Genomic DNA, 288358 nt, shown 5'->3' with positions numbered 1-288358 from the left:
GTGTCTGATCACAATACAGGCATAAACATGGTCATGGCCAGCAACACATACTCATATGGGTGGCATTTTATAATTCTGTTTTCAAAAACAAGAGAGTTAATATTAAACTCGATATTGAGTCATGGTCAATGTAACACTGTGGAGATTATATACTGCTTTGTGAATATTAACCTAACAACTGTTTCATTATGAAATTGTCATGATTTTTGTAAACACGCAATTATAGATTGAATTTGACATTGAAATTCTTAAAGGTGTACAGAAATTTGATTTTAACACAGAAGCGCTATGTAAGAAGGGCCAGCAGCGCCTGTTTTGTTTAAGAAAATTAGCTGCATTTCAAGTCGATAAGACCTTAATGACTCTGTTCTACAGATCCTTTATCGAATCTGTCATTTCTTTTTCTATTATTTGCTGGTATGGCAACCTTGGAATTAAACATAAAAATGCCCTACAGGGTATTGTGAAGGTTGCTAGCAAGATTGTGGGGACTCAGTTTGTTGATGTGAATTGTTTATTTAAAAAGCAAGTACTGAGGAAAGCTAGGAGTATCTGTTTAGACGGTAGCCATCCTCTTAGCTCTGAGTATGTCTGGCTACCATCTGGTGTGCGACTATGTGCCCCTAGGGTGAAAAAGAACAGGTACAGACATTCGTTCATCCCCACTTCCATTAGGGAGCTCAACCTGGTTGAACGATGATGGTGACAATGAGTTTGATATTGATGACGATGATGATGTTGTTGATGCTGATGTTGGGGATCTATGTGGTTGGCACTTAACCTGAAATTTGCCTTTTGTTGAATTACTGTGTTTGTTTTTAGATATCTATTGAGGTGTCGTATGTATGTGTTGGAATGTATGTTTTTATGTTTTTAACACCTAGACTGCAACCAAATTGCCCAAGTTGGGACAAATAAACTACTTGACTTGAAAAGAAAATTGAATTTGAGCCCACTGTGGGTCCTAACATTAGTGTAATAATTCATCTATCCCAAACCTTGTGCAAAATTCTATGTTCGAGTAAATCCGGGATGAAAGTGTGTTTTTTTTTTCCCGCATGTGATAATGCAGGCGCACAAATTATACGTCAGCCTGCTCACAATTCATCAGCCACTGATATTGAATCCATCATCCGTCAATCAAACGTCTGAGACAACACACACACACCGAGCTCGGTCTCTCCCTAATATCCCGCCCGCTCGAGAACGACCAATCCAATTCGTTTTGCTTACTCTGGTAAACTCGTGCAAAAGCTCGTTGAAACTCTGCACGACAAACTGGACAAACGGCCATTTCTGTACACCTTTAAAGAAATATGATAAGCAATAGCACATGGATTGCTAGACTGCATTTTAAATTCTCTTTTCACTTTATATTTCAAAAAGACTTGAAAAATATGAATTTATCGCTTAAGGTAAAGGTCAACGTAAATAATATAACACAGTCAGATTAAGCTTAATTTGCCTAATTCCTTCACAGTGACAGACCCTGTAGGGAATCATGTGGGCTAGGCTGCATTTCCTTTCTTTATCACTGGGATAGTGTGAAGTTGTCAGCAGGAATGTGAAATGTGAGGCACCACTTTGGCTTCTGGCTTTTTATATCACCACTAATAAAAGCATATTGTGTCCTTCAAAATAGTAGTAATGGTAGTTTCACAAAGAAAGTTTGTACATGTGTGTTCTCCTGCGCCTGTTGTTCGAGCTAGATGATCCAAACATTATTTTCTAGCATCACTAGTGGTCAGAAGCTCCTCAGGGCACCGTTTCCAACACACGGCTCCTCTGGCTGTCTCCTTCACACAGTAGCCTTCACAAACCTTCAAAACAAGGCCAACCCACCCATGGCCACACATGGTAATTTCAGAAATACTGTTGCATGCTGGATACCTGGCAGGAAGCTAATTATACAGGGCGGTCTGTCACAGAGATACATGACTGTAGCCCACAAAGAAGCAAAGCAATTGTAGATCGTGTTGTGCTCAACCTAATGATCATGTTTTTAAATAAAAAGTGTTGCCTGAAGGAAACTTAAAGTTAATGAGCTTCCAGTGTTAATATTTAACATAGTTGGAAACAGACGCTTGACAAATACACTCTTAAGTCTAAAACTTTCATCGCTCACATGAAATAATATTTTTTCTTAGATTTGATCATCTTTTAATAAAATCAGTACTGTAAATGTGTGCGCATGTGTTTATGTGCATGTGCGTGCACATTCTTTTTTTTTTTTTTTATTCACAGGCTCCAGACCTGTGGGAGCCAATTAGAGTGTAATATTGGAGATGACAAAAGAGACTCACTTTGGTCCAGCCCACCCGTCTCTGTCTTGTACCCCCCTAGCTTGATAGCCAAACAGAGGTTTAATAAGAGCGGTGTCTGGCACTCTCATCTCCTCTCAGACACACAGGAAGCCCAGCGGTCACAGAGTTTGGGTTTAGATGAGGTCACTGCCCCTGTGGGCTCAGCTGGAAGAAAGGAGACAGTGAAATAAATGGACAAGAGACTGGAGAGCAGAAGAACCAGTTACCGAGCTGAAGCTTGGTGTGTCTCCGAGATATTATATAACAGAATACGGGATGAGATTGCAGATCAAATGTGTCCTACATAACTGGAAGTCAGAGCCATCTCTCCTGTGGGGAAATGTGATAGAACAGGTTCACCTTTCTACCTCCACTTCACAAACTTATTTCAGTGGGTATTTTGATGATTCAGGAAGAGGACCACCAGTTAGTAAAATACACACACAACGTGGATGTGGATGCAATTTTAATATTGTGTGGCTGTGCTGAAAGGATTTGCTAAAACATGTAACCCTTTCCGACTCAGACAGACTTATCACACCGACATTCCTAAGATTATCTTGTTCTTGTTTGCCATAAATGTTTGGTATATTCTTTGATAACCATAATAATCAGACATTCTTGAAAGACCTTATCAGGAATGCCCTCATCTCTTCCTATAGGATTGCGCCAAACCCCGAGCAGCTACAATTACAAGGTGATGATGATAACTTCCCTCCAGGGAAGTTAAAATCAGAGCCTACACTAAGTGGGGGCTGTGCAGCAGCAGGTAGTTTAAATCCAACCAAAGCTTTGAGCACCAGTGACACCACCCTAATACAGAGGGTGCATTGCGGTTACTAGAGTATGTCATGTGAGAGTAGCAGCAACCTCACATTGTGTGTGAACCATCCCACTGCTTCACTCTGTGTTTGTCATTTCCTCATTAGTGAAGGGAAACATCCAGACACGCTCATTTATCACGTTTCCTGATGCACCAGTGAAAAAGTATATTAAAGAAAATGTGTTTTTAAAGCCGTAAACATGAGGTCTGATGTGTCATTCCCACAGACTGGGAGGCTGTGGAGTAGGAACAGTTACTAATTCATTATCTGGACTGACAGCAGCCTCATTTCCACTTGGAATTGGGGATGGTACTGAAAACAAAAATGCCCATCCTGTCTTGATCTTTATCGTTGTTTTCACATGTTGAGAAGCAAAAAAATCATTTAACTTTTTTAATAACATAGTGCCTTATCAACAAACTGCATAGCAAAAAGTAATGTTTTATTGAGTGCTTAAGGCACATTGGATGTTATGTATTAAGTGGAATACTAAACTACACTGGTAGGGTTTGATAGGGATCACATTTATTCTTCAATTTGTGGCTGCTTATAATTTCCTGTCTGTTCATAAATCTGTATCGAAATATTTTTTTCACTTCCACCATTTAGCCTTAAGTTGTAGATGGTACTGTGAGAACACAATCTTTCCTCTGATATAAGGCTCTGCAATGTCCATCAGTACATGATATGTTATATTCTGTATGTTACAGACACTTGATCATTTTGTATCAAGTGTGGTTTTATTTATTTATTTTTTTCCGATTTTCGGGATCATCCCATTTAGTCTCTGTAACTACACCATCTCAGAACTGAGTGAACATTTTCCCTTAGACGTCTCTCCACACGCCTCTGTTCTTCAGATGGCAGAGTGAAGGTCCTCTGTAGCAGAGATAGTTGGGAATCATCCAAAGTCTTTCTATCACTTGGTGGGTAACCACAGGTTCCCGCTGCGTCTCACTGGGCTCCATCAACGTGGATCTTCCTCTGCTCCTTTCAGGTTGTCTCACACACAGTGTGCACTGAGAGGCTTTTTGTACGTCTGACAGCACATGTTGGGATGTTGCGATTGTCTCTCGGGTCCTTGAGACCGTGAAGTGTAATATAGTCAAAGTTTCATCTCAAGGTAACCCCTCTCAAGGATAATAAAAGCAGCCACATACAGTACAGAGAAACTGAACAGCTGATGATCAGTTCAGACCTCCAGGTACATTTGTCACGCAAAAAAACAATAAAAAGACGATGAATAAATACATTTTAGCGGCATCTCTAACAACAAATGTTACGAGGAAAAATAAAAAATCTCAGCATTTACAGGGAATTACCCATACATCTGTCTTTATTTCCAAAAAATAAGTAGCCAACCTTTTTAATTAATTTGTCCTTGAGTGGAAAATTACTATGAGAGACTGTTCCCACATTTATCCTGTTCCAAAATCCTGTGGCTGACGTATCAACACATTCTCAGATCCTGCTTCACACAAGGTTTGTGATGGGGACAAGCAGTGAATTCTTTACACAATTCTCAGCCTTAATGCACAGCAGAAATGATGAGCGTGCGGCTGCTGAACTGAATGTCAAGAGGTGGGATCCACCCTGCACGCGTTCCGATCAATCATGCGCCGACAGCAGATAAAGTCAGCAGACCTGCGCACGCACATCTGAATTTATCAATGACAGCACGTTGGGTTTTAATTTGATTTTATGAATTTCATGTTGTCATTTGTCGAAGCAGTAGCCTACTTAGAAATGTTAACAGTTATGAAGCGCTTTTTGTCTTTCAAGACGACCATAAATTTGAAATTTTGCCACATGCATGGTGGGAGCTCAGGTGTGTTTTGGGAGAGCTAGCTAACGGCGCCCTCGGCTCCTTCATTATGTGAACGCTTTATGGTAGCATGCTCATGTCCTAACAGGATGGCGAACATGGTAAATGTAACACCTGCTTAACACCAGTGCTGTGAGCATGTTCACGGCCGTTAGTGTTTAGCACAAAGCACGCTGTGTCCATGTGCAGTGTCCCAGAGCTGCTGTTGATGCTTCGTCTTGTTAGATGCAATTAGGTAACAAGTGCTGCTGTTGTGATAATGTATGTGTTATATACCACACAGCATTAATCAGCAATGTACTACTGTGCCTGACTATGTTTTCTGTCATAGCTCTGTTTTTTGTCAGTCATGGTCTGTATATTTCTTTTGAAAGTTTCATCCATGACTTCCTGCACAGTGTGACTATACCATATCTGGTCACTGGCCATCTGAAAAGGGTTGGAAAAGGACCAGATGCAACCAATAATCTAAAACACACAACATGCAGAAAGAATATTGAATTTTAATAAATTGCGCTCCCTGCATTCTGCTCTGTAGATGGATTCGCTCTTGTAATATTTTCCCCAGTGTTTTACCTGAGCACTCTGCAGGAAATGCATTGGGCTTTTACACAAACACACACATAAACAAGCTCACCAGGTCTCCCCTGGTCCATCAGTAAATCACCATTACTTTACTGTGGGGTTTTTAAGGCATTTCAGCACACAGCATGAACCGGGCTAAACAGTAAATTAGCCTAATTCCATCCATCTCACCTGCCACGTCTTTCCCCCAAAACATACTGAACCCGATGGTGAGGAGATTTTTTAGCGGTTAGCCTTTCTCGTCCTATGCTTCCCAAACTATTTCCATTATCTTAAGGTCAGAGGCTGGCTCTGCCTGCCGGCTGCAATATTTATCAATCAAACAGGTCTGAGACAACAGAGAAAAGTGGAGTGGCACAGCAAAAGAGCACTTAGCCTGGATAAACAGGCAGATAGTACCATGGATCACTGCACTGCTAAGTCTGTCACTGGGAGAGGGGCTAGAGGGAGACAGAGGAGGGAGAAACTCTGGACACTGTGTGTGTGTGTGTGTGTGTGTGCGCGTGTAGCTTAGAGTGAGGCTTTGGGGAGAAACACAGGCCTGGTCAAAATGTCATCAGCGTGCCAGCTTATAGCAGCTTGAAAGGCTTAGAGTTGTGATATTTATCCTGTGGGCTTTGGCAGGGAGGTGGACTGGGAGAGAAAATATCTGTAATTTCATGGTGTCTTCAGGGGAAATTTGATTTCAGATGGCTGGCAGTCTGATAAATAGGAACTGCTGCCTGCAATCCTTTCCTAAAGGGAAAGAAGAAAGGGTACAAGTCTCCCTCACGTCTGTGTCAGTATGAGTGAGAATGTGTGTTTGTGTGTGTACTCGTACAGAGATGTCGTGCACGCCCGGCGATAAGATTACACTGATCTTTTATGCATGTCCCGGCGCTTGTCTTTGCACAGCGCAAGAGTAGTGCTTTAAAGTGAACTTCTATTGATTGACTGGATTAGTTTTGATTAACCCCCCCTCCCCCCTTCCTGCACTGCATTGGTTTTTATTTCAATTGTCCCTTGAGAGCACTTGTTCAAGAGTTAAATGTTATGTGACTGTATTTCATCCTGTCCCTCCGTGCCTCCCCCTGCCCGGGCTGTCGGTTCTCTCAGAATTAAAACCAACATCCTCACAATCTCATCATGAATTTTTAACAACGAAATCATACCCTATTAATTCAATAGAGACCTCTAAAATTCAATATGGTGTCTAAACAATTAGATTTCTCTGCCCATCATTTCTCTCTATTTATATTTAATGTGACTCTTCACACAGCTGAGGGGGAGGGATATGGAGATACATAATGGGCGGGACACGAGAGGAGAGAGTAGTTAAGACGATGCGAAAAGAGAAAGAATGAGAAAATCCTCATTTGGTTTGCCTGCACACTTCATTACAGTGGATCAGGCTTGTACACACATAGCTAAGCACTGATAAACAGCACTTGCTTGATTAGTCCTCATTCGTTTTCCTTTTTGTTTCACAACTCTCTCACAGCGGTGCACATGTTTTGTTTTTTGTTCACTCTATACATGACAAGTGCTACATGCCGCTCCAGCCCTCGACACACTGTTAAACACGCTGCAACATCAGTGATTTCACCAGAGGTGAAATGTTTCTGAGGCACTCACGTGCCTCCAATTAGATCAGGTGTTGTGAAAACAGTGAACATCAAGCCTGGAAGAGATTCAAAAAGACCATGACCTTATTTCCAGTGAAAGAGGAAGTGGGAAGCAGAGAGGATAGATTTAGCAGCTCTCAGGTGGAAACAGCTGAGTCTGACTCTGGTGCCCAAAAAACAGGTTCCTTCTCCTCACATGCCAACAGCTCCAAATGTTTCTGACAACGCTGCTGATGTTTGTGAGGAATCGAGCCCATGGCTCTCTTCAGCAGTGACTCACTCCCTCTCTCTCAGTATATATATTCACCTGGTGTGTTCGCGCCACTGGAGCGAGGATGGGCCTCAAGCAATCCCCTATAGCATTCCCTGTAGTGCCGCCATCATGTTTGGATAGCATGAAGAAAGTGAGAGGCTGTGGTTAGAGAAGTTATCAGTTGCAGTGGTGGGTGTGTAACTGAATGATTAAAACAGATTAAACTGCAAACATGCTGCACATAAAACTAAAACGAAGCCGAGGACAATCCTCACAATCCTGTGGCGTTTGAACGTACCTCCAAGACGAAAAAAGCAACTGTGTAGATACTTCTTTTAAAAGGTTTATTTTCCAAAGCAGTCAAAAAAACAATGACAAACTTGGTTCCATATAATACATTCCAAAAATTGACCCATTAACAAGTGTGGGTAACGTAGATTCATCCACATAAATATGAGACTCTTTTATAACCAAAAGCAAACTCCTCGGGGGCTTTTTAAATGTTTCTACAAAACTAAATTACCAAGTCAACACATAACTGATGGCACTCAGATGTGAATCAATCCCTTAATTGCACTACTACACTGGAAAAACACAACAATCCTGATTCACATTATGTATCATTACAAGTCCTGCTGAAGCTAAAACCAGACATGTCAAACTTTGACATGTGATGCTGCTGGTCACTTCCTTTTTCATGCAGATAGAAATATATATATATAAGAAGACTAGATGACTCACCCAACGCTGCTGCCCAATGACACGGCATTGCCACACGGCCGCCATCTTGCGTCAGTCAACTCTAATAGATATTTACAGTCCAAATTTCACCAAGTTATGAATAGTTTTTTAGTGCAGATGACTGGACCACCGTCCCCCTCAGGGGATGCTTATGCATCATTTTGGAGTGTCCTTATCTGTGCATAATGTTTGATATGCGTGATGAGTCTTTATTCAGCAGATACCAACCGAGTGTTAAAACCTTGGAACTTGAACGCCATTCCAATTAAATGCGTTTGAAGGTTACATGTTCAGTTACCATGTGCAACACACGGTCCGATCGAATTCGGTGTCTAATCAATTCAGATTTCATATGGTAATAAGGATTAATCAGAATTGCAACGTAGTTTAAATTATCTGTACAAATACAACATCCAGCAACCAGGTAATCACATAGAGACAGAGGCCCTGACAATGCAGGTGTTCACTTTACAGAGGAAAACCAAATACTTTTTTTTGATTTGGTGGACACACGCATAACTCATACTTTCACCTCTATTATCATTGGCTTCATACAATTCTAGCATATAATTTTCTTTGCAGTAATCTCTAGGTCAATCACGTACAAAGACTTGAGTGTGAATTTGCAAAGAGACACACACAGACACACACACACATTATGGGGCTTTGATGTAAGCCATCCCCGTAATGATCAGGGCTTTGCTCATCTCATCTCCTTGATTGAAGCTGTACAGCAGCATAAATAATTTATTCTCATGTATATTGCAGTGTTTCAAAACATGTTTTTGGATTTCAGTTTGATGAGTCAAATCAGAACACATGTACACCTTTGCCAAGCTGTCTGTCCTTACTGTAATTTTATTTTAGATGGATGCCTCTGTAAGAAAAGTGATGCTGTCCGAACATCTGCCTCCAAAGGATCAGATACCAAACTGCTGTGTGTGACAGAGCTATGACTGACATTGTTATTGTTTTATGGCCATTGTACTTTTGTACAGTGTTCCCTCCTGTTTCAAAAGAAACTGAGATCTGAGTTTCAAACGGCAGACATTTAAAGACTCACCAAAATTATATTTACAGCAACACAATCACAAAGGGTGAAATTCAAAGTTTTTATTCATTTACACAAACAGGAAGGCAATTAACCAATTACAGCTTCTCAGTAACTGTGTGCTGAGAATAACTAATGTGTACAGTTCATCATTTTTGCATCACAGAGGTGAGTTTATCAAAGCATGGAGAAGATCCACCGGTACTCTGTCTTGTTAACTGTTAGCTCCATTCACTTATTCAATGTGACAGTAATTGGTGACCTTGATTCTGGCTCAGGTGTAGTGATGCAACATCAAAGCTTTTGATTTTAAACATGAAATGTTGTATAAAGCTTTTATTTATTCATTAAAGGTGAAGCATCTTCAGCCCTTTTCTTATGTATTTGTGGAATTGGAAACTTGATAGTTTTTTCCAATGATTACTGACTTACTCATTAAAAAAACCTTTAAAATAAAATCCGGGGCACTCTGCACGTCGCCCCCTCTCTATCCTACAGTATAACTTTATTTTTTTCAATACCCACTCCAATTAAGGACAGGGCGCCCCCTCAAACTTTCCCACAGCATTTTGCCTCATCTGTTGCATGAAACATTGACAAGAGGTTAAAAAACACATGTCAAAGCATGTTGGCAGTCTGACCCTTTGCAAAAACACAGCTATACAACGTAGAGGGACTTAGGTGTTTCAGGCTACATGTGTAACAGGGTTCACTGGAACAAGGCTTGTTTGTTTGGTTGGCTGGAATGCTGTCAATTAGACAAACAAGATTCATGCTGCTTTTCTGCAGGGAAGCGCTGGGTTTCTGCAGAGCTTCTGGTCTGTGTCCCTCTATGTGTGTGGTTCTACATGGCTCTGCTCAAGTTGTAGGGGGCAGAGTGGTCATTCTGTCACCACAGATGGACAGGAAAAGCCCGGGGGGCATCTGAAAAGCCACAGGCAATGTAGTTTGCATACTGTGTGTGTGTATGTGTACTGTACATGTGTTTGTGTTTGGGATTTTCATTTTTTGTATGGTATTCTAGTGTGTGTGTGTGTGTGTGTGTGTGTGTGTGTGTGTGTGTGTGTGTGTGTGTGTGTGTGTGCGCGCCACAGCAGTGTAGCTGACAGAAGCAGTACAGCCCCCCTCTCATGCAACAAATGCCATCCCTGTCTGCTTGGGTTGCCCTCCAAATCATCAGATCAGTCACACGCTAACACACATGTCCGCATACAAGCCCACACACATGCAGTCTCTCGCACACAATATGGCCACACAGAAACAAATATCTCTGGGACCAGATTATATTCGGAGAGGCCAGTTTAGCATCACTTGATCCAATAGCTTATGTATTTCCCTGGGTGGTAAAACTGTGCTGCCCTTCACAACTGAAAAGATAAAATATGCCTTGGGAAAAATGTAAGGGTTGGGGACTCCGTGTGGGTTATTGTCAAACAAGAAAGTAGGTACAAAACAAATTTATCCACTGTCATATTTACTAAAGTGTAAAACCGACAGTCTTTGTCCCATCCATACTTCACATGGCAGACAGATTTGAATGCAAGTGAGTGCATTTGCCAAGCTTTGCCTTTTTAATGCCCCAGTATCCACTGCAATTACAATATGCCTATAAATGACAATAATATAGATGAAACCAGCGTAATGCATATCAGATGTTTGACAGTGCAGTGTTGTCTATAAGGCTAATATCAGTGATATGATCAAAACCATTACTGACTCAAGCCCTTCAAAGGGATATAAGTATTATGCTAAACACTCACCTCTCATCTGTCTTTCATCTAATCTCATATTACTGTAGCTTAGATGGAACTCACGTGGTCAGAGAAGTGGAGAGAGATAATATATAGATAATAGATAATATGTGAACAATATAGCCACTATTTTCTGATAAGAATCTGGCCCAATGACATCTTGTGCACAGAGAACCCTCTGAAGTGTGTTCTGGCTTTAAAGAAACTGAACTCATGCAGCTTTGGAGCATCCACAGGAATGGAACATTTTTTTAAGTGACTTTTAAAATAGTGCAATATATGTTTCAATTCAGCATCAACCTTGAAGCACTCTAGAGCTCTTTACTTTGTGTGATGGCTCACCTTGCTAAGAGGCACGCTATTGACATGGAAATTACCATCGCTCTGGAAAAAAAGGCTCATGAATTTTGTCTTTCTTTTCTTCTTTTTTTTTAGTTTTGGTTCAAAGTTTTACTTGATGTGGTTAGAATACTAACATATATTCCTGTGCATTTGATGACAATAACTTAAGAAAATAAAACTATACTGTACATAGGCCTACCTGTACAGTGTATTTTAGTTGTATAGATTATGTTACGTAAAGCTGACCATACATGCTGCTTTAATTATTTTTCTTTTCTTTTCTTTTTTATTTATTTATTAATAAATGAATTGTATCATTGTATGGAGAAGGTTACGCTGATTTAAAAGACATATGTATGCATGCATATCTATTCTATAACTGTAAGGCCTAAGGAGGCTATGGAACTGTGAAGAATAATGATTTTATTCAGAAGCTTATGCTTAAATTAATCTAAACATATAACAGATAAGATTTTTATGTCTTTATTTATTTTTTGTTATCAAAATTTATGTTTCTGTTTGTGAGCCACCACCTCACCTTGTGGCTGTTTAGGTCAAATAGTGCTGGAGGGCTGCAGTTGCCTCGGGCAGCTGAAGGTTGCCTGACTCATCCCCATCATTTTATGTCAAACATGCAGCAACTACTGTCTAATTCTGTGTAATTGTCAAAGGTCAGAGCAACACTGACACAAGAGGGCAGAGTGGGTCCAAATAATTAAATGCACAAAGATAGCAGGTGACTTAATGGATGAGTATTACTATGAGCGTAGGAGTAAAATTAAAGTATCTGCAATAAAATAATTACATGATATTAGCAATAAAAATAATAGAATTAGCCAGTCCTTCCCATAAGTCCAGTCCAGGTCCCAATATTTAGAGCTAAGATGCCTTGCCTTGCCTTGCCTCAAACTGACTTCAAACTCAGTCCAGTCCAGTTTTGTATTTTGTATTTTACTGTTGTGTGTGTTTTTTATTTTTTCTGGACACTCCAGTCTCCGTCGGCCCAAAGCAAAGGTTGTTGAAAACAAGCAGAAGCAAACAAGCATCATTGGTGGACAAGCAGCGAGTCCTCCAAACAAAACAACCAAATAGGTCACTGTACTGTACCAGTGCACAGCACCGTGGTTACTAGAATAGTTCCTCAACAGTTGTTGTCACGGTTACTATGGTAATGGCTTGACATGATTTACTTGAGTCTATAAAATAATCATAGGAATGATATGAACAAACAATTTCTTAGAAATAATTTAAACAATCCTATAATGGTAAATGCTGTCATCTCTGGGTGACCTCCCTAAAACAGAGCCTTATACTGGTCGATCACATTCATTCCCAGAATCCCTCTCTCTGTCCCTGGACACTCATCCTTAACAATTACAACCCCTTAATACTCTTACAATATACAGTACATCTCAACTCAAGGTCAGAATAAACCATAACAAAACCAGTGTAAAGGATCTCCACTCCACTTAGCATCAATCAGTCAAGCCGTCATGTAGGCTAAATGCAACTTTCGGTGGTCATATTGAACAATTTACTCGATAATATTTTCCTCCTTCAAGCTCTTCGTATATTGCAGAAGACTGCCTGTAAATGTGTTCATGAATTAGTGAAGCATTGCAAACCTTGGGGTTATGAATAGCATATAAGGAATATGATGATATCAGTGTAGGCTACAGTGTCCAATAGTTTAGGGCTGAGGTATTTGGAAATTTTGTTCAGGGAGTCAAAAGGCCATTTCCTGGAGGAATTAAAGACCTGGTTTGACATTGCCAGAGTTTTCCTAGAACAAAACTTTCTCTTATCTTATGCCAATTCTCAACGGGTCAACTCGCTCTGACTCTTATTGGAGAGGTATGCTGCAGTATTCAGGGTGAATATCAGGCCAAAATAGTATGATAATATTTATTATTGCTTGCATAATTGCTAGTAATTAAATGGTTTGCCACTTTGTTGTTTGCACATTACAAGATAAAATGCTTACTGTCAGTTTTTTTTATTAAGAATATGCAAAATAGCTATGTATATGTAATTCAGTTATTTCTCTTTCCAGCTAATGACGCACCAGCTTCTTTATTTCTTTTGACTCTGGTTTAGCAGGATGATGCAAAACTCTGCTGTGATGTAATGTGGCTTTAACATTTGTTGGTTCATATTTATTTATAATCAACAACCCACGACGAGCGACTAAAAGAAAAAAAAAAAAAAGCAAAGTGATCTAATGGACATAATTAAAAAATTCTGCTGAGCAGAGCAGCAGGAGATAAATTCACCAGTGTGTTTAACATGTTTGTATCCTTATTACCATAGTTAGTGTACAGTAGTTACTTATAATTAGATGTTATATAACACAATTCCAGTTACAAATGCACTTTTAAAAAAATCACATAGTGGTTTTAAAATGTTTTAATTTTGGTGGTTCTGGTGAATGAGTCATGTTTGTGTCAGCATGTTGTCTTACCTGTTTGTCAAATCCTCAGTTTAAGTTGAGATGGTTGCTGTTTTTTATCCACTATGATGCTGATGGAGCTTCTTTTTTTTTTAAAGAGTCAGGATTCTTGCTGATAAATGAAGTCCTTTTGCCTTTTATGCTCAATAATAACCCGCAATTTCCTCACATTTGTTAATCCTGAATGATAGCAATCTGCGCAAATTCCATCTGAGTCAATTTGTCTTAATGTCAGCCGTGTAGAAGGCCAATTATCATTACCACATTACTTGAACAAAAAACTACTCTCCTCTGCCAAACACTTTTGTCACACAGGATAGATATTCTGCTTTACAACCCGCACTGAGCCTGAGTTGGAGCAGATGGAACAGTATGTTTTCAGTCAAGAAACCTCCCTGTTCTTTTAACGTCCGTCAGAGGAATCAACTGCACTGTGGTTTTCAGGCTTACTGTGACAAGGGGTCACATACAGTACTCACACAGCTTGCATGGTAATGAAAAGATTTGAGGATGTTTGTAAAGGAAGAAGCAGGAGATAGTTTAAGTGGTAAACATTTTATAATTTTATAATTGTTCAAACCTACGATATCTGGAAAATGTATTTTAGTGAATAGATTGGATTCATCTCATCTCAAGTAACAAGTTGGTCAACATTTCTACCTGATTCTACCTGGCTGAATGTACTGTACTATATATACACTCGACTCACAACCCTGACTGAACCTATAGCAAATAACAGCTACTATTGACAACCAGTGACAAAGGAAACACTGTCCAGAGCTATACTCCATATGCATATATACAACCTTGGATCTGTTTTCTTACCAACACATTCGATTACACTCATATACATCCTCTGTGCTTCAGTACAGTCCTGATGACAGTGGAATAAAGAAAACAGATGTAGCGCTAGGCTTGAAGGACAGACAGGAAACACAACAGCTTTACAGAGATACCGGTAATGTGTGAAAAACTATGACCATGACTTTAAACCATTTTATTCTGAATTCTGAAATTGTAGCACGGTGGTTCACATGCTGTCCATTTATTGTAATGATCAGCAGGTATGTTTATTATGCACGCCGTCTAGCTTATAGTGCGTTAGCATGGGAATTTGATACTGTAAGCGCTTAACACAAAGAGTTGAGGTTGATAGGAAATCTATTTGATTTACAAATATTTGGTCATAAACTGAGTTATTATTGTTAGGTATACGTATCAGTACTGTAATGCTGTTTTTCTGTGAAGCATGAATTCTGCCAATCTATATTGAGATATGCTGATATGCTGATGACATCACCAACATCAAAAACTAGAAAAAAAAAAAAAACTAGAAACCGTCATGTAATGGGGTCACAACTTCTGTCACCCTCATCACCAACTCATCCCAACTATGCGCACCTATGTGTACACTACTACAGTACATCACTGTATGAGTACCCCCGGATGAAGCGGAAGAAGATGGATGGATGGTTGAGTACTCAGTACTCATAAGGCAGCATTTTGATCTGAACTACACACACTTCCATAGTTGTGATGCTATCATGTTGATAAAAATCTGTCCAGACAGACAGACCAATATCCCTACTCAAAACCTCCTGTGTTATTTCTCACTTTGTCTAGTCTACAAGACCACATTATGTCTTGATGACACACACTCTCACAAGTGGGAAACAACAAACATATTTACCCGCCGTGCTGTTGTGACTGGTAAATACTGTTTCCTGAATCGACAAAGACTTGAGTGCATGATGCTGTAACATATGGACAGCCATAGTGTAATGCATTTCTGTGATAAAGCCTTCCCTTTATCTCCTTGAGACTGACAGTGGAACACTTCTGCCATCTCTCTGCTTTTTTTTTCTGCAGGACCCTGAACAACAGAAAAGTCACCTGATCCCCAGAGAGCATTTCTCACTGCTTTGCAAACACAACTCCGTTTTGATGTGTCGGTTTTTTGATGATGCAGTACGTTTCGGTGATCAAGGGCAGTTCAGAGGAGGACAGTAAAGGTGAGCGGGTAAGCACACACACATACACCCACTTTGAGTTGTTTGCCAGAACACCTGTGCGTCTGAAAAAAGGGAGCAACACAAAGCATCTCTCTTTTTTTTTATTCTGCAGCCATGAGGTGACACACCATTGTTTTTCCGTGTATACCTCCCCTGTGCATTTTGATTCCCGCCAGAGACGGGCTGCGCCTATTCAAGTACTATATGAGAGAGGCCATTAGATACTGAGGCGGCCATCACTCTGCTATGAAAGGCATTCTACTGATGTACTGCCCTTCATGCAAGTAAACTTTAACAGATTCATTTTGTGCCCAGATCCAGGCAATGGTTATCCAGACACATAAATTAGCCCCTTAACGCCAAGACCTCTATATCATCAGTGTCATTCTTTTTCTTTAAAAAAATCTTATAAAAAAAATTGAATTCATAAATTGTGAGGAAATACATTTAAAAAATGCTGGATATTAGGGGTGTAACGGTATATGTATTCGTCCCGTGCCGTCACGGTACGGGGGTCACAGTTCGCTGCACACAGTCACACGACAAATACGTCTGAATGAATAAAAAAAGAAAAGTCGAGTCCTCACTCCAATCTAGGTGGCGGTAATGAGCCTCGAAGCTGCCTGCAACTGTCATAACAGATGAAGAAGAGAAGTGATGAGAGTGTGAAGTTACTGTGCGTTCACACCAAAAGCTTCCAAAGCGTCAAAACGCCGGAAGTCAATTCAATTTCAATGAAAGCCCGGCGGCACTGAGCGTCCAAAGCGTCAACAGGCGTCGCCGCGCTTCCAAAGCGTCCAAGGCGTCACCAGACGAGAAGTTGAACCCTGGTTAACATTAGGGTAATTAGCTATGACGTGGTTAAGCGGCAACCGGCGGCAACCTGTCAGAATAGAGATGTCCGTTGGCTGCCTTTTTTTTTCTTCTTTTTTTTGTATTTCGGCTCCCCAATGACCAGCGCGATCGAACTTTGACGTCAGTCACGTGACGAGCGCCCAAAGCGGCTGAAAATATTTGCCGTTTTGGAAGCTCTCTTGTCTGACGCCCAGCCTCGAGCGTTTTTGACGCTTTGGAAGCTTTTGGTGTGAACGTACAGTTAGAGGAGCTGCCTGCTTCATTTATGTCACCGTGTGGCTTCTCAATGAAACACAACGGCGACGGCGACAGCTCGCGACCATAGAAAGCAGCTCGCGACTGGTCGACCGGTCAAAGTCCGTCGGCGATGTTTCACGGATGCGCTTGCTAGAAACTAGGGATGTGCACGGTTACCCGGGTACTCGAGTACTCGAGTAGCAATCTGCTACTCGGTTATGAATTTATTATTCGGGTACCCGAGGATTAAAAAAAACGGCACGTCAGAGCGCAATCTAGTGTCGGATCAGACTACATTATCATGCCCTGGTTCGGCTTTTTGTAGTGTTAAACAGTTTCGGATCAAGCAACGTGATTTTCTGCTGTGTAAAAGCGTTTTTGGATCGAGCCTCGGACTTTCAAACCTTTTACAATAATTCTCCCTCCCTCCCTCGGCGACGTACGCCGTCGGGAGGGAGACGACAGGTCTGAAGTCTGGTAGAAAATATACTTTCACTTTACAAACACTCTGAAACCTTCCCTGTTATTTCCTGAAACGATGCGAGGCAGAGAGGACCGAAGGCACCAACATGTGTAGTGTGGACTAATAAATAAGCACCGCTAATGATTTAAAAAAGAAAAGAAAAAAAAAGTTTTCTCCTCCGTGGCAGCCGCGGCATAAATGCGCTGCACTCAGCGCTGCACTCAGCGCTCAGAGCGCATGCAGCGCATTTATTCCCCGGCATAAAGATGCACATCTGCCTCGTATGTGCATCTTAAAGGGATAGTTCACCCTAGAATGATATTTCGCTCATTATCTACTCACCCTCATGTTGACTAAGGGCTGGAAGAAGTTTCGGAGCCCACCGTCCCTTCTCTGAGTTACAGGGGGTCTTAGCGTAGCAGTGCATTTCAATGCCACGGTAGCAAAGGGACACCAGAGCTCTTCGTAAAAAAACACACACAAAAAAACATCCAAATACCTCCATGATGCTCGTATGTAATGTCCGTCTTGTGCTGAAGCCCCAAATTGCGGAATTGTCCCGAAAAAAATTAAATAAGTCCACATTCCAAGCATGTTTGTAGCATTAGCTCCCAGTGTTGTTGTCCGGTCTTCCGCTGCCAGCGCGCATGCGCAAGAGCACATGAGAGCACTGAGACCGACTCGAGTCTCAGTGCGAACATTGCGCATGCGCGCTGGCAGCGGAAGACCGGACAACAACACTGGGAGCTAATGCTACAAACATGCTTGGAATGTGGACTTATTTAATTTTTTTCGGGACAATTCCGCAATTTGGGGCTTCAGCACAAGACGGACATTACATACGAGCATCATGGAGGTATTTGGATGTTTTTTTGTGTGTGTTTTTTTTACGAAGAGCTCTGGTGTCCCTTTGCTACCATGGCATTGAAATGCACTGCTACGCTAAGACCCCCTGTAACTCAGAGAAGGGACGGTGGGCTCCGAAACTTCTTCCAGCCCTTAGTCAACATGAGGGTGAGTAGATAATGAGCGAAATATCATTCTAGGGTGAACTATCCCTTTAAACTCCAGTCTCTACTCTTATTATCCACCTGACATTGTGTGTGACGACGCTGTGTGTCAGTAATGCGGACTGTCTGACGGACAGAGCGCATTTATGCACCGGCTGCGCTCTGTCCGTCAGACATGACGTCATTTTATTTTTTATTACAGTACTCGATTACCCGATTAGTACCAGCTTCGGTTACACGATTAGTAAATTAGTCGAAATGCCCATCCCTACTAGAAACGCATTAAACACGTAGCGCATGTTCACCCGCCTCCCCTCCGTCCCTCCTCCCTCATGTCAATCACTGGTGCAAGGAAAAAGACAACTTGTGTGCAACAACTTATCCCGCTGCTTTTAAGCCTCTTGATATGAACACAGACACCAGAAACATCACCAAAGCAACTGGCATCTACTCTAAATTAACTGTGTAAACCAACATTGATGTTAGTTTCTTGGTTTGTTTTGTTTGTAATAGTTGTCAGTTGTCAAGTGAATTTTTTTTTCCCTTTAGAATTAATGAATGGCATGATAACACTCCTAATGCACTTGTTTAATTTTATATTCATTTTTTTTTTTTTACTTTTATAACACAAGACAGATTTTAGTTTTACATTGAATAGTGATGTTGTACCGAAACCGTACCGAACCGTGACCCCTGAACCGAGGTACGTACCGAACCGTGACTTTTGTCACCTACTGGATATATCAAGTATTAAAAATATGCCAGTTGCTATTTTGTTGCTTTTTTTCCCCCATTGTTTGTCGGAAGGTCCTGTAAAGACTCCAGTTTCAATGAATTTGAATTTTCTGTCAAAGATTTGATCATTTAGGCTTCGACAGGTTAATATCTTTTTCCATCTTTTCTTTTTGTACTTCTAATTCCTTTAAAAAAATAAGTATAGTTGCATGAAACAGTGAATTGTGTCATATTTCACAGAATTCAATGTTTTCTGCTATCACATTAAATGATTTTTATCAGATGAGACCTATGTGACCATGACACCGTCAACAAATTAGTCTTCACCTCATTAAAAAAATACTCCTCATGATTAAATGTTAATGGCAAATATGTCCCAAAGGAAAAATCGGCTTTTGATTATAGGTGTTTATTTTGTAACATACACCTATTCTTATTGTTAGAATTCATCAAGATTATGGGTCTAGGTTACAAAATTAACACCTATAATCAAAAGGCGATTTATCCACCTGAGTCTAACCTTCCTGAAGAATTGTGCAAACAGCAGGGATGTGAAAAACTACAACTACAATGTACGTACTCTTGAAGGAAACATAACCTAGAAACTTAAGTTAATAGTTTAGTCAGCTGTCTTGTGTAGAAAAAATATTTATAAAATGAAATCAGATTCAGTTACTGACATGTAAACTCTGATTTTGTCACTTCTCTGAAACTCAGCACAGTGGGGATCGAGCGTTAAAATCATCAGGATCATCTGCTGCGTGATCACCAGCTGAGCTCCAACCTGCTTCTACAAAAATCATTAGTTAATAGTAATTAAGTCATTTTTTTGCTTGCGCATTACATCATAAAACATTAGAACATGTAAACCCTGTCCTCCTAGGAAAGAGATAAGTCAAAAGTGTGTGTGTGGTTACATGTACATATGTACAGGTGCAGATCCATCAGTGTAAACATATTGACCTGTCAGTGGGGGGGCTGGTTCATCGTGTTAACCTGCCATAGTCGGTTCCAAATTAATCACACATGATGAGATGATTAATCTGGTTTACCTCCCTCTATCAGTCCACTGTTCTTGTCCACCTGCACCACCACGTCTCCGCCTAAGACCGTGGACCAGGCTACTGTCTCAGCTGGTTATATACACCAACAGAAAGGCCTAGAAAGAGTTGAACAATGTCTGTATAAGTCATATCTCTAACAGCTCAGTGCTTCAAAATTGCAAGTTTTAACTGACATCTCAGGATGCACAAAAGAGATCATATTGTTGAAAGTGCTGCAGAGAAATGTATAAAAAAATAGAGGGATACAAAGGAAGACTGGGAAAAAGATAAAGTAGTAAAGTAGTATAACCACAAGAAACTTGACCAAACTGAATTATACAGTCTTTTAGGAATCAAAACTTGTATTAAATGTGAAACTTGGCCTACTTACTACTTACGCCTGTCACCCCTTGCTGGGGTATAGGCCATTGAAACTTGGCCTGACTGTTGAATATTATGGTGGAGATAAAATGGTAAAAATCATACAGACCAACAGCAACAGTTGTGTCTCTCTCCAAGGTGCTGAACTGTTCGAACACAGTTGTCTCACAACAGTGTGTAGCTCTCTCTCTCTCTCTCTCTCTCTCTCTCTCTCTCTCTCTCTCTCTCTCTCTCTCTCTCTCTCCCTCTCTCTCTCGCTCTCCCCCTCATATTATGGAGCTAGAACAGTCTCATAATGAATAAATGCACACAGAAATTAATACATTGGACAAAAGAAGATTTGCACACACAAATATGTTTCATTCTATATATAAGTAAAACAAAATATTCACATATAAAAAATAAGATTCATGAACATATTTCCGATGCACACACAAATAGAAAAAAAAATCACAAATATATACATATATATATAGGTATTTGCAATCTTCATCAAATACATATTTGGAGCTTGTTACATTCATATAGAGAGCCTAAGCAGAAGCAGGGAGTAACGTGTGCCATGGACCTCAATTTGGAAAAAATCTCCATGCAAGTGAATGGGACTCAAAATTTTATTTTGTGAACCAATTGAATTGTGGCATGAGAAAAAATATGACCTCTACCTATTTGTGAATCTTCTTTTGTGCATTTATTAATTTATCTGTGCATTTATTCATTATGAGACTGTTCTAGCTCCATATACCTAGGTTTGTCCTCTGTCATTTTGGTGCCCCGCACTACATGGATGTGACACTGTACATTAAAATTGATCTACACAGAATTTCATCAGAGCACCATATCCACTACTTTAGTCACATCCAAGCTCTGGGTTATTAGAGCTACACCACAGTACTCTAGTGTAAATCCATGTTTAAAAGAAATTTGAATGAGTCGGTGTGAGTCATCCAACCCTCTCCTAACTTGCTTTAATGGATTTATTGTCAGTGGGGGTCGAACATTGTTCAGTTATAAAACTCACTTCAGTATGAAAGAGTGATTACTGTTCCTCTAACAATAAGAGGGATTACTCTGCATTTACCATCACATCGTTTCATGGTACCCCAGAGTCGCCCGTCTTTGAAGCTCGCCCCTTAAACCCAGCAGATCTGTGGGTGGTGGTGTAGTGGTCAGGGATTTCTCCCCGCTCCGCCTGCAGCTGCACAATCTCCCTTCTTCCACTTGGTCCTCTTTCATCTTTGTTTTTGAACGCTGTTTACACACATTTCATATCAACATGCTTCTTTTACAAACAAACCACAACAACTGAATTCCATGTTTTAGACAGAGGACAGACAAAACATACTGAAACCCAAGTATTTTAGCTTTTGAAATTGCACAAAATATACGATACAATATACAACCTTGAAATCAATTCAAATAATCTAGTCGAGTCTAGAAATTTTCTTTAATGAAATACAGTATGTATAAATATGAGATGATTTCAGGTGTCGAAATAATGCTGACAATGTCTGACAATGTCTGACAATTGTCTGACAATGCTAGACAAATAACTCCAGTTGCTTTCGATTTAACCTCCTTTGAAATACTATGACCTGGGCAAATGAGAATATGCACCGGCTTCCTGCTGATAGAGGCAAAAATACATTCTTGCAATGCTTGATTTTAACAGTATTAGGTTCCTATAATAACTTGAGATGAACATGAGAGTCTTCCCCAGACATACACGTAACAATGTACATGGCATTTACTGAGTTGTCAGGCTCCTCTTCTCAACACTGCAGCCCTCTTTACTGTAGATTGCTTTCATACAAGACCTCAAGTGTGTGCACGGGAATATTGGACCATTCTTCAAGGGCAGTCAGTTATTGAAAAGGTGAAGTGTGAGTCAAGATGATATATAACCAAGTTGCTTCCAAGCTTCAAGTTTTGGAATCCTCACCAATGCCTCTGTAGCTTTATAGATGTATTTCTGAATGACAGATTTGTTACAGTATAAAATCTAAGCAAAGATATTCAATAAATGGAAAGATACTCCATGAGCGGCTGCTCCAATGATATGAAATGGTATACACTTCCTGTCTCTCTAAATGGGCGTGGCCAACCGTCACCACCTCGTCTGTGAACGTGTGTGTGGATTTATAAAATTTTTAGGTAGATGAAAGTGAGATATAACATTAAATATTTGCACTACTAACAGTAATATTTAGCATGCCAAAAATAATTTAAATCATTTTCACGGGAGTTCGCGGCCGTTTGTCTGACGTTGCCTAGGAGATCGGTGCCAAATCTCGCGAGAGTGTGTCGTAGAGACAGAGACAGGTCTGGAACAAAGTGGATTTTCTCCAGATCTCTCCGTCTGAAAATTACCATTTTGGTGTCAAACTGTTCAGAAGAGATGTGGCTTGTGAAAAATGAGTCCAAAATTTGCTTCAGTGACCATGGGGAGAAAGACCCGACCATAATCGGTGTTCACATTAAATTGTCCCATAGGAATCAATACACTCCAAGCTGCCTCTGGTCTCTCTAAAGGGGCGTGGCCGTGCAGAAGCCCACGTGACATGCATACAGGAAGCTGACTCGTCATGAAAGGTCTTGGTTTATAAACCGTCTTTGATCTAAGTATCACAAAAGTAACGTGTTGTTGGTTGGACCACAACAGCAGGGCCACACCTGTAATCCTCAGCGTCCCCGACTGACTGAGTAATGGCAGTTTCTGGTTATGCTTGGGAACTCCTTGTAGGTGGAAGAGTGCCTCCAGTGCACATATGGAGAAAGCTGAAGCTACAGTATATAATAATATATGTATATAATCATTAGTTGTTTTGTTTCATTTGGAGGAAGAATGGGGGAAACGCTTTGCAAGCAGCAGAGCAAATAGCTGTCAATCATTGCACAAATATCCAATATTACAGGAGAGACAGACATTATCAATGTTGCTGTAACAGTCAGTGATAACACAACACATAGCACGCTGCACACACAATATTCCAGTGTGTCATCAGTTTATCGCACCACCCACTTACAGGCTTTAAGTCTTGTGACAGGTTGAGGGAGGTTATCATCGCTGCTTCCTTTGTGTTCTCACTCTTTGTGCTCGTCTTTACATTTCATGCCTGTAGGTCACAGCCTACAGTCTCTGCACTTACATACAACATACAAATATACACATATGCAAATGATCATATGCGGTCTAATCAAAACTGCACCTCGTGTTTTACCAAAGCTTAACAAGCAATTCATGATTGTACAACTGTATTGTACAACAGTGTCAAAATAACTGACTGTGAAAATCAAGACAAAGCAATTAAGTGTGTCTGGTATCAGGGGACTGGAACACACTCCTCTAACCTTTTATTATATCGCTTCTGTCAAAGTACATACATTAACATGAATGCCTCTAATGTAATTAACTTTTCTATTAGCACACTGGCCTCAGAGGCAGCCAATGCCACATTTTAAAAAGGAGTTGTTCATTCAGAGTGTGCAGTTTCAGATGACTCATTAATGATCCTGTCCTAATTAAAATGCAGAAAGACTTTATTGGCATACTGATCTTTTCCCAAATTCTAATGCCTTTACCCTTGTGGGGCAGTCTTCTCATTTTTTTGTTAAGTAAAAAGATGTAGTAGTTAATTAATAACAAGAAGTATGTCAAAATTAGAACATATTAATATCATCCAAATGCTGAGCTGAGTCTGTGTCATCATCAACACTGCAATGCATCCAGCATATTAAATCTGAAATTTTGGACGGATCCTCTGACTTTGTTCAAAATCCGGCACACAACTACTAAGTTTGAACTAATTCATATCATAAATTAATGTCAATTATGATATAATTATCTATGTTTTAGATATGTGCCCTCAGTTTTAATCCCCTTAGAAACATCAAACATTAATAAAATGGCTGGAAAAATAAATGAATAGTTTCTTTCTGTAATGTTTGCACAACTTTGGGAGCCTCTGTCTTCCTAAAATCTGTCGATGTGATATGTATAATAATGCTCCTAATACTAATCTTGTTAATTTCACAGCCTTAGCAACCAGCTTAGCACATTACATGATAAAGATTTAAGAAGACTTTGCAAACTCTGAAGTAGACATTAAAACGGGGAGCCGCAGACACAGAGAAAATGATGCCCATGCAAAGATTCTATTTTAATAATGTAAGAATAGAGGATTGGACGTTTTGTCTCCTCAGATTTAACATCCTACAGAAGAGTCACACGCTGACTTTTCTCAGCAAATGCACATGAAGACGACTCCAGATTTGTCGGCCAAAAAAACAGCAGCGTAACTGAACAGAGTGGGAAGTTGCATCATCTGGCTGAGAATAAACTGAAATCAAGTCAGTGCTGTACTGTAAATTAGGAACCACAACACCAACAGTCTACTGAAGCACAGGGAGAATCAGGTAAAGAGGTGGCCAACACCTGGTGACACTGCCTCAAGGGAGACGCAAGGAGGGTTACATTACAGGCCAAATGAAGAGAGTAATGGAGAATGTCAAGTCAACACCAGGCATCAGAGGGGCTAAGTAAATAAGCCGGTGGATGAAGAAATTGAGCACATAAATACACACACATACAAAGGTGCAAACACACTGCTGCTACTGACATTCACACAGAATCGCAGTCTGATTGCAGTCTGTGCAAACCCCCTTTAAAGGAGCTTGATCTATTCACATATCATCTTTAACTGTCTGGCGGGATGCCTATTTGCGGAGCTGGTTGTCAGACGTTACGTCAGAATTTTTTTATTTGTCCCCCCACACCAAATCAAACCTGCACAAACCCACTGGACATCACAGGCTGCATGCTTACATTTTTAGTACAGAGCGGGTTTTAATTGCATCAGTGATTTTCAAATGAAAAATCAATATTTTATTATTTCGACTGCAAATCTTAAAGGGCATTTTTTATTAAGCGAGTGTAAAAGACAACAAAAAGGGAAGATCTTTTCTCTTGGAAATGTCACCTCACCCAGCACTAACATGTGCAGTATAGACTTTATTTCATACAATTATGAAAAAATATTATGGAAAAAAGCAAAAAGCAAAAAACTAAACAATGTTATTGTTAACTATTATAATTAATTATTATTATTAACCATTTTACACTCATTTAACCTAATTTGTTAGATTTCCAAAGTGGTTGTTAACGTTTGTCACTATACGACTATTGTGGTGCATTCATGTGCTGGTGGTTTGGTCTTGGAAAATCAAGCGCTAAAGACACTCAACACAAACATGAACTTCTTTAAGAGGCTGATGCTTTGCAGGCTGTTTGTATCTTTTATAGAAAAAAGCTTTTTGAAGTTTGATATAAACCAAAATAATGAGTATAGTTCTAGTAAAGTAAAGCTGAAGTATGTAGACGTAATGTGGTGACTTAAAAATCACAAATAAACAAGATTCCAATTACAGTTCATGCTTCTGCTTGTCCATCTTGGGTTGTGTGTGTGGGTTAGGGTGTGAATAAGGATTTGTCTTATTTGTATTAATATTGACACTTCTTTTCCCACACACATGAACTCGACCACAAACCTTCATCTCACTGACGCCTACTCAGTGGCACCAAGACAAGTCTGCATTTATTTGTAATTTGTTCCTCTCGCAAAATAAAATCCATATCTCTTATTGTCGATACCATCACAGTCCAAACCCGTCCCCCATCCATCTTCCTTTGTCAATTTCATCCTCATCACTTGTCTTCCTCCACTTCCTTCTTTCCCCTCTATGGTGTTGGTAATCCTGCCATTGTTGTTGCGATCATGTTTGTATTTCCAACATAATTGGATGAAGTGCCGCTGTCTAGACGGGATTGGCACATCAATTGTTAGCCATCAGTCTCTTTTACAGATGACTTTACTGTGCCAGATGACTTTCTGTCTATGTAAAGAAAGAGAAGAAAAGAGAGGGGAGCTTTGGAGAGAGGGATGAATCATCTACATTTTAAAGCCACAGAGGAGATTCGAAAACAACAGGCAGATATTCTTGTTGGTGCCTGTTGCTTGTATGCTGGTGTGTGTGTGTAAATGCATACACGTGCACATTGAAGAGTTTGCATTATATGACAGATTGAACATGCTCAGCAAGTGTTCACAGCTGCTTCTGTGGTTTTTAAGTTTGTTAAGTGAAGAAAACTGAAGCTATGAAGAAATAATCCAACGATCCTATGTGTTTTTCAGAAAGAGAGAACCCTCTTTGAATGTCAAGTTTTTCAAAAAAGTCAGGGTGCAGCGGGGAAGGCAATTTATTAAGCGTATGCAGATGAACTCAGCTAATGGAAACAACATCACAGGACCTAAAATCACAGTGATTCACTGGGAGAAATGTCAGGGTTTAAAAGACACTGCAGTGGCTTAAAAGCTGAGCTGAATGTAAATGAGGAATTTACTGGATTGTCAGAATAATCTAGAGGGTTTTTTTTTTTTTTAAGTGATTTTTTTTTTCTTTATCGTCTTTTTTTTTTAGTATGAGAGTTGTTTACTCGACAGAAAAAACAGTGATCACAGAGCGGAGATAGATAACGAGGCTGCTTCATGCTGTAGGCCCGAGGCCACTCTGAGCCACTGGGTGGTGCAGTGCTAATAACAACCCATTAGCTGCTAAAAGAATGACCCAATGTTAAACAAAAAAAAAAGGTCCAGCTGATCCAGCTCATGATGATGAAAACAACATTTGTTGACATTAACACAAACATCACTGGTCTCACTCACATGCTGTTTTTCATCTTTTGTCTTTCATCTTCTGTGACTTTATCTAATTAAAGTTTTTGTTCATGGCATAAACAAAAAACACAGATGTATCACTGGCTTGTGCTTCATCTAAAAGCCACTAGATTATTAATATTTCCTCCTTATCCACTCCACATTAATAGGATGACCTGGCAACAAGCTACCATAAAAAGTTCTACTCTGTCTTACAACAAGAAAGTGTGTGTGTGACATTACACACTATAGAAGTAAAACAAAACCATCAGAAACATAAGTCTGTATCTACTGTAAGTGCTTCAATCTTCATCCTATATGCATGAAGACAACCCCCAGAGATTATTTGCTGCCATACATAATGTCATCTACTTTTTTTTTTTCTCAGCAATTACAGTTCCCATGGTCCCCGTCAGCATAATGAAGTTAATTAGTCCACAGACTTGCAACCAGAGTCATGTCTCAAATCACCAGTCAATCCTGCTTATAACTGGTTAACCCATCTTCTCCTGTTCGTCTCACTTGTTTCAATCTGCCTTTCTCAATTTACCTTCCCGCCTCACCCTCTCTCTGTCCATTTCCATTCTTCCTCTCTCCTCTCGTCTCCTCCGGTGCATACCACTCCCACCTCTGCTTTTATCCTCCCCTGTTGCATCTGTCCTGGGCCAACCTATTAACTCTCCAACTTCCTCCTCCTACACTACACTTCATCCCATCATCAGAGTGGAGCCATTGAACAAAACAGCCAATACTGTTGTTTGTTTGTTTTTCCCTCAGAGGACATGACTGAACATTTCCTGTTACCAAGGTCACACTGCAATGTTTGGAAAAGCAACACAAACACACATTTTCTTTCAAATATATTCCAGTCCTTTTTGCATATTCTTTTATTACTTTTTGCAGTGGCCTTGTTTTACTGTGGGGGTCATTAAATTTCCAGCTGATCTATTTGAACCCAAACTAAGAAAGAATAGGTTAGACTTGAGGATTTATTGAGTGGCATTTGAAATGTCACCTCACGGCACACAAAAAGGCTCTTCATCTATAGTAATTAGATGAATATTTAACAAGCACATTATCTGTTCCTGACAGCCAAAAACAGCCTAAAAAGATGGGCTCATTGTATTTATCATGGACACAATGAACCATCAATGGTATTGTTTCTTGCTCGCCGCTAAAGGTGACACTCCTTCTCCCTCTGTCATTTACTCACTATTGATGAAACAATATGTGGTCATTTTGCTTCCCACGTTAATGGAACACAGACAATAACAACAGCTATACATTTTAAATGCCATCCCCCTCTATGATGCTCTCTTTCTCATCTATACTTCCCCTGTCTCTCTGTCGCTCTCTGCCATGAATATAATGACCCTCCCTTCACACTGTAATTGTGTCTGACTCTGTGTTGAGAGGGAGGAAAGGCTTTAAGGTCTCCCGATATTTTTGGTGACTTCCCACATGCACATTAACAGCATATTTAACTTCTTTTCTCCCCAACTACTGTTGGATAACACATGTGCTTTGTGTGTGAGAGAAGGGAATAAGCATTGCTTGTTGTTGCGCACTGTCCAGTTTATGAGGTACAGATAGCTAACAGGCATGTAACAAAGCTGACCTTTGTAGCTGATTCTCTGTGAGGGTCTGAGATGTGTTGATTCGTCTCTGTGGTATGTTCAGAGGATGTGGTTGTTTGTGGTGCTGTGCAGTGTACTGTATTGTCGACAATTGCGTTGCTAATATTTTGTTTCTCAGTTTTTGTACATTTGTGCTCATTAGTGGTCACTATAGGCACCATACAGTGCCCCACAATGGTGCACAGACACCTAGACACAAACTCACAACCAGATACCATAATGATACGCAAGTTCGTAGACTTTGCCTCTTTGTTGTTTGTTTTAAGTAAACATGAATATTAGCGATTCTATAAATTGTGCTATTGCTGCATATTGTTAGCATTAAAAGTTTAGCCACTCAGTCTAGAGCAACCATGATAATCAATGTAGTGTCCAGTCCACAGACAATAGTCCTGCTCAGAGGGCATATTGTAGGCTTAATCATTTGTCTTGTAAATGAAACAATGGCCTGAAGCTCTTGGCTAGACCGGTAAGTAAACAGCTGCTCATGCTAATGTTAGCTAAGAGGCAAGCGCAACCCTTACAAATGGCTTCTTTAAATTAAGAAATAATTTTAATTCTCACTGAAAAATACAATAATAATGTAATCTGTGTGGACTTGAGATTGTTTATCTATGAAGTAATTTGATACTGATCCATTAACCCAGCCAGTCAAGAACAATATACGATCAAGTTCTTGCCATATGTCTGTTGTCTAAAATTTCGAAGTACATATTTATCATATATTCACATATCGTATCATATTTACTGAGATCTTTTTTTAAATGTTATGTCTAGCTTATTTAAGAAGCATGACAGTCATCATCTACATCCTTTGTAGAAGTGAACATTTTGGCCTTTCATTGAAATACAGTTGTGGCTGAGAGATTGCAATTGTTAAACTGTCTTCATTTTGCCCTTATTTCAAAAGGCAAGCTGATTAGCAGCTGATTCTGATCACGCAGAGCTGACAAAACATGGGCCTTGCTCATGTAACTGCTGCACGGTTAACACACCATGTTGTTAACACCCCATCTCGTAAGGGAATAAAAACACAGTACGGGGAGGATAACCAATCAGTTGATGAGATCTGTTACCGTACAATGAGATGAGTGTTCATCTTTCCCTGCTGCGTGTCTCTCTATCTCTGCCACTCCGTAATTCCAAGTGGGGTAAAAAAAAAAAGAAATGGTTGTGAGTGTGGGTCAGCCTCTAACAATGTTTTACATACCCCATGATGAGACACTGGCACCAGTGTATGAGTGCTCAGCCCGGGGTGGCAGCTGCATGTGATGGCTATCAGCTTTGCTTATTCACACATGTGTGCATATGCAAAAAAAAACACACACATCGCAGCAGGATCAGACACAGGCGTGTATGGTTTTGATCCTGATCCCTCTCATTTGTATGCAGCACTGTGTGATGGTCTGTTTTAGTCATTCAGAAAAAGCACAAACACAATCAGGGAGGAATGTTTTTTATTTATTCCTTTTTTCTTTTGGGATACCTCTTCTGCTGTACGAGAGCTGTGGTTGAACTTTTTCCTTTCTCGTGTACATACAGCTTTTCTTTGACTTCATAATTAGTCACTTCACCTTTACCAATCTGTCTAACTGGGTAACCAGGAGCTGGAAACAACATTCAAGGGGGCAAAAAGCAAACTCTGTCAAACCGACATCTGTTCCAATTACCTTTGTTCTATTCGAGTTTACCTCTCCATGCTTTGTTGTCCTCTGTTATGCAGTTCGCTACACACTGTGGCTCATGTCTCATGGTTTCATGTCTCAAAGTGTTTAATAAAGACTGAAAAAAAATAGAAATAAAAGCTCCCTGCTGTTAATTCCTAAGCCTGTGCATAACCTCAGTCCCCGCCTGAGTCCCAAACCATCGCCCCTGGAATTGGCATTAATTGCTTGAGAGAGGAAAGTAATTATCTCAGGTAATTATTACTCTGGGTAGAGTGAGAAACTAGACAAGCCTCCTCTGTCAGTTCCCTGCGGAGAGAAGTAAAGAGAATTCTGCCTTTAACAGGTTTTAATTGGAGGGGCTGGGCCCTCAAAGCTATAAGCTCTCATGGCTCAAGGGTTTATTGCACACACATGCACCCATGAGGACACACACACAGCAACACATACACCTTCATCTTCGCCTTCACATCCATACAGTTTGCACTCAGACTATTAGGCTCCGAAATTTGCTTTGATTTATACGTTTAGAATTTAATGGAGAAAAACACATAGGTTTTCATGCATAATTATTATTTTTCTTGTTAGAAAACCTAATCGCTGTTCACAATGTCATTAAAAATGTGTCTCTGCAGGTCCTCTTGAGACACTCAGGCGAGCAAGGTTGTGTGATGACGCCTCTGGAGACGTGCCCAAGCTACCTGCTGCGCAACAAACATGCCAGTCAAGCCACAGGTGGTCAGTGCCTGGCTAAGCCTTCACATCACATCTGTAAACACACACACACACACACACTACTAAATAGTAGTGAAAGACAAGCACAAAGTTGACAGAGAGGACGGTCCAGACAGCCTGGTAGATGTCCCTGTCCTCCAGACTTCTTTGTTGTGTCTCAGGAAACTACACAAGTGGGTCCGGGTTTGGTGACCATTTGCCACAGTGGTAACAGGCTATACAGGCTTCCTCTGTGTCAAATCTAGTTTTAAAACAAACAAACCCAAAGAGACTCGTCTCAAGGTTAGAGCTGACTAAAAGTGAGAGAAGATGAAAATGAACAGCTATGTTACTAAACCCACCCATGATATCAAGCACATTTAGAAAACACTTTATTTCTACACTGCAAATTATCAAAAATCTAGAGAGAGCTAAAGTAGCTACCAACACAGATTTATGCTAGCCTGGCTCCGCTCTGCCCACCTACATAGCCTACCTCCGCTTAATTTTCATTTCTCCTCAGTGGGCTACTCCGCCTGGGATTGAAATGTTTTTCTACCGGCCAATCAGCAAATAGAGAGGCTGAGAAGAATGATGTTGAGGTTATGAGGTTATAAGTTTGAAGTTATTGGCAGAGACAGGTGTTTGCGAAGCCATTTTCTTCCGTTGTGGCAACGCTGCCTAACATCCAAGAATTAAAGCTGGAGCAAGAGCATGTTCACAAAGTTTTGTCCCATGTATTCTTAAATACATGGGACAAAAAACCTGCAGCTGTCGTTGAGGGACACACTTTCTTTGCTCTGCTTATTGCAATGGGGGGAGGTTGTTGTTTACAGCAGCAGCAGCTTCATTGTGTTCCATCCGTCCGGCCAGTCTCTTTGCACACTCGTTAGGACCAGGCTACATTTATGCATCATGTCCACACAAATGAAGCCACAGCATTTTTTTTTTCACAGACTGTTTATTAGCCACAACCCGTGGATGTGACAAGATGGACTGACTGACAGCTGGAGAAATGACAACAAGCACAGGCTTGAGTGTGTGTTGTCTCCATGTACAGCTCAAAATACTGTATATTGAACCTGCTGACTCTTTGGCCTCTGTGTCAATTCTCCTGCTGAAGTGTGCACTCTCAAATATAATTATGATGATAATATATTCTTAGAGAAAGTGCATTAGTTGACATTAGTAGCTATAAGTTGTTTGCGATTTCAAATTTGAAAAAAAAAGGTCAAAATTTAAATTGCAAATCATGTAAAGAATTCTCCTGACATGGATTTTTAATGCAACGTGAAAGACAGCTGTGTGTTCAGTGGCCTGATCCCGCTTTATGAAATTATTTCAGAAATGCCCTCAAGATTTGTTTTTCGTCTTGTTTTGTTTTTTGAGAAAATTAAAAATCCACTTCTCACTTTTCTTTATTAAAATTTTACAATCACATTTGGTTTGTAACCAAATCACATGAGATTGTGTTAATCACAATGTGAATCACTGTAGTTAATCAGTTCACACCATTCCAGCTGTCAGAAATACTTAAGTCATACAAGTACAACATGAAAAAATTGTTATGCTAATGTGCTGCTTAATTATTCAGCATGCGACTGATACCAAATTTACACTTAATGGCAGAAACACTTTACCAACAATTGCTTTTGGCTTTATAGGAACCTGCACAATGTACCATGTCTTGTGTAAACGCTGATATTAAGGAGTTTAACACACACAGCAGCTCTGGCTGATTACTCTTTAAAGGTACCGGTGAAGATGAGGACTCTTGCCCTTAGAGCTCCTCTTTTTCTACATTATACCATCAGCTCTCTCTTAATGCTCACTGTACAGGCAAGAGAGATAAAAAGAGCAGCACTGCAAAAGATGATATGTCTTGCACAACTAATACAACTGGGAATCAAAGTGAGTCGGTGTGAGGATCTGTGACATACGTGTGTTTGTTTGTTTGCATGAGCCCGTCAGATTGCAAAAGGTAGAGCTTCACTCTTTCAGGTGGGGTTTGCATGAGGACCTGCAAAAACAGTCAGCAGGGTCTGAGATGAATACATGCATTTACATTTTTTTCCTCTTAGATTCATTAATCAGAGCAATGGCTATAACCTACATTTTAAATAGGGCGATTCATTCCATCATTTTGAGAAACAGAAAGAGCCATTTGTCCAATTCATGCCTGCAAATGAGTGAGATAAAAATAAACCGATCTATATTCTGGTTGGGCTGATTAACCGTTTCAGCTACCCTACTTCAAAATAATCTTCCTGTAACACATACATACAAGAATGTCATTGTAGCCTACTAAGAAAGTCCTTGGGCATAATTTAAATATATGGTCCCTCATTGTTGGGGTACAAGCAAAATTGCAAACAGCTTGAAATATACAATATGTATTCATGCAACAAACACTGTCTTATCAGTTGTGCACTTTTTTTCCCCTATGGGCTTTGATCCTTCAATACTGTATGTGCCAAATTACACACTCAATTTATTTTTAGATGTACTGTCTACAGTGTTTTCAAATTAGTCTTCACGGTGGAATTAAAGGCTGTATTTTAATGTGTGTCTCTCTCACACAGATTCCCTGTATCTCCACCTTTGCCGCTGAACATCAAATTCCAATCAGGTAAGCGTCTGCTTAGAATTCACTAAACAACCCTTCATATTTACGCTGGAAAAAATTAAAGCTTTCGAGGATATTGCTCATTTTCTCCTTCTGCTGTTTGGGATAAGAGCTATGATTTATTCATTTCTAACCATTTTGGGCTCTAGATGGTATTCAGGACCAGTTTTCCCCTTTAATCAATGTTGAGATAAGCAGGAGTTGCATTTTGTAATTTATAGCACCTTACCTGCCTGACTCTATCTAATGTGCTGATTTTTTTGTGTGCGTGCGTGCGTGTGTGTGTGAGTGTCGACGAGAGGTACAGTAAGACGTAAACAATGTGTCCACATATCTGTTCCTTTGTTCATACAGTATATTTCTATTTCTGCCTTTGCTTGTTGACACATGCATAAACAAGTGTCCCACACACTCACATGCAGGTCTCTTGCTGTTAATATGTGTGTATTAAACTTGATGCTATATCAAACAATGGCAAAAGCACTGAAGTTGATTCTTTGCCAGAATAGTTTATAGATGAGACATTGTAATGTTTGCCCGAGGGTGTGAAGAATCATTAAACTAATGTAAAAAAATATATAAATATATATAAATATAAAAATAGAAAGCTACCTGTGAGTAGAGGCCTGTGCACACATACATTCACACAGACTAGACTAGACTAGAGTAAAATAACCTCAGAATAAAGAGCAATAGGAGAATAACAATAAAAGAAAATAATATTAAAGAAAAACTTTCATCATTCAACAGTTATCATGACTTATTATTAGATGCTACTTTCTGACTTAGGGTGGAGTTGTTGTTTTTTTAAATGCCTATATATGCGTTTTTGTTTTCCCCAGCCTGACCCCATCCTCAGAGCATTATTACTCTTAAGATGAAAGTAATAAAACAGACAAAATTTTAATGTATCAGTGTACTCAGCTTTTTGCACTCATTTCTGCATTTGTGAAGCAGGGTAAAGGAGCTCAAGGAAAGTTGATGCTAGGGCCAGTGATTTTCAGTGATCTATCGATCCAACTGGCTGGATCTGGTGTGTGTCAGAGGGAGGTTATTTTATTGTTAATTGTTGTTTTATTGTTCCAGTGCTGCATGTTGAGCTGAACTTTGTCAAATTTCTGTCGAACTCGTCACTTTTACACAGATATTTCATATTAGGCAGCAGCTTGTGTTGTTATTCTGCACCTTAGGATAGCTGTATGTTCAGTGGCCCATGGAGAGTTCCCTATTGTATCCTCAATTAAACCAAAGGCAGGATGTTGCTCTCTGGACCTTGCAAAGTAGACTTAATCCACTAACCCAAAAATGTGTTTTATTAACCACTAAAACAAAGGGTGTGTGTCTCCAGCTTTCTTCCCTTTGAATTTAATTTTTAAAGAAACAACAAGAAAAGGGGCTTCTCCATCGTGGGCACTTTGGTGTGGAGAATAATTAAACTGATATTCTTGATCAAATAAAGGTTGACGCAACACACACACACACACACGCACACGCACACACGCACGTGTGCACACAAAGCTACAGTATCACACTGAACAGAGACTGGCACATAAGTGTAAAGTTGATAGGATGATTGACTGTGTAGGAAAGCTGGAACAAAATTTTCTTGATATTTTATTTAAAGGGGATGAAAAGTAATCAGGACTATTACCTATAACCTTTTCACTCTTGGTACAAAATGATGCTCAGGCAAGATCGTTTTCTGTCTCTCCAGACTCCCTTGTGTGGAAATAGGCTTGTCTTATCCCTATTGTATCTATTACCAGAGCAGAAACTGTGAGTCTTGGCCTGAAAACAGTATCACTCACATTGGAACATTTGTTTTATGGATGAAATTTTTATGTCCTTCCAGAAACTAAGCAGAAATATCAACTGGCAGAGTGACAAATTTTCTTTTGAAATACTTAACTTCATCATTGATAACCTCCATGGTCAGCAACTCCAGATTTCACCCACTGAACTTCTATTTCAGGATGATAAGAACTATATTCAAGGATTCTCTCTCTCTTTTTTTGTTGGTCTTTTTAGTTAAAATTGTGGGAATTTAGATATGGAGATGAAGCCAAACTGTGGCAGGACAATGGTGTTAGATGTGCGCTAAAATTCAAGTTATAGGTTAATTCAATTCATTCTTTTACATCAGATTTATTTTGCCCTTTCCCAATCTCTCTTACTCTCTCTTAACCCCAATCTCTCATCCCTTGTTTTAGATGTGGTCTAGCAGAGGGCACTTTCATTCATTCCACTTGGCAGCTTAGTATACTACTCAGTTTTTGGCAGAGGATCCGTGATGCTTTATCAATGGATCCACAGATATGCCTTTTGGGCAACCTCTCAAAATCTAATCTTACACATAGTCATTCTATCAAGCTTTCAGAGATCCTGCTGGCCATTGCCAAAAAAATGTACTGCAGTGAAATGGAAGTCAGATTTCCCCTTGCCAGTTGGAATTTGCTCCCAAAAGTGAACAATAGCACATCACTGAAGAAGATAACTTATTCACATAATTGCATGTCCATAAAATATAGCAACCTAGATCATCTCCCATCCCACATATGACCGTCAGGACGGTCAATGATGTAATTTCACTGATGTTGTAAAAGACTGTTGTATTGTGGTTAAAGCTAATCTGTCTCTTGGTCTTGCCAGTGGGACATACAGTATGGCCCTTCCCCACTGCTGCTTGGCTTGACTTCACTCTACTCTTCTTTTTGTTTTTTTCCACTATAGGGGTAGTCCCTGGTAGCCTGTCTGGTACTTTTTTGGGTAACACAATAGTGGGGTAGAGCACGCACATCCAAACGTGTTACAGGTGCAGGACTAACAAACAAAATTGACTTTAAAAAAAAGGAGTGAAGTCCACACACTGTATAAAGCTCCTCAAGTGTTTATTGTAGATCAACGTTTCGATCACAGTCTTCGTCAGGATCATAGGTCAGGATAAGAGACAAAGGAAATATTTAGTTCATGTAGGCAATTGGTCCCACCCCCCCAAATCAAGCCCGGGATGCAACTCAGGTGAGGCAACCCAAAGACATACACATCAGTAAATTACAATATAATCTGAGGCTGTTAAGGCGAGATGAGCCGATAAATAGAAAACAATAAACACACAAATACAAATATATAGATAAATAACAAGTATTTGACAAATATTCAACAAATGTTACCAAGATAAGTATCTTAAAAAGTATTTTGAATTTTCAGAGAAAGACACAATAACAATAGATGGCAAATATGCACATCAGTTAAATCCAGTCAATCTAAGTACACAAAAACAATATACCAGATAAACTGGTATAGGGGGTGTACATGTAGAGGCACTAGAAGCCCCAGAAGAGACCACACACTTATCAAATTACGGGTCCATAACAATATGAACATGACAAATACAGATAATATATACATATACAATATAAGGCACCCATGGGGGCAATACTAAGAAAATGTAAATAAGGAAAAAAAAATCTTATAAGAAAGATATTGGGGGGAAAAATATATACTGTATATATGGAAACCGTTACGGGAGATATATAGTATATGGAAACTTACGGGAGACAAACTCCAGAGCAGAGACTCCAGGGGAAAGGGGGAAGCATGGGGGTAAGGGGCCTCATCCTGGGCACTCTGTAAACACATAAAAATAGGATGACATAAACAGGGAAACACTAAAGAAACGGTCTAATATCAAAAGCTTTGTTTAAGCCTCTAGTCACAGTATCAAGTGTGGAGATCCAGAATGCTTCCCTCAGAAGTAATAGAGCATTGATATCACCACCTCTGGGTGGCAACTGAACACGTTCAATCCCAATATATTTTAACAATGAGATACAATGTTTTGCCTCAAAATAGTGTAAAGCAACAGGATTTATAAAGTCTGTTGTCCGAATGTCACTCCTGTGTTCTGATATCCTGGTGTTTAAAGGTCTAGATGAAACACTTGAGGAGCTTTACAGTGTGCGGACTTCACTTTTTTGGGTAACGCCTCAGCCGAGGTTCCAAGTGCCCCGAGCCAATACTAAAATGTGACGTGATTCCACTGATCTGTGCTGTTACTGCTGTTATTCTTTCATGTGAGTAAAATTGCTGGTTTGTGGAAATCCACACCATGGTCAGTCGACGAGGTGCAGATGAGTGTGTTTGGTAGCTGACAGGGAAATGTCTACTATGAAGTACTCGGTTATAATGGACAATGACCTAATCCGAGTCAAGTAGAGTCGAGTCGAGCCGAGCGGAGCTGTAACTGTGGGGAAAAGGGCCAATAATTTCCTAAAACTGAAGAGGACTGGAGGTATTTTGTTTTGTTCCATGTGGTAGATAAATAAATAAATCTGTCCTTTCTACAGTAATACAGGGCTTCCAATATAGTGGTCATCCTCAAGGTCCCTGGAGGATGACCACCAGATGACAAGACCCTGTCTGTAAACCTGAACTGTTCCCAAACCCTCAAGGAGGGAGATGAAATTCTTTGTGGGGTCATTTCTCTACTTAAACTGTTTTTCTCTCTGTCCCTCACCCCTTGGGGTTTGTCTGTCAGTCATTTCTTTCACCTCCTCAGCCGACATGCAGCCCCAACCCATGATGGACACTTGCTGACCAGCCACTCCAGGAATATATAGTTATTGAAAATTAAGGAAAAAATAAAATAAGCAAATGGGTGAGAGTGTGTGCATGTTTTTTCCCCCATTTTCTTTTTCACCATCTTTTCCCCTCCCTCCGCATCCTTTCCAAAACATACACACACTCACAAACACCCACAAAGCAGTGTCTATCTGTGGGGACATCAATTTCTGTTCCCACAGTGGCATGAGTCCCCATGGGTTACAGTGTATTGGAGTCCACACACACACACAAATAAATACATTGTACAGAGGAGTGATTCCCTTTTGTTGCCATGATGTGAATAGACAGAGGAGTTGTGCCAAACTTCATGAATGTACATGGTGGCTGGTGGTGACTCATTGCATCTATTTCTTTTTTTTTTTTTTTTTTTTTTTTTTTATTTATTTATTTAGCACAAACAATATCATATAAATAAACAACATGAACAATCAGCATTACTGGGATGTGCAAAGGGGAGGTATGAAACCCAAGAGGGCTTATATGAAAACCTCACCCAACATATTCAAATATCAAATTTGTTACAGTTTAAAAACAACATAGGAAAATAATTGAACAATAATGAGAAATAAGTAGAAAAGTGTAGAGATTGAACAGTAAAATATAAGGGAAAAAAAAATAAGAATACGTACATAAATGAATAATACAATACAAAAATAATGAATAAGCTCATAAGGAGAGAGAGAGAGAGAGAGAGAGAGAGAGAGAGAGAGAGAGAGAGAGAGAGAGAGAGAGAGAGAGAGAGAGAGAGAGAGAGAGAGAGAGAGAGAGAGAGAGAGAGAGAGAGAGAGAGAGAGAGAGAGAGAGAGAGAGAGGAAAAACACAACAATAATTGTCTTAAAACACAACAATAATTGTCTTATGTTTGATGATACATGGTTTGACTGATGAGGTACTTTTTGAGAGCCTTTTTAAATGATGTTAAGTTAATAATTTTTTTCAGATAGTCAGGTAGTTGATTCCAGAGACGTGGACCTTGATAACGAATTGAAAATTGACCAAGAGCAGTTCTAAAGAAGGCAGTGTGGAGGTTGGAAGAGTTTCGTGTCTGGTAGCTATGGATTTGGTTGTTGGACATAAATATGTGAGAGAAACTACAAGGTAAAATATTCATTCTATGCTGAAACACAAATAAACAAATCTGATACACATTGATATCATAAACATTCATGAAATTAAGTTCTTGAAACAGTGGACCTGAACTTGCAAGTGGCTCAGAGTATGTAACCATTCTAACAAATCGTTTCTGTAAAGTAACAAGGTGTTTGAGGTTTGTTTTGTAAGTGCTTGCCCATACAAGATTACAATAAGTGAGAAAAGGATATATTAAAGTATAATAAAGTGATATAAGGATTTTTCTGGGTAAAACATGTCTTATCCTGCTGATGACACCAATGTTCTTAGCAACTTTGTTACAAATGAATGATACATGTTTTTTCCAATTTAATTTTTCATCAATATAAATACCCAGAAACTTGGCATATTGCACTCTAATAAGAGAATGATTGAATATGTAGACATCTTTATCATAAGGAATCTTTTTCTTATTTTTTGGTACGACTAACATGTATGAAGTTTTTTTAATATTTAGAGATAATTTATTTTTTTGGAACCAAAGATTAACTTTTGTAAGTTCAACATTTGTTTGAGTAATTAGGTCTTCATAACTTCGATTCGACATAAACATATTCGTATCATCAGCAAAATTGACAAAAAACATGCTTTTTGAGACCAGATATAAATCATTTACATAAATAATAAAAAGCAAAGGACCAAGAATGGATCCTTGCGGCAAACCACATGTTAACTTCCTATAGCTAGAATCAAAACCATTCCAAGAAACAAACTGTTTACGGTTGTTCAGATAGTCACAAAACCATTGAAGCTCAATTTCCCCAATACCATACATCTGCAATTTTTTAACCAGAAGACAATGATCAACGGTATCGAAGGCTTTAGACAGGTCTATAAAAACCCCAATAGTAAATTCATTATTATCCAATGCCGTTGAAAATCTATCAATTAGTTGAACCAGAGCCATCGCAGTGGAGTGTTTTTCTCTAAATCCATATTGATGAGAATAGAGGAGATTGGATTCATTTAAATACTCTGTTAGTCTATTGTACACAATTCTTTCAAGTACTTTGGCCAAACAAGGCAAAATGGATATTGGTCTATAATTTGAGTACTTACACTTTTCATCAGATTTGTGTACTGGGATGACTCTGGCCCATTTGAACTGGTCAGGACAACGACCTGTAGCAAGTGAGCAATTCAATATGTGAAGAAGAGGTTTTGTAATGGCAGGCAAGCATTTCTTGAGAAGACTAGGCTTCAGTCCATCATGACCAGCTCCTTTAGGTTTGAGTTTGGTCACAATGTCCTCAAGCTCAGCCTTCCCAATCATCCTGAACCTGAAAGGTTTAGGAGGAGCCTGTATTTCAGGAAGTGTCATAGAACTATGAGGTATACTGGCAGCAAGTAAGGGTCCAATGTTAACAAAAAAATCATTAAATCCATCAGCAATTTCTACAGGGTCAGTTACTAACTTACTTTCCAGTCCCACTTGAAATTCATCACATGATATTTTATTGGGAGGAGTCTTTTTCATGATCTCATTGATAATTGACCAAGTTGACTTCATATTATTACCAGACTCAGTAAATTTAGTCTCATAATGCTGTCTCTTAGCAATTCGGAGGAGATGATGAAGTTTGTTCCTATAAGAGGAATAAGACTTAAAATTCAGTGGAGATGGGCTGGTTAGGTATGTTTTATAAAGTTTATGTTTTTTTCTTATTGATTTCTTTAGACCCTTGGTGAGCCAAGATTTAGATTTTTGGGGGCACCTTTTTGTATTCTGGTAGGGGAAAGCAATATCAAATAATTTAGAAAATAATTTAAAAAATATATCATATGCTTTCTGGGCATCGTCTTCCATCTCCACCGAATGCCATGAATTTTCATAGAGGGACAGAATGAACTTAGCTATGTTAGCCTGACAGAAGTTTCTATGAGAGGTTGCTGGCTTGCCTTTTTTGAAAGGAGCAACAGTGTGTGTTAAGTGGAACAGGGGGAGATGGTCAGAGAGATCAGCAAGCAGAACACCGGATATCCCCGGGCCCTCAACTGAATTAGTTAGTATGTTATCAATAAGAGTTCTATTTGTAGCTGTAATTCTTGTAGGTTTGGTAATGAGAGGATAAAAAGCAGAGGTATTCAAATGGTCAACAAAAGTACAGGATTGGGGTTGCATCAGATTTATATTAAAATCACCCAACAAATAACATAATTTCTTCTCTGATAATATTTTACTCAACGAAACAGTTAAACAATGAATAAATGAATTATGGTTGGAATCTGGGGGCCTATAAATGCAGCCAATAATAACCTTGGTCTTGTGCACAGTAAGTTCAATAAATATGGCTTCAGCTTCCTTTTCAAAGGGAGTTGTAAGGTCAGGGCGAAGAGAGAATTTAAGTTCCTCCTGCAGAAACAAAGATACACCACCACCAATCCTGTCCTGTCTGTGACAAGGAATATGATTATAGCCCTGTATGTTAAACTGGGATACTTTCTCTTTTGTCAACCAAGTTTCTGTTAAGGCGATTATCTTAAACTGAATTGAAAATAAAGAAAAATAATCAATAAGGTCATCAAAATGTTTTGGTAAACTCCTTATATTTAGATGGAAAAATGACAAGGAATCTTCAACACTGATGTCCTTTTCAGTAACAAGAGTATTGAAGGATTCCGTAGTAAAATATCTACAGGCAGACTTACTGGAACCAATACTGAGATTTATATCTGAGTCAGCATTATCATAAGATGAAAGATGTTGATTGGAAAAAGTAATAAAATCAGGTTCCTCATCAGATAAATATGAAGCATTCAACATTTCATCAGTAGAAGACATAATTTTAAAAGTAAAAAATGATGTTTAGACAAATAAGAACAAGTTAAAAATTTAAGCAGTGGATGGCAGTCATTCAGGGGATTCATTGGAAAATTTACGGGGAGGGTGCACTATGAGCTGGTCATACTTAAGAAAGGCAAAGTTCCCTTGCTTCCGTGCTTCTCTGAGCTGTGGCAACAGTTCTTTCCTTCTCTGGCGGACTCTCTCTGAGAAGTCCTCATTTATGAAGAAATTAGTTCCCTTCAATTTCTTTGCCTGTTTGAGGATTTCTTCCTTGTCCTTGTAGCGCAATAGCTTTCCACCAGGCGTTGTGGCGACTGTGCTGTTCCTGCAGTAATTCTGTCTCACATTTGGTTCTGTCCTAATTCTGGCCATGGTTAGTTGTGACTTTGGGTCAATTTGAATAAATATTGTAGTTAATTTGCCAGGAGGTGGTGGACAAAGTTGGGTACTTCTCAGTGACCTTTTGCATTTTACAGTGTTATGAGCGAGATTCTGGGTAATTTGCTTTTCCTGTAAAATTGAGTATTTAATGAGCCGAGCGCTTTGAGCCAGTTGCCGGTGAGTTTGGTGGAAAACATCAGAAACACATAATTAATCTGATCTGATTTGCCTAGTGAAAGTGAGTTGTATACAGTATTAGTATGTATTGTTGTATGTGTATAGGCCACAGGACAGTTTAGGTGAAATATAAATGCTTAAATGTTTCATGTTATCATCTTGAGATAGGAGAATTTAATCTTGGGTTGTATAATCCCAAGCATCTAACGACAGTGGTGGATTGGTTGATTTAGTTGAAGTGGTTAATGAGGGTTCCCGATGTGAAACAAAAGGGTTCTGTAAGTATAATGTCATCAGCATAAAACCGAATATCAGAATGTGAACTGGCATCCTGAATTCCTTCAATTTTGTTGTTCTGTTTTATAATTTCTGATAAAAGTGGCAAATTTCTTTGGTGCGTTGTGAAGCATTGTGGGATGACCCTGTCTGTGACTGTTCTTATCCAACGGATTAACAATTCTCCAAAACCAAGTTTGCACAGGGTGCTAATTAGAAAAAAGTCCAGTTTATTTCATCAAGCACTCTCATAGCTTCTAATGATACAATTATGGTTGTGTTTTGTTTTTGTTGTGATAAATTAATTGATTTAAAACAATGCATCTATTTTTTGGTAACTGTCTAGTCTGGTTGCAAGGTCTTTAGTAATAATTTCTAAGTTAGTGTTAATTAGTGAGAGATGACAGTAGCTGGAAGGGTAGGTTGTGTCTTCATTGTGTTTTAATAGAGGTGTCTTGACAGCAGTGTTAATGTGCATATGCATGGTGAAGGCAGCAGTTTCTACTGTTCCCCTATAAAGCAGTGATGTAGAATTTCAGGTGGAAGTCCATCTGGTTTAGGTGATTTATTATTTGGCATTTTATACAGGTCTTTATTGAGTTCTTCGGAGGTTAAGGCTGCATCTAAAGTGTTTGTTTGTTCTCTGGGTAGTGTTGGTAAGGCCAGGCTGTTTAGGAAGGCATCCCTGAGTTAAGCTTGCTGTATGGGCAGGATAACGGCTTTCTCTTTATTTTGTTTCAGCAGATTTTCCAGATTTACCTGCTTTAATATCGAAAATTTTCACATTTAAATGGTTGGATAAGGTTTTTTGTTATGTTTTTTCACTTTGATGTTTAAGTTCTCTCAGTTCATTTTGTACTCTTATTTATTAGTAAATTGGCTTGTTAGATGTTGTTAGATTGCCTTTTTGTTGTGTGAAAATATACTTTTTACTTTCATTTCTGCCTTACCCGTTTCCCAGAACAGTGATGAATTAATTTGTCTATAGGTGGGACGCTCAGTCTCTTTGTAATTGAAATTAAGATTTTCTTAGAGTGCTGATTTGAAGTGCATCTTGAGTGATTGGATGTTTATCGTAAGGAAAAAAGGGGAGGTTTGATTGCTGATAACGATTTAATAAATTGTGTTTTCCGGTTTAGTGTGTGTATTGCTTACAGGAAAAAGGTACGTTCTGGAGGGAGATTGATGGAGGGAGGGGAAATATGAACATCCTCTTTCTCATCCTCCTACTGCCAAGTCCAATATCATTTACAGTATATACTGTTTTATTATTTCAGTGGAGTGCCAGTTTCTTGAGCCACTGGAGGTACTTGAGCCATCAGTTGTGGGGGTTAATGATGGCACTAAGTCTCTAGCCATTATGAAAGTTGTTGAGTCACATAGTACAGAAAAAAAAGTTGTGGGCAATGGATGGGCCATGTTGGGACAGTAAATATTGGCTTTGTGGTTAATATGTGCATTAATGATGATAGACGTTCCATCTGGATCAATATGTAATGTGGACAAATGGAATGTTTTCATCCATTAAAATTGAAACACCTTCATGTTCACCGTGGCATATTGATAAAAATTCAAATCAAACTGATTAAATTTGAGATGCTGTGCTTCTGAGTTTGTCTCTTGAATCTGCCTTTAATTTGCCGAGATGATTGATGGTTTTAATCCTTTTAGACTGAGTGCAGATGCCACGTACATTCCATGTTACTGAGCCAAGTGTTTGCATGGTTGCATATTAAGTATGTCTTGTTCCGGATGAAGGAAGTGGGTGGGGGGCGTCCGTCTGAAGTGTGAGTTGAACCTATATGAAGATGTGGTAAACAGGGAAGAGGGCGGAGGAGATGTAGATTGGAGAAAGACTGGATGGAAGAACAATATATGAACAAAGACAGTGAGGAACATTGGTAGGTGCATTAGCAGACTGTAGAGTTTGAAAAGAGCTATGCCAGGTTGAGACTGTGATTATTATGGTCATATTAAGCAGGATATTTTAGCTTTGCAGTTCATTTTGAGGAACCAGTCCATCTGTCTACTGCAAGTGATGGTTGGGTATATTTCCTGTTTTCCTTGAAAACTGGGTGCAGGGTTTTCAGCTCCTCTCCGTTTCTTGAATATCAAGTGATGATAGGCAGGGGTCCTTTGTCTGATTGTTTGCAGATGTGGTGAACTATGTGGAACATGTTGTGTTTGGTTGTGTCCAATTGGTATAGATGCAAATTAGCTGTCATGAATCCTTGGGTAATCAGATGATTTTTTCAGTGCCTCCTAATAATCCCTGTAATTCCTGGTTTGATTCTCGCAGTAATCCATGTTAATAACATGTGACTTTTCAGTTGGTTGTCGCATCTGCAAATTTCTGAGTCGCGAATTGGTTCCCCTGGAGGTGGTAATCAATCATGCTGGGGATTAGAAATTTAGATTTTTATCAGGGTAAACCCACGTGGGTACAACCAGAGCTATTCAGGACCTAGTGCTTTGTGGCTAAGAATCTGTAATTGGGAAGGGACAATCCTGCCTGGGTTGAATTCAATTTGAGCACAATGCCCTCTGCTTTGGCATCATTACAAACGTTTCACACTGAATAATGAAGCAGAGTGCAATGATAATTCAGGATGAGAGTCAGACTAACAATACTCATCCTAAGAGAAAATTTCCATGTTATCATTAATTATGAAACAAGAGCTCTTAGGTACAATGAGGGGGTAAAAAGTCTGGGATCTGAGAGACGATGCCAGAGTGCACTCAGACATTAAATAGCAGACCTCACTTTTCTTAGAGTGTTGCCATCTGGGACTCTGTGATGTTTTGTTACCAGAAGGTGAGGGGACAGAATTAATTTCAAAGAAGTTGGAAATGCCTGCTAAACATTGTAACCTTGCACTGATATCCACATCTAGACCATGCTTTACTTAGTCACTTTACTTACCCAAGTTCCTGCAGCAGGTTTATGTATCCATCAAGAAAATGTGCTCATTTCAAGTCATTTAATGCATAAGTTGAAGGAATTAAGTCAACCTGCAGGTGAATGGATCACTTGGGTTAGATTTCCATTTTCATTTTTTTTTTATTAACTGTCAGTATTGTGTAATTATGTAACAGCAGACGTCCATACCTTGTGTAATTAAAACCTGGTTAGTGTTATTAATAGACTGTGCTGGCAGATAGTTTCCTCTCTTAGCTTGATCTGTGGAGTGAAGACTAGATTTTGAGCTTTTGTGATTCCAGGCAGTTAAAATACATCATGAGGCTCTCAGATCTGATCTACTGCTTTATCTCCATTGACCTCTACAGATGTGTGTGTGGACTTTTGTGTTTGTGTGTGTGTAGTACACAGAGAAATAAAAATTGTATTTAATGTGTCTGCTCTGTTTTAGATTATATGGGCTTACACTGGCAGAAAGGTTAACTGTAAAGTAAAGAATGTAGCTGAAACGGCTTGAAATAGAGTTAATTGGATTTTATGAAATCAAAAATTCCATTTGGTTTACTAAGCATTGCTCCGATAAATTGACATTCAGGAACATTCGAGTATGATACTTCATTATGGCTAAGTAAAAGAAAAAAAAACACCGACAACCATGCAGGATAAATCTGCAACATTAAAACACTCTTTAATTATGAACCATCACTCATTTAAGACACATCAAATATTACAGAGAAGAAGAAAAAGCTCCCCAAACCAATCGTGCTCCAAATTCTGCAACGTCTCCGGTCTCCTTTCACTCCTTTGACATCAAAAGATCTAACATGTCAACAAGGATCCATTGCCTCAACCCGAAAAAGCAATTTAGGGGAAGTATATTCAGCCAAGAGGAGGTAGGAAAGCAAAGTTATGAGAGCAGATTTCAAACCTCAGACTCTGAGCCAAATAGATTTAATATCGTGTGCTCAGAAACATTGGGTTGTGTATTTACCAATCACTGTGCTGCTTGTTTTGTTGAATGTGCTGTCAGAATCCACAAGCTTTGATTGAGCAGAGCCTAATGATCTTCAGCAGTCCCAGTTCGTTTTGGTTTGAAGTGATACATGGAAATTATTGCAAAGTTTACTTGTACAAATTTAGTAAACCTCCCTTCCGCTCTCCTATCAATTTACACCACGCCAGCTTAGCTCAGGCTACCTCAAGCATGGCCGGGAAAGTAGCGCACAGTGGAGTGAACCCGGCTCGAGAAGAGAGCTGGGGACTGCTGTGCGCACACACACATGTACACACACACACTTACTGAATATAAATGCCTCTTTTTTTAAACATGTCAAGTTGCTATATTGGCATACATTTATTTTATAGACTCACTGGTAATTACTGCTCCTCACCATTACATCCTGAGCCTTAATACCGACCTTATAATCAAATTAATCTAATTGAAATTACCTTGTCTGACTTGTCAGTTGGTTACTTTTTTTTTTTTTTTTACATTTACTTTCTTTTAAACTTTTTTTCTGTTTGATATAATTGCATTGATTTATGCAAGTCATATGAACACACTACATAATGTTACCTGTACATTGATGGACAAAATAATATTAACTCCTCTAGTCAGTTATTTACACATACTAATGGAACAATTATTTTAGCCATTGATGGCAGTCGTTATTCTGGAGTTGAGGAGGTAATTGATTATGTCCAGATCCTTTTCCTTTATCCAGATGACGTTCAGTTTGCAGGGTTGCTCAACACTGTCCTGCTATAGACTCAATAATATCCATTCCTGATCTGATCCTGCACTTATTCTTATTCATACCATTGTCTGATGAAGCAGCCCACTTTTAAGTTGGAAAAGAAATTCCTTTTTGTTTTAATTTACAGAGGGGCTGCACTAAAGTGACAATAAGATAGTGATTCTAATAGATTGTGCCTGTCTATTCATTTTGATTTACCCAATCAGTGATTCCAATTATCTGCAGGGTCCAAACGTGTGCAGATTAAAGATGGCTGGTTGTGAGAGTGGCAAAAAAAAAAAAAAGAGGGGTTCTGCTCAGCTTCTGTCACAAGCTGTGCAGCAGTGGGGTAGGGGGTCTGTCTCAGCGAGAATCTCCAGAAAACAGGGTGTAGAAGTCACTGGGGGACTGATTGTGTTACCTTGCTGTGTGTTCCTAGTAATTTGATTGTGGTGGGTCTTTGGTAGTACCTCTAACAGGCTGGGACGGCAGCCAGGTGTGTGAAGTGATGAGCTGCCAGCCACGGCTCTGGTGACTCCTTCCATTTGTGTGCTGCACTCTTCTTTATTTGTGTGCACACCTTCCGCCGAGCCGTGATGGTGCAGTTCAGAGATTTCTTGTTGTTGGTTTTGGTTGTTCAAGTTTCAGTTTTACCTTTGTTCTTAACCAGTTTGTTCATTAAAAAAGTTTGTTTGTAATTATAATTAACAGGTTACTTTAGTGTTTTACCCTCTTTTTTCTTCTTTATTTGTTTGTTTGTCTTTTTACATACAGATGTTACTGGTTCAAATTTGCGGGGTTTGTCCTGCACTGCAGGATCGCGTGATCGCGTGACTTTTCACCACAACTGTTTTCCTCTAGGTGGCAGCACCGTACTAAATACTGCTCAGACGTTTTGGGGACAATGCTGACAGCCTGATAGCCGCGATTAGGAGTGGCGCTGTTCATGATACAGAATACAAGAGGATGAAAGGAGAACTAGCTGCAGACAGTAAATAATATAGTAGCCTCGTTTTTCAATGACAAAATGTAACGACGGCAGCTACAGTAGACTATAGCCCACGTCTCACTCTCTTTTTTCGGTCATCTGTCTCGTCATCTCCAAAATGTGTTTTTAAAATGAGCCAACTACAGTACTGTGCAGTAGTGCCGCAGATTTCTCACTCCGCACCTTGTTTGAGAGTGCAGCTGGATGATTTCTTGTGAATGAACGGGTCTGTGTCACTTTGGGGCTGGGCGATAAAACATAGGATAAATAACTTTCCCTCGATAGAAGACGCGGCCGATACAAAGTGACACCGTCAGCCATGCAGCCGGCCTGGACTTTTTATTTTTAATTATGAAGGATCATCTACGCAAGGCAAAGATGATAGCATCAACAAAACACGGCGTAACACACGCGGCTGTATGGGACAGGCTTTTATTTAATTCAGAACAAACCGCTTAGCAAAAATGGAAAATATAGTCTATAATAATTAATTGATCTGTTGTTTGGCCACTGTTTGAAAATAACCCGAATTATGAGCAAATAATCTGATCCAGAACAGCAGTCATAATCAGACTTCTTCTAAATAAACCTAAACATTAAATAACTGGGTCAGGTCGGACCATGGGGTTATTTTTTCTCTTCTTCTTCACAGGAGAAGAGGAGGCTATGTGCAAAGTACCACATTAACATCTCTATTCATATAACGCCCATCGAAACAGCTGATTTACATGTCGGCCGTTAAGGCAAGGCAAGGCAAGGCAATTTTATTTGTATAGCCCGTTTTTACAAACAGTTTGTCTCAAAGGGCTTCACATGGCATCGTAGCAACATCCTCTGTCCTTAGACCCTCACATCGACTGAGGAAAAACTCCATGGAAACCCTTTTAACAGGGAAAAACAGGAGAAACCTCAGGGTGAGCAACAGAGGAGGGATCCCTCACCCAGGACGGACAGACGTGCAATAGATGTTGTTACAGACAAGAAAACAGTTTACAGTTTGTCACAGAATGTGCGGAATATGGAAATGTTAACACATGGCGATTGGCCATTCACGCGGCTTTGTTCTTGGTTTCGGCCAATCAGCTTATAAGCACATGGCTAATTATCAGCTTTCAACCAATCGCACTGTTTTAATGTGTGTGTGTGAAAGTTATTTTCTTTAGTTCATTTTCGTTTCTTTTGGATTTTTTTTACAACAATGTATCAATATAATATTGTTTTCGTTTCATTTCGTTATAAAAATAAATCCCTTTTCTTTGAAACAATGAGATTGAGCAGCTAAAACTCAATAAACTCAACCATGGCTTGTCTTATTGTTAATCTGAACGCACATGTATAAAGGGCAGAGTCAAGGCAGCAGATAAATCACAAAACATCAACGCGTCCGTGAGCGCAGCGCACCTCCTCTTCTCCTGTGAAGAAGAAGAGAAAAAATAACCCCATGGTCCGACCTGACCCAGTTATTTAATGTTTAGGTTTATTTAGAAGAAGTCTGATTATGACTGCTGTTCTGGATCAGATTATTTGCTCATAATTCGGGTTATTTTCAAACAGTGGCCAAACAACAGATCAATTAATTATTATAGACTATATTTTCCATTTTTGCTAAGCGGTTTGTTCTGAATTAAATAAAAGCCTGTCCCATACAGCCGCGTGTGTTACGCCGTGTTTTGTTGATGCTATCATCTTTGCCTTGCGCAGATGATCCTTCATAATTAAAAATAAAAAGTCCAGGCCGGCTGCATGGCTGACGGTGTCACTTTGTATCGGCCGCGTCTTCTATCGAGGGAAAGTTATTTATCCTATGTTTTATCGCCCAGCCCCAAAGTGACACAGACCCGTTCATTCACAAGAAATCATCCAGCTGCACTCTCAAACAAGGTGCGGAGTGAGAAATCTGCGGCACTACTGCACAGTACTGTAGTTGGCTCATTTTAAAAACACATTTTGGAGATGACGAGACAGATGACCGAAAAAAGAGAGTGAGACGTGGGCTATAGTCTACTGTAGCTGCCGTCGTTACATTTTGTCATTGAAAAACTAGGCTACTATATTATTTACTGTCTGCAGCTAGTTCTCCTTTCATCCTCTTGTATTCTGTATCATGAACAGCGCCACTCCTAATCGCGGCGATATGTGATACATAATCATCAAGTCATAAAGCAAGACAGGCTTTATCATATTACAATAGTTTCTGTGATTTAGGCAGTGTATTAGTTAGTTCTAGTTTAATAGCCTAGAGTTTAAGCTGTGGATTACTGCACAGATCACTGAGTCATCCGCCTGTCGTCCTCCGTTCTCACAGATGCCACCTGGCGGTTGTTTTGGCACATTGAGGCTTTTCATTAAAACCTCTTGTCTCGCCAAAGAAAAAAAATGCATGAGTCTTGTGCCGTCTCGCGTGGACCACGCGTGAAGTCCGCAAATTTGAACCAGTAACATCTGTACAGACCTCAGCAGTACCGGTTCATTATTCTCATTCCCAGACTCATCATTAAAAGTATGCTTAGTCGAACCACACATTGCATGTCTGTATTTTACAGACTTTCTTGCTGACAGGCTTCTTGATCTGTGGGTGGCTGATGACAAGTGGGCTGGAATATTGTGTTTATTGTTTTATTCATGGCACCGGGGAGCTTCAATTAGTGGGTATCAGCTTCACCTGTAAGCTGCTTAAGTTCCATGAAACCGCAGTTGGACCAAGGTTAGATCAGTTATGTAAATGTGACTCCTGATGCAAGAGATCAATGCTGTTGAGCCCTCTCTTTCTGCAGCAGAATGAGGGAGCTCCATGTAACATAGATGTATCTTACAGTGTCTTTCTAAGTAAGGGATAATTGTTTGTTCGGAGGTTGTTATGGAGAAATAAACCCCGACAGGTTGTATGAAACCATACAACCTGTCGGGGGTTATGAAATTATTTCTCCATAACAACCGACCAACTATACATTATCCCGCTTAGAACACGGCCTACAACTAAATCATTCAATAATGTAACACAAAATAATGATAAAAAAAAGATTTTTTTTTTTCTTGTGCCGGGTTTTTTTTTTTTTTGCCTGACTTTTTTTTATTTCTTGTGCCGGGTTTTTTTTTTTTTTTACCTGACATTTTTTTCTTTTTCTTGTGCCGGATTTTTTTTTTTTGCTTACTTTTTCCCCTTGCGCTGGATTTTTTTTTTTTTTTGGCTGGCCCTAATACTCCTTCATAGAATCAAGTATTCAAGAGAGCCGTGTTCTAATGTGCTATAAACATTCCTTCTAACGTGAAGGTGGATAAGAATCGACAGACAATGGGAATTCAATGTGCTTGCTGTATTTTTCACCCATAAGCATTAGGTCTGGTTTTTGACCTGACTAAAGCATTACTAGCCCAATTAGTATATAGATAATCTAAGTTTATAATAGATGTTGACTTAAGTTCTTTTAGCCTTTAAAAAGTTTTCTGTTCTATTTAATCCTCAAAGTATTTTAGTGTGAGCAATTGTTGCATTTTGTGCACAAAAGCTGGCAAATAGTGCATGACACAAATGTGGTACAAATGGACTAGATGAGTGTTGACTGTTGAGCGTGTTCTGTATCACACTTTGAACAAAGATGCTTTGTGTACTTAAGAAAAATCCAGGCCATGCTATACTATTGACTGTGAAATAAAAGTTTGCACATTGAATATAATGATATTTGTGTCTGTGGGTCTGAATAACAGTCACACAGATGTTACAAGGCAGTTAGATCATTATGTGATATAAGATGTTATGACCAGGAAGACAGGCTTCATCTCATGACAACTGTGGAGCAGCTTCTTGTGGTCATGTGAAGAAGTAAAAGAGATCATCAAAGTCAGCGTAGGGAAGAGGGCAGGGTGGATTATTAATGTAACCACGACAACAGATGTCCTCCAATCATAAACATAATCTTTCCCTAAACATAGGGCCTATCAGAAGTTGTTTTTGTGGTTAAACCGAACAAAACATTCACCATGCTTTTTTCTCTCTCTCTCTCTTGGATGGAATCTATTTCATTTCTGTTGTGTCTCCTTTTACCTCATCTTTATTGTCAACAGTGCAGTGCAGACAAACAAATGCATGTTCAAATCTGAACCGTTCAGACTTTAATTCAGCCGCTGCCTTCTCACCACCTGCCTCTGCAATTTCTATCGTAATAACTGTAAAGGTTTATGAGGCAGTCTGAGCGTGTGTGTGCGTGCATGAGTGCTTGTGTGCGTGTGCGTGTTTACTCCCAGATGACCACTAAAGAAAACAGAGCGGGAGGAAAAAAGTCAAAAGATTTACCGCCGAGGCATGAGCTTTCAAGAGAATCAAATGTTGCGTCTGGGTTTGTCTGACTTTGTGCATGTGGGTGCATGTATGCCTGCATCTGTCCTCGCAAAGCATGACAGCGAGCATTCACACGCATGTGCGTGTACGTGTGTGTACGTGTCCCTTAATAGGGATGTCATCCTCTTTTTCTTATTTTACTGTAATATGGGTTCCCGGCTGGCTCACAGCCTCTTGTCAAAAGCCTGTGACCACAGCAGTGACAGCGTTGTTCTGATCTGTTTTGCTCAACCCAAGGATGAGCAGCTTTAGCAGCACGCTGGAGAATGAATAAAAGGACAAAAAGGGGTGAAGATAGTGAGGAGACGGGTGATCGATGAGGGAGACTTGATTTAGGAGGGGGTGGGGACAGGTGTTCGCTCAGAGCCGACGAGAGAAATGGGGCAAAGGGGGTAAGAATAGGTGAGGGGAGACGAATGGATGAATGTCATAAGGGTGGACTGGGTGGATATTGATAATAAACTGCATGAGATGTAAGTGTGCCGGTGAAGAAAATATGGATAACAAAGTGGACTGAGGAGATGTGAGGAAGGATCAAACCTCCCTGCAAAGGACAACACTGATATATGAATACACCATTATATTATTAGAACCTCCTCATCGCTCTCCTCTGTCTCTGTCCCTTCCCCTTTGTCTCAATACTCATTGCAGACCATTATAGATTACTATATCTTCCAGTTATTTCTCTTCTTCCTTCCCTTTCTCCTGAGTTTTCTATCAGTCCGTTTCCATCAGTCGAACAGTATATCGCAGGGCAGTGTATTATGGCTGCCATTATCTGTGTTACAGTAACTGCCTGTCCACTGATAACAGTAATCAATTACATCTCTGTTCTTTTTGCCATTAAGTACCGAAGCAGACTTACTCCAGTCTCTGCACATTTCTGGTCTGCGGTTCAAACCTCCCTGCCACCTCATTATTCTCTTTGAATCTCATTTCTTTGTTTCTTTCAGCCATCCCAGGGTATGATGATGATCTGATCTATTTTTGGATTCTGGTCCCCAAAGCTCGACCACGTAACAAACAGCATGCAGGATGATTTGGACCATGAGATTTTTATTCTGTTATTTTACAGCATATTACCCTTTCTGGATCTTTTGCTTTAGGTGCAGCTGTAAGAGCAGTGCTAGAAAAAAAATCAGCTCTAATACTGTAAGTGCTTACATCTTTGTTTTCAATGGGTTGCCGCTATTAAGAATGGTGCCACTATAGCCCATAGCTTTTAGTGAGAAGTCACAAATGGAGAAAAGTAATGACTCCCTTTTTTTTCCCCGAGAGAAGACGTACAACATTTACCCACAGTCTGCCTAACACTATCTTCCAACCGCAGGTACTCAAGCTCAAACAAACACAGCAACACATCGCTGAGATGACTGACGGGCTAAGCTGCCCGAGGACATGTTAACTGACATCACTGTTATGGGGCTTTACAGTGACTGAGAAGAGTTGTGAATCCCCTGCAATGAAACGGATGGGTTTTCCTAGACCTCCCGACAGCCACTGGGTTCCCTGTTGCAGTGGAACTTGTGGCCCACACTGAGCTATTTTAATTTTTTTTTAGCTTTGCACCCTGCAACAAAATAACAATTCAGCAGCCTCACTGCAGGATTGTTCTATTAAAATGTATATTACTGTAATTATCTCCTCAATAGTTCATTGTTTTAAATGGACCAACATGTGTCACAGTCAAAAAGAATTACAACCACTCTCACAAAAAAAGGCTACAATAATATGTGGTTATTCTGCCTGCTTGCAGAATGCTAGGATATTTCTTTGCAATTACCATTAGGCACTTGGAGGTAAATGAGCATAACAAGACATCAATTGTTGCAAAATGAGATGCTAGATTTAGAATCAGAGGCTTTCCAGCTATGCTACACGTTGTGTGAAGACAAGTAAAGGTACAGCAACCTCTAATTTCATGCCAATTCGTAATGACCCGTGCCTTGATTTGCCCTTGCATGCTGGGTCCAACACTGCAAACCTCATTAATGACGGCAAGGAAGGCAAATGACTGAGCAGTCATGAATAAGCTAGCGGCTTGTGGTTTGTTAATAAAACTCCTGGGTGTTACAGTAGGACTGCCTAGAAGCGGTAAAACTCATGACAGCTAGTACCCAGAAAAAAAAAACCTGGAAAATCATGATGCATGCTGCTTAGAATCAACTTATGCATATCAACCTCAGAAGAAATCATGAATAATTTCTCAGCATTGTATAGAAAAATGAAAAATGTCCTTTCACCTAAACTCTGAGTTGTATGTTCTGGTGGAGTTTGGAGGGCACTTCATCTGCTCCAAAGCTTTTTCTATTCACTGCAGCAAAACTTTTTTGTTCTGTTAAAGCAGCAGCTGGTCTTCACTAAACACATATTGGTGTTTTCCCAACTCTGTGCTTGTGTGCACAATATGGAGTGTGTGTGAGTGTGTGTGTGTTAATAGTACAGGGTGGGCCTGTAAAGTCAGCGAGCCTGATGACCAGAAAGTTTGTCAGCACCCAGGAACCCTTCAAGCCCATCATCATCTGGACCTCTGTCATAAACCCAAGGTTTATTGTATAATTTGGGTCCTGACATGCTCACCAGCACCTCAGTCTTAAAAAAAAATAATAGAAGCGTTTTGATGGGACAATAAAGTTGAAGGATCCAGCGAGGAGATTACTTGTGCATCAAAGGTTGCAGCCTTAAAGCTGTGTAGTGTGTGCACCAACATGTTGGGGAGAGTTGTAGCTACAGCTTCTGGATTCCTCGTTTGACGATTGACTGTCAGAATGTGCAAGATCACACAAGTTTACACAATGTTTTGCAGCAACCAACCCTCCTATTCATCTCATAACCACCTCATAACCTTTTTCTAAAAAAGACCCATTGTTCTTTTAAAACCTCACACGATCTATAAATAAATAAATAAATAAAGTTCAATTTAAAAGAAATAGATTTGACAGAGTTGATTTTGGATCTGCATCAGACAGCTAAACCCCAAATTCATTATCATGGTCAGAGGGGAAACATAAAATTCATGCCTTTGTGTGTGGCTGACAGTCTTTTGTGGTCTTGTTTTGCAGTATGTACTCAGAAGATCGGCATTATGAAATATGCAACTGAGAGAAACAAAGAATTAAACCCCCTGTAAGCACTTAGCAACACCGGAAGAAAAAAAGTGGAGATGTGAGCTGCAGAATATAAGTACCATATTTGTTTCATCAGTGCGGTGAAAAACGTGCAAAGTGTGTCGCCACTCACAAATAACGGTGTGTTGTGCTTGGACAGACGCATTTACTAGATACTTGTTGGCTCAGTTCTAATTGTAACACACACACCCCTGCCAGCTTCCTGCAGTGTTAATGTATTTCACACTGAATTCAGGCTCCTTTGCACTGTTTTTGTGCTTTGTGTCTCCTGGAACCAACCTGTTTGTGTTGCTTACAATGCACAGCATGTGTCAACGTTTCTTTACCTTTTCAAACTCGCAGTCTCTGTCTATATCTACAACACATTTACGTATCATTTGACATATCTCACAGAAGTTATAATTCTGTGTTTAATTATGTCCAAACCTTTTTGCAAATCGTCTTTACATCTTCTCCCAAGAAATTAAACTGATATACTGTACAGTATACTAATTGTGAATGTAATGTGTGTTCTATTTTAACTTATTGAATATATGTGAATATATATAGTATATTTAAACGTTTAATTTTAGCCAAATATATCTCATCTTAAACATCATGATTTTTAATGGTTATGGCTATGGACCTGCAGCGCTCAGTTAATGTTAAGAAATGACATCTGCTCCTGGCCTAAGGCTACTAGGTAGCTGAAGAAGGCGCCCACAAGTGTACTGTATGTAAATAGAAATAGTTTAGAAAATATCATGGTCTTGGTTATTTTCAGTACGAGTACCAACATTAACTTCAACATTTAATCTCCAATCTTCCTTGAATGCATGTGGCTGGCAACTTGTGTTGTTATGTTGAACTGTAGTTAAATGTAGGTTGAAAAATGAAGCCATGGCTATTACTAACATTGTGCAAAGATTTTGGTTAAAGACTATTATGGTACCATCCAAATTGTTTGAAAGAATTAATGGAGTTAAAAAAAATATACTAGGAGAGCAAGATTAGTGACGAGAAGATCATTTGGGGAGATGAGTGTATAAGAAATGCCTCTGGCTATGTAATGACAGTTACAGTATAATGATGTTGATGCTAGCAAAGCATAAACTATACAGTGGACAAAGAAAAGAAAAGGACTGAAAAGATTGTGGCTTATTAGATCATTAAAATACATAAACGCCGCAGACAAAATTAGAAATGGACATCTCAGAATAAGTAAACAACGTTGCCTTCAGTGAACCAAAAGCTACTGAAAATAAGTATTTTATTATCATCAGATTGATAAATGATCCAAGAGCAGCCCCAGGTAAGTGCTCTTAATGTTTGAACTGTCACAACACCCCTGCAGCTCCCCCAGATGTTCAAAGCTACTGCTTCTATATTTTGTCATGAATGCAGCTCAGGAATTTGTCTTTTCTTTGTGGTTAGGTTCTTTAAAAACAGTGCCACCGGGGATCCAGTGGAGCAAGGCTACTGCACAAATAATGACCTCCCATCCAAACACTGGTACAGTGCAATGTGGCACAGCTGAGTGGATGCACTGACTGTTCCTGGGAAGGTTAACACCTACTCCTGACAGGTGATCAGTCTTAAAGTTCATGATGGGAAAACGGGGAAGGCGCTGCCTACAAACAGCTCCTCTTGCTTGTTTGTCTGGACTTCAGGTGACTCAAATTTTGAGGCAGCCATAAGTCGAGGGCGTAATGGAGGACCAGAGTGACGGAAAATGGAGAATCAATCACAGACTTTTAGAAAGTGCACGAACAAAGCCAGTATAAGGAAACAAAATGTGTTCAAGGTTTGCCTATAATTTCTCAGAATCTGGTGCTTTTACTCATATCAGTGTTTTTTTTTTCTCCCCCCTTGAGATAACCACATCAGAATCATTGGTCTTTGTGTAAAGAAAACAGCCACACCACTCAAGTGTCCTTGCCAAAGACAAAAACTGAGCACTGTATCACACTGGACCTCACGTAGCCAGATGCACACGGGCGTTCAGACCTTCCTGTGGCTGGATCTGAGGGATTAGAACAGCTATAATATTCTTGCTTTTTCAAGTGGTCACGTCCAATCATGTGTTGGTGTTCACGGTTGATGTAATGACACCTAATGAAAGCTCAAAGGCATATTTCAGTGTCCTGCAACTAACCCCACTTCTCCACCTGCTGCATGGCACTGATCAAACACACTAATCCACACGAGATCGTCATCAGCTCAACAGCCATCATCAGTATCAGAGATGCACTCCTGAGTGCACTCGACGGGGAAAGTGCACTCAAAGATTAAGTTGAAATCTGTCATTGATTTTGAATCCTCGTGTCATTTTCAAGATTGGAGGACTGTAACTTTACATTTTGGATGAGATGAGGGTGAAGGTTGGGGGAATTCACTGGGTTTTACAGCGTCGTGATAAAAGTGCATTTTGTCTTTTGTTTTGTTTTTTTCGCCTTTGTTGCCCTTTGTGTGGTGACTACACTACCTGCTGGCACTGGATTAGTTTACCTTTAGTTCTCCCCTCAAAGCAACTTCAGACACTTTTGTCTAACAGATGGTGTTCGAGACACAGCCAGCATCACAATTTCTTCCCAGTGTTTGGATAACATACAGTGACTATTAAAACGTTTTTTGTGCTTTCCTGCACAACATAGGAGAAAACCGCTGAATACAAAACAAAACAGAGTTCATCGGATGTAACTCACAGATGTAGATAAAAGATGTATATTTTTTCCATAGTTTCTTAATAAATCAAAATGGTCTGTAAAGAATGATCTCTTTTAGAGGGGTATGACCGTGCAGAAAATAACAGTATTGCTCCCTGATGAGGGAAAGGCTTTTTTCAGGATTTCTAGGGTGTTTGAAACCTCCAGACATCCAAAAATCCCAGGTATCATTCTTATCAAGCGTGATGAGCTAGCTGTCAGTTCCACCTTAGGGAGCTAACTTTGGAACAATACCTGTGATTTAGGTTAGCCATCACTCCCTCTCTCTCTTTCTCTCTCTCCGTCCCCCTCTCTCTCTCTTCATCGCACAAACACACACTCATGCGAGAGCTGTGGCCCATGGGGATATTTTTCTTTTGGCTGAGGGATCAGAAGGATGCAGAGCTGTGAATGCTTCAGTCCCGCTCTCCTCTGGTGTGCGCTCTCGCTCACACTGTGTTGGGAATTAATGACTTCTCTCTGGCCCATCAACAGCACAAAACACGTGGGGAGAAAACATAAGAGATGGAGTGCAGGGGGAGCGACTGGGGGAGCAGAAAATAACAGATAAACCTGGGACCTTATGTTGAATTCCTTGGCCATGCACCGTACTGCGGCAGATGAGGACTTAAGGATAATACTAAAAGGCAACTAGAGAGCAATAGGAACGAAGAGAAAAGAACAATAAGTTGGTGCTGAGTCAGATTGGTGATATTGCAGGAGGAGGTAATTTCATTTTGGCTTCCCACCAGAGACCAGAGAGAAGAAAGTGAAGTTTAACACTTCATGCCCTTTCCTTTCACCTTCTCACATTCAAGTTGAGACACATTCACATTCATTTCAGCTGTTTTCCTTAGCATCACAGACAGATATTGCATGTTGATGCATGTACCAGAGATTAAAGAGAAATGAAGTTATTAAAGGAATGAAATAGTGATGAAAACAGGTTGGGGAGAGGAATGTTTTAATTCATGGTGCACCATAAGAGCTTTCAACCGTTATCTCATTTACCAATAAGCACTATTATTAGATTACATTCAGTAGCATATATTAACATAAAAACATGGACACCTTTCATTTTGCTTTAACTTCCCACCCATTACATCACATTACATCCACAAGTTGAAGGGACAAAAGCAATACTGTGGTTTAAAGGTTATACAGTCCTTGTCAAAGGGGGATCTTGAAGGTTTTAGGGAAACTTTGAGAGCGGAATGAATTTTCTCAGGTTTTCTAGGCCACGGTGTAAAAACCTCTTGGTTTCAAGCGATAGCGAGTGAAGAGGACATCTCTAAAGGCAACCTTATACATAACCTATTCAATCAGTTTCATCTCACAGGGAATTTTTACCACTGTCCTGCCCAGCTCAGTGTCCACAGTGATCATATTGGATTATTATGCGCAGACTATTTACATCTAATACAAGTCTACAGTGTAAACCTGTGGGGTACTGCTACAGAAAGGTGTAGTGGTTAGGGTTGTAGGTGAAGTTACAAGAATCCGTGTAACCACAATGTTTGTCTGTTTGTTTTCTGCTGCTTTTTTGTGTTACGTCCCTAGTTCCCTCTTCATTATGGCTCAAATTCCCAATTCAATATAGTAGGTGAGGAGACAGCACAGTGACTAAAAAAGGTGCTGACAGTTTGTAAGGTCTCAGCAGGCAATCCTAGGCAAGGCAACTCCCCTGAGTTACTAGAGCTCACCTAAGCATTTTTTTAAAGAAAAATCCTATTTCAAGACTCTGTAGACCTGTACAAGCCAGCTGAACTGTCCCCTGACGCCCATTCAATCATAACCATCCCCTTCCTCTTTTTACCTCCTTTCTCCATTTTATCCTGCAGCCTCCTAATCAATTCAAGCTCTACAGACTTAGCTTTCCTGTTGTTGTTTTCTATACTTAAATGCATCTGTTCACAAGCTCTTACTTTTACTTCAGCCTGCATCACCTACAGTAATGTGACTCATTTCAGCCATTTTGTGACATACAGGATGACAGTGTAATCTCACAAAGATTTGGAGTAGGAACTTGTTCAGAAAAAAACTGCCCCCACTACTACCACACTGCCATTAAAAAAAAAAAAAAAAACGAGTGAGAAAATCATAGAAAAGTAAGATTTTCAGAAAATCAAGTCAAGTCAAATTTATTTATAGAGCAGGAAGGGTAACAACATATAAAATGTGCCTCATGAAACAATAATTAAGTGTTTTGAATATTTATTCTATGTTGCACAGAGATCAGATTCAAATTGTGCTCCCAATGCTGCTTTGGTGAAAGAAGGATTTGTAGTCATAAAGCTGCGACTAGCAGGGCTTCTGCTAATTATTGAACCCGCTGCACTTGCTGGTGTGGCTTTACACAAGTCAGACGAGTAGGCTATGGGATAACAAAGCTTTAGCCAGAAGTACCAGCTGTTCCAAAATGCCAGCTGTATACTTCCTGTGCCTGAATGAATAAATGCATGAACACATTCATCCAGCTCGCAAACTTCATAACCTCGAACAGAATATAGATTTCCTGTGTTTTGTCAAATCGTCAGCATTGACATCATAATTTGTTCTTTAACAATCATTAGACACTCCCCTGCATGATGCAGTTATTTCTGGATGCATCTTACGTGGTCAAATCATGCGGCTCCAATTCACTGAGGTGGTGGACAGAGTGGATGTTGTTGCTGCGCTAACATCTCAGGCAGCTGGTAGAGGCAACCAGCAACACCGATTTAGAGACATATAGGACACATATAGAATGTGAACATGTTGTGTTAAAGTATTTACAGTGTTGGAGCTAGTTTGATACAAAACTGAGACTATCAAAAATATACAGAATTTTCTAGTGCTGAATATTTAGGTGTACTATATAGTAAGACTGGTTACATGGCCAGCAAACAAATCATTAATAGTTAAGGTAGAAGGCAAAAACAAATACTCACTTTGAGGAAACCAAAGATTATTATTCATTCAAGGCTGTTGAGCATTATCAGGAGACAAGGACACCGGCACATTTGAATCCATAATAAGACAAACAATAAAAAAGAGCAAATGCCACTATACATCAAAGGCAGTGGTGGAATAAAATATAACAAAGGACACATAAAGAGAAGAAAAGAGGAAAAGGATGACAGTATAAATATAAACATTGTGTGTGTGGTTGCGTTAATGTGTTTGCGCATGTGGGTTGATGATGTTTTGTTGTACACACACAAACCTCAGCTCTTACAGGTTTTTGGAGGTTTCCCTTGAGTAGCAAGAATTTCTTAGCTGCCATGTTTTAGGATGACGAGCACTGAAAGATCACCAGAGATCAAAGCTGGTTCAGGTGCTGGGCGCTGTCACAGACATCAGCTCACATAGTTTTGCTCTATTGTGTGTTGAAAAACTGGGAAAACGGCAAATCCTGCACAGGAATATATACCTGAACCCTGTATGATGCAGAAGAGGTCGTTCAGCATAACTACATGACCTTTATCTTTACTCAATAAGTGGTTTCCTGACATTAATCTGTATTTTGACAGCGGAGTAGTGAACTGAAAGTGGGTTTTAAAGAAAAATAATCAAACTGATAGAATTGGCATTGTGCTCACAAGTAAAAGCCAAACAACTGTACACACAAAACTACTGACTACAATGGAGAAGGATCACTACTCAGTGAAACGATATCATGCAAAAAAAACAAAGTAGCAGAGAATTAAACCTAATGAGACGGATTCAAAATATCATTAATCATAGGTACGGTGGCCTAGCCTCGTAAACCAGCCTCTCGCGGAAGTGCATTTCATTTCATTTCATTTCGACGGAAAGTCTGGCCTCATCCCCCCTGTAAGCGTTTGGCCTGAAACCCTCAGAAGGCCGAGCCAATCAGCGTCACCGCTGTGATTGACACAGCACGTTGGCCAATCAGGGACCGACTGGTGCAAAGCCCCGTCACTACACCAACTTGCTGATTGGCTGAATGGGGTTGTCTGTCAACGCTACTACTCCCGCCCTGCTCCCGCCCACCCCAAACGCTTACAGGGGGAATGAGGCCAGACTCTCCGTCAAAATGAAATGAAATGCATTTCCGCGAGAGGCTGGTTTACGAGGCTAACGGTGGCCCTGAGAGGTCATTAAACCTTAAAGGAGAATTCCATCATTTTCTAAGTAACGCTCTACAGCTCTAGGTCCCCGAGTGCGAGAAATCCGAGAAAAATATGTGTAGACCGGACCTAGCTCTCCTCCTGCTAGCTGCGCTACACTGTAGTTAAACAGCGAAGTAATGGGGGCCGTTCTTCTAACTGCGACTTTGGCCTCTATATGCTTCAAAATATCAAATGCTTTGCAACATCCACCAGTTCCTTACCACACAACACTGAGTGTGCATAACTCTGTTAATATTCGAGAGCAGTGTTAACGTGTGTTTTCATCACGTACCTCTGTTTACTCTAGCTTCCTGGGTAGACCTTACTAGTCGACTGTCGAGCTTGGGACGGTTTCCATATCAACACAGACAAAAACGTGAGGAAAACATGGATTTAGGAGGTAAAAAAAGATTTTGTTTGATGCTTTTTTACCCCCATCCAAAATCTTTTTTATCCTCCCAAATCCATGTCCCGTATTACATATTACATAGTCCCATACATATTTTTCTCAGATTTTTTTCTATGGTCGCACTCAGGGACCTAGAGCTGTAGAGCAATTACTTAGAAAATGACCAGAATTCTCCTTTAACAAACACATGCAAATAGACAAACCACAAGCACATTCAGAAAACATCATCAGTCAAATTCAACGTGCTGCAAATACTCACAAAACAATTAATACTCATATTACATCTATGTACATAAAGCATTGAACACATGCATTCCAGCCCAATTCATCACTTTGTTTAGTGACCTCTAGAAACATTTCTGTGCAATTTGCAGCATGCTTCTCTATTTTGTTTTGTTTCGTCTATTTAAATGTCCTCCTAAGCTGCAGTGTGTTAATCTCGTGGGGCCATATTAGGAAGGATACGTGACAGCCAGAAAGCCTAGAAAGAATTTATACATTGGCCTTCAATTGTAACAAGCTTGCTGAGTGAGAACATTTACCCTTACAGTAACTTGACAAAAAAATAAAGAAAAAAATCATTGAATCTGTAAATCCAAATTGAGTAAGACCCTTTTATAGCAGCAACATTTTTCAACTAGTCTGAGTTAAGTCCAACGAGTCCAGCACAACAAAAATTAAACATCTTTTGGGACACGAGAACTGCCAACTACGATCTCCAGTGAGTGTACCATCACTGAAGACATCTCTGGCTGATTTGGGTGAGATGAACAACTCTGAGTCTACATTTTCTCTTCCTCTTCTCCAGCTCCACCATCTTGAGTTGGATTGATTGTAGAATTGACGTGCGATTGCCTTAAGTACCGGAATTAAACTAGAATGCTGACTTTCACTTGCTCACCTGAGAATTTATGACACCGACACTCGAGGGCCAGTGAAGCATCTTTATTCACCTTGAAAAGCCTTTAGGTCTGTGTCAGACCTTTTCTCCGACCGCTAGAACTGACAGAGCCGTAGTTTGAAGTAGCCACATTTCTTTCCAGTGTAGCCGACAATAGCTTCAAAGTCAGAATAAGTTTCCCTTCCAGAGGAGGAAGAAGATGAACAGGCTCTTACTGGATGTTACTGCATGGGCTTATATTTGTCTCATTAATACCTGTAAACGCACAGATTATTTGGTTTGCACACGTGTTTTGCTATCCACAAATACAAATTTCAAATTTGTAACTTGTATTTTGGTTATTACAAATACATGTGTAAATATTATGTATGTCAATATATAATTTTCCATTTGTAAAAACCAAAAAACAATTTGTAAAACTGAAAATTCTGTTTGTGAAGTGTGATTCAGCATTTGTGGATCGACAATCACACACAAGCATCTCTTTCCTCAGTGACGTATTTTTGAGACTTTCTTGTCGAGATCGACACAGATCCACAAACAAACAGCTGGTGATTCCCAAATGGCCCGCCCTCCTCACCAGTAGGGGAATTAGCTGGTAAGTAGCTGAATTGACAACAAACAAAGAAGATTATCCCGAGAAGTTATTTTAATTCCCACAATGAAATACATCACTTTATTAAGTTTTAATTAATATTTTTTCATGCAAGTAAGTAACCGTTTATTACCCAAATATGCGGTTAGTTTATCCAAATGACACCTGTTCCTCTGTGCGTTTACAGGTATTAATGAGACAAATGTAAGCCCACATTATTGCATCTGATAGAAATCACAGAATTGTTTCTTTTTTAAAGAAAGTTTGATTATTCATCTTGTACAAGTGATCATGTGATTCACCTTGATTTTACTTTGAAAACAGTAACCACTATTAAACTGATTTAAATGAAAGGCTCTTTAAGGGATTGTTTTACTTATTGTGGAAAAGACAAAAGGAAAAGATGGATTCTAATTACATCGGATTATGTAATGGATATAATTAATCAAGCAGTTAATTATGCAATTAATCGGCTGTGATATACATGCATCATTACATTTTACAATAGCAGTACAAATGGGAGTTTTGATCACCAAACAAGCAGTGACAAAATATTTAATGTGTTCATTAATGATCTGGCCCCACAGACTGCACTGGTGATACAATGCAAATGCAGCTTTGTGGGTAAGTAAAATTTGGTACTGAAGTGCTGAAAGGCTTTGCCAAGCATTGACTTCACTGCCATCAAACAGTAATATTAAAGCTGCTTTTGTTGAAGAAGATGAGTCCGAGCACAGCAGGCCACAGATCAGCGCCGCACTCGCTCTAAATGGGTGATGACACCCACACAGAAAAGCACTAGCGTCTTTAAGTGACATCTCATGCTGTCTGTTTTAGCACTTACTGGTCTGGAGAAAGGTCACTGGCTCAGTTTTGGATGGACCTGGCTCCTTCAGCCGTCTGTGTAGGCAGCCAGGTTGGCTTGGACTAGCTGGCTCAAGTTCACACACACACGAACTGAGATCAGTTCAGTTAAACTTCCACTCAACGGCAAACGAGGAGTTTTAATGAATTAATGAATAGAAGGAAGGGTAGCATAAAAACTGTGAATTTTAAAGGTACTTTGGCGTTAGCAGCTGAACTTTTTGGGAGTACAACTCATTTCTTGAAGCCATAAAAATAAAATAGGATAAAATGCCAGATAAATGAAGACACCATCACTTACACTTTACTCCTTTGTTTATATATGAAATTACCAAAAGATTGGTCAGTGTTTTTTTTACCAACACTTTGCTCACTTTGAACTCACACACAGTTGGATGCAAACCACCTGAACTGTCAGCATGTTCTCTTTTTCTTGTCAAATGCTCACTCACATGCCTCTTTCCTGAATCGCTAGTATCCATCGTACATGTTTGACTTACATCTCACCTAACCTCTGATTTTAACAAATTCTCTTCTTTTCAAACTTTCCTTTGATTTCCTTCATTTCGCACACGACTATTTGACAAAGTGAAAGCAAACTAGCTCATGTCACATGAAGCTGTCATGCAGTCATGTTTTAAAACTGAAAGGTGAGAGCACATGTCAACACCTTAAGATACGGTGAGGCAGATTTTTCAATTGACTTCTTTTTATCACCGGAACATCGACACATAAGTTTGCTGATTGACGAGTGACAGATTCAGTGTACCTAATTATTTCTAAAATGAAAACAAACGCTAGATCCTGAGCGGATGTCAGTGCTAGAGCTTCCTTCTGTAACCGATGATTTAACCAAACATGACACCATTGCACTTGCTACTGCTAATTTAGCAACTTCCATCAATATGAATAGGGCTGCTGCTGTATTTAGATCTACATTGTGCCCTATAATGCCTGTCACCTGAATATTAACATTGCACTGCGACATCTTTACTCACTGAGTTATGTTTTGTTTAGTTTAAATAAAAAACTAAAACTCCTCCCACACCAGTACACCTTCCCCAGAATGAGGGAATAAATTAGCTCCATAAAATGCTTCTTTATAAAAGAAAAATAGATATTTATATAACTTAATCGTGTTTGTAGCTTTTCCAACCCAAACCTTCTGACTGATGACTTGCCATTTAGCCCTTGTTCATATTGCCCACTGATCTGTCAAATATATTATCATATGGCAGAAATACAGCTAATATTGCAGGTAAGCATTTATTAATGTCATATTGTGACCAGATTTAAAACAGTTGCTTACTAGTTAAATGGTAATATGCAGATCTAGTTTAAAACTGCTGCCTTGTACTCTGGCTGGTATCTGTTACTGTTCCTGCTGATCATATCCTCATTAGATAAGGATACTGCTAATTATGATTCAGTGGCCACTTATTGACATTTATTGCAAGCTGAAATACATCCTTCACAGTCTTCACCAGTGAGGATTGCCAGGGGCCAAGTAATCACAGAGAAAGATGAGGCCACAGAGAGTTGGCGAGTCAACGTTGTGCCTTAGCCATGTTTGTGAGAGGTTGACAAATGCAGATCTTAAAAGCTCTTTCTTTGCCCATTAATGTGGACATACCTCAAAGCTTGTTCCAAAATGTAAAAACTACTCCTAATGTGGTCAGAAATGCCAGCTGGGTGTGGATGGAAAGCCAATACAGAGACAAAAAACGTGTTTTTAAATCCATCCAGTCTGAATATAAACAAAGACTCTGTAGTCTCTTAAAGAATTTAAAACCTAGCTGCACAGAGAGCTGTTTACGTATAGCAATAATATTTTAAAATGTGACACACAGTAAACTGCAGAAAGATGCAGTCAAGCAGGTACAAGCAGAACAAAACATCTGGATCAGTGGTGGCAAAGTTCTCCAGCAGCCTCCAGCAGTGATGATAAGCACATGTACACACACATCTGTGCACCTGTAAAAGCCACATATTGAATTTTTTTTTTTTTTTTTTTTTTACATTGAACTTCCTTTTGGCGCATGGAGGGTAAGATGGTGACAGTGGGGTATAAGAGGAGGTGATTTAGACAAGATTGTACATGTAGCCAGAATTAAGCAGATTGTGCACCGCGCTTTGCCCCCACAAGCTGAAAAATCAAACTGTGCCTGTATTTTTTGTCCTGTGCGATGAGATGTTGTGGGGCTAGATGAGTTGCCAAATTGCCCATTTTCCTGCACTTACCTCTGTAGCCGTGAGATCAAATGAATTAAGACAAGAAAATGGTGGAAAAGTGCTGAGAGTGAGGTTTGGAAAATGGTATCTGCTAATTAGCCACACACACCCCATGGGCTTTTAAACTCTTTGAGGATTTGTGTGCGACTGCGACCAGGTTTCGGATTGTGAACTTTTCACAGTTTACTGTCTGTTTTTTAGTGTTGTTTGAAAGTAAAATACTTTGTAACTTTGTCAGTTTTCATCTGGAGAAGATGAGGAACAGGTGCGCTTGTCAAACAAAACTAATTCCAATTCATTTCTTTTAAAGAGAGAAAGATCTGCTACGTTTCCTTTTTGTCCACGTTACAGCTTCTTTTATGTGAGTGGCTGATAAATTCTCACTTTCAGCCTTTTATTTTCCTCTTCCTCCTTTCTAAATGTCAGTGCCGCCAGATCACTGTGCCGTCGTTCCACCCCTGAACACTCAAACGGAATTGAGGGGAGCCAAGAGGAACCGGAACAATTTGGCCTGATAGCACACCCTCTGCTCAACATTGCTAAGCGACCACCGTGAACTCAATTTCTTGAGCCTTCCCTTAGCTAGAGGCTAGAGCTTGCGAGTGAGAGAGAAAAACGTGTGTGTGTGTGTGTGTGTGTGTGTGTGTGTGTGTGTGTGTTTGGAGTGCACGTGTGTATGTGTGTGTGTGTGTTCTGAAGCCTACCTCTCCAGTGAATCATCTCAAAATCTGTGCAAGTTCTGGTCTGTTGAGTTTTGGTCTACACTCGGGCCCAGTGTATGTTCATGTGTGTATAGTGCTTGTGTGCATGTTTGCGTGCACATGGCATTTGTGTGGTTCTGCATGAGTGAGAGGTCTCTGGCCCAACTAGATACCTCAGCTGTGGACAGTCACACTCATATTACAAATAAATGACAAATAATGGCTCATATTACTGTGTGTGTGTGTGTGTGGTTGCCAGCCTCTAACATAAAACACAGGAAAGAATTAGTTATGTTTATGCTGTAATTTTTATTTCACAATAATTTTATTTATTCTCTTTTATTTCTTTTTAATGTTTTATAATTTTAAATAAAGTCCTCAAATTGCATCATTAAAAAAACACTCACAAGTGTTGTCATATCATTCATTTCAATTACATGTAGAATTTTTGAATGAGACTCCATAATAATGCACATTTCTACTTTGAAAATTGTCTACTCCTTTTTTCCTTCATAGATAATGCACCAAAGAGCTATTTGTATTCATTTATTTCATATAAATACTGTTACTATTGATCATATTACATTCAGAATTTCCTCTCTCCGCTGCCTTAATCAGGTTTATTCTGCCATCATCACAGTGTGGTTGGGAAATGGAAGCATCAGGAGCCTCTTTTTAGCACTTGATCTTAGCTTTACTCCCACTGATTTGGCATCTCTGGCACCACTTAGCTGAATATTGTAATCAAACATGGAAATGTAACTTAAATGGACTGGCTAATAATTTATCCCTGGCTGCCAGGAGTTGGTGTATTTAGCTCTGGCTACTTCCCACCAGACCAGTGCTGGATCTGACAGTAGGAGATGAAGTATTGTGTCCAAGGCAAGCACACAGACAGACAGATAGACAGACAGGCAGGCAGGCAGGCTGAAAAATAACAAATTAAAGGACAGACAGGAGCTGAAATAAAAACAAGAGCACCGGCTAGACTCCAGAGCTGTCTAATAGACATGTCAGGTTTTGCCCTTCAGTGTTCATTCTGTGTAAACAAATGAAACTCAGTCTCACTCTTCCTTTACTCACAGAAAAGGAACAAAGATGTTTGTGAAAGGTCTCACCTATTTTAGATGTTCAGTAATAACAAGATGAAAGAGCACAGCGAAGCAGTCCAGTCTTTATTTATAACTGCACACCAGACAGCCATCTTTAAAACATACTTTGATTTGCTATAACTACATCAGGTAGGCTACGTTATATTTGCATTTGCCCGGTCGCTTGGAACAGGTTCGCCAACACACTTCGAAACACCTCCCTCACTGTCTGCTATTCAGTTTGAATATGTAAATGTTGGCATGGAGAAAAGAAACTGGACAAACGACAGGTGCTGGTACAGGTGTTGTTGTCTCTGAAATTACTGTGGCTTGCCTGTGGCACGCAAGACATCAAGACATAATGTGACATTTCACAGGTAACAAAAAAAAAATACAGGAAGAGTATTCTGACCTTTTAAAGTTCAAATGTATCACTCACACACACACACACACACACACACACACACACACACACACACACACACACACACACACACACACACACACACACAGAGACAAAACTTCTTTTGGGCCACAAGGCACATGGTCATTATTTTGACTGAGCAAGACCATGATTCTGAAATTTGAACTGTCACATTAGTTTTAATTGACTGGATTTGCTGCACATTTAAAAATAATTTGCATCGGCCTCAGTATATCCCTTGGAATGAAATCGAGACACAACAATGGTGAGTATGAGAAATAATGATATTTGTAATGAGAGAGAACAAATGTATGTGTGCAGATGAGGCTGAAAATGTAAGGGAAAATAATGAGTGTATATTATATGAAGGAGGGGAGTAGTGAGTGTGAGAAAAGATAATAGCATACGTGACAGATCATAATTATGAATGTGAGACAGAATGAGAGTGGGTGATAGGACTAATGTTTAAATAAAGGAAGATCATTTCATACAGCAGGAAAATAGTTTATATTGTCATGCTGCTGATTTGCTCACAGGCACAGTGATACACAGGCTAGGGGCTACACTTACAAACATAGAAAAGGTTTTAAAAAAAAGAAAAGAAAAAAGGTTAATGTCCTGAAGAGTTTTATGAAGCATTAATCAAGAGATTATCATGCTATTAATATGTGCATTGCATGAACTGTTAGTCTGATCTGCTATGTGTGCTTTGATCTATAACTGGCATGGCTGTCAGCCAATTACATAATTAAATTGGCCATATTAAATGAATTTCAGTCATTTTCTTTGATTCTCTTAAACACAGTGCAAATATGTATTTTTTTTCTTTGCTTGTATGAAGGCTGTCTGAATAGCATTTAGCAGCTAGGCAAAGCAAGGCAAGGCAATTTTATTTGTATAGCCCATTTTTTACAAACAGTTTGTCTCAAAGGGCTTTACATAGCATCATAATAACATCCCCTGCCCTTAAACCCTCACATTGACTGAGGAAAAACTCCTGAGAAAACCCTTTTAACAGGGAAAAATTTTGAGAAACCTCAGGGTGAGCAACAGAGGAGGGATCCCTCACCCCGGACGGGCAGACGTACAATAGATGTGGTATACAGACAAGAAAGCAGTTCATAACGCAGAATATGCAAAAACATGGAACATGGTTAGTGTTGTTGAGATGCTGTATAAATGTAACAAAATGAACTCAATGACTGCACTATGTGTGTGTGGCTGCTGCATCTTGCACAACTGCACGATCACGCTGGCTGCATGTCTGCTGCATCGCTGCTACTGACAACTTTATCTTCCCACACAGATTTCACAAGCTAGTCTCTTAGAGCTGCGCCCTTTTAAAACCTAGTTTGAACACATATTCATAAGTGAATGTTAAGACTGTTAACAAAAGTACTTCATGGCTAAAATTGATTTATGAGGTATCATTTGAAATGTAACACCTTCATTTCTTTTTATTTTCTGAGCTCAGAGATGGACTTTTTTTTGTATTTGTCAGTCCTTGCTTGAAAAATAAAGTCATATTGGATAGCTACCAGTAGGCTATACTTTATACAAGAACAATGAAAAACTCTACAAGAATAATGAATAACCCTAACCTTGTCAAAAACTTCTTTGTGAAGCTTCAAGGCTTCTAGGCCTAATATTTCTCACTGGTGCCTATTACAAACCTCTCTAAAAGGAAACCTGGGATAAATGTGCTTTAACTCTTATCAATATGAAATAATAGAAAACACGCTGAAATATTTTGATGTCTAAGAAACCTTTTGAAACTATTCACAACAGAGCTGATGCTTGTCTGATTTATAGTCCTCAGCCACCAGCCTGTCAGCTCTTTCCACAGCTCTCACAGCCTCTTGTTTATGCTTTGAAGGGCCCTCCACCCTCGTTTGCGCTGATTGGACATTGGAGACATTCAGTACTGGCCCTGACCAATTTGATGCCCTAGGCAAGATTTTAGCTGGCAATCTCCCTGCATATATGAAAATTTTATATATAGCTGTGTTTAAATTTTTTTTATTATTATGTGTGTTTAGAACTTTTTATGAAAGGTTGGACAGAAAATTTGGAGATTTCACCTAGAAATGCCTCTACTAATATCTCTCATTTTGCTCTGCTTCACTGCATATCAATTTGAAGACATGTTATGTTTAGATGTTGTAGTATAGAATATCAGAGGTTTTGGGCCAGTCCTGCATAAGTGCAACAGGATATTCACAGCTAAAAGTGAGTTTTTGTTTGGCAAAAATAAAAGCGTGCTATCTTCATTTACCCAGTAACATTTAGGCTGATCTTCGGGTTTTCATTGCAGTTTAGTAGCTCCATTTGTCTATGTCTATTTTATGAACCAAATATCATAAAAATGTACGACACAGCCAGCAGGTGAAAATTATTTTTCTAACATTTATTGATTAGAAAACCACATTGCTACTCTCCAAAAGTAAGCTAGCAAGTTGGACACACGTGCTCCAACAATGTTAACAATAGACTATTCATTTCATCGTCATGTTAATAAGTATAGTGACTCCCACCTTCCCCAGAGAGCAGGTAAAGTCTAATACTGTAAGCCAGGGAGGGGAGTGGCAGAAAACCCAGAAATAAATAACTCAACAGGCTTTGGTGTATGTAATTATATTGTTGTGTTGGCTTATGTAATAGTAGCGTATAAATAAATAATAAAAGTTAAACAATTACATTTTCCCCCCACTAGTGGTGCCCCCTATAGATAACAGTGCACCCAGCAGGCTGGCATTGGAGACATCTATCTATCACTAGAAGAGTCATTTCTGACTTGTCATATACAGTATCTGCCTTGTTTTTAACTAAAGATGTCACTCAAATATAACTGTCTCCACATGTTGCTGCCAAACTGTGTGATATGTGTCACTTTTCTGTAATGTTGCTGGTATACTGTCAATTTGACAATCGGCAGGTTCTTCCTTACTAGTTTTGTGCATCATACATATAGCCAAAACAGCTGATATCTGGACAGACGAGGAGACAGCTGTGAGGCAGGAGGCTGAGCAGCATCTAGTGTGTTTCCAGCCTAAGGTGTAGCTCTAGTGTGTCTCATTTAAGTTGTGTTGTCTGTGTCCGTCTGTTTGGAGTCTTTGTGCACTTTGAGAGGTGTCACGGAAAAGAGGTGAAAACTACTGAGGGTGTGTCACGTTTACGTCGCTGCAGATCGGAGCTGGAGCCGATAAATAACCATGACTACTGCAGGGACATTTGTCATGGGAATGAATAGACATTGAGCCCTTTCACACTGGCAACAAAGGCCAGATGTGAGCAGGTGGTAAGCAAGGTTTTTTTTTTCCAGCGTGAGAGCGTCTTTGGTTTCACCATAGAGTACGCAGGCGTGTGTTAGTATAATCCAGAACAGCGGCGTATGTGTGATGTTGAGTACAACTGTGCTTGTATGAAGGCATACAGTAGTGTGTGTGGGAGTGTGTAGTAGTGAGCTCTATGTTTATGACTGTGTGTGAATGAGTAAGACTCATGGCCTAAAAATAGCCTCATACTGGTGTTGAGCTCACTTGAGCTCAAAACAGATAAAGTCTTACTACAGATATTATCACTCTCTTAAGGTGCACTAACCGAGTTAACACCTAAGACACCACTGTGTGAGCACATGGTAGAAAAGTATTAACAGTTTTGGTCCATGGGCGTAAAAGACACAAAACCACCATGGCCTTTTAAAGCTTCAGTTGGTAACAATTATTCAGTCATATTTGCTGGAACAGTCACTATATTCTGATAGTAGTACATGAAACGATTAGCTACCATAATTTAGGACAAAATCCAACTCCTCTGGCTCCACCCACAGCCTGTAATCCACTGCGCCCGGAGATTTTCCACCAGTCAGGTAGAGGGGGGCAGGAGTAGCAACCAATCACGGCTCGTACACCCACGTCCACCGTTTACAGTGAAAGCAAGTAAGAGGAAGACTGTTCTTGTTAGTTAGCTAACTTTGTATTTTTCATGCTGAGAGAGACGTGAGATCGTTTTGGAGTCTAATAATAATAATAATGGATTTATATAGCGCTTTTCTATCGTAACACGATACCCAAAGTGCGTACAGTAACCATTATTATTCATTCATACCACATTCACACCAGTGGTGGTAAACTATACGTGTGTAGCCACAGCTGCCCTGGTTGCTATGGATACGGTATGCCTTCTGTGCGTGTGTGCTATGGTTACTTTGTCTGTGTGTGTGTGTGCGTGTGTGTGGAGGGAGGAGGTGGGGGAGGCATTCTTGGAAGAAGTTCAGAGGGACCTGACGGCGTATCATCGTGAATTTTCCGACCAAGTCGCGGACTCATTTCACTTTCGTAAACTTATCAACTGTAGCTTTAAAGCCTGCTGCCAAACAGCACACAACCTGAATATGCCCGGATATGAACTTGACCTTAGTTACCAAGCAACACAATCAAGCACACCCTTTATTTCCTGTCTCTGTGCATGGTATCAAGTACACATCAAACTGATACTGGGGGGAAATATATGCAAATAAAAATGCATGTATTTTTTTTTTTTTTTTTTGAAGGTTTCAAGTGTGAGAATGAAAACTACCCAGACGGTGCATCTCTACACTCTTTTACACCTCTGAATGGATGTGGAATGGTGCCGTACTCATTAACAAAAAGGGCATTCAGAGTTTGGTCTAGGAACACTTTCCGATTGAGTGGTACTGAGACAATTGGTGTGCCACTCTAATCTCGACACTGCTGCTGAGATTTGGATGTGGTCGTATTTGGCTGACTGTCTCCCCTTTTGGTGTGGCTTGCCTGCGATGGCTCTGGTCTCCGTAGCGCTGCGTGGTTGCCAAAATTGGAGGGAAAGGTCATTTATACTGCAGACACAGTGGGAGACGAACACTCAGGTGTCTGGGAGAGAAGCCGCTTGTGTCATACTGAAGTTATATATTTTGCATAGCTGCTGCTGCTGGGCTGTGAAGCCTTTCTCAGTCACCGGTGTGTTGTATTAGCTCCTGCACACCATTTCCTTCCTCACAGCTCTGTCTCTGTCAGGACTACTCCATGTCTTATTTTCTAGTTTTGACATGTATAGTGACTCTGCAGTATGCGTGTTGACATGTATTCTATGCTGAAGTGCCAACAGTTGGATACACTTAGCTAAAAGCAGTGCTATCACACATAGCAGTCCTTAAACAGCAGTGATTTGAAACTAGTTAGTAATTTTGTGTTTGCAAGCTGTTCCAGATCACTGTTAACTCATCTACCAGGTGATGTTTTTTTTCTTTTGCTTGGAGCGGGCAGTCAAAGGCAGGCAGCAGGAAAATGAAAAATGGATGGCAGGAGAATGCTGCAGAAAAAGAGAGCAATCCAACCCACCCACCCACCACCCACCCCTCAAACCCTGGCAAACAACACCCACACACTTCCAGATATCACACCACAAATTTCTGAACTGTATGTTATTAACAGATGTCATGAGTCCAAGAAAAAGTGTGAAGGAGACATAATGTGTAATTTTCAAAAGAGGTTTTTCTTTCCAGTTTCATCTCCATATTGTAACCACATCCTTCAGTTTGATGTGGCGGTGTCACTGGTCCCTGCCGTTACAAATGTGAATCTGCGTTCATCATTCATCTTTACATTTTCAGGAACAGATAGTACATTAGACAGAAACTAAATACAAATAAATATCATAGTTTCCCTTTTTGTTATACTGTACAAATAGGAAATAATGAATTTGAAACAAACATCGGTGACAGGCCTGCATGAGCCTGTCTCTGACTTTCATTTTTTCTTTTCAAATTTAGTTATTATCTATTTTTTTTTCACATTTTGTAATTGTGAATGGCTTTTGTACAGAATTGACAAAGTAGGCCATTCAATTGAAAACACACACACACACACATACTGTAGAAAGACATGCATGAAAGAAAGTTTCAAAAGAAAAGGTGAGGTGATTTTTGTCGTGCCCCTCCTCGTTCCATCCGAGCCAAAGTGCTCGGCCCTCAGCTTGGCAACATGTGTCAGCCTACATTAGATGGACCAGTGAACAATGGTTTCAGCCAGGAGCAGGTGGTGGTTACTTGAAACTCTGAGATGAGGGTGTGCATTAGAAGCAGTATTTATGTGTGTGTGTGTGTGTCAGGACAGGGGGGGGGGGGGGGGGGGGGGGGGTTGCTGGTCTATCTGCCATCTGGAGCACCCGGACAATCCCAGGTGAGGCGGAAACTTGAATGTGCCATTTTATTCCGTCCACTGACTGGCCTCTCTCCTGGATCCGAGTGCTTTTTTAGAGAAGACCCCGTGGTTTCTTGCTATGCCTCTAGTGATGGCACACACCAATTTTGAGAGTGTGAAATGAGCCATTACGAGGTGTGCAGCACCCCCTCTTAAAGTGGATTGACCCAAAATGAGATCAGCAGGCCAAGTCAAGTCGAGTCAAGTTTATTTATAGAACATTGTCGACAAACAGATTAAAATCTTTTACCGAAAACAAAGGACACCACGATGTGCCCTTGTCTTTGTGTGTGTGTGTGTGTGTGTGTGTGTGTGTGTGTGTGTGTGTGTGTGTGTGTGACTTTACATCATAAAACAGTGTGTAAAGGGGAGGAGAGGAAGAAAATGAAAGGCGGCCTCCAGCTGAGAGTTAATGCATGTTGTTAGTGTTTTTGAATAAAATAAACAAAATGAAAATTTTCAAATCAGCACAAATATGAGTCACAGTTGTGCACTCTGTCAGTCCCTAAATGACCCCAAAAAGTGAAAAAGAAAATGATGGGACCTGCAGTGTATGTTTTCATTATGAGGACCTGCATACCAGCTGAAATGAAGTTGAGTTGTTATTCTTTGAGATTGTGTACAAAGGCCTTCAAGCCAAACGTTCATATGCACAAAATGTGTCAGACTTGACTTGCTCTGTATAATCTGCCTTTTCTTTTTATGTTTGCATGGCGTCGCAAAAAAAAAAAAAAAAGCGGTTTGTTGCTTCTTCTCTCTTATCTCATAACCAGAATTCCCCAAATTAATTTTCAGGAACAAATTGGATCTTTGTGATGAACAATCTCTGTTTAAATCTGTGACACTATTGTTGACAAGTGGTGACAATGCACTGTCATCTAATTTTAGTTTTTCCTCAGCTCTCCTCGGTTTCTGAACCTACGTACAGAGCAGCTGCAGGCAGAATAAACATCTGAATAACCGAGGCAAACACAGCCGTGGACCGTGCACGTCTCTGCCCACACTGCTGCCTCATCAACAGCTTGTATTGTGCAACCTGCTCCTTCTCTCTCTCTTTCACTCTTCACAGCTTTTTTCCCCCTCAGAATGGCTTTAGACCACTGCCGCCCCCTCATCCCCCTTACCTACACCTACACCTACACACACCCCTGGTCCCATCACATTCCACATCACCTTTCCACCCCTCTGATTGACCTCTGCTAGACAATCTTCAAAGCTTATTGGCAGTTGTCAACCTTGATAGTTAACGGCCCTCTAACTAGAATCAGCACTGTGAAGAGAGCAGCAAGCAATGAAACATATGACTTACCCGGTTCATGTGGATGGACAGCTCACGCCCAGGAGCAGGTCTGCTTGTCATTTGTCTGATTTGAATTCTGAGCCCATTCCACGTGTAGGCCCACGCTGCAAGAAATGACCAGCTCCTCTCCTCCCTCAAACCGGACACGGGTCTGACTCACAGTATATTTATAGCTTGTTTGAGTCAAAGCCACATCCTGAAAGCAATGATATTTCACACCATATTTTATACACTCAGATCAATCACAGTGGAAAAAGCAGTGGCTGATTTCCTCCTCACTGCCCCTCCCAGCAGGGATTTCTGCTTTTACATTTAGATCCTTTGAATTGATCTGATGCGTTTTCTTTTGTTGCAGCAACCCCATCTCCCCACGGGTTTTTACTCTTGGTCGCCACTATGTGCACGCATGAGCTTTAGGCCTACTAGTATTTTATCAGTCAGGGAAATTCAAAAAAAGAAAAGAAAGGAAAAGAAAAAAAAAAAGCTTGAAATGAATATTTTTTGCAGTGTGTCTCATACGGCGACCCCACCCCCCTTCTCCCCCACTTCGCTTAGCCTCTGGTCTTCGTGATTGGTTCACCTGCCGTGTCCGTCAACGCTGTGTGGGCGGGACTCAAACAATCCACTCGTGTTCGCTGCACTGTGAACTGTGCGCCACAGCAGACCAAGAGCGGGGCAGACAGTAGTTGAGCAGCGGCAGATCCACTCTGTTACCAGAGGACGACTGTTCACAGTGTATGAGCCTGACTGCTGGTGTTCAGTCCCGTCCAAACCTGACCCTGTACCTCACCGCTGGTGCATCTCTGAGAAAGAAATATCCAGACTATTGTTTTGTTTTTTTTTGTTGGTTTTTTTTTGGGAGGAGCGAGATCATTTCCGTTTTCCCAAAGCATCACAGTCTTGCGGGGTCGTGAAGTCGGTTTGTTGTTATCCACCCCCGTTTTCCCAAGGAAGCACAAAAGACGCACTCCCAAGTCCACCTGGATAGCTGGCAGAGCCGCCCGGTCCCGTTCGAGGTTCAGTGGGGAGAGACGGTGAGGAGGAGAAATACGCGCGGAAGCAAAAGGAGCAGAGACGCGGAGAAGACAGGATGAATCTGAAGAGTCATTTGGTTTTCACCCTCTACACTATTTATGGGATTCTTCTGAAAGGTGAGCCACGGGACTGGGTGTTGGTGCGTACATGCACGTGTGTTTGTGTGTGTGCGTTAGCTGCGTGTATGCCTGTGTGTGTGTGTGTGTGTGTGTGTACACGCGCATGTTGCAGGCTAGCAGCAGGGCAGGACGACCAAAGGGGCAGACCGCGCGGTCACACGCGGGTCCTGGCAAAGAGATGCAGAGCTCCCCCCCCCCCCCCCTCTCTCTGACACACACACACACACACACACACACACATACACGCACAGTGTTTCTCATCCTCGTGCTCATTTGTGCCTGCATGCGCAAGTCTGTACGTGCGCTGAATGTGCGTGCATTTGTCTGCAAACGTGCGTGATGTGAGGCAGCTCAATAGAGGAGGGGAGAGCGGTCCTGTATCATTCGGGGATCACTCGGATGTTAATGTTGAGGAATGAGGGGGAATCCTGTCTCCTCAATGCTGTGCTCGGGACACGACCCGAGCACCACTGTGAAGCCATATGCAGCGCGGTGCATTCCCCTGCATCCACACGCACTTGTGTCCTGTGCGTGAGTGTCAATGAGAAGGGGGGGGGAACACGCCCGCTGGGAAGACACACCTCAGCGTGAAATAACCAGCCTCGCGGTTGTTTTTTGACTTGCAGCACTTGGCTGAGTCATAGAGACACTGGACGCGTTTTACGCACCGAACTGTTCGATGCAGCCGATTAGGGCAACTTCGGGGGCTCGTGCACTCACGCAGAGCATTTCGACTCCCGTATATTTCCCTGTTTTCCGTTGACTCGTTATTCCTCTGTACAGGTGTGGTGTGTGTGGTTCGTGGTCCAGCTCCAGTGTTTTGTTTGCCCGCATGGGGTTTAACGAAGGAACAGGTGCACAGGCCTGATGAGAACGACAGGCTTCTCCTTTCCCAGAAGTTTATTTTCTGCTATTTGATATCTGTTGACATTAAAGTCGCTCTTCCACTCAGATGAAACCTCCTTAAGCCAATATTTACACCACTGTGCTGAGCGACTGGTTTGTGTGATAACCGTCCAGTTATGACATGCAACTCAATTTGGATACAGGTGAAGTCCACAATATGTCAACATTACTGTGATCTTCTGTCTCTGTGTGGTAATTATGACTCTGAGGTCTTTAGACAACAGAGGACTGGCTGTAGTAAGGTGACTTTGAGGGTCAAGGTCACAGTGAAATAGCTTCTTTGTGTTTCATTGACTACTTAGGAGATAAATAACAGTGAAATGTTCAAATGAAATGGGGAAAAAAAACTATTTTGCCCTTTACACTTCTTTGAGGTTTATTTTATTTTTCATCTATAACTGTATTAAATAGATAAATGTCAAAGTAACAGCAGAGGAGAGGCTGCTGCAGGTCAATATGGAAAATACCAGTGAACTCTGTGTCTACAGTCATTTGATCGCTCTGAACGGAGAATCGGAGTCTGAGTTTTTGTAGCTCAAATTGGAATTTGACTCGCATCAAAAGACTGTTGAGTTCAGCTCAGGCTCCTGTTTTTTGAGGACACAAACTGCACTTGGTCCAGAAGCTTCTTTAGCACTGTTCACATTTTTTCCCCTCCCAGACGACTTCCACTTTTAACTAGTCTGACACAGAACAACCCAGCCATATTTTTCCGTGGTAATTTCTCAATATGCTTTAAATGCACCGTAGAAGTCTGGATACGTCTGAGCAAAAAAAATTTTGTAGCAGTATATGTGAGGAGTTAAATAGGAGACATATTTTCATGAGTTTCTGGACTGATACATTCACACTGTTTAACAGTGGCAGGAGGGTGATGGATTTACTCCGAAACAACTGTCAGTCTAACAGCAGGGCCACAAATGCCACACTGAGCTGCAGGTTGTGTGATATTAAGTCCACTTCATCCCTCTCAGATCATATCAAGGTGTATTTAAAGCATTGGATAACACTTTATTTATTTATTTTTTTACATGAAAGACAAAATTAGCATCATCTTGACTTTAACTGCTGTTTCTCCCACAAGCAAATGAAAAACCCCAAATGAGAGATCATTTGTGCTTGATTCCCTTGATCATTTGTTGTCGTCCCTTTTGATGTGCATCTGTGTGGTCACATGAGAGGGACGACAAGAGTGAAAGCAGTCCGTCCTTAATAACCAGACATGATTAAGGCCATTCTTGACTTAATGAATTGGTATGTAATGAGGTATCTCTGGGTATCTGGTCTATCTGACAGCTTGTATTGCAGCGTTTATTGACGTTCCAGAGCCTTTCTTTTCCTCTTTATTCTCCTGAGGGCGGCACACTCATTATGTGCTAGTCTGTGTGTGTGTGTGGGTTTGCGTTACTTTCTGCAAATGTATGACCTGTTTATATAGTTTATGAAGAGGCCCCCCGATGCACGTCACATTTCATGTGTGGCTCACCACACACACATCAATCTGGCTCTCTCTCTCTCTCTCTCTCTCTTCCACTCTCTCCCTCCACCCTGAAGAGGATAATGCTAGGCTGCTTGATTTGAACAGTCATCTCTTGGTGCAAGACCTATTATTGTATAGGTTCCACACAGCAGGCAGGTCAGCCTCCACCTGAATGAAGTCTGTCTAGCTCGAGCCACGTCCGCACGCTCTGTAAATGACAGCTGTTTCAGCCCCTTTGGCCCCGCGCCAGCTGGACTCCCATCCACATCACTGTCACCGAGTAGACCTGCGCAATAGTGCGACTGAAGTGTTGTGATGGAGGTTGTTGTTTACCAACAGGCTGAGTTGTTAACATATTATCCACTGTGTCTCATGTGCCCATGCCGGAGCCAGAGAAAACAGCCTGTTATGCAAATGGGCCTCTTACGTAAGAGCTTGTAGCCGAGCGGCAGGCGGCGAGGGGCGAGCGAGGCAGAGAGCGACAGAGAAAGAGGGAGATGTGCTAGAATAGAGGAGTTGATGTAAGAGTAATGTGGGAGGAGTGGTGTGGAGGAGGAATGCGCGGTCTTCTTCTCAACTAAAGTGTGTGATATGTGCACTGGTTGTTGTTGTTGTTGTTTGCTGTTTGGATGTCTGTTTATCTCTGCTGCTCTGTCTGTTTCCTGTCGCTCTGCCTGCCTGCTAGTCTGTCTGTTTCGAACTCTGATCTTGCTAGCCTAAATACAAACCCCTGCCGAGGGATGTGTTTATCCCCGCAGTGAGTCTAAGCTGCTGAAGGCTGACCCTCCATCTCTCTGTACTTCCGTCCATTCCTCCCTCACTTTATCCTCCCATCCTGGTGTGGAGCTTTGTACCACGGCAGCGTGGGAAAGCTTCTGATAACAAGCGGCCTTGTGTGTGTGTTTGCAGAGCCACTGATTACATGGGAGAAACAAGATGTTCTCTCTTTCTTGCTCACTTGCACTTGCCCCCCCTCCCACCACCACCACCACTTGTGTGTGTTTGTAATGTAGTCATTTCCATGGCTGAGCTTTGATAGGTAGAACATGTGAGGTGCTCTGTACCTTATACCAAAGCCATGAGGCTTCAATGGTGAGAATCCTCAGTAGAGCAGCACTTGGTCAGTGTGCATCACACAAGCATCCACACATACAAACACACACACGCACGCACGCACACCGAGCTCCGCTGTGGATTCATTGCTGCTCTGCCAAGGGATTTCCCGTGATCAAAGCCAGTCTTTTGTTAGTCCAGGTGTTTTAAAAAAAAAAGTAAGAACAGAAAGGAGGAGGAGGCCAGAGGGGAACGTGGTAGATTTGGAGCTTTAAAACTCTCATGGCAGAGTAGAAATGCTCCAGAAACAGTGATCCTGCCACCTGTCCTGACTCTTCTCTCATATCAGTAAACCTGCACATTCGGGACAGGTTTTGCTCGGGCAGGAGCGTGCTTTCAGACACTCTGGTGGCGTGTGTTCAGGCACAGGGATAAAATGAGGAAGGAAGATGGAGTTGGCCAGCCATTGTTGAGCTTAATAAACAAAATCGCAGATGGCAGAGACTCAAAAACACACCTAGCCCCTAAAAGTTTTAAGCTGTATGCAAATGTCCTCTGAAGTGCAGAGTGCCAACCAATAGCTCAGCTCCCAAACCAGCTTGTAGAAATCTCCTCGGCTATTATGAGCTTCCAGAATAGGATGCGCCCACAGTGAATGCCACAGCACAGACTGCAACGCCAGTCATTCCCTTCAAAAACTAGCAGTAAATAAACAAATTTTTCAAGCACCAGTGTAACATTATATACAGACATGCTCTATGTTTGTAATAATGGCAAGCAACTTCAGAAACATCCCACACACACACACACACACACACACACACACACACACACACACACACACACACACACACACACACACACACACACACACACACACACACACACACACACACACACACACACACACACACGCACACACACACACACACATACACAAAACACCAGAGAAAACATCTGCCAAATAGCCCAATGTTTAAATATCTGTATTTACTCAACGCTAAATATCCAAGAAGGCTACAGATGTAATGAGAGGCAAGCTCCAATCAGCGTGTATGTCTGAATGCAACGACATGGAGACTGTGTCTCCTGAGAATATGGCTTTACAACATGCCAGCTGCCGAGGCTTCTTACAGTAGATAACTTCCAGGTTTCCAGCTCGCTGCATTGTGTGGGCAGTGACATCACCTGAGCTTTAAAGCAGTCATTCAGCTGAATGAAATCTATTGTATAAGGCTTTACTGGTCCTGGCAAATGTCTCCTGAAAATAGCTACTCTAAAGTAATTGGCTGTGTGAGGGAAATGATGCACCATCACTGCACATTTCAAGCTTACAAATCAAAAAACACTCACAATTATGTTGTCAGGGCTGAAGTTCAAGAACATGTCACATTTCATACAAGATAGTGAGATTGTAATTTGATTTTAATAAACAGTATGTTACTTTAGCCAAAGTGATTATCTAATAGAGTCATATGTTGATGATGAGCAAATGGCTTTCTAGCTACAAAAACAGAACATGTCAACCATGTCTCTAACTCCCCCTCCCTCTTTTTTGCTGAGAATGAATGCGGAATAAATGGAGATTTTTTTATTTTGGCATCAAGGCTGTGTTTCATAACTCTGGCAAAGTGTAATTTAAAGCCAGCCTAAAGCGAGAGAAGGGAGAGATCAAATGCAGCCTCCCATGGAGAACGATGAGACTACAAACCCACAGGTGGATTTGGCTGCAGCAGCAGCAGCAGCAGCAGCAGCAGCAGACAGTGGGTTTACACCCTAAATAGACCTCACAGTAGGGGAATGAAGTATATGCAAGCTCAGCTAACCTATCAGCTGATGGGGCTTTTCTTCAAAGTTAACACAGAGCTATTTATGTGCACGAGTCAGAATATTAGTTACTATGCATTTGGTGATGTGATAAGAAACTGTGATTCTTCACTTGTAAAAAAAAATACAAGTGAAGAAATGAATAAAAAGCTCTTAATGCTGGAAACTGCACATGGTGTTCATTTTTCTGATGAGCTCCAATGATCAGATTTCTCTGCTCTATGAACTATATCATTGGTTCAATATGATACATCATTCTCCTAAAGATCAGAGGGATTTTTAGGATTACCGCTCAAGTCAATTTATCTGGTGGGTCTTGATTGACAAGCAAACTTCTGGGATGTTTGGCTTCTTTTGTTTGCAATAGACTTTAGCGATTAGATATAATCTACCCATACAAATCAGCCACAAGCACACTATTGGGAAAAAAGCAGCCTGTTTATTGGGAGCGAGCGTGTCTGCCTGTGTGTACGCGTGCATGCATATGTGATGTCTGTATTAGCATTGAATTCCAAAGGATTAGCAAGTGGCTAATCTGAAGCTCCAGTCTTTGACAAGCCATGTGTCACTAATCTCAGACACTCCAGAATAAAGTGACACAGACACAATCACCTTTTTGGATTAAAACTCTCCACACAGTCGGGGTTGTAATCTTTCACTCAAACCGGGGAAAAGTAAAAGGTATTTTCAAACGGAAGAACAAGAGAAAATAAAGAACAAATAAGGCAATGACATTATTCTCTTCCTCGCTCCCTCCCTCTCTGCCTCTCTCTGACACACACACATACACACATAGCCTGTGTGCTTGCAAATAAACAAACAAATTAAGAAGGCTGATTTAAGATGCACTTTGAGTTGAACCCAACATGCTCCACAGGTTCATGTATCGCCCCCTCTCTCTTAATAACTCTTAGCCTAGATAATGTTCGTTCTATGTTATGTGCCCTTTCATCTGACAGCTCCTTTTCATACAATTCCCTGCGGGCCAGAGTCTGGAGACTTGGTAGTACATGTTACAGTAATCATTTTCTTCAACAGAGATAAAGATATGGACAGCCGTGACTCTGCCTACTCCCTCAGCTCTCCTACCCCAACTCTGATATTGTTTGGGGACTCTGTGTCTGTTCTTGACAGAAATGAATTCATCCAAAGCAGTATCCCATATTGTGTACAGAGATATTCTTACCCACACAGCCATATTGTATGTGTACACCAAAAATATATACACACACATCCTCACGCAAGTACATATGCACATTTGTGCACACGGGAGCCTGGCAGTATAAAGACGGAGCGGTGAGGAAACAGCAGACAAATGTTTTCACGGACCGTGTTTGATCTGATAGTATGGACTAAAGAGGGACTGAGGCTTTTTTCCCACATTGTACTCTGCTATTTTTTTATGACCAAGATTCAGAGATAACTTCCTCTGTCCACGTACACAGGCATGTTTTTCCAGTCAAATTAGGTTTGACAGGAAGAATAGGTTACCGGCAATAGGTTGAAAGTTGAAAAAATGCAGAACTGGGGAAAGGAGAGAAAGAAGACACAACTGCAATTTCCAGTCTCTCCTGCAGAAATGAACCCACATGAATAAATCCCACAGGTGTTCCTCAAGTCACTGTTCATATTTCCGAATGACTGCTGCTACGCCATAATCCCCAAAATGAGTTGCATTCCTTTTCTAATGACAGTGTTCATTTCCCTCTAATGTCTATTCCACATATCTGGTGGGTATTGATACTTGTTAAGTTGCATTGCTACAATATTGTTTTGGATCAGCTGTGTATGTACTGCAACACTATGGTTTTTAAAATGTCATGCAAAACTTTGATGTAGTGCTTAATTTCTTAGCTTGTACTTATACAACAACAGTATGGAATTATGGCATGATACTAATTGAAAAGCAGGAATTACTGCATTCACAAGTACACATCTATGCACTTGTTTTAGCATTATGGTCTCAGAGGGAGCCTAGAAGTAGCTAAAGCTAATTGAAATATAATTCCCCGAAGACACATGTTCATGTTAATTGACTTTCTGTGTGTGCTTGTGTTTGTGTGTGTGTGAGAAAGTGTGTTTTTGTATTCATATTATCGCCAGAAGTCACTTTCTAGTCCCTTGTCTAATCATCAGCTTGAGCGTCCCCCCACATCTTAATTCGGTCTTTGAAAGCTATTAGACACTCTTTTGCATGAGCACCATTTCTAAACACATCTAATGCAGTGAAATTATGCAGGTAGAATCCACTGATGTTGTCTGAAACTCAAATTGAATCGCTCCCTCCACTGTGGCTGCTGCACACTGTAAATCGAAACTGTTTTTAGATTGGGAGCAATAGGAGGATTACGCAGTTTCTTCGGAGGGTGGAGAGTATGCAGTTTTTTTTGTATTTGTGTGTGTGTGTGTGTGTGTGTGTGTAAAAGAGAGAGAGAGAGAGACAGAAACTCAAGAGAACATGAATTATATATAAAGGCTGTAATTAGGTGATTACGTTTGAAAAATGCAGGTATTAAATTTCATCCAGCTAAAGAGGTTTCACACCATGAACCCATACACCTGTTAAAAGACACACACACACACACACACACGCCCACACACTCACACACCCAAACCAGCTGTTTGCTTGGCTCTGCCGCTCCATTCCTTCACATGCGCGGTCTGTGTCCCTTTCTTTGTGGCACTGTTGTCATGATGTCTCCCCTCCAATTAGGCTCAGTGTCATCTACATTAAACATGGATCCTGTTTTGTGAGTCCTCCAAACCCTACATGTATATTGGTTCTAAGTTTGGAGTCTGGCCGCTGCCTGTGTAAAGATTGCTCCAGGCCTGTTGTAGAGGGGAGGGAAGATGGAGTCAAGTGAGACAATTTATAACAGTTAAAAACCAAATGAACTGAGACCCTTGGCTTGGGTGAGCGAGCGGCAGCATACATAATGCGCCTTAGGGATTTCTTCTTCACACACACACACACACACACACACACACACACACACACACACACACACACACACACACACACACACACACACACACTGCACAGCACAATGTGTCCAAGCTAGCAAACACATAGCACACAGAAAAACACAGCCCCCATCACCATCTGTCTCAGTTTGCCACATTGCAAATCCATTCTATGCTACACAACATTATTCCCCCCATCCTAAGTGACACACACCCCTAAGCTTACTTCCCCTATCCTACTCAGTGGAACGGTAACAATTTGCTACTGCATACACATCTTTGTTGAAGATGCTGTGGCATGTTTCCAGCTGGATTTTAATACATATTTTCATGCTCCATTTGAATTTTTTTGTAAGTTGGTGTTTAGCATTGATGCTCGGAGATTTTACAAGCCTGTTTGCTTGTTCTCGGTGCTTAATGTGGGAATGTGTGTGTGATAAGATTTCTTTTTTTTTTTCTTTTTTTCCCCCTAACCGGTCCCTGTTGAACTGACACTGGACTTTTAATAATCCTTCCTCTTCCAGAATTATTAATTTGTGCATTTTGGCAGAAAGATTTAACATTTGCACTTGCACACTGTGTGAATCTGGTGAGGGTTTGGCTCAGTGGTTTTATAGCTATCTCATCTGCAGTCCTAATCAAAAAGCTTCCCCCGTCCTGAACCCCCTGCTGAGGAAACAAAGAAGTTATTATGTTTTTAAATGGTCTCCAATTACGGGTAATTTCACCGTCTATCTTAAAGCTATTTGCTTTTCTCCCACTTTGCTCTGGTTGGGAAGAGCAAGCATTGTGCTTTGCAAAAACAACTAGACAAGTTAGACATACAGCAGATGCATTCTTTTGGAAAGCAGAGAGGTCTTCCTTTCTTTGCACATCCTCTCTGTCTGTCTTCATCTCTTATCATTACAAATGGGAACATGGTTAACTCAATTCCTCCTTTATCTTCCTCATTAGTGTTTGTCTCACAGTGCACTCAATTACTCAGCCCATCACTCTCCTATACCCACAAGTCAAAAGCTTCCACTGGCTGAACTGAGTCAAAATTCTCATAGTTTGACTCATTAGTGAGAAGTAAGTGAGGTCAAAATAATGCATTTGTATCCTTAAAATAAAAAATCTTCCATCCATGATGCGGGGCATCACAGCAGCCGCTTGTGCGTTTTGAAACTATTTGTTTAAAAATTGTAGCCAAGTCGTTTGGCAGCCTAATGGTTCAGTTTGATGCTTACATAACTTTCTCACTGCTTGTCAGTGCCTTGCTACCATGGCATTTTCAATTTTTAAATGTTAATCTCTGGCTCACCTGGGAGGTGAATTTAGCACAGCTGGATTAGTTTTGATGGATTGGATTTCAGTTGTAACCTTGGCTGTATGTTCTGGCTTTTGGCAGCAGTCATTTATTTTTGGATTGTATGACATTTCATTAATAACACTTGTTATTTTCAGCAGGAAATTTGTCAACATTATTGTTTTAGAAAATTGTTATTGCTCCTGGTAGCATTCTTGTACAAGCTCATGTCATCCTGCAATTTCATAAGAGGAGTAAAAGACTTGGAAAATATTATGCATAGAATATAATATAGAAAAAAAAACATAGAAAGCAAAGGTCAAACAATTACAGTCACGAATCATAAGCAAATCCCAAGCTCCCAAGCTTTGGGAGTCTCTCTCACTCACTGCTTCCTTATCTCCCATTGCAAATTCTTACGATGGCTGCAACTCAACACCAGTTTGCCAACATGCTAATGCTGCTGTATGTCTTTCCAGTTCAAATGGACCAGCTAATGCTAATCTGTGCTAATCCTTTGAGAAGCACCCTGAGAGCAACATTATCATTCTACTCTGTAGTTGAGATGGGGAGTGGAGGAGAGTGGACAAGAAAATGGTGAATGGAGACACTGGCATAGCGAATATTAAATCCTAAGAGCTGACGTGCACAAATCCTCACACCAGTGGTCACCTCCCAATGCCCATCTCTCCATACACACACATATGCGTATATGTTCACACATACACACATGGAGTTGCAGACAGAAGCTTTTACTGAAGATACAGACCCAAAATCTGCAGGCACGACAGTAGTAGTGAGGCAATGTTAGCCGCAGTTGCACTGAGCTGGTAAATGGTAGCCTATTCTCCAGGACTAAGCGCTGACCCTAAGCCCTTGTTGTAATACGCTTGTCACCCTAATCCTGACCTTATTAAAAGTGAGCCTCTAACCAAAAAGAAGCCATATCCTTAAACTGTAGTAGTTCCTCATTACAGCCGGTCCTAGTCCTGCCTCTTTGACGAGAGGTGACCTTCACACTTTGTAATCCCCGGGCCACCTTTCACCTCCATAGACATATGAGCGCTTCAGAGTTACATTTAAATTTCCTCTGAAAATGATGCACTTTGTTTAGAAAGAACAACAAGGCAGAATCCATAAATAGTAAGCAAAGGCAATATGAGATTTTCCTGTTAGATACGGATCATTTCTATGCTCATCTATCGCAGTGCAATGTGATTCCCAGCGTTATGGAAAGTATTGCTCCGGATCATATTGCACATGGCAGCAAGAAATAATTTGCATGTAATATGAAATAATACATTTTCCGTCAGCAGCAGATTTACACTATTCCAAGCATGCATGTATCCTCTTATGGCAAACATACTGGATCATGATGACAGTGTTTTTCTTATCAGAGATCAAGGTGGAGTTTTGAAATATGTCCCTGACATCAAGGCCTGTGCTAGCATCGAGGTCCATTTAAAGGGACAACGAGAAGTTTTGGAAAAGCGAAGCGTTTTCACACTACATTTATGAGCCTCCGCGTGCACCATAAAATTCTTTGACCGGCGCAAGACAGACTCATGTTTTCATTCATCAATAATTAAAGTCAGAGGTTCAAAGAGGTTCACATACCGTCGTAGTTCCGACCATAAACGGCGATTCGGCTGCGTTATTCTCATGACTCGTTGCGAAACCGAAAGTAAGGAAACGCTGGTCGGCTCGACCAGCATTTCCGCCACCACTAATAATAACAAAATAACGATAGAGACAAAACGATATATTTATCGAAAATGGGCCCATTAACAAGTGTGGGTAGCGGAGATTCATCCACATTAACGTGATACTTTTTTATAACCAAGTAGAAACTCCTCGTTGTCCCTTTAAGTACCACAACAGGTAGTTCTACTTGAAACTAATCAGTGGCGTGATAATCAGGAAAGTGACACTCTTACCTGTCTTATTCTCACATGGCTCTGTCGTGCTGATATATTGATTCCAGGCATTTTTTTCTCATACCTTTGCATTTGTCATGTTCACAGGGAGGCATTGCTGCATGTCTTACCCATAGACAGAACACATTTACATCAGAGACATCATGCACAGTAAAGGTGATGTTTCAAACAGAAATGTAATTCTGTCATCTTTTAATGAGGGATAAAGCCTGAGACTACTCCTGAATGTACTTGTGAAGCAAGTAAGTAGACATTTATTTTCTAATTTGTATCAAATTAAGTCTTTTTAAACTACAACGCTATACCAAGCAGACGTACGTCTTGAACCGCTTGCTGTGCTTTCATCTCTTTCCAGCTTGATTAGCAAAATTAATAGCATAATCCCCAAAGTCTCAGCAGTTCTCCTGTTATCCAGTGCATGCTTGTCATTCAAAGGAGACCACTTTTGATGGAAAGGATAACACAGAAGAGAAAGGTGGGAGGAAAAAAGTGCATGGGCAGACAAAGACAGCTGAAAATACACCAGAGGAAGGTGATTGGTTGTTTTGAGATGTTATGCGAGTATATGTTGTGCCTGTGGCTCGGCTCGGATCTTGAGTGACATGTTACTGGCCACTGCTGTGCCGAAGTTCTCTTAAAGCCTCACGGTGATAAGATGAGATGAGACAGGGATGAGGGTAACAGCAAAACAGTGAGAGTGTGTGCATGTGTGTGTGTATGTGTGTCATAAATGGGTTGAGGGGGATGAGAGAATTAGAGGGATGTCGGGGTAACAGGATGGATGTGGCAGAATAGAGGAAATCCACATCTGCTCCTTCTGCACCATATACAGACAGGAATTTGGAGCAGAGACAGATTAACACAGAGAGTTTAAAAAAAAGAAAGGTAATAACAATGAATGAAACAAATGAAAGACCGTACAGAGGGAAAAAAAGCAGATGCCAAAAAAAGAACAGCAACCATGCATGAGATATTCAGGAAATGAGCCTTGACACGGCTTCAATCTTGTGCTCAAACACATCAACACACACTCCATTTCACAAATGCAAATAGCATACACAAGCTGAGTTTGAACCCTTTATTATGTATGTAGATACAATCGCGAGAGATAAACAACAATGACGAGGTGATGTTTCAGAAGGTCTGTTTCATCTTGCTTTTTGAAAAAAAAAATCATCCCGATATCAATAAAACATTTGTTTTTGTTCCCAATGAACATTTATTTTTCTAGAGAATTTCAGGAGATGCGTGATAGTACACATATAGCATGAAAATAAGCTTTTGATACTGACGTTTTACATTTCATTTTTGAAAAATGTGCTGCCTGCCAAATGTCAAGGAGATTGGATTGTCCTCCTGATAGCGATGTAAGTGGCCCAGTCGAAGTAGTGTCTTTATCTGCATTTCTTCAGTCTGAAAAGGAAGCAGGGTTTTCATTTCCTACTTGCTTCTCACTTTTCTCGCAACATGTTTGTATATCATCCCCCTTATGTGTCTCCCTCCACACCTTCATGCTCTTTCCTTCCTCTGGATGTTTCATTTCTCTCTCTTACCCACAACGTCTCTCTCTCTCTCCAGTGTCACCCGGGGCTTTTATCTTGGCAGGGTGTTTCCTTTATGAGGCTACTCCAATGGGCAGACAAGCGCCCTTGTCAGACACTATTCATTGCACTTGCATAGATATGAAAAGTGTTTTAACAAGCACCACTGCGTTTTGTGGTGTGGCAGAAACTGCATACCAATGGCAATGTATATTCTGTGACTGAATTAAAAAAGTTTGTAGATAGTTATGTTGATGTCCTTGTAAAAAAAAAAATTCTAATTAATCGCAGCAGCCCCCAGGGTGAGTAACGTACTGTATAGATTGCTTTTCTGTGGAGAATTTCTTTATGGATGAAGCAGCTGAGAAGTTAAGTGAACCACATACTTTGTCAGATTCATACTTTAATTTTGCAAATTATATATAGTGAAGAAGGTAAACTTTAATCTTGGCAGTTTCGACAATAACTTCAATCTTGGCTGACTTTTCTTCCTCTATGAAACTCGCACAGAGCCAGAACAGACCAGGGGCCGTATTCCTAAAGATTCTTAGTGCAAAGAGTTGCTCCTAGTGGCCAAATTCTAAGAAAATTCTTAGAATCATGATGTTTTCTTAGAATTTCTCCTAAAAGTTAAGAGTAGATCCTAGTAAAGATAAAAGCCTATTCCTAAAGAATCCTAGCTCTTAAGAGAGCTCCTAAGGTGGGATCTGTTAAGAGTAGGGAAGAGGACTTTTAAGTGGCTTAGGAGTTCCCTAAGCAGAGGACAAATTGGTGGACAGAAGAGGCAGGAGAGATATTCTCCAAACACTGGATGACAGTGAATTAATGAAACGCTACAGATTGTTCCTGTTCCAGTTGGGTTTCCTTGTTCTTTTCTTCTCCATAGCTGTTCACTGGTTTGTGGTAGATTTCAAAGCCAAAATCAAAAACAGGAAAGGACTCGCAACACTGTATAAGCTCCCCAAAGTACAAAAATTTATTAGAGGACTAAAAATGACTTTCAGATTTCAAAGCCAACCAACACTGCTTCTTATAGGCCGGTCAGCAAACACAGACACTGAAAGCTGAGCAATTTTACCCTCGTTAATACCAAATTGAGTTGAAATGTTGAAAGTTGAAAGTGCAAAAATTACTAGCATGGTAATTAATATAAGCAAATAAATATAAATTTCACTATGTGAATACTGTGCAAGTTTTCACACATTTTGTGGGATAATTTTAAAGTATAGCTTACTATTCATTTAACAGATATTTTGTTTTATGTGAAATATTTTTTACAATTACACAGTCTTCATAAGATTGGATTCTATGGTTAAATTTATCGATTTGAGGGTCCATCCTTTGCACATTATCACCAAAAGTATATTTTTTAATCTAGCTTTTTTTTAAGTAGGTTTTTTGGGCGTTTTGGTCTTTAATTGACAGAACAATTGAGAGAGAGAGAGGAAGCAGAAAGAGAGGGAATGACATGATAGGACTGCTCGACACAGGATTCAAACCGGGTCACCTGCAGCGAGGACTATAGCCTCAACACATGGGGCGGCTGCTCTACCAACTGAGCTAAACACCGCCCCTTTATCTAACTTTATGGATCAACCAATCACAGCGTTTGAAATGATGACTCATACCTAGCAACGGGGGTCAACCACACCTCCTCACTAAGATAGGAGTTTCTGTCCACTCCTTGCTCAGAGTTCTCTGAGAGTGTTCTGGAATCACTCCTAAGCTAAGACTCCTTGCTAGGAATTTTTAGGTTAAGTTAGGAGCTCTCTGAGAGGATTCTTAGAATCTTTAGGAATACGGGCCCAGGAGAGCAAGGCACAGAGGCCATTTATCCATCAGGTGAATGGCTGTTAGATGTGACAACTTGATGATGTCCCATGCAAAGCAAGCGCCTTCCATAAGGTCCATTTAGGAGGATTTATGCCTTTTCAGATATATATTGCTGGATACAGAGGAGATTGTTCTTCTGGTTGGTGAGGTTGGAATGAGGAAGTACTGAAAGAGATGTTTTGCCTGGGAGGGATGGGAAAAAAATACATACAACTAATCAGAAGTAAAGGTGTAATAGAATATCATAGCACATGGCGGTACCTGGTAGAATTGATTACCTTCCCCCATGCTGCTTGACCCTTTATTCTGCGGTTGTTATAAATTCTGAACGCCTCTTATGTTCCTGATCTGAAATCAATGTCACTCAGATCAACTGTAACAAATCTGCAAAGGGATGGGCAATCTGATGATGTTATAAGACACAAGACCGCTTATTCATCCCACACATGGGACATTTGGTTGTTACAGTAGCATGTAGCATACAAGGTAAAGAAAAGTAGAACAATATGCAAATATAAAATGATATAAAAAAACATATAAAACAGCAACAAACATATATAATCATTTCATATTTAATGTTGAAAGATAATCCATCATTCATGTATTTGTATTCCCTGTGATCCTTAGTGATCACAGGGAATGATCACTAGGAAGTGATCCTGACTGACTAGTCCTTCTTTTTTCCATGCTTTTGCACCAGTCATATGTCTCCAAAATATCAAATGTGCACAAGTGAGGCAAAAATGCCACTTGACCGGCGTAAAGGTTCTGCCATATCATTATGTTGCTCCACTTCTATTTTAGCTCTCTGCCTGGGTCAAAATATGTGAAAGGAATTTGGGAAACTCTACCCTTTAAAGCAGCTCCATCTACTGCAGGCAGCTACAGCCGAGAAACTAAATGGCTTAAAATGAGGTGATGTCATCATAACAGAGTGTTGTACATCCACTGTATAATGATATAAGCCACAAGGATACCGTCTCTGAAAATATATAAAGTGCTTGCTTTATAGAGCATGACATATAATTTCCTCTCTTCAGAATGATTCGCACAGTGCTCTGTTTCCCTCAGAATACACCCAGGCTGTACTGATGAAACTGTTACACTACAAAGCCACATTCTTTCTGTTCCTTTCTGTGTCCTTTTTCTCTCTCTCTCTCTTTCTCCCTCTCTCTCTCCCCATCTGCGGTTGAAGTGAGACCTCGGTTTCATATCAGCACTACGGAAATTCAGCTGCATAAAGGTTATGTGCATCCAAATGACAGTTAATGTGCAGTGTCTGTGAGAGGGCTCAGATCATTTCTGACCCTATGCATTTCCGAGTCTTGTCCTGTATAATATGTAGTGTATAGCACGTAAATTCCCCTAATGGAGTCAAGACCATGATCTAAGCTCATCTTTCAATCATAATCTTAGATCCCGAGACACAGATCTGCTGTCTGTCCCTGGTGCATGCACACAGATGGGGAAGAAAACTCATTTTCCTGCTCCAGTCATTGAAATAGTGTGAATTGAATGAAATAACTCTGTATTGCAGACTGAACTCAAGGCCAATGTAAACTCTGGTAATTAATTCCTGACTTGTTTTTCTCATCTAATTGTATACCTTAATATTCATAATTGCTTGTAAATGTCTTTATTCTCGTCTTAGTTGACCCTATTACACTGTTACCTGTATTTGTCATTGTATGTGAGCTTGATCAGACTGGCATTGTACTACCTGAAGCTTGTAATGCTGCAGCCCAGGAAATGTTGAGAGGCTGCTAAATCCAGTTGGAAAAGTGGTTGAATATCGTTAGATGACTCATTTGCATGTTTATGTGTCAGACAACAGGTTAAATGGGGACTGATCCGCAGCCCATTTAGACTACATGTTAACTTCTGAGCAATTTTCAAGCTGCTGCTCTGTGCTGCTGAAATCCTGATTTTATAACTGTATACGAGCAAAGACAAAGACTGTGATTTCAGCTAAATTTGCTTGTAAAATGGTCACTCAGTGTGAAAGTCAAAAGCTCATTCATGTCTACGTCAGCTGATGTGCGATTTACAGCATGGAGCTAAGGTTTGTGCAGGAAGCCTCCACATTTGTTGCCAGTTGCCAGAAGTCTAAAAAAGTCAGTATATTTAGACTTTTTTAGACTTCTGGCAACCTCTAAAGACACTACAGCCCTGCTTATGGAATCAAAAGTGTTTACCACCAATACATTTGAAAAGGAAATGGCCAATGAGGAAATTCCAATACCAACTGATGGTGGCATCGACTCTGAACGCAGCCTGCTGTAGAATGCATCTTCATTTGAGGAGTTAATGGATTTGACTTGGACTTCCTGGACCTATAGCTACATCCCTTATCTGGAGGAAACCTGTGGATGAGTACAGCAGTTGGTGATCGTCGTATTTGGTTGTCCTTGGTGGGTGTCACGGCCACACAGTTCTGACATCAGCAAGGTGATTGGTGAAGAGCAGGCATGGAGAAAACAAATTGGTTGTGTTTGAACACCAAAGGCATCTGACACTATGGAACATCTATGAATACAGTCTCTGTGGTTGAACTTTTGCTACCCTTTGCCTTCTCATGAAAAGCTGTAGCTATTTATAGACAATCACTTGCATCAATTTAAGATTGATTTTATGCTCAGGTCAAAACTCGTGTGCTATTTTAAATTCTGAATGCTGTAGTAGGAAACCAAAGGCCTCCTCGTGGTTGAAAAGCACATTATACAGGGGAGGACACTGCACATATAAACAAAATGAACCAACTCTTAACAGCCATGTTAATTTGAATTTTAACAAGGCCTGGTCACAGGTCTGTGGAAGTTTTTTTTTTTTTTTCCTGTTGGTGTTAATTAAATCTGCAGGATGTGCGAGCCAGAACATAAGTTTGAGGCAAAGAGGGAGAAAAAAAAATAGATGTCAGTATTTTCAGCTCTCAGTTGCATGAGGATGAAAACGCTGACAATATTTCAACTGGAGGCACTCAGCAGGGTTACCGTCGAACCTCCCTGGACTCCAAGTTACAGGTGACACTGACACTGACACAAGTTAATGCAATGAGACTGCATCGCATGAAACCTTCATGACTCACAATGGAAAGATTGTAAACAAACAGACACAAGTAATCACAAATCCTTCTGACTCTCCTCTCTCCCTCTTGCTCTGTTTGCCTTTTGCTCTCTCCTGGGGGGAAACATGACTTGTTTACAGTGTCTGTAGTGACAACTAAATGAAATCACATTTCCCATCAGTCAGTGGGCTAATTGAGGCTAGCTCTTCCATTAGTTGTCTGCTCACATCTTCTTTGTAGGGAGCCAGACTGATCAATGCTCAGCCAGAGTAGGATACTTGGGTGCACACACACACACACACACACACACACACACACACACACACACACACACACACACACACACACACACACACACACACAAGCTCTTTACTCAAACACGCTTACACTCCTTCTCACACACATTTGTGCACATTCAAATTGAGTGTGACTTGGAGGTGCGGTAATTTTTGCATCATTTTCTTTGTTCCGTACTGAAAACTCAGCTTCATCTTACCCCAGAGTTTTTTCTTTACTTCAACCAAACTTCTTTTTTCTTCATGCATGAATGTTTGCTCGCGATCCAAGTGGAAAAAATGCTTTCGCTGTTGCATCGGGCTCAGAGAGAGAGGTGGTGATACAATAAAGGATAATACTTTCTGTGCTCTGAATGTATGTATTAGAGAGTGAGTGCGAGAGTTGAGCTGCTCTTCCTCCATCTTTTGTGCTACAAGGAGGAATCTGGCTGTTCCCACAGTCTTGGCAAATCTTGCCTTCCCCAATCCTTTTCTCGGTAATTCTGTTGTCCTGCCAACGGTGAGTGAAAGCGCAGAAGTGCATTATGGACCGGTCATGCATGAGTAACAAGGGGCCCCACTGAATCTCTCTCTCTCTTTCTCTCTATCTCTCTCTCCCTCTCTCTGTATTTTTTTTCTGCCCTGTAGAATAGAAGCCTAGTTTTTATACAGTGGCCCTAAGTGGCCTTTTGCTCTCCAGTTATCGCACATGCATACTCACACCTACTCACCAGTGAACGGGAAAAAAAAGAAACAAAACAAACAAAAAATACTTTAGAATTCATTAAAAACTTGTCTGTGCAGTTCAGTGTAATGAATATACTCACTCGTCCCCGCCTCCAAACTTCCACCTATGAATTAATCTCTAGCACAGTACAGCGAGGCAATAACAGTACTGTGTTCATATGCAAACAGGCTCATTTCACTATGAACAAACCAAGTCGAGCCAAGACACACCTGAAACGGTGCGACAATTCCCCCGCACGCCAGATAGAGATCATTTTGCTGTTGGATGAGGCAGCAGTTCCGATTCAGTGTTGCGAGGATTATGGTGATACATTAGTCCAATCTGTGTTGATCTAGGAAAGCAGGAGATGAGCAGCCCGTATGTCAGATTGTCATTTGGATTGGTTTGGGTTTTTATCACGTCTGCTTTGGTCCAGTGTGTGCTGGCGCAGCATTGAAAAGCGGCACTGTGTGTTTGGTTTTCAATGCGCCACTTGTGCTGTTGCGTGCAACTGTCATTAGCCTGATTCAGTCGCATATATTTATTTTTATAACTGAGAACTAATATATTTTTAATGGCATATTCATGTCATGACACTGTGTCCCACATGCACTGTCAGCCCCCAGTGTCTTTACTGATCTCAGTCCATGTCAGCGTCTCAGTCACATGCAGGTCAGATCTAATCAATGTAAGTCTCTCTCCCTCTCTCTCTCCCACACACACACGCACACACACCTTTAACCAAGTCATGTGTAACTTGTTGGGCATGGGGTTATGGGGCATTTGCTGATGTTGCATCCCCCCCGCCCCATTCCACCACCCCCACCCTGCCTTCCCTTGCTCTCATGGTTTGTTTCATGCAGGGTTATTGTGCATATGCATATGCATGTGTGTGCTGTGTGCATGTGTGTAAGCACTCAGCACTCAGACGTGCTGTCATTTTCCCTTGCTACAGGCACAGTTGCGGTTTGGAGGCTTGTATTGTTTGGCTTTCTTTTAGTCACATTCTATTTTCGTTGTGCCTCAAATGCAGCATGACTCCTAGCCTACGGCACAGTATAGTGCAAAGTAACAGAATGCCAGCGTGCAGGATTTGTGTAATGTCTTTGTTTATATTTGTTTGTGCGTCTGTGTCTCAAATCAATGAAAACCTACTGTTGCACATGATGTGTAAATGAATGATTCAGTACCAGTAGAAATCTATTGGATCTATCTTGGCTCCTGTCTCTGTCTGTGTGTGCAGGAGTGTTTACTTATGTGTCCTGATGATGAGAAAACTGCCAGTGAATGGTTAAATAATGACCAGTAGTGACAGAGACAGAAGCTTTGGGGCTCTAGATTTGCTTTTTTCCCCCTCCCTCGTTTTTCTCAGCCTCTCAGCACGCAGCCAGCCAAAGCTGAAATGGCTCTGCAGGGTCAGCTTTGGCCCTCTGACAGGCAGACGAAGCGAGCGCTGTCTGTCAGGGGCCAGGCCTATTAAATGATCAGAGACTGCGGTCCCCTGACGCCGCTCTGGCTGAGAGGCCTTGACTCCCTCCTGGAGGCTGGCCCAGAGGTGTGTGTTTGTGTGCACACATGCATGAAAAATGTATGTTTTTGAGCATGTTTAATTTTTCGGGTTGCTGTTTTGAAGCGCTTGAAGTGCTGGTATCTGTATGTGTACAAGATCTAAAGACCCCCGATTCATTTTGGTAATTTAGTAAATCGAATGATATCAAACACCATCTTCCATGCATACTTATTCTAAATGTGTGGAAGAGAGAAAAGCGGCTAGAGCAGACACATCAGAGTGTGTGTGTGTGTGTGTGTGTGGGCTTAGCCTACAGGGTGTTGTGCTGTATCTAGTGCAAAAGCCCAGGAGCTAGATTTATACCTACAGAGCCATTTCAAGCAGGCACATGTGCAAATTTGTTTGAATGCTGGGTGTAGCTGAGAGAAACAATGAATTCAGAGCCACAAATACTCTGCTTCTGTCAATGCTGGTCATTATCTGACCGTTTGCCAACTCCTTCCTATCAGCCGCTATGAAGGCATGTAGATACACAGACACAGCCGAACATAAAGATGAACACTCAGATGCATACAAGTCGCTGTTGCTGGGGTGTGTGAGCCCTTGTTATGTGGGAGAAAGCTCTCATACCGTTCCTTCTTTACAGTGCTTTAATGACAGAACTTGAATTAATGCTGTATGGATGACCGCATGGTTCTGAGTATATTTTTTCTGGGAGTTTCTTTTTATGGCTAAGGGTCTCTAAATAAATGTTCACCATGCTCGTATATCAAGGTTTCCAAAGCTTATGGTTCTCACATTCAGCCACCCTTTGAGATGTGTTATTTCAATCTGTAGCTTTCTATGATGGTGTCATGGTGTGGGAAACCAAAAGAGGCCACAAGTCAGTAATTTTCACATTTTTATTGATTGAAACCTCTCCCTTTCTGTCTTTGTTTTGTTTTCACCCACTCTTGTGTCTTTGTGGTTGGAAACCATGAGCTCCATATGGCAAATAGACAGCACCAGATTTCATTAAAAAACCACCTCTTAGGCAACTCCTCTTTATGTCTTCTCAGTCCATTTGTGTTGGTTTGGAATGGAGCTTGTTTGTGTACTTGCGTTCTCTATCTCTATCACTCTGTTTTTGTGCATTTAGTGTGCATTTTAAATAATGCATTAACTGCATGTTTTCCTCTATCACCTGTGGTCCTGTGGAAGCAGAGCAGGTCATCCATTAATCACATAGTTGGTGGTTTGATCCAGGAGCCCAGGTTCAACACTGAATCCTAGATTTTTTTTGCTATGGCGAGGCAGGCACGGTGTATGGTATGTTAGATAAAAGTGTTGTATAAATGCAGTCTAATTACCATTAATTTAATGAAGGACATTTTCAGAGATAAAACGTAACAATATTTGCATGTATTACATATTTACATTACATGACAATACAGAAAGTACACCCAATTACTTTTGCAATTAGAAAAATTGGAAAATGAAAAAGATTGTTTTATGAAAGTAAATCACTTACACTTTGTGTGTGTGTGTGTGTGTGCGTGTGTGTGTGTGTGTGTGTGTACATTCATTGTGCGTGCTCATGCTTTAGAGTGTCATTAATCAAGTGGAGTATTATTGTTTTCAGCATCTTGCCCAAGTCTACACATTACCATTTTAATGACATTACTCTCCTATTAATCTGCTTACCACACAGCCACTGGTGCAACTTATAAAACTATCAAAGAACTACTTTGTGGAAAAAAAGGCCATAAAGAGAGGGAACAGTAATTAAAAAGCCACCCTAATGAAAGAAAACTCATAAACAAGAAATAGGGGTAAAATAATGGAAAAAGTGCATATGCTGGAGTCTTGAATTAGATATGTGACAAATAAATTGATGCTCTATACAGCACAGAAACACTCTGTGTGGCGATACAAAGTCATACCCACTGCCTCCAGCTATGCCTGCTATAATTGTATAATTGTAACTTTGTGCATTCCCTAGAGCTTAATCAGATAACTAAATTAAAGCCGCAATTAACATCTCACAGTCTAGATTCAGGAGCTTGGGAAATGGATTTTAATGTCTGTTTAAAAGTGGGCAATATTTTCCCTGCTTTTTCAAGCATCAGAGGGCAAAGAGAAGTTGAAGTCACTCATCACTTGGACGCTCTCTAAGATTTTTCTTCGCCAAATGATGAGCTGATTAACCTTGGTCGCAAGGTCTAATGAATCTGTGAAATTCATTTACATGGGGCTGTAGGAGAAGGACTTGCAGGCATCTACAGTTATGAAGGGCAAGTAAGGCCCATGGGCTGCTCTTGGCCTCTGCTCCTCCTTAAATCGGGCCCTTTATCTCAACATACACACACAAAGGTTTTTGCTATTTGAACATAAAAATAAAAATTAGTCATTACTTTTTACATTTTGCATCATTTTTTACAAATATGCATTGTCTTTATTCATGCATGCTGTGGTCATACAATTAAATGTATAACCACAGGGCCTCAGTCTAGTCAACTAGAAATGACGTGAAGAGGTGTTGCAAGAGGGGACTGCAAAAAAGGCTGCCTAGGGGTAAAAGACAGTCACCCACTCTCAATCTAAAGGTGTGTATGTGTCTATGGACACGTGTGTGTGTGTGTGTGTGTGTGTGTGTGTGTGTGTGTGTGTGTGTGTGTGTGTGTGTGTGTGTGTGTGTGTGTGTGTGTGTGTGTAGAATACAAAGATAGCTGGCTGAATGTTTCCCTGCTTGTACACAGCTCAAAGGGAGACAGTGTGACTCCAAGCAATTCATGAGTTGGGTTTGGAAAACAAAGACATGAGCTTAACCAATCATAGTTCTGTTAAAAGGCTTTAAAAGATACTGAGGAGACTTGAATATTAATTCTGTTTGGCAACAGCATACATGACGGACAGACGTGTTGTAGTGTGTCACATTTACAGACTGAAAAAAACAGTAATGCACTGGGATACAGACGTAAGCCAATGCTGTATATGGTCTTCTTATGTGAACAGCACAAGCTCACTATTGTTAAATATTTTGCACCTTAGCACTATCAGACTTTACATTCACTAGTGTGCTCACAGGTTGTGTATTCATCTCGGGCCAAACGCTGCGCCGCATGCAGTTCGAATAATGATGTTTCACTGTTTTGTGTTGGTGATTTGCATGCATGTGTTGGGCTTCATTTATTTTTATCTCCTGTCGCTCTCATTACCTCTTATTGTGCCACTTTCTTCTCCTCACTTCCCTCCCAGGAACATTGTGTCACAGTGTCTCTTTGCATCAGGCCTGTAACCGTTTGCCTGTATAGTCAATCACTTACTCTGCTGTTTTTTCTAAGTTGCTCCGGAGTGTGGATGTTCAGGTCAGATGATCAGGTTATTAATCATTGATAGATTATTGATTTAATGTAGGGATGCATGGCAACTACGGATAATTATCGGCCAAAATACACAGATAAGTCTGATAATGACATTAGGGCCAATTATAATGAGCAAACATTGCCTTATTTTGCTAATTTTCAGTCTGTTTGTCCTCTAAGTTGATTTCTACAATAAGAATTTTTGATTTTTGAAGAGTCATAACTGTTCATTATTGTAATTACAGTAGTGATTTCGGTTATATTATTTTCATAAGTCAGAGGCAGAACTATCATGTTAAATTCATCCTTATTCATCTTGGCCTTTCATAACCTTAGGTGTGTAAACTATAAAAAAATGTATTTGTATGAGGAGCAGGCAGTTAACAGTTATCGGTATTGGTGAAAAAAAGAGAGTTATCGTGCATCCCTAATTTAACGTCCCAAAAAATCTTCAATCCAGAGCTGATGTGGTTTTTAAACATTTTAACCAAAACCTTTTGTATTAGAAGTCCTTTTCAAGTCACCACATTTTTTATTATGTGTAAGAAAGGTTACCCGATAGGTTCCATAATTTATCACATATTACTAAAGTCCCCAGTGCAACTTATAGTGAAGGACAAGTCAAAACACCATGGAGGAGAGTGTTTGTCCTCGCTATAACTAGGCATCGCTGCCTCTAGGCTACTGTAGCAAGAGATGAGTGGTTCTCAAACTTTTTACACCAAGTACCACCCCAGAAAATACTTGGCTCCCCAAGTACCACCATAATGACCAACATTAAAATACAGTAGCGTAGTAGGCCCAAATAAAAATATTCATAAAAAACAAGGCGGACTCTGAAGCAGCGGCGGCATTAATGAAGCAGCGACCGCTCTTAATTTGTAGACCCTAACTCCTTTCATTTTGATGCTACCGGTTGATAAGATATTTATATTCATTTGTTTGATTGCATTTCTTGTGTTAAATGTGTTAGGGATGCACTGAAATGAATTTTTTTTAGCTGGAAACCTGTGAAAGAAGCACATTGAAATTCTTCATTTGGTCTCTCAACAGTGCAAATAAGTTCTTGAAGTTTTCCTGATTTTTCATTGGCTTATTCTTTTCTCTTTTTTTTTTTAAGTATATTTTTTGGCCTTTTTGCCTTTATTGGATAGCACATAGGGAGATAGACAGGAAAGGGGGAGGCAGAGAGAGGGGGAATGACATGCAGGAAAGGTCTGCCCGACGTGGGATTCGAACTGGGGACGCCTGCATTTGAGGACTGTAGCCTCTACATGGGGCGGCCGCTTTAACCACTGTACCACGCACCGGCCTGGCTTATTCTTTTTGACGACTGGCTCTGGCGTTTGACGTCAGGCGTACTGTGAGCAGCGCGGACACCTTGTGCACTGTCCGTGGACGTTTGAGGTTTCAGAGTCGAGCATACAGTGTGTCACATTTACGTAAAACAGCAGTCTATCGTATGACACCGAGTATGCGTAGTCCGCGCGGTCGTAAAAATTGAGCTTTACGCGGACAGGTCCCGCGGACGTCCACTTTGGGTCTGCATCGAGTACGCGTGGACGTCCGCGGAGTCGAGTACTGCATTGGCTGCATTGCATTGCACAGTACATGCTTTGAAAAGTTCCAGTTCGATGTGTTACTTTGTTGTGGTGGCCTGTTGTATGCTGGTGCGGTAGAGTGAACGTGTGGGAGGTTGGACCATTCACTGCACACCACACAGTCTCAGCTACAGACAACAGAGTATTGACTAAAGGTGACTACTCTAAGGTGACTGGTGAGAATACACATCACACATGAATGCCTGACATAGGTTCAGAAAGATAGATATGGTGATGTCGGGCTATTATGAGAGTGCATGCTTTCTGTTTGCTGTGGCTGACTTCAACAGAAACACCAAGAGGAAGCTGCAGGACCTGCTGTCGTGCCTTCTCAATCCGAGTCGTCAGATACGTGCTGCAACACACATCCACCCGTTCAGCTCCTCCCTTCTGTTTCCACCGTCTCCCTCTCTCATTCTGTCCCACCACTCTTTCACTTTGTCTTTCTATTTTCCCAGTGAATTTTTGCACGTGTCAGTTTTGATATACAGTATATGCATTGATGCTCTGGCTGGACGAGGATTCTTGTAAGTTGCATCCTGGCAGCCCAAATATGCTGTCCAAGAAAAGGTCTTATTGGCTTATCGTGTGCTGAGAAGACCCATTCACATAATCCTTAAGCAGCTAGAATCCAGAACATCCATCCCTGTCAGCTATTGTTCTGTTCAGGAAAACCGATAGTGTGTGTAAGTGTGTGTATGTGTTTCGCTGAAAGCATGGCACATGCATATAAATGATGTTGCTTACCCGTCCATTCTTTCATGTATCACTGTTTATTGCAAACTCTTCTGTCTGACTGTGCTGTAAATGTGTCTTTATGTGTATGCGTGTATGTGTATGTGTGTGTGTGTGTCTCTGTGCGCGTGTGTCTACGTCACAAAGAAAAGAATAGTTGTTCTTTGAAACAGGAAAACATGTCTTTATTTAGGTGGTAGCAAGAGGAAGAGATGCTTAATGTACTGGAGTTCTCCATCATTCTATTGTAGAAATTAACCAAAAGAGGACTAAAGCCATTGTTGTCAGTAATCCAACTATTTCCATTTCAAAAGCAGAGCTAAGTGGCTGTGATGGACACAAAAGCAGCCCATTACCACTGTCATTTTGTGCCTGGTGGATCACAGGACCATGTTCGCCATGGGATGTTTGTGTAGTCAAGGGGCAAACTTCACATGGCATGCTAGATAAAGTTGTGAACCCTTAATTGGGAATTAGTGCAGCACATCACACAACTGACCAACATTGTTGTAGTTGGGGTATAAAAGTGTGTGCAGTTTCGGGCCTCAGTTTGTGTGTCTTTGTGTGTGGGAGTTTGGTTGTTGGGGGAGGGAAGGCGGCGGTGACGGTGGTGGTGGTGGTTGCAACGGGAGGGGGGGGTGTTCCCCTGGCAACCTGACCAGGGTCAGCATGTCACGCTGTTTCACTGGCTGAGTGTGCTGCCATATGCAAATGAGGCCTGTGCCAGCCTTCCAACATTAGCATTAATGAGCATTTGCATAATATCAACTTTTTGCTGGTGGAAAAATAGGGCATGAGAGGGAACGGGCAAAAAGAAAGACTTTGACTTAAAAAAAGAAAAAAGAAAAAGTAAGAGTAAGTGGCAGCCTCTCTGTCTTTCCTGTCGACACATTAGCAGACAAACGGTCAGTCAGACAAAAGAAATATGTTTGTGGTCTATGGCAGGGCTCACACTGCTCTCTGTCCTAATGATGTGGATACATGCTGAATGGCTGACATGATGGATTATGAGTCACGTTATGTTTCCTCTGTCAGGTACATAGACATGTTATTAATAAAGGCATCCAGCCATACATGTCTTTTGTGTGTGTGTGTGTGTTCTTGGGTGTGCTGTGTATAACATGGAACCAGCCTTCCACAATCTAAGCCATTCTCCAGAGATCAAAGAGTCTTCTTCTAACTAGTTTGCTGGTGGATCAGGTGTTGCAATTCCAGTGTGCACCTCTCTATCTGTGGATTGCGCTCTCCCTGTCTCAGCCCCCGCCCCGCCCCACCTCTCTCTCTCTCTCTCTCTCTCTCTCTCTCTCTCTCTCTCTCTCTCTCTCTCTCTCTGTCTGTCTGCGTTGCACTGTTGCAGCCTGTTTTTGTTTCGACTGCTTCGAGGGGCAAAGCGGACGGTCGGCTGAAAGCAAAAGTAATGTCAGATAAACAAACGACATTTTCTGCTTTTGCTCATTAATTCCTCTTTATCTCTGCATTTATGAGTCCACTGACTGTGAGTTGTGGTAAACAGAAAAATAAAAGCGCGCTTAAAAAAATAGGCTTATTATAAAATGATTTTTTTTTGTAGAAGTGAAATGTATTGCAGCGAAGCAGCACCTCATACTTTGCAAAACCAGATGGGACTATCAATATATATGTGTGTGTGTGTGTGTGTGTGTGTGTGTGTGTGTGTGTGTGTACAAGCCAACTCTGAGGAAGCCTGTTAGGCACAGATAAATGTGAAGCTCTCTGGGGTTTGCTTTTAGTTTGCAGAGTGTAGTTTTTCACAGTGATTGGATATCGACAGAGGCATCATGCTCTGGGCCATAAGGAGGCCATATAAACATTCACAATCACACGCATGGACATATGTACACACACATACACACACACGTGCAAAGAAAATAGATAGCATATTTAAAGATGAGGACTACAAAGCTGTTGAGGTTACGGTAAAAAAAGGTGAAGCTTAAAAAAAAATCTTTTTCACAAATGTACCAAAAAGAAATCCGAATGATAATCTTCATCTGTTCACACTTGGCTGCCTCACTTTTCCTCCTCTCCTCACCCGCTCACTCACTATTTTGTACGCTGAGGGGGCGGGTGCTTGTCCATATGCAGCACTTTTGATTTTAAAGCCCCGTTTTGTTGCCTGTGGCTAAAAGCTCTTCCCCTGAAGGTGCCACAGGGAGGAACCAACAACAAGCAACAACCATCTTTTCCTTCCACTTACAGTACAGACTACTTCACCTCCCATTTCATTGTCTTCCTGCTGCTTCCTCTGCTTCTCCTCCTCCTTGCTCCGCTCATCCTTTTCCGTTCACTTCCCTATCTTCCCATTGCGCGTTGAACAGCCGCCTGCTGTGAATGCTTATGCAACACTCCCAGCACGTGCGCACGCACGCACGCACGCACACACACACACACACACACACACACACACACACACACACACACACATGCACTTACTGTAGAAAGCACACACAATCACATACACACACTCATTTCCTTTATTTTTTTAAAGTGAGAAAGAGCTCACAATCTAGAAGAAAAAGAGATGAGGTGGTTTTTCTTTTACCCTAACAGGCAATATTTGTGTTTTGAACTAACATCAGAGCATTGAAACAAAGTTTATTGAGCAGCTGTTCTCGGGATACATTTAGTGATTTAATTTAAGAATATTTTTTTTATGTTCTGTGACCTAACGTGAACTGGACATTTGATTAGCTGAAAACAAATGTCAGGCAATTTCTCCTGGGAAAAAGATTTTACATCCTCTGTTTCCATGTTGTTCTGTTTATTTTTACAATCTGCCCCTACTGTAAAAAAGAAAAAGAAAAAAAGTGTTTATTTAAAAATAGAAATAGCCTAGTTCAACATTTAAGTCCTGGGAAAAATAATATCGTCTATACCGTATAAGGCTTTATGTGTCTCTGTGGGCACACTGGGCTTGGCTCTAACGTGGCTACTGTGAAGCAAAATGACTGTGATTCTTTTGTTTGGAGAGCAAATGGAAGTTTTTTTTTTTAATTAATGGGGAAACAGTTTTTGGCTGAGTTTTAATCAGTGAAGCCAGTTAATAAGACAGGAAGGGTTGTGTAAAGGTGGATAAGATAAAGTTTGACAAAGACATTTCTTCCCCCGTGGTTTGATAGTTGACACTTCTGTCTAGAGTCCATTATGAATCGACCAGTGGTTTCTCTATATATTTCTTAGTGATATTGCAGTGATTTTTGTTTGTCTGGTCTGCTCTGATTTCCCTGATGGAAACTTAAAGCATCCCCATCGATTTCCCTTAAAACCCCTCTTTGTGCCCACAAACACACAACTGGAGGCTGGATTTACTTTACTTTTTTTTTTTTTTCCAATTAATCCATCTTCAAAATATTCAGGAGTGGTTTTGTGTTTTTAAGAGAACTTTCCCACTGAATTGCTCTGCTCTATATTTGGATTATATATTTAGATCAGTAAGTGTCTCTAGCATAGGCTGTAAAGTTTAGGGAGGGTGGTGGCCCCCTGATTCATTTAAAGCCTCTTTTGTTGCAGTGTGGCAGTATTCACTTTTATTATGGCCTCTTAAATCCATGGGTTTAAACCTCTCAAGACTCTAAAACAGTGTGATTTTTCCAATGCATGCAACTGATCCAGTGTCTTGACAACCAGTACAAATGTTCTTCTTGCCGTCTCATATTAATAGCATTGTGTAGGCACTCAGCTGCTGCACATCTACTTCCAGATGTGCACACAGCCAGATCTGAAGCTAAACCTTCAGATCACACAAGCCTTCAGGTTGCACAAAGATGACTTGCTCTCACAGTCTGAGTCCAAGACTGAGGTATTCTTCATGCAAATGTAGTTCAAAGAACATCGTTGTACTGTACTGTATGTGTGCGTGTGTGTGTCAGTGTGTTGACTGTACGTGGGTGTATGTGTTACCGAGAATCCTTTAATCCCATATGGCGTGCCACATATTGTGACAGGGGCTGTCCCCGCCCACTGGTTTGATTTTGTGAGAGAAAAGATAATTATTTCACCTTTCGCTTAAAATTCATTATCAGAGGGAGAGAGAGACAGGTAAATGACAGGTAATTGCTTTTCAGAGTCAACACCATTCTTTCTCCAATATACTAGTGCAGGCAGCGAGGAGGAGGAGGGGAGGTGGTGGGGTAGTTGGGGGGTTGAAGAATAGAAAAGGAGAAGGTGAGAGAAGCGAGACAGAGACAGAGTGGGAGGAATGGGAAGGAAGGGCTAATTTCCATAATGAAAAGGTAATAATTTGCGGTGTTAGTGTTAGTTTCAGTCTAGTGTCTATGGCATGTCAGCTCCTTGCTCGAGGTCATTGTGTGGTACCAGCGATGCATACTAATTCATTAACCAAACCTCGCCCACATGGCCTGCCCCGTCTTAAGAATGTCAGTTTCACCTTCCCTCTTTTTCCTCTCATCTTTCCAATCCCATCACACCCTACTCCCCTCCTGCCCCACTCTCCACAACCGGCTTCGTCTCCTTTTTTCTGCCACACATTTCTTTATCTTTCTTCTTGCTCCATCCAAGGGACCCATATGGTAATAAGGAGGAATATACAAATGAATGAATTATATCCACTCATGGGATCCCACAAAGGCTATGGCATACTATCTCAGCCAATGCACCCTCTCACTTGTTCTATTCTTACATTGTAACATCAATAGAGGCCTCGCCTTTCTCTTCTCATGCACAAAAACACACACACACACACACACACACACACACACACACACACACACACACACACACACACACACACACACACACATGCACTCAATCCCTTCCACCAAGCTACATGAATGATTTAGGAGCATGCACATTGACTATCTGCCACCTGCCTTGGGCTCTGCTTGGGCCCACCTAGCGGCTACTGGCCCTGCATGTTAATGCCTACTGGATAGGGACTTGCATGTTAACATGGAGTGGGACACTAGGGTAGCTGACAGAGTGACAAGGAGCTGACACTGTGCACCTCCACTGCTGGTTAAAGGGCAGATATAGGATATCAAGGAAGCTCTGCTTTTAAGTCCTTTTCACTTAAGGCGTTGCGTGTCTTCAGCTGAATTAAATGATGTAATGATTGAACCATTGGGTACAAGCCGGACTTGTTAAGTGCATCCGCTGAATCTTAAAAGAAAATGCAAAAGATCTTGATTTTAGGCCAGAGCTGTTGCAGAATGGTACAGAAATGTCAAGTGAAAGCAAAACGTAGATGGCGTTCTAGCCAAAAGCAGAGCAGTTTTGACCTTTTTTCACAGCTGTAACCCCCCATTTTGTTTTAATGCTTTTGGGAAGCTTTGGCAATGGTAGCTGCCGTTGCTATGTGACTAATGGAAACACGTTTGAAGTGCACTTTCTTTTTGTGAGCTAAAAGTTTGACTATTTTTGTGCTCCCGGCACTGTGAGCCTTAATCACATGCTAAGCTCCCGGTGCTGTTGGGATTGTGCAGCAGCAGTGTGTCTCGTTTGTTGTAAACAGCGAAGAGACGCTTTCTGTGTTGGGTCACACGCGGCAACAGTGAATCACAGAACAAGAATGCACAGCACAGACCCATGTCTATGTGCATGGCACATAGACATGGGTCTGTGCTGTGCTGTGACTTGTACAATGTTAAAAGGAAGTGGAAAGAATTAAGTATGTTAGGGTGCTGATAATGATAGTCATGAAGCTGGCCTTGATGACACATCCAGTGGAAAAACCAGTGCTCTGTAAGCAGGTTGTTCACATTACAACTTCTGTGTGTAAAAAATGGAGCAAAGAGTGCTTTAAGCTGAATTTTAAATCAGCTTATGATGCTTGTTACTATATTTAATTATAAATTGTGAGTTAGGATCTAATGTGATTATGAGAGTTGTGGGTTTATAATGAATTTAAATCTCGTTTAATCTTTCATCACACTCTTTCCAGCATATATTTTTAGCCTCCTATGTAAATATGGTTTTGCAGCTGAATTGTTGGTTTCCCAAACCCAGACTGTGCAGAGCTGGTGTCTGAGCTTAGACAGCAAAGGAAAGTAATTGAAATTCATTGTATGTGTATGGTCACTTTCTCCCCATTAATTTTTGTTTCCAACTCACTTGCTTTTCTAAATAGACTTCATTCTTTTTCAATATAAAAACATGTGCTTGAAGAATATTAATGTCTAACTTGCAGCCCATTTTAAGAGGGTTGAATACATCACAGGTTTGGAGAAGACTGTTTCTGAATTTTAATTGGCATTTTTATTAATCAAGCAGACAGAGATTTAAGGAGATTGATGCGATTGTTTCTGAATCAGTCATTCTCAGTAATAAATCGCACACGCCACCCTCTGTTTTTGTTGTAGCTAACTACATAACATGGCAACCAATCTAACTGGGGGAAGAAAAAAAAGTTGCTTTGCTAGAAATATTATGTATGGAAAAATTAAACGTACCTGTAATTCAGTCATTTTAAAACTGCTTCACTATTTAAGGTGTTGCTGTTTGATTTATGCATGTATGTGTTCTCTAGGTGAGATTGTGGTCTGTGCATAACTGTGTAACAGGATTAACCCAGCTGGGTTGCATATCTCTTTCCACTATCTCCCACTGGCAATGCAGAGTGTGTCAAGCTGAGGAGGCTGTCAGTGGGTGGGCGACATATTCTCCACAAGTAGAGGGGGGATTTTATAGAGTCTGGCAACCGCTACAAATAGGACACAGGCAGGCAGCTCCCCTTTCTCTATCCACCTCCCTCCGCCGTCTGGGCTTGTCACTACTAAAAGGGGAACAAAGGCGAGAGCAGCTAAGGGATTTGATTGTTCTTGTTTGGAGGAGAAATGTGTTGTTAGTATGATGCTAGCATTTTTAACAGGTTGTTCTGTAACATCCTCAACACGGGTTTATGCTAAAGGTGTGCAGGAAGCTGGCTCCTCAAAACGAGCACTTGTTCCCCATCTCCCCCCGAGAGAGAGAAAGAGTCGACTCTTGAATATTCGCAGTTGCAAATGCCAGTGAGAAATATGCTGCCTCAGTGATGACATGTCCCACGTCCCTTAAAGCAGACGGGCATGACTGCCAGTTCAAGCATAGAAGCAACTGTATAAACACTTTGTTTCTATCTCTATCTGATGTCTACGATGGTGTTTGACAACACAGTGAGAACACAGCCAGCGGGACAAAAACATAATGACGTGATGCAACTGTAAATGTCCATTTTCACATACGGGATTCAAATAGTCTCCTTCAGTGTGGTGCTATTGACGCATATAAACAGCTGGCTTCACCTGCATAAATGTGATGATGTCTTTGTAAAGTTTATATTTGTGCACATACACATACAAATTGATTTATGGGAATAATGAACAGATTAATTAATAATGAAAAGAAGAAACCACTACATGTAGCACAGTTACAATGTGCTGTAAGCTTGTAGTACAGAAATGGAGAAACAGAATTCCAAACACACACCCACAGAAGCCGCCACGTACGCAAACACATGCAGACGGTTCAAGTGTTGTTGATTGTGCTCATTAGCACTCATAATCCTGGATCCTGTCAACAAGTGAAGCAGTAATTGTTTTGTTTTTTTGTTTTTTTCCCCTTCTCCTTTTGCATTTGAGGCTGTTGATAAGAAAGATTTCATGAAACAGAAAACTTAATTGTGTCTCTCAAAAGCGCTTACCTCTCAATTAACACAGGCATGCGTTCAACCTCTTAGAGGAGCGTTTGATATGCTGTGGCACACAGGGCCAGTATCTCGTTTACTTACTTGTTTTTTGTTTTGTTTTGTTTTACTTTAAGTGGACACTGGACAGTCCTATTATTTATTTATTTATCTATTTATTCATTTACATAACTTGCTCGCAAGCCTGCACACATCAGAGTGAGATAGCGAGGGAGTGAGGAAAGAGAGGGAGAGACAATGACTTCCAGTGTTTTCTTGCTGGGCACTGAGGCATGGATAAATATTCTACTTGTAACAATAAGTGGAAGAGACAGAGGTTGTCTGAGCCTCTCTCCTCTCCTCTCCTCTCCTCTCCTCTCCTCTCCTCTCCTCTCCTCTCCTCTCCTCTCCTCTCCTCTCCTCTCCTCTCCTCTCCTCCTCGTTTGCAGAAGTAATGTCTAGAGTCTGCATGATTCTTCCATAGAAAAGACCTTGAGATCTTTTGCCACATCTAAAACGTGTGTAGTGTGCACTGATTAATTTTGATGTTCACTTGAGATGCCCCTCCAACCAACCAGCACCTGATCGCTAATGTTGACTGTGCACAAGCAATTTTGTTCACAGCATTTCCTTTGTTTAGACACCACAGAATGCCATAATTGGAGTGGGTATCCCGACATTTCACGTGAACATTTCATGCAGTTGCCAGCTTACCTTTACAGTAATGCGCTTTTTATACTTTCTATGTTTAATCCAGTCTATGTGTGAGCATAGTGAACGTGCCCCCTCCCCCATTGCACACCCGGACTCTTGAATATTCAGTCGCAGCATGAGCTGCTCAGCTGCTTTTCTGCTTCCTCCAGCCAATATAGTCCTGTTGACAGTTCTGTTGCAGGTTTCACAAGTTTCTTGCTGTGGAGCAAACACAGACACAGATAATTCCTTTCAAAAATGTAAAACTCGGTACATGTGGCCACGCTGGAGTCACCGGGTCTGTTCGTCTATAGCTGCAAATGAATGGCTGTGAGCAGTGTGTAGGCAGAGAGAGTGACTCTTGTTGGATATGGGGATTTGAAAAGCCAGCATGTTGTCTCCAGTGGTGGATGTATTCAAAGCTCGATGGCTGCAGGCTTTATCTCTCCACAGGGAACTTACGGCAGAAATACACAGAAATACACTACTAAAGACTTTTGAACAAACATTTATTGCACTGTACAATACACACCAGTCACTCTCATACACTAAATTATATATATTTTAATGGTTGCATGCTGAGGACCTCCACAAATTAAGACCCAGAGAGTGTTTCTCCTCCAGTTTACATGTTCAACAATTTGATCATGTGAATGTTATTTTCAAATTGACCACACAGTGGTAGAGAGGGTTTTTCAAAGACACATGTTCCACATATACAATCACTTTTAATCACCACCAGTAATCTACTCTTAAATTGTGGATTATTGTGTCATATAATATTGGAGTGATTGTCAAGGGGGGTTTGGGGGACGGGGTGTGTGTGTGGGCTGTGGTTGTGTGTATGATTGGGCTGGGCAATTGCTGCGCCAGTTGGTGGACAGACAGACTGCCGTGCAGGGCAGCAGATTGTCGTGCAGCAGACACTTTGCCTCCCCTGGGTCAGTGATGAGGGACAGAGGACACCACAGGGAGCCAACTGACACCTGGGTCACTCTGAAAGAGTCTGCACCTCATCTGGCTCTTTTGTTTCACTTTTCAACTCTAATGGTATCACTAGACAGTTGTATAATGCTGTTTCTACATTAGCAAAGGATATCTTATTGATGTTTTTCACATTGCAGAATGGTTGGGAATGCTCAGACCAAGGCTGTAAAAAACAAACAAACCAACAAAAAAACAGCATGGTTTTGGGTCAGGGAAGTTAATTATACTGCACATGTGAACTACTGTATGCAGCAGTTCAAAATTGTGCATTAAATGATATTTGCATCAGGTATGTTTGTGCACATGATCTCGGGTAACGTCTAATCTCCTCCATTGTACTTGACAATTAAAGGCTTTTGTTTGTCAGGATGATGCTGGTTGTTGTGATCCTTGGTGCGCTATGATGATTATGTTTTTGTGTAACAGAGCTGCATACATCCTGCAGTAATCAAGATTTGCATCTGCTGTAACTACGCATATGCTCCACTTTGTGAAATAGGCCCCGAGTACACGACAGTTGTGTTCTCACAGCTGATCTTGGGAGACGCTGATGGGGCATCATCGCAAATAACAGCTTCCTTCATTTTCAGGTGTGGAACTTCCAACACATCGCTGCCCCGAGCCTCTGTTTCTTGTGTTAAGCAGGGATGAAACATTGATGCTAAAAGGAGGTGCAGCCTTGATGGAGCAGATGTGACATGTTCGTCAAATGACCTACTTCTGTCCTTATTATGAATTAAAATTGTATGATGGGGACTGGGGCGACTAATGAATGATACATGGTGGGGGTGGGGCAGAGTGGGTGGAGGGGGAAAACAAAGGTTACATGGAAGAAAAAAAAAACCTGTGCGTGTTTGTTTTGGTGAGCGTATGCTGCTGCTGTGTTTGAGTGTGTGTGTGTGGATAGATTCATAAATTACAAATTTGCATTTGTGCACCATGAAAAAAAATTGCAGTAATCTAGACAACAAGCGTAAATAGATACGAGCAAACTGACCCACACGCCACCCACCAAGCTTGAACGGTAATGGCTCTTAAATTGGTTGAGTGTTTGCACGGAGGTAGCTGTAGACAGATGTTATCTGGCCCGGCTCTCTGTAGGAGGTGAGAGTGGGGCTCTAATGGTCTGTGCATATGGAGCCGGGACTTGGGCCTCGGGTGGAGACTCAGCCTGCTGATCTGGCCCCTTTGGCTACTTAGCTGCTGAATTAGTTAGCGTGGGAAGAAAGTTGACTGAAGGAAGATTAATGTCCACATTTTGTAGCAGATCCTATTGTGCCAACATCAGCAAAACTGCATGTCCACTGCTTGTGGTTACAGTGCTCCTGCCCTTATGGACAAACACAGGCTCTGAGTGGGATGCTGTTTTTTTGATAAATGGACATTGGCTTCTCTGAAGAAAAGTTGTCTGTCTGTCTTGCCCCCCGCCCTCATTCCTCTTTCTTAGTGACTCCTTCATTCGCTCACCCCTCCCTCTCTCTGTCTCCCTTCCCTCTCTCCATCTAGTCCGCTCCCTCTGGCTCAGCGAGGCACAACTGTGTGTCGTGAGAGATCATATCCTGTTGACCTTGCTCCAGGAGTTCTGATATATTTCATCTCTCATCGATTTCCTATCCTCTGCTATTTTTTTTATCGCCCACTCCCTCCCCTTCCATCGCCATCTTTCTTCCTCACAGAATCAGTTTCATCTCTCATCCCATACAAACATACTAACAGAATTTCTATTAGTCAGGGAAAAAAAGAGAAGGGTGAGAGCAAGAAAGTAAGGGGACGGGACAAGATTGCATTTTCCATCAGAGTGAATTCTGAGAAAATGTCCACAAACAAATAGAAAAATACAGGTATGCTAGCCAAGTAAGATGAGAAAAGAGGTGGAGAGAAAAATCAATACACTTGTGCGTACACATGTGCACACACAATAAAGTGCGCGTTTTATAGATGGGCCCTACTTACAAAGTAGCCATTTACCTCTCTACAATAACAGCAACACTTCACACTGAGGTCTGTCTAAACATTTTGGTGTCACCACCCGTGAAAGGAAAGACATAAAACAGCTTCTTCCACCAGGTGACTTTTTGACCTTGATGCTCCCGCTAATGTATTGTGACTAACACAGTCTGCCCCATTAGCGGCAGTGCTGTCGAGGCCACAAGGTCACCCACCGTATGGTGTCACGGTCAGGGTTCAGGGTTATTGTTACACAGGCGGCATAGGCATCGTGTTTTCTGTCCATGGAGGTGACTTGGCTCATGACCCGCTGCCCCGCTGCATCTGGGTCCTTCCCCCGGTGGAACAGCTCTGTCGCTTTGTGCCTCCGACCTCAGCTGTCACTCCGATCCTTTCATCACCTCTCATTGGTGTGCTTCATGGCTTGTTAGAGATGAGTAGTGAGAATAAACACAGAATGAAAGATGGCAAAACAAGAGACATCTCACAGAGGAATACAATGGCCAGACGTTTCCTTGTCATTTCATTTCAGCATTTTCCCTCATGTCTTCATTGACAGACACAGACACACCAACACCCACAGACACACCCACACCCACACCCACACACACACACAGACATGCGCCTCCCTACAGTGAGCAGCTCTCCGAGAGCACTTCCTTCCCCTGGTCAACAACATGAGTGAGTCAACATTTCAGCGGGAGGAACAGCAACAACAGGCTCCCTATTGATTTATCAGCTTGATTCAAAACAGGGTTATGTAATATCTTCCTTCATCTTCCTCATCATTCAACTAATTATTCTCTTAATTTGGCCATCAACACAAATTTGGCATGTGTGCATGCACATGTAAGTGCTTATGTAATCAGATGAATTCATGCACTGACTGATATATTTATTATTAGGGAGAGATGCAGATATGTACTGTTATCTTTCCACGGAGCAGAAATGAAAATTAGGTGCTTACATAATTCTCTGTCTCATTGTTTTCAGTAATCCTTTTCAATTTGTCCTTCTTTTTTTATCCTTTTTTTCCTGATGTCTGCTGCTTTGTTTGTTTTTTGTCTATAATAAGAGGAGACAGTGGGACCAGTCCAACCTCAATCCACAATGCATTTTTAAGCAGTCGCCATTTTTAAGTATGTTTATACCCAAACATAAACAGCTAGGTCATCTCCTCTCGTTGTTTCCCTGTATTCTCTGCTGTCTGTCAGCATCTATGCTGTGTGTGTGTGTGTGTGTGTGTGTGCGCACATGCTCTGTCTCTGCGTCCCTTTTGCATGACTGTCTAGCCCGCTAAATAAAGAAAGGTTAGAGCACTGGCACTTTCCAGCCTTCTCCCCTAATTGGCATTTGTAGAGAGACTGAGATAAATAAGTAAACAAAACAGGAGTTCAGCAGACATCAGATCACACCAGGCCCTCGGCTTTTCTTCTGATTATATATTGGGCCGACAGAAATTATATTCAGTGATGTGCAAGGTAAATTTTAATAACAAGCTGACAAGCTGCTGGTAGACCGGGCATTTGACCACTCCCACGAGAGCTGCGGCTGCCGTCTCCCTCAACTACAGCTCACTTTGGCATTTCACTAATTAAAACTCCAGCTTGCTTTTGTATCGTTATGTCTCTGCGCCGTGTCTTCTGTCTGTCTGTCCTGTTCTTGTGACGGCGATATCTCAGAAACGTCTTCGGGGATTTTCTTCAAATTGGTGATAGCTTCAAAATGCATTTGCTATATAGTTGGTTGATAGTTCATGTCTAATAGGTGGAAATAATAATGTGATGATATTCTTATCCAAAGGGTCAAAGGTTAGCATCACTGTAACATGATAATGTTCTGCGAATACGGTTGATTCTTCACCTAATATATCATATAACTGTGAACAGACATAGATCTTAGTTGCAATTTGATTGGTTGCCAGAGGTGGTAAGTCTTGAGGCAGCAATTACAGTTTTCTTTGTTGGCCTCACATTTTCTTACATCTTTAATGACATTACTGTGTGTTGCAATTCAGACTTGGCTAAATGGTTTCATTTCCACTCTATTGTCACAAAGACAATGTGATACAAATTGACTGAAATTCTATCCTAGCTGAGGAGGGAAAGAAGCTTTTTTTGGGTGCCGATGATCCCCCTTCTGCATTCAGTCAGCCCCAAATCAATGAGTTGTGAATCTCTATTTAAATAAGAAGAGACAACAGATGGAGAGAAAAGAGTTTTTTTTTCCTTTTAAGATAAGAGAGAGAGAAAATTTTGACTGCAGGCAAGATACCATTGTCAGGGAAAAGAGGTGAGAGATGGCACATTGGGGGATCAGATTTAGGCACAGACACAGTCTCACAGTGTCTCAACAGTAGTGATATAAAAAGTAAGAAATGTTACTGGAGTCACGATAAATACTTCTACATTATGCCTCGTTTGATACACATCTACAGCTGCAGTCCAGTAAGGACAGTTTTCACTTGATGTCTACATCCATTTAGCTGTAGCTGAAGGCAGAACTTACTTAATGTCTGCTCACCAAGTCGACTGTATTCATTAGGCCAGACTAAGGTAACCGAGGAGATGTAGACAAACAGCGGCTTTCTAAATTAGATTTTGTTCCATCATAACATAATAAATCAACTAGATCCAAGCTGCTCTTAATAGTCTGTGTGTTTGTAGTAGAAAATATTACAAAACAAAATGAGTTAATCATATGTGTATATATTTCGCCAGCATGTTTCAGTTATTTGATTCTAATATGTTCAACAGCTGCCTGCGGAAATTAAATTTGCGGTATTTAAATAAACATCTCGCCTCCAAAACAGGTTGTGTGCGCGAACACAGCTGGACTAATACCTTCAGTAATACCTGCAGTGAGTTACGGTGGCTATGTTGACTGTTTTTTCTAACAGAATTAAATGAAAAGTTCGAATGAAATAAGTCTTTATTGTATGTTGTGCCAGGATAAGCTTTAAACCTTTTAAATCAAGCAGGGTTTCCAATCGAAGCATCAATCACTGCTGAGACTCCCTCATCTAAAGATGTGTCGGCCAGACAAATGTATTCAGATCCTCTGTTTATTTTAATGGTCGTTTCACTGAGTTCACAAGCCATTCACACTTATCCCATTAAACCAGGCAATAGACAAGGGACAGTTAATGTATTGCTACAGTAGGCTGGGAGGATTTCTTGGTTTTAATTGGTAGTTTGAACATGTTTTATTAGTTTTCTTTTGAGGAATGAGCTGCTCGCTTGAGTTTTTACTGTACAGAACTGTGTGAATAACAAATGCTCAACTGAGGTCAAGCTGCTGATGACCAGTTTTGTAGCTCACTGTCTCAGAGCGCTAACAGTTTTTAAATTCAGGAATTCAGAGCAAAATGTCACTCATTTAAGTGCAACCGAGTGCAACCTTTTTTCATATTCCGTTACTCATCAACTCGTATCATGCAGACATGCTTTAAATTACTGAAATGTGATTTTTACTCTTTGCCACACACCACTGAAGTCCAGAGCCTTTACAAAATGTCAACACCCAGTCCCCCCCCCCCATTTTTTTTTTTTTTCTTCCTGAAAGTTGCTATGGAAATTCCTTTTCATGGATCACTTTCTCTGTATCCGGTCTGTGGCCCAACCTAACCCTGTCCGTGTCATCAGAGAGTGGAGGACATGGTGGGAAGCTTGACCTCTGTGTATTTTCATGGTTGACTGGCAAAAACCTGAGTCTACCTGTCCCTGTGGAGAAGGAGAGGATTGTAGAGTGCAGGCCATGACAATCTATTCCCTGAGTGCTCATGGTTGGCCTCTCGTGGACAGCCAGTTCCACAGCTGACATTTACACACAGCTCACTCAGCTCCCGGGAAGAAAGACAGACAAAAGTGAGCGAATGAGATGAGAAAAAAAAACCCAGACTTGCATCAACTTAGATCTCAAGTTCAAGCTAAAATCTAAATGTCCTCTGGCCTGTGATAGCACATAAAGGTTTTCTCTTGGAAAGTCCTCAGTTTCACTGTGCACAAGCAAGAGAGATTTGGACCCAGCTCCATACGAGGGAAACTGCTGAGATATTTATCAACTCTTAAAATATCAGTTTTTATTTTCAGACCTAGTTTTTACAGAAAACAAACTGAGTGATCTTTAGTTCAGCTCATTTGCTAAAATTGCTACGTCCAACTTTCATCACAGTCCCGGTTCTTTTCCAGCCGACAATTAACGTGGAGGAGTTTTTGTCATGAGAACAGGCTTGAATTTTATGCGTGCATTTGTTAACTGGCTCACAAGAAACAATCTATAAATACAAATGTTAATGATGTCTGTGTTTGTGGTTTTTACCCTTGTTACCTATTAACAGGTGTTGCTGAAATGTGTGTTCGCAGGGAGCAGCAGTTCATTGTAACAACATTTCACACTGTTTAAGTGTTTTTGATACTTGACTTTTTACACACACCTCATGTGCTGTGAAACTGTTTAACAAACTTTTCTCTCTTTCTTGTCCTTTTCTTTTTTGTCTCATAGGTGAGTACCTGGATCCTGGGTGTGAGTGTGCGTGCCATGGTTGTGAGAAGTGTCGGTCATCACAGTAGGGACTTTATCTCATTTTATATTCAGTTTTGTCTCCACTTCTTAGATTCACTTAAGACAATTTACTGTGATTCCTGAGGGCGTCTACACTTAACGTCTATGAGTAATGACTGATTATAGTTGTGGGAGCTACAATAGATAATCATTAGCCATATGCACTGTGTGCTGGCATTGCTCAAGATTTAGAGTGCTGTCCGTGGTGCTGAAAACAAATCTATCGCTGCCAATACATTTGCGCTCAGTTGTGTAATAGGTCTATTGTGTGTGCAAGAATCTGTGGGAGCATGTGCCAGTGTGTAGCCGTTCATCTCTGCAGCATGTGTGTGTATGTATCGGTGTGTGTGTGTGTGTGTAGCTCCATTATCTTTGAGTCTGAACAGTTTTCCCGTCCCATGCATCATCCACCCCCGTCTGTCTCCATGTCAGGCCTGATAACAGCTCCTATTGCCCACAGAGATGACTAATCAATAACACACAACCATGGGAACAACAGCTTGCTGTCTGCGCACACACTCTCTCTCTCACACACACACACACATTTTCACACGCGCACACACAAGGCGGAAATATTGGCTCACTGTCCTGCAAACATTGCAGTGGCTGCTGTAGGCTGACAAAGAATCTGTTGTTTTCTGATTCCAGGATATCTGGGAAACTCACACTTCCACAACACCACCCCTCCCACAGCGACACCACACCTTCACATAAGAAATGTAAAAATGCATGTGCATAGGCACAACCACACACACGCAAACACACACATACCAATACCAGTCTGCCAATAGACCCCACTATCAGTCAGGCTTTATCAGCCTGACGGCATCAGTGTGTGCTGCTGAGGATGTTTCTTTTTCACAAAGAATTTCCAGTTTCTTTCTCCTTGCATCACGCTCACCATTTGTTCTGTGGCCTTCTTATCTATTCATGTTCTTCACTTTAATACTCTCCTAGTATGAGGCCTGTCGACTTCTGTGGAAGCTAAATCAGCGTCTCCGCTGAGAAGGAGCGCTTACTGATTTCAATTGATTCAATGCCCCTCACCTTCAATCAGTATCTCAGTCGGCCTCTGTGGAATAACCAAGGATAGATGACAATAAATGCATAAAAGGCCTTAGAAGGTACTGACAAAGCACTTTACCTTCTTCCCCTTTCTTTTTTAGTCGCTTCCACTTCCACCTCTCAGTGAGGTGTAATTCCCAGAGACAGACTGGCCTGTATAAAAGCTTGTCTGCTGTCCTGATTTTCCCCCTCAGGTGCCATTCTGACCCAATAACTCCTTCATTCCTCCCTCATGCTTCATTCACTCCTCTTTCTGCCTCCTTCCCTCCCTTTTATTCTCCTCTCACTCTCTCTGTTGCTTGCTCTCTCTCCCTCCGGTGGCCAGAATGCTGTAATTGAGTTTTTTATTCAAGTCAATTAAAAGTGCAGGCCCAGCTAGAGACAAAACAAGTCCGCATAGTCCCTTTTTTTTTCCTCAGGGTGCCTCGTTATTTATTCAATCCACTCTTTATATCACTCAGTAGCTAAGAAAGCACAGAGTGTGTACTTTCATTTCATATGTGTCATTAAACTGTTTTGACATTGTTTACAATGTAATTTATCTTTCTCTATGACGCCTCCCCTTCCCCCAAAAGAAATCCTATTTAAATGGTAATTCAAACTTCCATTAAGTTAGAGCCTTTGTGAATGCCATGCAGAAGTTGCTCCATCCCTCCCTTCTGCCTCAGCAGCCATCTGAGGCGTGATTGTTTACTCCCAAAAAGCCAAATATTCATCAGACTGAAACACTGACTGTGTAGTCCTCAGTTGATAATGCTTTCCTATTCTCATTAAACATCATATTTTGTTAGCTGCTGAAGTGATGAATGATACTGCTAAGTTCATATGGATTAACCGAGATGATAGATCATCATAACTATCTGCTGTGTGCATAATAACTTTGTAATCAGAGGGAAGGTTCACGGAGGTTTTGAATGAGCTCGTCCACTTCGGACTGCGAGCTGAGTCTCGGGTTCAAATTGATATGCAGATGTTGACACAAACTGCGCTACACATCACTACTTAAATGTTTTCGCTCCCTCATTTTACTGAATTGCAATTGAGTTTGTGCAATGCAGAGATAGTGAAAAGTGAAGGTGATGCTTTTCATATGCAAATGAGAAATGGAATGTGAGATTTGCAGCATTCATTAAAGAAAAGCAGGGAGATTTATGGCGACTGTGAGGCTAATTTTCTTTAAATGCCTTAATCAGCAAACTGTCTTCAAGGCACAGTTCTGAAATGGAGTTTGGCCTCTTCACACAAAGACACACACACACACACACATACATTTGCACTACTTAACAGTGTATTCCTAGCAAAGAGAAGTAGGTTGCAGCATTGAATTAAAAGGATGATGTATTCCTATCTGTTTTCCAGGTCAATTGTTCGTCGGTTTCTAATTCAAGAGCGGTTTTGTGCCGCACAAGTTCGCCCGCTGAGAAACTAGATCCAGTGTTTGTCAGCCTTTCTTAAAGCAACTTTAGTTGGCAAATTATTCATAACAATTATTATTATTAATAGTAGCCTATTATGTAATATTTGAGTAGACGTCTTGTTAAAAGCCAGAGCCTTCATAACGCTTTTGCACGCTCAAAGATGACAAACAGAATAGTGGAGTCTTGATGATTCAAGCCTTCATGTCCTCGTTCCCAAACGGCTGACCTTCTCAAACCTGCACTTGTGCTCTTAACGTTTCCTTTTACAGCAAATGGCCTTGAGTAATTATGATGGGGATCTAGCATGAGCCCAGCCGCAGGTGTGAGAGAAAAGTAACATGATAGCTGTGAGACTCTTTGCCATCTCACTGGGCTATGTGACTCATGTCAGGTGCCATTTTGTTAGTCCAGTGTATGTGTAATCTCTTCACAACAAACGGAAGAGAACCTAACATTTGAAAGCATGGATTTATATCTTTTGCCATGGTCAATAGCATCAATACAGGTTCAGTGTTTACAGTGTCATTGCATTGGGCTGGCTCTTTATGATTTCACAAGGACACTGATAATTATAGTAATTTCTAAATGAAGTCTGCATCATGTGTATATGCAACACGCACTTAACTATACACTTAACTGAATGTGTGGGAAAGTAAACACTAATTACCAATTGATCGCTACACCTCCAATAATCTAAACAATGGCGGATGATTTACAGGAGACAAACGCTGCAGCTAACCTTGAATGGTGAATATTTACAGAGTATGTTATCTTTGGTTATATCCTGTGTGAAAGCCCAAGCTCATTATTTGCTGGAATTTTGAATGAGAGCATCAGAAATGCCATAAATAACTGAGAGGAAGATAATTGATGTTGCCTGGAGAGGATGTGTCCAGTCAATCAATAGACTGTATCAATACCAGCTAAAACGATTCAACTGTAAGCAAAGGGGTTAATAACATGCAGTTTAGAGGTAATAGTATAGATGGGGCTGGTTGGAAGATCGTTTTTGAGCTAACAAAAAATATGTCTGGCACACATTTTGACTAGTGTTTGTCAGACAGTTTTTTTCCTCCTCCTCAGTCAGATTATTCACCTCCCTTTTATTCATGCTTGATGAGTTGGAAGCTTCATGTTCACAGCTTGAAAAGATTGCAAACCACTGCATTAGATCATTTGATGTTTGTAAGCAAAGCAGCAATGATTCCGGGCAAGAGGGCAGCTGGGCATGATGCAAATAATTTTCTGTCTCTAGAAGATCAGAGACTCTAATAAAAGTCTCTTTGAATAAGACGCCAAACCCAATTCTCTCTTTCTGTCACACACACTGGCACTCACACATTTAGTTCAGGTAGCTGGTTTTCTCTGACTGACGCCCCGACGCTCTATGTTTTATCGGTAATCATTTGCAGGGAGGTACATCATTGTTCTCAAAAGCCAAATGAGGTTTCTGATTGGAAGCTCAGTGCAGGTTATGGCACAAAAGATTGTTATATTACATCCTGTTTACTGGTAAATATCACTGCACTCATTTTAATTGCAGTGGATGGGAACACTGACAAAATAACTCAAATGTAAATGGAGGCAGTGTTGCTTCTGACAAACAGAAAACAAAAAACATTGAAAAGGAAGGTGAACAGGTGGGTAGTGTGAGGAATTTTTAATAAGCTACTTTAACCTGGCACACCAGCAAGAACAAAATTACAAAATGAATAAATAAAAGCAAAAAGTTTTTAGATGATTGTAAAGCATGACGACAGATTGATGCACAGCATCTCTTCCCATCTGTGCACATTGTCTGTGGACCGTTAAATGAGTTAAGAAGAAAGGGCTGATTCAGTTTATCTGACAACTGACAGACAACTGAAGAAATCTTATAAAGATGCAATATTAATTTAGATGTTGTATGTGTCCAGTATTTTCGATATCTTTAAATGTGACTTCTCAATCACTAGTAAGTGTTTCTTGTAAAATGCAGATACAGATGCCACTGAGAGGGGATGGCATTTTACGTAAAGGCCAAGTCAAAAGCCTGCTGCTGTCAAACCCACATATTATTATTTCATCATTGAAACTGTTTATCTGGCCTGGATTAACACTGAAGTGAATCACTATCAGTAGTTGACATTTTAGAGTCCATAGCTACTAAAAGTTTTTTTTTTGTTGTGCACATTTCCTGAGCAGTGGTCAAAAGGTTTCCATGTGATGCAAAGAGAGTGTTAATAATGCTGTGTGTGTGTGTGTGTGTGTGTGTGTGTGTGTGTGTGTGTGTGTGTGTGTGTGTGTGTGTGTACAATATTACAGTCATTTGCTCCATCAGTCCGTCTTTCCATGTATAAGAGTTAAGTTTTCCCGGTTCACGCACCTTTCTTCTTTAAAATCTCTGTTTCCATGGTTACTGAAGACTGTAAAAGGCAGGTAGAAGTTGAATCTACACACTGTGAGTACATACTGTTTGAATTCACCACTGAGCAGCGTGAGACTTAAAAATCCTTGACTGCATTGTCCTCATTTAAATGATCTTAATGGGTCTGGGTAGGGGTGTAATGCATTTTCCCTGTCATGATGAGAACACAGTCAGGTCTGGTGCTCTTCTAACTCTCATTTGTACTGATTCTATGCCCTGATTTTTTGTCCAGCCTGGTTGTTTTGTGTGTCACACCGAAATAATAAAAAACAGGTTTCTCCTTACAAGCACAGCAGCAGTATCAGATTAGTATGGCCACTTTGTGTTCACAGGGCATTCACAACCTGTCAGAGCAACAACTACTGCAAACAAGATTTGCATGAGTGTGCTGGTTAGTATTGTAGGTATATCAAAATGTACATGGTCTCTCAGGCTGGATTCTCTTCTTTTTTTATATTTAAGATATTCTGCACTGAGAAAAGAGCTTAACAAAACTTTCCTCACAGATGAGACCACTGATAATGAAAATAGATGGACTGGATTAAATTACTGTGTACATAGTCATAGTCATAGTCATAGAAAATTTATTGCCATGTCAACCAGTGACAAGGAATTTGTCTTGGTTTGCTCACCAGTACATACAACACGACACGACCCCACATACATACTGTATACTATGTTTTTTTTCTTTCTTTTTTTGTTTTGCATTGACATATTCGCTGGTTTATCATTTCCTTGTGGAACGCTTAATATTACTCTTAATGTTATCTATATTGTTTTAATTAAAATCCTTTAAAGCTCTGAAGGGGTGTTGTGGAGACTGCGAGAGGGCACAAGAAATGATAGGAAGTTCGGAAAATGCTGAGAAGATAATGCCAAATCCTCTTCCCTCACCTTTTCAGACTATGTATTTGTTATTTGTTGTGTCACTTATCTTCACTTATTATCACTTCTTCCACAGCTGTTGTTATTATCAGATGGGAGTCTCGGAGTCTGAACCTCTGGCAGAAAGATCCCCGTCTTTGCACAACACGAGCTGCTGAGGATACTCAATAGGCTCTTTTCTTTAGCTGTGATTAAGTTTGTGTCTGAAGTATTAGATTTGAGCTTGATTCAGTGGTTTCCAGCCAGAAGGTTCTTGTTATTGGCGAGCATCCTGTGATTTGACAGGACATCGGTGCGGTATTGGAAAAAAGCTCTCCTTCAGTCAACCACTGAAATATGATTTGCTACATCACAGAGCGCCTGCTGATATGATGTTTTGACAGATTGGATGGAGGTTTATACAACAGTTTTTTTTCCAGAGAGGTGACTGAAAAGCTTTGCATTGTTACTATATCTCTTCAGTGGTTAACTGTATTTTTCTGTTGATACAATAATGTGCAATATTGGCAGTTTTGATCACGTCTTATTTGATAGAAAAATAAATTTCTTAGCAATTATTTGTACTATGATCTACTGTAATTAGCATGAGCTGCCACTTGTTTTTTTCTGTCTTCACTAACACAGACAGTCCCTGTTTGTGCATTTGAAAGCTTTAAACAGTTTTCTTCCTTGGAAGCTTTTTCTTTCTCAGTAATTGTTTTTTTCCCTCTTGGATCTCCCTTTAATGTTATGACTCATATCTTCGTCTTTAGTTTATGTGTGTTTGTTCCAGCTTTGTGCCTGCTTCAAAATGCACTCTGTTTGTTTTGCCTCTTTTTTATGGTAGATAAGAGTTTTACTCTTCAAGTGGATAGTCAAGGTAGATGAACTCATCAAATCATCTCAAGTTAATTTTGTTTGCAGGGCTCGATTTTAAGGAATAAAAAAAAACGGGCTCACATTCGAAACAACAGCAGAGTCCACTTGGAGATACAGACAAGACATTCACAATTAGATTATAAGCAAGGAGAAGCCTGTTACCAAATGAATAATTCACTGTAGCGTCCCCGTAGAATCCTCTCATGCCCTTCACGAACACACAAACACATTCCCCTCGTTTCAAATCCATGCACATCGAGTCCTGGCACAGCGCAGGGGAGTATGGGTACCGACAGACCAGATACCTTTGTCAACTCACCTCAGCAGGATGTAATGATATTGATGACAGGAAGTCATCATGGAGGACATGTATCACAGCAGGAAATGTCTCCGGTGAAACATGTCCCCTCTCTACTCATCAATTCTTTAGCAACCTGCTGTCACCTCACTCCTCTGGGTACAGCAACATATCTCCTACCCTTGCGCCTTTTGCAGCCGCACTCCTCGTCTCTCACTCACTCATTCATTCACTCACACAGACACACAATGGAGGAGGACTTGTAGACAAAAACATGCTTCATTCACATCTGTGCCTTGGATGACATTATCGCAGAGCGACTACATTTCAAGGGGACAGTAAGGAAACAGGATAAGATATGGGGGAAAAAAATCTTGTAACACTGAGCCATGAGACACAATGCAGACCAGTAGTACAGATGTGAAGTATTTGCAAAAAAAATAAGAAAGAATGCAAACCAGCAATTACTGCAACTGGAAAATGCTAAAGGCTGCGAACCTTTTGGAGAAAGAAATACATTCATTGCACGCCAAACAAGTGACAAGTATTGAGGAGGCATCAGCTAAGCAGGATCCACAGAACGACTCAAGGCTGAAAAGTTTATTCTAACTGTGAACAGGCCAGACAGGCGCAGGAAGCTCAAGCTGCATGGTTCACCCCTGGTTATATGATCTGTGCTTTGGATAGGGCAAAGAAGAAAATGTACATTAAAGCAAATTGTACTGCCTGTGCACTGTAATGTGAATGTGATCGCCTCCAGATGAAGTGCGGCTTAAGTTGCGAGTGGATGTCAACCAGGTGCAAGGTGCAGCCCTCCACAGTGTGTATACACAGCTGTGGCAAGAAGCGCTCGCAGGGTTGAGACATTATATGACACACACGCACGTAACCCTCCACACAGCTTTACTTAAGTAGCGCCGTGTGATCTCTTCCACACCTGTAAGCACTCTCCACGCTCGTTGACAGTGAAGAGCTCTCCGTCCCTCTAAAGGCTGGAAACACTTGGCGGCCAGACCAACTTGTTGTGGTATCTGATGCATCCTAAGAAGCAGCCATTAAAGTTATGTTTTCCACTCATTTCAGCTGAAGAATAAATACAGGCTGAAAGTGCACCTGCTGTATGCTTTTATTGACTGCTGCGCCACCTCTCCACCTGCTCCGACGCTTTGCATAGTTCGCATGAAAAATGACTTTGCATCATAAAAAGGATACCTATAAAAGCTATGTGTAAATGCACAAAGTGAAATGGTATGTGGCCCCTCATAAGATGGATCTTTTTTTATTATCACAGTGGAGGATCAGATCATATTTTAAAATCAGATGAAACTGTGCCTGAGAAGTGTTTTGTGTGTGCTGCTACGCTGCATGTGCTCGTTGACTAAAGATCGTGTTTGTGTCGTGTGGTGCCGCTCAGCAGGTAATGCTGGTCATGTTGTTCAAGTACACCTTAGTACAAATCGCTTTTTCTAATTATTGTTTTATTATATCTATTACTGTCATACAGGTAAAAACCCAGTTTCTCTCTCCCCCCCCTCTCTCTCTCTCCCTGTGTGTCCGTGTCTCCTGCTGAGCTGAAGAGAGTCTAGCTCTTCGGCTGAATCTACTAGTAAATTAGCACCTCTACAGCCTGGCAGGTGCCTCATTAGAAATATATTAGAGCTGTTATCAGTACCCCAACACTCCCTGTGTAAATGTCTACAGCTTTGTGTGTGTTTGTGTGCACGAGAGACAGTAGAAGGAAAGAGTGTTCTTTTTATGTGTGTGGTTTAAGAATATCTTAACTCAGTTTGAAAAAAAATGGAGATCATAGATATAATGACAGATTCAGACAGTTTTTAATATTTTATTGGCAGAAAAACACAAGATACAGGACATGCACGTGATGGTAGATCTTAGAGACACTTGAATAAAGATATGTAGACTGCATCCAGATGACAGTCATGGCTTTTGAATAAGACTTGACTTTTTCGGTGTGAATTGAAAAACAAGTTTAATTGTTGGTATAGACACATCCAGTTGGTGATGTCCCTCTTCAGCTCCCTCTCATTGGCTCATGTGGGTTCCTGTTAAATACGCCATTGCTGCTACTTTTGCCCCCGCAGGATTTTAAAGATTTGAAATCAGAGAGACTGTGATCCAGCGGGAAACACTAGGATTATGTCTGAACACTCCTCACACTACAGGATCATTTGGGCAGATGATCCGTCTCAAATTGGGAACGCCCCCGTGACTGTCGGAAGGTGCCAGAATCTGCCCTTTTATCCTCTAGTGTGGGGCCGGTGTGTGACTTAATTCAGCACAGCAGTGAGTTAGACCTCAGATTTAAAGCAGCGGTGTGATTGTGAGGACAGGTTCCTCCAAGTGAGACTGGAAGTTTAAGTGAGCCATGACTTCAACTTGACAGCAAACATCAACCTGCCTGCAGGTTTACTTTATACAGTTTCAGTCTGATTTGCAAACAATGATAATAGTATCATGGTTTTATACGCTTTGGCCTGGGCTGTAAAAGTCACAGACAGAAGTGGTATCTACTGTGACACTGCAGTACAGAATAGTTCCCTTTTTTCAATATGCTGATAGCAGCCTGAAGATGGTTTTTTTTTTTTACGCAAAAGCAGATCACACAGTGAGCGGGGGATTATCTGTACTCTGTGTGTGGCTATATGCATGGGGGCTGAAGATGTCAACAATACTTCTCCGGAGGGAGACTAGATGAGCTCATTTTCAAGCCAATGCCACGCAGTATTTTTCCTCAGAGACATAAAGGAGATAAATACTTACTGTAGAGAGGTAGAAGGTCTGACTTAGATTACCATTCAGATCGGCTCTTCCCCCACTGTTGATACACTTGATTATTACCATTACTTACATTTTGTGTAAATGGAAACTGGCTTAGACATGTCAGCAAGTGCTGTTCAATTTCCTGCTCATAGTGTGTAGGCTTTTTGTGTTTTGTGCTTTTAAACCTGCTAAATAAAGGTGAGAATAAAGGAGCAGTGGTTGGAGGTTCATGGCAGAGTTACAGTAGGGCTGTTAATCATACCTGTAATTCCACCTTTGAATTTGACATTTGAGCTCCAAGTACAACCCAATAAAAAAAGGAAACATATTGGCTTATGAATATGTTTATCATCTTAACATGTCTTCAGCCTTGGTTTTTCAATATCCTCTACAGCCTTGTAGATAATGCTGGTAAGATACATAAATAAAACAGTTTTAGTACAACAACAACAAAAACAAGAGAGGAAATTAAGATAGAAATTAACAAACTGCGTGTCAAGGCTTTAAGGTGCTTTGTGCTGCTTGACGCTGCAGCTTTTCACTATGTGGTATTTAATACAAGCCAACCAGTTTGAAAAAAATGCAGTTTTCTCTTTGCTTTTATTAGCAGAACGTTTGACAAGGAAACTAAATTGAAAGAAACCCAGAACATTTACTTCCAACAAGGTTTCAGTTGTTTCACAGCGTTTGTGTGTGTGCGTGTGTGTGTGCATAATATATGGGTAAAAAGGGATGAGGTTTTTTTCTTTCTTTTTTTTTGTGAAGAGCAGAGAAAAACTCAGTGAACTAAAAAGTGTGGAAATTGACAGAGTTTAGTCTTTGACTGCTGACAGAGTTGATTGGAGTTGAGTCGAGGTTTCTGGGCTGCTTCCACAAGACAGTGAGATCTAAATTAACCAAGACTTTCAGACACAGTGCAACATATTGCTGGGCACTTTACCCAGTTTCTATGCACATGAGTAAACATACAGTATGTGGGTGTGTGCAGACACAGGCGCACACACTGATGAGGGAAAAAAAAAGCACTGCTTGGAAGTTGAAATAGAAAATCCACAGCAGAATGTAAATTGAAAACAATCATAATCTTGTTTGTTTGGCTCAAGATGTATCTTTGGAAAAAACATGAGAAAAATATATAACTGTATATGAGAGTAAAGACAATGTTTAACTTCCTGTTTTGAGCAATACACAGGCAGCGTGTTTGTATCATTTATTATAATATGAATCACAAACACTGAATGTTGATTTTTGTGACTGTGTGACTGTGTCCATCGCCACTTTATCAGCTTACCCACAAATAAGGAAACGAGGAAATGTGGGTAATGATGGACTTTGACATTTAACATAATGGAATAGTGAATGTCTCCAGGAGTAACAGGAGTCTCGGTTAAGAGATTAGAAATAGCAGGCTATATATTGAGTTTTTCCAATATTGATCACTTGAACAAACTCTAATGGTCATAAAATCTTTAACCAAGGGCTCCTGTGTAGTTAGATGTTGTGAGTTTTGTCATGGTTCTGTCACAAGTCCAGAATTACTTCCTGTTTTTGAAAAAGGGCACCTTCAGTTTCTGTCTGACACACAGCCAAAACCCTTCCACATCCCTTTGCAATTTAAGTCTTCTGGAAAGCCACCAGTTACCTCATACATGCAACAAGTCCCCTGTTTTAAAGCTGACCGTTAAAATTTAGCATCTGTTGGGATATCGGGCTTGATAGCAATGACTCAATAGTTTCTTTGCCAAGTGCTGAATTTTAATGGCGTTAGGAAACATTTTGATCTCAATGCAAAGCAGGGAGAGTGTTTTTTTATGACATACATTTGGCATGATGTGTGTTCTGCTTAATCATTGTTTACTGTCCACATTTTAATGCTCTACTGATGCGCGTCATTTACAGTGAATATTGAAAACCATTGGTTGTTCGGAGCTGGTGGGAGAAGCTACACATCATGAGTCCCCATAGATGCTGCTTTTGATAATACAATACATATGAGATTATTGGAGAACATAATATACAATAATCCTCTGTTGTAAGGATTTTTTGAATGGCAAGCCTATTGTAAATTTGCAGAGATTCTGGATCAAAATGCAAAACACTGAAGCCAGAAGAACAGTTAAGGGATTTATTGCACGAAGATGGATAATGAGAGATGTGGGTTTTCGGATGCTGTGGCGGTTGGCAGAGGGGCAAAGGGATCCTGAGGAGGGTGTGAGGGGAGTCCAGGGGCACCAGGGAGGGACAGAGCCGAGGTGAGCGGCCAGAAGTGTAGCTAATCCGGTGAGTTCCTGAGGCAGAGGGGAGAAGGCAGGGTGAGTACATGGCAAGGAATATGAAAATACAATGAAAAGTCACTAGGAGCACAAGAAAATCACTGGAGAAAGGAGTCCTAATGTGCGTATACCACGAGGGTGACTGGACAATCTGACGAGGAGAGACTGCAGAGACGGAGCTTAAGTACTGCGGTTGATGAATGATTAGGTAGGTGTGTCACCGGCTGCAGGTGCTCACTGGATCTACCCCAAGGAGAGAGAGAGAGAGACACAGACACACACACACACTGGGGAGGAGACGAAGGCAGGATCACGACAAAGCCTTTCAGCCGTAGATACAGTACCAGAAATAATTTGTATAATTCAATAAACACAGAGTCAGAGATGTCAAAACTGGTCTCCAGTTCGTCCACACTGCTTCAAACAAGGTCTATTTTTACTGAGAGTCAGTCGAGTCTGGCTACAAGGATGTTTTAAGCAACATTGACCTCCTCCCAAAACCGTGTCGATAGTCATTTAAGCTCGTCCACTGTACAGCACATGACATCAGAGGCGTGACAGCAGACCACAGTACTTTTGTCTCAGTTTTCAGAGAGAAGAAGAGTCAGTCCTCGGCAGAGCTCATAATATCAGATCATAAAGTCTAAAAATTGCTATTCTGTTTTTCATTTATGAAAGAACACATTTCCCCTCCCCTTCAGGCTTCTTTTGACTTCTCACCTTACTGCATTGATGTACAGATGTTCTCACTACATCCATTAGTGTTGCTGATTGTGGTCAGAGGTGAAACATGTCGGCTAATTTTAGCCGGAGAAGGTAATACCACACAGCTCTTCAGCCTGGTGTCAAATTACACTTTTTTTGTGTATTACTCATGATTTTTCGAAACCAGGAATGCACTTATCATCCAACATTTTTTCCTGGAAAAATAATTGTATTACTTTAAATGTAGCATAATAACATACAACAGAAATAGAAAGAGAAAATTGCCAAATTAATGATTATAATTTGACAGCTTCTGCAAACTTACAGTTTAGATTGCTTAAAAAGAAAAGCAACTGAATATGAAGCTTTCGTACTACACAACATTAGTGGAGACCTTAAGTAAAGGGCAAATGCAATGTGGATATCTTTTGAAATAGAATGAATAATGACACCTGTACCTGCCCACAACTTTTCAGAAATTGTATGAGGACATGTCTGGGAAGATTTGAATATATTTTAATATGCACATTTGTCCTCACCAGTAGTGGTGAGGACAAATGTGACTTTTTGCAGAAAGATACTGTCCATTCATGAAACATTGGGGGAAAAATTACATAGATATAATTATTATGCTGAAATTAATTTAAAATATGTTATGTTTTACTGAAGCAGTTCATATTGTACATGTTGCCTTAATTGTATAACTGGGATAATGCAGAATGATAGAGACACTGGGTACGTACCATGTGGCATCCCAGATCAATCGGTTACCAAGGGGAAGAGTTTAATTTTTCCAACATGTTATATTGTAGTCTGTAGTATCTCTTCTGCTCTTTTTCTTCCACTCTGTTTCCAGCAGCTTTTATTCACTGGGGAGTCAAGAGGAGAACAATAGACTGACAAAGCAAGTCCACAATTTCACAGTTGAAAAAAAAAGTAATGATTTGAAGAAGGGTGTACAGTTACCTTCACATCATGAACTTTCCAAATCCCTGAACTCCACCAGTCTCTGACTTGTCATTGGCCTTTACTTTACTGTATCTGGATGTGGAAGACAAACAGGACCCCGGTAATATGCAGTACATAATACTTATTTAGACTTGTAAGCAAAAATTATAAATAGTTAAACAGGTGCAAATTTCTGAGGAGCACACACACACGCACACATCTTTTTCTCCCTTTGCTGTAATCATCTGGAGGGATTTACCGCTAGTCATAGGCTGCTCTGAGGTTGTGCTCAGACAAAAATACAACTTCAGATATTTTTGTCTGTGTTGAGTGGATGAAGCCAGTGTGTTTGATAATAGCGATGTACTCAGCTATCATTCCTGCCCAAACTTTTCACACAAAGTTAATCGAGGAGGATGCAGACCTCACGCTGAGACTGTCCTATTAGTGACAGCAGCGGATGGTGCCAGCTGTCGCAATTCACAAACATTAACAGTAACATTTCCGGACATTAATATTTTGGCAACATTTTGTTAATATAAAGTTTGCATTTTAAACTTGCCCTGAGCTGCTTAGATCATTTTTAGCCCCTGTTTTCATTTGTCATTCTGTGGAAATGCTTGCATACTATAACCTGTGGCTGCTGCACTACATACAAAATATCTCTACAGTATACATCAATAATGCACTGTGTTTTACAAGTTGACATGAACCTGTAAATGCACTTGCACTTGCTGCTGTCATGTTGTTGTTATTGTTTACTGTACATGCCTTCTCTCTGAGTTTATATCAGACTGGGACAAGTAGTTTTATTATGCTCTTGTCAATCTTGAAAGACTCGCACCTACCTACTTTTTCACTTTGCTGCCCATGCTTCTATAGAAAAACAGCACCTACTGTAATAGCGTCAGAGTAGAGTGTAGTAGTGCAAACATGGAGAATCAGAGTTTTGATTTTGCATGTGTGTATCTTGTAAAAATGTTCTATATTTAGCATAAACAGTAACAATTCTACTTTGAATATTTAAGATTCATGGGTCCTTACTCTGATCCACTGACATACATTTGCACTCTCTGGCTGCTATGCCTGCAGCACAGCCTCACATGTGATAACCACATGTGTTGACACATAAGAGCCGGGTGTATTTGATCACGCACCACCCCCCACCCCCTCACCCAGACACATGCATGCACAGACATGCTGACTTCTACCTTGTCAGCACTTGCTCCAGATGCATCTTGATGGGTAAAGCATCCATTAACACATTAGCGTGTCTTTATCCATGTCAGTGCAGCTGCACACCTCCTCCACGCACACAGCTCAGCCTCCTGCAGCAGGTTGAGCCGAGCCGTGTTGTTGTGCTTCGGCGATGCCAGCAGAGCGAGCTGTGTTTGCTCGTGATCACGTTAAGTGAGTTCACGGAGGCATTAATGGATTTACTGAGGAAAAGTAACTATTTTCCACCTGCTAAAGATCACTTTGTGCACTGAGGTGAGTTTGACTGTCTAATGTTAGGTTTTATGTCAATGACCCATGCTAATGTGCAAGCCACCAGTTGGCACAAAAGCTATAGTGAGGTTTCTTAAAGATTCTTTTTCGTGCCTCATTAGCTTTGCTATCGTCTGATTGGAGGAGATGAGCCTCTACTTTGCTTTTGACTTCAGCCCAGGGCTCATTACCCTCTGCTCTCACTCTCTGTCCATGCTTACAACCCCCCCACTCACCAACCCCCAACCTCTGTCTCATCCTTCTTTCAAACACTATACACGCAAGCCATTCATGTAGCAAGTGGAACTGGGCTTTCAAGAAATGTCACTAATGGATTTATTAGACTTGTCATTTACATGTTTACAATCCGTCATCAATGGACGCAAAGACAGTACAGTTGAACACAATGAGAAAAAAGAAGAAAAGAAAAGAAAAAAAAAACGAAACAGGAAACACAACCTCCTTCATAATCTGGAGCTGCCGATGATTACTGACACTCCAGCACATCTCTCTACATTTCACAAGATGCCAAGATCTCATCCGCCCACTTGCACTCCTTGCACACATCGTTGGAAACACGTATACAGAAATATACACACATGCACCCTTTCTTTCCTAATAAGCACACTTTCCACCCCCTCTATAATCTCTATCAGCCACTCAGCAGGAAAAGACGGATTGTCTCTCCTCTGATCCTCCTTCACTGTTTACTCTCCATTATGAGGGGAAGAAGACCTGATTTCTGTGTGCGAGTGTGAATGCATTTATTGATGCCTCTCTTTTTGCACGCTTCATTACGTGCACATACAGTAATTTTCAATGTTAAATACAGTTTCACCTTATATTACATTTGTACTACTTCAAACAGCAGTGGTTATTCCTTTGGGGGGATGCAGTGTGTGAAATGATATAGAATTTGTTGCTTTAAGGTGATAACTCTTGTTTTTCCTCTCTTCTCTCTATCTCTGTCTCTCCAGGTGAGTCAATAATGCACGGTGAAACCTTCTGCTCTGGGCTGCTACGGATCAGTGAGTGATTATTTGTGCAGTAATGGCAGACGCACATCGAGCTAGTTTAGGAAACTTTGTGAATACACCATTAAATCTAAACTTTTTCCGAGAACCTCTAAGATAATTTGTGCTGCAAAAATGTAAGCGGAGCAAGTTCATCTTTTTTTTTGGCTCCCATGAAAAATAAACCTTCAACCAGGTCTGTCCAACTGTTACCAGGAAGTATATCTATTTTTTTTTTTCCATTTGTTTATTTAAAAAAATTTTTTTAGCAGTTCTGGCAGATTTTCTAGCTGAGAGCCATCACAGATATTTTCAGTAGAAATGATGTAGTCCACTTCAGTTCTTTGAACATGGGTTAACCAGGGGAGATCACCAAGCAATATTTTACAGCGCGCAATTTGACATCTCAGCAGCAAATAAACCCTTGTAAACCCCAAGAGGCTCTTCCTGCATTTCTCTTACTGCCAATATTATCTGCCCAACAGCAAGGAATAAGCAGCGCGCTGTTCCCATCCTTTTTTTTGTGTGTGTTTCCAAGAATCCATTTGCCTGCTGTTGGAGCTAAACTTCTGCTATATAGGCTCTTGCCAGGGGAGTTATGGTGTAAATCAAAATTATTCCCTTCAAGATGCACATGTGAAAGACGTCCAGGGGTTTTCAGTTTGCACCCACTTGAGGCTATGTTTTAAATTTAATATAATAACACATGGTTTGAAGGTAACAATTACATGTGCCAGGTGGCAGCCACTGAGCAGTACCAGGCTTTCCAGGTCAGACACGCCGTCCTTATCAGCTCTTGGAACAAGTGAAAATACACTGATTATTTCTGCCAAAAGACATTTGTGAACAATTTGTTTCAGAAGCTTTTCAGTAGTGAGCTTTACTATTCACTGTTGCGGCTTCGGCTGTGGTCTGTTAACTTAAACAGGAAGTGGACTACAGGCCACAGCTTAAAAAGGTCATCAAAGCACCTGCAGTTGTTGATATCTGAATAGAAACATGAACAATTATGGGTTAGCAGGCCTTGCTTTATATCTTCACTCCATGCTGTACGCCATTACAAGTCTCTGCTATCTATTTTCTGATATCAGCTTGCAATCATTACAGTACTATTCATTTCTGCTTCATTTTTTCTCTCTCGCAATTTTAGCTGGAGGCGTCGTGTAAAAACTCATTAAACTTTGAATCAGGACAATGATATAATCAGACACAAATTTAAGGCGCCACTAATTCAGTTACATTTGTAAAGAGTGCCATCTGCCAACCTGAGCACACATGCATGACCTTTAGCATGCTCAGTATTTTTCATTAGTAGGACTCAGTAATGACGATGACCAAAATTATTTCTCAGCATTATCTTAACCGTTTTTCAATGTTTATTTGTTTTAGTAATGACTTTTAATTATCAGCTATTCTCCTGTGGCTTCTCCGGGGCTTGTTGAGTGTGGCTGGTACAGTTGGGAATCGCAGTCTATACCCTCTTTCCCTTTGCTTTCTATTGCTTTGAGACTGTTGACTGTTGGGGAGCCTCAGGTATTTAAATTGGAAAATTGTGCCTGGCTTCATTTGCATCCATGTACTTAATAAATTAGATGCTAAACTACATACGCCTCCACCTGGCATGCCTTTGCAAACGGCAATTATTAATTAGTAAATAAGGCTCCATGTTTATAAAACTCCACATTGAATCATGTGGATCTTCCTCACTCTGGGGGATGGAAAGACTTGAATGCATCAGTGTTCCTAACAAATCTATGCCTCCTTAAAGTAAATAGCTTATAATACTTTGTTTTCTAAATGGCTTTCTCACATGCACATGATGACACACCTGCAAGAAAAGAACAAGTGTGTTGCACCAGGCTCTCTCAATGCACTCCCAGTATTACCGTTTGTAGCTATGACCCTAAACCTACGAATCGTGATGCAAAAAGGAGTCATTAATCTCTTAATCCAAACTGTCTCTCTTTCCTGTCCTTTGACTTTCTCCAAATTAATCCCTGTAGAATTAATGTGGACCAGTTTGAGCCATTGTTTTCACATTGTTTCATGAGCCCATTGCTGCATTGGGCATTGCAAGATTTTGCACTTGAAGCCGCTATGGTCAAAATTACTTTCTTTTTCTTTTTTCTTATTTTAACCCGTCAACAGATTACAGGTGTCCAGGAGGCTTAAACATTGAGTGTGTTTGAGTTACTTGGCTACTGGTCTAACTTAAAAACAAGTGTGCATTTTATTTTCGCAATTAGGAGCACAAAATCATGAGATGACATTGAACACTGATGAATCTTTTTCAGCTGACACTTATTCCGGGCTAGGCAGCTTTATTTTTACAGTGCATTTCATACACAAGAAAAACTGAATGTGCTTTACAGTACATAAAAACTAAATTGGAAGCATTAAAACATACAGTTCAATCAAATAGAACAAAGCCAAATTAGAAGAGAAAAAAAAAATCAAGTTCTCAATCTAAACTGAACTTTTTCTGAAACTCGCTGGATGACTCAGATAATGTCTATGCCACACAGTGAATATCTTCTTACTGACACATTAGAATCATTTGATAGGAGTTTGTTTTTCAGCTGCAAGCTGTGAAAATAAAAACTTACTTTTTTTTATTTGCTTATGGGCCACTCACAGTGTCGTACCCTCAAGGTTGTCAATGACATGTGCAGTATTTCACTTAATACTGTTCCTTTTTTCTTTGTTTAAAATCATGTCAGCAGCAAATCTATGGCACCGCTGCTTGGCTGTCCTCCTCACCTACCGGCAGTGACTCTACCCCCCTCTGAGCTCACAGTAGCTCTTGTTTATTCACTTCCTGTGGATACTTGAACATTGCATGAATTACAATCAGCAGCTTTTGAAGGCTTCGATGCATCTCATAGTCATATTACACCCTTTTTTCTACATGAACACAACTTAAGGTTTTGCACATTCATGTTCTGCTTGTTAACGAGTAGCACGTCTTGAACTCAACTGCTGCCTGATGGCATGCCCTCGATGCTGGGGCACATCTTCAACGGAACAGCACACAAAAGCTCACAGACTGTGAAAAAAGAAAGAAAGAAAAAAGAATTATTAACATATGAAGAATAAAACAGTTCAGCGAATTTAACTTCAGAGTGAAAACAGAGAGCAGACAGATGCCAGTAGGAAAAGGTGACAGCACTTTCACTTCACTTTCACTCTTTCTCTGTTAGACAGAGGTAATTATAGGAAGGAGATTAAAATAGATCCGAGCCTTCACTTATTACCCCATACCATACACATGCATGTTGAGTTGTTAGTTCTTGTTGCATGTTTTTCTTCTTCTGCACTTTTATTTGCACTTCGTGTCTTTCCTGCTCCTAAATCCAATTTAATGAAGCTGCCGAACTGAACTCAGCCAACCCTCTATAACCTCATTCTACCCTTTCATTCCCCACCAGCACATTAACAGTGCAGCCTCTCCCAATGTCCTCTGCCTTCTTTTTATACAGACACACAAGCACTGTCACAAATAGGGAACATTTAGATTGCGTGCACGCACACACACACACACACACACACACACACACACACACACACATAGAGAGAGTTGAGTTGGGCAGATACATGCACAGACACTCTCCCAGCTGTCTCTGGTAAAACATTAAGCACCCAGACTTTTGATCATGCAGAGTAAGTTTGACTACAGAAATAGTAACAAATGAACCTCTCGGCAAAAGAGAAAACTGATGCCCCGTCTCAGTGTGTTTTGATTGGATCATACAGCAGGCAAACCCACTATCCACTAAACGGCTGTGGTGTAGTGAAACCATGCTGTAGCAAAAACACATGCATCTGGTCTCCATTAGTGCAGTGTTACTCATCTGGGCTCCACATCTTGTCCCTGCAGCGGAGACCACCCCTCTGTTTTGACTTTTTAAGTGGTCACAGGAGTCATGAACTACTGGTTTGGCTCATCATAAAGTAAACTAAGAGTTATTGTCAGCTACACACAAATATTAACAACAAGTGTGGTAAAGTATGTGAGTATTTTTATAGAAATGGGCTGATTGAGTATTTGTTGCAGTATATAATTTTAGCCTATCCCTCTTGCTAAACCCTTTTGCGGTTTTGACAGTGCTTAAAGAGACAGCGTATAGAGTAAATAGCATTAATGTGTGCTTGTGCGTCCCTTCAGGCTGTAGAGTTTCTAGTTTCAGACTGTTCTTTGCATTTATAGATACCCTGCCTACTGTCCTGATTTACACAGGCCAGTGAACAAATACTGCGCTCAAAAGTCAATGAGAGACTCAAGACCACAGTTGCACATTTCTTTTGTTTCTATGAACACAAAATGTAACCACACAAACAAAGAACACACTTGAAAGCTGTCAGATCTCATCGCCCTCCGTGCCAGTTTCCTTCCTTTCCTTCCTTTCTCGTCTGATGTGTCACATTTTGGGGCGTAAACAACGTTACAATGGCTCAGGACTAGCCTGGCCTCCCTTTGCAGACACCACGAGCTGTCACATCCCTTTAGATGCCACATTAGATCAGGAACACAAACACACACACACACACACACACATGCAGGCAAACACTTCCCAAACACACACAACCCTCAGGTTATTGGAAAAGACCTAAGCCAGTCGAGCATTTGGCTCGTTGAGGCTCCACCAAATCACCAAGAAACACATCAAATAGACCCAAATCTGTGACTGGGTGGACAAACACCAAGGCGCCAGTTGCAATAAAGAAAATTGTGGTAAATAAGCGTTGTAATTTGGCCTTTGCTGTTTCAGAGCTGTTGGAAAAAGACATAAATTCAAGTCATATGTAGCCCAAGCTCAAAAAGTGACTAATATACTGGAATTCACTCAGCTTTAATGAAATGTAAATTTTGTTTAATAGTTGAGTAAGCTCATATGTCAATGTGCAAATTAAAATCAGCTCATTAAGTGTAGTGGGCTACACTTAAATCAGTATGTAAATCATGAGGGATTGTGATACTTCACACTTTCTAAACACACATATTGCAGCCCCATTCTTTCTCTCACATGCCTCCGTGAGCATGTACACTCTGTGATTGAATGCTTGTTTCCTTGGGCCAATTGGTATGTAGCTGTAGCCACCCTGGTCTCTGCAGCGTTGGAGTGTGAGGTGTGTGTAGATAGGAAGACTGTGCACGTGACTGTGTGTTGGTGTGTGCATGCAGCTACGGGAAGATATAGCTAAAGAGAAGAGTGATTGAAAAGCTGACAGAAAGGAGGAGAAAAGTGTGTGTAGTGTGTATGAACATTGACATGTTTCTGTTTTTGTATCGCTGAGGTTAACCTCAAGCTATGGGAAAGAGCCAGCACTAACAGATCGCAGAAACCCCCACGTTACATCGCTCGCTGGTCTAACAGCCAACACAAACGTGAGCATTACCGGTGTCTGGGAGCACTATAGGGCAAACGTTTGAGTCATGACACATGGAAGGATGGCGGAGCAGTTAGAGTGACTTTCCTGTTTCCAGAAGGTCATAGTTTTGAACCCCACAGCAGTCAGTCATCCATTAACACACTGCCTATACACCAAGCCTTGCAAGTTACTATTTCAGATTGATTCAGTTTACCTGAGCTCATATGTTTGAACTGGTTGCAAACCAGTTACATCAAAGCACTCTAGCACATAATGCATGCATAACATTTGCATACATGTCCATCATAAAGATATACCGTCAAGTGGAAAATAAAAATAAATGGAATTGATTTAAATCTTGATGAGTTGCAAATTGATGGAGTTAAAATGCAAACCTTTCAGAAACACAAAGGAATGCATGCTCCATCTTCATTAGGCTCTACTCTATCATTATGTACTGATTGCAAATTTTGAGGTAGGGGTTGAATTATCATGAAAATGTTTCAGTCATTTTACCACAAATAATAAGTTCAGGTATGTGGAGGGGGCAGTCACCACATGAGACACCGCTGCAGATTGGTAGCTTATCTATCACTAATCAAAGATTTGAAGGAAACATCTGCATCAGTTTGATAAGTGCTGATTCAAGACAATAGATATTTGGTACATCAAAAAAACATGTTAAATTACATCTTTAAAGAAAATCATTGCAAGTCAGGTTTTCTGTATTTTATTGTGGTGAATTTTGTCTTCATTTGAAGCACGTAGCAGTGTTGTGTAAGGTAGATTTAGCTTCTATTTTTATTCTGCAGCTTGTTATGAAAAGCAAGCAGCCGATTCATTTTGTCTGGATATAAGATCATTGCAATTTCATATCTTTGGATATGAAATAAATGTGTATCAGAGATTGAGAGGGAGGGGGAACGGAGCCGCCTATTTTATTTTATTTTTTTCCACTTGTTTATTTTTCCAGTGCGGTCCCCATGTGTGTCCCAGATGAATTTCTGGAGATAAAAGTAGAGCCTTTTTGTGGATGTAAAATGGAGTTAGATTGAGTGGGAGGGAACTGTGGTCTGGGGTCTTGGCTTTGTTGCAGTTAAATATAGGCTTGAGAAACACCACAAATTGAAAGCCCAGCCTCTATATTAGATCACTATGGGGCTCACTGGCACAAAAACACATTAATGAGAAACACACAGTCGTGTACACACCAAGAGAAACACATGATATTGTAGACTCTTTTGCTTTTGCTCCTGCTTTCTGCTGCACATGCATTAAGAAGATATTTCAAAACTCTTGGAAGACTGGAGGAGCTCTTACAATGCACCAAACAAGAGAATTGGCTGAGCTTTGTGGTAGCAGCAAGAGTGTCCTCTCATCTGGCTTCACTTGGTATTTTCATGTGGTGTTTGTTTCTGATGTCCCATAAAACTCAGAGCCACCCAAATGTGGTCTCAATTACCTCTTGTGCTACTTTTGAATTCAGTTTTGTTTCAGTGTTACTAACATTACCTATGAAGTGTTCTGATATCAGTATCACCCCACGGGCAGAACTGGTTTCTTTTGTGCAGACCTGAGATCAAACACGACACTGATATGAGTTTGACCTGAAGTGGGCAGGAGGGACTCTCATGGGAGGATTTACTGTGGACCAAGTGAGAGTCAATAAACACTCCACTCAAACAGAGTGATGACACCGAACAGCCAGATACTATTTGTGCATGTGCTTGCGTGTGTGTTTGGGACTGCGCCACGTGTGCTCCCATCTCCCTGGGTCCAAAGGATCCTGTGACATTTCCAAGATCAGAGGACCCAGAAATTGGCTCTTGTGAGCACCGTTTACAAGGCTTTGATGTTAAAAAAAAAAAAAAAAGGCAAGCAGTCTGATGGGGTTAGAGATAGGTTGAGGAGAAAGCATATAATAGTGGAGGTTAAGGAAAGTGTTACGGGTGGGAAAAATGATCGAAAGTTGAACAATTTTCCTTAACTATTAAGAGCACAGGGGTGCGTGGCCATGCACACGGTTTGTGTTATTGATTTTTATCTTTGTGCGTCCTCATGAATTGTTAAGGGGGAATGTTACTGTCCTCTGCCCCATCAGGGCCCACGTCGCCCCACAAGGAGAATGGAGGTTTGGGATTGAGGCGAAAAGGTTGATTGCATTAGTGACTTTTATCAGGATTCATTTGAAGACTGGTTTAGAAACAAAGTGATGGTTTTTGAACTCTGACGCTGACCTTGACATTTGGCTGTCCAAGCAATCTTATCCACTGGGATGGTGTGTGTGTGTGTGTATTTGTTGGCTGCAGTAGATTCACAAGGGCATATACAGTAACAACCGTCATGTAGAGAAAAGCTTCTTGTGTGTGTGAGTGCTTCTTTTTCTCCCCTTTCTGCCTACAACAGTCATTAATTAATGATGTGTGAAAGCAAGTCAAAATGGCGCAACAGATTTTGGGAAATTGTTTTTTTTGTTTTTTTTGTAAGATATAATCAGACAAACGGATCATGAGGATATGCAGGCTAAGATGAAATTCATACCTGGGTTAGTTTCAAAGACACATGGAGGAGGAAATTAGATCAAGTAGAACAGGGGTCAAGAAAACACACACACACACACGCATATAGATACACATGATTGCACACACACGCACACACACACACGCAAAAGGATGCATGCACACCCCTGTGGCACATGCATGACTGTACTCACTGTGAAATAGAGCGTAGGTAGCCATGCCAGTAACATACATACTACAGTAATGGGAGTGGAAGTGAAGGAACAAATGATCTAGGGGGAAGACTATGATGAAAACATGAAAAATAACTGCATAATTCTTCTATATTTATCGCAACCGTGGAAAGAATCACACAATTTTTCACAGTCAGTACTTTATTCCTAATTTTCCTTCTTGTATTTTGTCAAATTTTAATGAGACATCTGTCCAATTTCTGATCTGCTCCTGTTTGAATTTGCGGTTTACACACTTCCTCCGTGTTTATTTCCACAGTATTAATTACATGACAGCACCCACTTCTCCCTTGTAAATCTAATAAATCAATTAATACATATTTTGACTTTCTATTTATTTCACTCCATTTTCAGCTTCAAAGGTGCTCATAATATAGATAGAAACTCACGTAGATTATATTTTCTTTGTTTTCTAAGTGCTTTGAAAGGTCAGCTACAAACCATAGTTGAAATAAATACCCAAATAAATATTTCAGCCAGCATAAGTCAGTTCCAGCAGTGTGCACTTGCCTTTGCAATTCCCCGGGATTCTTTTTTTTTTTAGGTCTCCAGTTTCAAGTATTATATAAAGTGAAGTAGAAATAAAGAGGAGAGCTTGTCCTGGGAATCGTGACCTACATGGCAGTATACAGTAAAACGCTTTTCAGTCTGCATCCATCCCTGCTCGTTACGTCACTGTCTTCTCCAGAAGGAATAGCAAAGGCAGAGACAGACTGGTTTGTAACCTTCGGCTTTGTCCTTCACAAAACAATAGCTCTAATAATCTCTTTCCCCCTCCCCCGAGGTCAGTGGTAGCAAACACACTCCGACACGCGCGCGCACACTCATGTATTTTGCACATGTATGCAAACACAGTTCAGTGAGAACACGGATCAAACGGAGAGTAGAACGAGGGGGCAGAAAGCCACTGTTCACTCGTAGGTAGATGTTGTTTAGATGCATTGTTCTCACCTCTATTCTTGTCTACCTTCCCCTCCTTCCTCTCATCTCATCTCCTCTCCTCTACATTTCCTTGTACGTGCGTGTGATGGATGGGCTGCTCTATCATATGAATAATACTAATATAGGCCTGTCTGCGTGCACTGGATCTAGCCCTTGTAAATTGAATTTGTCAGAGGCTCCTTTTTTCTGCCTCTACTTTCTCCCTCTCTCTCTCATTCTCTCTCTCACCTTTTTATCTGTGTATGTCTAAGGGTGTGTGACTAAGCTGGGTAGTTTTTGCATAATCTAAAAACATTCTTGTGCTTCTCCCGCAGGAACATGTGTAGACCATTTGAACGAACCATTCTGTACTCAGATGACCTTGTATCGACCCAGATCATGTTAGCCCTATCAGGAGGGAAAAGACTCAGCAACTGAATCCACTGCCTTTTCCTTTTATAGCCACTCTTCACTCTTTAATTCTGTCAAGTCGCTGCGCCTATTCTCTTTATTTTTCTCATTTTCAAACCATCCTTTTTTTTCATGATATCTAGTTCCAAAAGGGTCTGTGCTTTTACCACACTGCTGCAGAACACTTACCCCTTCGAAGCAGCAATTTTTTAAAAAGTAAGCCCTTCTTCTTCCCCCCCCGACTATGTCTGTGTCTGATTCCCATACTAAGTGAGCCACTGTCTCCTGCTAACTGGGGGATGAAAGATGGATAGAGACGAGTTGTACTCTGCTTGCTCGCCCCCTCCCTCCCTCCCCCCTTCTTTTGCCCCTCTCTCTGTTTTCCATTCTCGCTTTCCTGCTATCCTGCACACTGAGCTGTAATCCGACAGATGTTGAATACACAAATTTGTTAATGTTTCTCCTCATCTTTGTGTGTGCGTGCATCTGTGTGTCCGTGTGCCCAGTAGCAGCGTCCACTTGCGTGTGCATGCTTTGGCCTGCATGCAGTATGTGCTTGTGCATACACCTGCTGCATTTACACTTTGTTTGTCTCTCTCAGCCATCAATATGCTGCTGAGGTGAAAGCAGTGTGTGATGATCCTGCCATGACTGGCCAGCTGGCTCTTGCCTAGCTGCTTGTTTGGATGGATAACACATTAACACTTGGGGAACAACATAGACATCCAAGGTTCTTCCCTCCTGTGTGACTTTTTATTGGAGCAGTGGAGCTGAACCCACCATATCCGACCTGTAAAAAGCTCAATTTTTACAGCCTTCAGATTTTTAATGGGTCATATACACGTATTGTTGGCGACTTGTTTCCTGATATCTACAGTATCTCTTTATCACCCTCTCTCAATCACCCTGTCTATTTCTGTTTGTCTTTGCTGTTACCAATTACAGTACTCCTCTTGCCCAAGCTTATCCCAATTCCCCCTTTTCACTCTTCCCTTCCTCATCATCTCATCTCCTTCTTCACATTTACTCCAATCCCATCAACACCAGCCATTCTTTCCCTTCAATGTGTTTTCTCACCTCTTCTTCACAACCCCATCTATCAGTTTTCCTCCTCTATTCACTCATCTCTCTGCCATCAACGTACAACCTTCCCCTCTCTCCTTTTGAGCCTATCATTAGGGACCATTAAGGCTTCAGCTGTTCCACGGAGATTGACGGAGTCACTCTGACACCTTCAGTGGAAAAATGAGGTGGGAGGTATGATGGAAGGGAGCAGATACAGTATGAGATGAAAATGAAGAGGGGTAGTGAATTAAAATATGAAAAATATATCAAAATCTATTCCGGCTAATGTCAAGACCCAACTAGAGACATGCCAGTGATGAATGAGTGCGTGGCAAAGGTATGACATCAGATTGCAGAAGATGATGATGAACTGGGTAATTAAAGACAAGATGAAAACAATTTACAAACAATAGGAATCATGGTAGTTTGTTAGTGCCGCCCACTTTTGTGCCGCAAACTGCTCTTCTCATTCAAAGTAGCGTTTGTGGTGTCAGTCGCCCCTGAGTCAGTCATGCAGATGTTGATTTCAATAACCTCTGGCTCATTGCCCCCTACCTCCGCTTCAGTGATTGACCAGCTTTCAGCTAAATGACACTAAGTAGAACAAGAACAGTGACAAAAAGGACTTTTACCTTACATGATAAATCACATATAAACTGTCTTGAACTGAGACTTGGCTCAAGCCTGGTGAGAACAGCTGGTGTCCTGGAGGATATTTTTGTCTCAGATCAGAAGGGAATTATTATAATTAAAGGTGTTAACACCAGGCACATCCGGCATTCCCGTATTCTCACTGCTGATTCTGCTGCTTAGGTTTTCTTCAGCCTTCAATTCCATGAATCCTAACCTTTCTCACATTACGGTGGTTGAGGGCTTTTTGGATGGTGACTTACACTTTGCTATGTCAGTCAGGTTTAAATTTCTTTGTTTTTCAGATAAATGGAAAAAACAGCTGCAGGGTGAGGCTGTTTCTAAATCTGTGGCTGTTGAAACCATGGTGTTATTTATCCCTCACAAATCTCTCTCAAGACTTTAATCGAGAGTGTGTTGCATTTGTATTATTCTTCCAGTCCTGTGATTACATTTCTGCCAACTTCTGGTTACTGTTGACCCACAGACACTGAACATAGTCAATGCAACCCTCATCCCCTGTTATGTCCCCAATTACCACAAGATGGCAAGTGCTCAGCACATTCTTTAAAAAAAGAAAAAGAAAAAGTGACCTGGATCTGAATTTGTGCATTAATTCATATTTCAAAATGACCTTTTATCTCAAACATTTTATGATAAGTAGTTGCCAAGCAGTTAAATAAAAAATTAATGGCCAATAAGACAACACAGTTTTGAGGGAATAGCGTGGAGGCTGTTCTCCTGAAGATGCAGGCTCACATGGGAGACATTTAAATTTTAATTCTGTTGGATCTTAGCTCAGCCTTTGATATAGTTGATCATGATATCCTTACTGACAGAGTAAGGCGGTGGGTTGGCATGTCTGAGTCTACTCTTTGATGGTTCAGATCCTATCTAACAGGCAATTTTCAGTAACAGTTGGCACTGATTCGTCTGACTTTGCTGCTTTGGACTATGGTGAGCCTCAGGGGCTTGGTCTAGGACCTATTTCACTTTCTCTATACATGTTTTTATAAGGTTTTTCAATCATTATTTTTTGAATAGGCTATTATTTTATGCAGATGCAATTTCATTTTGTTTGTCAGAGAGGATCATTGGGTCATGTGTGTCTGGACTATCATTTCCTACAATATGCAGTGCAGTCGGCAGGTTATAAGATATAATTTATGTAGGGATGCACCGATATGAAAATTTTGGCCGATACCGATATCCGATATGAATTTTTCTGCTATGGCCGATAACCGATATTTACCGATATCGATATGTGTTTTGTTTTTTTTACGTTTCTGAGATGATAAAATTTTGTACATTTTGTAAATCATGCAAACTGAATTTTTGAATGTCTTCCTTTATTTTCAGAATGTATTTTACTTCCAAATAACAAGGTTACAGGCTACCATAAAACATAAGTAACCAACTTTTACCACTTATCAAACATGCCAGTATTCATGGCAACGTGTTTTCAGCTCTGTGCACTAGACAGGCTAAATCAAAAATATCAAAAACATGTCCTGACTGTGAGTGCACATTTTTTCAACTTGCACTGAAATTTTCAAGTAAATGTCCAAACATTGAAACAATGTTTCTACCAAGCAAACATAAAAAAACAAGTCAATTTCAAAACCCATCTATAAAAATGTTCATCAAAATATGAGAACTGTGACATAACTGTAATTCAAAAGACATGGTGGTCTTTGTACATTTTCCAACTTAAAGCAGCCACAATGTACTCAAAGTAAATGTCCCCAAACACTGAAACAGTGTTCCGCCTAACACTGTACACTAAGTTATAGTCCAGGTCTACTTCATCAGCAAAGGCAGGTTTTTTTATTCAAATTAAATTCAAATTTGTGAAAAAGGCTAAATCAAAATATCCAAAACATGTCCTGAGTGTTAGTGCACATTTTTTCAACTTGCACTGTAATTTTCAAGTAAATGTCCAAACACTGAAACAATGTTTCTACCAAGTAAACATAAAAAACAAGTCAATTTCAAGACCCATCTATAAAAATGTTCAATCAAAATATGAGAACTGTGACATAACTGTAATTCAACAGACATGGTGGTCTTTGTACATTTTCCAACTTAAAGCAGCCACAATGTAGCCTACTCAGTAAATGTCCCAAACACTGAAACTGTTTCCACCTAACACTGTACAGTAAGTTATAGTCCAGGTCTACTTCATCAGCAAAGGCAGGTTTTTTTTGACAAAGAGAAGCATTTCTGCTTTCTCACACTGGATTCTGTTTCTCTTTTCATCAACAATATGTGATGCAGCAGAGAAGAGACGTTCGCTGTCCACACTTGTACATGGAGCCGAAAGGAACTTGCATGCTGCTTTGGCCAGGGCAGGAAAGCGAGACATATTGCTTTTCCAATACTGCAGTGGGCTCTCATTTCTGGGGATGAGGGGCTCACTCAGATAGCCATGCACCTACAGGAATGTAGACAAGTGTATTACTATGCATGTCTGATAAATTACCAGCAGTCTAGACATTACAACATTGTCCTCCTCCCCTTAAGAGCTTTGATGAACTTTGCTCTGAGGAGATGACCAGTGCTTAAGGTCAACCTCAAGGGGGCAGAGAAGCATTATTAAATATTTTTATAACAATTAGCATTTTCATTTAAGTAAATCTATTATTTTAGTAACTCTATAGAATTCAGAGCACATTAATTTAAAAAAAATCACTACACAAAGGACTTCGTTATTTTTTATAAAAGACTGGGTCTGATAATATTATACCTGCACACTTGTGTGGCTTGTCAGGCCTGCCTGCTGCTCCATGGTCAAGTTTTCCTCCAGAATTTCGTCATGCATGTCAAGCAGCGACTTTCCACCCTCATCACTTGTTCTTATCTTCTTCTCTTGCGGTTCCTCTGTGTCCGGTGTCTCCGTAGCGCTGTCGCTGTGCGTCATTTTGTCCACTTGCTTCTGGAGCATATTTACCGCCGCTTGCTTGGTGACTGTGTCAAAATAACGGTCTTTGTACCGGGGGTCAAGGATCGTTGCCAAGTAGTAAAGCGGCTCAGAGAAAGCGCTTCCAAATCGCGCGTTCACAGCTTCCAGTAGAGTGTGCTTTGCGGTGCGGACCCCACTGTCTGTGTCAGCTGCCTTGCTCAGCAAACGTTTCAGTGCCACAACAGACGGAATCACGTCCGCAGTAGTAGCCAGATGTGAGCTGATATCCCTCGTTAATTGTTCAAATGGAGTGAGAAGCGTGGTCATGTTTTCAACGAGGCCCCACTGATATGCACTTAAACACGCAGGCAGCTCATGATCTGCTCCATACACACCAAGTGCACGCTTCTGATCCAGTAGACTTTTCATCATATAAAAAGTACTGTTCCATCTGGTCGCCACATCTTGTTGTAGCATCATGGTTTTCATACCTAACTCTTGCTGTATGTCTCTCAGCCGAGAAGTAGCGAGTTGAGAATGGCGAAAATGTCCGACTATTTTCCTCCCGATCGCCACACAGTCAGAAATGCTCCGCTGGCTTAACACTCCATCATGCACTGCTAGCTGCAGCGTGTGAGCCATGCAGCCCAGGCTTTTAACGCCACACTCCTCCATTGCCTTCTGCATATTCCGCGCATTGTCGCGGAGCACAACATGCACATTGTCTTTTTTAATTTTCCACTTAGCAAACATGCAGTCAAATGCGCCGGCGATGGCGACTCCCGTGTGCGATCCTGCAAACTCTTGCGCATGTAAAACAGCTCTCTTCATTTCAAAGTTGTCATTAATCCACTGAGCAGTAAGGCTCAACATACTCATCTGACTTACGTCCGAGCTCCATATATCCGTAGTGAAGCTAATGTCAGTCACATTGTCCAACAATTTGTGGATATGCGTGGCCACGACTTCATACAAAGCAGGGAGGGAGACGTCGGAAAAGTAGCGCCGACTTGGCAGGGTGTAGCGGGGTTCAATATGCTCTATCAACCGCCGAAATCCTCGGTCCTCCACGATGGAAAATGGTTGGTCGTCAAGAGCAATCATTTCCATTACCTTGTCGGTTATTGTCCTGGCCTTTGCGCTGTCCTTGGCAAATTTCTTGGTCTGGTCGAGTACCTGCTGTATTGGACTCCCAGCTGCAGCTGCTTTCGTTTTTGCCTGCTGGCTAATGTTAGCAGCATTTTTTTCCTGCAGTTGTTTTTGTAGCTCTGGGTGGCGGTTTTTCAAATGGCATATTAAATTTGTGGTGTTGAATGACTTGACGCGGCATCCTCCTCGCATTACCTCGACTTTGCAGGTGTTGCATACTGCTTTTCGAGTGTCTTCGTTTGACACAGTGAAAAACGCCCACACCGCTGACATTTTTTCTCCTCTTCCGTTTAACATCCCACAATCCTGTGCTGCCTTTGCGTCACTGACGTGCCCAAACAAATACACATGGCCAAATCCCCCTCCCCCTCCCCCTCCCCTCCTTCTCCCTCTCCCTCTCCTTCACCCGACACAGCAACTAGAGGGATATACATCGGTTGTGCATATCGGCCCAATTTTACTCATCGGACCGATGCCGATAGGTTAAAAAATGATGAACATCGGCCGATAACGATATTAATGCCGATATATCGTGCATCCCTAAATTTATGACTTTGGTTATTGAACCATTTTGTTTTTCTCAGCCAGTTCCAGTTCGATACACCAGCAATGTTGGTAACTGCATTGGAGTTATATGCACATAAGTAAATAAATAAACAGAGAAATACAAATGTACTGTTATACAGTATTATGTGCTACAACTGTTTGTCAGGTTACATGTATATGAGTGAGTCAGTGCCGTATGTGTCTGCAAGAGAGAGAGTGAGGGAAAGAGATCTATCAAAATGACACTTAAAGGCTTGTAGACTCGTGAGCTACTCAGCCAAAGTGGAGTAGAAGTCCCTTAGCTCATGCCTGGTACTCACACATCTATTTTAATTCCGCTGCTCACTGTCAGTCTTGCCTGACTAACATGTGATCAATATAGGCAGACATCCATGTAATTATGATAGATTGGATTTCTCTGAGCATGAAACTGGTGATGTGGGGCAGGGGGATTGTGACATGTTTAGCGGGACGGTAGGACTGTTCTCATTAGACAGCGTCTGCAGTTCTGAATGTTTTCTTACAGCTGAAATTCACATCATTCATGCTGGTCGATCTGAATAGCCTCCAGTCCGTACTGAACACAGTGAATACTACGGTGGCCGAGACCCGCCATTGCTGCAAATGAAAAGAAACGCTGCGATGCAAATCAAAAAACGCTGCAAATAAAAAGAAACACAGCGATGCAAATTTTAAAAAAGCAATGACGCAAAAAAAAAAAAAAAGCAACAATGCGAATAAAAAAGCTACAACGGAAGTGAATTACTGGGGACTGTTATTGCCGATGCACAGGTGTTTATGTGAGAGAAGAAAGAAGAAGACAACGAAGATGGAGAGAGAGCACGCTCAATTTGTGGCAGCGGCAACTAGCAGCAGCATCTCTGGTGGCACCCCAGATATCAGAGATAATTATCTTTTGTCTATAAAATACAATCTTGTATTATTTATGCAGGCCCGTGTGGTCCCCAGTGGTCGCGACCAGCTTGTTTCTGGCACAAACCAATTGTCACAAACATACTGGTCCCGACCAGCTCCTCAGTGATCTATCCTGTGGTCCTTGTGGTCTTTGAAGTGGCTTTAGTATTTTCTCCCTTTTCTTTAAAGTATATTTTTTTGGCGTTTTTGCCTTTATTTGATAGCACACAGTATAGATAGACAGGAAAGGGGGAGGCAGAGAGAGGGGGAATGACATGCAGGAAAGGTCTTCCTGACGCAGGATTCGAACCGGGGACGCCTGCATTGAGGACTGTAGCCTCTACATGGGGCGGCCGCCTTAACTACTGTGCCACGCACCGCCCCATTTTCCCCCTTTTCTGGTTGGTTTGGCAGCACTGTTAGCTGGATAAATATCAGAGATCATAATCTTTTGTCTATAAAATAGACTACGCTATGTCATAATTATGGATTATCATGGATATTATTATTGATTATGCAGATCCATGTGGTCACGACCAGCAGTCCTTGTGGTCTGCATTAGTGTGTGGTCTGTGAAGTCGTTTTGGCTCAGGAGGTAGCGCAGGTCGTTCTCTAACCAGGAGGTTGGAGGTTCAATTCCAGGATCCTCCAGTCAAAGTGTCCTTACCTTTTGCCATATACTATTGTAATTTTAATAGATCTCCTCCTTTTTCTGGTCGCAGCACTGTTAGATGAATAAATGGACCCGATGAAACTTTTTTTTTTTTAATAAAGGCGTAGCTACTGCGGCTATAGACTGTGGGCTCCATCTCTTTCCTTGGGTCAGTAGGAGTTCACAAGGTGTCGTGCCAAGGTGCTTATGCCTGATAGGAAGTGTTCCTAAATAAAGGAAACTACCCACATTTACATTGTTTGATTCATCGTTCGAGGACCACAGGACAGATCACAGATGAGCTGGTCTGGACCATTGTCTCTAGCGCCCCTAATTTGTCGTCTTCTTCTTCACGTAAAAAAACACCTGTGCATCGGCAATAACAGTCCCCGTTAATTCACTTCCGTTGTGGCTTTTTTGTTTGCGTCGTTGCTCACCGTCGTTTGCATCGCAGCGTTTGTTTTTATTTGCAGCTGCATATTTGTTTTTTTTTAAGCAGTGATGGTGGGTCTCGGCCACCGTAGATTACCACTTCATGAAGATTTTATATGCATCTATTTAAGTCCTTGCTGTCTTCATATACCGTGAAGCTCTTAGTGATATGTGTGCTCATTCAGACAAAAAAAAGGACTGCAGTCAAGGTAGGAAACTAATTAGGATTAATTTGCTCTTCTCTTGATGTTGTCATTTTCTCTGTCTGTCACATCCCACACAACATGTGTTTAACATTTTATGCACTTAAAGTCAGTTGCTACTAGTCGACTCTAACTCAGATGTTTGGTTCATGCAATCTTTTTTTGTAGAATTGCATCCTCTATTGATATGAATATGTTCCACACGTTCAAGAACCAACATTGTTCCTCTAATGGATCAAGCGACAGATGCTTTGAGTAATAGGCTAGTACACTCTGTTTATGATGGAAACTTTTTCAATAGGGGAAATTTTGTGAAATAAATAAATGGATACATAAAGAGCTTTTTTTTTAAAAAATTATTAACGGCAGCCTGTAATTGTGCACTTCTACATCAAGCCGCATGTGGAAAGCATTACCTTTCTGCCCAATAGCCAGACAGCAGGTCAAGTTGTCAAAATAAGACAGATGTGAGTGTGAGTAAGGTGTGAGACCCTTGATATGAGAATAAAGGCGTCACTTCCACTTTGGGTTCAGATGCAGTGGTCTGCGAGTAATTTTTTTTTATGACAGTTTGGATCATGTGGTGTGCACTTTTGTCAATAGAAATGTCGGAGGAGTGTAGCAGGAAGCAGGAGATGACATCACTGGTAAGAAGGGGGAAGGGAAAGTTAGAAAAAAGACCCACCTGAAAGCTGTGGTGGAGGGAAACTCAAACAAAGGATAAGGAGGTCTGATCGACAGGAGTGAAGTGAGAAAGAAAAAAGAAAGGAGGAAAGGACTTAAAGGGATAGTTCAACATTTTGGCAAATTGGCCAATGGCCATATCCCTATAGTCATAGCAGTACTGTAGGTTCGTTACCTTTAATTCTCGGTGCAAGCTATTTTTAGAATGGCAGAGCAGAGCCGCGAGCTGCTCAGAGCTAGGCTACGGAGGCTCATGGGATTTCTTGGTTTCTCTCATCAAACTCATGGACCCAGGACTCTTGAGAGGAGAATTGAATTCCTGGAGCAGGCGGACCTGCCTGCTTGGACTCTGTGGTTGCTCTCTCTCCGCGTCGGAGGACACCTTTCCCCTGTCTGACCTGAAGATATTCCTGCTCTTTATTTCTTAACATCTTGAAGATATCATACTCATGCTGCAGGTAACAGGAAGGTGTAAGCTTTGCTACAAACGGTCTGATAGAACTCATTCTGGTTCATGGTTTCCATTAAAGTTACCAGAGAAGATGATTGTGCAACTTCAGAAGTTACACAAGTTAAAAGTTGGTCTTCAAACTTTCGATTGCGAGGCCACTCCTGATGTTTGGAGGGGAGGCTCTTTCACAGTTGAGGTGACACAACAGCGATGGCACAATCCCCCTTGTGTATCACTTAAGACTGCGGAGCAGCCAACAGCTTTTGGTCAGATGACCTAAGAGACCTGGAGGAGACTTAAGGGATTTAAGATTTGAGATGTATGGACAGAGCCATTTCATTATGTGCCATAATAACAAACAATAAGATGTTAAAATCAATTGTTTTCCACACTAGAGGCCAGTAAAGAGAAGCCAGAGGGAACAGTGAGAGGGAGAAACCCAACAGCAGCATTTTGAACAAGCTGCAGACATGACTGAGGAGACGGTATAATATTCACATGTCGTCTAGGTGAGAGAAAATATTGGTGTTAATAATTTTCCGCAGATCATGAGGCAGTAATGAATACAATTAATCATCCTTTAGAAAATAAGGCCCATGTTGAATAGAGTTAAAATTAACACTTTATCATATCCAGGACATAAATGTACCATTACACAGAATTTATACACCTCGATAAGAGTGTGTTATGAAGTGGAAGCACAGCCTGAGCTGTGGGGAATTTTCTGCAGCAGTGCACCTCCACAAAGCTAGGTTGTTTTTGTTGTGTTGAGTTTGGTAATACAACAAAAAATGCAACATTTCCTATGCTGACAAGCAAACATCACTGAATAACTCAAGCAAAGCATTTGCCAATCAACACACAGTAGCGCCAGTAAAAACATGCAGATTATTTCCTCTGTTTGAGTGGACTCCAGCAGGCACTTTTGATGCTGCGTTGGCACTGTGTGCATTTATCCAGTGAATAACAAGCAAGTCACACTTGCCTAGTTTATAAGAAGTGCAAATCACATTTCATATGTCAATCACAAGCGCCCAGTGAAAACAATGTTTACTACTCAAATCTATTTTTCAAAGCGTACTAATTGTCATGTGTCGATTTATTATCATCGTCAGTGATAGCCCAAAATAACTTGACACCTGACCCATTACATGCACCTGTGTGAGTTTGTGATTCGTGAATTGAATTGTAATATTGTAATGTGGTCTCACACCAAGAAAAAAAGAAAATATAAAGGGTAGGGTTATCAAACATGCAAATTGCCTCCATATTTTTATGTTCTCAGCAGTAGTATATTGTATACAGTGGGTAATTGTTATTATATGAATATTCATGACAGGAGAGAAGCTGGAGAGCTACAGTAGAGACAGTTTAACAGAAAGTCAGTTGTTTCAGCCAAGATCAATTTGGCCTCCTCAGATTTTCCCCCTCACACAAGAATTATTGAAATTATGTTAAATAAAATTTTTTTTTTTCAGTTTTTCAGTAGTCAATTGTATGATACAAGATGCTTATACAATAAATCTCTTTATTGCGTCAGGGTTTGTGAGTGGAAGCAGTTAGTATTTTTAGCTAGAATGCAGTAGTGATGTATGTCAATGTCTGGACCGACTGGCCGAGAGAGTGATAGAGTTGAGTGCTCAAGTTACATCATTGGCCAGTCAGCCTGACCAGTGGATTCTTCAAAATGAATTGGCATATACAGTCTCTAGTTGTGGATGTTTACAGCCAACAGTTAATGAATTAGCCTGTTCGTTTTTTAATAACAAGTTGACTAACTTATTTGGACTAATCAAAAGAAAGATACGCTGTCACCTCTAACCTTCTCTCTGAGTGATTATTTTACAAGCAAATATAAATCACTTGATGTTATAAAATCAGGATTTTAGTAGTGCAGAATCAGGTTTACTTAACACTGCATAAGTGAGCACAGAGATCAGGAGAGAAGCAAACACATAAAAGGCTGAGATCTGATGACACTCGCCAGAATCTAAATATGGCATGATGACGTCCGTTGTTTCAACTCTTTTTCTCACAATGACCTGACACGTACCAGTCATATTCTGGGTTTTGACCTAGTCTTGTTATCAAGTCATTCTTCAAGTGTCACTTGCTGTTCTATTGCCCTATTGCAGAGTAAAGTCATTGTGCACTGCATATTTTAACATTTCCCTTGTCTTTGCTAAGCTGTTATTGTTTCTGAAGTGATAGGTTATGGTTAAGGGTGGCAGAAATTCAAATACTCATTAAGGGAAGAGCTGAGCAGAAGCGATGTGTCAGCCAGGCTGCCAGACAGTGAAGGTTCACCTCAGCACCCCACTAAGAGGGTGCTGGGCACGGGTAGAGGGGCTCGCTGTTCCCCTGTCTGACTCTGTCACAGCCTCCCTATGGGAGTCCACCATGTGTCAGCAACCTTAATTACTACACCTCATCTCCTCAAAGATTAATGATGCCTCCATTCTCCCAGTGTTTAGCATCTTATCTACTCTATCTACATTCTGCGGTGCACGTACTGTATATGTGTGTGTGTGTGCAGGTGTTTGTGCACGTGTGCAGCAGCCGTGGTGATAAGCTTACCCTCTGTGTTATTTCTTTTTAGTTTATTTGTGATTCTCACTTGTTTGCATATTGACTAAAATGAAGTGAAATGCCGTGAAAGTGCAGCATGCTGTTAAACTCATTTGTTTTCTTAATTACCTGCCGTGCGCAAAGCTCCTGCTTGCCTCAGTGCCGAGGTCTGCCGGGTGAGGCTTTGTTTTGGCTTTTGTTGGTACCAGTTCATGTTTGAGTCCTATTGTTTTGTGCGACTTGATGTGTGTGTTTATGTGTGAAATCTGTCTCTTTGTCAGTGCCCATTTTCACCCGTTGTGTGACTGAATGTGTAGGTTTGAAGTCGCCTTCATGTGGAGCTGTGTGTGTCATCGAAAATAGTTTGGGTTATTAGCACTAAAGCTCAGCTACAAATAATGATGCCTCATCTTAACTTGTTTCTGATAATCTCAGTGTAGCAGCTCAAACCACAGCTGACTTACACTATGTTTAGCTGTAGACCAAGAAAAAGGAGACATGATGTATAAGGTCAGGAGGGGTTGTGGCTCTATCATCTCCTGTTCCCTTTATTTAATATTTATGTTGCATCGTCCTTAGTCTTTGCCCTCTGATCTGCCCACCATGACCCTGCAGCCTGATCACTCATCTGGTTCAAATGCCAGTAAACTACAGCTCAGTTGAAGGAGAATGTCCTACCATGTAATTGTTCATTTTAATTGGGATCAAGAGTCAAGCTTCCTTCAATTGGCTACCTTCATATGCCTGTCTGAATGTGTGGCATGTCAGTGAATCCATTCTGTGTCAATCCCCCAGTGATACATATTCATTTAAATCATTGTTCAGATGTGAATTGCTGTGAAAATTAGCCCTGATTATCATGCATAACTGCAATTTTATCCTTGAATCCCCTTTTCTCTTCATGTCAGCAAGTGTTCATTTTTCCGAATGATGTCGCAAATATAAACAAAATGTGGAAATAGCTGGGCAAGATGCTGCCAGACAAATCATAGTTATTAGTATCAATTTATCCCTAACCTCTCGTCTTTCCTACAGTTTCTGCATAATCAAGCTGTCATCAGGCAGAAATGTAGAGATATCGGGGAAGAGGGGTATAAACGGAAAGAGAAAAAGAGAGATAAAGATAGTTGAAACCTCAGGGAAATGTATTTCCCTTCAAATTCCACTGCACTGTTAGTGAGCATGACACTGCAAGTCTGTCAGGAGTTGGAAAATTGTCTATGCTAGTGTGTGTGTGTGTGTGTGTGTGTGTGCTGGAGGAAGCACTCATTAAAACAGGCAAACAATAAGTTTTAAGTATAGTGTGCTATAACAATTACAGGCACATAGTCAGACAGAAAGTTTAAGGACATGTATATTTGATAATATTGAGAAAAGCATGAAATCCAGCAGGGACAATACATTTCAATGTCCCTGCTGTCATCAGTTGTGTATTGCGCTTTTTAATAATTCTTATTATCTCTCATTATCTAAGGCACTAACTGAGTAGGATCAGTGTGTTAATTGATTGAAGAGTCGTTAATTTACATGATAATGTGGAAGGAAAAAATACAACCCTGTGTGACAGATGACGGATGATGATAGGCAACTTAATTGCCGGGTAATGAATGCAAGTGACAGCATCTTCCGAGATGTAGCTGTTGGATTTCCAAGGTTTAACTCACAATTACATTTTAGGATGTGCTTATGCTCATATTATGATTTTTAAAGTTAGTCCATGCTCTTTTGACCTCTGGACGTGAAGTGTAGTGACGTCCGTTAACACAGTACAAGAGACAGGGATTTCATGTTTGTAGCATGTACAGTGAAATAGTGCAGTTTCTCACCAATAGTTACAAGGCTTATTGTACCATGAATGCTGAAGATGTCCTGCGAAACACATTAGCAACATATGGAGATCCTTATGAACTTGTCAGGTTTAAAAATTGTATTGGCAAGAAAACACAGTGTACAGGTGGTTCACAGAAAACAGATTTTTAAGTGTGATAATTGAGCAATGATCATCTCTGGCATTCAACGGTACTATATTGGCCCATATGTTTTATTCTGGTAGTTACACTTACACACACAAACAAAAAAAACCCAAACAAAACACTTTACTTTCAAGGACTACACATTTACATATTACCAGCAGAGTGCGTAGTTGGAATGGAGTGAGTGCAGGTCATGGATGAACACATTATGAGCTGGATACCATGTTCCAAGATGGCAACCCATTCATTACAATGACAGTGAGTTCACAGGTGCATGCACTGAAAACATGATTCATTAATGTGCATAAGAGTTATTTAATGACAAGAGAGTGTGCAAGTGCTTGAATCGCAGTCGTTATGCTCCTCTCAGAACAATTTGAACAGATCAACGAAAGGTGAGATTTCTGCCTTACTCTACAAATTAAAACCTGCTATTCTTATATTCTTACTGTGTAAACTAATCTGTCAGACACAGGGTCAAACTGAATCCCCATTCTTGTCATACACATGGTCCAAGGCCAGTTATTGGAAACTATATGTGCTTAGCCACAATGTATGGGTCTGTAACTGAAGCTATAGCAATTAACCTTGTGACTATTACACAACACAGAGAACACATTAGAAAAAAATTAAATTGTGAAATTCATTCATTCCGGTTGCTTAACTGAAGCTGTTTCAAAGTCACAACAGATATGGTATCATAAAAGTGTGAAAACTAGATATTAGACATATACCTCATCAAGACAGAGATAGGCGCCTCTTCAAACTGACTGCCGTTGCATAACTCCTCTAAATGTCTGACTACTTATTTATTCAGCCTTAAGCTGATGAGATTTGCACTATTGTGCCATGGTGCATTATGGGTCCAATATTCTTATGGAATCACACAGGATATTTTCAACTAACCTTGGGCAGAGAAATAGCTGAGGACCGAGAAGCAGTGGCAAATAGGGGTATTAATCACAAGACAACCTCACCAACACTCCCTACTCCCATCACATCCCACACACACACACACACACACACACACACACACACACAATCTAACGGGGCTGCAGCCACATACATGGGACTCCCTGGCAAACAGAACCAATCATTCTCTGTGAGGCAATGAGATCCCTGATGAGCAGCATCAATAGTAATCATAGAATTTGCCATGACGGTGATGGATTTTTATGCCTTTTTGCCCTCATTACAGGCCAGTCTGATAGCTTGGCTAAAGTTATATTTACTTTACCCATAAATAGTAACATATGCATATTTATCGATAAACTGACATTATTCATATACATTTTTTTTTTAAACTTGCTGAAACATTGATGTCATTTCACAGATTTCTATTGTGTTATTTTAATGACTTATTCATCCATGAAGAGCATGAAATTTCAAGTTTAGCCCTCCTACAGTGCTAATGTTGGGCTAATATTACAGTGTACAGTTTCAGCTTGCTTGAGGTAAAGCTATCTTTAAAACAGCTCATTATGTCATTACTGTAATATAAGATGCTGTAACAAGAGTCCCTACTGTACACGTCAGCTTGTTCGGTGTCATAATGTTTTTATGTTTTTTTTCCTATTGAAGCATGAAACGGATACAAACACTGACGGTCAGAGAACTTAATGAATCATGATTTCACTCAGCAGTAGAATGTTATGAATAAATCACTGAATATACCAATATGCCCTTTGTGATGATGTATTTATCTTTAGCGATATTCAATTAATTTCTTCTTTATTTTTAGAGCGTATTACACGAAGCAGTCATGACATGAGATGAGATGAGATGAGATGGTTGGGGTTTGTGAGAGTGTAGAGGACGGATAGAGAGATGGTGCAAGGGAGACTGTTACCAGGTCATGCAAGACCGGAGAGTTTACAGTATCTGAAGGTTAAAAGCTAAACTGTTGGGTAAACAAACACAACCCTGCAACGCAGGCAACGCTGTATAAGTGTTGCTGTGTATGTGTGTGTGTGTGTGTCAAGGGTATTGTAACCTTTGTTATTGCAGCATGCAAATAAGAGCATTAGGGTGCAAGCATTACCCTAATTGGTCATTTGGTTCCATTTTTTTCCCAGGTTATTTGCACAGATTAAATTTACCCAGCTATGAAGCACATGGGAGCATGCTTAGCTCAGCCCTTGCTGTGTGGGAGTACGTGCGCCTACGAGCTTACTCTCCCATGAACACATATGATATTAATACATCTCATGTACAGTATAGAAACCCAACTGTGATGACCCTGTACTTTCGGTCCCATTCTCTTCCCTATCTATTAACCCAGGGCATTTGAAAACATGTAATATAACCTAATATCTCTATTTTGGGTGATTTTGGTCATTTAATTTTAGTGCTTTAATGGTTTGCCTCCTTGAGAATTCAACTCGGTAAATAATTAACCTGTAAAGTGCAATTCAAAGTATGTACTAATGGAAACTGGCAGTTGGAGTTGGCCGATATTATGCACTCGTGGTGAGCGTGTTAACCAAAACCTTTGGGTCAGACAGGTTTGAGTAAGCTAACAGTAGAAAATATCATGGGTTCAGGTGGGTCAGATCAGAAAGTGACAAAGCAGCGTTTTGACTATAACTTGTAGAAAGATTTTGTGCAATAGGCCCCATTTTACCTGTGCTTCCCCTCAGATGACCCCACAGACTGTGCATGGATCGTAGCTTGTCTACCTGACATATTCGCATTAAGGATGAAGGAACACCGCCTTCAACTTAACCTCTCTAAGACCCAACTCTTAGTCATCCTGTCCAAGCAGTTGCTACTGAATGCTATGAGAGCAGGGGCGTCTCTTTCGATCTTCAAGGATCTCTTGAAGACTCGTCTCTGCTGAGAGCACCTCCTAACACCTTTGACACCGTAACATACAGTACCTTAACTAGCTCTTATGCACTTTGTTGCACTTCTTCTCTACCTGATCTTCTTGCAGTTATTGGATAGATGTAGTATTCACACAAAGTTCTTGTAGTGCTCCGAAGCCATAGTCCTGTCCTTCACTCACAAACAGTATTAAGCTGCGTTTCCACTACATGGTACCGGCTCGACTCGACTCGACTCGGCTCTGGTACCAGGTATTATCCATTACAGGATAGTACCGCCTTTAGAGTAGCCGGTTGTCATAGCGACCAGCGGCGCTTAACAAAATAAAATGAAACTATAAACCGGATTTTCCCCGTGGTTATGCCACATTTTTACCTTAATTAAAAAGCTCCGGAGTAATTTGATAGTTAACTACATGACTTGTGACTTGTGACGAGTGAGAGCGGAGGCTCTCTGCCTTCACCTGGCCTCTCACGGCTGAAAACCAACCTGGCAACATCCGTTACCTGGCCACAGCCCCCCGGTGTCCCAGCTCTCCTCTCTGCTGCACCGCCACACAAACGAGCTCCGTAACAGCCTTTGTTTTTGACAGTTAAAGCAGAATTGAGTGATATATTTGTGTTAATATAAGTCTTAAATAGTTATATCTTCCGACAGCAATCACTTACATAGGGTGTTTGGTCTGAAACACGGGTCTGTCAGTCACTCTGCTCTGCTCTGAGTCGAGGAGAAAACATTTATCGTATCCTACAGTTTTTATCCAATGAGGAGAGAGAACGGCATGCAGGGCTGTGTGTGCAGCCAAGGAACGCCGTGAATGTGGTGACGTAGCGACGAGGACTGTTATGGTGCGTTCAAGGAAACTCGTTTTTTTCCAACCTGTGACGTAGTACCAGTTCGATCTGGTACATAGACTGTACAAAAAGACGTACTGGTACGATTTCACGGGTCGGAAGTTACGAGTGGCCGTTATAGTGACTTTCACCGGTAAAACAGGTCGGAAAAACACGAGTGGGTTGCCTGGAACGCTACAAAGTCGTAAGTTGTGACTTGAAGCTGTAATTTATGATTTCAAAAGCCTGCCTGGAACGCAGCATTAGCGAAAACGACCGGATCACTCACTTCTGCTTTAAGACTACACATATCGTAACATCCTGTGTTATATAAAGTTATCCACCGCTCCGTATTGATTTTTCGCCAGCTTTGTTGTCAACAAACCCACATGGCCAGACGGGGAGGGGGGGCGACAGCGGAAAAGCGACCAGACTTGCATAGTTTGTTCATTTTAAAACATTTATCTATTGAAATGTGGTGATATCTGATGACCCGCGGCCACCGGTGACGACTCTCTGACCAATCAGTGGTCCGCAATGTTTACATGTCACATTTTAGTACCGCTTCACCCATTTTGGAACCGCGGCCGAGCAGGTACTAAAGAAATAGTACCGGGTACCAGATTCCACTACATAGTGGAAACGCAAAAAGGCCACGTCGAGTCGAGTCGAGCTGGTACCATGTAGTGGAAACGCGGCTTTAGTAAGTATTTGCCAAATGAGTACATTTAATGTACAGTATTACTTACAGTATAATTACTAGTCCACCTTCTCTTCCTCACTGGGAGATGTCCTGTTATGCTCTGGTTGTTAATAAGCGATGTTACCAAGGTATCAAGTGTCTCCCTCTTGCCTTAATTTGTAAAGTGGAAAATAAAATGGTTAACTAATGCATGAACTGTAGCATTCAGAAAAACAAAGGTGTACTTATTCCACACAGGGGGGTAGATTAGTGAAAGATTTGTCTTTATTAGCAATTAAGTGTAGAAAGTCCACTGTTATTACTAGATTAAACAGCATCCCTCCCTCTCTTCTCTCCACTCAACATGGTGTTGAAAGATACATGACAGCAACTGCAGCTACAAGAGAAGGAGCTAAAAGTTAGTGGGTTGGCAGGTTTGCATATTTGTTTGGACTAGCAGTTAGGCTAGCGTGATGGGTTGGGTGGGTGCAAGTATTAAAAACTCCAGAGCCACCCGTCATTATGATGCAAGTGAGTGTATAAATAATAGTTTAGCTCTTCATGGTTGCTCTTGGATGAATTAGTGCAGAAAAGCAACGTCAATTATGTCTTATATATGTATATTGCAGTGATTCACGAGCACATTGCAGGGGGTACGTGGAAACATTTATTCATTTTTTTCCCCAAGATGATGAGTAAATATTCCCAGTCATTTCATAAACCTTACTAAAATGGTATATGTGTGCCACAACGATAACAATAACCTGTGGCACAACTCTGCATGTGAAGACACATGCCCAGGCCACGCCAAACATTGATAAATGTCTCAAACGTCCAGTTACTGTTGCTCCTGACTCAGGAGAGGGTTCAGGGAAGCACGTTATGAATGTTATAAGAGTTTAATAGAACAAAAGCAGGTTGATTATTATTTATTTTTATTTGCTATTTGTTTTAGTTGGAAGGCAGATGGAAATTAAAATATTTTTTATTAAATAATCAGTTGTGTTATGTTTTATATGACCACTTTTGGCTTATCATCAACACATTGAGGAGGTACTTATGGCTCAGGGTTGGGAACCACTGTCCTGTTTGACAACTCCATCAAAACCTGGTCATTTATTGTATTATTAAATGTACTTTGTTCACTTGGAAGCTGCAAGTGGAGCCATCCTTCATCTGATGTCCTCAGAGACTTTTTCATGTAACGCAGGACAGTTGTTTGGCCTGTCTGTACGGCATGTTGCTTATCAAAGATCTCAAGGTGACATATTGTATTTCACTGAGGAAGACTAGTGAATGAAAAACAGAATAGATATGATGAATACTGTATGAATATATCAACAATTGCTGGTTGGTGGGCTAATGATGGCCGGTCGACAAGATTTGAGCGTGTCACTCGGCCTTGCTTTCTACTTTACTGTGGTTTATCTCTCTCTTCATTCTCCCTCCTCTTCAGAGGTCATGCGTACATACATGGTACCACACACTTCTTGTCATGCACAGCAGAAATAGACGCATCCGCTGTGTTTGCCTCGGTGGAGTCATTAGTGATAAACATGAGGTAATCATTACTAGTGGACATATTTTTAGACTCTAATTAAATGCTGGTCCTGCTGAGAGAGCACACTATGTCACACACACACACCACTCCATGAGTGAGATACGTGACTCTTGTGCTCTGTAATTATTTTGTTCTCTGCTTGTTTATTACTTTTTTTTAAAAACCAGATTCACCTTTATACTGTTGGACAAAGATGTATGGCATGTTACGTATGCCACAGATACAAATTTGCTAACTTTGGCTTAGCTTTTGTTGGTATCAGAATTTTTGGGAATTTGTGTTTTGCATGAGTGAGTCCACTGGGAAGAGACCTCAAATAGCATTTGCTCTTCCTTTTTAAGCTCAGGATCATTTTCTGGTAAAGTTCAAGCCTTTTTAATGGTGGAATTTCTAGAAGCAGAGTATTGAGAGTGAAACTTGCTTTCTCTCAGCTGAAAGATAAAGGCGTATCAACATAAAAGGGATAAGTGAAAAACAGTTAGACAAAAGAAATTGACAGAGAAAAGATTTAAAGAAATAAGAGCCAGAGTTAGGGAGAGAGTTTATCAGGCGGGTTGTTATAGACTGTCTTGCTGTTGTTTCCAAGGAAACAGCTATGCCGTGTGTGGAGGTTGCTGTAACCCTTGAATTCTCAGGCATTACTTTTAGCTATGGGCTGAAATTGGCTGGGATATAACAGGATAACATCTAATCTCTTCAATTAGATCCACCAGAGGGCTTCCCAATGTGTGAGTCTGTGTGCATTAGCTTGCATGCTTTTGTGTCCGTGTGTGTGCGTGTGTCTGAGCGAGTGTGTGCATGTGCACGTATACATGTGTGGGACAATCTGCAATGGGATAAAGAGCAGTTTTGTCACAGGCAAAGAATTCCTGTTATGGTGTGATGAAAAACATGGTCTTTACATTAATGAGTCTCTCTATGTCTGGAATGTAAGCTTTTAATGTCCTTTTCTTCCACTCCTCAATAGCCATCTAAGAGCACACTCAATACTCTTTACATTAAAATACATAATGTATAATTATCTATGCTCAGCACTCCTCAAAGTGCTTCACTTCAACCAATTTTCAGGTATATTCTCCACTATCCTCTTTCACATCTGTCCTTGGGGCGCAAAATGTGTTCCTCTCATCTCTCGTGAGTCATAATTCTCTCTTTCACACTCTCCATCTCCCACTCTCTCTGCCTCCTGCGCCCTTTTCCAGCAGCACTTTGCACATGTTTTAAGCAAATGCTTCTAAACCACTGTATAGCCCACAGTCTTCCAACCTAAGTGACCATACGGTCGCTTGTCCCTACCAGTAAAAAGTGCACTTACATTGTCATGGTAACGACAAACACAATGTTGAGGTTGCAAAACCGTGCCCCCCCCCCCGCTGGTCCGCACTTATATTATATATATATTACATTACCCCAAGCCCAAGTACACTCAAGCACAGTTGCCTCCGACACATAGGCTATGTCATCACATTGATATACGACATACACTTGAGACAATGTTATCATGAATGACTGTTGCTTATAGCATAGCACCTGAAAACATGACTCACGTACGTAACAATGCTTGTTTGCATCCGTGCTCAAGCACACCTCTTCTAACCGTACCCGGCCAGCAAAGTGTACCGTACTCAAGCACGGTACACTTAGGCCCAATTCCGATTCTATTTTTTCATCCCTACCCCTACCCCTAGCCCTTAACCCTTGCCCTTGAAACGGAGCTACAAGGAGTAGGGTTGAAAGTCAACCCCTACGAATTGGGACACCACTTCAACAATCACATACGTCATCAGTCGTCTCTGCTGGCTTTCACATAAGCAGACGTGACGAGCTTTTGCCACAAATCCTCTATTCAGAACCACGTTAACTTAATAAAATAAAATACAATTTAATGAAGAATGATCGGTTCATTGTAAAACATTTATTTATTGATGTAAATGTGGTGATTTCTGTATCCCCAGGCAGTGCTGCTTCTGTGTCCAAAACACATGAAGCTTCACTTTTAATTCAAACAAATTAATGCGACAATTGTTACATTTCATCAATGAGACGAGCATTTATCTCCTGAAAAGAATGTAACTACGCGGCGGTAAACCTTTAAAACCCTGCGGGTAAGTTAATTAGCGTCCGTCTTTTCTACCGGGACGAGGTCGGGTGGTTGGCCGGCTGACGAGCTCTCCTGACGGGGTGGTGTCTCCGTGACGAGCCGCTGATCTGCTCCACAGGTGGAGGCTCCACCGTGGAGCTTCACTTCTCCGAAAAACATCGGAGCAAACGTTAAAACGGATAAACCGACCGCACATTGGGGATCTAAACAGCTACTTTCTCGCATGAAAAAATATTAAAACTTAACAAAATGACGTAATAACAGCGCTACAGTGAGAAATAAATCAGCTGCCGGTTGCCGCAAGATGCATTCTGGGAAACTTGCCATAGCCCTCGGTCCGTAGTGTGCCCCTGAAAAATCTCCGTTTCGAGGGCGAGATAGCCCTACCACTTCCCCCTAACCCTCGTCTGAACCAGAATTGGGACGGCCCTACCACTTCACGTGAACGCGCAAAACGAAGGGTTAGGGCCAAGGGCTAGGGCTAAGGGGAGAATCGGAATTCGGCCTTTCACTCACACTAGTCAAATAATCCGGACTTTGGAGCGCAAATGTGCTTGGGCACGGTATTGCCTTGTGTGAGTGTGCCCTTAAAGCATAAGTAAGTGATCCGGTCGTTTTGGCTAACTTTTTGTCAGCCGATGGAGTTAGCAGTCCCCGTCCTCGTCCCTACGTCACCACATTCACGCGCATCCCTTGGCTGCACACACAGCCCTTCATGCCGTTCTCTCTCCTCATTGGATAAAGGTTGTAGGATACAAGGAAGTATACAAGACGTTTTCTCCTCGGCTTACAGCAGAGCAGAGTGACTGACAGACCCGTGTTTCAGACCAAACACTCTATGTAAGTGATTGCTGTTGGAAGATATAACTATTTAAGACTTATATTAACACAAATATTCTGCTTACTTCTGCTTTAAAGGTAAAATGGCCTTTGCCATCTTGGTTACAATTATGTGGTTGACGTTATGGAACAATTGTGAGTAAAAGAAAACTGACCTCTTTATTTGATTTCATTATTATTATCACTGTTGCAGGTCACTGACAGCAGTGTCAGTTCTGTACAATTACAAACAACTAAGTTACTGAACTCATAATGTCAACCACTGTGAAATCTCCAGTAGTAATTGTGCACTACTATTAACGTTGTCTAGCAATTCTTTACTTGGCTTTAGGAGCAATAGTATTTCACGATTGCTTGATGCAAGCAATGGAGAATGAAAACTAATGCCTGTTGTTTTAGCTGAATATAATTTTAGCCCGGTGAGAACTGGACACTGTCTGTTAAGCATGATATGATGGCACTTGAGTGACTTTAATGAGACTTGCAAGGATGATGGTTTCAACATTGTGACATTGAAAGATGCACAGTAATTGAGCAGATGGAGGTGGTGGAGCTTTTTTCTCAGTTTGAAAATCCCTAATTATACCAACATGCATTCTTACAATTATCCTAGAAATGTTTTTCTCACTATCAAATATTGGATCTGTTCAAAGTATATTACAAACAAGTCCTTTCCACAGATATTAAATAAGCTTTTTTCATGTAACTTACCAGTCCAGTATAATACACATTATCCAGGTCGAACATAAAGTCTGAAATGTGCTTGGTATATCGTGAAATACCTGCTCATCAAAACACTGCTTTGCTGTGTGTCGTCAGCAGAGGTCAAAAACATCTCAGGGCACCACTAAGTTAAAATCAATATGCTAATTTTCAGAAGAAGGTGGGATTAGGGTAAAGATTAAAAGCTTGAGAAGGGAAGAGAATAGAAACCAGAATTAGTCATAGAGGGAGAATGTCTAAATTTCACACAGCCTTTGTCAACAGGCTCTAAAGGCTTGCCCCGTCACTACCGCAGTACAGCGTGATAAAAAATTGCATGTATGCACAATGTATGTATCACGCTGTTCTGCTGAACATGAATGGCCTGCAGTATAAACGCCTACCTGAACTGGACATAAACCCTATAGTTTTCAACTGTAAGAAAGAGATAATTTTGCCATGGGCTAGTAGCACCTCAGGATAGACATTGTTGCCCCCTGCCTCACTGTACCGGTGGCAACAGATTCTCATTTTGTTTATTTTGTCCGTCTCAAAAAGAAGCAGGGATTCGCATCACTGTTGAAAACTACGGGGAACCTGTGAAACTGGGGCCTTGAAAACGCTTTGCTCTCCAGCTTATAAAACACACACACTGGTACTGAAGTTTTGCCCAGAGGCAGGTCTGACCTGATTCTCATTGGGAGAAGTGTGAAGATACTACTCCAACTCTAACGCTTTATTTGTCATTCAACTGAAAACACCATGATCTCACCTTCCAATGCAGAAGTCACCTGGTAATGCAGCCACATTGGTCAGCCTTTCTCTCAGGTGAGCAGTGTAATGTGTTGTTGCAGGGGGACCTTCCCATGGTGTTTCCATAAGCCATGTCCTGCAAAAAGATTTCCTTCTGTACACTCAGGGTTTACCATGGTAAAGCAGGTTATGATATACAGTGTTGGACATTTGAATTTGTTTTCTTGGCTCATGTATGAGTTGTTTGGATGCTCCCTCTCCACAAATGCTTTCTTCTTACTTATGCATCTGCTGGCCTTCTACATATGTATTTGTCCTTTTGTTTGCATCTGGTATAGAAAGACATTTCTGGATAATTCTCCAGGCCCTTATAGTCAGTCTACTGCATATTACTGTACATTGTCAGTCACAGATGGGTTTGTAGTGAGCGATGCAGTCCCGAAGAAAGAAAGAAAAAGAAAACATTTGTTCCTAATCAGTGAAGACACAACACTCGCGTACATCATTTCACCATGTTCTAAGAACATATCTCTTTTTCAGTGACAGTGTCATTTAAACAGCTACTATATCTGAAGTATGTTATCAGCGGTGAAACACCCATGAACAGCTTTATTTGTCAGTTATACTCTCAACTCAATAGATGTCCTCTGCTTTGTCTCTGATGTTGCTGTATTCATTATTTTTCCACAAAGCAGTCTATATGAAACAAATTCAAACAAAAAAATCATTTCATGTATTTCATATACTTTTTTCCAGCATTCAGAGGGTTCAAAAACACACTGTGTGTGTGTGTGTGTGTGTGTGTGTGTGTGTGTGTGTGTGTGTGTGTGTGTGTTATTGGATTGATTCGCTTTTATTGAAACGCTGCACATAAAGGCTGCTTTTGCCACATAAGTCGAGCCTAACATAAAACAATAATATTCTTCACCTTTGAAAAGTGTCAGACGCCTATGTGTGTGAGTGATCTCGTGGAAATATTACCTGCAGGAAGCCAGGTGTTTCCAAGACATGTGCCACCAGGCAGTGGTCGTGACTCGCTTTCATTTAAATCACTGAACACTTGCCATTGTAAGGCAGTGTATGTCTGTTGTTTTTCTACTATAGGTAGTTCTACATTATTGAGAGGAGCATGCATCCTGAGGGAATGTACTAATGTACTGATCTGATGCTATTATTGAGGAAAGGCTGAATTGGTTTGGATCTATCATTTTAAAGTCTGATTCAAGGAAATGTCATCGAAAGAGCTGTGACGACACTGTGATGGATTCTTCATCCAGGTGCAGTTTTTTAAAAAATAGGTGGGCTTTATATGAAAATCTCATATCAGAATAAGCTTGAACCAGTTGAGCATGTTGATTATTTGTTTGATGAGAAAAAAAGATCCCAAATTGGAATGATGGCAGAAGGAGGGAAAAAAAAATCTGAGCAGCCAGGCATGGGAAGAAATTTGTCGGCAGCTGTCAGGGATGCTTAAAGATGCAGTTATTAAAAAAAAAAAAAAAAAACAGCCCATGGAGGAAAATCCTAAATAATTAGCAAACTGAATTCCCTCGCCCAAGGAATTTTTTTTAATGAATCGGCCAACGTAACAGAATGACAGACTAAGCTGTCCACATTATCAGTCCAAGCAGCCAATTTGATGGAGCAGCCATTGGTTTTTTTTTTAGCAAGTCAGATCTTCTTAAGTTTATCTGACAGTTTTCTCTATACGTACCATGAGTGAGAACTTTGTGTGTGTGTGTCTGCTGCTCTGTAATCATAAAAGAGACATGAATGCACCACAGTCTAATGAGAGTAGATGGTTTATACCTTTTTGGATTATTGCCTTTGGTTTTTCAAGCACATTCTCCTTACTGACATTCAGACGCTAAAGAGAAAAATACTGTGGGCCCCATATTCCCAGTGTCCAGTGATTCTTCCCCCCCAAGGAATTGTTCCTCTTTCCTGTAAAGCTGTGTGACCTTTAAGTGTGGGCTAATCTCAGTTTGCCCATCTGGCTGCTTGGACCATAATCCACTGACTCTCTTTATTCTTTATTCAGTCTCTTTATTCAACACTTAGAGACCCACACTAATCTTTATCCAACAAATGTTACATACCCTGCCCACTTTCTCTCACTTTCTCTGAGGACCCACACACATGCAAACATCTACCACTTTTTATTCTCAACAAATTGATTTCTCCTCCAGTATTTTTGTTTTCATATTGCCAGACCTCTAATAGTTAAGATTACCCTGTTTCTTTGTAATGTCAGCACAACATGAATAGTAATAAAGCATGTATGAGCTATAATGAGGTGGAAGCAGCGTGTAGAGATTTATTATTGTATGACTGGGGATACAGTATGCTGTAGCTGTGTGTGGGAGCAAAAGACAATTTAAATAAATAACCCTGGTCATACAAAGAATAAATGCCTCCTTTACAGTGACATGATATGCTGATTGAATATCTACAGTTTACTCATGTGATAGCAGCGATAAGTGGGCAGGCTTCTGGATCGACATGCTGCAGCATGCAGATGCTCGCACACTGGGACAGCCAGGACGAGGTTAGGAGGACTGTTGGCTCAGTGGGTCTGTTGCATTGGTACTGTAGAACAAATAGCTGTCCTAGGCCTGTGTGTGTGTCTGTGTGTGTGTATGTGTGTGTTGTGAGAGCAGGTGGGTGAGCAGAGTTTTCTGTGAGTGCTGGGCTGTGAAACAGCTGTCTGAGACAATGTCTCTGACGAAGATGGATGAGATGGCTCCACAATGTGCTGTCCACTATCCAGGGTACACACTGCCCTTAACCATGAAGACAACACATACACATACACATACATATAATACACACACATCCATTGTCTCTCCCTCTTTTCTTCCATCTTACATGCAGTATAAGACTCTTTTGCATGCATTGAAGATGCAGTGTGTCTCAGAAGGAGGCTCTGAAGCTCCACTGTGTCGCTGTATTGCTGAACTGGCAACTAGAAAGAATGGCTGCTCTGAGATTAGCTAAATCTGAAAATCCTAATGCCATGCTCGTCTGAGCCAGCTGACACAGGACCAGACTCTCACTGACACAAACACCTTGTGTTTACACAGACACACACAAACGCACACGTACACACAGCAACACACAGCAACACACACACACACAGACTGAGCCTGTGAGACTGTGCCTACATGTTGTATTTCCTGACAGATAACATATTGGATTTCCATCCATTCTTTGTCAAAATCCAGTGGTCATCCCTCAGACAGTTTCTCCGACATTACACACACAATCATACGGATTCACCAGTGACATACTAGCTTATACCCGAAGTTTAAGATCTGTGTTATGTCTTTCGATGGATGCAGTTATCAAGAGTGAAAGAATGAGGACTTGTGGGCGTTACTTGTTCGTCTGCACCATTTCACTTTAGGTTTTTTTTTTTTTTGTCTTTTGTTTTTTGGAGGAGGATGTTGGGATGTTGCTAGACAGGTAGACAGATAAAAGGAGGCAGAAACAGAGATGGAGAGAGCAAAAGTGAGAATAAGGCCAGGAGTACTCACACACACAGCCTTCCGCAGACACACACTCACTCACCTACACACACACACACAAACACGAAGAGAGAGAGAGAGAGAGGAACTGTCGCTTGTCACTGCCAGTCAGTTAGTCACAGAGGCGTGGACAGCCACCTTGTATGGAGTGCGTTTATATACAGAGAGAAGACAAGGACAGAGAAGCAGTGCAAGGGTGGATGGGGCAGAGAGACAGGAGGTTAGAGAGTAAAACACATGGCAGGAATGAAAATATATACAGTATATACTACGAGGAACAAAAGAATGTACAGAAACAAACACAACAGGCAAACTTTTTACAAAGACTAGTAAGATCAATACAGTTCAATATGACTTCCCTTGCACTGTTCTCAAAGTACCCTGCACTGTTCTCTTTCTTCTTTATTAGACATACATTTGAAAAACAAGTCTAACAGTTCAACTCCATGTCTACTGTCAGGGGTGTGTTACTTACTCAATACATTCAATATCATTTATATTGTTACCAACAATTTCCCAAAGCGCGACATAAGATATGTGATGTGTGCCCTGCCTTTAAGGCTGGTAAATACAGAGAAGAGTAGTGCATGCACATCCAATCTACTGTATGTGCCCAGCTGCAAAAAGCAGAGTAAGCAAAAAAGAAAAAAAGTGTTAGCTTCCCATAATTTAATGTATAGTGAACGTTTCGATCTTCTTCAGGACAAAAAAAACAGGACCCCGCCCTGAGTCCACCAAGTGACTACTGTACACCTGATTTAGTCAGTGCCAGCCAATCAGATGCATGGTGTGATATTTTAAAAGTACATGCGCACTTCCTGTTTGTTTAGTCCTTAAGAAGATCTCTAAAGATAGAAACGTTGACTATTCAGACAATCACAGATCCCCCTGACATAAGGAGGAGGATTGTGATGATGCCAATAAAGAACGTACTACTTCTTATGGTCTCAGACTCGGACCTCAGCCTGTCGCTGCTCTGACTGCCACACCATAACAATCACACTTAACTGGACTAACCGTTTCCCTAGTTTGTTCATTTTCATGTCAGGTCTTGTGCACTGTTCATGGTGTAAAAACTGTGGGAGGTGTTGAAAGCTGAAAATAATAGCAGATCAGTTTATAATGGGATGAAACAACGGTACTTAAGTAAACAGATAACACAAAAAGTGTATATATTATTTCTAATAACATGAAGCATGTCAAGAGACTTGTTCGGCCGGCCAAAGGTTAGCCAGCAAATTAAAAAAAATATATCTCATTCAGTTTTGTGTTGTCCACTCTTTTAAACTCTCCTTGCCCCGTGCTGTGTTTCTCTGCTTAAACACGACAAAATAACTTGTGTTTTTGACATATCGGTATTGTTTTTGTGTTGCGTTGTGTTGTTAAGTCTCCGCTGCCTGTGAACTCGTTAGCTCTCTTGTATTGTTACTATCCTCCTCTGTTACATTCACCAGCTGATGTGAGGCAAGGCCGCCTTGTAGTGCCTGCTGTCTATTTACTCCCATTCAGGGGATTCACTTGAGAGGCCACAGCACAAATAAATTCACTCAACAGCCACTGCTCAGTAGGGACCTCTCTCTCTCTCTTCCCCACTTGCTTGCTCGTTCTCTCTCCGCCTCTGTCTCGCCTCCTCTCCCTCCCCCTCAATTCTTTCTCTGCATCTTTTTTCTGTCTTTGCTCATTTCTGTTTCTTTCCCTACATTCCTGTCTCCCGGACTTAGTGTCATTCCGTCTATCATGGCTCTGTAGCTGTTCTGTTTTTCTCTTCGAGCTTATGTAGCGACACTCTGGTTTAACACCAGGGTCTGCTGAGTTGTTTAAAAACAAGTATTACTTAAAAGCAAATCATTTGATGCAGATGATTGGGGTTATACTGTGTCAAGGTGTTTGTATGGCACAGGTGGAGATGAGTGGCAGGGTTACAAATTTTGTTCATGGACACTGAAACGCGCATCTATTGCAGAATCCACATTTTTTTTCCTCCTTCAAAGCTTTTGACTATTGATCATTCAGTACATTTTCAAAAGCAGGATGTATTCCTCTGGTGGTGCAGGCAGTTTTATTTTTAAAGAAATGGCACATGTGCGTGAACACACACATAGGCCTATGCACATAGGCTCAAAAAATGTACACAAGCGTGTGCACACAGCCGCACCTGATCTTGTGTTTCTCCTTTCCAGAAGGAGCATGAATAAAACAGGAGTGCAGAGACTCAGTGAGAAGCAGAGAGAGACGTGGGGTATACTGGCAGATCTCTGCAGCAGTGGCAGTGTGTTCGTGCTACAATCTCCATGTCTGGACTTACAGGATTAGCTCTCTCTTGGACGCTGTCTGCTCGGAGAATACACACTTCTCTTAACCTGTCTGTACAAACATGCACTCACACGAATAGACAGACACCCACGTGCACATAAATGTACTATATCCTTCACTGTCACTGCCGACACAATCCAAACGGCAGATATCCGCTTATTAAGACACTTTATAAACATTGTAGTGTAATTTATCATTTTTCATTAACTCAGAAAATCAAATGTTATCTTGTGATGTTATATATATAAAAAAAAAACACTTTCCTATTTTCTTCTCATGTGACTTATCATTTTGAAATGAATCTCTCACAGTTTAGGCTTTACACCACATTTAAGAATATGTATGACTTGGTGCATGGTTTAGAAGATCACATTCATAGAAATATCCCAAACATATGACTGTATGTGTGGTCTTTGACAACTATGTTTTAAACAAAAATTAGCTGAAACTAAGACCACAATGCAGATGTGAACCGTGCAACTTCAATCAAAAAGACAGTCCACACTGTATCATATGTAAATCACAGAATTATTATTCCAACCAATTATATAATAATAAACAGTGAAAACACATCAAAAGTAGAGATGTCAATCTTTTCTGTAAATAGCAGAGACTCAGTTCATGTGTCGTTCCTCCTAAAAAATATTGACATCAGTGGTAGACTGTATGTGTTTATGTGTGTGTATTTGTGTGTGTATCTACTTCTCTCTTAGCTGGTCTCCAAATCAATACTTGAAAATCTCCAGGGTTTCTTTTCCCTGCTAGTGAAGCAGTAATGAATTCTGAAGACTCAGCTGACTGAACCTCTGACCCTGAAAAACGCCCACTGAAAAGAAATGAATGCAGCCACTCTGTTATTCCAGTCTCTGTATAAACAAATGAAATGTGGAACGTGAAAAAATGCAGCGCCTTTCAGTGCTTTTAATATTTGATTCTTCTGAACGACCTCATTTCTCAGAGGGGACTGAAAATAAAAGAGTCTCATTCCAAAACGAGATATCCACTATAGAGTGACACCTATGCTGAGAGAGTCTGAGTGATGGCAAAAGGTAAAAATAAACTGTCACATTTGTTTGGTGGCTGAAGACCTTGACTGAAGAGGGCTTTCACAGATCATACTGTGATGTTAAAAAGGGAAATTGAATATTAAATAATAATTGAGAGCCAAGCGGACTAGATTAGAAAGACAAACAACTCTCAGTTGGCTCTCAACAGGTGTTTCCCAGATGCATTGTTGATGTCAATGAAAGTGAATGATCTGACCTAAGACTCAAGCATCCTGTAGAATGGGAAACGCCATTAATGAATCTATAATCAGTTCTAACAGTGTCCTAGATGACATTGCTTTTTATAGAGAAGCTGGAGCTGTATTTTCTCCATCATCTTAGTCCTTTTTTGGAGAAGCCCAGATAATCAGCAGGAATAAATCAGTTTCATGTTATTCCTCAAGTATCCTCACAGATGGGTTGTCAATGTATATTTTGAAGAACACAAACATGTCTTCAGAATTCAGAAATACTATATATATATATATATATATATATATATATATATATATATATATATATATATATATATATATATATATATATATATATATATATATATATATATATATATATATATATATATATATATTTATAAAACGGAAAGGTGAAATCCGGCGATCTGATTGGTTGTTAACCGTGGTATATTGAGCATATACCACGGCTACTATTCTAAAACCTTATCACAGCGCAGGCTATCACTCCGCGTCAGGCACGTATGACTGGTATGAATGGAAGTTGTTGTCATGTATCCATGACAACGGACTGTTGCCGTCCGTAGCAAAAGACAGCTGATGTTTTTACGATGTTAAAAAACGGACTAAAGTAGTTGAATTCACATGTTTAAGGTGAAGTTTCACCTCCGGGGAGGGTTAACAATGGTAGAGGGGACTGAGCAGTGACTTTCACCTGAAAAAATGCGGAGGAAAAGACGAGCTGCAGAGCTAACTTGGAGCTAACGTCTGGAGAGCTGGGACTATTTTTTCACAGTGAGGCTATTTTATTGGATAATATGTATTTCTGGTTGAATAAAACTACATGAAATTGATTGCGTATCCCTCTTTTATATTGCCTTTATTCGTAACCGTTTTATAAAAGCAATATATCACTCCAGTCCGTGGTATATGCTCATTATACCACTCCAAGGGGGTTGTCGTCCCTCCGCTTCGCGTCGGGCCGAACAACGCCCCTTAGCCGTGGTATAATGAGCATATACCACGGCCTGTCGTGATATATTGCTTAAATATATATATATGTATATATATATATAAATAAAATGCACAGAATCTAAGTTGAAGTGCTTTACATACTGTAGCCTACCTTGCCCTATTTAGGCTGTTTACTTGTACCCTACTGTTAAAATCATAAAAATACCTTAATCCATTGTGCACATATACTGTATGTGTGCATGTGCATGTTTGTTTCTCCTCGCGAGTGTGTGCGTGCAGCTTGGATCACTAGTTTTCCAGATAAAAGGAGCAGTGGGAAACCTATGAAAACTTAATGTGCAGCTTCATGTTTTAAAGGAAGTGCATTAGGCACTCTGCGCTCCCATCAGTCCTCTCACAGCATCCCTTTCCCGCCGGCAGCCCGGCTGAATTCCCTCTAAAAAACCAGCAACCCCGGCTCACTCCACCTCTGTCACAGCAATGGAATGCATTCCTGAATGAATGATTGCGCATTTAGTTGGAAATTTTTTCTCAATAGCCCAGTTCAAGTTAGCAAATGCATCACAAGTGAGCCAATATCTTGCCGACAGTGAACACAGGATTTGGCAGACAATCATTTTTATTTGAATGTCGGTTGATATGACTTTGGAATTGGATTGGAAGATCGAAATCATAAAACCGTGTCAAATTAAATAAAGCTAATAAAGCTCTTGAATGAGGATTTGCAGTTCTTTGCTTAAAGTGACAGGATGTGACTTTTGGAGAACATTCATTACTGTGCATGAGCGTGAGAGTACAGGGCAAAGATAAATGTTAAAACATAATGTAAAAGTGGAAGAAAGGGAAGCAGTTAAACAACAAAAACATACACGACTCAATGTCATTTATACCAAAACCCAAATCACGCCAAATAATCCTTGTTCCAACAAAAGGCTTCTTATCTACTGACAATAAATAGGAGCATGATGGGTAATAATGGCCAGCTCTTACCTGATCTAACTGCTGATTGGTTTAGGGGTTTAAATTGGGGTGTTTCATTTGTTTTTTCTTTATGCTATTAGGCAGCTTCTACTCTAGGAGGATTTATTCAGAATAAATGTTATGAGGTTGATGGTAAGACAAAATAAAAACTGCTTATAACAGGTAGTTCACATAAGAATTTTTTTTCTCCATCCTTCAAGATAGTGGCTGATGCCGATAAGACATTTTCAGCTTTTTCGTGCTTTCTGCACTATTCGTATTATTCCGACTTTTAAATATTGCTCAACCTTTAATTCTGACCGTCCATACTACCAATATCATCATAGGGTCATGTAGAGGCTGGAGACAATCAGCTGACATTAAAGCAGAAGTAAGCGGAATATTTATGTTAATATAAGTCTTAAAGCAGAAGTGAGTGATATATTTGTGTTAATATAAGTCTTAAATAGTTATATCTTCCGACAGCAATCACTTACATAGAGTGTTTGGACTGAAACACGGGTCTCTCAGTCCCTCTGCTCTGCTCTGAGCCGAAGAGAAAACATTTATCGTATCCTACAGTTTTTATCCAATGAGGAGAGAGAACGGCATGCAGGGCTGTGTGTGCAGCCAAGGAACGCCGTGAATGTGGTGACGTAGCGACGAGGACTGTTATGGTGCGTTCATGGAAACTCGTATTTTTCCGACCGTGAAGTGGTACCAGTTCGATCTGGTACGAGTTCACCGGTCGGAAGTTACGAGTGGCCGTTATAGTGACTTTCACAGGTAAAACAGGTCGGAAAAACACGAGTGGGTTGCCTGGAATGCTACAAAGTCGTAAGTTGTGACTTGAAGCTGTAATTTACGATTTCAAAAGCCTGCCTGGAACGCAGCATTAGCCAAAACGACCGGATCACTCACTTCTGCTTTAAATAGTTATATCTTCCGACAGCAATCACTTATATAGAGTAGTGGAGACAAGTCACTCTGCTCTGCTGTAAGCCAAAGAGAAAACTTTCCTTGTATCCTACAACCTTTATCCAATGAGGAGAGAGAGCGGCATAAAGGGGCGGTCCTCTCTGTGTGTGCGGCCAAGGGATGCACGTGAATGTGGTGACGTAGGGACAAGGGTGGGGACCGCTAACTCCATCGGCTGACAAGAAGTTAGCCAAAACGACCGGATCACTTACTTCTGCTTTAAGCAAGGACAGGATACAAGAAGTTAATTCTTTAATTATTTAGTGACACAAAACCTTCTGTGTAATGGATGTGAGGATTATTAAGAAACGTTGTGCAGAGTTCTCACAGTTGAAATATGTATATTTTCCTAATACCATAATATTATATTATAATATAAAGTCAGTGTACAAGTATGCTGACTATTGAAATTTGTTTCATATAATCTGTTAAAGCATAAACATTTTAACAGCCAATCAGAAGACTATGATGAAAACAACTGCAGACTGAGTGAGAAGTGAACAGTGCTGCTGTGCTCTCATCTCTGCACACTTTATGAAATCAGTATTGGCTCTAACAAGATGTCTCTGTTCCTGTCGATACTGTCAACGCTGTTGGAAACTGTCTGTCTTGACTGGAGCTTTTTTTTTTTCATTGAACCCCCGCCGTCTCCGCCGCCTGCTCTCGTCCACTCGCTAAACAAGGCACAGCTCATCTCGCCTGGGACCAGCAGCCACCGGACTCTATTTTCCACTGCGTGTGAAGATGAAATCTATCTTAATGTCAGTGGAACATATTTACATGTTTGGTAAATCACTGACCGCCAGCTGCCATGGGTGGAGTTGTTACCCCTGCTGAGGGAAGACCCTCCCCTGCTGCTAGCCACTCTGTCAGTTTGAAGCTACCTCCTAGCGACTATATCTATGCACACAGCTGCTGTGGGTTCAGATGTTTTCTATCTTTTTGCCTCACCTTGAGGCACGTTTCCCTTCCTCTCAATTTCCAGTACCCTTTACCACTCGAACTCAGAGCGCAACAGAATTTAATGCACCAGCGTCCTGTTGTTGGTACTTGTCGTGTGGATGCTGTTGCCATACATATTCCCACATTAAGGTCAAAGAGAGTTTTCATCTGGACTGAATCTTTGATCTTGAATCATCTTGTCAAACACACTCCAGTCCCTCTTAAGCTGGTTTCACTTTTTCTTCAATGCTGTCTGAGGTCTTATATTTCTCAGAAATCCCTTTGCTAATACTCTCAAATTTTGCCTGACGTTGTTGCATTCATCATAGATGGACAGAGCAACAATCAAGGTGATTGTGTAGTAATAGCGGGAGACTATTTCTCCTGTGGAGGAACAGCAAGAGATTTTATGCTAGCATTGAATTGTTGCAGAAGCTTTTAAGCAGCTAGAGAAATTTCTGTCTCTACCTTCTCTATGCCAGATTTATCCCTATTTAAATGTTGAATCAGAAAAAAGTGTCAAGTCAAGAAGCCCTTTTTTGAGGGATCAGCACTAAAACCAGATGTTTGCTTATGCCGCTGAGATTGTTTGAGTACCTTTTCTCTTTTCTGTGCGTTAAGACTCACAAGCGCTATTACTGAGATACACATTCGGTGACAGTGTTGTACTCAGCGGATGCATAGTGTTTGAATCCCTTCTCTGTCTTTGGTGAGAGCTCTTTTAGTTTAATGTACTATGTATGGCCTCTTTAACATTCCTTTCAAACCATCGATTATTTCTTTCTTGTTCCCATTTCCATCTTATCTTGTTCTTGGAAGAGATCTTAGTCTTGCAGATGCTGCAGTGTTGACTTGAGTGGCTGGTGTTTCTATGCTGTACAGATTAAGGCATTTAAGGAGATGTGAAGTGTCACTAATAGAAAAAAAACATATATTGAAGGGTATCAGTGTACCAGGATTTTTATGATATGAAATGCTTTTGATATCCATTACTGCAGAAAGCAGGAAGCATCATAACATGTTTATCCCTTAATGTTTTCTACAGTGGGACTACCATGGATGGCAACAGTCAATCGTAACACCCTTGCTATAGAGGATGACAGAATAGCCTCGTATCATGTTGTGATCCATTTTCCCTGTTGGTCCTCTGTTTGTTTTGGGCATTGTTGTTCTTTTCATAGAAGCCCCGTCAGGGTAACAGCAGGACTCCAAAGCCTGTTTGATGTGACTCTGTTCCCTGGCGTTTGGCCCTTTTTGTAGAGACGCTGTCCACCCCGGAGGTGTAAGACCCAGATTACTCTCAGTTTTTGTTCCAGTGGACAGTGGAGTCCTAAAAGGTTGCACTAGTTTGTATTCGGTTTGGTTTTCTGTACAACTTGATGGCAGGTCTACGTTGTTCTTTTAGGGCATTTTCTCCACAGGTCAGAAAGGTCAGATTCTCGTTCTTGTCTTTCTGATGCAATCTGAGACAATCGCTCAGTCATTCAACCAAAGAACCTCAGTATGGTGTATAAGTGTAGTAAATACATTATGGAGTGTCAGGCAGCAAGGCCCTGGTGCAGCATAGAAGAGTAAACACAATTGGTCAAGAATGAGTTTACACAGTTACACTAAAGAGACTGAATGCATCAAATGGGAGGAACCCTTACTTTACACAAGTGTGGAGCTGCCACATCACTTATCTTGGCAGCTCTTGGACAGCTTAAGCTGGTGGACATTACATTATAACACGAGTGACCATCAGAGGTCCAGCTGGGATTCCCCACCACTCGGTATGACTGATGGCTGTCATATGAGTGGTTCTCAAACATTTTAAAACTCTAAACAGGAAAGCACTCAGTTTTATTTTAAGATAGATATGGTCTAACAAACTTCCTTCACAGTGATCCCACTTTTTTTTTTTTTTTTTTTTGCTTAATCTATGGCATCTTGATAGTGTATCTGTATGTGCATGTTTGTTTGGTCATTGTTTATTTGCACCCATAAGCTAAAAATCACAAATGATACTTAAATAAGTGCAGTTAATGTGACACACACTTTGCTCCAGCCATATTAAATTAACAATGCAATCAAACAAGTATGAAACATTAAAAAGTTAATTTATAGAAACATTGTTAATAAGTAAATGTACTTGTAAGTGGTCCAGGTCTTTCATCGCTCAACTGTTTTGCTAATATAAATTAATCATTGTTACACATTTTCATAATTAGGAAATGTGCTTGTGATTTAGCTTGTGAGATGTACTTCCAGGGAAAAATTCTGAGAGGTGCTTTTTACAATGCTGCCATGTAACTGATGTAATTGAAGCATTCATCAAAAATCTAATTGAATCAAAGCGAATCAATTCTGGGCCTTGAAATCAAATCAGACTGGGAGATCTACACTGATGTCCACAGTCCCAGTTACTTTACTGTAATATGTCTTCCTGCCTTCACATAGTAATGCTTAGAAATTACCCTTTTCACCAACTACAGCATTTAAAAAGTGAATTCTCTGAGGAAGTTCGAGGGAAACGAGACAAAGAATGTGAATTCTCTCTCTCTCTCTCTCTCTCTCTCTGTTATGCACAGTATTAGCCTCACACTCATCACTTCCCTCGTCCTGCATCATAGTCTCCCAATTACTCAGAGTCAGTGTGGTTCAGTGCAGAACAAAGGCTAATTTGAGGCATGTCACTCGCTAATTTGTGACATGTGGCTAGCTCTTTGAAATCATATCACACATGGACTACTGGGTGTCATGAATGAATCAAGCTGGGAGGAAACTGCTCTCCACTTTGATCTCATTAGCAGCCTTTGCTCCACTTTGCATCCCATTGCACGTTTGGAGTTGGACTCTCTGTTTATCAGTGCTACAGAAGAGGTAATTTAAGACGGGAGGATGCTAAGCCACCGATCACTCTGATTTTCCATGCTAGTGATAAGTATCTTAATGATTCCCATGTAGTGGTCATGACTGTTATTTACATCAACCGAGGAGATAACCAGGCCTTGAAATCAAACAGGGCTGTTATAGGAGATTTGCCTTGTAATTGTCTTCACATTACAAGTGCTTTATCAAACATTAGCACAGCTGACACTTTTACATCAGCTTGTAAAGTATAAAGTCCCAAATAAGAGCCCAGCTTTGGAATGCATTGTCAGTGTGTGCATTCAGCTTTTACAGTAACCAAAGCCGGCACCATTGCAGCATCAGCTCAATGTGTATTTTGCACACTCCATTTACACTCCACCCTCACACTGACCCTGACATCATAACAGAGTGCAAACATACTCAAGTAAAATAACATGAGTTTATTTCTTGATTAATGGACCACTTGAGTTACTCTTCAACAAATGTGAAAAACATCATGGGTCTCTCTGAAGTGCTGTGGGCTTCGCAAACTTTTCTAATCAGAGCTCAACTGCACACTTGATGTGTTTCTTCTTCTGTTTTCCCCTTTGTTAAGTGTCGATGGCTTAGAAATGTCTTTAGCCAGACAAGACAGGTTTTGTTCTTCCTTCTCGTTTATCTCAATAGGCTCAGTAATTAGTTGGCAGAGAGTGTCTGGGCAAGAGAAGAGCACAAAGGCCTTGGTGCCCAGACGTGACCATGAAAAGTATTTTCTTGTTGGGCTCCAAACAGTAATTGATGTTGTCTCCCGGTGGCCAGGTGACATATCGCGTCCTATCCAACGGTTCTTTGCCTTATTGAATCATCATGAAGCTTTGATTTTTCATAATTTCTCAGTGCAGAGAGGAGGGAGGATTGTTGTTGGCTGCTATAAAGAATTACTGTTTTGTCTGTTTTCACTTTTTGAAAGCCTGTTATTTCAGATTGAGACACAGAAACAGTATTAGGAACACTTAAATATTCCATTACATGGCAAATGTACACACGCATTATAGCCCTTGTTTTTCGCTAACTAAAATGAAATCAATTCCAGAACCCAAAGGGTTTTATTTATTTTATTCTCTTTTGTAAAATAGAAAGTTAACAACTGAGATAATGATTTCTTATCATGCCTGGTGACAAATACTGCTTTGTTAAATTTCCCCCCCTGTGAAGAATTATGCACAGTATGTTTTTATCTTAACTATGGTGAATTCATTTAAAAATTGCGTGTAGTTAAGTTTAAAATGAGAATATGCCAAACCACAATACTGCCAATGAGCAGTTCATTTACTTAGATTATCTACATTAAATTTGCTTCGTTCAAGTTGTCCATTTAGGTGGTGCAGTGTCGCCTCACGGCAAGAATGCTCTGTGGGTCCATATGTGTGAATGTGAGCATGTGAGATTGGACGCCTCTCTACTGTATGTCATCCCCGTGGTTGACTTGAAACCTGTTGAGGCGGTACCCCACTTTAGCCCCATGTTGGTGAACAGATACAAGTTATAGCTACTTGATGGATGGAAGTTTTGTATCTCAGAGACTGGAAGGCAAACCTTTTGGGTCACTGCTCTGTACTAATGCTGATTTGCAGGGACAGAATGTCTAAGTTAAAATTTGAAACGAGTTAAAATCACATTAAATACAGGAATAAAAAAAAGTGATGTACAAAGCAAAGATAAAATTAATTTGCCAAACACTGAATGAAAGGCCACTCAGACGGTAGATAATCCCTAAGAAGGTGAAGATCATCCGTCTCCCCCGCTGTGTATTTTCTTCCCTCTACCTGTCTCTCTTTTCAAAGTTGTCTGATGAATCTGTTACGAAGGATTTTCACTCCTCCGACCCTGCAGCTCTCCTAGCTCCACATACACAGAGCGAAAACGTGATCTATCACATTTGACTAGCTGCTTTGTGCTTTCTTCATTGTTTTGATAAACTTTGTGTCATCCTCTGGGAATTGCAAATCAACCACCCCTCAAAGCCTCCAGGTTAGTGTTCACTGCGCCATTGTAGCTATGGTAACAAATGTGAGAAGTTCACAGAATGAAATAAAGTCGCTATTCCTTTGACTGAAAAGTGCCATACAGTAAGTGTTTCCAATTACTGGGAATGTCTGTGTCTGCCTGACCCGGAACACCCAAACGCTGATAATTCCCAACTAGCAGGCGCTGAAGCTATACTTTCAAATAATGAACTAATATTCCCCCACACTGGATACCAATTAGCAATAATACAGAGGGAATTGAAACTATTGGAAGCTTATCGTTTTTATGTTTTGAATAGGAGTGGGGCTGTGTTTACACACATTGAGACAGCCTTCCCTGTTGGGCTAATTGTGATGTTGTTTTGCTTTGACCTCTGACTACTGTGACACAAAACACATACTGTACACACAGCACCCCCGACACCACAGTGGTTGTCTTTCCTTACTTACCGGCTCTCCCAGCTGTGACCCCTTGACCCCTCTGCTCTCCAGATACTGTATTGTACGGTGCCTCTCAGTTGTGAGTGAGTCACGGCAGGTGTCCCAGGCACGGTAAATAAAACATCCTCCCACCAGTGGTGAAATATTGAACTGACAAGGCACTGAGATGCTTGTCTTGTCTGAGATAGGTGGGGGTTGGGGGCAGAGGGGCTGTGGATACAGAAAATTGAGAGGAAAAAGCACTATGGTTAGGGTGAAACAGAGTGAAGATATGGGTGAAAGCACATCACCACAGAGAATCCAGTTGGAAGAAATGCTACTAAAAGACAAGACTGATGGGAAGGAAATGGAACCTGATAATGGACTGCAGGCACAGTTGCTCTATCATCCTCTTTATTTTTCCTTTTCTGTCTCTCACACTCAACAATTCATACACAAACTCAAAACCAACGAACGCATGCAGGTCACATTGGCTTTTAGGCTTCGGTCGTGTATCCGTTTCTTCTTTCGTTCATTAAGCCCTTGCTGAGTCATCCTCCAGAAGCTGCACACGGCTTCACACCATCTCAGATCCATTGTCACATCAACAACGCCACATGCCTGGGAGGCTGCAGCAGCAGTAAAGCACAGTACACAGTGCTCTTTTTGTGTCTGTCTGTCACACATGCAAAAGAAAAGGGAGGGGGGCTGTTACTCCTGCTGTAAACACAGGGCGCTTCCAGTCACTTTCTTGTGCAGCTGTGCATTTCATCATTCAGAAAATGTGTTTGTTGGGCTAGGAGGCAGAGGTGGCAGGCAGACAATGAGACATTTTCTTTTCCATAGATCACGCAGATTCTCCCAAGTCATGAATAGATCCTGGAAATTTTTTTGTCATGACTTCTTATAGAAAGTGTAAAAGTGTGATTTTTTTGAGCCTGATAAGATAGTGAATGGAAATGAGAGAGGATGAAGTGAATGACAGAGAAAGACAGTCCCCGATGCCTGTGTGTCACAGAGACAGAAAAAATCCCATCAGGCCTCCAAAACCAGTCCAGCCCTCACCAGGAAACAGTAAATCTTGCATAATTCTCCGGATAATATATGCACTTTTCTGTTGCATGTTTACATAATATGTGTTTAAGTGCACACTTAAAGTGATGACAAACAATTTGTCACCAAGGTTCTTTGCGCCTCAGCGACAAACACTTTGCTGTGGCCTCTCTTTGCTGTTTTCAACTTTTCAAAACCAGCTAAACTTGCACTATATAGGTACGTCAGTGGCTACAAGTCTGAAATGAAAATATAGCTGCAACACGCACAATAACACAAACAAGGTCTCACTTCGAGGGAACAAACAGAAAGAAAATGTAATGTGCTGGGATTCCCTGCTGTGTCTAAATATGTAATTTAGCCAACCCCTCTCTGTGTACCACGACGGAAACTCAGACACAAATTACTACTTTTCAGCTCAGAATCACAAAAGAAAGTAGCACCTATAACAAACCTTAAATCAAATGCTGTCATTATTTTTGATTGGCATTCGTATAGCGCAAATGGGTATGGTAAAACATTTCCTCATTATGTCTTTGAGGTATTTTTAAGTTGTCAGTCAGAGTTCCATGCAGACCCAGTAGATGTAAAAGGAATAAAAGAAGTCAAATTAAATGGGTGTACATACCTCTGTGTATGTGTGTGCATATTTACTGTATGTCGCTGTCTGAAGGCACAAGTCAGTTCTATATTCAGAGGAAAGTGCACCTGAATGGGGTGTGCCTGCTGAGATAAATACAGGTCATAGACTGGAAAAATCGATTACCATCCAACCTACAGGCAGGTGGTGTGTAGTGCTGGTGTGTGTGCGCTTGGACTCTTGTGTGTATGCAGAGCAGAACTCCACACAAATTGCTCTTCAGTGATCACAGTGAAAGAATCAGTTCAAACCAAAATGACAAAACAAACACTTACCCTTGTTGTTTACGTCCAGCGTTAACCAATTCTTCCAGAGCTGTGGACAGTCTCCATCTGGTGCGAGGGGAAGCTTTGACTACGGGCAACAAGGAGGAGTTGTCACATTAGTGAAACAAGCGAAATGTGGGATTTTTTGCTTCATAAATAAATCACTACTTGTGTTGTGAGTTAAAACAGTTAGTTGTTAACTACTGATTATCATTTCAGCACGAGGTGTAACCCTTCACACTCTCACAAGCCCAGCAATAATCTGTTTCATTGTCTATGTGTTTTCTTACATTTCTCACAAAGCAGAATAATTCCCTCACAACAGACATTCAACAGAAATGTACAGCACTAAAAAATGGAGGTAGAATGAGAAGAACATCTTAGATTGACATAGTTTTGCGTTGCTTTCGTATTACAGTATATCTTTTTTTTTCTTCCTTGCTTTTATATTAAATCTAACTGGTAATAGGGCATGCGATCAGAATAAAAAGAGGAAAGCAGAGCAAGTCTCGTGGGCAATATAACCCAAGTCAAAGAGCTACGGTGAAAGATTTTCACAGATGGAAATCAATAATGATGACTCTTTAAAAAAGTTTTTCCTCACAGTACTCATAAAATACTAATGAGGAGTCATTTCTCACCGAGTCTCAGTGAGCAAAACTTCCTGTATTGTACGATTCTTCTGAAGGTTTGATTTACTGTATATGCTCTGCTGAAAAGATTCGGTTGGAGGATGATCAGCAAAGCAAGGTGGAAAGTCCTGAAATACAAAAAGCTAAAGTCATCCTTTAGCTGTCCTGCTGAAACTTATAAGGTCACACGAGACTGGAGCAAGCCCCAGCTGATAATGGGTGAGGGTGGGGGGTTCACACTTACATTCACACCTGTGTGCATTTTATAGTCACTAATTAACCTGCTGTGCATGTCTGTGGACTGTGGGGGGAAGACAGAGAATCTGGAGGGAACCCACATAATCAAGATCCACACAGAAAAGACCCCAAACCCTCATGCTGAGGCTGAGGCTAACCACTGTTCCACTGTGGCACTCATTTTTGTCAATTTACAAATACCACTTTTCCGTACATTAACCTTGAATGACTTTGAAAGTTCCAGCAAGCATTCTTCATCTCTGCAAATCATGTTTCCCCACACCTCCATTAGATCTAGTCTTTTAGGATTGTAATTACATAAACTCTTAATGTGATTAGATAGCTGCTGTATACCAGCTACTAATGTCAGCATTGGCTGTAATGGGAGGTAATGATGCTAGATTTGATGCTGCCCGACAGAAGGACATGAATCAGAGTATTAATGGACTCATTCGAGCCATTAACCATTAGGAGTAGTTAACTGAGGTGACTCAGTGCATACAGCCGCCGGATGAAACAAAAGGACAGTGCAGATGATAAAAATCAACGCTGAAACTGGTTTTGAGATGTTAAAATCACGTGTTGTGTGTTTGTCAGTTTTCGCTAAACTGTGTTTTGCATGCAGACCTGGTTTGGAGGAAAGTGGAATATAGAAGGCACCACAGTCCAAATGTAGAACAACAAATCTTCAATTTAATTGATTCTCTTTTGCTGGGCTCAGATATTGGCAGGTTACTCTCCTGAAAGTCACTGCAAGTAAGAATGAGAAATCCAACAGGCGGACCATCTGTACACCAAACTCCAATCCAAGAATGTAAAAGTGCTCATAAAATCTTTGTTGGTTCTCATTTTGTCGGCCGATACAGCTTCCCACACACTAAGGTACCATTTTCCTGAGATGAAAAGAAACCGGTGGGACTGATTGGTTGATTTGTGTGTAAACAGTTCCTGTCACTCTACCTCTGCAGTGATTTTCAGAGACACGTAGCCCTGCCATGGTAATATTTATTATTACTGGCTGATTCCCAAACATTTGAATAGTGAGATTAAAGCTGCTGTCATCACTGGCAATTTGTGTCTGTGCCACAAAACTGTTTTTCTTTCGGAAATACATAGAGAACAGCTTTGTTTCAGAAACACACGATACAGATCCCTGTGGTACACTTTCACAACACTATGTCACCACAGATCTTCACCTTTCATGTTCAGTCCATTCCATATGTTACAGTACATTATTTCTGCATTTGGATAATTTACCACTTCATTTTTAGGCTCTTTTGGAAACATCTAACTGTGTGTGTGGGGGGTGGGGGGGACTGTCTGTCTAAAACCCTTTTATATAAAACTGCTGATTTGTGTCTCATTTAGTCAAACCAAGGCATCTGGATATGGAGACTTTAATTTGTTTTTATTCCCATAGCTGTCATTACCTCTGTGTTGCACTTTTTTTTAATACCTGGAGGAGACATTGTCTGATCTGGCAGATTCTTTTGTCATTATGGCCTGAAGGATATCAACAAATACTTAGCTACATTCTGAATTATTGGCCAATATATTGCTCACCACTTGTGCACAGAGAGGCAGTTTCACCCTGAATCGAGACATGAAACAGAGATATGAGTCAGATAATTAGACGACAATTAAGACAACAGTTGCCAATTGCGTCTCTGCTGCATTCATGTTCACGGAGAGCAATGAATAGATATTTTGAAACCTTGAATATTCCGCCTCAGTGAATTGATAAAAAAGCACTTGCTATTATACATTATAAAAGCACTGTGCTTAGTTGGTCACTGCATAACTGACTTTGAAAGTGAGCAAAAGAAATATTTGTGCCAATATTTATCTTATTTACAACACTTTTATTTCCCCATCTGCTCAACAACATAACATGAAAAACAATGGACTTGAGGCAGTGTTTGCCTCTGGACAGAGCAGTCTGTTTATTATTATTATTACCTGTGATAATGTCTACCTGTAGTTTAGACTCGGGCTAAATTACTTTAAAGCAACACACCAACGATCGAAAAACACAGAAAACATTACATTGCCTAATGCACACAGAGATGCTCACACAAATATATGCACACACACACACAAACACAGACAAGGAGAAAAGCATCTGGTGGTTATATTGTATTTGGCTTTTAAGTGACTAACAGCTGTCCCCTGGCTGATTTCTAATTAGAAAGCTATTGATTACACTCAATACCAAACTTCCACTTTAGGCCTGATGGGCAAACACAACAGATGTTTCAATACATCAATATGGGAGTCATTATTTAATGAATGTCATATTTTCACTTTATTTTAGCACCCCTATGTCTGAACATAAGTATCAACACTTTCCATTATTAATGAGCTGCAGATGCCGCCACGAATCATGATGTGAGAGCAGCGTTGTGGGTTTAGATGATTTGTCTTTATCAAATAAAGATTATTTAACACCATTATTTGACTTTATTCAAATAGTGATATTAATCTGTAAAATGTACTTTTTTAAACAATTATTTGATTAATCACGGATCATTTGGGGAACAAGGGTATAATCACTGAAGATGCACATGCACTTGTTCAGCGTTGGCTAAATTAATTTCAGACAAAAAACTAAATCCCAACGAAGCAAAAGTTAAGTCTAACACAAAAGGTTGTGTGAGACCAAGTGTTGCTTCTTTCTGTTTTTTTTTTTTTACCAGGGGGACCGTGGTGTGGGCTGAAGTAAGCAGTGGTGCAAGAGGCGGCTTTTGATGTTTAATGTTGATTTACAAGTTTTGACGGCTATTAAACAAGCCCCAGGTTCAAAGTCATGTTTCAGGCAAGGGTGCTCTAGTCACGTCCGAGCCCGTGCACTTCATCCTCCAGAGTATCCCTAATGAGAGCTCCTTTTTTCTGCTGTGTCTGTGTGTCAGCTCTTCTTCCCCAGTGAAGAACACTAAGACACAGAGAGAGACCGACGTGGCCTCAGACGTGAACCGCTAGGAAGGTTTTCTGTCCTGTTTCGCTGCTGTTGTTATTGTTGTTGTGGAAGTCATCTCCAGTCATTTGCAGCTTGAGTTGATTAGTCCAGGCCTGTAAATAGCCAGTCAGGCCTCCTTCCTGTCAGCTGATTGTGACAACTGGTGTATTGATTGACTGTACCTGACATGTGCATATGCTGCACACTCTTTGTCACTCACACACACACACACACACACACACAAACCATACCACCTTGTGCCCTGAGACTGGTAGTGAGTCACGCCGGTTTCAAAGCCACACACTGAGATGTTATTGTAACAAGGAACATTGAGATCTCCTCACGAAATTGCCTGTGACCGCTCAGGCTTTCAATAGTCCTGTGAGACACAAGGAAATGACATTATCTGTTAAGCTGGACTATTTCTCTCCAGAGGAAATAGAGTTGAGGTGCGCTGCCAAGAAGGTTGCTGATGGCCGTTCTCTGGAGTAATCAGCATGGATACAGTTACTTGTTAGTAGGAATCTTTTGTTGTTTACAAGAATTAAACATAAAAATGTGTTTGTTAATTGGTTTCACCTGCAGTGAAACCTGCCGGAAAAACCACGTTTTCACAAACTCATTTATTTCCTTTATTCTTTAATTACACCAACATTATCACTCATTCTCTTCTGTGACGTGTGTGCGTGCATGTTGTTGTATTCACACGTGCACTGTGCCCATGCGTGTGTATGTGACATAACACACAGCAACCCATCACTAAACCCTCTTATCCTTCCTCTGGGGGCACAGCTTAGTGTAAACAAAGGGAGCGAGAGTGAAGAAAGGGAGAGGCGGAGTGGATTATCATCCCTCTCCTCTTGAATCCGGGGGAGATCAGCGAGTCATTTACACAACATAATTCATTTAAGATGTATTATTCCCCAAAAACTAATGGACTTAAACATAACAGCTGTTGCCAGCTTATGACACACTCCAGTCAGTTAAAGCTACCAATCAAGGCTTGTGTGTCGTGTCCCAGTATTTCAGTGTTTCCCCATGGCACCCTGGGAAATATGATGTGTGTGTGTGTGTGTGTGTTTGCTTTTTCTTCTTCTTTCTTGTTCACACTGGGCTCCAGTTCTGTGCTTCACTTAATGTTGTTCTAATGAAAGACATGTGGGATTTGTACACTGTACTGTACAGAGTTCTTCTACACACACACACACACGGCAGGTTTGTCCCTTAAGAGCCGTGTCCCTCACTGTGTGCAGCATATGTACATCCGCCGTTACCTTGGTGACTAATTTGTTGCAGAGCCAAGAAACAGACAGACAGACACACACACAAACACACACACACACACACAGCTTCACTCAGCATTGTTGTGTGACAGTGGAGCGAGCACTGTTATCTTACACAAAAGCGGCATAAGTAGAGTGAATGAACTTTCATAAATGTGGTTACCCTGCTGCAATGATCCTTTAATTTTGCAAAACACACAATTTCATTACTCTTGACATGTTTTGTGAATAATGCGTTCTCATCTTCTCTCTTTTTTCTCATTTTGTCTTTCATTTCCTCTTCCTGCTGGCCCGACTATTACCTGACCACTGCTGTTTCATCAACAGGTAAGCGCACAATTTCCTGTACTCTGAAACAAGTTTGTTATCTGGCTTGGTTCCACCCCCTTGAACACATCCATTTGTCCCCGACTTGATCAAAGCGTGTTTGTCTGACAGGTACTGAGGCATCAGTGATGCTGCTGATATTACATTCAGTGCTCACAACTGAAAATTGAGACAAAATTTATATTTTTCAACAGTTTTTCTGTCGAGTTACGGAGTTTGTCTTTTCTTCTAAAAAGACCCCTAAAAAATGAGATATGATGAGTTTTACTACTTTCTCATACATATTTCCCTGCCAGAAATACTAACTGTAGGCCTACCTATTTTTACTAATTTGTTTTAAATGTTACACCTGTTGTCATCATTCCCCAGTTATCCCTTATAGATTTCCACACAGTCATGATGTCATGAGGTGCAGGGTCAAGCATCGCGTCACTGAGTTGTGCATTTGTGACATTCTTTTACAGAATCATATTTGAGAAGCAGAATAATTACTTTCCAAACTCTGCCTGTTGACGCTGTCATGGACAGAGCCTTTGACACACCCATCTGCAGCACAATGAAACTTACCTAGATTCCCACAGTGTTGCATATCCTGAACATTTTGCCTGTTGAACTTTGTTAAACTGACCTAGACACCCTTTAACCCCGTCCTCTGAGGAAGTTTAGGTTAGGAGCCACTGTGGGTCACTGATATCATTGCAAAAATGAAATTAGGAAATCTGAACACAAAAGCTGTTTGCTCATTATATCAGGCCTATTTAAGCTACATAAATCGTGTACAAATGCCAAAAGGCGGCACCCACTGGCATGAAAATGACCGAGGAAACAAATTACCATGAATGTTTCTGTTAGAGCTGAAAACTAAGTCTGTGAGTGTGCTCAGAGTGTCAAACACAAGCAATTAAAACAGTAGACCTTTAAGCAAAAAAGTATCATTTTTCTAGTTCTGTGTGACTATTCTCAAAGGAGAAGCCGAAGCCCCGAGCAACAGTGGCCCCCTGTATAGACAGGGGGCCTTATTTAGTTAGGAGTTAGAGGTTAGCAGGAAGCTTTCAGGGGTCAAGCCACTGATGGTGGCTGCAGTAAATATCTGTAATGGCCAATAATAAACAGAGAACATATAAGGTCCCTGCTATTGTCAGCAGAAAGCTCAGTACTATATCATTCTAATGGCATCCCAAATGGACAATGTCTGCCACTGTCTCTAAGCACCCAAGGCAGAAACAGCCACCACCCCTTTATCTCTTTAACTACCTAAGGCCTAGAGAAATACACCTTGTGGTACCTCATAAGAGCTTACCATCCACCACTATAAAATTCAGCTCCATGAAAAGGTCTAATATTAGTTCTGTTCTGCCACTTTAACTGGCTTGCTGTAGTTTTGGATCGCAATAAATCTTTCATACTCTGGGGCAGGTACCAACCTGCACTTATCCCCCCTATGCAGGCCCGGATTCAAATCATTAAGGTAGTAATATTATCTCCTTCATACTCACACACACACACACACACACACACACACACACACACACACACACACACACACACACACACACACACACACACACACACTGTACCAGAACCAAAAATGGTTATACAAATGAAATAAACTGGAATAACATGAATAATGTAAAACCATTTAATGTGATCAAATGTAAAAGTCTAAGTTTTTGTGTCATTCATTTAAGCTTGTGGCAACCCTGCGTTAGCATAACACACGAGGTTGTGAACTAATGTGCTCATTTGAGTGTATGCATTCACACACATGCGTGCTCACACAGCATGAGTCACCCAGTGTCATCTTATTATAGTGTGGAGCACAGACCAGCAGTCAATAATGTTAATATCCACTGTCTTCTCTTACGTGTATATGTGTGTACTATGCTGATGTCGACCAAAAATCCTGCTGCACACACTGCCAAATGGTGTTCTTTGTACTTGGCTCCTCTGTATCCCACTGTCCCACCGAGGATACTGAACATCTACAGGAGCATTCAGCTAAAAGAGAATCCCTCATACCCAAGAGCAAGGTTTAAGCTTAAAGGGCTTTGTGTAGGTTTATGCTGCTATCCCTGTGAATGCCTATCCAACCACCACTGGAGGTGTACATGTAAAATGAAGCTATGAATTTTACATACTTCACTTGGATAGACATTAAAGGTAGAGTCAGCTGGGCCCCTCCTCTCAGGCTCGATGGCGCATGCCCCCCTGCCCCTGAGAGCAGTTGTCAGGACAGACCCATGTTCAACCGCTGTTCACATGGAACGCTTCTCCAATTCAGCCTTATTACAAGTTCTTGTTTGAATATTTGCTGCTATACCACCAAGATAGCGACTGGACGCCGTCAAGCTTGGAGAAATGGTGGACACACACTTTGCAGCAAAGAAAAGGGAATACAGTCCGAGTAAAGCGCTGGACCGTTGGGCCCGTAATGTGTTTTTTAAGAAAATCCTACAGACTCTACCTTTAGAGTTTTCAACTGATAAAACATGTTGTGAATGATTGAACAGAGAATGTGAAATGGTGTGTTGTGTTCAATTTTTCAAAATTGCGCAACAAATGCTACACTCAAACTGCACAAGTGAAGTTCACAGAATCAGCGTAATGTAATGCAAACAGAGCTGACAGTGGGGATCAATCATGGACAGTGGCTTAAAGAAAACACAAAAAAAACCAAACTCGGTTTATCTGTTGTTTTCATGGAATTGACGATGTAAAAAATTGGGAGGATCAAACAGACGAGGTAAATCTGTGCAGCGGGTACAGTCTGCATCGCCTCAGCAGCACTGTCACAGCCATTGTGCTTCAAAGTAATTCACACAGTCATAAGTACTGGAGCTTATTGTACGGATTCAGTTTTGAATAAGAAGTGATTGCCATTCCCCTCACAGAATATGCTGCAAAGAAACAAGCAGTATAAAAAACATTTTTGTTTGAATAATGTGATGTTGATTAACCATTCATATAATACGGCAATGTGACATGCGACAGATGATTCTCTCTTTTTTTTCTTCTTTTCTTTTTTTTTGGGATGGTCCAAATTTTATCATATTGACATTGTCACATTAAAAGAATAGCATATTGAAAGCATATAGCACAGTTAGCACACAAGTAGATGCTGTTTAATTCAGCATCTAACCATCGGCTGCCAGCAACGGGTCCCTCATTACCCATCAGCCCATTTGCCAGCTGCCTCATCATTACCCATCTCCCCTGGCGGCCCCTGTCACTCAAATGCCTGGGAAGAGCTGGAAAGTCAATTAATGTGTGTTGTATGCAAGTATGTCTGTCGGCCTGTCTGCTCGCCTGGACGTGTGTGTGTATGTATGTGTGAGACAGAGAGGTACAGCAAGAGGACAGGTGTGTGTAGAGTAAATAGAGTCCAGTTGTGTGTATTCAGAACTGTTGGTGAATGATTTTTAGTCCTTTGGGCCCTTTTCTGAAGCTACATTGTGGTTCCTAGTTCATCACCAAGAGCTGTATCATGTGCTGCAGTTCAGCAGCATTTTAAACATGCTCACTGTTTCCTTATGCATAATGGTTGAGTGGAGTGAAATATGTTTTATTATATAGTATCTTTATCCTTTCAGCCAGTCACATCACTACTCTCTTACCTGTCAAACAACTGTGACAGTCAAAGAATCAGATTAAGCCATTAGCTGCATAAAGTAGTTCCCCACAATAGTACCCACATTACTTTACAGACAACTCATCAATATACTGTAATGTTTAACCAGCTACGTATTTGTGTTGTAACCCACTAAAGATTAATCTTTGTCTACCTGTATTTAGATTTAGACAACCACTCATCCAATCAACTCTGCAGGTTGAATTGAGCTGTTACCCAGATTTTTTTCCATCAATTTTCAACCCAAGATTAATCCATCATTTAAAAGGTAAGGGTCCATATCATCTGGTTCCCTGTCATACCCCCCTTTGCAAACACGTCAGCTTTGTGGTTGTCTAACAAAAGTGGTGAATCTTTTTTTTTTTCATCCACTCTGATGCCACTTTTTTGTGTGGGTCATAGTCGCTTTTAACTGTATTTTAACCAGAAGAAAGAATTTAGTCATCGCATGACTGGATTTTAAGTTGTCAGAGAAAAAAGCAGAGGAAATATAAGAGGCAGCACAACTCCCAGCCCCTCGCTCCTGTCATGTGTCTGCCGAATAGCATTGGAAAAACATATTTTTCTAACATGAATTGGCTTCGTTCAGTGTTTTTGTTTCTAACCACCTGGTCCATTTGTCTTCGAGAAGAGGCTCCCACAAAAACATCCCGGATGATTGACACTGAAGAAATCCTAAACTTAATAGAAGCTGATGCACTGACTGACGCAATGATGATAGAGATGGTGAATATAACAAGTCAGAGAATCCACTCACACCCCTATGGTTTTATCTTCAATAAACTGGAGGAATTCTAACTTCTGACCAACAGGACTGATTGAGCTTAAATTTATTGCACTTTTTTCATAGCTTATTAGTTTTGTTTGTGAAAGATTTCAACAAATGCACTGTAATCCCAGTGTGTCAGCATGTTTAATGATGCATTGCGTTACAGCAAAGCATCGAAAAGGAAAGTCTTCATACTGCCTTGAGGCACTTTGAGTTTAGCTACTGAAAAGAATAACCAATCTTTAGAGCATATCTTTATTAGCAATCTTTCTATGGTCACATTGAACTTGCAGTTTTATGTTAATCTGGGTATTTCTATTTAGGGGAAATGTAACATTAATACGTTGGTTTACAGTAGTATTGTATTGGACTTAGTGAGTTAGTTTGTTGTACATTTTACTTTATGTGTGCATGAAAGGTTGCTCACAAAACAGCTTCCCAGATACTTGTTTTTGATTGAATTATGCCAGGAATATTCGATACAGTGGTGTGAAAAGCAAATTCCCAAGCAACAGTACAGTACATTTAAGCAACACATATTTCATAACCAGATGTTTTTGCCAATTGGCTCCATTTGTAAGTAGCCAGTGTACCGATTTCAAATTCAGTGGGAGGTGTAGCTCGAATTTTCTCAGGTCTAAAGTGTTGGGCTAGGATGAAGTGCGTGTGGGTAGTCAAGTGTTTACATCATCTCAGAATGTCAAAATGGATGATACCGAAGTGGAAGCAAATGAACAGATGATGAGAAGAGTAGCGGGTGAGAAAGGAAGGAGGAAAGAGGGAAAGAGAAAGTTTTCTCAATGCCAGATGGAAGAGCAGTTGGCACCTCTCTCATTACTGCGGGGATGGATTTTCCTGTATCGCACCAACACTCATGCACGTGCAATCACACAAACAAGCACACACATGCAGAGCTACCTCCTGTCACTCCACACCACCTGCCCAGCACCTGGTCATCAAAGCAAGACCAAGGAGGGCTCTCATCTTTAGAGAGAGAATGAATTACAGCACTAGACGGAGGAGTGGAAGGGCACTGATGTCATATGATTTCACCCTTTGGTCGCCGCAGCTCTACGTTGATGCCGGTTCCTTCTCTGTGTTAATCACCATTTCTCTTGAATCAGCTTTTCTGTCATCTTCTGCCATACTACATCTTTGTCTTCCTCCGCGCTGTGTGTCTGTTCGTGTGTGGGCAGACGTGGATCCGTGTTGCGCCCTCGCCATCAAGGCAAGCGGGGCCTGTCATTCCCTGCGATAAATTAAATGTGACACAGATGGGTGGAGTAGCTTCCCCCTTTGATCCAAGCAGTGCGACAGAAGGAGAGACCCTGACCAACACATGTCAGACAAAACTGTTGGGCACCACCGAAGGTAGCTTTATGGTCCCACTGGATGTGAGCCAGGGTCTGATACTAAGGAGGGAGTGGAAGTCACAGGAAATGGGAACGTCAGCAATTATTGAATATTGCCACTGTATAATGAAAACCACGTATCTCCACTTTTGATGATTTTGACTTTTACTATAGATGGACCTTGCTTATTAGCCCGTTTGCTGTCAACAGCGTTTATCTTAGTGATTAGTGAAAGGATGTTTTATCTAGTCCACAACTATCTCCATTGGATGGATGCTATAGTGTCTATCAAAACCATGTACATCCTGTATTCCTACCCCCACACACCCCTTTGTTTGGCCCTGCCCAACATCATACCACCTTCACCTTCACATTTTTCGAGACATTCATTCACAATTGTATGAGTTAGTGCTTTAATATTATTATCACATTATAAAATGAATTCACTAAGATTTATACAGACTCTGGACTCATGTTTCAAGAGCCATACAGTACAATACCCTGTCTGTATGCAATGTTTTTAAGTAGGATAAACATGTTTTTCTCCTTCAATGAGCCTTTTTCATTTGTCAGCAATAAATACAGTTGGGCACTTGAAGAAAGGTCGAGGGTCGGCCGGATCAATGGACGCAAACTCAGCAATACTTAAGTAACTCAACATTGAATCCTCTGTTTTTAGTGTTTTCCTCTTTATCTTATCACAACGTACTTGAAAAAGACCGTTGGTTGTCTCGAATGTTCTCTGCATTGATCTGAAAATCAAAGTAGGTAGGAATTATTTTATGTGTATATGCTTAAAAGACCGTAACGGAGTAAAAATGATAACAGCACTAGACTCTCTGGAGCACACAGAACAGAGTCTATCGTATGTTTGTATTGTTGTGAAGGCATGAATTGCAACTGGTTTTCTTTTGTTTGCATTCAGCCACACATACGATGTCCCTCACACACATAAACACAGCAACACATCCATTGACAGAATGTTTTTCCTTTGGTTTTCTTTTCATCAGAAGGAGTAGAGAATAACTACTCAGGTGGTCAGGCTCCTTGGGGAAGGCAGAGGTAGAGGGCAAGTCCAGAGACCTGGAAGGTAAATGTCCATAAGGGGAGGAGGATGAATTGCCAGCCCTTTCTTGGGATGAGTAAAAACAAGCTGGTGTTAAAAGAGGCAAGACAAATGTGGAGGCGATGCCGGTCTGCAGCAAAAAGTTCAGGAAACTACACTGCAATGAAAGATGAATCAAAGAGGGAGAAGATCTATAAGTACTTTTGGAGGAAATTGGACTGGAAATAGAGAATCATTTTGTGCATTTGTGTGCCTGTGTGACAGCAGACAGCCGCAGACAAATCCAGAAGTTGTCGTGGCCAGTACAGGGAGCCAAGCATGCCGACGCATGTTCCTGTCAACCCTTGGCATTAAGCAATGGTGTTTTTCAAAGTGGGTTGGAAAAAGAGACAAAACAGTCCTGACAATATGGAGAGAGTGAGAATAGGAAAAAGACTTCCTTCACTCTGGACCTTCAAAAAGTTCCTTTGCACAACCATAGATCCTTTTTGTACCTGAAGCCTGTGTTCAAGTCCATCAGTCAGCAGACATCCAGCCTCTGACAAGACAAGTGATTTCCCCCATTTTCATTGGCTTTAATCTCTTTTTCCGCCAAAGAAAGACCAGTGTGAGACATGCAGTGCAGTCAAGACTGGGTGGGAACATGGAAGCTGCCATGTAGTTCGTGGCACTGCATTTAAAAAAAGACACAAGCCAAAAGTTAAACACAAAAGTTAAACATTAAAGCAAAGACAGGTATGAGGTGGCATGTGTGGATCCACAGGAGCCTCGGATCTGCCTAAAGCTACAAGTATCCACCCTCTATTATAAGACCATCCTCAGTGTCCAACAAGTCCACCATCATCTTTAACATAGCATCACAAATGTGGATGAGCTGGTCTCTCTGCCTGTGGTGCATCGTGGCCTCTATCCTCAAACCCATATGAACCTGTTGAGTGATGGATATGGCTACCAGGACTGAATCCTTCTTTTAAGTAATACGCCTCTGAAAACCAGAAGCCAGTGACACAGGTGTCTTGAAAGAGGTCATACTGAAAGTGAGTATGATTCTGTGCACTGTGTGTAGAAGACGGTAGAGGGAACGAGGAAGCACTAAATATAATTTATTGTTGGCAGTTGTATAAACTGTTCATTATGTGGATGTGTTCATTTCAAGATGAACTACGTGTTATTTATATAAACTAAATTATTATTCATTTCTTAGTTACATGATTGTTATTTATTGTTGGCTGGCCATTTTTAAATGTATAAAATAAATACACAGTGTCTGTCTTCTGTTCTGAACAGTCTTGCATTTGGACATGGCCTTGCTGTATTGTAGCTGGCAGCACTTCAGCCTTCAGTATCTTTTCATTAAGCTTTTATAACAACATGTTTTGGCTTCATCAATTTAACAAAAAGCTGAGCGCACACAGCCACAGACACAATTCAACTTTATACTCTGTAAATTGATTATAACTACAATGCACTGATACTGTCATTCTAATCAATGTTGAACAAAACAACAACAACCAACAACAACAACAACAACAAAACAGTTTAGCATTGGGTTCATTTCTGGTAAGACAGGTGCAGCTATAAAACATAATCCACCATGGAAAATATACTGTTTGAAGACACTTTTTGTCATTTCAAACATACATGGTTTTCATTCATATTTACAGTCACAAATTCCACACTGTGAAGAGAAATATGTGATAAAGTGTATGATGGTGGTAAAAACACCACCTTGCTGAGTGCTACTTACACAGCAAGTTTTGAATAAATCATTTGTACATGTGTGAACTTGTGTGTCTGAACTCCTGTCAAGCTGGATCTCGTCTGCAGATGGAGCTGGAAGGTTGACAGTCTGAGTTAGAGCTGAACAATGTGCTCCAATCAAAACGCACACAGCCTCATTGTTTGGCAGATATGTCAGTCAAACAAGAGCAGACAGCAGCGTTATGTTGTTAAGCCTTCTAAATTATCTGATGTAACACAACATAGTGAGCATGATAATCAATGCTCAAATTGCGTGGCGCTCCTTATCAACATTAGCCGGGGTTTTTTCTGGGACAGAGTTTTGGTAAAATTAGTTACATTTACTACATCACTCTCCTATTGTGGACAAGACGAGTCAATGCAAATGTAAAACATACACTTATAAACACTTATAGAACCAACACAAAATGCAAAAAACTGCACCATTGTGCTTCTGTATTGTACTGACCCATCTGGGCCTCCATAGTCTCCCATAGTCACTATCTTTGTTTTAAAAAGCCTGATGCAATTTAAATTTTTACGTATAAAATTAAGTTTAAATCTGTTGGACTGATGATAAGACATATTATATACTTACTATATATAATCATCTGCAACCAATAAGAAATATTGATAGGGTGTAAAAAAAAATTAAAAAATAAAAAGACAAGAAGGGGATTTGTATTTTTAGACTACTGGTTCTAATGATGAGAATGGGGATAGAAGGATGTATATATCCTACACAGAGGCCTAATATTTGCACAGTTGTACTTAGTATATTGATTGAAGTTGGGACCAATCTCTGAATCCTATCTCTATGTAAATACAGTAACTATTTTTGGGAAAACAGTTATATTGGATCTCATGGTTTTGTATTTGACAGAAAAGAAAAATAATAGTTTATTATTTATTAGCTGTAGGCTAGGTGTGATGATGGGCAGCATTATAATGCAACAGAAAATGCAAAAGAACATCTTACAGTAGTGGGCAATTTAAACAAAGGGTTCAGATTTTATTGAAATGTATTGCATTAAGTTGCACAGGTGTTAATGATATTGTGTGTCCAGTGTCAGTGTGCAGAGATGCCACCAACAGGGTGGTTACAAGAGGAAACCCTCAGGGGGTCCTTAGCAAAAGGTCTGTGTGCAGGTGAGGTGATATTTGACTAAACAGGACACATCAATGTAACACAGCTCTTATTGTCAGAAGGGCCCAGGATACGTCACACCTGCTGCTTTGTTAATATTAGGAACTCATTGTCATTTAAATTTGTATTGATAATTGTGTCCATGTTATGAATTAATTCACACTTGCACTTATTGCATGTATTAACACCATGACATTATGCAAACTTGTTTCTAGACTTACAGGAGACAGCTCATCTATGAACTAGTCTATTGATATTAAAATGGCTGTTTTGATCGTAATGTGATACGTGTGTCTAAAATACATGTGGCTTAATGGCATACACGTGGCTATTTTTAATGCTATAGACTTGAAATATAATAGTCACTATGAGATATAATACCGCTGCTGCTTCCAAATTGGGTGGAGGGTGAAGGAAAATCATTTTGCTCCCGCCCTAATGTCTTTGGATATAATAGCCTATTAGATTCCTGCTTTATAGCATGATTACTGCACTACTTACACCAAACTGTCTCCAACCAGCCTAGGTTATTCAGGCTTAGAAACCTAATGAGAACAATGACCTTGTGTTCCATTTGGATGGGTGGATAGTCTGTCTGTCTCTCGGCTCCCCCCCCCCCCACCGCCTCCACCCCCATCACCACCCGTTCCGTCTCCGGACATCCATTTTTAAGAATTTCCTCCATTCTTCATTCTTTTTCTTTTTTATTCTCCCCGTCATGTTTAGTCATCCTCTGACTCTTCCTCTACTCTCTTTGTCTCTCTCGCTCCCTCTCTTTTATGGTGTATTCCACTGGGCTCTGCACAGGCATCCTAAATACAATTACAGTCCACAGCTGAATGGAGAGGAAAGGTCCTCTGGGATCCTTAGAAACAGGAAATGGTCAGGAGGGTTGGACTGAGGAGGGAACGGCAAATCCCTAATTCAATTGGCTGAACCTTGGCAACAAGCCCCCGGCGACTCTTACTGTGGAATCAGTGGAATCAAACAATGCAGCTCAAACCGCAAGAGAGATTTTCATCCACGCTAGCAAACACACACACAAATTGACTCAAATGCATCTCATTTTCTCTTTCCCTTCCATTAGATTTCTCTCTGTTCTTTGTGCTCTCCCGTACCCCTTAGTTTATACAGTAGGTTTCAAAGTGCTTTATAGCTTTAAGTGATCGCCTGCAATAGTGATTCAGCTTAAGATTCTCAGCGAGTCTCTGTAGCGCTTCGCGTTGTTCTGAACTGTTATAGATAACTGGAAAGACAATCAATAACTGCTCTATGTGTTAGCAATGATGACCCCCAACCCAGGGTTTAAGGGTTGCACTTGATTACTGAGAAGCTGCATGGCACCTCTGTACTCTCTCTCTCTCTCTCTGTCACACACACACTCATACATACACACACAGGAGTTTTTGTGTAGAAAGGGAATAAGAAAATCAATCAGTAACAACACAAAATCTTTTAATCCACACTGTGGGTGGGCAACCTGGAGGAAAGGTCAGTCAGCGTGCGTACATGCACATAAGCATTAACAACTAATGTCTCGTGGCAAGAGCATGAAAATGATTTTAAGAAATCTCAGTTGTTATTTTGTAATTAATGTGAGGCCGACTTAGTGCAGGGCTTTGAGCACTGTAACCTCTAAACAAACACAGCGGTAGAACTTTGAAAGCCACCAATTATAACTCTTACTACAAAAGCTGCAATCATGCAATCATAACCCCAGCCCTTTGTTAATTTATTGTTATGTGGCTGTAGCCAATGGCGTGAAGAGCAAGAACTGAAGTCATCAGTCATTCTTAGGGGCGTTATAAATGTATTGGGGCATTCCTGTCTTTACTCTGGTTAATGGATACATTTAGTTGCAGCTGACTTATTTGGAAATAATTTCTTTTTTTATATACTGTGAGTGACTGAAACTAAGCAACAGATCTGGGATGTGACTAATGCTTTGGATATAAAAGCCAGGAACATTTCCTCCAATCTTACAAAAAGATGTGGGGAAACTCAAGTTAAATGTATTTATTGCATCATATTGCGCCCCCACCCCCCCTCGTCCTCAAGTCTGCATCCTCTGCCTCCTCTCCATCTGTCTCCCCCCTGCTCCCACTAAGCCTCTATTCTCAGATGCAGTTGCCTCTGTTGCTCTAATGTTTGTGTGAATAGCAGTATTAGGCCCCATACCCTTACTGATAATTGGAACAAAGTGGGGGATCGATACAAAGGGCACACACACATGCGCGCGCAACAATAAAAACAATCACATTTCCACACAAACAGCAGTGCTGTCGTGTGCTCACGGTGGACTGGAGCACTGCAATCGATACAACTCAGAGGCAGGATTTTCCTCTGCATTTACAATACACACTCAAGACCCTTTGTGCAACAGATACGAAAAGACTGAACTGTTTGCAGCTGTTTGCGTGGTTACTCTTTTTCTGCGTTTGTGTCTATAGCGCATTTGTACAGTCTCATGTCAGCCACGTCTTTGCCTGCAGGATTTCTCAGGCAAGGCACTAACCACTGCAGCTTATAGAAACTGCAGCAAAGAAATACAGGCTAAATACTGACAGCTGTTTGTTCCTGCTCGGTGGCATGACTAAGACGTCTTGAGCATTGTACATGATTTTCCTTAATCATCTAATACCAACATTTTTGTCTTGTGATAGGGCGGTGAAAAATTATTCTCACTAATCTTACCCATCTGGATGACAAAGCTTTTTCTGACATTACGATTTATGTCTTCCTTTTATGATCAGTAGCACAGGACACTCATTTAACTCTGTCATATTATTACACAATAATTAACATTAGTCTTTAACGACACTGCTCTCGCTCAGACAGAAATGGATTCAGGGGTCACGAGTCTCTGTCTCTCCAAGTATACCTGTCTGTCTTCATCCGTGTGTGTGTGTGTGTGTGTGTACATTTGGTATGCATGAGTGCACATGCATGTGTGTATTCCTCTAAATAAATGTCTCGTGTTTTACGGAGTTTCTCCTCGGGGAGGAAAGAGCAGCCAAGTGAGACTAACAGGCGGGGCTAAGTGGAAGTGTGCTGATGGGTCTAAGTGGAAGTGTGCTGATGTAAGAGGTTACTACATCCCATTAAAACAGGAAAGATATTTGATCATGGCCTCCAGTTGTCCTCCTTTCAGGACAACAGCAGTATAAATGTCAGTGCAGACAGTCAGTGTTTGTCTCTCCACAGGTAGCCCATTTGTCTGTTCACTGGTGGAGAACCACAAGAGTTCTGTTGACTTTTGTTCTCTCTGAAAGTCGGCAGAAATTAAATTGCTTTAATGTCTTGAACTGAGTGCAGTCTAATGACATTTCTGCTTTTTTGTATATAATTACCATATCTCAAAGGTCAACTTTGTTGGTGCTTTTTTTTGCCATAGTTTAGAATGCATTATAAGGTAGCTGTTCAAGTGTTTTATTTGTTTTATCGCAGATACCTCTGAGAATGTACAGTTTATACTCACACTCATTGTCTAAATGTAACCTTACATTTTACAGTTATTAGCATTTAATGTTTACCTTTGAGTAGACATCCAATTAGCTGTTATGGGCACTTGGAGTTAAATCGGTAGTTAAGGTCATTTGACGGTGCGTTGTGTGAGATAGTCCTGGATAGTCAGTGTGATTCATAGGATCAGCATGCTGAGATGAGAGCACAGAGCACAGAGGCAGAGTGATGAGCTACTGTGCATGGTGCCATCAGGAAAAACGTGCTTTAGACACTATTAAATGATGACAGCCGAATCGATCCAATATCAACTTAAATGCACATTTAATTGTGAGGAAAAGTGAAATTTAGCTCTTTCTGATTTACTTAGCTGACCTGCATCTGCAGTGTAACATTGTGTGCACTGTACTGTAGGAGCACTCGAGCATACAGGAAGGGTTTGGCTGTTTTTGCAGGAAGCTTTAAAAAAATATTCAACATGAGGATCCAATATTTAAACAGATACTGGATTGTTTCAGTGGTCGTCTTTTAAAATTGTCTGAAGCACTTTTTTTGTGCTGGCCCCGTGCACAGAAGCACATCGCTCTGCTGGTGTCCCATGTTCTCTGTTGCCTGGCAGCATCTACTGACTCTGCATGACTAACTCGCACAACCCCACGTCAAATAACTCGAACTATCCCTTTAAGGAAGCAAAACAAACTTGAGCCCCATGCGGTTAGTTGTCTGGATATTTTGATTGGCTGTCAGACCTGTCCCAGGCGCTGTAGAGGAAAGAGAAAGAGGCAGAAAGAAGAAAGGCAAACAAAGACATTATCTGTTGGTAATTGATTTTTCTGAAGTTGATTTTCAAGATTTTCAAGTTGATACTCCTAGGGAGGAAATATTATCTTATCAATTAACAGTTAAAACAAATTGTCGACTGCTGGCAAAATATAACTGAATTAAGAGACTTTTACCGGCATGGAGATTCTTCTTTTATTACTCATTACATTTTTATATAGGTTTAAAAAATAAAACCAGAGCAGGATCCAGCTGAGAAATGGAGGTGTCATGTTTTCAACTTAGGCATTAGTGATCTTAATTATGTAACTTGAGAGTATTTTTCTCTGAATTATTGTGGCAGCTGAAGTTTTCTTAGCCGCCATGCACATGTCAAAAATAAACAGAATTTAAAAAAAATCAGCAAAATATCAAAATACTTGTTTTGTTTTGTTTTTTTCGTACAAAGAAATTTAATTATGCCTCTGCCAGCTATTTAATAATATTATTTTGGTGTTTGTTAACCATTTCAATAAATTGATTTATTCAACTATGTATTGTGAAAATACACATTCAGTATTATTTTTATAGTTTCACTTTTATCACCTTAGGCACCGTCTTTCACCTTTTTAAAAAAGCCTACAAGGTGCAATTTGAAGTCATACGTCTGTGTTTGACTCCTGAATATCCAACATAAGCCTCCAGCTCTTCATGTTTTGCACCAGGGAGAAAAAAAACCCCGTCAAAAACTGTTATGCATCTTTCTACCCATGGTGTTATGAAGTTGTCTGGCTATTCAAAAGACTTTATAGAAGAGTGCATCAAACTTAAGATCAGTTTAAGTTCAGTCCAAGTTCACCTCCCTCAGGTTAGATGATATATAGCCACCTGAGTTCAGCTGTGAGTATCAACAGCAGCATACAGTACATGTCAATTATGAGATAAGACACTAAATATTTTGTTTTTGTTTTATTAAAACACAAAACCCTGCAATTTTGTGCGATTGCATTCACAGCAGTTGTATGTGCATGCATGAGGAGGAAACAGTATACCTGAGTAGGTACTGTATGTAATGGCGTTTGTGTACGTATGCACATATGCATGTCTGTTTGTGTCAGCTCCCCATCACAGATAATTGAAACCGACGTCCATTATTTATAGCTGTAATCAAAATTTTCCTCCCTTTCGCCCACAATTACTCTTTATTTTATGACACCACAGGCATCAAAGGTGTCTAAACTTATCTGCCCAATCTACATGTCTGCACAAGGCTTTGTTCATTCCATCACACACACACACACACACACACACACACACACACACACACACACACACACACACACACACACACACACACACACACACACAGACTATGCATATTAAATTTGGCCACATAACTCATTTTCAGCCACTTGAAGCCTTCAAAATGTAGCATGTTCTTTTAAGATATACTGAATATAAAATGGTAATAGAAATGTTACATCAATCTTGTGTCTGCATTGTTGATCATTTTTCTTTCCTTATAGCTCAACGGAGCAATCCAACTGTTTTTATATGGTTTTAAGTTCATGCATTTGGAAGAAGGAGGCTGATTCCTTGCCTTCAGCAGGAAGGGCGTTATTATCCAATCATTTTAAAATTCAGAAAGACTTGAAAGTTCCCCAAGTTAGAAAAAAGCCTGCAAGCCAGAATCATTTCTTATTGACCTGAAATAATGGGAATTAAAGGGATAGAACTAAAAATAAAAATAAAAAGAGAGAGATGGAGAGAGAGCGAGAACAGGGGAAATTACTCTAACAGTTGGAGTGAGATTGTGTTGGAGCACTTCAGTTTGAACAGGATACCAAAACTCTTAAAATATAAAAAGCCTTGAGAAGTTGATGGATGATAAGAGAGTGTTTTTTGTATGTGATTACATGCTGAGGTTTTCCTTCCTGGTTTCAATTGTTCTTTATTAATCTGTGATCTTTAGAGACATTAGATTAATTTTCTGAAATTCTCCTGATAATTCAAAACTATATCTTTTTGCAACCATAAATAATGTTGGGATGAGATTTTATTAACATCAGTTTTGTTTTCTAGATATAATTTATCCTATGAAAAATATCTAGATTACACTTCAAGTAAGTTGGTTTTCAAGAGACAAAAAGTGCTGGTGTATACTGTAATATATAAAAACAAAATATCGGTTTACATTATCAATATGACAATGACAAGCAAAAGCGCAAGAGAAATCACTGCATAATAACAAACACTGAAAACTGACATTTCCAGGCTAAATCTAGAAATATGAGGAAGAAGAGAACATGATTCAATGGTGACAGTGAGGCATATTTCTCAGAGACATTTTATTTTTACGATGAGAGACAGGAATTGCTTTGGTGGTACCGTTGGAGCTGAACACATTACTGCAAGACCCTAGAATGAAGGAAGCTGCACTATTACCGGGGCAGTTAGTGTCCCCACTGTGATTGTGTGTCAGTGGACATTGTAGAGGGCACAACAAAAGTTGTTTGTGGAGTTGACGGGATTTATGGAGGTTTGGGTTGGAGTCAGTGCGACTGGATTGTGTTTGCCAGTGAAAAAGTGCTGCTCAGCCTTGTTAAAGTTGAGCTTCAGGTGGACACCAGAAATGTCGGCTTGATATCAGCAGAGACAGGTAAGACTGCAACTTGAGTGTCTGAAGACGGAGAATTTAGTGTAGTTGAATTGAGTGTTGTTTTAGAGAGGGGATGATACAGCTGATCAGTTTAATGTGATAAAGTATGGGGCTCATGACACAGTTGGGGAACCTCACAGAGGAGACAGTCGAGGGGGAGGGGATGGGGGGTACTTTATCAATGTATCCAAACAGCCCCTCCTCCAAGTACCACCAGAGTTCAGACCCAGTGCTCTCCAAGTGGGTGATTGACAGTTTCTAAGACGCCAACAAGACGATGGGAAACTCCTGATAGAAGTGATTTAGTGTTTGCAGTGATTGTAGCATTTTCAAGTGAAGGAGGAGCCAAATCAACTCAGCGTAAATGTTTAAGTGGCTCTAATTACTTTGAATTTAACCTACTAACAGAAACAGTTCAACTTCCTTAAATTCTCATTACCCACTTTGAACAATGCGCCGCTCTACTGTATAATGCGTCCTTTCCTTTTTCAAAGCGATGTGGATTTCAGAGGTCATCTTGTTTGTGGTCTGTGGTGTCCTTGCCAGCATGGCCAGAGTAACTCACTTTATTTATTTTCAGGTAATTGAAAGATTGTGGAGATTATCTCACAAACCAAACTCCTACTGTTGGAAAAACAAAGCCCATTTTTCTTCTTTTCCATCTTTGGTCAATCAAAACCCATGTCAGCTGTTTAAATAAAGCTCATGTAGCCATTCAAATGATGCCCTTTTTTCGGTTGTCAGATGACCCCTTTCACTGCTTTCTTCTTTTTTCTATTTTAAGAAGCTATTAAAGGTCTAATCTTGATTTCCCAACAATAAACAACAAAAATATAATAATGCAAAGAGGACTTGTGTGGGAGGTATGAAAATTTAGCTGGTAGGCTAGGGTGTGAAGCTTCCTGCTTAAAGTCTTGCAGCGACAGAGCTGAAGTCTTAACTTTTATTAGATAGTGCAAACAGTGGTGAGGTTTGACAGCCTCACACCTGACTGAGCAATCTGAATGTGTCTCTTGATGACCGCGGCGCTTCAGCGATAGCCTCCTCATTTCCATAAGTGCTGATTTGCCAGAGTTGACAGGTGTGATTGTACCAACTGAATACTCGCCTCACAGGACGAAAACATATTCATTCATTAAATCTCTGCGGGCCGTTCCTCTTGAGCTTTATATATGCAGTGGCCTTTTTCCTGAGTTACCAACTGACAATCACTGGTTACCACCCATCTGTGAGAGCATGGCTATGTGTCAGGTAACTGACATTTGAATGGCCTCCTCACTCACTCTGTGGTGTTGAGGTGTCAACACCTTTGTCTGGTCCTGACAGAAAGTCAGCTCTGATGGATATGACATTGCAGCTCCTTGACATTATTGCTCCCATTGAGAGGTCTGTGGAGAGTCCACACCTACAGGATACAGAATGTCTCTGTCTCTCTGGTTCTCTCTCTCTCTCTCTCTCTCTCTCTCTCTCTCTCTCTCTCTCTCTCTCTCTCTCTCTCTCTCTCTCTCTCTCTCTCACACACACACACATATGCACACACATGCACATGAACACACACACGCATCAAGTGAGCACAAAGGCATGAAGCCAAATGGCATAATCCTTCAATGATCCATCAAGTGTTTGAGGAGCCATTGTGTCCTGACCATTAACTAGGCGAGGAGAGCATCTTTGAGATGGTAATATTGCTGCTCTCATTTAGCACGTAGCCAAGACAAAATGCCAACTGCTAATCAGCTGTGTGTGTCTGTGTGCGTGCACGAGCGTGCCTCCATGTTTGTGTGTGTGCGTGTGAGAGAGAAAGAGACCATTAGGGCTTTTCAGAAATTCACATAGACAATCACCCTCATTATTTGTGTGGATAAGCCAGCCAATAATTGGGTTTTTGTTGGGAATCTTAGGGAATGCAGTTCATGCTCTGTATTTATATGAAAACTTCTACGAGGAATGAACAATACCAGCCATTAGACAAGAAGTGGAGCACAATTAGTAGCTATATGGTGACTGGTTTACCAGGTTCCAGCCAAAAGGTGCCACTACAAAGGAAGTTGGTGTGTATCTACAAAGTCTTTAACCACAGTACAGTGTTTATCCTTTCCCCAACATACTGTAGGTCAACAGGCCGAAATTTATTACTCAACAATACATGAGCCCTACATGGTGTCACTTGCTGATAAAATACAAACAAAGTTATTTTGTTGTACTGCAGCAACTGTTTTTGTGTGGGAGGTTTCCACTTCTTGGATATTTTGTTGTATACAAGTGGTTTACTGTAATTCTGTTGTAATACATGCTGCTACAAACATCTACATCTAACGTTACTGGACGTCCAAAATTTACAAATTGAAGTGCGTCCCACACAGCTGCTAGAACGACCAGAATACATTTGTGAAACAAGCTGAGCGCAGTACCTGCACTCAGCGTATTCAGGGAAGAGAAGTCACCACCTAAACCCAAAGCAACATGTGCATTGCCCACACAAATGTGCAGCATGGTGCATTGGGATGTTTGGGCACATTGTGTGGTGCACTGTGATGTTGGGGGCGGACATTTAACAGATGGCGCCAGCTACCTCCCAGGATAGTAATGTTCAATTATCTGTGTCCAATTTACACCTTTGTAATGGGTGAGAAAGACAGGGAGACAGAAAAGTGAAAGAGAGTTGGTATGAACGAATGCTAGGATAGATAGGTAACATTGTAGATAGTGAAACAGTTCCAGGAGAGTGAAGGTTTTATTAGGGTTTTTTTCCAATAATAAGCAGGGTTATGTGCATTGTCTCCTGGAAACTGCATCACAGTTTAGCACCACTGTATCCACCTCCCCCTCTCCTTAAATAGCTCCCATGGGCTTGTGCCTGTGGATAGTGATAATAGGAGCATGTTAAGGTCAAATGTAATTTGATGGTGAAAAAAAAAGAGGCAAACTTATATTTAGTTCAATTGTACACACGGAAGGAATTAGTTCCAGTTCAATTTGTTCAAAATGACCCAGATGAGTTCAAATTTGTCTTTGGTTACTGAAACAAAGCATTTCTTTTGTTCTGTAAATATAAGATGGGGGCATGAAATGGGATTTATTCATGTTTCCCACCCTTGGGTACAAGGTAATGGCTGAAGCATGGAGTATCAGTGATTTCCTTTTCACTTTATTTCATCTGTTTTGTCAAGAAAAGTAAATCAGTCTTTATTGTTCCTCCATGTACATGTAATATTTCTATACCGGACTTAATGAGACAAGAGCCTCATTCCATTTCTTATATCTGTTCATGCATATATTGTATCAGCATCAGCATGCATTCAGTAATCATATACAGTACAGTATAGTATCAGGCCAATTTAGAGTAAGTATAATAACATATTATAAAATGATTGAAAGAGGTTTAAGTCAAAATCAAAACAGTTTTCCTTCTACAGGAAAAAAAAAAAGTAAAACATGTGTACGCCTGATTGGTTGGTTGGGTGGTTGAAAACAAAAGCAACATTTAACCAGGCGGGTCATTAACAAACAAATTCTTATTACAAGGATGACCTGGCAGGACTCTTGCCAGACCAGGCTGGTAGGAGGCAAACACACCCACATGATCACACAAAATATGAAAGGGAAAACAGATGGACAGAATTAGGTGGGAGGAGAGCCGGAAAAGAAAACATCACAAAACACCTCAGTTATGCAAATCAATAGGCAATAGAAGAGAAGCTGTAGAATAAGAAGATGTGCAGCATGGACAGTAATATAATTTTTATTTTACTGGGTGCAGCATTTCCTGCTTTCAGTCTGAATGCATCATAAATTACACTGGAAACTGTGCTTGTACAGGAATGTGTGCCCTTTTGGCTAAAGTGTGTCTATTCAGGGTGCAGAATAGCTTCAGCAGGAATCAGCCTTATATTCAGTCATTGTTCCATACGTCACGACTTCACCCACTCTGCAGTAAGAGAGTGAGTAACCATGCATCCTTCAGCCTTCTCCTGTAGATTAACTGATTCACAAGTGAGTGTAATTACAGATAAACAGTGTTGGGTAGTAACGCGTTATTAGTAACGCCGTTACGTAACGCCGTTACTTTTTTCAGTAACTAATAACGTAACGCGTTGTTTTTTTTAAATCAGTAACTCCGTTCCCGTTACCAAACGCTGCGTTACTCCGTTCCTTTCCGTTCCTTTGGGTGAGGTTTTACAGCGGCACACACAATTCCTATAACATTTCAGCAAGTTTCATTGAATTGAAAGAAAGACAGAGCACAGACACTAAGCACTAGTTGGTGGCCGCCCTCTAGCGTCCCACACGTAATCAAACACACTACATGAAGAGGACTGGGCAGGTCAGAGCGATTCTCTGAGCAGGGCATGACGGCGAGCTAAGGCAGAGACGTTCTAATATGAGCTTTGGCTAAGGTAACTTTGCTAACGCAGCATCCGAGACCGAAGCTGTGTCTCAGTTCAGGCTGCAGCCCCTGAACTGGGACACAGCTTGAGTCACAGCGCGCACACACCAGCACCCACTCCACCCGAGCAGCAGCGGTTAGAGTCCGACAGACGGACTCGAATTATGACGCCTGAAACGCTAAACAGCTGATCGCTCTGGGTAAACACAGCTGATCGATCGATAAAAAAATACCGCTGGAGTGAATTTACTTCCGTCACTGAAAACAGTCTTAAACGTAACTGCTGACATCATGCAGCAATGCAGCATGATGATGATGGTAAAATTTTACAGATAAAAACCATAGACTGTAAAAAGAAGATAAAAACACGTGTTTCTTCATCAGCATCAGTAGGCTACAGAACTGAAATGAGGCTAGAGGGGAATTCAATCAACCTTTATTTAATGGGAGCATTGGGAAAAAAAACCTTTTAAAGTAACGAAAAAGTTACTTTCTCAGTAACGCATTACTTTTTGGTTTAAGTAACTGAGTTACTAACTGAGTTACTTTTTTATGAAGTAACTAGTAACTGTAACTAGTTACTATTTTTCAGTAACTAGCACAACACTGCAGATAAATAACATGTTTCCCCGGAGAGTATATCCGGCACCAATCCATGTTATATATGTTCATTCTCTCTCCGTTAGAGGCAACATACAGAGGGAAGGAGTGTAAGCTCACTGTGCAGATGATATTAAGCTTGTTTGGTTATTAGTAAGCATTTGTCTTCGTGGGGAAGCAGGAGCTGGAGACTTCAGAGAAGAGGATGCTTGCAGGAGGCCTGACTGACCTGGTTAGCTGGAGTCAGTTGAATCCCCATGGGGAACCTGTGTGTGTTGGAGCACTACTTATTTCTCCACAGTAGCTTCATTAGAAGCTCCACTGCACCTCTCTCCCCACTGCGTGTGTTAGGATATTTTCTGTATTTATTTACGTGAATCCATATCAACCACACACTTGTGGAGAAAATAAATAAATAAAAACACTACAAAAGCCATTGAATAAGAACGCTGTGGATGTAGGGATGAAAAGGAGGAGAATGCAAGACAAAAGAGCGAAAGCTATAGTCATGGACTTGAAAGCTGGATAAATCCATGCATGTCTTGGAGCCCTTTCTTCTTCTACTTATCCTTTATAGCTGCAGTCTCCAGTGAGCTGCTGCCCGCTGAGAGAGGCTGCGATCCTGATGCCCTAGAGATTGCCTATTGCCATCATTACAGCGGACCCCTGGCACTGCACACACTAACACACACTAACACACACACACATCACTACATGTTAATGTGCAAGAGGATGCACGAAACCTTAACACACATCCACACACACATGCAACATTCATTAGGAGTGCACAGCCCCACAGGTCTCGAGCTTTCAGTCGCTCCTGTCGGACGTCTATTCTCCTCTCGACCTGCTGGAAAGCCACAAAAACGCAATGCCCTGAATAAGGGGGGAAAAAAGGATATAAAGGTGATGGTTTGAAAATATGAGGTAACAGCCTGGCGATGAGTGAAGCAGTAACAATCACAGGGAGCTTGCACTGTTTGATGCCAAATGGTCCCCTGAGGGCGAGGCTCACTGGTCAGCTCCCCACAGAGACACAGTGAACACTTTGCCAATTTACCATCATTCTAGCCATTGTAATGCAACACAGCACAAACATGCCTTTGTTCGCTGACCTTTGAATAATTCAGCTCGAGCAAAATGCTATGACACATTTTTGATCAAAGTCTCACTATCAAGGGGAGGAGGCATTTTCCAGACGCTATGTGTTCCTCTCCACTGAGGATAAAAGCCTCACTCCTCAGCACGATCTCTGACTAACAGTAAGGATAAAACCACAAAAGAGAAAATCCCTCAGAAATATATGGCAATCCGTATATTTGAATTAAAGAGAGCACCTGATGCTGAATAAGGCATTACCGCCACATAACTCTTTATCCTGTAGGGATTTGACCTCTGCACGGGGTAAAAAATGAAGCTTGTATTATCTGAAAGTTTTCCAAGGAAATCTGCTGTCCCTTCACCCTGTGACGAATGGCTGGAGATTACAGGTTGGTGACCAGGCATACACATCCACTTCAAAGCTTTGTCTGCAGGAAGCCATTTGTTACCCCCGAGGCATCTATCACAATATAACTTCACCTTCTAAACTATTCATTTGAAGAAGCAGTGGAAACAAAAAGCATCTGCTGAGTTATAGGCTGTACCTGGACTGTCCATCATGGAATGGCAGTACCGGTTTGACAGCATGCAGTGTGTGTGTGTATTGTGCATTACTGTATTGTGTGTATGCATTTGGGTGTGTCCATCATTCTATAGCAATTCCTGTTTGACTTTTCTTGTTGGGGAGATTCATGGTTTTGATATCCCCCAGGTGTTTTGTGGAAATTGAAATGTGCCTCCTGAACCCTGAGGGAATTTCTTTAAGGCTTTTAAATGGCAAAATGTTATGAGCTGTGTGTGTGCGTGTGCGTGTGCGTGTGTGGCTGTGCGCGTGTGCGTGTGTGTGTTTTTATAAGATGACCATCGTCAAACCTGTACTTGTCTTTTTTCTTCTCTCCTCTAGTCTGATCCTCTTTCTTCTTCTCCCTTCTCTTTTACACCATCCACTGGACTATGATGAATAGAAACATTGCATACTATGTTACCCACAGTAACATGATAAGAGTGGATTGGAGATTTCTGTGATAGGGTGCTACCATAGCTACAGTCCAGTGAGTGTCTCAGAGCTATTAATGGATTAGTGGAGCTCCAGTTTTTAGACAAGAACATATCAAGAATTTATCAAGTGGCAAATGGAAGTAAAGTGATAAATATTAGCTGATTGGTTTGAAAAAAGTTTAAAATGTAAAATGTATGGGCTTTATGCACAGCTCCACAACTTCCTGAAAAAAGCCAGCTCCAGGAAACAGGAAATAAAGGAGCTGGCTTATTTCAGGAAGTTGTGGAGCTGTGTATAAAGCCAATTCTGTGAAGGATTAGGGTCTGGTTGCTTGTGCCTGTAACATGAGAAAATCTCATAGTGTATGTTTTCCTACATGGTCTCTCTGTTGCCTAAAGGTGGCTCCTGCTGCAGATAATACCTGCCAGTAGGAAGAGCTACAAATTGCTAAAGAGCCATCAAGCATACAACATGAGCTTGTAGGTGCTAATATGAAAGAACATAGATGGTGCCACTGAGAATGCAATCATAAAAATAAAATGTTTTTTTCTGTCATGATGATTGAAAAAATTGCTCTGCAAACAGTTCCCATGCAAAGAGGGCAATTAGGTGACTGGCTGCAAATGATGGTTATAAATAAGTCACAGTACAAATGAGGTTGATGCACAAAGTCTTTGTTGCCATCTACTGTATACTTATGTCTTATGAAAGGCATCTGCAGTCCTCTGCAAGTGCAGTCAGTGTAAAATCTCATGTCAGTGTGAAAGAAGAGATGAGGAGAAAATCATAGAGCGAGTCATTTCATAGTCACAGTAATAATGATTACTCATTATTGACTGGCACCACAGTTATTACTGACATAGGGTACAAAATACAACTTGCCGTTTAAGTTGTGCTTCAAAGCCTCCGGTTTGACAGCTGCACTTTTATGGTGTTAAATATTTAAGAAAACTTTGCTATGTTGGATGTCAAATCTTTGATGTTTAATATCTCAGAACTGTGCGTGGTCCAGATAAAACCTGATAGCTGCAAGCTTACTATTTGTCTAGCAGTGTCCCAGTTAATTAACAAGATATATGAAACTGCTGTAACCACGGGGAGAAGATCAGGACAGGATTGCTGTGCTGTACATATCCGCCCAGTGTCACTCGTCTCTGATGAAGCCTGCTGCGTGCGTGGGACAGCTTGGTGTGACAGCGTGGGTGTGCATTGTGTGAATAAAACCTGTGAGGGTTCATAATACAGTACTTTTTTTTTTTTTTGGTAGAATTACAGGTTTTGTTATATGTTATGTCCGAGTTGAAGCGTAGTCAAGGCTGTGTACTGTACACGTCATGTTTTTTTGTAGCTGCTGTGACCTTTCTTATGTATAGAACAGCTGTGAAGTCAAGTGACACAGGAGCTGTAAACTAAAATGTCTTGACATTAAAAAACCACCAGGCCACTGTCACCGATCCCTTATACTCATACACGTACTGTTTTAAAAGACACAACGACCCTGTAAAAACTGTGTTTCTCAATAGGGAACCAGAGCCAAGATTAATGCAAGAATTAAGTGGAGCACAGATGTCTTTTATTACATATCTAATTAATCTATAAGTTCCAGGTGTTTTAATTTCCATGCCAAAAACTTGCTGTATGTTTGTATTGGTTGACTTAATAAGAACATCTGTCGTAACATGCCACAGACTAAACCGGCTTCTGATTGTGAGGCAGATGTCCAAACCAAATCTTAATCACAGATGATGCAAATCTGTGGCCAACATTTGAATCCCGACTCCAAATATATACTCACGGTTGGTTAATAAATGTGAAAATAAGAATGACATCAATGAACTTAAGGCTACATCAGTGCATTCAAATCTCTAGGTGGTTCAGCTGATTAATGGACTTAAGTCAGTGTGTGATAATGTCTTTTCTATTGTTTTCAGCTGGACATGATTTATCACCGACTGGACATTTTCCATCACTTCTACCTCAGAAACATTGAGATATTAGAAAGTCATTACGCACATTACCCGAATGGAGCAAGAAAATCATTAACACTAGTTGGTGGTCTCTAAAATTAAAGCATAAGTTTATTACTGGACATTAACATTGTGCTGCACCACCTACCCTGCGGTGAACGCGCTTGCAAATAAGTTTCCATTTCGCTGGGTCAGCTTTGCTTTACTTGATCTACACCAACATATAAACAGTCACCAAAGTGGTGGTGATCCATCACGTGCCCCTTTGTGTTGCCTGTGTGTTTGGCTGTAGGCCATCAGCAATCAGCAGTAAACTGCCGGTCCCTTGAGGCATGATCTTTGCATATCGCCTCCAGTCCATGTCTGCACAGTCACCTCATCACAGCAGGTGTTAGAAAGAGGCAAATATCACGATTGTGCAAGATCAAGTTGAACATTCTTTTTTCATATTCTCAGTTCTTGACCTCCATCAGAGTAAAGCAATCTGCTCAAAATTCCTATATCCCTATTGGATAACATTTAATTAACAACAGGCTGCTCCCGTACAATTATAGCATCTTGTCAATGGTATTTTAACTCTTTCTTTTCCTTTTTACTACTGTGAATATATAGTGTATATCATTAGTCCATCACTATGCAGCCTGGGATGGGCCAGATTGCCATTCTGGTGCCATTCACGCCTTGTCTGGTGATGATGACTCACCAGATTTGGTTATTTTCAGCATGACAGAAAAATCTGAAAGGCTTTTCCTGTGCAAACCATAAACAGCTCTCGACCATGTGTACGGAGGATGAAACAAATGTTACAAAGTGTGTGCAAGTGTGTACACGGGCTCATGCATGCGTGCTTTGTGGTTGTCAACGCATTATGAGTAGATGATTCTACCACGGACAGGGAGTGTATGTATAATTGTGTTAAGGAAGTGGAATCAAATATGGTAGATTAAATGACAAAACCAACAGATGTGTGCCTCCCTGTAATGTGAGAAAACAAGGACGTGGTAGACAGATCTAATAAAGCAGGCAGTATGGTGGCAATAAGCTGAGTTAAGTAAGCTTGATTCCATCTATTAACACTGTTTACTATCTCCTTTATTACCCTGAGATGAATTGCAGCCCTTAGCAAAAGCTGCGCTAAATCAAATAAGATTTAAATACATTTGCTGCTAAATCAAATAAGATTTAAATACATTTGCTTGTGTTCATTCAGAGCTATTTTCACGCCGTCGATTGTCTTGAAATCGAAATAGTCACAAATGCGTGTCACATTTACGCAGAAGGTTTTAATGCCCGTGTGTGTATGTGTGGATTGATGGCTCCATGTACAGCCAAGTCATAAGGTGACAAAGAGTGTGTTAAGGTTTTACAGCAATCTGCTCACCGGTGGAATATTGGTGTGATTCCAAAGGCCCGGAGTACATCTAACATACGGCAAAACAGCTGCTGCTGTACGAAAGATAAGCTAAACTCTCCATCATACCGTATGACAGCTCAGAGCGCCACGCTGCACACATCGATCTCCATAGGCTTTTCACTGCATGTCATAGCTGAATATATCTACCACTGTGAAAGAGACTAGCCCGAAGGAGGAGGGGCACAGAGAAAGAGATGGAAAGGGTTAAGACGGAGGGAACGTGAATAGGAAAAGGCAGGTGAGACTAACTCCTGAATGAAGTTGAAAAGGAAAAAGAACAGAGAGGCAAACGAAGAGGAAAACAGGAAGGATGTCGCAATCCGACGTGCATCATCTCTGGAGACGTATACCCCCAGAGGGAGTGTGTGTCACAGTAGGCAGGGTGTGTATGAACTATCACAGTTTATTTATGACGGCTCCCCGCTGTTGGCTACAGAGAAGGAGAACAACCTGCTCACAACTCAGAGCTTTTCTCCTCAACCACTGTACACTCACTCACTCACTCCCTCCCTCACTTTTCATTCTCCTTCTGAAACTTAATGTGTTTACACAAGACTCAAACCAATAGTTTCAAGTTTTCAATAGATACATGAAAAAAAGTTGATGATTACTCCTTTATTTTGAACATACAGGACACACTTCATTCAGTGGACTCTGCATGATCTCCTGTAAAAGCCAGTGGGCTTCCACCTTCACATCACAGCAGGTTGTTCTTCAAGTCAAAGAACTCCATAACCATTTCTATATGCACACTCAAGATGCCATGAAATGAAGTTAAAGCTGCATGAAGTGGTGTTTGACCACTAGGAGGCACACAATTTCCAGCACAGAGTAATCAATTTCTTCTTTCATACTTCAACTTACTCATATGGCCAACAGCAACAGAACAGGTTTTCAATAAACAGTTTATAATTTTAGTGTATTCTGACAAATCGGGAGTGTTGTTAGAGGTGGCCACTGGGTGATGAGAGTTATTACTTCTCCCTCTCGCTCCCATCTCTCCCTATATGGTTGTAAAAACATACATGTTTTTTCATCTTTTCGTGTCCAGGATCTGTTTTTCTTCTTCCCTTTTTTTTTTGTCCATGGGTTTTGACTGAGAGAGATCACAGAGTCACAGTTGTGACAGGAAACTCATACCTTGACAGCGGGGATGAAAGGCAGGAATAGAGCAGGGTCAGACTTTGCTTAGGGAATATTTCACAAAGCCATCAGTCTTGTGTAGAAAGCAGTGTTGGCAGAGATGTGACACTCGGTGCCCTGTTTTTTTTTCTTTCTTTTTTTCTTTCTGCCGGTCGCTCTCCCTCATAACCAGTGACACAGCAGCAAGGTGTGAAATTTCCACCGGCTGCCTGTATGTGCACATTTGTGCGCATGTTAGGGAGGAATTTGGTGCATCGTCTGTCTCTCATGATCATATTTGCTTTTTTTCCCTTGACTATACAAATCACAAGAAATTATCACTTTCTTTCTTTCTTTCTTTCTTTCTTTCTTTCTTTCTTTCTTTCTTTCTTTCTTGCACCTTGTCACATAATCATCTCCATCAGCCACTGCAAATTGCAAATCAGGTTTTAATGGCACTCAAATATAAACACACTCTAGTCTGTACAGTATGCAAGAGCAGAAGCAGTGGACACACCGTTTGGTAGCTGGCTTCTACCTTGTCATGTTTTCAGGATAGCTTAACCTGACAATGACTTGAAATCCATTTACAGCTTGTGTAGGCTACAGCAGTGGGGAGTGATTGATAATCTCGAATTGAAAACAAAAACTTTTTCTTTTTTTCTTCTGCACCTGCAGTTAGATTCTCTTTGTTCTTCTTCTCTCATTTCAGGCTCACTAGAGGCATTCCAATAGATCCATCAATTTGGCAAAGCAGTGTGTGTGAAGCATGAGAGTCATTCCCTCGGGATACACACGCAAATACACAGACACACGCACACACTAATAGACATCTGTGTTTTTTTGTTTTGTTTTGTTTTTTACTCGGCTCGGCTGTTGTTGGTCAGGGCCTCTGTGTTGTGGTTCTCCCTTGGTTTTCTTACATGGCTACATATAAATATATGCATATAAATATCTATATATATTTTTGGCCTATATGGTTTTCAGCAAGCTGCTAACTGAAACCGCCCATATCAGAGCATATTCTCTGCTAGACGACACTCCTGTCTGTACGTCTCCTTGCTGATTACAGTGCTGTCATTCACAGCCTAATATGATAGTGTGCCAGTGTTTGCATGCATGACTGTAGTCTCTCCTGAGCACACACACACACACGCACAAATCATCACTTCCTGTACGCCCACATAAAACGGGCTCGGTATAGGCACCAACTACTGTAGTCTTGTCATTTCCAACAGGAAATCAAATGAAGCACAGCATTCGCTAATCAAGCACATGATATCTACAGTATGTCCATATCCTTATGGGTCTTGCAAGCTCATTAGAAAGAAACGAGCTTCCTTGCCTGATCCAGATGATGTGACGTGACTAATTAAAAGGTGCAACGCTGTGAGGTCTCAATTTGCTGATGAGCCAAATCGGGACAATCTCTTTCAGGGTTGAACGATCGAGGTGTTTGAGCACCCCCGTGATTGACATTCAAGATAAAGACTATACTGCTCCTCCATACGTACAGCACACACAGGCACACTGTTCTCTCTACGCTTATCTAATGAGCTACTCTGTCTTCTGTCTTTGTCCTCTCTTCTCTCTGTTTTTTCTGGCTTCTGCCTCTCTTGCTGTCCATCCAACCCCTCCTGTCTACTTTGGGGATTCCAGTGGTGGCTTCAAAAGGCAAAGTTCGAGGTGAGTTGTGGCTGCGTTTGTCTCCTGCTTTGCCTCAGCCTTACAACATCTACTATAGTATGAGAGAGACAAAAAAACAAACAAACAGATTTGGCTGCTGCTTTGCTTTATTTGCTTCTACAGTATGCCCTTTTTCTGTTGCTGTTTGCATTTCTCCCAAATTGTTACACTGTTGTAAAAGGTCAGGAATTTTATTTCATTTTTTTCCTTAAGGTTTTGTCATACAGTCCGAATTTCATTTAGCTTTCAAACCTGCTGCTTTGCTTAAATAGCATTTTATTGCATTTTTTTTTTAGAAACACTGCACTGCACTACGCACTGTTTATTTGTCATTACGGTCGTAAACATGGCTCTGCATGGGATTAGAAAGCTTTTTCTGCTTTTGAAATGGTAGCAATACCAAACCATGAAGCTCATCTGAGTGTCAATATCTGTGGTTGTTTTTTCTTTTTTTTTCTATTTGCTATTGAATTATTAAAACTCATAAACACTGAAGAGAACAGTCCAAGGTCATGAGATTAATAAGCGGGTATTTAATTGCGTTATATTGCCCTTTCCCATTGGCAGACACTGGAAAGATGGCAGTGAATTACAGTGATCACAATCTTCTCCATCACTCTCTGTGTCGGCAAGATGGCAGTGTGTAACTGGAGGATGGATTATGGATCAGAGAGTGTCAGAGAGGAGAGGCAGAGTGTTTATTTGAGAGGAGATAACCTGATTATATTCAGCTGTGTGCTTCAGTAAATATGCCTCTCAAAACTAAGAATTTAGTCAACGGCTATAATCTCCTTCTGTTTAGTTACCATCTTTGGATAATGATTCCAGAGGCACAGGTCTCAAATACAGTCACTTCCTGAGCAGTGATGTGATAATAAGGGAAATGAGAGTATAAGCGGCAGCTCAAGGGGGGGCACACAAAAGAAACAAGCCATATGTGCAAATCAAATTGCATTAAGGAATATTTGGCTGATTGTAATTACTGTATGTCACAGTATTTCTTGAATACAATTGTACAATAACAATACATGCTGAAATGTAAATGCAAATCAAGCCCATCTAGGAAAAAAAAGAAAAGCTATTTCCAGTTAATTCTGTTCAGAAAACCTTTCAGCACATGCTCATGCAGGAGAGTCAAAAGACATCCCGCGTTCTTTCATTGTTTGTTGCTTATGAGCTCTCTTTCTCTCTCTCTCTCTCTCTCTCACTCCAGTACTTCTCCATGTGGTGCATCTTTTTCAGCGGACCTTATTTAAAAATAGTGACATTTACCATGGGGATTAGTGGGTAGCAATGGTCTGTTGTGATAAAACAGTTTCTTTTGTACAAACACACAACAGCAAAGCGAACATACTGCATTTTCAACAGCTTGAAGCAAGGTTTGTCATTTCCATAGGCTGCCTGTTGTAGGGTGATAGATTTGGTATGTTGCTCATGTCAAAGCCCTGTCCTCTCCTCACAATACTGCCTCCATTTCCCTCCTCCTCCCCCCTTCCTATTAAATCAGGTTATTATTAAATCAAGGGTATTTTTAGAAAATGTGACAATGTAATGGCGTCACTGTCGGGGATGCAAATGAGCATGAAGAAGGACCTCGTTAAAACACAACACACAGATGCACAGTGTGTGTGTGGGTGGGTGGGGGTGTGCGTGCGTGTGTGTGTGTGTGTGTGTGTGCTGAACACAGATTGTAGCTAGCCTACCTTTACTGTAACCTATGTCTTCGAAATCACTATCAAATTTAATCCTCTTTAGTTATTAATCAATTAGATTTGAGTGTTGTGTTGCACTATGTATGTGCTGTGGCTGAAGTACCTGGTATATTGTATACTACTTGTACAGTATAGCCTATTGCAAATAGCACTTTGAATAAGGGGCTCTCACACCCTGTTAAGAGACTGTGGGACTTTGCATAGAAGCAAAATCATGTTCACATCGTATAGGAAGAGATAGGAAAGATCTTCCCATAGTGTTGTGATCATTTATATTAACCATGTCATCTGCATCAAACCAGAATGGGGAAACCCTTTATGGGATGTAAACAGGAAGTACTGTATAATGTTGGCATTGCTTCTGTGAAGGCTTTATTTAGCTGTTTATTATTTGTTTACATTCTGGCAGTACCAGTCTTCCCGAGTGCAGCCTACTCTTGAATGTACAGTTATAACTCAGTCACTTCACTGGTATTCTTACAAGAGAATTCATGATAATGTTGTTCGCATTGTACACTGGAGACTGTGATATCATCAAAAGCGTTAGAGACTCTAAATCTAAAAAAAAAAAAAAAAAGGTTTATTATGTCTGTCTTTGACTGCAATATGAGTCAGAGATGGTGTGAGGAAAAATATAATATAGAAATGCGTGTCATGGTTCACCTCAAATGTCTCAGTGAGCTGTGTGTCACACCAAGAAACAATGGCCAACCTCTTGTAGTTTGCAGAACATTGACATGCACTTTCACCTCATGCAGTATCTTTACCTCATATCTTTCACAGCTCTGCTTCAAGAGATTAGCCTACTGTCTACTGTATTCATCTATTTTTAACCATAGTCTCTCTCTGGAACTGGTAGAGTGGGAAAAAAGCAAGAATAAAGGGATGCCATTTGAAAATATACAGTCCACGACTTTTTGTTCCACAAGTTTTGTACTCAGATGTGCTCTGTGGGTTAGACCAGTCTGAGCTTAGCTTTGTGACGAGATCTTCAGTGTCAAACCTGCCACTGTGGGCCCTGACTGGAAGCTGTGGTAAAAGAGCATCGCGGCACAGTAAGTCTGACACACGAGCCAAATGATAAAAGCCGTTTTTTTTTTTAAACTAGCACTTTCTGCTCATTGAATCTTGCAGATCCCCCTGGGGGCAAGAAGCATTTCCCCAGATGACTCCTAAATGAACAGTATCTGTCAACACATCACCACACATTAGAAAATCACACTATGTCATGTTGATTCTGGGAATTTGGGAGTTTTTGGTGGCAGCACTGATTAGTCTGATTTCCCTTGTGAATGCCACCCTTGCCTGAGATCATCCCTCTTTCACCCCGTATGAAAGCAGAAGAAATGAATAGATTTCTGTGATGAAAAGAGGAAACAGTCACGCACACTTCTCCTCATCATTTTGACAAACTTTGAGAATTTCAGTTGCCACAATAAATCTGATCTCCCTGCTCTTAAGATTTTATGACATTTACTTTACATAACTTGCTAAGCCAGCAAGTGCGGGAATGACTGCTAATAATGCTTTGCAATTGGCTTGTCTTCACATTTAAAGGGAAGCAACCAGATTTTTTTGCTATTTCTGAGGATGAACTGAAAATAATACAGTGCACATTGCACTTCTACTTGGTAAAACACACAACGCATACGCAAACACACACACAATCTGCACTTGCACAAAGCAGATGCACAAGTAATTATGTACAAAGAAGTAAACACACACACACACACACACACATACACAGATGCTTACTTTTTATGCATAAATCAGGGCTGCTTCTCACATATCTCCTCAACATCTGCAACTATGTGAGAAACAAGACCTCTTTGGTGAGATGGAATGTGTCTGAGACATAGTTATATTGTTTATGCACTTTCCTTAGTTGTTTACTCCACTCCCTCTTCCCTCTTGCTTTCACTTATCTGTCAAAATGTGTTCTTCTGTCCTTACCTAACTCAACTTTGCTCTCAGCTTCTTCTGCTTGCTTTTGCCAGCTGGAAGAAAACAGTGCATGAAGTATTTATGAAGGCCAGGTTTACCTCTGTCATAAAACCATGAGATGTCTGCCCTTGGCTCAGAAAGGATAGTGAGATCCGTGGTCATTTTGGACCGGGCGAGCGTGAACTCAGACAGCTTACACACAGAGAATGGGCAGAGGTTTATATCTCTGCCCTTTAAATTGATGTGGCTGAATCAAGGGCAGGAATACTGCACAAATGATAATGGTGTCTGGGAGCATGTCTGGTCACCAATTTGAAATTAGTGTGTGGGTTTATATAAGCGATGATATATAGAATTGGTTTTTGAAAAGAAACATTGAGCAGAAGTTCAACTATGGCAGTTTTTCCTCAGCAATAAAAAAAGAAAGAAAGAAAGCGAGTGAGAAAGTCTTTTTCCTGTAGAGCTTTGTACACCCAAGAAGGTGCTACAGTACGAAAGGAGAAATTATTTTCTTGATATTTTGTCAGTACCTTTAACAACACCTCTTAACACCTTTCACACCCCACATGCTACTGGAAACATCTTCCCCAATCTCAAAAACATGCCAGAAAGACTTCACTGTCCCCCCTGACAGCTTGTGGTTCCTACCAAACTGTCCTTCGTTGGTCACTCCACACCACACTTAAACAACTCCTCATAGCACTGCAGAGAAAGTAGGTGATATTTTGTTGATCTGACTCCTGGGGTTGCGTTGGACGTCAAATTTGTGATGGCAGCACCAACAGCTGCCCAGTCTAATTACTGTATGTAAATGACAACAGCACTGCCATAGACAGCTTCTCTGGTGCCGGTTAATTAATTTCATATCTCCAGATCAGAAATGACTGTCCTGAGGTGGTTGTACACGAGCACTGAATACAAAGGTATCTCCACCCTCTGCTGGGGTTGCATTCAATTTGCTCACAGCAGGAATCTTATCACTGTCAGAAGAGCGAGTTTAGATTGGAAGTGTGCCTGCATACACACACGCATGCACGCACATGCAGGCACTCACGCACACACAAGCGTGGAAATTAACATACAGTTCACTCACAAGCTCAAATGGAACAAAGCAGACAAATAGAACATTTCATTACTTCTGTTATAAGAACCAGAACTGACTCACAAAGCATAACAGAGTTTATGACCATTTGCATAGTAATAATGTGATTCATATAAATATTTCTGACTCCGAGAGTTCAGTTTATTAAAGATTAGTAAACTTAAAAAGTTCCATTACGCATTATTGCCAGTTCTGCAAGGATGATGTCTGTGAATGGAATAAATTACACTGTGCATTTTTTCATTGTATACCTTGATTGGGTAGCAATTAGTTGCTTATATGTTGATTTGACTAAACTACCTTGTTCCCTGGATGGAAGATGCCTTGTCCGAGGTTACCAGACAACACAGTTTGATCAGGGCTCAACCCTGATGTCACAAACTGTGCTGAAGACACCTCATACCTTTGCTTATTACCCAAGATTCTTTCTGATCTCTCTTTTTTAAGAGTTAAACGCATGCCCTTCAGCTGTATCTGCAGACAAAATCTAGTAAAAATCCCTCAGAGATCACTCCCTCCTATCTGCTTAAGAAATAGCTGCACGCTGATGGGCTGTTGAGTATTATATCAGTAATTAATAGCCCCCCAGTCAAGTACTGTGTCCTATCTTTCTTTAAAATGCTGTCATGCACCCTGTGATCACAAAAGGCTAACCTAGATCCATCTGTTTCCAGCAGTAACCTGCTGGTTTCAAATATCTGGTTTTTATCCAAGATTCTTGAGAAAATCATTTTCTCTCAGCTCATCTCCTTCTCAAGCAATTTCAGCATCCTGGACAAAATTCTCGTCCGGTTTCAGGACGCACCATTGGGCACAGTCTGCTCTCCTGAGGGTGACAACTGAATAGTTGGAAAATCACAGGAAATCACACGATTTTAATTATTTTAGATCTCTCCACTGCCTTCGACACAGTAGTTGGCCTCCTGCCTTGAAGACCGATCAGGCTCTGTTAGAATAGATAATGTGCCCTCTTCCTCTGCATCCATCTCCTGTGGAGCACCACAAAGCTCCAAATTAGACCTTCTTTTATATCCCTTTTATGTCATTCCTTTATTTTTAGAATCCTAGCATTTTTACACAGACAACACCCAGCTGTTCTGGGCTGCCCTCAGCTGAACCAGAGCAAAAGTGAAGTTGTACTCCTCAGCCTCACTTGGCCCTCTGTCATCAAATGTTAACTTCCATGAAGAGGAAGATGAAAACTTTTTGTCAACTTTTATTCTAGTATGTAACAAACAAATCATAGATTTCTTGCGAAACAAAAGTCATTGTTGTGTGTTGACAATTTTTAGACAGTTCATGTCTTTATTTCTTCCCCTCTGAATTATTGCCATTCTCCCATGGGAGGAATTAGCCCTTATCTCACCCACAGCTGGTTCAAAATGCAGCAGTGAGACTTAACACTGGTACCAAGCAGAGAGACCGTATCTGCCTCGTAGCGGCCTGCTGGTCACCCGATATTTAGATTATTGTATTTGTTTTGAAAGCACCCTGTGAACTGGCACCAGGTTACATCTATGGACCAGTTAAAATCCAGCAGTGCTAAGGTATTACTGTTGTTGGTCCTAAACTGTGGAATGGTTTGCCCCTCCTCCGATGTATTTTAACCCCATAAAGACCCATAACCTTTTTCATTAGCACATGACTGTTTACATTCAGTTTTTTTATTTGTTTGTTTTTACTTGTTCTCTACTGTAGAGCTGCTGAATCATCTGAATTTTATCTAGATGATCCAGATGCTTTTGTTAATTCTCTTTGGTCTTCCTCTCACATATCTTTTTGTTTTCATTTGATTGTAATCATCAATCAAATGATCCCGTAACGTCATCTCTCTGCAAAGCACTTTCGTCAGCTTTTGTTGTTTACAAATGTGCTCTATAAATAAATTGCCTTGACTTGACAGTAATGAGAAAAGCACAAGAGAATAACAATGCATGACAGACGGAGAGTGACTTGATTACTGAATGTTGTAGTTACCCTATAGGAAGCCCCGCGTGATGTTTGTGAAGTCGATTTCTCCTCGTGGCTCCTGATGAGGGCAAAAGCCAAAATGTTGGTTTTTGATTCGGCATCATGCTGCTTGAATAAACAAGTGGATCAGATCAAGCCTATCTGTGATCCTCCTCCCTCATATTGTGAACAGTTGCAGTGCCACCAGCAGCAACACTAATCTCACAGGACTGAGCTGCTTCTTCACTTGATGAGCATGCACTGATGAGAAACCTTAGAAACACTGCAGAAAATGATGCATACAAAAGAAGACAACAGTTCCTTTTTTTTAAGAAAAAATAAAATCTACATTACAGTCTGATATCCAGATAGTATCTCCATTTAGTTTTTAATAAGCAAATTCATTGGGAAGCTTTTGTGGCTGCATGAAGGCAACAGAGCATTTACTGTAGCTCCATCTTTGTCCATCACTACAACATTTTCAGACTTACAGGTGACTAACGGATCTATGACAGCTGCAAATATCTGGGTATTGCTGTTGCCATGTGTCAAGCCAGACTTCACTTTCTTATCTGCTTTTAAGAGGTTTAAAAGATAAATTACATACAAGGCTGTAACTCCCCCAGCGCTTTCTCGTTTAAAGAGACAGATATATAGTTTTGTCACACCGCCGATTACTATTTTTCACAGGAACATGCAATTTAATTTCAATGTGAATACCGGAGGCTCATTTTTCACGCCAGGTGTAATAGCGTTATGAAATGTTGATAAATCACATTTGAGATGCAACGTGGATTCAGGACGCATGTCGGTAGAACGTGTGAAAAAGGTCATAGGGAAAGAGAGAAGAAACATGACTGTGTTTGTGACATGTTCCTGAGAAAAAGGAAGGAGCTTGTGTGAAAATTGTCACAGTGGGAAGACGAGTCCCAGAGGGAGGGCAGGGGAGTGATGATGCACTTGTCTGATGCGTTAGCTTTTGTTCCAGGAAGTTACTAACAACATTTTGTCTTCCATATTATCAGATAAAATTGGTTCTTGCCCAGAAAAAGAGAGAAAATCCCCCTGCCTGCTGGAAGTTACAGTATATTTGTATTTTCAACAGTTTGCTGTAAAGGAGGTCAGGGATATATTTTGTCGCTGAAGGACGGCGTGACAGGATACATGGCTGCTTGATGAATTCATAGCGGCTCTTGAGACGATCAAACTCTTGACCTTGTACAGTCTCTCCAATCACTAGACCACCCTGAGAATCACTCCGCCTGAGAAGCTCGAGTACCCAGCTGTGTGGCCACCTGTGTAACCTTATGGACACTAACTGGCCAAGACAATAGTGTCACATGTCATAGATAGATAGATAGATAGATAGATAGATAGATAGATAGATAGATAGATAGATAGATAGATAGATAGATAGATAGATAGATAGATAGATAGATACTGTAGATAGATAGATAGATAGATAGATACATACATACATACATACATACATACATACATACATACATACATACATACATACATACATACATACATACATACATACATACATACATACATACATACATACATACATAGGCTACATACATACATACATACATACAGTACATACATACATAGATACATACATACATAGATACATGCATAGATACATAGATACATTGATTGATTGATTGATTGATTGATTGATTGATTGATTTTGATGTTCGGCCAGCTTATAAGGTGACTCGGCTAATCAAAACTGCCGACTGCCCCCTATCCATTTTGTAATCCTGTATTCCCAGCCATACATCATAAATCAGTGGCGCTCCACTCCCGGTATAAAGGTCAGTAGCTCCAGGCTGTCCGTCTGTCTCCCTGCATCTCTCTTTTTGCTCTTCTTCTTGAATGCCTAAATAAGAAAGGTTAGTAGACTCAGCTGCTCTTGCTTGAAAGGTCATGTCAGAGAGCAGACAGGAAGCATTCAGGATCCTCTTATCAGCATTATTTGTCCAGTAGTTTGCTCTGGCAACATGTACCGTGTGTCCGGATGTGACTTTACGTCCTGTGAATATCTCCACTGGCTGCATGGGCATTCGCTTTTTGGGAAAAGCATCAGTTTAGTGTGTTGAGAAACAATTGGATGCAGTGCTTTGTGCAGCGAGGAGGCACAAGTCCAAATGTGCGGCCAGCCTTGATTAGCAGCCAGCGCTTGTACAGCAGGAGGGAGGGAACTGAGTGGTCCCATTAAAACTTAAGATTCAGCTCATCTGGGGGAGGGGGGCAGCTGTGTGGAGGGTTAAAGCGTGAAAATGTGATCTGGTTTGGTGTCTCCAGAGGAAATAATGATTTGCTATTTGTTAAGAGGCAGCTGCAACCTGCACCACAATAGTTGTCTTGAATTACTCTATAGCATATGCCATTTATGGTGACATACATTATCCAATTCAAGCCAAATAAAGCAAAGCTAATTTCATTAAGTCATTATTTCGTAATGCCATACAGACGAGGACGTTGTTGACCTGGCTTACCCCTGGCATGTCAGTCAAAGTGGAGGGCAATTAAACTGACCCTGCTCTCAATGAGAGATTGAGCACAACTGAGCACAAGAAAGGAGGTAGGATCAAGATAAATTTGAAAGAGCGGGGAGCATCGGGAGACAGAGAGAATATGAAAATGAGAGACAAAGAAAAGTGAAAATGCCACCCTTCAGGGATCAACTAGAGGAGGAAACGTGACAGAGAGAGAGGAACAGAGAGAGAGAGAGAGAGGAGAGTTGAGTGGAATGGATGTGAACTGGAAAAGATCGAGCAAGAAACTGAAAGTAGGAGAAAGAGTAGAGCTGGAGTGAGGGAAGGACCTAAATTTAGACATGGAAATCAGTAGAGAACAGCTGCCTCCTTTCCCCAGGAGATACATTTAAATCAGGTCTGGGTGGCCAGAGGGGGGAAAGGAAGAACCTACTCCACCGGCCAATTAGGCGCACAGATCACTGCATTGTTCTAATATAACCATCATTGTGGCTCCTTTGGCCCTTAAAGTCCCACTGGATGTGTAGCACCAGACACTGACGCAGGCTGAGGCAAGGGTCGGGATCCCCAGACTATTGTTACTTTGTTTAGACAGTGGGAGCACTGGAGATGAGAGGAGGCAAGAAACAGGAAATAGGGGCAAAAAGAAACTTTAATGTTTCTGTTTTTTGTATTTCGAGGATGTTTTTATTTTGTTTTTTTGTTAGGTCTTCATAACTTACAGCAACAGATGGATGCAGGGTCTCAGGTGTGCCACCTGTAGTGCATAGAGCTTTGACTGTTGGAAGAAAATCTTTACAGCAGCAGAACAGATTTTCCTCCAGAGCGCTCGTTCTGTCTGTTTTACCCCATCTGAAACAGTGCAGAAATATTGCTCAAAACATATCAAATGCTGCTGTAATGTGTTGTGTTCTTGTTTCATTGTCTTCAGTGGAGAATCTGGATAAATAAAACATATTCTGGAAGCTCCCGCTTTGCCTAGAGGCATGTGCAGCACTTTGGTATAACCATTAAATCACTCAAATCTAATGTTTCCTTGTTTCTCAAAAGCAGATCATTTGCAGAACAATCTAGCAGGTTCTTATTTGCCGGGATGAGCAATGACTTGACAATACAACAAGTGGATCCCCGAGAGTGTCTCCTTTGTCAACGGCATTTTGCAGCGACACAGCCATGTCGCCAAACCAAAATTATACACCGAGTCATATGGTGCAGAACCTCGCTCAAAGAAATGCTCAGTGCTAACATTCGGTACAGTGGTAAAGCATTACCTTTCCTTTGTGGCCAGTACAAAAGAAATAAAATGTATCACACTGGGCTATATGTCGCCCAACTGTGTGAGTGAGAAAAATGAGAAAAAGTAAGTGATTTAAAGAGAGGAAGTAATAAAGAGAGCAAGGGCAGGCGCGGGAGAATGGTAAATCGTTGGCAGATCATGCCTCATGCAAAACTTTCATGAATAAAACATATTCCTAGCCTCCCATAGCGCAGATCCATTTTTCCTCCGTTTCCCTCCTCTTCCCTCTCTATCTCTCACATGCATGATTAACCTCGGGAGGCCTTAATCAACACTGGAAATGACCCGTGCTCCTTGACTTGCCTCTCTCTGACTCTCCTTCCCTCCTTCACCTCATCTTCTCTCCTCTCAACATGTCCTTCACCTCAGGTGTCTGTGTGATGGGGTTTGCGTCAGCTGCTAACCCTGCAGAGAGCTGTTTGGGCGGGGGCAGGTTTATTTGTCTTCCCTGTGCAAACATTAACACAACAAAAAACCCAAATAGACAGACGTGGCTGATGATGATTGCAGTATTGCGTTTGATTGATATATTAATAGAGATGCAGATACAGAGGCATCAGGATGAATCACACAGAAATTGAAGCTGTAGCTTTTAAAAAGCTCCTCATTTCTGAATATTCTTATTCCCATTTTTACTCTTATATATGTTATTCTTTTTTTTCCAGTCTTTATGATCCTCTCCTGCGGGGTTGTTGGTTTAAGACGGGAGAGTTAGCTGGGGATGAATAATCTTTCTTACCTAAGACTTTATTCACACAGTCTTTAAAACCTGTCCTCTGGGGATGAGGACAGAAATAGATTTATGGTTATTATTATTTACTTGCTTTACTTGCTTCCTCAGCCTCCCTCTTTCATACGCACACACATTCATACATTCATACAACAGTGGGAGCTGTCCGTGGTTCTGAAAACTGCCAGGCAGCTCATGATGATTCAGAGGGGGGGAAATGAACTGTCCATGGTGCTGAAAAGGAGCTCTACACAGTTTTAGGTCTCACAGAATCACAGTAGCTGTTTGTCCCTCTCTTTCTCTCGCTCGATGCAGGAATTACACACACACTGCATCCACACATGCACACCAGTCCATGGAGAGCAGTTTTTAATTGCTCTTCCCTGTGTAGCTGAGGTTTTAGGGTTGGTACTGAAGGCTAAATGCACCCTGTTTCTTCAATGTCCGGGTCCAATTTAGCACACAGTAGTGACTGGCCATCCTGCACGAATGTTTGCTTTGTAATTAGGGTGTTAGGCTTTTCTCAAAGACATAAACCAGATTCTTTCTCTTTGTCCTGCAGAGTGAGGGGTCTGATTTACTCCTTCAGTGACAGAGAAGTATTTTCTTGATTTTTATTGTACGTCTTTATGAACCAGCCGTGCGAAAATCCCATTACTTTACAGTATGCCTTCATTGCTTTAGTTCTATAGGATCGTTGTTGTGCTGAATTTAAATTTATTAAGGAAATTTAATTAACAAAGCAACCTTACAAATCAAGCTATAAAGACATACCATCTGTCTCACTCTGTCTAGCTCTGCATCCGCCTCTCTGTCCCAATGCATCCACATCTCTTCTTACTCTTTCCTCTCATGTGTTTGTGTTGCAGGCATCAGCGGTCAGTACCCTCTGGTTCAGAATGTGACCGTGACAGAGGGTGGGACAGCAAACATGACCTGCCGTGTGGAGTATAATGACAACACCTCCCTCCAGTGGTCAAACCCGGCACAGCAGACCCTCTTTTTCGGGGACAAGAAAGGTGAGTTGGAGATTGATAGACAGTGGCATCCATTGGTCAGATGCAGTTGAATATTCGTTGTGTTAAGTTAGTTGTGTGTGTGGCACAACACACAGTAAACGGGTTTTTATTGGTTTTCTTCTTTGTTTTTTTTTTAAGTTGGAGAGCAGCCTGAGAAAGAACTCTTCATTTTTCTGTGTCTGTCAATTGAATATGCAGCGTTCTTTGTTGTGTCATAGCGTCTGTCCCACATTTTACATGTCTGTGTTTTCCTGCACAGGATGTGTATTCACAGCACAGGCACACACACACACACACACACACACACACACACACACACACACACACACACACACACACACACACACACACACACACACACACACACACACACACACACACACACACACACACACACACACACACACACACACACTGTTTTAATGCAGTCTCTAAAACGTTTGTCTGGGGATAAATGGTCTGTGGCTATCATCATTTTTTTACTCCCTTACATTTCTAAACTTAACACACAAACCCTTCCGCTGGGGTGGTGGGATAGGTATGGTCAGTTTCCTTCCGACTTGTTTTGTCTAAAACAAGATGCACAATGGAGGGCATCCCCTTCAATGAGCAATTCAGACTCTAATGTCTATATTTGTGTGCAGTTAATTTTATGTCATTGTCAGAATTGTTTGTTGTGCATATTTGGACAGTTATACAGTAGAGATTGATGTTATTCTATCAGATTTCAAAATCAGTGGTGGTACAAGGACCTGGCTAGTGTAAATAGCTGCGGTAGTTTTTGCAACTGTTGCCATCGTTTTATATTTCAAATGCAAAAATGAGCAGTGCAAACCCTGGAGCGGGTTGAATCTTCCCATGGAAATTGAGTTATGGCTGTTGTTTTTTTTTCCTGTGCTGTTCTATCTGAGTCAAAAGATGCAAATCAAGGTAGAACATCAAAAACAGCCCACACACTCTCAAAGTCAACCCTGCACCCTGCTGCGCAAGTGCCCTTCACAGCGGTCCTCCTGTACAGTACTTCGCTGGAACTGCCTCCAGCTCATCTAGTGCAGTACAAATTAAATTTCAGGTAAAAGAACAATCCCAGTCACGTGAGTGTGGGATCCTTCACTATTATGGCCTTGTGTAAGAGCATTAAGTTCGTTACTAATAACACAATTGCCATTTACAGTCTTTTTTTAGTACAACACAGTCATTAGCTATGAACTCTCCCTTGCTTTGCGTAGCTTGGTGGTGATGTATTTTGTCAAGGTAGCCTAGTGCAAGGTTACTGAACGAAATGAAACAAATGAAACATGAAGGCTGGATTGTTTATACAGCCACAATATTAAACAATGACTCCACTCGACAACATTTGAAGCAAATGAATGGAAATTATCGAGAGTACGGTAAACCTTTCCTGTGGGAAGGATTTCACTTGTGTTTTAGAAAGGATAATGACTCCAAATTAGTCCACTTGTTAAAACACTTTTCCTTAAAAAACAAATATTTCAAACATGTAACTTTAGGTATATTTTACAATAAATGCAACATAAAACAAGCCAAAATTGTCTTTATTACGTAAACTAAACAGGGGGAAAAAACAGTTTTGTTATATGGGATTTTAACAACCTCATCAATCTCCCACCAGACTATCTGTGAGGAAATAGCCAGAAAATAATGCAATCTGCAGAAAAGACTGTTCTAATAAGCTCTGTATAATAAACACTTTATATACTTGAGATTTCCATGGTCCCGCAGAGAAATTCCCTCGGATGCAAACCCCGGCTATTTTTGCACATGTGCCCAGACTGAGTGACGCACATACACACACAAACACACACACAAATTCCCACATGAAAATCATGGGTGTGGCACAAAGCCACCAATGTTTAATGGCTAATAAGTACAAAGAGTTTATTCCTGACCTTTCACACCCTCTTCACTGCTGTCCTCATAAATAGGATTCATGGGTGTCATTTTTTTTCTGTACTTAGTTCATGCCTGCTGAAATGATTGCACCCTGTGCGTCTCTCAGCTGTATTAGTCAAATGTAATAGTGTATGAATCACACTCTCTTGTAAGTGTCTGGATTAAGCACATATGGGATTTACACACTCTTCCTCCATTATCCCTCTTCCCACTGGGCTGCCTTGTCCGTTTGTGTGTCCGCACACAGTACTCAAGCTTGTACTTGTGTGTCTGTTTGCATGTTGTTTTTGTTTTGTTTTTGTTTTTTTTTGTTGTCTTTTTTCCCACATAGTAAGTGAATGCATGCATGTGCAAAGCATTCCAATTGTCAACCATTCACATTTCCACTTACCTACCTTTTTCGGAAATAGTAGCAGTAAAAACCTGCATTGAACATCAAATTCAACAGCTGAGATTCTCTGCAGGTTATTCCATATCACACCAGGGGTCGGGCTTGGGGGTCTATTTCATGGCATTTTCAGTGCAGAGCTCGGAGATTGGAAATGAAAAAGCAGCCAAGGACTCTTTTATTATCAGAAAAGCAAAGGGATACTACTAAGGCCCTGGAATTGCATTGCTGTTTTGGGTTTGGGTGTGTGCGTGCATTTGTGTGTTTGTCTGTTTTGGGAGTTGCCGTGCTGAATGTGGCAAATTCAGATGCACATGCTGATGGGAGCGCTGAGTTGGTGAGTGTTTCCAAAGTGCCACTGGCAGTGCGAGAAAGGAAAGATGTCTCAGCTGCAAACGCCTTTGAGCACAGTAGGTTTCAGATTAATTTTCCTTGCTGCCTGTTGGGAAGAAAAAGATGAGGATTAGGGCAAAGCGAACAGTTGCTCAAAAATACAACCCCAACCTGCCAACTTTTTGCACACTTTTCTTTGTTAAAATGAGCTGGAGAAGTATCTGTTTCTGTGCTTCATGCCAACAAACAAGAAGTTATTTTAACACCTACATTCTTTAAGGTTATTGACTGACTCCTACACCACAGTATTAATAAATACAATTAACTTACTGAAATGTAAGGGTTTTTCTGTTTGATTTTTATTTGGAAGCACTAAATGAGAAAATGGGCATAAATATAAATCTTTAATCTTTGGATAATTTCTCCTGGAGTAAGAGGCAAGAACATTTTAAATCATCATACATATTCCATTAATATTAAAGATTGTATACGCAGGCCAATCATCTAGGCCTAGGAATTGTTGAAATAATGTTTGCTGTCTAATTCAACAGAATCTCATCTGTGTGCACGTGTCCTATCGCAAAGAGTGTCATTTACATCCGCTATTAAAGTCGGCCACCCAGCATTAGCATAAACATATTGCTTACAAAGACAAATGCAGCCAGTGACTCCATTACGGTCCTTTGAGTGGTGCCGGTTTCACGGCTGTTGTTGTTTAATGTCAAGGCTGAGTCTCGCCTCGAAGGCGTTTAGTTGGATGAAAGAGACTCCTCTTGTCTCCCGTCCTCTCAAAGGTGCTGCGATGGCTGTGAAGAGTTGTTTGAATTTCAAATAAGTCATTGTCCTGAAAATAGCCAATTTTGTCCTTTCCATCACTTACTACTGAGGGACTTAAACTGTGCTTCGACAGCAAGAGAGAGATGAGCACTGAGCAAGAGGGATTCTCTCCTTTATAAGATTCAAAAGAGGCTAATATCTCTTTACAAATTGCTCTTTTGGTTTCATGTAATTCAAGACTTGATAATAGCTTTATTTCCTGGATGAAGAAATTTTGCAGTGAGGTATAATTACAATTTATCCGTTATTCCCATACTAGAAAGAACCTATGTATAATTACTTTCCAGGCTAAATTTTCCAGGCCTATTTAGTGGACTCATCATGTGTGAGCACTGGCTAAGGTGTGACATTTAAATCATTTATTCAACACGCTTGCTGTAATTTGCTAAACCTTTTTCATCCATTTCCTTTTTTCAACGCCCACATCTGTATTTTCATTTTCAACCTACAGCGCTCCCTTGATCCCTTCCTCTTCTCTTTAATTATCTGCGTTCCAGAGTATGGCAGGATCATGGTTTACCCGTTCTTAGAAGCATCATAAAGTCTTTGCCTCCAGCACACGTTCAGTGCACCTGGATATTTTACAGCTTTGCTCAAAATCTGACCAATGAAGCAGGTATAGGTATAGGTATCGGCAGCTGGGTGTATTTCTTGGGTTGGATCAATCAGGATCAGTAACTGGCACTTTGACTTTAGGGTGCAGGCCATTTTATTTTTGCTCACTTTCAAGCATCAGCTTAAATGTTTTGAAAACTGGTGACGCTTGTGCACATATTGTGTTCATGCATGATCTAATAAGCGTTTATATGTTGTTGTTTTGCTTTCATTGTCTTATTTAGGCTACTGTCACCAGAGGAATAAAAATGTTGATTTAGGACAAAAAAATGCAGGCTGCAATGTTGCTGAATTAAATAAGCTATTTGCTATTGCTACATAGCCAACATTAGCATGAACAGCTGCTAACTTTCAAGTCCGGAAGAAACTTGACTTTAGAATTAAATTTAATTCCTTCACCGACCAAAAGTTGTCCCCAGAAGTGGAATACAGCGCTCTTGTTTTGCTTTGATTTCCATCACTTCTTTCTTTCTAGTAAAGCTGACATGCTCACAAATTAGTGTCTGTCTGCCCACCCCATGTTGTCACTGCCTGACCTCCTAGTCACTGCATCATCCTCTTCTTGAATCATAAATGCAACAATGGCTGAAGCTCTCAGCAAGTCTGACCTCATGTTAGTACCAAAATGTATTTTGTATCAGCTATTTTAATATTTTCTTGTATAGCCATTAGCCTACAGCCATTGTGACAGTTTGGCAAAGATTTATCCGAGCACAATTGATATACATCATTGATGAAATTACTTGGTTGATATCTCAAAGTGTTGCCTAGTTAATGCATAACATTTATGATCCTTAGTCAGATTGGTCTTGGCTCAAATAATTGCAGGTTCATGGAAAAGACACACTGACCCTTAAAAGGTCACAGTGACTCACTCCCCCCTTAGTTTAATAATAATAAAATATTTAATAATAAATATTAATATATATGAATATTAATGAACATTGGTATAAAAAATACTATATGCCAGCCGAGCCGCTAATTTACGTCTGTAGTCCCTAATAAATAAATAAAATACAAAAGTACACCACAAGGAATAAAAACAATACAATAAATACAATATAAATGGAGATACACATGACGATACACAAACAAGAAAGGCAAATATTGGACACGGTACAGTACTCTGACAGGACATGACAATAATACAACATCCAAACAGCACAACAAGTAAACAATGAACAGTCAGTCAAGTCACCAAATCCAGTGAGTCACCAAATGTAAGAGTTTCTTTACATTTTTGCTGTATGAGCAATTATATGTTGATGCTGTTTGCAAAATTACCAAAGTTGCTGCTGCACCTGAGGTGGACATCACCGTCTACACTGTGCCATCTGTGGATTGATTGAATCTGTTTAAGCATTAAGATTAGTGTTCTGGGTGAACAGCTAAGGGCCAACTGCTCGTTCTGAGACCCCTGAGCTGCTGAATATGAAACTATTCAGGTCCTCAGATGTCAAATATTCAGCTGTCTGAATCAATTTGCTGGCTGTTTGTGGTTGTGCTAGTGCTTGTGTGTATGTGTAGGCTTGTAAGTGCACACATATACGTGTGTGCTTGTGGAATGTCAAGCGTTCCACCTCCCTAGTATGCAGTCATGAAAGCTTTGATGCATTCAGAGTATCTGTGCCTGAGCAATTTAGAGGATAGGCTTTTAAAAGTTTTCCAAAGCAAATAACAAAATAAGAAATGCCTGAAAGACTTTTTATTAAACAGATAGAAGAACTTCCTCTCAAAACTTAATCTTCGCAGGAAAGTTAAACTTCGGAGACAGCTGTCTTTTTTTTATTTCCTGGAAGAGCGCCTCTATGAAACATCCTTTCATATCGGCCTGAAGATTGGTACGGTGTTCTCTCTGATAGAAAAAAACTTGACTGTAAATCTCCAAAGATCCCTAACAAGTCCCCCCTCTCCAAGACAAGGACCATAAAACATGAGAGGAAGAAAAAGAGGAAAAAGGAGACGAATGTAGGCCTTGGTGGGATAAAGGAGAGGAATTAAGGAGGCATTTTATTAGAGCTCTCAGACACAGTTATCACCTCTGAAAGACACGAGCAAACTTTTTCTTTGACCTTGAGCGTTCGGCGTCTTCTCTGCTAGTCACGTCTCTTTCTTTGCATGTGTTTAAAGGGCTTTCTTTCCCCTCTGCTTACTTGTGTTTTTGCGAGGTATTTAAAGGTGCAAAGTATAGTGTGATTAAAAGCTTAGATCTGAATAGCTGTCATCGATTGTGTGTGTTGCCTGTGAATAAGAGAAACTGTATCAGCTGTGTTTCCTTTGCTTTAAAGCAGGTAAGGTTGAGAAAGAGACTGCACTGTCAAACGAAGCAATAGATCCAGTTATTACTGCCTTTATTAGTAGAGCCATTTATCATTTGTGAGGTGCAGAGAGAAATACCTCAGGCAAATGGGAATAATTAGCTCACACTTAGTGACAGGCTTATTCTTTCTCTCTTCCGGGAGAAAGTTCTTGAACACAGCTGGAAAAAGAAACCATATTTTATAAGTGAATGGAAAATCAAGAATAGTTCTGCAAGAGATTTCTTTTAGGATGTGGTCCTCCACTTTCTTTCAAAAGCCCTTCAAAGTCATTTTGAAGGATAGCTGCAGATTTTACCCTGGAAAAACATGTACCCACTTACAGACCAAGGTTCCTGTTCCCCTACTCTCAGGGTTTGAATGGGGGAAATTGCATCCCTGTACAAAATACAATAAGGTTTATATTCAACAGATGTCTCCTCCCCGACCTGCTTCTCGCAAAAAAAATTAATGAAGCAGGGCTGGTGGAGGTGTCCTACTGAACTTAGCATGGCAGGTAGTATCCAATGAAAGAAAATCATTTCTGTCACAGGGAAAATCTCAACAAGCCAATTATTGGAGAGAGTTTGGCACATTTTACATTTAAAGGAAGCCAGTGTGAGATACAGAATATACATTAAGCTATTCAATAAACATTGCATTCCGTTTGCTTTTCTCTCTCCGTCTTTCCCTCCCTATCCCTCTCTCTTTTTCTCTTTATCATCCCTTACACACACACACACACACACACACACACACACACACACACACACACACACACACACACACACACACACACACACACACACACACATAGATACACACACACACAGACAAACTCAAGTCCCAAGATGGGTTGTTGACAAGGAAAAGAGAACAGTCACATCCAGACAGAGGGAGCTGAATGTATATTCTGAAATTTGCACTTTTCTCATTATAAAACTGTGTCACTTGAATGAGCAAACACCTGCCAAGGTTCTATACTAATACATAGTGTCCCTAGGTAGATGAAGTGGTAGGAAGGGGGGAAGGGGAGGGCAGTGGAAACATGGGGGAGGGAAAGGGCAGATGGGAGAAGAGAGATGGGGAAGAAATGGACAAAAGCAAATGTGCAGACATGATAGGCCTAAAGTGAGTGAGGTTAGATATATATAACTTTATATCATGCCCTGTGACTCCTGTCCTATTAGCACAAACATTGTGTTTACTCACCGGCTGCCTTTACTGATGGAGAAGTGCAGACATCGCAAAGTGATAGATGTGCTGCTGTATTGCACACAGCCTGGCACATTAATTGCATATACATAAACCTATGGATATACATGTAGCTAGTGTGCAGTGTTGTCTGCTCAGTGAGTATGTCGCAATCACTGGGGCTCTGGAAACATACAGATGAATCACAAAGTTGTGTGTGAATGGAGTTGAGCTAGGAAAACGTTTTTTGGATTCTAAAGTGAAGTTTTATTCCCAGTGTGTGAATTAAAAAAAAAAGATGAATTGTTGGGTAATTGTGATCAAAATGAAACTTGGGCAATCAATGAGTAATTGTGTTTTGAAGAAAACACTGTGACTGTGTTTTACTTCTGGTTTGTGTGTGAAAAGTCGAATAGCCTAAGCCCTACTAGATGCAATACTGCATGTTGACATGGATGTTGAGGAAAGGCACAGTAATGCAAAGCAGGAAGCATCTGGGGAAAAGCAGTTTGCCGCTGCTGAGCCTGAGGTCCAGCTGAGGTTCTGACAGAAACATGAACGCACCGCGGAACGCCAGCCGTCATCAGCAAAACAGTCACAGTGCAGAAAGAGAGAGCGAGAGCGAGAGAGAGTGCGGCTCGCAGCAGGCTTTTTAAAATCAAAAGCAGCTAAAGCAAACGTCGGATGAAACATGCAAATGCACCGATATCGCTGTTTGTTTTTGTTTGTTTGTTTGTTTTGCAGTATAGATACACACTGTGTCTGAACAAGCGAGACTGAGGAAGAGGAAACCAGCAGCTTACTGCTCTGTAGCCAAATGCTTTTCACAAGGCAGATGCTTTAATTAAGTCACTGCACCATATTCATGTCATCCTGTGGCTTCTAACTTCTCTACTCCTATTGACAGCTTATAGTGAATACCAACATTGAACAACTATATATTACTACTGCAATCTGCGTATTTATGATGTTGTTTATTATATTCTACCCTGCCTGTTGAGTTGTATGCTTGCCCGTAGACGAAGATTTACATTTTGGTATGTTCATCCCACCTGCTGTGAACTGACTCACAGACTCTACAGTAGGTTATGTTAGCAATTAATTCAGTTAATTAATTGGAAGCGAACCATTTGAACAGTGTCTGTATTTGTCCTATAATTAGTACTAAATTACATAGTTCTTTCTACGAGACATTTTAGAAATTATTAGGAAATTATGGACCAATAAAATCAAACGTTGCTGCCGTGGACCCACATCCAAGCACATGCATAAATTGATAACCTTACCACATGATGTGTTTGTGGATGTTGAAATGCATTTTCTGGCTGCACATGCTTTGTTTATATTGACCTGTTGCTCATTAATGGGTCAAAGATTAACCCTGAATATGAACGTCAAACAAAGCATGCGTTTTCAAAGCATGAGTTTTAAGAAGATGGTTTCATCACCATAAGGCCAAACGTTTTTCCTTCAGAACAAAAATGTCACTTTTAATTTAAAAGTAACGAGGTGTCTTTGACCTTCTCTCTGTACAGCTTCCCTCTGTCCCTCAGTTTTCCTTTTCAAAGTCGTGCCGCACCCTCTAGAGATTTGTTTTAAGAAAAGGATGGCTGACACTCCGCTCTCTTTTCTGTCCTTTTCTGAACACACTGTTTGGGAACAGAGAATATTGTGGCTTTGGTGTTATGGCTATTTAGTCTCTGTTATCTGATCGGTCATGGCTGAAGTCAAGGGAATCTCAACACGGATGCTCACTAGTACTTACAGTTAGAAATAAAAAGTCTTCCCTGAGTTTCAAACTGCATCTGTTTGGGCAAAATAATAAAATTGTCAGGTCTCAAGGTACTCTGTGTTCGCTCTGCTGAGATTAAGGCAATCAGATGCATAAAAGACTATCTATCTCCCTCACTGTCTGTGCTTCACACACATACACACACACACACACAAACTATAAACAAACAAGAAGCAAAATAGGCAGAGGTGTATTGCCCATTTGTTGCAAAAACAAATCAAACTTTGATGCTGACAAGTGCAGCTTTGCTTTCTGTCTCCGTTTCCATATTCACAGCGAGACGCAGGCTGAGGCTAAATGAGCAAAAAATGGTTGCACATTCAGTAAGTACTAGTAGTTACTGTGGAATACAAAATCACTGCTACCCTTTGATGTCGACAACAACGCCATCCTCCATGAACACATCCAGGAGGACTGTCTGCACAAATGGTCTCTAATGCATGTCGGGCAGCCGCAGCACCTCTGCAGACAAATAGTGGAGGATCCTCATCCTCACCTTCTCCTCTGTCGATATCCAGCCTTTCACTGGACAGAGAGAGAGAGAATATAGGTTGCTCTGCCTGGGAGGAAAAAAATGGAAAACTGGAGGTGGACTGAACTGTTTTGCGTTTAATAGAAAAATTCTGAAAAGTATGAGTCATATGTATGTGTCATAACGTCCAAGTGTGTGTGTGTGTGTGTGTGTGTGTGTGTGTGTGTGTGTGTGTGTCTGTGTGTGTGTGTGTGTGTGTGTGTGTTAGCTCCAGTATCATCTGTGAGATCATAATCTGCAGTGTTAAAAGTGTACATTGCCATCCGCGATTTTCATGTTTTACTGTAAATAAATTAAGTTTATTTGTATACAAGTTTTGATTTTCATTCAGTTTGACAAGATATTCAAACATAGTAGCTCTGAAACAAAGAAAACAGTCAAAGTCTGAATGAAGAAAATATACAAAACTAAATGTTGTAAACACTTGTCATCCTGTCCAGCTGGTCGAGACGCTGATATGAGACTTGAGTTCATTTAAAGCTGAATTTTTGCTCAGTATTCTTTACTGTATTATAGGATCCTTACCATTTATGTTCTGATTTCATGCATATATATAACACCTTTCATGTTTCTAAATCCGGTCTGAATCCACCCTTCCAGGGGGATCAGGATGATCCTGCTTCTTGGCACCTAAACTATCCCGATATCCGCCCGTGAGCACTGGAAAAATGTGCATACACCACTTTAAGGAAGACTGTGCAACTGAATCCAGATTCTAATCTGAATGATCAAAGTCTTCACATCAGATAAAACGGTACATTGAAGCCCAATCCATCCATGACGCAAAATTTTACAGTAAAATCCACACTACATGTTAAGAACATGTTCAAGAAGTCATCACTTGTCAGTTTCAGGTAATTGTTTTGCACTAATATTGCCAACCAAGTAACAACACATATTAAAAAATATAATCATATTAATATGAAAAGTATATTGATAGTATTCCTTTGTTTATCTTGTGAAAATTTACTAGAAAAATAATTAATTTGCTACATCAAAGGTATATTTTCTAAGCTCAAAGGATAAAAACTGCTTTGACATGTCTCCAAGTTCTTCAGTGGGATATTGACAACAGGGGAAGAAGAAAGCAGAGTCCCATCATCACCACAGTTCATGAGCCAGCAACAGTAAATATATTTTTTTGACATTTGCCTGCTCATACTTCCTTGCCCAGAGCAAATAAGACAACAGTTGAATTGAAGCATTGTTTGACTTGTACACTCTCACAGGTTAGTGTGGAGCTGCCTGAGTCGACAGAATGAGGTCTGGGTGGGAGGAAGGAGAGAAACTGAAAGACTGAAAGAGAGAAAAAGCAAACGATGTGCAGAAGCAAAAATTAATCTGTTCTTTGTCTAAAATCAGTGCAAATAGTCTCCTCTTTGTCTTTTATTCTTTGGTGAGGCGTTTGTGTTTATACATAACAACTATCTTTTCAGGACAGGTCTCACCATTAGCTGAACTGGCAGTGCATTAGACGAAAACTAATTTGATGGTCTTGCATTGGTGGCCATGTGTACTCAAACACACACACACACATATGCACATAGAAAAGGAATGTTCTGTCACCGGTGCCAAGCTTAAAGATATGTCATGTGCTCATATCAACATGTCACGCCTGCTCAGGCTCAGTACACAGCATGAAGGGATAACCGGTGTTGTGAAGGACGGGAAGGGACAGAACAAATGCAATAATAAATGGGAGAGAGCAGCTGTCGTTTAGCCAAACTGATTACGACTCAACCCGCCAGTTACTGTAGGTGTTTAGCCTGAAACCAGCAAAGCAAAGCGATCCATCCCTTGGCAAACCAAATGACATGAGATAGTGCGCTCGCTGACATTTCTCTACATTTGTCAGCTCTGTGATCATCGCGGCATACACAGGCGCTGTAAAGAGAATGCAGCCCCTTGTGCTCCAGAGCCAGACGTTCACCAGTGACTGACAAATTGCAGCCATGAGCGAGTCAAAACACGGCTAATACCGTGGCAGTTGGCATTGATTTCATCAGTCAAATACAAGACTGAGAATCTGGCAAAACACGTTACATTTTAAACAGCGTTAATGTCTGTACCAGCTTCTGAAAAGCTCTTTCCAAAGCTAATTGACTGTTGGTAAATAACACATCTTATATTTTTGTCATACTCAGTCAGGGGAGGTTAAGGTATTTAGGAGGGAAAACATGGCTCTTTTTTTTTAATGACGGCTTAAAGCTTTAGGCTGTTGAAACACAGTTTCAGTACTTTAGATACCTTGGGTATCATTTCTCACCAGACAGCCACTCTTTAAAGTACTCTACAAACAGACTGTCTAATGGCCTTTACTCTTCAAATTTGTAGAGAGGTTACAAAGGCAGGGCGCTCTACTTTTTGTATGATTTGTCACAATTACCGTAAGACAAGAATTTTTCTTTCATGTGCGGGCACATGAAAGAAAAATACCTGTACACAAACAGTCGTGCCTCTTTTCTGCCGAATCCCATCACGCACATTCTCATATGTGAACACATACACGCTCACTGTATTCCAGCGAGGTGTGCTCAAAGTCACTTTGATGGAGAGTGAAAGCAAAGTAGCCTTGGCTGCTCATATTAAATAAGGTTTTGCAGGAAGGCGTTGTACTTGCAAGAAGAAGGATTGAATAAATCTGTTGAGCAGCCAAGGCCACAGAAACAGGAAGAAATAGGGTTTTTTACACACTCAACAATCCTCATGTTCTGTTCTCAAAGCACAAACCAGACTTTTGTATAATGCAATGCACCTCTTGTACAAAACAGATGTGAATCATGTCGTTTTCATGGTGTCACCACAATCTGAAGCCTCGGTGCATGCTCCCACTGTATCATAGATATTAAGTACAAAGTGCAGTTTGAAGACCGTGGAGTGTCTTTCGACTGGCCGTCCAATTTCAGCAAATCCATTTCAAGTCTCACATCTAGCCAAACTCTCATTTGGCCTCTTTCTCAACCTGTTATTACATTATTGATTTCCATTCCTGTTATGTCTTTTGGAAGATTACATTTTCATATAAGTAAAGTGTCTATGAGGGCTTCCAGCAGGGGGGAAGGCTGCATATGCCAAACTGTAGATGTGCAGTGGTGAATTTGTTTTCAGATTCAACTGAAAGTTTAGTTTTGAGACCATTTTTATCTTGTGATTTTTCCATTGTTTATACATTTAAATTTGCCTCAATGTACATTATTAACACTGTGCTTGGTTTTTATAAGCACAAGTACTCTTTTATTTGAAAGTATAAAACAATAAAAAATAAGCCATTGGCAAGAACTACACTTTACCACCACCTTTAGCATTTTAACTTAATTGAAAATACCCATATCCCTTGTGTACCAATTTGTGTTGTATTAGAAGTTAAATAAGAGCATTTGTTAATCATGCCAAAAGCCTGAATTGCCTATTTTTGGAGGCATTACTTTTTCATTTTTTTTGTGGCATGTTTGAACTGATACTTTTGGATAATAATATGTGTGGACAATATGTACATGTTAAGCCTCACATAACAGGGGGACTGCAAAGTATTACCACACCACTGATCTGTCTTTCACTTTGATGTTTCATACTGCTGTGATCTCACATTTGTAAAACTCTTTCTCTCTAAGGTTTTCTGTGTTTAAGATGAATTATCAATAGACTAGAAATATTTACCAGTCTTATCAAGCTTACTGTGTTCCAAATTAATGCTTATGTTGTAGGAGCAGAGGAGTGTCACTGCTGAAGTCCTCATCACTTTTAGTTTGCTGACGATCCATTTACCAACTGTCTCTGTCTGTCTTTGTCCAGCTTTGAGAGACAACCGGATTGAGCTGGTGCGTGCGTCGTGGTCGGAGCTGACCATCAGCATCAGTGATGTCTCGCTGTCTGATGAAGGCATGTACACCTGTTCTCTCTTCACCATGCCTGTGAGAACAGCTAAAGCCTACCTGACTGTTCTAGGTAAGTCCACTTACATTACATCAGTGTGTCTGCTTAATCATAGCTGTCCAGATAAATTTTGCAGTGAGGTAGACATGTTTGTGGAGCAAGTCACAGTAACGGTTAGTTAATAGAAGAAGTCACATACTGTGCACCTCAGATGTACTGAACACTCAGAGGAAACACTCTTGTCCTGTGTCTTAGAGGATAACCCATTTGGAAGTTTTTGATTTTCAGATACATTATCATCATCAAAATGATTATTATATTAATTGTATTATTCATTGTAATAACATTTAATATCAAAACCTATCACTAAGAGCTTTTATGTTGTTGCCAATATAGTACCATATTGAATACTTGTCTATCACAATGGATAACTGTTTAGCAACAGGAAGAATCAAAGGTAAAGAGTCAAGAGTCACCAAGCAAGAAAAGAAAAGAAAAAAAACCACTGAGCTTCCCAGCTCTCAGTTCAGTCCTAAATGTTTAATCATTTTTATTAAAATAAAAACTACTGACCAGCTGCCAACATTTTCAAGTGGGCCGTGAGCTGGAAAAGGTTTGGGAACCATTGTGTTACTGTAATAGATTTCAGTAAAACTGAAGTCAGATCAATGGTCAAGTGAAGAGTTAGTAGTTTTTGTGTTTGGGTCAATTTCAGAATATTACGATTATTATTATTATTATTATTATTATTATAATGAAAACTCTAGACAATTGTGCGGCCTTGGTGGAGCCTGTTGCTCATGCCTGCATGTGCAGACAAATGAAAACCACTGCTTGTCTCTCTCTCTTTCTCTCTCTCTTTAGTAATGTTTGTGTTGTGATCATATAGCTTCACGGAAAACATTGTCTCATTTCCTGCCACAGGCCTTATCATCTTGCCAATTAGTTTTTGCTAATGTTAATAGATGTGCTTGTGCACTCCAGGACCATTAACTGGCTCTCTGTGTTAACAAGCATTCTGAGAATTAGAGACATTAAAGGCTACTGCTCAATAAGGATATGGAGAAAATTATTTTTTGCAATACTGAACAATAGTTAATGGTGCAAGCCAGGAAACAGAGGGAGATTTAATAAACACACAAAACAGCCAGGGAATGGCCTGTTTAAGGACACTCAGTGCTGCGAATGAAAATATTAAAAATCATTTAGACAAAATACCAAACTCTAAAATCAACATACAATTATATTAACTGGTGAATAAATATGGACATTAACAAATTGCAGCAAACTTTATGACATTATGATGACATTTTTGAAACATGCCGTCTAGTGTGTATTCATAGTGTTTGTGAATACATTATCATCATAATTTTATAAACATCAACAAGAAAATGAAAAGAATTACGTTTTGATGCAAGCCAACTTAAGAGGTTGGCTGGGTCACCAAAATGTCATCGACAGTTCATCCTGGGGGCAATGTGGACGTGCGTCACAGATTTCATGGCAACTCATTCATTAGTTGTCGAGACCAAAGTGGTGGATCGACCGACAGGCTGACATTGCTATCTCTACGCCCCAAGCTCAGCTGAGAGTGCACCGCACAAAAAGTCCAGTCAATAGTAAATGACTTTGATATTAGCCCTGAATAAATTCACACAATAACGACAGGAATTATCAGTCCTGAGATCCAGTTCTCTTTTCTTTTCATTTTCTTTCACCAAGCATCAGAAATCTAGCTCTCATTTCTTTTTCATGTCTTGAAAGCGCTTTTGGTCATGCTTAAACAGCCGTGCACACACAAACACACCGAAATCCTTGTTGCACGAATGAGAGGAGAAACACTTACACACAAACACACAGGGTTGTACGCTGGCAAAAACACACACACATGCACACAAAAACAGAGAGACGGATTAAAGCTTTGCAGCCTCTAGCCACCCAAGAGGAACTTAACTGTATAAGATGAACATTGTATTTGATCTGCTCTCTTTCAGTCTGGGGAGAAATGCATCATACACTTTTCTCACTCAAGCCACACTCACTTATTCATAGTCTTCTACATGCAACACAATAGTTAGCAAGATATTGTGAACTTGCACTTTAAATACTTGAGTATAGTGAGCTGGAAAAAAAAGATGCAGACAAAAAATGACACATAGAGCATTTAGTTCAGCAAGGAGGAGTAGACTTCACTCTGTACTGGATGTACCAAGCACTGGTTTGCTCCTACAAAAGGATGAAAAACAGAAAATAGGAGGAACCTTTAACACTGGTACTGTAATAAACCTTGCAGGAGGCGGTGAGACAGACAAGGCCAGAGTCAGTCAATGTCATTGACTGACAGACCTTTCAGTCACTCCGCCTGAGGCCGACTTATTGCTCACTGACATTAGAAAGGCACACGCTACACACTTAAAACGCTCATTAGGAGTGACCTGCAACATTTTCTGCACAACCGTGTAGCTCCCAGTGTCATAACCCTTTGCTCACCAACATGCACGTACACATGCGCATGTTCTTTGTTATTCACGTGAACCAAACCACAAAGAAGGGGGACGGCCCAGTGGTGTGATAGACCACCCAAAACATGAATAACCCCCCCCCCCCCCCCCCCCCCCCTGATGTGTTCCTGAACATGACACTGCTTAGGAATGCAGCTCTGCAGTCTGCTCCCCAGTCTCGCTGCAGGAGGCCAAGCTGCAGGGAGAATTTCCAGTACAGCATAATAATATTTTTGCTGCATAATGACAAACCGCCAATTAGTTCCATCTCTGTGATTTTCACTCCATCCAATAGGTGTACCAGAGAAGCCAGAGATCAATGGCTTGACGAAGCCTGCCTTGGAGGGCGACCACATTACCCTGACCTGCATCACTCAGGGCAGCAAGCCCGCCGCTGACCTGCGCTGGTTTAGGAATGAAAAGGAGGTCAAAGGTATGCAACATCTGTTTCTGCATTTACATACGTGTGATTATTTCATACGTTCATTATGTGAAAGGTTTCAGAATGAGAGCTATGGTTAAAAAAAAAAATGTTATGAAATTATCAGTTTTACCAAAGCCAGGAGGGAGAGTTCTTGCTTCTCTTCTCTGAAAATGAGCTGATTGTCAAGTTTCCAATGAAACAATTACGTTTTACTTTTCAAAACTAAATCTTAATCATTTATGCTGTTGGAGCAACTATCTGCTGATTTCCTAATATCTTGTATCAAGCTAGCTTCCATTTGTAACAAACGACTCAATTAGGCTCCTCCCTATCTCCCTGTGTTGTCAGATACCAAACAATATTGGTTATCATACTTCAGCATGGCTCTCACAACCTCCCTGTGCTTTGTAATGGAGCACAAATATGCCCAAGTTGTTTCTAATAAAGCAGATTCAGCCTGTGTCCTCTGGCCTGAGACCGATACATTAACCTCCCTTGTTATCAGAGGACCGTTCTAAATCACACTGACTGGACTCCGCACCTCATTTCCACCCTGCTCCTGCTCTGGTCTACTTGATGAGCCGTCAACTTTGTAATTGTTTGAAAAGGATAAGGAAGAGAGAGACTGGCAGACAGGATGTGAGAGAATATTGAAGAAAGTAGAGCCGGAGACACGAATGATGAAATTATGTTTTTTTAGGAGGAGAGAAACAGATGCAGTTCTGTATCAAATGAAACGCGGAACCCAGTGGGATAGGACTGTCACAGATCTTTAGCACAGTTGCACAGTTGCAGAACTTTTACTAAGGTTTCTGTGTTGTTTCACAAAGCAGATTAAAGTCAGATATAAAAATGCAAATTACCCTTTTCTAATTTGATGACTGCGAGTGTAAAAAAAGAGATAGGGCTGAAAATCATAGATTTACGTTTTTTTTGTTTTTTTTTTGCCCAAGAAAAGGAAAAACAATGCAAGTGATTGGAAAGAAACTGTCAAGATCTCAAAATTTTTGTATAACCCAACAGATCAGTGAAACTCAGTAATGAGTAAAACAAGCAGCCAGGTGTTGCACATCCTAAATGCCCAATTAAATATAGTACAATTGTCTTCATGAGAGGCGTTTGAGGAGCGTAGAACACAGACACTTCACATACTTCATTTCCCTGCTTATAAGAAGCATTAATAAAGCACAAAAATTATTTTTGCCAAAGCATGCGTGATTTCTGCTTTGTAACTTTGCATATTAATGTTTTCTGTCTGCTGTCACTTTTTTTCTTTCTTGGTTTCTCTGGAATCACTGACAACAGGCACGATTTCTTCTTTGTTATTTCTATTCTTAAATTCCTGCACTTTGTGCTTTACTACATATAAAGTGCATTAGAGAACTATTACAGCTACAATTCACTGAGTCAATTAACTGCTAACTGAGAAGTTTAGTTTGTTTTTGTTTGTTTGTTTTTTTTTTGGGGGGGGGGGTTCCAAACAGCGTGAGTCAGTGTATTAACTAGAGTCTTCCAGGCCTTCTGTTTGTTAACACAGAGAAATCCTCACCTTTTTTTGCTTGGATTTATTATGATGAGACAGAACTTGTTCCACTCAATCTCTGACACCATGACGACATATTTATGTCCTGTAAACAACAATCCTAGGACTTGTTAAATGCTGATTTCATTAGCAGATCTCCGAGTCCATTATTGTTTTTTTTCTACAACTAATCAACACAATTTTATAATGTATAATAGTAGATTCTCACTGCACTTATTTTTTTCTGAAGAATGTCTGAGGAACATGAGGCGCGTAGAAACAGAATATACACTAATTAGCAGAGTATTTTTCCCTTACAGGCTCACGGTGTCTCTACGGGTGATTATTGCGTCTCCCAGTGGCCCACGACTGCGCAAAAAGCTTCCTGTAAGGCAAATGGAAGCTTAGCCAGGACATTATGTTCTTTTAATTTACCACAGAGAGTGAACAGGTAGTCAGAGATATCCTTGGTGGCTTGAAGTGGAGGTAGTCTCAAGAGGATATGCTTTCTCATTAAGGTCAGATGCTATAATTCTCTCCACAACTTGGCACACGACTATCTTTAATTTGGGCCTTGTACAATTTTATATCAGTATATTATTCACCGAGACAAGGTTGTAGTTCTTAACCTAGAAAGGCTTGTTCAGGTCTGCCCTTCTGTGAAACTGTATTCAGCAGTGCATACGTCTTACAATACTTGACATTGTTGAAACTAATAATTTAGCTGAAGGTTTCTGTGGAACGATTTATTCAAAGAAAGGAAAAGCATCGGTATTATGTAGCCATTTTTCTCTTTGTAGAAGAGGTCTTGGGAACGTTGTCCCAGAACAGAAAGCCAAAGCTTGAGACTTTATACAAATGTCAGATAAGAAGATTCTTGTCAGATCTGTGATTTGACTCGTCAAGAATGTCAATCGGAGCTGATGTTTCAGGCCTCACTGAATTCACTGAAAAGCTCTCTTGGCGTCTGCCATTACACCCTCTCTACGCGATCTTAAGCCCAGACAGCTCAGCCTGCTATCTCACATTAAGGGTTTCCCAGGGTCCAAGATAAGCAAGCAGATAAGCCCAAATCAGTGGTGGTTTTCCACACAGTTATAAGCAGATATCATGGTTATCTTTCCATTTAATTAACAGTAGCTGGGAGATGATATTGAATCTATGTCATCATATTTATTCAGACTTCCTCAGAACATCCTGTGCAATAGAAAAAGTTATGTTAATCTCCCATACTGACATATTCCAAATCTGATTTTTAATGCCACAAAAGGTTGCATCTAATCAACCGAGTCCACAACAACACATTTTTCCCCCCCGGGCTGTCTGCGTCATCACTGTCTTTCACTGTATCCATAGAAATCCCACGATAAAATACAGTAGAAATGACTGAAAGGTTGTTGGTGCCAAAGGTGAAGAAAACACTGATCCCTTGATTAATACCTTGTCTTTTCTGACAAGTAGGTGTCTGTTTTTAATTAGCAGTTTGCTGCTCAGTGTGATTCTTTTGTCAGGCATTATTCATGTGGAGTTCAGGAAAAAGTCAGTGCTCAAGCTTATGATTGACGCACACAATTTCACACATTTACTTCTACATTGTCACACCATAAATGCGTCCCTGCCACTAATTGGTCCACTTTCCTTAGGTAATAAGAAGGCGTGAAACCTTGTGTGGATAGTCAGTCTGGTCCGTTACATGTGATGGAGATGGAGAGTTTGTGTTTGGGTGTCGCATTTAAATGGGGGAAAACAAAATCTACCCACCAAGCCACTCACAGGCAGTCAGACTCACTCTCCACATTTAAAACTGACTAAATAAATAAACAGAGAGGCAACCAAACACAAAGGGCAACACATGTTAATACACAACGTGTATATATGCATGTGAAGGTGAATGTGAGCACACTCAAAGTGTTCATCATCCTGACAGGATCAGGGTGTGTTCAATGTAAAAAGCCATCTGATTGTGGGCAACCATGCTGGGAATAAATGACAATTGTGACATATTGGTGTGGGATCTGGGGGAATAGAGAAGATTATATTACCGGCAGAGCCACTGGAGCAGTCCATCACCCATACGCATGCAGCTAACAGACACCCTATGCTAAGTGTGTGCATGTGTGTGTGTGTCTGTATATATGTTTGCGTGTGAGCAAAACAGACAGATGGAGCAGACAGCCTGCACGTAAGGACATAAGCTTGTGTGTGTGGAACGGAATCCAATATTCTTATTTCTCAGTCTCTTTGTCCCTCAGATCCCCTCAGTCCCCACCCAGTAATGATATATTTCTATCTCAGTTACACACCATAACCCAGAGAGACCTCTGCCAATATCACCACATGTAGCACTTGTTTACACACCACTGAACCAGAGGGAGCTGTGTGGAGACCAAGCAAGGCAGAGATGAAATGAATATTTATTTCAAATAAGGGTGGGGATGTTCGCTATCGGACTAGTATTATCATACTGTCTGACCTAAACTGTAGAGGTTATTGCTTCATCATGTTATGCGATAGCTCTATTCCAAAGAGGCTTTAGTTTAAAAAAAAAAACATATTTGATTCAGATTTGCTTGCTGTCACATCCCTGTATTGTCAAACATGTTAGTCAAGGACAAGGAACTATTACTGCGAACGTACCTGGCACTATTTTAGGTCGCTCTCTGCTGACTTTTCAATACGCTATAACTCAAGTCCCATTCACTGAAGAGTTTAACAGTGACTGAACAACCTTTTTGAAATAGTGCTGACTAATTCTTCATTCACGGGTAATTGTCCTTGACTACTGCGAGTGTGAACAGAGTGAGGTGGCCATCATTATTCCAAGGTTTTGTCTGGAAGGAGCCATTGAGGAAAAGCGAAGAGGCAATAGCTCCTGGAGTTTATTTCTAAGACGGTGATGGCGATGACACTGCTGGTGGCACTGTGACACTAAAACAACGATTAGGTTCGGGAATGTAAAGCAGTTTTCTAGTTAAAAGAAAAATACATTCTCAGTCATTTTGGCTGCATGACACAACCTTGCACACTACTTAGAGTCTGTGTTGGGACTACAGTTATACAATCCACCTCCCTGGGATGGAGTGGATCAATGGCCATTAAAGATGTAATTTCAAGATGGCTCCTGCAAGTCATAGTGGCATGAATAAAAGATGCTCAAGGCACACAGGCACACACACGCACTCTCACTCACACACACACACACACACACACACACACACACACACACACACACACACACACACACACAGACATGTTCACTGTATCCTGTATAAAGGAGAAGCACCGATGTAAAAGTACTTTAATGCATGCAAGGTATGGTATGGTATGGTTACATTCAAAAAGATGAATAAAGAGCAGCAATATCTTCAGCCAAAATATTTCATGCACCACCTTTCTTTCTTTCTTTTTTACTTTCTTTCTTTCTTATACAGAGATATATTTGAGTCATCCTTGGCCTAGCGTAAGAGTGTGTGATCAGGTTAAAAGACTTCGACTTGAGCACTGTGGTGGGAAAAAAAGAGGAGATCAGATTGCTACACCCACTGTCTATGCCCATTAAGAGCAACATCCTAGAGGTGGAGCACCTGTCTAGTTTTAAATGCCAAGGCACGGAGACGGAGCAGACCTCTCTTTTTGGAGTGGAAAACCGTCTTCATGAATCCACAATAGACACTTTTCAGCCGTGAATGCTCCAAGAGTTTCATGTCAGAAAGGACATGATGATACGTGTCTGCCAGGCGCTGATAGAAAGTCTCCTAACATTTAAAAATTAGTTCCCTGGTCATAGTCACCCGTCAGTCAAGCACAGAGACCAGACGGGTCAGAAAAGTTAGGATGCCTACGGGCTGAGAGCAGGCCCAGCTCCCTGAGCACTGCACAGTGGCCAGAACAAGTGAAAAGTTAGTGGAGGGCACAATATATCATCTCCACACCTCACTGGGGCTGCAGCCTGCTGTGTATTACTGTTCTTGTTTTAAAGTTTTAGTCAAACCTATCGCTATGCAGCTCATCTGACAGGCAAAGGAAAGCATGCAGGTCAGGTACTCATCAGGCAACACTTTTTTTTTCTGTTTGCATCATGAATTTTATTGTATTTAAATGAGTGTTTGTGCCGCTATATATTTTGATTATCCTCGCCCTAGCCCACAGGCGAATTTGCATTGTTCTTGACTGAGTAAATTGTTTTAAATCTCAGATGGGATGCAGTTCAGGGGATGTTGAGTCAGCCCTCGGACCCCTGCTGCCAGGATTAGTCAGCTCTGTTGCTGTTGTTGATGCTTCCTTCCCCACCCCAGCAGTCCTCCTCTGTCTCTCCTGTCGATCCCTCCATCTTCTTTTCTTGGGTTGTCCCTCTCCCCTGTGAAATGGCATAAAAGGGTCAGATTCTCACATTTTTCACGCCTGTCATTTCCATTTCTAATCCTCCGAGGCTCTGTCTTGGCTCGCACCAATGATGCAGAGCCCTGAGCACCCACCCACAGAACAGTGTGCTACAGTCACAGCCAAATACTGGCAGGGCTTTTGTTAAGGAGAGGCACCACAGGTGAATGTGGCAGGATGGTGTTCCACTTTCAAAGAGCCAAAAACTGTTTAAATTGCAGAGCGTGTCAGAGAACGTTTTTGCATATGTTGAATTTCCCAGCAATTATTAAATGAATAACAATAAACTTTATTTATATTATTTATAAGTCACATTGGTGAGTAGAATGCAAATAGATGCACAGAATTATGCCCTGTTAAATCTGCAAAATGTCACTTTTTGTTAGTTGTTTGGCCTTTTCAAGTAAGAAAAAAAAAAAAAAAAACAGCTACTCTGAAATGCCACAATTTTTTCTAAAATGTATTATAATATAAAACATGACTTCTAACAATGAAGAGTGGTCCAACAGTCAGACAGCAAAATTAATCATTGTAGCAGAGTCAAGAGATGCACTTTCTTATTTTTTATAGCACGACCTTCATGAAGAAGGTTGTTTTGTTTTTTTTGCTTACTAGTTCAACAGCAAGACCAACACTAGGGTTTATGTAGAATTTTGTTGCTCTTATATAGAAACCTTAATTGGTGAATAATTCACTGTGCATTTTTTTTATTAACCTTTTTTCAAAATAATATTTGACAGTTTCACATGAGTGCCCTGACAGTCAAGCAATGAAAAAAAAATTTGATTTAGACAGAAAAACTTAATTATTACTATTATATATTGTTGTTGTTTTAATCCTTTTTAGATATGCGTGGTGGTTCACCTCAGCCTGCTGTGGCCAAAATGAATTTTACAGACACCAACCATTTTTTTTCTTTTCATTTTCTCTCAGGGCTTCCATAGAGATTTGTTAGAAATACTAGAAGTTGGCAGTGAAGGTTGAATCTTCTCACCAACTTTGCTCATTCATTCATTCATTCAACATTTAATTTACTTACAATCAAATAACTGGATCTCAAGGCTTCATGCAGCCCTGCAGTAATCCCATTGGTTATTTTTGCTAACATGAAAAAGCCACTCTGTATGCCTCCACACATGTACACTACATGTGGTGTGACATTGACCAGATGAGTTTTTTGATTGACAAGTCTGAGCCTTAATGGCAGTTTGATATCAACCGCTGAGCTTAACGTGTGATGAGATATTGATAGACATATTATACCTACTCTCACACACTAGCACGGACACACATTCTTGTACACACACACAGCACAGAAGGCATTAACAGTGGGGTATTACCATCTGTTATTATGTTCTCAAAGTGGATCTATGAAGACTTTAGTCTGAATAAAGATATTAATGAACTCAAACTTTGTATGAGCACGTCAGCTACTGTAGTGCTCTTATCCTGAATCACACAGAGGCAATCAGAGTCCATTCAAATCGCCATGAGACGAGAATCTGAATCGACACTTAACTCACATAGCAAAATTATATAGAAGGTGAGTTTCTTGTTCCCTGCAGTACAGTTGTTTCAGTGTGGAGCACATTTTCAATCAGGAACCTCTGAGACAGAAATATGAGGTATTCTATTTTTTATTAATTTATATTTTTATTGTTTTCATTTTATTTCATTTTATTTTATTGTTAAAAGACAACCAACAATTACAAATACATTTTTAATGCACAGTACATTACGTTTTTTAATTAAGGGCCATCTATTACATTTACAGTCCTTTAGATTCTGATCTTGAACAAAGTCTTCTTTACTGTAGATAATGATGATGAAAAATAATATAACATAAGAAAACTTCTATGTCTAATTTTATTTTATCTATTCATTAGTTAAACTGTCAAATAAATGCATAAATCCAGTGACAGAAATATGAAGAGAAGAGAGAAAACAGACTAAAAGCATGATAAAGAGAGACAAGGTAAAAGTGACTTTAAAAAACAATGCATACATGAAAGGAACTGTGTATGTGGCTGCAAATAAAATGAGAACATTTGACTGTTGGAGCCACAAAGAGACAGGGAGGAGAGGCTGTCTATGCTGACCTGGTATAACTAATAGAGATGGTAGTAGTAACCACTAAAGCAGGCCATAATATTAGAAATTCAATGTCCTCTCCCTGCAGTTCTCCACTCTATTCCACTCTGCTTTGTCTCCTGCAATTTCTCTTTTTTGTGCAGAAATGCAGCCAAATTTGCTCTCTACTGTTCTGTGGATGGCTGTTACTAAGGCTGCACACCTGTCACTCACTCACCTCTGGGAGGGGGGGCGGGCTCATTGCCTCAGTTGCAGGGAAAGTGACTGAGCGGAATAGTTGATTGGCAGAATGGAGAGGGAGAGGAGACAGTGGGGTGAGATGCTTAGAAAGTGGAGCAGATGAGCACAGAGGAGAGAAGGATATAGAGCGTAAACAATCTCTTTAAAAAAATACAAAACAAGGCCGTCCGGCATGATACAGAGATAGCACACACACCGATACTTCTCTGAAATTTCAGCGATGAGGAAAAAGAATAAGAGAGACATGGTTTTACAAAGCAGGGCAACACCTGACTGCAGAGATAAGCCCGGACAGCTGAATACAGTGTACGAGTGATTTCTTTTCTCTTTTGAAAAAAAGAAAACCTTGTGGGAGTGTGGATGAACGGGCTTGATGTGATTTAAAATACTTGCTGCTGGCATGATGTTAGCCGACCAGCCACCCCCAAACGACCGGTTGAACAGATGTGATTGAGGAGAAGAATATGTTAAAAATACCTGCTCGGAGGCGGGTGTGTATAACCAGTTAAGTTGTAAAACAGCCAGTGGGTAAAAGCAAAACTGGCAGTGGTGAGTTGTGCAGGACAGTTGGCTTGGATTTGAGCGCCTGGCCCTGTAAGAGGATGGTCATTTGGATTGCACGGTGAATACATAACAGCCTCAGAGTTTTGGAGAACATTTATGTTGCATGTGTAGGTTGAGGTTTCATCAGAAACTGGCAAATGTGTCATCGGTAACCTTAACTCAGCCAGAGCTCTGAAAGTATTTAGAAATGAAATTGTGCACAATCACTAACAAGGACATTTTAAGTTTCACAGGTTTCTTCTTTCTTCTTTAACTACAAGGAACTTGAGGAAAAGCAAGAACTCATAACGTATCAGCAGGATGTTCTTAGGTATGCAGTTCAGGACTGCACTCTCATTCTGTATTGTGATGAAACATTGGTCATCTGGATGGTGCAGAGGGCAGGTCTGACCACGTACAGAGTGTTGTGCTCATGGACAGTTTGACAGGGACACAAGAAGTCACTGGTGCAGGACTCGACTTTGTGACCTTCCTCTTAAGCCGTTTTCCCACTAAAATTAGCGGGTCGACGCGGGTTTTTTAAACGCGGGTCGACCCGCTAACAATCGGCATTTGGCCCCTTTCCCATTGACCAAAATGAGCCGAGTCTGACCCCCCGCTGAGGGATCAGACAGAGCATAAACCAGTCGCCCCGCTCTCATCCGCGGTGCAAGAGACACACAGTCATGCCACAGCCGCCCGCCGCGGAGTGTCCGTCCGCCGAGGCAGACTCTCTGTCTGGCTGACCTGGAGCACCAGGACCGCGGAGGACAGAGAGTCTGCTGCGGCCGGATGACGGACGTCCGCGGCACAACACGTCAGTTAAACAGACTGTCGCTTCTTTTCTTTTCTTTTTTTCTATCGTTTTTGGTCAGTGTTCTCTGATCTTTTGATCCCAGTCTCGGATGAGAGCAGAGCGGAGCAGAACTTTGTTTTGGTACGTGATATGAGACGCGACCGGCGCGATGACGTAGCGTCACGTAACGTTCAGTGTCATCACGTAAATTAGCGGGTTGACGCGGGTCTGGCGTTCCCACTGCAAGCCGTTCGGAGCCGAGCCGATTAAAGGCGATTTTAACCCGCGTCGCTTGCCGAGTCGTTTGACCCGCGTTGACGCGGGTCGACGCGGCTCGGTGCGCCTTTCCCACTGCCACCAAAAGCCGATTGTTAGCGGGTTTAAACGGGTTTTTTGGCCAGTGGGAAAGGGGTATTAGATGGGCCTCTCTTCCTTAAAGGGATCACTACTTGCAGATATGAAGATTTATAAAACACACTAATGTTGTGTCATGAGGGCTGGTCATGACACCTTTATCAAACACAGTTTGTTATCTAAGGTCTGAATCATTGGTGAAACATGAAACCAAAAGTGAAATGAAGTGTTTGAGGAGTTTGCCAAAACCTGGTTGCAGGAGTTCTCAGCTGCTTTGGCAGTGATCAGGGTGTTGATGGGCACAGGGAGGCGGATCAGCTGTTTGGTTTGGATTACAGGGCAGGTGTTCCAGGGATAGCCCTGAGAGCAGATTGTACAGATGGAGATGACTGTGCATAATGATACTTTGCTACAAGGCTGATTAAAGTTACTGCCAAATGTGTGATTGGCCCTTGTAATGTTTTTGTCCCAGCGAGGCTGGAACTGGTTGTCAGATAGGAGGGTTGGAGGCAGAACTGAAGTGCAGGAAAGTGTTTGGTGATATTTAGACATTGTGGGAGCAGAGCAGTGAAGCCCATGAAGCCACAGGCATACATGGTAGGTGGTTAAGAAGACTCACAGTGTAAATATACACATTACATTCAAAGAGTCCAAACCAGGGGGCTCTGACCGGCAATGGCCATGTAGAGCAGCACCCAGGGAATATAAGTATTCATGCTGAGGTGATTCCATAAAGCATTAATAGTGGGAGAGACACCGGCTGAAGATGGATATTGATAGTAAATGATCCCCTTGAATTATTGCAGTTCTTTCACCTGTTGCATTCACAGTTGGATTTTTGTACTGTTGGATTTTTGATGTTGAAGTGGTTGTAATTGGAGGGCAGTAAGTCAGACTTGTACAGGTGTGGTTGCAGCCTGTCTTGATGCTTAGTAAGAGCAGGGCATCAATACTCCACCATGGTATTTTTCAGAGGTGTGCATTATGATGGAGATAAAACCAGCATCAGTGAAAAGATACTGTGAAATTTCCATTTAGGTGCTTGTTGCGTCGCATTATAGGCTCTTTTCTATATGCATAGAGGGCTCTGGTGGAGTGTGGCTGCCACTGTAAACCAGGGCTTCAGCAATGTTGAACTCAGGAGCATCATGTTGATGTGTGGCCATCATAGCTCACAAAGACAAATGCGCTGCATCTGTGACACTGACAGTATGCAACTCTCTCCAAAGGTGCCAAAGAGGTGAATGCAAGCGGGAAGACATTTACAGTACGGAGCTCTCTGCAGCTGTACGTGGACAGAAACGATGATGGAGTGGCCTACACCTGCAGAGTGGACCATGTGGCGCTCGCTCAGACACCACAGCAGGCCACTGAAGTGCTGGAGGTGCACTGTGAGTGTACACACAAAGACATGCACACTCACACACACACACGGAGTGCACACGTGGACACAATCTAAGAGAAAAGGAAAAAATACATGAAAGAGGAAGTACCTCGAGCAGTCTGCCGGATCCTGTTATCTGCCAGTCACCCTAATAAGACCCACGTTAGTAGCTGCGGCTACATTTTTACATGACATTTTCATCAGACAGTATCAAGCTGATCTGGATGGAAATTTAATAATGTATCATCCATGAAAATCTATGGCATGTGCTGTGTTTAAATTGTGATAAGGATCTTATAATTACATATCATTAATCACAGCTTTCATCATGTATTTTTTCACATGCTGATAATCTCTGAAATTATTAGTTTCATCATTTTTTTCCAGAAACAACTACCTCAAATGTTTTGTCTTCTACCTTTTTTATTTTGAATATTAAGTAAATCATTATATCATAGCACGTCAATACTGAGATAATCATGGGTTGATTATCTCACAATTGTCCACCCTCACTGTAAGCCTCCTGTGTTTGTCCTAGATGCTCCTCGTGTGGAGATCATCCACTCCCTTGCTGTTCCTCTGGAGGGTCAGTACTTAAAGCTGGAGTGTGTGTCCCAAGGAAACCCTTCGTGAGTCCTTCAAATTTCCTATCAGTCGATGTCAGGCTTTTATATAATGCCTCAGAGAGGTAAATGTTTCTCTTTCATATCCTCTTACCTCCCAGGCCAGATCCTGTGATGTGGACAAAGGACGGGGGTGATCTTCCTGACCTGGACAGGATGATTGTCGAGGGGAGGGAGCTCACCTTTACTTCACTCAACAAGACAGACAATGGCACCTACCGCTGTGAAGCCACCAACCACCTAGGGACCAGCAGTGCTGAATATGTACTCCATGTCTATGGTGAGTTCACAGGGAAGGCTGATATGTGGGTAATCATGTTTCAAAAAGTAAAGGAACAGAGAGAGCTCTTCATCGTCAGACGTTGCCTCGGCTGCAGTAATCCTACATTAAAAAAATAGTGGAAAATATGAAGGGCACATGCACAAGCACCAACAACTCCATTGCAAAAAGCAGAATCATAATACGTCCTGATCTGCATCCTATATCAGCGCTAAGAGTGATTAGTGGTGCCATCTCTCACAGGGAGAATATGGGCCTCAGGTGACAAAAATGCCACCAACGCCTTTCCTTAAATAAACCAGCGTCCCAGATCCTCCTCACACACACACACACACACACACACACACACACACACACACACACACACATGCACACACACTAGGAGGGAAATGTGTGAGGGAGGCAGAATTTAGTGCTGCGTTGTCAGGAATATCACGAGGAAGGATAAGTAATTCCTAGTAACGCCAGAGGAGGTGGAGGATAAAGGGACTCAGTGTCAGGGAAAACAGATAGCTCTTCCTCTCTTCCGTTTCTCCACTGCCATTTGTCTCTTGGCATTAAGTAATAATGCTTTTTTTAAAAAAAGGGGGCAGAGCAGTGGCACATCTCTATTCGCTCTGTTTTAGGAGCTTAGCTGTGTGTGACAAAGGACAAAAAAGGCAGGTAGTTGTTGGCTGGAGAGACCACAAAATCTGAGGCAAGAGGGAATTTCCCTGGGTGGATCAATAAAATATAACATCAGTATTATTATTACATGCACCTTGAGGGTGTGTTTCATTTACTGTCTTATTTAAAAGTGGACCTAATTTGATGAAAAACATGAGAGAATAATCCTCTCATGTGCCGACAGCTACAGTATTTTTTGCCACAGCGAGAATGATTTAAAAAATATTCTTGAATTGTCCTCAATGGGGTCACAATAACTATCAGTAGGATCATAAAGAGTCCACTGAATCTCAATAACGCCTTCATGGAATGTCTTAGAAATTGTCCGCAAACATTTAGGTGGATTCAACAAAGTGCTGATGAGACTTGGGTGGTCAGAGGTCAAAGGTCAAACATTTCACACAACTGGATATATGACTCTGGATCAACAGGGATGTATCTTTAAATTTGTCTGAGTGGCAACCAGACAATTACCATGAGGTGGTAATTCTACTTAATTTTTTTCCCAAGGGAAATGAAAATATGTAAAAAAAAAAAAAAAAAAATTCCAGCTGAAATAATGACTAATCGCAATCACAATATCTACTAAAGTAATCCCAATTATTATTATTTTTGTTCGCATATGGTCAAGCCCTAACATTGACTCTTGCGGCCAGTGTACTGATGTAACTAATGTATCAGACAATTTCAGTATTATTTCCATTACTAAACTGATATTTAGGTAAATTATCGTGTTGCAGGTATTTGCATTCATAGCCACAAATCAGTTTGGAGAAACTTAAATCTATGTGAAGTTTATGCAGTTCACAAACAGAGTTCAAATACAGATGTTAGTGTTCCCTACCTATATCTGAATCTAATCTCAAGGCTGGTTTTATGGCATAGCAGCTTATTGATTAGGATAGCTTCAGTCAATTACTGCTCCACTCAAAAATGCCTTTAATTAATTAATCCCTAAAAATTTCATCACGTGGTGTATCTCTGAGATTTTGCACTTCCTATCCAGTCCCCAGCCAACCCCTAACCTAATTGTGATGCATTGTTTGCGAAGATTTAATTTCTGTGCTTGTCGCACATGCCATGGTGTCTGTGTGCGCCTAACAGTTCCTTCAAATGCCAGCTCAGTGTAGCAACAAGAATAACCGATGCACATACTGACAGTGATGTTATTAAACTGACAAATTCTGTGCCACAAAAAAAGGCAATTGGGTGTGGGAGGGTCAAAGATTCCCATCCAGATTCATTACTTGTTCTTTTGAAATGGCACCCAGTCTGTTCCTAGCCTTCATTAGTGATTAGCACACCTTTTAGCCTTTCACAAGTGCTGCCATAATTCTTGGAAAATACCTTTTTAATGGTTCCCCTCCAAAGAGGAGACATTTCCCTCTCTCCCGAAGACATGCACTTACCTGCTTAGTGATTCACAGTGAGGCTGAAATGTCACGGAGACGAGCAGGACAGTCGGCCCTGAGAAGAAGTACCTCAGCCAATTAAAAGCCTCTAGCTCGCTGTAAAAAGCAGAGTGACATAAACATAAAAGCCAAGGTGGTAGTGTAACCTCATTAACTTTGTCGCACAGTGTTTCAGTGAAAAACACTTCCTTGCTTAAAGCTCTTTTACCATAATCCTTTAGTGAGAAGTCAAAACCAGAGCATGGCAATGATGGCTTGGTTAACTTTTCCTCAAATGACTCTTGCAAACACGGGTAATTGGCAACAGATCATTTGTCAAATTACTGTCATCATTTGGTGTAATCCAACCTCCCTCCTTTAATACGTTTGAGAGGTTCCCAGAGCAGAATCTGTCTTCATCAGCCAACACTTAAAAGTACAAATGTCGTCATCCTTTTTCAGATCTTGGACTTTGTGAGTAGCCTGTTGGCACGTCATAGGCACTCCTATCTGAATAAGACACTGTATTATTAAAGCCTCACTCTATACACATTTTATACCTGATGTCAGCAAATAAGTTTAGCCTACTGTACTTTTTTCTGTTCCAATCTATGGCAGGCCAGAACATTATCAAAGACTGGTTTAAGAAACTGATTCATACAGGTTCATAAACTAACACACCAGAATAATTCATTCTAAGATATAAATGTACATTAAAGTCCACAATATTTTCCTGAATGAATGAGAAAAGTTGTGTTTTTTATTTATTTCCCATCATCACTATATAATGTTTTGTCTTGACGAGTTTTTGCTCTAACTGGCCCATGTGAATTCATGTTATTTTGTTGTTGTATTATTGCATTATTTGTGTGTATACTGTATGTGTCTGTCTATATGCCCTCCACCAGAAACCCCCACCACCCTGCCTCCATCCACCACTCCCCCCCTACATCACATTCCTCCAGATCCTACTGCACTATTAGGCACCCACGCCTCAGACCCCACAGTCACTGGCGACAGAGGTACAGTACGACCCCTCGCGCCTCCACATCCTCCTCAGCATGCCACTGTGTATTCCCATTTCCCTCTTACCTTCATGTCTCTGTCTTAGCTTGTCAAGCTCTCTCTCTCAGCTTCTTCACTGTCTCAACTGTCTCATGTGGACTCTGAGGCACGGAGACATTGACAGCTGGAAAAAACATCCAGTACTGAATGTACTTTCCTTTTTTCTGATATTGTTTGTGTTTTACCCCTTCAGGATTGTAAATGTGTACAGCACGTCATTTTAGTGGAGATTGGAATTCATTTGTTTTGTGTTGCATCAAGGATATTATTTATATTTGACTTTAAGGCACACTCTAGGTCGTTGTATTCAAAAGGAGTCTTATATCTGTCCAAATGCCCCATCCTCTCTCCCTTTGGCATTTCAAATACTTCAGTACTTTTGTGGCCTGAAACCTCAAAGAAGCAAATGTCATGTCCAACTGAAAATGTCTGGCCACTGGAGTTATCTCATCATGACTGCTAATGCTATGTTAAATCTTAAAGAATCCTGACTTAAAAGGAGTGTTATCGTAGTGTGAACCGCTGGACATTTTACTGGTAAGAGTAAGTATTTCATGTTTTTAGCAACCCTGTTTCTGATTAGTATGAATGCTGTTGTTATAATCTATTCAGTGTTATAGTATGAAATTTGAATAATGCAATGTCATCTATAATGAGGCTGAAAATTAAGTGGAAAAGCATATTTAGTTCCTGCAGAGCCCTGATGAAATACCAGCAATCATGGCCATGGGTTTAAGCTTTACTGTACTGAAAATCAAATTGGCGCCATTGTCCTGCAGCACAATTGTCCTCCACACAAAGCCTGTTTTCCGGGTATCAAAAACGAGCCATAGTGTCAATGTATCACTAAGTCAGGGACATGTTGTCTCTTGTGTGCACCTTACCCCTCCCTCTGATGTAGGTCACTGAGTGGTCAGAGCACCCTGCAGTCATAAGGCACCAGATGGACAGGATCAACCCTGACATGGTGAAATTTCTCAACGTCGTTTGATTATCTTGGTTGACACATTCACAGCACCCATGGGCCTACGGATGTGGGTGGTCAGGGAGTGTTTACTGGGATATATCCTTCCTAGTAAAACTCATTTTAAAATGAGGACTCCAGATTGTTGCCAAAGCTCAGATTCAGGAGGAACGTGTAGATTCTGTCTTGGGTGTTAAACAGTGCACTTTTCTAGTAAGGCCTACTGCAGGTTCATGGGAGATTGCACCTCCAGTCATGCATGGAAATAGGGCCACTTTAAAAAGGCTTATGCCCATGTCTCCCATGGTGTCTTGCTGGGTGCATTATGGGAATACATGTGCTACAGTCATTGTTCTGAGCCATCCAAGCACACTGGGGAAGAGAAGTAGTCAGCTCAAAAGTTAGCTTGTCACTCGTTCTGTTTGATTTAGTGTACAGTGTCCAGTTTGATGACCTCAGGATAACACATCTTTATACCAATAATATATATTATGTATGATGCTTTGACATACTCTTTGTCCCAGCCACCCCCCACAGTCTCTAGCTCTATTGTGTCCAAAAGGTCAAATGGCAAACATGACTATCATGATCGGTCAGTTGGACTGGTTTTAGAATCTGATGGAGATGCCTTCCTAAATATTTCAGCATATCCAATTCAGCTGTCTGCTCTCTGCATTTAAAGGAACCAGTTTCCATTAAAATAGAGAAGCCAAGGTGCAAACGTGGATGTCTCTCTATGGAGACTTTTTGGCACATCGAACTGGGTGGAGCTCTTTGGGGTAGACTCAGACCATGCAGGTTGGATTACATACTGTATAGAGTTAGACTTGTTGTTGTTTGTTGTTTGATTATGAGTTTTCTTAGCTGGGCAGGAGGGGATAAAATACATGTTACTTGTGTTTCTTTCAAGGAATTTCAGAGGCCTTTTTGTAAAGTAGTGGTACAGTTAAGACAAAGGTTGGACAGGTGGACAATGCAACTTTAGAAAAATGTTGTTTGTTTGAATTTCAATTAGGCTGTATTAGGCAATATTGCTGACATGGCTCTATGTCTGCTACAGCAGAGTGATACGTCAATCAAAGTCTGTCAGTGTAAAACAAATGTGCCGCGATCTGCAAACAAGCTCTCTCATATATTATCTGGATCATGGTTTATAAAGTGCATGTCCATTCATTTTATACATATTGCAGACTTTACCTTCAGTCTCTGCTTTTTTTTCCTCCCCTCTCCACTCAACTTCAGGGTGATCCACAGTCCCATTCATCCAGAATAATTTCCTCTCATCACAGCTGTTTTCTCTAAATTACCATCTTTAAAGTCCTTCAGGAGCTTTAAATCCCCTTCTAGCTTTCTTTAGTTTTACTTTCACTTCAAGCATTTGTTTCAATCTTTCCTCACCCGCTTTGTCTCTCCTAACCTCACATCTCTCTGTTTGATAACAGGCTTCCACACATTGTTGGATATTCCTCATCAGCATATGTCTCAGTTCTTCTCTGATGCCTGTTTGTGTAGTGCAGAGACACACGAGGAGCTGAGTCTCTCAGTGTATCTTCAGGGAATCTGAATATCAGACTCCTTCACTGCGTCCCCAGTCACAGGATACTACACTATCTGCTTTCATGTGTCTACTTGATTTATTACCAGGTCTTTTCACAGGCTCTGGATGAAAGCAAACAACTGTGGAGCTGTACTGGCACAGTGACGTTTTGTCTTTTTAATAAAGTTGTCTTGAAGGAGGAAATACACGCTGTAGGTAGACTGTATGCAGGTAATTTGCATATTATGTGCCCGATGATCTTTCAGGTGCATCCCACGCTGTTCTGCTGTGTTCTTGCATCTCACCTCTCTCAGAGGTTGATGCATCTTCCAATAAGAAAAAGAGGGAAGAAAATATATAAGTGTTGATGGTAAAGATAAAATGTATGATTTCTATTTCCCATAATTACATAGGGAATAGTAATAATCATATTATAATTGTGGCTTTATGTAGCTTGTGGCTTTAGAGTACACATTCACATACTGTAGTTTCCTTTAACATTGAAAATAGGTTGTTGGTTGGTTATTAAAGCAGAAGTGAGTGATATATTTGTGTTAATATAAGTCTTAAATAGTTATATCTTCCGACAGCAATCACTTACATAGAGTGTTTGGACTGAAACACGGGTCTCTCAGTCCCTCTGCTCTGCTCTGAGCCGAAGAGAAAACATTTATCGTATCCTACAGTTTTTATCCAATGAGGAGAGAGAACGGCATGCAGGGCTGTGTGTGCAGCCAAGGAACGCCGTGAATGTGGTGACGTAGCGACGAGGACTGTTATGGTGCGTTCAAGGAAACTCGTATTTTTCCGACCGTGAAGTGGTACCAGTTCGATCTGGTACGAGTTCACCGGTCGGAAGTTACGAGTGGCCGTTATAGTGACTTTCACCGGTAAAACAGGTCGGAAAAACACGAGTGGGTTGCCTGGAACGCTACAAAGTCGTAAGTTGTGACTTGAAACTGTAATTTACGATTTCAAAAGCCTGCCTGGAACGCAGCATTAGCGAAAACGACCGGATCACTCACTTCTGCTTTAACCTATTTTTTATGGACTGAGTTTTGGTAACTGTGAATGTACTAAGTTGTGCAGTTATTTTTACTTTACCGGCTGAGTTTAGAGAAAATTGAGGCCCATATACAAAAAGTGTTGTTTTCTATGCTTTTTGGTTCATTTGTTTTCAGGCATGTTTTTAAAAAAAAATCAACTCTAATGCAGCGACGAGATAACATCCCACACCATCCAAGACACTGACTCTGTAAATAGCGACGAGTCACTTGTCTTCAGTAGTTGAAAGACTTGATATTCTCTATTTACAAAGTATTTTTTTATAAGAAAGTATTTGTTTCATAAGATATAAAATGTGAAGATATTTGATTATTTTACAATAATAGTGTGCTACGTCTGATTTTGCTGGCAGTAAATTTAAGTGGACAGTATGGGAAATGTAAGCATTTATTCACCCTTGTAGGAATAAATATTTCATATTGTAGACTCAATGGGTCTAATGGGACCTGTAAATCTGACATCATCCCATCCTTTCAATTCTAACTGTTGCTGACCTTTCCAATGTAGATGGTGCAAAGTTATGCACAAGATTCCTCTGTTTTTCATCGGTACTGTATAACGCCAGGAGTGATGTACAACTGCAGTCTGTGATTCACTTTATTAATGAAGTGCTGGCAGGTATAGCTCAACACACACACACACTGCTTCAGTAGCCCAGCCAGCCTTAATGGCTGTAATAACTCTTTAGCTAAGTATCAGAGGTCCATGCAATGTCATCAAACACCACCACTTCTACGCACACACGCATACACGCACACACATTCTCCTCCTCCACCTCCACTGATTTCCCTCAAATTTTGCCAAAATGTTTTTTTATGGCTCGCTGATTAGCTTTGACCTTGTGAAGCTGAAAGGTTGAATCACGAACAAGGGTTTTCTTTGGGGTTTAAAATATTTACTATTCACTTTTCATAATCAGCATTTGTGCGGCCAATCCCAGCGCCTGTAGCCTGATCTCGCCGTCGAAAAAGGACTCACTGGCAAGAACAGCAATTATTCATGCCTAGCCTACTGTCTCTGCCTGTGAAGAAGACAGAAAAACTTTAAAAAAAAGAAAAAAGAAAAAGAAATATCCATCTATCCTGAAGATAAAAGTAACGAAATTCACCAACAACCTTCAGACTCTTAATAAGAGTGTACAGTACTGGAAGATATCACTAAATTGTCTTAAATTGATACCAGGAGGATGGTTGGTACCTGAGGCTTTAAATGTCAGTGGGGAACAGTAGCAACAGTTACCATGGTAACCCATAAACATAATGGTTGTAGGGGAGACCGGGGTTGGTTGTCACACTTTTTACTCATGTACGAATTGCTCATCTTCAAAAAAACTTTGAACATTAATTCTTACATTAAATGAAAGCTTAAGGTCTTGGCTTGAAACTGGTACCCTTTTTGTCTTTAGAACATATTACAACAAGAAGTAATTCACCATGAAAGACACTCTGACACAATGTGACAACCAACCCCATCACGGGGTTGGTTGTCACAGGGTATGGGGTTGGTTGTCCCTATGGAGGTTCAATAGGGTTTCAGTGATATATTAGGATTTTAAAAGAAGATGTGTAACTTTCTTGTTTTTTAAGCTAGACACACCAAATAACTTTTGAAATGAATACCACCTCTATAATAATCACCAGTGCCCCGAGAACGATCAAATTATCAAATCATTATGAATAAGTTACCTCATTTGGCAACAACAAACAGCGTACCAAGAACAGGTAGCCTACATGTCCAATATTATAATAAGACTGAGGCAGGTGATCAGTTCTCTGAATTATCTAATGAGAAGTAAAATGGAAGAATTTGCAGTGCTATAAAATTATTTCATTGTGAAAGCCATTGTCACATATGTGACAACCAACCCCCAGAGCAGTGTGACAACCAACCCCAACTGACCATTTAACAAACATGTTAAGCTAACTACCGCATAGCTTTAGCTTGCTGGCTAAAAGATGACTACAACAAAAACTACCACTTTTGTTTTGTTAATGAGTGTTTTATTGTGAAATGACTAGTAACGTGTAAGCTGTTATTACAAAAATAACACAAACATGAAAAATTACTCTGACCCATAAAAATGATAAAAATTATCCTCACCTCAATGTTTAGTGTGCATTCAACAAAATGACTATTGCAAAATGAACAGGAGGTCAGGGCTCAAATTTAATATCAACATCATGTCACAGCGCCCTGTAGTGTGGCTGTAATAAGCACTGTGACAACCAACCCGTGAGACAACCAACCCCGGTCTCCCCTACTCTTCTGGTTAGTACTCCAAAGGAAAAAATACAAAAGGATCTTTCCTCTCCTCTTGAAGTTGATAGCAGTGACGACACACTCGAGGAGAACTGAAGAGCAGAGTCGAAGGATTGGTCAGGGTTCAAAAGTTGGGATTAGTCAGAGCTTTCTCCTTTTTCAAGTGAGAATTGGCCAAAAAGCTGCATACTGTATGAATAGTAGCCTAACATTAAAACTGGTCTGCTTTCACCTCTGAGCCAGCAAAAATGTCAAATATAGACTCACCGACATCGGCTCACTAGTTTGCACCAGTAACCACAAACCTGAGGAAATCAAACTTATTAACAGCAACATGCAAAACCTTTTTTTTTTTTCTTACTTTGCCTCTGAAGATAATTTAAAAGATCTCAGAGTTGTGAGAAAAAGAGGGGGGGAACACTTGCTTTTGGTAAAATGCTGTTGTCTCTGTAAAAATTACAATAGGTCAGAGTCAGAGGCTGTAGATTAGTCTCTGTCAGAGTTTCAGTCTAAATTTCAGTTATTCGACAGGATGAAAGTGTTGCGAATCATAGTGACAAGTGTTCAGTGCTTCAGCTGCAACAGAGGTAAACAAGAGAAAAATGTGCATCAGATAATAAATGAGTTAAAGGTTGTATCACAGCTAGACATAGTTGAGACTGATCACTCAATCTTTTTAATTTTATGCTTTTAAAAATACGGTAGCCTGTTGAAATACCAATAATTCAATTTAAAGCAACATTTGGAAGTAAAGGGCACAGCACATGTCTTTAACCCCACGTTCACCTGTTAAAGCTGCTTTAGGTCGAGGACAAGCCTTTTGTGAAAACTCAATAAATGAAGGGACGATTTTCATTCCTTGGAGGGATTCATAACTGCTTTATCCCATTGCTATTGATCTTGGTTAAAGTGGAGGTTGGGGAGTTGAGCCATGTGACGAGCAAAAGACACATTTTCTGGAGGGCAAGGTGTCCAGGGCGGTTGGCTGGTTGGTTACTGTGTTTAAAGCAGGCGATGGTCAGGTTGCAGCATCCCCCCAGGGGGGTGGAGAATGGTTAAATATTGAACAGTACTGACTCTCCATTTTCCTTTCCTCTCTCCCACTCTTTACACCATAAAGCTGAGCAGCACAGGAGAAATTAAAACATAATGCAAAGGTCTTTCCACTTATTGCAGGCTAAGCTTATTGATGACCTGTCACATTAACTCGCTTTGGGGAAGAATTATGGCAACAATTTGGAATAAAGTGTAGAACAGAAAAAGAGAAATCATTACATCCTGGGGCAAGTGTTATGAATTACATGTAATAGCCCCTCTATTCATTAAATCTCAATGGCAGAGGATACTTTCAGCAATCTTGAAGAGACACACTCATACACACACACGCGCATGTACAAGCACACAATGCAGTCTAATTTTCACTTGTTGACATGAAGTTTTATTCAATCCTTTATTCATTTTTCTCTGCATGTCTCCCTCTGGGGATTATTGTGGTGGCAACCTGCCTCCTCCAGCATCACTACTCTCTGCTGCTCTTGTTCTGCAGTTGGTGCGCACAATTCAGTTCTCCCCAAGCTAACCAGCAGTATAATGTGGGTTATGACAAAAAAGATATGTGAGAAGCCACAGCGACACAGCCTTGATTAAGTCACCACAGGTGTAGAGATGATGTTATCTCCCTGCTTCGTCTTTTGTTGTATTTTATTGCTGTTTTGAAGTGGTTGTGGATTTTACTGAACATAGCGCCGTCTTTGATAGACTGATTCTTGCATGTGACTTAATGAATTCATACACTATGATTAATTATCTTGCTTTGCTTATAACTTCATGCTGTTACCCTGCTGACCACAATTTTCATTCTAGGAAGAGAGAGGAGCTGGTTGAATATTCAAGATAGCGTCAAAGTCTACGTGTGGGCTTTATTGAATGATTAGCAGAAATAATTTGTTTTCAGAATCTAATTAATCCACTCTGACCCAGCAAGCAATAATGTGCAAAGCAACACACACATGTACACACAAATACACACATAGGCCTACACAAACACACACACACACACACACACACACACATGTGCCTTGGTAACTTCTCTGCTTTTTATGTCTTTCTAAATCTCACATGCATGGGTGCATGTACTTGGAAGTCTACGCACATGTGTCTTTCTGCCCCTTTGCTACAGCCTCCAGGGAGTCTCTCTCGTCTTGGCAGTAGTGCGAGCATTAGATGCAGATTGGTGACTTTCCAGTCTCAGCCAAAAAGTGTAATTGACTCATCGAACGAGTCTTCAGGCGCTTCTCTCAGTCTCTCTCTCTCTTTGCAGGTGCTGTACTTTTGTGTCTAGAATTAACAACACTGCAGTGGAATAAATGCAGAGTCTTTATGTTTTAGATTTAATGCTAATGTGTTTTTGTAAGAATACATAACATTACAGATTACAAACAGAGTTTTTCTTCTTGTTTTAGAGAGGGCTTTTGTTATGTTTTATTGTGTTATTTCTCAGGCATAATTTTATGAAATTCATAGTAGCTGCTAAAAATCTGTAGAACATTGCCCCTAACTTTCCATGGCTTCCAAAGAGACTTTCAGCTTTTCTGAACCATGTTAAAAAATCAGTGTTCATGTGAACTGAAGCTAATATTGTCTATTGAAGAGTAATGAGTGTCTCTCTCATGCACACACACACACACACACACACACACATAGACTCAAAGATTCCCTGACCCACAGCACAGACACAAGGACACTGCAGCGCTATAAACCCATGCTTTAAGCTAGCTGCTGCTTTATTGATCTGAGCAACTGGAACCATTGCTTCACAGAGCAATATCTGAGATTGAGAGAGGAAAAAGCATAATCCAAGAGAAGAAGAAAAAAAATGCCTGTAGGGCACGAATTTTAATATTAAAAAATGTAATACCAAGAGGGTAAGAGCAAGAGAGGCAGGAGTGTATGTTGAGCTACAGAATGTAAATACAATTTGACTAGCATGGTGATATGATTCAAGGACACTGCGTCTCATCAGTTGAAATTGTTAATTTAAAAGATGGCTGCAGATGAAAGGCAGTGCAGAGGATGGTGCAGTCAGGCCCAAGAGTTGCTGTTACAATACTTCACAGGATAAGAAACTTCTCCTCTGAAGTTCTTCAGACACGGAGAGAGGAAATATGGCATTAGAGGAGCGAGATAAGGGCACACATTAAATACAGACATCCACTAAGTTGCACATTTAACGAGCAACTAAACAAGCCAAACCATGTCAGTTCAGAGATTTCACATTCATATTTATGCAGAAATGAAAAAAATAAAAAAAGATTTTGCAGGAATTAAAGTCAGATGAGGCCGTGTGATCTCCAAATCTGTGCACCAGCTTTGTGGGACCTATCAAGGACTAACGACTTTACTTTAATCATATTTCAGTCATTCACTCGAGGGGTTAAAATACACCGTCGCCATCATACATCACACTTTTCTTTTAACATACAGTGTACAGTACTTGGCATTTTTTCCAGAATATCTTTTGATCTAGTCTTTTCATTTTGAGCTTGTGCACATCCTTGAGAATCCACACTGTATCACCGTCACATAACCTGACGGTAACCTGATATGGAGCCAGATGAGGAGTTAGTGGGGCAGTGTGAGAGTTGAATACTTTCGGTTCAGTCCGGCCAAGCAGTGGCTCACCAGGAGCCCTGGACCCCTTTAACTTATTAAACAAGCCCAATTCGCAAAGCCAGGCGACAAGGAGTGTTATAAATATTAAAGGAGGAGTTTGCTCTGCGACGCTCTCATATTAAATCACACAGAGGAGAATGTATGGGCCCTTATTAAAAGATAATGTGTTCTGGAGCCATAAAAATGTATAACCCTACACTCTATATCCCTCTCTTCTTTGTCGTCTTTTCTTTTCCGTCTTGCCCCAACAAAAGTTTCAGCCTTTTCCTGTCCATTAATCTCTATTTTTTCCATTTCCCTTCTCTATGTGTCTTTGTACACACTCGCTGTATCTTTTTCCCTCCTTGAGTTGCTGTGGACTAGAACAGATTGCATATGAACACAAGACATAAACCATGTTTTGCACCTGAAGGCCAAGCCGTATTTATTGTATTCGTGGGTTGTAAATTATGATGATTTTATGTCACATACTCCTGTTGCTTCACGACTGACATCACTTGAGAGGATTTATCCGATTCGGAGCCTAAAGCTTTTTTCTGTAGCTGCAAAGGACTGAATACAACTTTTTTAACAAATGCAGTATATTCTGTCCCTAAGACCGATACTCAGAGAAGTTAGATCGGTACAGTTCCCCATTAAATTGTTAAGATGACTTGCTGTTGTCAGCCTGAATTCACAGTAGCTACAAAACATCAAAACATCTCAAACTACTACTACAGCATAATCAGCTTCCTTGCTATTGATCTGCGAGCTCAGTTTGTGACAAACTGTTGCCACTTTTCCTGTAAATCAGTGGATATATGGTGTAGATTTGGAGCCATGAGAAAATAATAATAACATATACTGTTGTGGACAGCCTGCGGGCAAGTCCTGATTTGAAGTAAAAAAAAATCACCAGTCAGATAAAAGATAAAGACTGAGCTTTGACTTCAGCTATATTTACTTATAAAATAATCACTCAGAAAGAGAGACAGACTGTCTTTCTTGTTTAAAGTTTCACCTTTATTTCAGTCATAGTGAGAGATATGAATTTGGGTGTGTGTGTGTGTGGGGGGGGGGGGGGGGGTACACAGCTTCCATCAACCATGTGTTTAGTTATTCCTGTTTCCTTTTAGTCTACTTGCCAACAATGAGTACCCGGAAATGTTGAGTACCCCAAAGTTTTATGTTAGAAATAGATGGGTCCCCAGTATTCAGAAACTGCCGGATGCTAACTTATATATATTGGGCAATTAGCATAATGGACATAATTAGCATAAATTAGCATAATTGCCTATATGGGCAATATCTCAACAAAATTGAATTGGCTGATCTAGGCAATATTGGAGTGGTTTAGGGGTTATTGATGATGCTGAATCCATTTCTGACATTTTCAAAATTCAAAATGGCTGTCTAAACCGGAAGTGACCAGATTTTAACTCCCAGTGGGCCGATTTTGATGGATTTTAAGCCAAATCTTAAGTTTTAGAGGATGCTGGTTGGACATATAACTCATGTATTTGAAGTAGGCTAATATATAGTATGGGTCCCCAGCATTCAGAAACTGCCGGATGCTAACTTGTATATAGTGAACAATTAGCATAATTGACATAATTAGCACACATTAGCATAATTGCTATGGGCAATATTTCAACAAAATTCAAAATGGCTGTCTAAACCGGAATCTGGTCACTTCCGGTTTAGACAGCCATTTTGAATTTTGAAATATTGGGCAATTATGCTAATTTATGCTAATTATGTATGTTATGCTAATTGCCCAATATATATAAGTTAGCATCCGGCAGTTTCTGAATACTGGGGACCCATACTATATATTTCTAACATAAAACTTTGGGGTACTCAACATTTCCGGGTTCACAATGGGGCCCTATGGGCTAGCAAGTAGACTATTTAGTAATACTGATACTTGTAATTAAAGTGGTCCATACAGTATGTCTTAATGGAGGCTCAGTGTATTGGAAGCAGTCCTCTACTTTTACTACTCTGTAGTTTCTGACCAACAGGGAAACTCTCGTCTCTGCTAACCAGTGCTGGAAATGTCATCACTCAGTCAGCCAACCAGCCAATCAACAACATTCATGATTATAGAGCTGGTCCTGTTGTTGTGGTGCAGATACATAGGTACATACATAGGTTTCTGGTACCTGTACAGGTGCCATGAACAGGATCATGCAATAAGATGCGTTTGTACTTTTTACATATTTTACCGTTATAATCTAAACAAACTGACAGGGATCTTCTACAGTATTAAGCTGTATTCCTCTCACCTCTATTCAGATTCTCAGCACAGTGTTTCTTTAAGGTCAACAGCGATGCACTGGGATCAGACAACATGTTCTAGAGGTGTCAAGGGGTTCGGCTCACAGCCTGACCACTTGGACATGACACCACCGGCATATTGCATGGCCAAATTTCGTAGCCCTCAACAGGCCGACATATGACTGTATGGTCATGGCTTGTTTGTGCCTGCACTGGGTTGTAACAACTGAACTGAAGTGCAGCAGTCAGAGAGTGAGTGTGTGTGATGGTGAAAACCACTCACTATCCTGACAGACAGGGGTGAAGAGACACAGCCATGTGTGTAACTAAACGTCTGAGTCCTTGCCCTGCTGGGCCGCGCCGGGGGAACATTCCTCTACTCTCTGCTCCACTGACCAAGCAGAACCGCGGTGCAGTGAAACCACGCTCCGCACGTCGGTGTGTGTGTGTGTATGTGTGTGTGTGTGTGTGTGTGTGTGAGCTTGTGTTGGACTGAGTGTGTATTTGTCCACTTGGAGGCAGTGAAGTGTGACGGCCTGGTCACTCAGACCGTGGAGAGTTATGGGGCGAGAGCAAGCCAGCTGTTCAATTTGGCCACATGGGCGGACTCTGAAAGAAAAGGAGAATACTGAAGAGAAAACACGTCAATATGCGACGTGTGCTGTGTGTCTAAACCGGCCCTCTATCACCGCTCACCCTGCTCTGACATTGCCATATTTAAGCTATCATGAGCCCACATACACACACACACAAAGTGACAGGGTTGTATATGGCATGCCTTGGCACTCAGAGGAGGATAATGAGATGAGTGCTAATTTCTCAGGTGTCATGGACTGATATGAATAATACAGGCTATTCCGTTGCCCATCTTCCCTATTGCTGTCACTGTCAACTTTCTTTTTCTTTTTTTTTTAGATTCACCCACACCCACAGTGAGTTGGTGCAGTGTCACTTCCTCACTCAGTCTTACCTGTAAGAGCCTGGAAGTCTGACTTTGTGGAATAAAAAGGAAGTGGAGAAGGCGAATAAAGGAGAAAGGCTATTGTTGAAAGAAAGGGAGATCTTGTAGAGGTTATTGCATCAGGCATGGACAAGCTGCCTTTTCTACTTCTTTTTCCAACAGTTAGGGACCTGTACCAAATCTCTTACACCTAATTCATTTTCCCTAACAATGGTTCTTCCTCGCCAAGAAACAGAAAAAGATTGATCTTCGCTTTTTTTTTTTCTTTTTTTTTGGTTTGATGATTTATTTACTGTGTACTACTCCTCTTCTTCTGCTGCTGCCCTGGTTTGCATGTTGGGAACTCCTGCGGCACAGTGGGGGGAGGAGTATGGGGTGATCCTGAATTATTCACTTCTTCTTTTTCTGAGTCCTTCTTTCATTCTCTCTTTTTCCTTCATTTTGCAGGGTGAATGTGTCTCTGCCTGTATCGCTGCTCTTTGTTTCAGTGTGTTATCTGTCTCCTCCTCTCCCTCCCCCTCTCTCCATTTTATTATTCTCAGAGAGCCAAGCAGCTCTGCTCTGACTGCATGATGTGAGAGGAGGCAGGAATGACAGCAGCTCAGAACAATCATTAGATCAGGAACGAGCTGGGAATAATCTTCTCTTTCCGTCTTGCTCTGTTTTGTATTGTCTGCCTCTCGCTGTGACTCTGCCCCCGCTCCTTCACCTCACCAGCCTATGCCATCATCCGCTCCTTTTTTCTTTCTCTCTCTGTCTCCTCTTCAGATCCGAACGCTGTGGGGCCGCACGGCACTGACCATGCCTTGATCGGAGGAGTGGTGGCCGTAGTGGTCTTTGTCACCCTGTGTTTAATCATTGTCCTGGGAAGATACCTGGCCAGGCATAAAGGTAAAACCACAGTGGACCAGACCTGAGTCTCTCAAGGCTCATGGAGCTAGTGGAGCATGTCGTGCTTGTCCCATTAGACATCAGAGTCCTTCCCCAATTCCCATGTCACAAAGTATGACACACCTGCAGAGGAGAAAGAGCCTGAGTCCTGCACACACACACACACACAAAAGCACTGATGGACATGTGTTGTGTGACACAGTATGGTGCCACTAGTTGAGACAAAGCACAGATTAAGTTATTGTTTCTAATAGTAATATTATCTAACTGTAGTGATTGTTGCACTTTGGCTCCAGAAATGCAAGAGTCATAACTCATGCATACCTGAACACACAGGCATGACTCATCATTTTTTTTTTAGATTCAGTGGAACCTGAACTTTTCTGAAACATGTGAGGATGTTATTTTTGTCTTTTCCACTATAATTAAATGTCCACATCTACATACAGAAAGAGGTGCAACTTGCTACTGAGAATCAACAAGTTGTCTGCAAGCTGATCCATGGTGATATTAAACTGTATTCACCCTTAAAGATCCAAAATCGAACATGAAGTGCATCTTTTCCATCTAAAAGTATAAACTTATACTCATTGAATCAATCTGGTGTTTTCTTGTGTGTGTGTTTTTTTGTTGTTGTTTTTTTTACATTTCTAAGTCCCAGAAACATCCATCAGAATTGTATTGCGCAACTCTCATTCATATTAATTTGATTTGATTTCATTTGTTGGCACGTCAGAGCAGCCCAGCTTGTTTTCAGAGTAACAATATATGGCATATATAGTCCAAACATTCTGCTGAAGAAAGAGAGACGAGAGGGAGATGTGAGCAGAAAAGAGCCTGGGGGTTCAACGTTAATGGTCAGTTTCCAGCACTGATGCTACAAAATTGATTTCTTATACTGAGAGCTGCATCATATTATTTTGAGGCTCAATTTGCCACCACTGAGAACACTAAAGGTGTTTGTTGATGCATGGTCGTACTCACCTACTCTCTGCTGTATTTACATATCCTGCACTATCCTGACTCCTCATCACTCTGTATATGAATAATGTAGCATTACTGATGTTGTCTTCAGATGTGTTTTTCGCCTCAAGCAGCAAACACCATGCAGGGCTGCTCAGTATTTGTTTTCCCTGATATGGATTTGTTTTTCGCATTTCCTCAGGAACATACTTGACAAACGAAGCCAAAGGAGCGGACGATGCACCCGACGCCGACACAGCCATCATCAATGCCGAGGGCAACCATGCACACGCAGAGGAAAAGAAAGAATACTTCATTTAGACTGCAGGGGGAGCTGTGCAGCTCTCTCCGTCCCCCTATTTCCCCCCTCTTTCAGTCTCTGTATCTCTTTTTCTCTCTTGCTGTCTCCCCCTTTTCGTCTCCACCTCCGACCACTGCCCCCATCGTGACCACCAGGAACCCGCAGGCAGTCCACAGACAGAGAAGTTCCCCCCAAGTGTTTTTCCTGTTATTGCCTTTCGTTGAACCAATTTCTACCATTTACATCTTGTCCTTTATTAGTTGTATTGCTTTTTCTTTTTCTTTTTGGCAGCCAGTATTTCTGAGGCAGCTTTGCCGTTGCTGCTGAATTGGTAACCTTTGTCATACTTTTCCTTCCTCATCTTTGACATGAATCCTTGGAAATCTGTGTATCTGCCATGACTGCTTCTTACATGACCCCTTGTCCGTCTTCTCTCCTGTTTCCCTCCTTCAAGCAGACACCCAAACGCATACTATATCCCCTTTGTTCACACACATCCACAAACACATATCATATTTCACATCAACACGGTGCCTAAAAATACAGACGCCATTGAACTTTTGTCAATGCCTTCATGTATCGTCTGTCAGTAGCAATGTAAATGCTTTGTAGATGGTTACCTGGGCCATCATTTCATTGCTTAGCTCACAGCTTTTTATTATGCATTGCATCTTTTTTTCTTCTTCTTTTTTTACTATTATTTGAACGAAGATCTGTGCTGTTTACGCCTTATACATGTCTGTCACACTGAATATGGTACTTTTAGATGCTCCACCACCCCGACTCCATCCCCTCTAAATAGACTTGTAATTAAAAAGTTGACCCTTGTAAGATAAGAAGAAGGTTTTGTGTAACACTGTAGCAAGGTATGTCAGATAAGTGTATAATATGATTTTCATTCTTAGGGTAGGGGTAATAAAGGATAATGTGGTATTGTTTAGAGCAGAGAATACACACCAAAAATATATGAAAGATGCTAGATGAAGCATTCCATCAAATGAACGCAATCAGTTATATGAAACCATTTGCTAAATCTGCTGTCCCTATGTACTTTCGTCTGTATATTCCTGCACTGTCCAGGCTGCAGTTTAGCAAAACACCACCAACTTCAGTGTCCTCTTGACAGCTTACAGTAGTTTGTTCTTCACATGAAGGGTTCAGGTGTACAGAAAGAGTCAAGCTCCTCTCTTGAAAAGCTGTATAAATTGTACTGAAGTGAGTTTAGCTTTTTCTCTTTGAGAATTTTGTTTATGTTAATGTCACATTGAAATCATTTTAAGGCTGAAGGACCCTGTGAAATGTAAAATAAACCATTTCAGGCTATAAAAACAACAACAACAATATGTACAGGAATGTTAGTGTTAAATTAATTTTGCTGACTTTTGACTGATGCCTCTTGTAAGCTTGAGGTCCAGGCAGCTTTCCATCGAGTTCTGTTCATTTACAACAGCAACCAACTACAGTATATTATTACTCAGTGCATACAGTGGTAACCTCAGTTTCAGTTTGTATACTCACATTTGTTTCCCTTTGTACGGCCACCTCTAAATTTGTGTTGAACTTGTTTCAGATAAAGTGTAGAAATCACCAACACACCACCAACAGCCACCTCTCAAACTGTAGACCTGCTTTTCTCATTTCACTTTTATCAGACTTGTTCTCCATGAACTGCATTTTAATTTTTCATTTCATGGGGTCTTCAAGCTAAAAAAAAAAAAAAAGAAAACAAAAAAAGGAAAAAAAAGAAGAAAAAAAAAGGAAAAAAGGTTAAAAGGAAAAAAAAAAGGGAATAGTGTATGAGTGCTGGCTGGGTCATAGATCTGCAGGGGCCTCCTTTCCAAAACTAAAAAAAAAACAGAAGACAATAGAGAAGCACAAAAAAATGTCTGAATGAATAACTGTGTTCCTTTGCCAACAACAAGTTCACCCTGGGAATGGTTCTTCTATTCAAATGGGTGGTGGAAAGACAAGGACAAGGTTGTCTTTGATTTCATTCTGGAAGAAAAATACAGTGCATCTTTTTGAAAATGTAAACTAAATCATGTTTTTTATTGGAAAAAAAAAATGTTTCTAATATTTTTGGTTTAAATGGTTCTAAGCTCCCTGCTGTATATTGTGTCTGCTAAAATGTGGTTAATTGTGAAAATTGCTGTTAAATTCTGGATTCCCGTACACCTTCAAATTTGTATATTAGACACCTTATCTATTTACTTTTTAGCATTTTTTCATTGCATAATCCTTATTGGAAATCTTTTAAACAGATGTATTTTTGTTTTTGGCACAAGGCATGTATATAATGTGTGAGAACTAAACTTTGGTAATACACATTAGCATGTTTTTGTTTGGTTCTTTATCATGATTCATTTATCTGAACTGAAGTTATTCAAGAGAGAACCACAATGAAAGCTTATTTGTAACTGTGGAGAGCAGTGGCTTCTTGTGTTTGTGGCATGCTATTTGGTGCTACACATCCAAAGGATTTGGTGTCGTAGAATAAAAAAAACACAAAATCCAATGAAACAAACATGGGGGAAAATATTGTGTAACATCCAGTTGCCTTTTGCTCAGAGGAAATTTGCAGCTGTATTCACCAAATTCTCAAAATTGAAATTGAAATAGATTCAAAGAAACATGACCTTTATGTAGGAGGCAAAGAAAGTTTCACACACACCATGAGACAACGTAAAATATCCCAGTAAACAACTTCTGTTTCCTTTGTCCCAGCTCTTCGCCTTTCATCATTTTGCAGGAATTTGGCTGATTTACTCTCCTGTGAAGGAGTAATAACCGCTGTGGCCTCTGAAATGAAAGACTTAAAGGCAAAGGCACTAATCTGCTAAATGGGAGCAAAATATTACCAAGGGCAATAAAATAGTGGGCCCAGCTGTCTGCAATTCAGTGGCCAATTTACAACATTATGCAAATGAGGTCAGCAAGTAAGGTCTTTCTCCATGTGTTATGACTCAAGCAGTGCTGGAGTGAATCACAAGTTGGGAATCATTTGATCGATGCCTGTCACCACTGATGTAGGGTTTTGGATTTTTTTTTTTTTTTTTTTTTGGTCGCATTTAATTTTTGCTTTATACTTTTTTCGGCACTTCAGTCTATACATCATTTACAGATGTAACTTCAGCCTCACCACAAACCTTCAGTAGATCCAGACTAAAGTGTTCTAGACTGGCTCTGGTCTTAAGAAACCCTCTATTTATCACTAAAATGCAATGTATTTTTTGTTTGTTTGTTTTTTTTATCTACTACTTTTCACTGTGTCTTAAATTCACATTTTCTGTTACTGTGTACATTTGTGTGTCCATCTTAGAGTGGTCCAATGGATTTGTTGATTCTGGGGTCAGAGTAACAGGCTGTATTATACTAATCAACACTCATAAATTGCCAGGTCTGCAGAGATAAGTTGGTGTTTGCATTAGAAATGAAACAGATGCCATTAACTCAGTTATGCACTCTGACTAATTTGGTGGATATTTTTTAGTAAGTGGTGTTTTTTTTTTGTTTTTTGTTTTTTATCTCTGGAAGCAAATGGCTTTTTATAATAGTTAGACCAAATCTGAATCTTATATTAATTTGTTATTTTAACAGCCTGGCTCATACCATCATGCACTATTTTACTGTGAGAATCAACTGTAGCTCTGAAACATCTTGGGGTCATGTACAAGACGCCTCTCTTTGTTGTTGTTGGTTGAAACTAAGCTTTAAACTTGTTGCCTCCTTTGCTTTCATATACATATTCAGTCAATATTCACAGCATCATGGGCCTCTAATTTCATCCTGGTGGCAGGACAATGATGGCACCAACATAGTCATATTGGCATCATTGTCGTTCTGGAGACTTGGTCATTTCCTGTCTCTAAATGAAGCCACTTTCTTAGACCGAAGGAGGGAGGGATGCCGCTGAGGTTATGTGCTCCAGCAGATGAGGCAGTGCACGCTGGCTGTAATTTTGGCATAAAATTGCATATCATTCTGTGGAACATTTCCACATGGTTAAGGCAGATGCAGACTTTTACAAAACCACAAAGTTACAAAACCAGTTGTGCCCTTTTTTTTAACAGACATTTTGTTTCTAATACAAATTTAATACACATAAAGCTCATATCTTAATGCAATTAAAGCAGTTTGTAACATGTTAGTTTAATTAGTGATGTATACTAGTACTGGTGCAGGAAGGAATGTAGGATCATTGTGTTTTAGCTGATGCTGCTGTCATCACACAGTAGTAGGGATCATATGTGTGCCCCAGGCAACAGACACCAATATTAAAGAATACAAATTTTACGACACTTCAAGCTACTGTCAGTCTTGATTGAGTGCACTGACGACATAATCTATTAAATAATGATTTTTTTTTTTTTTAACAAAGAGGACATCAGAACACCCACAGATGTTTTACACGGGGAGCTGTTTAATTGTGCCTTGCACCTCCAGCTTGCTCCTGCCTGTTTGTCTCTCTGCTGCTTTCAAAAAGGGATGCAGACAAGCTTATGTGATTGGTGACTACTGAAGCTTGTCCAAACTCCACTTGGCCGATGCAGCATCATGTATTCATCCTGCTACAGACATTTCACTACACTGCACACATCTGGTCATAAAACACTGCAGTCAGGACAAAGCCACATACACATGCATCTGTGCAAAGTCTCAGGAAATTAGAGGCCCATAGCAACTAAAAGTACCAACTCTGAACCCCTGATTGTAAAGGGGTGAATATGAAAGCAATGGCCACTCTGAGTCATAACATAT

At 40.7% G+C, this 288358-nt stretch overlaps 1 protein-coding gene across 1 annotated transcript; it reads left to right on the top strand.

The window, feature by feature from the left end:
* Positions 1–78676: 78676 nt before the first annotated feature.
* On the top strand, positions 78677–283697 carry LOC310997495 (cell adhesion molecule 2-like). Its single transcript, XM_083987205.1, has 11 exons — positions 78677–78987; positions 224403–224429; positions 236544–236693; positions 250388–250540; positions 253265–253402; positions 264549–264710; positions 265242–265332; positions 265428–265606; positions 268572–268685; positions 282214–282336; positions 283502–283697. The coding sequence occupies exons 1-11, from the start codon at positions 78927–78929 to the stop codon at positions 283618–283620; spliced, it is 1317 nt and encodes a 438-aa protein (XP_083843331.1). The 5' UTR covers positions 78677–78926; the 3' UTR covers positions 283621–283697.
* Positions 283698–288358: the final 4661 nt, after the last annotated feature.

The sequence above is a fragment of the Trachurus trachurus genome, assembly GCF_905171665.1.
Source record: "Trachurus trachurus genome assembly, chromosome: 14".
Classification (NCBI taxonomy): domain Eukaryota; kingdom Metazoa; phylum Chordata; class Actinopteri; order Carangiformes; family Carangidae; genus Trachurus; species Trachurus trachurus.
The sequence above is the reverse complement of the archived record's forward strand: the minus strand, read 5'-3'. Positions and strand labels throughout refer to the sequence as shown.

Coding starts and splice junctions, on each gene's coding strand:
- LOC310997495 (XM_083987205.1), top strand. CDS start 78,927: ATGAATCTGAAGAGTCATTTGGTTTTCACCCTCTACACTATTTATGGG. Junction 224,430..236,543: donor TTCAAAAGGCAAAGTTCGAG/GTGAGTTGTGGC, acceptor TTTGTGTTGCAG/GCATCAGCGGTCAGTACCCT. Junction 282,337..283,501: donor ATACCTGGCCAGGCATAAAG/GTAAAACCACAG, acceptor GCATTTCCTCAG/GAACATACTTGACAAACGAA.